This window comes from Mus caroli, unplaced genomic scaffold (assembly GCF_978045245.1).
Source record: "Mus caroli unplaced genomic scaffold, Mus_caroli_1 scaffold_15, whole genome shotgun sequence".
Taxonomy (NCBI): domain Eukaryota; kingdom Metazoa; phylum Chordata; class Mammalia; order Rodentia; family Muridae; genus Mus; species Mus caroli.
Genome location: NW_028227270.1, coordinates 63,446,817 through 63,707,508, shown reverse-complemented (window position 1 = coordinate 63,707,508; position 260,692 = coordinate 63,446,817). Strand labels below are relative to the sequence as shown.

Below are 260,692 nucleotides of genomic sequence, written 5' to 3'. Positions count from 1 at the left end.
ACACATACACACACATGCACACATACACATGTACACACACATGCACACATACACACACACACACACACGTAGTTAAAACATAGCACCAGTCAATTCTGGGACTAGGGTGATGGACAAGGCAAGAAGTCTCCTTACATAGTTTTGAGTCTAGAGGAAGACAGATATTATATCAGTGCATTAAAATTGATCATCTGGAGGGATGGATAGATGGCTCTGCTTAGAAAGGTGTGCTGCTCTCACAAAAGAACCTGAGTTGCATTCCCAGCACCCATGCCCTGAAGTTTACAACCACCCGCAAACTCCAGCACCAGGGGTCTCATGCCCTCTTCTGTTCTCAGTGGTCACATATACACACAGTTAATAAATCCCTTTTTCAAAAAAAAAAAAACCCACTCATTCCTCATATACACAGGTATCTTTTAAGGGTCACACACACTCATCTTAGGTCCTGGGTAACAGATGTATCTTAGTGGTCATGAACGTTCCCTGTGAGTGGAGCAGAGAATGGCCGCTCAGCTAATGGCACTAGTGTCCAGTAACAAAGGAACCTGAGGAAATGGAGGTGTCTTAGTTAGGGTTTTACTGCTGTGAACAGACACCATGACCAATACAACTCTTATAAGGACAACACTTAATTGGGGGTGGCTTACAGGATCAGAGGTTCAGTCCATTATCATGAAGGTGGGAACATGGCAGCATCCAGGCAAACACAGTGCAGGAGGAGATGAGAGTTCCACATCTTCATCTGAAGACTGCTAGCAGAACACTGGCTTCCAGGCAGCTAGGATGAGGGTCTTAAATCCCACACCCACAGTGACACACCCACTCCAACAAGGCCATGCCTTTTAATAGTGCCACTCTCTGGGCCGAGCATATACAAACCATCATAGGGGGATGAGACAAATGAATAGCCTAGAACAGCCACTACATCCAGAAGTGGGAAGTCCGGAGAGGAGCTAAGATGACCAACGGCAGAGTGAAGGTGGGGGCTCAGAGCTTGAGGAGACAGTGTGACAAGAGGTGACACACAGTCTCATGTGTGTGTCCAGCCCCACTGCTTTCCCTGATGAGCTCAGACCCGCTCATCTAGCGCCTGGGCAGTCCCTGGTCTGTACTGTCATGACCATGCTCACATTGGATGTCAGGCCGCTGTGTTTCACACACGATGCTCAAGGCTACAGCAGAACCAGAAGGGATGACTTCCCTAACTCTCAAAGCCCTTTAAATTTTAAATAAAGCTCTGTGCTGAGGAGGCGGTCAGCAGTCTAGTACACTGGTACTCTTATAGAGTTTGGGTTTCCAGCTCCTGGGTGGTGGCTCACAACCATCTATAATTCCAGTTCCATGGGAAATCTGGTATCCTCTTCTGACCCCCACCCCATGGGCACCAGGTACACATGTGGTGCACATACAAACACACACAGAAAATAATAAAAACAAATCTCTTAAAACTCCCACAGGAGGATTCCTTAAAAAGAGCCAAGGCCAGCCTGGGTTTAAGGCTTTCCCCCATCTTTTCTCCATTTGCCTTCTCCACATCTCTGCCTCAATCCTTCTAAAGAGGGATTCTGCTCTTCTCTAACTCTCCCTGCAGTCTTCCTGTGGCTCAAAACCATAGGCAGCCTCCCTTCCCAGCCCTCTGTGAGGATCTGAGGTGGTGCCCTTTCAGCATGCTGCCCACGTGCTGGTTCTCCTAAAGGCTCGGGCTAAGCTTTAACGTGTGCTGCCATCTGGAGGTCTCCTAGGGCTGAGAAGTCGGCCTCTGGGGCTTTCCTGGGGTTGCGCCCCATCCAAGATCAAGAGCAGCCCAAATGGGTTCTAGGTTGCCCAGGTCTCACCTGAGTCCTGCCTCCTGAGCCTTAATCTAGGGAGAGTAGAGCATGAAGTAGAAGGTGGCTCTGCCTCTTGTTGCTGGCTTCTGGGATTACAGAGAGGAAAGCAAAGGCCATCACCATCTGGGGCAAGAAACCCCCAATGGTCAGCGACTGCCTAAATCTGCCCTCATTGGCCAACAGAGCAGACAGCCTTTCTGTTGGCTGAAGAGGGTCCACGGCGCTGAGCTGAAGGCTTGCATTCGTTAGCTTTCTTCTTCAAGGCTGTGCGTAGGGAGCCGCAATGGAGATTTTTGCCCACTGCTACAGAAATGGAAGATGAGAATGGGAAACCAGTATCCCACATCTCAGCTTCAAAGCCCACACTGTGGACTTCTCTGCTTTCTCAGCCCACTGCACCAGGGCCAAATGAAACATGGGGGTCAGCCCTGAGCAAGCAGGACACAGGCAAAGGGGAACCTATTCTCCCGAGAGCACCCTTCCCTAGCAGACTAGCTCTCTGCCACACATCCTTGACTATAGTTTGCTGCCACACCACTGAGGGTCTGAGATTGGTGAGCAGCCACAGTCACAGCTCCTAGCAACATACCAATGCCATGGGAGCCAGAGGGAGGCACCTCTGTGCTGGCGCCATGATCCAGCACTGGGCTTTGGGGAGCTGCAATGGAACAATGTGCTCAGGATCATTTCAGAGCCAGGAAAGAAGGTCCTGGAATGAAGGATGGGCCCAGTGCCCCACCCACAGAAGTCAGAAGTCAAATAGGGTCGATTCAGGCCATCCGTGCCTGGCAAGGGCAGAGAGCTGCTCACTCAAGAGCATATCACACACACACGCACACATTCTCCTCTCACACCCCACGCCACACTAGGGCCCAAGAAGCCTGACTGCACCCGTCATTGGTAATGTAAGGGACCATCCTGTGACCATCATGGAGTAGAAATGAACAAAACAAGGCAGGGCCCCTGGGTCTCTGGTAACAAGCTTATTAACACCCCATAGAAGGAAGGAAAGCATCCTAAGACGGCCACCTGGGATTCAGGGCTGCTCCCTCCTGCCCCACCTTCAGCTGCACATGCTCTTGAGAAGTGCTGCTGTATATGAGAGGTGAGAGTTAACAAAGGTGGGGTTCCATGATGCAATTCTCAGTGATACCACTATTTAGTCATTCCCTCCTTGCTCTTGTAAGGGATACCCCAACATCCACCCTGCTGGGCCCTAGGGTGATTTGACTTTCTAACTCTGTGGAGGGGGTGGTTACCTACTTAAAGGGTTTTCATACATTCCCAGAACCCTCTCTGTCTTGCCTCCTACCCTCTCCTCTGAGTTTTATTTGCAGGAAGTTCTGCGATTTGGGAGCTGCAGAGAGGAAGGGCTTCTGATTAAATGCCCTCATTTGGGCAGAAATGAGGTTTTGCATGAACAGATGGGAAACCCCTCTTCCTTCCAGTCCGTGATGCCTGTGGGTCCCCACAGCTTCTTGAGATCAACGCTGAACTAACTGAAATTCTAGGAAGCCATGTGGGTGTGCATGCAGCATCCCTGAGCTTTCGGGATGTAGGATGAGGGAAAAGCCTTACTGTTTCAAGCTGAGCAGAGGCACAGCTACTGTCCTGATGGGGAAGGAGAGAGATCCAGGATGCTGGGTAAAGCCCTTTGTGCTGAGATTACAGTAGTGTGCCTCCATTTTCAGTTTAAATGAGTTTCATATGAGTTTCATATTGGCAGCTTTAACCTAGCCCCTGTACACACAAGGCGTGCACAAACACAAGAGAGCAGCTCATTATAACCCAGCGTCTTCACCTGCAGCAGGAAAGACAATCTACCTTCATCCTCAGATGACGTCATGGTATACCCATAGTAGTAAGGGAACCTGAGGGACCCTGCAGATCCCAGTGACATGGGAGACCTCATCCGAGAACTCAAGACTATCTCAATGTTTACCAATTGGAAATTCTGGATAACTAGGTAATGTGAGGTCATGGTATAAGTGGCTTATCTGTTACATTCTTGAGACTATTCTCCCACGAGAAAGTACATTTATCAATAACCAACTGCCTTTCGTGGAGATCACAGAATTTATACCAGTGAATGATTTAAAGTAACATCCCATTTGTTATCTTTCTAAGCCAGATGTTTAACTTCAGAAAAATACTTTAGGGGCTGGGGAAGTGATGTGAGAAACAATGATCCTTACTTCAAAATAAGAGCGCTGGAGGCACGCTGGGCGTGGTGGCGCACGCCTTTAATCCCAGCACTCGGGAGGCAGAGGCAGGCGGATTTCTGAGTTCGAGGCCAGCCTGGTCTACAAAGTGAGTTCCAGGACAGCCAGGGCTACACAGAGAAACCCTGTCTCGAAAAAACAAAAAAAAAACAAAGAGCGCTGGAGGCTTAGCAGAGTGGAAACAAAGCAGACCTATTTCATTTCCACAGAAGCCAGGACAAGAGGCGAAATGGCCCTTACCACGATTTGGTGGAAAACAGAGGCTTTTTACATATTCCCAACTGCATTTTCCTGCCCCTCAAATTCCTCATTGGCTGAATTCTTCATATATATAATCTTCCTCTCATTTCTAGCACAGTCCCCACCCCTAAACTCTCCATTCTCCTGGCTCAAGCTCCCATTGCCTTTCCTGATATAAGAGTTGAAATTATGTAGCCGACGGTCTGTAACTTTTCAAGCCTAAGGTAAACTAAAAAGTATCCGGCTAGCAAAGCACCAGTGCTAGCTAAGGCAGACAGCAGCCCAGTGCCTCCTGCTCACCTGTAATTCATCGCTGAGCTCTAAATGCCCGTCCTATTGAAAACAGGCCACAGTGAGTTATTTTCTACAACAGCTCAGTGGGTAAAGCACTTGCTAGCCTGTCATGAGGACCTGAGTTTGAATTCTCAGAGCCTGGATGAAAGGTGTGACACACGTATCTCTAAGCCCGGAGCTCCAGTGAGCAGACAGAGGATGAAGACAGGGAATGCTTAGATGATGCTTAACCCGGCCTGTGCAGCAGAAAACCAAAAACAGGCAAACAAAAACCACAGAAGCCCTGTTCCGACAAGGTGAAAGGTGAGAACGACTGTCCCCGACTGCCTTCGACTGCCCTCGGACTTCAGCACATGTCCTGTGGCCTACGTGCTCACATTCAAATACGAATGTGCGCACACACAGTGGGAGGGTATGGACACGTTTAGTTACTGAAATGCATAAAATAGTGTGCATTGTTTGCGCTATCACTTGGCTTCCATCTGAGTTTGTTCTTCTGCTGTGGGAGACACAGAGTCTCAGGGAGCTGATTCCACCTTCAACTGTTTCCTTGTGCCATAAAGTCCTCACCAGCTCCCCACCCTCTGCTGTCTTACCTCTCCTAGCAGCCTGTCTCCTCATCCCTTTGATCTGCGTAGCTGTGGGAACATCTATAGCACACCATTTAAATTGGTGTTAATTTCATATCTTTTAAAACACTGTATAGAGTTAGATCTCATTTGAGTTCTTCCTTTTTGAAGATAAGTTGTTTTTTTTCCCCTCTCTCTCTGTCTTTTTTACCAACTTTACACTTCTTCTGTGTGAACATATGAGAAAATATAGGAAGCAGAAAGAAAAAGTGAAATTATCTATCATTCTACCAGTGTCAGCCATGGTTAAATGATGTGGAATCTCCTTCTAAATGTGGGGATTGAGGAAAATGTGTCTATGTGTCACATATTGCACACCCATGCTAGGAATCAGAAACCCAGGACTCTGTGCAAGACAAACAAAAAGTGTACCACTAAGCTACGTCCCCAGCTGTCCTCTTTCTTTATTGTGCTCAATTATGTTTCACCATAAAAATAAAAGTTGTTAACTAGGAAGAACTTTTGGCTGTTAATGATGGAGCCCTGATGGCACCACAGCCATCATCCAGCTGGACTAGAAAGATATTTTGGTCCTCCAGTAGACATTTGGTCCAGTTGGTGACATCAGAATGAACTCTGAAAATGTTTCTGTGCCAAGTGACTGTGGAGGGTCACAAAGGAGAGAAGGGACACAGACAGCCTGGAGTGAGAGCGAGCAGTGTCCCCCTGACATCCACTGAGGACACTGACCCTCTGGCCAATACCCGCAAGGAACTAGTTCTACCACCAAGGCCAGTGACCCTTGACAAGAACTGTTCATTCCAGTAAGAGTCCAGTTGATGCTGCAGTCCATTTGAGAAACAGACCTTAAGTAGAACTCAACCAGCCCCCACGTGGAGAATTTCTAATATACTGAGGGGCGAGATAAGGAATGAATGGGCCTTCTATGAAGGAACTAGTACAACTCCCCTGGGGATTTTACTCTACAGAATGATGATTCTCTGATACGGCCACTGTAGGACCTTGTTACAAGTGCAGGTTTCTAGGTTCTGTCCTGTCTGATTATGCTCCAGGTTCATTTGCATGAAGAAATAAAAAGAAAAATAAAGAAAGAGAGAAGGAAAAGAAAAGAAGGGAAGGGGAGGGAAGGGAAGAGAAGAGAAGAGAAGAGAAGAGAAGAGAAGAGAAGAGAAGAGAAGAGAAGAGAAGAGAAGAGAAGAGAAGAGAAGAGAAGAGAAGAGAGAAAAGAGGAAAAAAAAACAAGGAGGAAAAAGAGCCTTGTGGAGTGGTAGCACATGTCTTTAATCCCAGCACTCTGGAGGCAGAGACATATATCTCTGTGAGTTCCAGGTCAGCCTGGTCTACAGATAGGCTACACCAAGAAACCCTGTCTCAAACAAACAAACAAACAAACAATGCCCAAACAAAAGCCAACCAACCAAAACAAACAACCACCAGGAAAAAAAAATACCAAAGCTAAAGCCAACCAACCACAAAACCAAACCAAAACAACAAAAGCAGGGTCTAGTGTTTCATGTAAATAGGCTAAGCTGGCCTTGAACTCCTCTTGATATTCCTGCCTCCATTTCCTAAGTTTTAGAGTTATAGGTTCGTGCCGCTGATCAGGGGAGAAGGGAGAACAGATCACAAAGAGAAACAAAAGCTTTCTTGCCTCCATTGGGGGATAGCTTAGGTGCTAAAGTCCTAGAGAATCCACACTACCAAAGCCACAGGAGGGCCTTCCTGGTCCTTTTTCTCATTAAGATGAAAAAAGGATTTCACAGAGGGTGAGTGAGCTGGTTACTTTCCACTGTCAACCTAGAGTCGCCTTGGAAGAGAGAAGCTCCGTGAAGGTTTGCCTCAATCACTTTGCCATGGCTATATCTATGAGATGTGGTCTTAGCTGACAACTGGTGTGGGACAACCCAGCCACTATGGGTGGCACCATCCCTAGGCTCACGTGCCTAGGCTCTATAAGAAACCTAGCTGAGCACAAATCAAGGGAGAGCAAGCCATAAACACGGTTCCTCCACCATCTCTGCTTCAGTTCCTGCCTCTGGGTTCTTGTCTTGAGTTCCTGCTCTGATTTCCCTCAGTGATTGACTGCGTCCTAGATGTGTAGCTGAAATAAACCCTTTCCTCTCCAAGTTGCTCTCAGTTCTTGTGTTTATCATAGTAACAGAAAAGCCACTAGAACGATAAGCTTTACAGCAAGTGTATTATAGCTTCAGAGGTGACAGCTGCTGCCCTGGAGTGAGAGTGGTGTGTTCCAAAGATGGGGTGCTGCCGAGGGCCACTGTCTGGAGTTAATAAGGACTGTCTAACTTGAGGCGTGGGTAGTGGTGAGCATGAGCCAGTCAGTCCAGTTGGTCCAACCTCTGGGGGTCTGTGTAAAAGAAGAAGAAATATGACAGAGCCCCCAAACACTCGCTGCTTATGGCCAAGGACAAGAATGGAAGTCCCTGTCCCTAAAGCTTCCTCACCAGTTTCTATTTCCTGTTTTCATCACCACAATGCCCAGCTCAGCATCCTTAACACACTCTGGTTTGCTGCCTCTTAAAAGTTGGGAAGATGAAGACTCTGAAGCCACCACTTTGGGATGGAACTGCAGACTCTTGCATCCTAACAGGTGACACTGACGTCACTGGTCCCTGGGGCCACAGTCAAGGGTCAAAGTCTCAGTGGGTTCAGAAAGAATAGTTAGGCACCCTCAAGGGTAGTCATGGGACCGACGACACACCCTAGGACTTGTTGGAAGCAAACTTTACCCCCCCCCTCCCTCAGCTCAGCCCTCTTGGATCAGAAATTTCCCATAGTTTCAGGAAACCCACTGAGATACAGGAAGCCTGAGACTTACTCACTACCAGGGTTGTAGACACACATCAGCTGGGATGGCAGCAGGGCCTGCAGAGAGAGGATGCTGGCTCTTTCCAGCCTCATTCCCCAGGGGCCTGGCGCTAAGGAGCAGGAAGCAGACAAAAGTCTGCCAGCACATCTGGCAAGCCAGCATGAATTCTGCTTCCTGATAAGGTCAGGGGTAGCTGCATGGGTATCATTATGTAAATGTGCAAAAAGCAACATTCTTGGAGGGAAGCCCTTCTCTCTGTGATTTTAATGAGCTGTGGCCCAGGCCAAGCCCCAGATGTCTAGTCCACCAGCAGCTGCCACAGAGAGAAAAACACATCTGAGGTGTTTGTTTTCCTCTCAATTGAATGTATCAGTTTCTAGAGTCTAAACACCCATTTCTGGAAAGCTTTGGGATTTCCCTAGCCTGTGGAAACAGGAAAGCATGTGTCTGAAAGGAAGGGGCAGGATTATCATCCTAACAGGGCACACACACCTTCTTCCCCACTTGTCTTGCATTCTTCTCTGTATTTCTCGGTTTGAATCAATGGACCCCAAGGAATTGGAATTCCCCCAGGAACTTCATGTTGATAGAGACAACAAAAACAAAAAGCTGACACTTAGTGCCAGCTAAAGAAGGGGAGCCTGTCTCCCAGAAAGAGATGGATAACACATCACGTCACCCTGCTGGAGTTAATCAGCTAAGAGTGGGTCAGTGGTGGACAGGACCACACCTTGACCAAGATTGCTATTTGCTTATGCACACCTTTTGCCCTCTATTTAAACCTTAGCCTTGGGCCAGAGATGGCTCAGCAGGTAGACATGTGCTGCCAAGTCTGACAACCATAGGTTTATCCATGGAACCCAGATGATAGGAGGAGAGAACCAAAGGTGCAAATCACACACACACACAGACATTCAAACACACACAGAAACAGATATAGTCGCACACACATACAACACAGTCACACACAGAGACACACACACCACATACACAACACATTTACACACACTATACACACATATACACACATACTACACAGAAACCACACATGTACACACCACACCCCACTCACACACACTCTCACACACACTACACACATATACACACTACTCATACACACCACACACACACACATACCACACATACCACACAACACATACACACACACTACACAGAACACACACCACACACACTGCACACACATATATACATTATACACACATACCACACACATACATACACTATACATACACACACCACACAATACATACACACTGCACACACGTATATACATTATACATACACACCAAACACATACATACGCTATACATACACACACCACACACACCACATACACCACACATACACCACAATACATACACACTGCACAAACATATACATACACACATACACACATACACACCCCACACATACATACACACAATAAATAAATAAATAAATAAATAAATAAATAAATAAATAAATGTAGACCCTTTAAACCTCATACCAGTATCCTGGAGATGAATGTCCTAGTTAGGTTTTAGAGCCAACTGGGTGGAGGAAACCTTAAATGCAGAGTTGCCTTAATCAGACTGGCCATGTCTATGAGAGATCATCTTGATTGAGGGTGGACATGGAAGGGCTCAGCCCACTGTGTGCAGCACCATCCCTGAAGCCCTGTGTATGTGTGAGTGTGTGTGTGTATGTGTGAGTGTGTGTGTGTGAGTGTGTGTGAGTGTGAGCGTGTTTATGTGAGTGTGTATGAGTGAGTGTGTGTGAGTATGTGAGCCAGTGAGCAGCAGCATTCCTCCACCATTCCTGCATCTAGATCCTTGCCCTGAGTTTTTGTCCTGACTTCCCTCACTAATGTCCCATGACCCAGAAGTGTAAGCCAAATGAACCCTTTCCTTCGAAGTTGCTTTTGGCCAGAGTGTCTATTACAGCAATAGAAAAGTAAGTAGGACTATGGGCTTTGGAGGGTGAGGTGGGCCTCTTTCATTCCTCTGCCCAATATGGTCACATTAAACAAATCTCCTTTATTTTCACTTTAGATATATGGGTGTTTTGCCTGTATGAAAGTGTATCACAAGTGTGCCTGGTGCTTATAGGGGTCAAAAAAGGGCCCTGGATCCTTTGCAACTGGAGTTTTGGATGGTTGTGAGCCACCATGTGGTTTCTTGGAACTGAACCTGGCTTAACCACTGAGTCCCACCCCCTTTTCTGTTACTATCACTATTTTAATTGACTTATTAAGGACTGGCAGTCAAGTGTGGCTGATTGGGACTGTCATGGTCCAGGCTCTGACTTAGTAATACTGATCTCTATGAGTCATATTACTTTTACAGATTACTAAACTGATGCTCAAGAAATGATCACAGGGTCAGATCACATGGTCAGATCGCAGGGTCGGATCACATGATCAGCCAAGTGGGGAATCCTCTGGGGTAGTCAGAAAGGTGAAGAGCAGGGATGCTTTATTCTGTGTTCCTAAAAACCTTTAAATTCGATCCACAAGTGTGTGGCTACTTATGATGCTGAAGCAGAATTGAAAATTACGGAGACATGAGGAAGGAAAAGAACCCCCCAGTCTGGAGTCTGATTAAAGTCTCTCATCAGCCAGTCATCAAAGATTCTACTGCAATTAACATTTGCTGCATAAGATGGCTAGTTTTATGTCAATTTGACACAAGCTAGAATGATCAGAGAAGAAGGATCCTCCCTTGAGGAAATGCCCCCATGAGATCCAGCTGTAAGGCATTTTCTCAATTAGTGATCAACAAGGGTGAGCCCAGCCCATTGTGGGTATTGCCATCCCTGGGCTGGCAAGGGTTCTATAAGAAAGCAAGCTGAGCAAGCCAGGAGATACAAGCCAGTAACATCCCTCCATGGCCTCTGCATCAGCTCCTGCCTTCAGGTTTCTGCCTTGTAAGTTCCTGCTCTGACTTCCTTCAATGATGAACTACAATGTGGAAATGTAAGCCAAATAACCCCTTTCCTCCCTAATTTGATTTTGGCCATGTTGTTTCATCACAGTGATAATAACCCTAACCAGGCTACCGTGGGAGCTACCAGCATAGAGATAATATTCTTTTATGTAGAAATATTTTCCAATAAGGATGTTGAGGAGCCATGCATGCATATGGAGGAGCCATGCGTGCATATGGCTTTAGGTGTGGCCTCACTCCTCTCCTACGTATTTTTGGGCATCTCCCAAATAGAACGATTAGCTTTGCTCACAGTGAAGAGACCCTACTGTCCTGCACCCCAGTGTGACCACTGTAATCACCCCTACACACACACACACACACATACCATGCATACACACACATAAATACACAGGCACACACGTGCATAAATATATATGTACACTCACACACAGACACACACATATGCATACACATATATACACATGCACACTCACAGACACACACACTTGCACACACACATACATACATGAACACACATGCATACACATATATACACATACATGAACACACATAGACATGCACACATATACACACATGCACACACACAGACATTTACACACATACATTCACACACACATGCCCTTCCTGTGAGCAGCTCTTTCTTTATTCACCTGGTTCTTAAATGTGTTTAAAGTGTGTTTTAATGAACTCCCACTTTGACTCACTCCGGTTTTTCCTGATTTCCCTTTCTGAGGTGATGTTAAGGATCCAGCTTTACCTGAATGGGGGTCTCTGCAAAGAATTTCCCCAGCTGCTGGGGATGACAGTGTGCAGTTGTGTCTCTGACCTAGCTCTGCCTCTCCTGGCCACTTAAAGCATTAGTCAGTGTCTTTTGAGATCAGGCCATGCTGACCCCATGCATCCCCCAATACATGTGTTCATGGGGGCCCCATGAAGGCTAAAGAAAGGGAATTATTGGGTAAGAGCCTATGCCCTGACAGGGTTAGGCTGTCACCTGTCTTCAATGAGCCAACAGAAGAGACAAGGCTATAGTGGCAGGCATGAAGCCCAGGGACTGCCCCGTCCCGAGTCCATCTTCAGGTTCTTCAGCCTGGGGTTTATGCTTAAATGGAGGACAGGAGAGTCACATAGCTAAGCACTCTGGTCAAGGTGTGTTCACCCCATCCTCCTCTTGGCTCTGTGCCTCCTGCCTGGTGGTCTGATAAATTACAACTGCCTCTCAGAAACAATCTCCACCCCCAGCCTGCACCAGGCTCCGAACCTCTCCTAATCTCAGCCCGATATTCCTGAGGAAACTCCAATGTCTTGGGTTGCATTGTTTCAATAGTCTGATAGAGGGGCACAGATATGTCCTTGAAATATCTCAGTTCCTGCCTGGAAGCTCGCAGGAGTAAGCCTATGAGATATAGTGTCAAGCTGCTGGAACCTGAGAGTCTCTTTTCCATAGACTCCTATGAAACCAGGGTTTTTTAAAATTAATTAATATTTTTATTAATTTTGATAATTTTGTAAGTACATATAATGTATTTTGATCATATCCATCCCTAGTTCCTGCCTGATCTATACCCACCCCAGCTTCATGTCCTCTTTTTATTTTTTAGCACATTGATTCCAAATGGACTTGTGACTATGGGACCATCTATTAAGCATGGTTGACCTTCCAGATGCCACACACCCTTAATGAAACTGACTCTTATTCCCCCAGAAGCCACCAGCTGTCCGTAGCTACCTCTTATCCAGGGGCAAGAGATCATGAGAGCCCCACCCCAGCTAATACCGGAGTTGTTCGCTGGCTTCAGCTTTTGTGTATCTTGGGCAGGCAACCACAACAGTTGTCACGTCATAATCAGTGGTCTGTTATATCCAGAAGATCCTGTTTTGGACCAGTCCTCTGTGACTCCTGATTCTTAAATCTTTCTACTTCCTGTCTCTGGATGGTCCCTGAACCTTGGGAGAAGGTGCTGTATAGAAGTGCCATTCATGAAAGCCAGGATTTTTTTAACTTCACTACAGAAAAAAAAAAAAAAATTTTTTCAAGACAAGTCAGTATGAAGCAGAGTAGGATTTTTTTAAGAAAAGATTTTAGGGTCTGGAGAGACGGCTTAACCATTAGGAGTGCACACTGCTCTATCAGAAGACCAGAATTTGAATCCCAGCTCACAAAGGCCTGTAACGCTAGCTCCAAGGATTCTGATGCCCCATTGTGGCCTCTGTGGATCCTGATACACACAAGCACACACACAGACACACACACAGACACACACAGACACACACACACATACTTGCGCGCACACACAGACACATACAAACAGACACACACAGACAAATAAAATAAACCTTTTTTTCTAAGAAAAGATTTGAACAGATTTAACCTTGGGTGCAAGGGGCTCATAGGAAAATAATATTACAGGCAGAAATGTGAACATGGGCATCCCAAGAAAGAGCTGAAGTATCTAAACAATAATAGTATGTATGTTTTTGGTGACTTCTGAATAGACACTGTTTAAGTCGTCTTTATTTTCTGGTAAAAAGTCCTAGGTTGATTCCTGAGGTGCAGAAGCTAGGGGTTAGGACATAGGCCTGCACCTTTAGACCTGACCCCAGAGCCTGAATCAAGCCACATCTCCCTCAAGCTCTGTCTGGGACAGAAAGTTAGGCTGTCTGTGCTATGGCCTAGCAGCAGCCCTTGATCTGAGGTCCTAAACAGTACCTAGCTCTTCCATGATCCTTGTCACATACAGGTCATTGCTCTAAATCCGATGCTCTGAAATGCCCTGCCACCCCTAAAGGAGTGGAAGTCAGACCTCTGTGTGAGGGAACGGCCAGGGAGTTCTTGGGGAGACTGCTCAGGGATTCCATGTCAAAACTGGAGGCTGTTCTCAAAAGACTCTCCTCTGGACTTCCCACCCACGCCCCACACAATCTTCCCCCTTTCTCCTCCCCCCTTCTCTCTCTTTTATCTCTCCCTTCTATCTCTCTCCTTTCTCTCTTCCTCTTGTTACTCTTTCTCCCTGTGGTGATTTGAATAAAAATATCCCATAGGAAATGGCACTGTTAAGAGGTGTAAATTTATTTTTTTAACATGTGACCTTATTGGAGTAGGTGTGGCTTTGTTGGAGGAGGTGTGTGACTGGGGGTGGGCTTTGAGGATTTAGATGCTCAAGTCAGGCTCAGTCTCTCTCTCTCTCTTTCTTCTTCTTCTTCTTCTTCTTCTTCTTCTTCTTCTTCTTCTTCTTCTTCTTCTCCTTCTTCTCCTTCTCCTCCTTCTCCTCCTTCTCCTTCTTTTCTCTCTCTCTCTTTCTCTGTCTCTTTCTCTCTCGTTCTCTCTTTCTCTCTCTCTCCTCCCTCCCTCTCTTCCCTCTCTTCTCTCTCTTCCCCCTTCTCTCCCTGCCTCTCTCTCATCTTGATGTCTGCCAATCCAGGTATAGAATTCTCATCTCCTTCTCCAGCACTGTGTCTGCCTACAGTCTGACATGCTTCCTGCCATGATAATAATGGACTAAACCTCTGAACTGTAAGCCAGCCCCAATTAAATGTTTTCCTTCATAAGAGTTACCTTGGTCATCATAACTTTCTTCACAACAATAGAAACTCTAAGATGCTTCCTCTCTTCTTCTTCTTCTTCTTCCTCTTCTTCTTCTTCTTCCTCCTCCTCCTCCTCTTCCTCCTCCTCCTCCTCCTCCTCCTCCTCCTCCTCCTCCTCCTCTTCTTCTTCTTCTTCTTCTTCTTCTTCTTCTTCTTCTTCTTCTTCTTCTTCTTCTCTCTCTCTCTCTCTCTCTCTCTCTCTCTCTCTCTCTCTCTCTCTCTCTCTCTCTCTCCCCCATCCTCCCTCATTCTTAATGAAGCTCCTCTTCAGCCTGAAAGGGAAGCCTCTCTTTTAAGGCCCCATCCTGCTTTGAGATCTCCGTATGTAATATTGCTTTTTTTTCTCATGTTCTTTTTCCTCAAGCCCCCATCATAGTGTTGAGGGCCCAGCAACATAACCAACCTCCTCCCTGAAGCAACTTTATGTGTCAGCCTCCTTTGCAGAACAATCACTGATGTTTCATATTTCGCTAATAATGTAGAACCCATGGGTCACAGGGCTGAAGGGAAGCTCTCTGTAGCCGCTCGCGGGGTGGGGGGTGGGGGGTGGGGGCTTAAGACACGTTTTGACTGTGGACAAAGTTCATAATCTTGTTTGTGAGATTCTCGGAAGGCATTTGCAAATTGACAGCTGGGAAATGAATAAGGTTAAACTCTAAGGTCGCACACCCTCGGGCCTCTGGCAGGGTTTGAAGTTACTTTAACATCCTTATTTGAAATATTTCCGCAGAAGTAATAGGATCTCTGCCTAGACAGGCTTCACAGCAGTTAGTGTTAATTATGCTGGAATGCTTGACTTTAAGCTAGCAAGAGGCTTTAGCCAGACTCTGTAGTTGTAGAGGTTGTCTCTCCCCTGCACTTCTTCTGGTTTCCATCTTTCTGTCCTGCCTTTGTATCCAGGACAACTGTCAGTTGTGAAAGCATCTGTACCCAGCATCTTTTTGTTGGCCCCACCACAAGTACAGCTCTTGTTACTGAGCACATAGTGTGGGCAAGACAAATGAGAGAAAGAAGGAGAAGATGGCTTTGACTCTCTGGCCTAGATACCAAAATGGTGGGTACTCAAAGAGACCCCATCTCACCATCTGTGGGGCAGTAGACCATGCCGGCACCCAGGCACCCATCTGAGGATGGTAGGCATCTCCCGTCCCCCTGCTCCCTACAGAGATTCCTGGCCCAGAACATGTGACCACACTCTCCACAAAGGGATGTGACCAACATAGCCCAGAACACAGTTCTCCATATTAATGAGGCCCGAGGGTTTAGCCAATAAGCAAGCTTCCCTTCCTGGACATTCCTTTCTGCAAAAGGTAATTAATCTCTGGTCCATCCCGAGGAGGTGGTATGCACCCATTTTTCATGATGAACAGTCAATAAACAGTTTGTAAATAAGGACTGTCTCTCACCATCAAGAACATGGAGAAAGCCTCTGTCTACAGAACTGCATCCCTGGAGTCTCCAGCAGAAGGTCCCTCGGTGCTCCCAGACAACAGCAGCTAAGCTAAGGCAATCTCTGAGTATCTAAGCTGGAGTTCCCCATTCCCCTGGCCCCAGGCTCATCCTCAGCCCACTGGCCCACTGTCTCAGCTTCCTGAGACTCTAGTGGTGTCTGGGTGTCCAGGAGTTTGGGAACCCCCAGCCCCTGGGCTCTTCATCGAAGGCCCATGGGTGCCCTCCATTCAGACTCAATGCAGTTTCCAGCAGTGCCTGGGATGTCAAGGGGTCAGGGAACCCCAGCTTCAGCCTCAGTCTATGTCGTTTCTCACTCGGGCTGAGGTCCCTGCCTGGGTGGCATTCTCCCACCCAGGTGGCATTCTCCCACCCTGATGATGCATTGGCATTTCCCACAAGCCCAGTGCCCGTGCAAGTGTAGGGTAAATGCAGTCTAGCGTCTCCCGTTCCTTTTGCCCAAGCGGAGTTCCCATCCCCCAGCTGTGAGGTTGACTGCTGCACCACAACCAACCACACCCACCCCAGAGGTCATAGGTCAGACTCCCACCCTGTAAAAGGTATGACCTGGGAGGGGAGTGGTCTCCAGTTTCCAAAGGATCTTCTTTAAAAAAATATTTTATTTTACTCTGTGCATATTAGTGTATTGCCTACATTTATGCATGTATGTATGTATGTGCACCACATGCATGTCCAGTGCCCACAGAAATCAGAGGAAGGCATTGGGGGTCCCTGGAGCTCGAGTTACAAATGGCTAAGAGCCACTATGTGATGCTGGGAACTGAACTCAGGCCCTCTGCCAAAGCAACACATGTTCTTAACTACTGAGCTGTCTCTCCACCCCGCCCTCAAAGGATCTTTAAAATGCAAAGCCCAAAAGGTCTATGGCTCTCTGAGCTGCAGCTCTGCCCCGAATTCAGGGCACTCAGTTAAAGTGGAATGTGGAAAGCTCTGGAAAGGAAAACAAGGGCCCTGGGCCATAGGGTCGAGGTGGCAAGAAACAGATTCCTGCGTTTGTGTGGAGTGCAGGCTGGGCCTTCTAGCTCCCTACTTCCTGTGATGTAAGAGGTCATGTAAGGTTCCTCCAGCTGCCTACTTCCTGTGATGTAAGAGGTCACATGAGGTTCCTCCAGCTCCGTACTTCCTGTGACATCAGAGGTCACGTGAGGTTCAAAGTCCCACGGCTCTGCCCGTGAGGCCATGGAAGCCTCTAGAAATCAGGATACCAGCATGACCAACCATGGGTCCTGCTGAAAGAGCGGGCTTTTCACAGAACCGTGAAAAGAAAGAAGAGTGGAGTCGCCAGAGCTGCAGTTTCAAGTCTGAAAGGACGAGGACTTAAAGAGTCGTGCACTGCAGGCAGCCAGTGGGAGCTGGGTCCTGCCCAAGGCGTTGTGAGGAATGAGATGTTTCCTAGTGTGTTGAAGTGTGTTCCTAGCCATCCTTGGGGTATGTGTGGCAGGGGATCCCAGTGAAGGATTCAAATTAGTTCAATTCACCTCCCCATATCCCTCCACGGAAGCTCATGTCTGTATCCTAATATGACCCCAGGATCTTTGCAGAGCCTCTTGCTTTTTCTGTAACAGAAAATGGTTCTGCTGCATAATGGGCTTGCTGCTGCTAAAGAGAGGCAGGGAGTCCAGCAGCGAGGGTGCCAGTGGACCCAGGGAAAGAGATGGGGTCTGGGTTCAGGTGCTCAGAGTTCAGTGGCAAAAGCAGTGACTGCATTCAGGACACATTACAGAGATAGGGCCAACGGAGCTTATTAATGCAGTTGAAAGCACTGGAGAAAGAGAACAAAGAGAAGGTCTAAATTTCTGCATAAGCAACCAAGTGGGCTGTGTTGCCACTTCCCAAGGCAGGGGGCTAAGAAGAAACCAGATGAGGTGGATGGGAGAGGCTTAAGAGTTCTGGTTCCTCCGATTTCAAATGTCACTGGAGCACGCCAGGTAGGACATTGGGCGCTAGAATCTGAAGGCCAGGAAAACTGAGGGTAGCGGGGTTTTTTTGTGTGTAGTGTGTGTGTGTGTAGGTATAGATTAGAGAATGTAGCCTTGAGTGGTGCCTGTGGATGCCAGAAGAGGGTGTTGGATCCCCTGGAGCAGGCAACAGGCAGTCCTGAGCTTCATGGGACCCAAGGGTGGCCGAATGTTGTCTTCAAAGCCCACCTGCAAGGTGCTGCTTGGCTGTGATGGCGGAAAGCCTCCTGGAGGCACTACAGTTAGAACATCCCTTAGCCAGATCACTCTCAGTATGAAATTTCTGATTCTGCTTTGGTTATTTGGTGAAATGTTGTAAACCCCTCATCCTTAGATTCAAAGGAGTTGTGATCTTCCAACTTGAGGAAAGAACAGAAAGCAATGCTTAGCCACGGGGGGTGGGGTGGGTGGGTCATGGGGGTGAGGGTAGAGACACCAAAACTTGGATTGTTGCCAGGATGAGGAGGGGAGAGAGAAGGCGAGGGAGTGTTGTGTTTCATTTCTGTGGGGAGGCAGGTAATGATTAATCTTGATTGTCAACTTGGCTTTTAGGTGGTCCCTGGGTGCTGCCTGCTGTAGGAGCCCTCCTCCACATGGCAGTTAAGACCCCCTGTCTGCTTTGTTCTCTTTGGCACTGTGTGTTCATCAAGAATAACTAGAAAATAAGGCTTGAGCAAAGATGTCAGGCTGAATCTCCTACCTGCTCACTCTGGTGGTGGTGGCGGAGGCAGCGGTGGCAGAGGCGGCAGAAGCAGAGGCGGCACATCCAGTTCTAGTGTCTCTTGTAGTTAAATCTCTCCCCTTTACAAAGCCCAGGGTCTGGGCTGGGGGTGCAGGTGAGAGCGTGTTCTCTCTGCACTGGATTCATTTCCTTCAGTAGAAACTCATGTTCCTCCCAGCTTGTCCCTCCCAGTTCTGTTCGATGGTGTCGTGTCTGCTCAGGTAGAGGGTAGAGAACCATCTCTCATCCATGTATACAGCCCCAGGTGTGTCTAGGTGAGATACAGCAGGGTACAGGCAGAGGCCTGAAGACCTACAGTCAGGACGACCATATGTGACTGTTCTGTGATACTGGAGATGAGGCAGCATGTTTAGACAAGTGGGATACCATTGGCCAGCCTAATCAAGACTTGTCAACAAGGTTGGACGGTGTTCCAGCAACTGTCCAAGGGTCTAGAGTAGAGAGGAATCGGTGCTGAGGATAGCTGTAGGTGCTCCCCGCACTGCAGCCTGCTCCCAGCACTGTACTGTGCTCCCTGCACTACTCCCTCCTCCCCCACCCACTCTGCACCATCTCACTGGGATCCCAGAGACTTTCTGAGCTAAGGAAGACCTCCCCACCTCCACATAGCAGCCTGGCTTTTCTCACACAGACCCCAAGATCCTGGGGACAGCCAAGTTTTGCTAGACATGCTCAGGACAAGAATTTAATATCAGAAGCAAATGTATATGTCTACGTGTATTAACTCATTTATTTTAGCAAATACTTAATCTGGCCTCCTGGATCCTAGATGGCCAGCTACCACCACAGTAGAAAGTGTCTACCCCTGAGTGATATGTCCGTGATACACAAGTGAAGACAATTCCCATGGGTATCCGGAGAGTGTACAGACCACTAGAAAGGAAGCAAGTAAGGCTGGGGGTGGGGGTGGGAGTGGGGAGACTTCTCTTAGCATCTTACATGTGCTCAGCATAGACACAGGACAGAGAGAAAAGAACTTGATTCTTATAAAGACCTACAGAAAAATCCAGGGTGGTCACCTTGTGGGGGAGGGGGAGGTCTCACCCTGGGATCAGGTCCTTAGTATAAACAAAATGCTGGACGGCAGGCTGTATAAGCACAAGGACCTGAGTTTGAATCTCCAGAACATCAGGTGACATCTAAGTGTGACCTGTAACATGTTACCACAGGGAGGTGGAACAGAAGATACCGTGTCTCAAACAAGGTGAGAAGCAAGGCCTGAGCCTGACTTTTCTTCTGACCTCCACACAAGAGCCATGACACACACACACACACACACAAAAAAAAAAAAATTAAAAAAAAAAATACCACTGTGGTGGTTTCTGTAGGAATGGTCCCCAGGAAGTGGCACTATTAGGAGGTGTGTCCTCAATTGAGTAGGCATGGCCCTGGAGAAGGGGTGTGACCTTGTTGAAGGAAGTGTGTCACTGGAGTTGGGCTTTGGAGTTTCAAATGCTCAAGCCAGGTCCAGTGTGCCTCTCTCTTCCTACTGTCTGCAGATCCAGATGTAGAACTCTCAGCTACTCTCCGGCCTCATGTCTGCCTGTGCATCACTATGCTTGCTGTCGTGATAATGAACACCTAAGTGTATGAAGCCCCAATAAAATGCTTGTGTTTATAAACATTGCTATGATGATGGTGTCTCTTCACAGCCATAGAAACCTAACAAGCACCAGGGTTTGATACTCCGACTGTGATTTTCCCAGCATCGCTGCCTCCACGATATTTGCTTTGTCCCTGGGCATATGGAACTGGCAATAAAGACTGTTCAGTACAGAACCCAGAGATTCCATGGGGAGGAGTGGCCAGCGTAGACCTTAGCAAGTCTCACAACCATCCAAAGTATACTATCAACCATTGGATTAAGCAAGTTAAGAAGAACAAATCACACGGCCAATATTCAAAATGAGAGTAAAGCGCCAAGGGATGCCAGGCAGTCAGAAACCCAGGACAGGAAGAATAAATAAATAGATGCTGACCAGGGAATCCTAGCATTTAGGAGGCCTTTTGATTGGCCCGCCAGAGTACAGGAAGATGGCGCTGTTGTTGGTATCTGCTAATGGAGGTGTACTGGCTATTTTTGTGTCAACTTGACACAGCTGGAGTTATCACAGAGAAAGGAGCTTCAGTTGAGGAAATGCCTCCATGGGATCCAACTGTAAGGCATTTTCTCAATTAGTGATCAAGGGGGAAAGGCCCCTTGTGGGTGGTGCCATCTCTGGGCTGGTAGTCTTGGGTTCTATAAGAGAGCAGGCTGAGCAAGCCAGAGGAGGCAAGCCAGTAAGGAACATCCCTCCATGGCCTCTGCATCAGCTCCTGCTCCCTGACCTGCTTGAGTTCCAGTCCTGACTTCCTTTGGTGATGAACAGCAGCATGGAAGTGTAAGCCGAATAAACCCTTTCCTCCCCAACTTGCTTCTTGGTCATGATGTTTGTGCATGAATAGAAACCCTGACTAAGACACGAGGCATCTGAAATTACTCAGCTCAGGCAGCCAGACATATTGCAGACTTTGTAAACAGGTAAAGAAAGAATAGCCATTTTCCTGTTCTCCACTCTCAATCCCCTTCCCCTACTTGTCTCATCTGATCCTGGCCTTGGGGCTGGCTGAGGCTGAGAGAAGACTAGGTTTAGGAATAAGCAGGCATGAAGGCAGGGGCCAGCTGCGCATCTCAGGTGCTCCCCCTGGTGGGCAAATGCCTCTGGACCTCATGAAAAATATGCCCCACATTTGGGAACCGGAAACCCTCGTTTTCTATATTCAACTATAAAGGACCTCCTTTTAGTTTTTGAAGTCAAACAGCACTGGCTGCATGAACTGGTGCCTGGATGTATGTCCCACAGTCCCGGGCACCCCTCTTCTCTACCCTTGCTCTGCTGCAACCACACTGCTTTCCTGGGTCCTTGTGCACCAGCCTGGAGCACTATCTCCAGGCTGGTGCACAAGGACCAGAGCACAGAGATGCTCTGCACCCTCCTCCTGTTCAGCCTGTGTCCTACCCAGCTAGCAGGCGCTCAACTGAATGCGCCCAAACACTGCCTCCTATGGTACAGGGTAGGTATCCTGAGGACTGAGAATACTTCCCCACTGCCTGCCACAACGCATAGCAGTAAACAGAACTAACAGATGTTATGAGAATGAATAAGTGTATAAGGTTAACCAGCAGATCCAGTACTGACGTGGCGGACTCACTGTGGGTAAGGCAGTATACATCTTCCAGGGTTTGTGTCCAGAGGCATCGGCCTAGGTGCTGGGATTAGCCGGAAAGGCGCAATGGTAGAGCCACTTCTGTTACACCCCCTCTTGTTTGAGAAGCCTGTACCCATATCTGGGTGTGTCCTCGGCCTCTCTCTTTACTAAAACCCAAACTCTGCTTCACACTGGCTAGTCCTAAAATATTACACCGAAGCCACAAATCCCTGTTTGGCCTAAGTCAAGGTCCCTAAAAATGAGGAGAGTGCCTCTAGCTGCTGTGGGTAACAGAGTAGAGCCTTTGCCGCTTTCCCTGCCCCTCCCCCACGGTGGGGGGTGTTACACAGCGCCTCCAGTTTGTATTAACAGAGTTTGGCAGTTCCTTAAAAAGCTAAACACACACTGGAGTGTGATCCAGCCTCTCCACTACAAGATATTTACTCAAAAGAACACACTCGCAGGGCTGGAGAGATGCTCAGGGGTTCAGAGAGCTTGTTGTTCCTGCAGAGAACCCAGGTTGGGTTCCCAGTTCTCACATCAGGACTCACTACCATCCATAATTCCAGTGCCAGGGGATGAGACACCCTCTTCTGAGGGCACCAGGCATGCATGCGATACCCGTACCTTAAGGCAAAACAACCATAAAAAATTTTTTTCTAAAAATTGAAGTTTGCAAAAACAAAATCTCATACGTATTCTTAGTGCCCTGTAGAGGTCTGAATGAGAATGGCCCCAAAAGGCTCATCTATTCCAATGTTTAGCCCTAGTTGGGGGAACTGTTTGGGAAGGATTTGGGGATGTGGCCTTGTTGGAGAAGGTGTGTCACTGGGTCGGGCTTTGAAGTTTCAAAACTTCACAGACCTGGTCTCTCCCCCCCACCATTTGCATATCGGCGTAAGCTCTACCTACTGCTCTAGTGCCATACCTGCCTGCTAGCTATCATGCTCCTCGCCACAATATTGATGGATTCACAAAACTGTAAGCAAGCCCCCGATTAAATGCTCTCTTTTATAAGTTGCCTTGGTCATGATGTCATCACAGCCACAGAGAAGTATCTGAAACACACCTTCATTCATTATAACCCTGAACTGAAAGCTGAATGTTCACAAACAGGTTGGTTTTAAACAACCTGTGGGAAGGAGAGTGGGGAAATGAGACTCTTGAAAAGCTGTTCTCAGAGTCAGACTGCTGCAATGCTCTTGAGTTCAGCTGGGCCTGCTTGCTGTCTATTGACCTTTCCTCATACGAGGAGCCCTGGGAGGGCCATAGTTTCTTCAGCTGAGTATCCAGCCACTCTCTAACCAGTTGTATGCAATTCTGCCCTAATTACACATGGCCTCAGGGTGAGGGCCTTAGCCGTACAACAGCTTTGAAGGACTATGGAGGACTACATGCGTGACCAGCTGAGAGTCATCATCCATGATGGGTATAAGCCTTCCGGTGTGGCTACTTTAAGTCATGCTGATGATGGCCCATTCACTGTTCTGTAAGTAAGCTTAATAAATTCACTGGTTCCCCAGGGTCAACTTTGGTGCGATCACACCTGGGTTTGCTAGTTGGTGGGGGTAAACATTGTCTCTCCCAAGGGAGGAACTTTAGCAACAGGCAAGAAAGAGCATGTCCAGGGTCATATGGCCTTAGATAAATTTTAGCAACAGAAACTTGCATTTATGATTTGAGATCGACGAATCTCAAAGTAATTACATGGAGAGGAAGATACCTAGAGAAGACAGTGCTGCTATTTGGTTCCTTAAACTGGTCTATTCTGTTAGAAGATAAAATAGAGCAAAGGTGCCTGAGAGCAGAGGGCGGGGGTGGGATGGGAGTGGGGATGGGGGTGGAGCCAGAAGTAGGAGAATGGTGTTCCAAAGGGGGCACCGAGGAGGTCTTTTGGAGTCTTTGCAATCTTGATTGTGATATTTTCAAGGGTCTACGTCAATGTTTCACAACCTTCCTAACGCTGCAACTCTTTAATACCTTAGGTCATGGTGACTCCCCCTCCCCAACCATAACATTGTGTTCGTTACGACATTATAACTGTAATGTTGCTGCTGTGATGAATTGTAGTGTAAATATCTGTGTTTTCTGGTGGTCTTGGGTGACTCCTGAGAAAGGGTCATTCAACTCCCAACGAGATCAAGACCCAAAGGCTGAGACCCACTGTTCTGTCAGGTCCAGCTCATTGCCTGCCAACTCAATTTCAGTATTCTTCAGAAGACGCCCCATCCACGGGGCTCCTCATGTAGCTTGGGGCTGCACAGAGAGTAGGGGTGAGCCTAGTCGTGGAACCTCAGGAGGAGGAGATGCTTTAAGATGAGAAGCAAAGGGGCTGGAGAGATGGGTCAGCTGTTAAAAGCACTCATTTCTCTTCCAGAGGACCCCAACTTCGGGTCCCAGCACCCATGTCATTTACCTCACAACTGCCTATAACTCCAGCTGCACAGGATCCAACACCTCTGCCCTCCACAGGCGCCTGCACTCACGTATGTACATACCCACAGACAGCTACACATAACCTAAATAATAAAAAAATATCTCAAAGAGATGAGGAACAAAAAGCTTGTCCATGGTGGGGTGTGTGTTGTGTGTGTGTATGCGTATGTGCGTGCGCATGTGCGTAAATGTGTATATGTGTGTATGTATATATATGTGTGCATGTGTATAAATGTGTGTATGGGTGCATGTATGTTGTGCGTGCATTTGTGCATGTGTGTGTGTGAATGTGTATGTGCATGTGTATGTGTGTATGCATGTATACATGTGTATATATGTGTGTGTGCACATGTGTAAACATGTATGTGTGCATGTACGTGAGTGCACTTGTACATGTGTATGTGGGTGTGTATATTGTATGCATGTGTATAAATGTGCACATGTGTGGGTGCGTGTGGGTGCATGTGCATACATGTACATTTCTGCATGTGTGTATGTATGTTCACGGGAGACAGAGAACTGAAACCTTTCTCAATTACCCAAATACCCACAGGTTTCAGAAATCCATCAAACACTGTAACTAACAGTGAATGTTTATGATCGCCCACCATTTTTTTTATAGATTCTCGACAAAGAGATAAAGTGAGGCTCTTGATTCTTCTAACACTGTCCTACCATTTTAACAGAAAGAGGCACAGCTGTCTCAAGTCTCTTGCCCAAATTACACAGCAAGGAAAGGTTAGAGCCAGGTATGTGGGACTTAAAATGGCCAGACCTGTTGTGTTCTCTCTAGGACAGGCCCCTCCCTATAAGCGTTCCCAACTGGGAGGCTATAAGCCTCTGAAGGCAGATGGGTGGGTGTTGGGACAATGGCTCAAGCCTGTTCAAGTGCTCAGCCCTCTTTCTTAAGTTGGCCATCGTGCATAGAGCTATATATAGCACACTGTTGGAGAGAAAGTCAGATTTGATTTTTGAAGGTTCAGGGGATCCAGACAACCCAAGTGATCCTGACAGCCCCGAAGGAGGGGCTGACAAGGCATTGTCTAAAGCACAGCTGGTGTGTGGTGTGAGCAGGGGAGGTGGCCTGCTTCAGGAAGGACTAACACTTCACTCTGCTCAAAATAGAGACTGGCCATTTCCTGAGTGGGAGTTAGCTGAGAAGGGAAGAGTACCCAGCCCTGAAGCCTCTGACCACAGTCTCTCAGCCAGAGAGCAGAAATTAGACAAATGCGCGTAGTCCCTGAGGTCTCTGGCTGGGCCGGGATGGCAGGTGAGGTGATTATGTGGCTGCTTTACTGCTAAGGAAATCAAGGCTGTATCCCTGTAAGAGTGTGAGTGTCAAGGACAGGCCTTGAGGAAACCTTGCTGTTGAGTCGACCTGGCTGGCTGCAGGGATTTTGGAGACGACCAGGGAGAACGCTGTAGGGCACAGTGTACAGTGTGCGCATGCGCGTCCAGGGAGGCAGTTCTTTGAGATGCTGGGCATGGAGGAAGTAGATGATTCTCACGTGGGATGTGAGCCTACAAGGAGGCAAAGGCCAGATGATGGCCCTGGTCATGCCAGTGAGCACCCAGAGCCAACAGCCACCGAGGAAACACTAGAGCTGATGTAGAACCCCCACAGGGCGTAGCCCAGTTCCTGTCAGCAGTTTTTCATAGAGGCTGAAGCCCCGGTAGTTAACTAGGGAATACACTTCTCTGCCAAACAACTTCCAACCACAGCCCCTGTTCTAGTCCCTGTTCTATCCCCAGAACCTCCCACAGACCCCTTCACTCGAGAATTAATTCTTAGTTTCCTCTAGTTGGCCGATTATCAGGGTTAGTAGTAAACTAGAACCCCGAGAGACTGATAGTCACCTTCTCATATTGGTTATATACCAGGCGTCATTCTAGATGGCTGACTGCCTCAACAATAGCTGACAAGTGCTGGGTCCTTACTAGAGACCTGGTGTTGTGCCAGGTATTATACTGACTGTGAAATATTGTGCCCACCCGCCATGCGGCATTAACCCTTTGTGGTCACTTTTGAAGACTCTGGCTCATTTTCAAAAGAAGAAACCCTTTGGGTTCAATGTGCTAGTCATTATTTTGTCTCAATGACAATACCTGAGGGAAATGATTTAAAGGAAGAGAGAGTTATTTTACATCATGGTTTCAAAGTTTCGGTCCACAGTTGGCTAGCTCCATTGCTTTGGGCTGAGGGGAGGCAGATGGCTGGGCTGCAGGAGGGGGGGTGTGGTGGAGGAGGCTGCTCACTTTGCAGCAGGGCAGGAAGTAGGGGATGGATGGGAAGGAACAGAGACAGGATCTGTTTTTACACAGGCTTTCAGTAGCCGCCTTTCTCCAAGTAGGCGCCCCAATAATACCATCATACCGTGAACCTATCATGGAATTGACCCCCTGATCCGATTGGAGCCGTCAGAACCCAGTCATCCCTTCATCTGTATCTATCACCTGGAGACCATTTCTTTAACATATGAGTATTTGAGTATTTCATATCCAAACAATGGCACAAGCAATAAGGGGCAGATCCTCATCCAGATCGGCTGACTCTACACTGTGGGGTGTCATTTGAAAAATGCCTGTAGAGTTATTTTGGAAACAGGCAGTTTGAGTGAAAATGGATCCCACAGGCCCCTAGGGGGTGACATTCTTTGAAAGAATTTAGGACAGGTGGCCTTGTTGGAAGAAATGTGTCACTGGGGGCAGGCTTTGAGGTTACAGATGCTCAAGCCAGATCCAGTGTCACTCTCTCTTCCTGCTGCCTGCTGATCTGGTTGTAGAACTCTCAGCTACCTCTCCGGCACCTTGTCTGCCTGTGTGTCACCATGCCCCCAGCCATGATGACAATGAACCAAACCTCTGACCTGTAAGCCAGCCCCAGTTAAATGCTTTCCTTTGTAGGAGTTGCCATGGTCATGGTGTCTCTTCACAGCAACAAAACCCTGACTAAGACTGTCACTATCAATTCATCCCCTCATCCATGCATCTGCTCTGGACATTCACCGGCAGTGCCTCCAGCTTTGCTACCTAATTTTTCTAATGCTGGTCTCACGCTGTGAAAATCCATCACATTGTGCCTTGGATGTCCTAGCTAATCTTCTGCTGCAGTGGTCCAGAGCACCACACAGAGTGCACGAGGCCTGTGAAGCTATGACAAGACAGTCCCCGGTCTGTGCAGTCCCCATCTGTTCTGCAGACTGTGGAGGCTTCCTGGACACCTGCCGTCTATGCTTCCTTTGTTACACTGAAGTCAGAGTGAGGCCATCCTTCTCTGCACCACCTCCTTGGCAAGAACGGTAGAAGATTCAACTGCCCTGTTGCTAAAAACAGCATCCCACTGCTGTATCCAGGAGCCTTTTCATGGGCCAGTGGTGGACGATTGCATATGCATCATCCCTCAGCAATCCAGTAAGAGCAGCCAGTGTCAGAGCCCAGGGATGAGGCCACAAAACCCAGACCTCGCCCGAGGCATTTGCAGGCTAGGGAAAGAAAGCAACATCAGACATATAATTACAGAAAAGAGCAAAATGATGTCAGATTTTAGATGGCAGAGTCAAGGGTCATAGGGAGAGGAATTAGTATGACTAATATCCAGGCTGACACATGAAGTAGTCAGCTGGGACAAAGGAGAGGTCTCAAAATAAAGAGATGTCCAGGCAGAAGGGAAAGCCGGAGGTGAAGGTCCCTGGGCTGAGGTCAAAGTTCAGTATGTTGAGGTCACAGAAAATAGAGGGGGGAGGAGCTAGAGCCAGAGGGTGAGAGATGGCAGATTCTGTACAGGCCCTGCTCTGGAAAGCACAGGGGAGGATTTGAGGCAACAGCTGCACAGCCACACCCTTGACAGTAGAAAGAAGAGATGTCATAAATGCACTTGCCCCTGTGGCCCCAGCCCAGGAAGGCATCCTCCATCCAAGTAGGACTATAGAGGCCTCCATGGTTCAGCAAGGAGCCTAAATAAACATCAGGGGGCCAGGTGGATGCCCCCTTCAGGTCAGAGGCAGTCAGCAGAGGCAGAAACAGCTCATTTGGCTCCGGCTGGAGGGGAGATGTGTCAGCTCAGAGAAGCAATCGGGCAGAGAAGAGGGGACTCCAGCTGTCCCTGTGTCCTTTAGAGACCCAGTCTTTCTGTTTCCCTCACCCCTTTCTCTCCCAGGTCTCTTCCTGCTGACTTAGCTGATGGGAAGATCTCATCCCGGGAGGAGGATGCGGTATCAAGGAAAGGAAGCCCACAGAGATGTGAATTCTGAGTGTCTCACTTAGACCTCAGTCTATCCTTGGTCAAATAACTAAGAGGCAGCACTGTGCAATGGCTCCGGGGCAGCCTTGCTTACACTATTGTGTCAGACTCACTTTCTAGGAACATGGAAAATGGGAGGTGACTGATGAAGAGGTCCTCCTAGCAGACAAAAAAGGATAAGGAATAGTTTCTAAGGGGCACAGAGTCCCTCTCTTCCTCCCTCCCGCTCTTCCTCCCTCCCTCCCTTCCCCCTCACCCCCAAGCAGAATTTTATTCTTCCAAAAGCCATGTATGGTGGTACACTCTCACAGTCCTAGCCCTCGGGAGTCAGGGATTAGGAAGAGCACAGACTCAAGGCGAGACTTGGCTACATAGCCAGACACTATCTCAAAGCACAAACAAGCTGCGTATGGTGCACTGGCCATAATCCCACCACTTAGAAGACTAACACACGTGGATTACTGACTTTAGAGGCCAGCCTAGTCTACATAGCAAGTTCCGGCTTGGGTTGCATAGTAAAGAAAACAAGCAAAACCAACAACAATCCAAAGAAATGTTACTTATAATTTATATGCAGATTTTGCTGTATATCCTATGAATTCAGGAATATAGGTTTTTATTAATTTATTAAAATATAATTAATAATTAGATAGTTAGATAATTTTCCCTCTTTCCTTTCCACTCTGTCTTATCACCTTCCAATCCCTCTTAGATCCTTTCCTTACATTGACTCAAATTCATAGCGTCTCTTGCTTTCACTATTGACATATGTGTGTGTGAGTGTGTGTGTGCATGTGCGTGTGTGTGTGTGCCTGGTGAGCCCATTTAGTATTGTACCTACATGATTTCAGGGCTGACCAATGGGATTGGAATACCACCCAGGCAGCCTTTCTTTCTCTCAGCAGTCATAAATTGCCTGTAGGTTGGATTATTTTTTAAAAAAAAATAGGATAATTTGCCAGGTGTGGTGGCACATGCCTTTAATCCCATCTGGCACTCCAGAGGCAGAGGCAGGCAGCTCTCTGTGAGTTCCAGGCCAGCCTGGTCCACAAAGCAAGTTCCAGGACAGCCAGGGATACACAGAGAAACCCAGTCTGGAAAAAGCAAAGGAAAAGGATTCTTTTACTCCAATAGTGTGATGGTTTGTATGAGAGCCCCAGAGGCTCATAGTTAAATGTTTGGTCCCTAGTTTGTGGAACTGTTAAGGAAGGATTGGGAGGTGTTGTCTTGTTGGAGGAGCTGTGTCTATGGGAATGGGCTTTGAGATTTCAAAAGCCCACATCAGGCCCTGTTAGTTCACTCATGTGCTCGCCCTCCCTCCCTCCCTCCCTCCCTCCCTCCCTCCCTCCCTCCCTCCCTCCCTCCTTCCGTCCCTCCTCCCCTTTCCTCCCTCCTTCCCTCCCCCTTGCATCTGGCACTATTATGGATCAGATATAAACAATCAGCTCCTGCTCCAAGACCATGCCTGTCTGCTGTCCCTCTCCCCACTACCAGATAATGGACTCACACTCTGAAACTGTAAGCAAGCCCCACATTAAATGCTTTCTTCTGTAAGCTGCCTTGGTTATGGCCTCTCTTCACTGACCTAGAACAGTAACTAAGACACATAGTACTAAGTTTCCAAAGAATGTAACCCAATGTTCTTCTTTTCAATAACATTCCAAATGAGACTTTGGTTGGCCTTCCTCTGTGTAAGCCTCCTCTTGGAACACTCCCCTCGGTTTGTTTCATCAGTTCCGTCACTTCTTTTCTGATGGTCGGAGATGGTAGCAACAAGTGGTGGAACTCGTACGGGGGCGTGACAAGTCCAGAACTCTCGGCAGTCAGGGTAGCCTGGTAGCCAGCTGGAAAGCTCCCAGGTAAGTGGGACGATTCAAGTTCTCGGTTAGAGACTATTAGGTTCCCGGATTAGGGACTATTGAGGTTCTCGGAGTGAGACAATTAAAGTTACACACTTAAATTAAAGTGTAGTGATCCAAAAATTAAAAGAAAAGCAATTGGTTGTAACCCCGGAAAAGGTTCAGAAAGGAAAAGTGGTGAATTATTTAGGAACAAAAATTTTTGATAGTCAAGTATCTCCCCAGAAAATTCAGATTCAGACGGATAATTTGAGGACATTGAATGATTTTCAAAAGCTATTGGGGGATATACAGTGGGTACGTCCCTATTTGGGCCTAACCAACAAACAATTACAACCATTATATGATATTTTACCGGGAGATATAGAATTAAATTCTTCCTGGCAGCTTACTGATTCTGCCCGACTAGCATTAAATTTGGTCGAAAAGGGTGTTCAAACAGCAGCATTAAAGAGAAGAGATCTGTTCAGTCCTATTATTTTGTGCATCCTGCCCTCGGAGACCCAGCCTACTGGAGTCCTCTGGCAGGGCGCCTCTTTGCTGTGGATACATCCCAAGATTTCACCTGCAAAAATCTTGTCTTATTACCCTGCCTCGGTAGCACAATTGGCCTTAATTGGCCTACAACAATGTATTCAATATTTTGGCAGTCCCCCTCAGGAATTGATTGTTCCATATAATATGAAGCAAATAGAAGTATTATCAGCTACTGTTGATGATTGGACAATTTTGAGATGTAGCTTTATGGGAAAGATAGATAATCATTTCCCTAAGGATCCCATTTTGCAGCTGATTAAAGCTCATCCAGTTGTTTTTCCATGAATTACTTCTCGAGTGCCATTGCCTGATGCCCCTTTAATTTTTACAGATGGGTCTAAGACAGGTTGCGGAACATATTTGGTCCATGGCTCCACTCCAGTAACTTTACAGTTTCCCCCTGCTTCTCCCCAAGTTATTGAGTTGCACATTATTATAAAAGTTTTTGAATTGTATTCTGAATCTTTTAATTTAATTTCAGATAGTCAGTATGTGGTTAATTCGTTAGCAGTGCTGGAAGTGGTGGGGAAGGTGAATTTTCGATCCACTATAGGGGATTTGTTAAATAAATTTTAATCCTTAATTTTAAATAGAAGTTCTCCAGTTTTTGTCCAACACATTCGAGCTCATACAGGTTTGCCTGGCCCTTTAACAGAGGGCAATGATTTGGTTGGTAAAGCTGCTAGAGCTGCTTCTGCCTTTTTGATTCAGACACCTGTAGAACTGGCTCATGAATTTTATTCACAGTTTCATGTGAATTCCAAAACACTTTCTTCTTGATTTCATATTACTAGAGCAGGGGCAAGGGATATTGTTACAGCTTGCAAAGCCTGAGCCCCCCATTGCCTCAGGCGAGTGTGGGAGTAAACCCTTGTGGCCTGCTTCCCCTCCACATTTGGCAAATGGATATGACTCATTTTTCAGAATTTGGTAAACTGCAATTTGTTCATATCTCTGTAAATACAGCCTCTGGGGTGTTGTTTGCCTCCCTGCATACTGGTGAAAAGGCACGCCATGTCATTGCCTATTGCTTTGAGGCATGGGGTGCATGGGGTCAGCCTAGAGAGCTTACGACTGATAATGGACCTGCTTATACTTCAGCTTCTTTTGTTTCCTTTTGTAAAATGATGGGTGTCTGCTTGGTGCACAGTATACCCTACAATCCTCAGGGCCAGGGCATCATTGAAAGAGCCCATTGCACTCTGAAAGAGTGTCTAATAAAACAGAAAGGGGAGTAGCCTCTGGTGCTACTCCTAGGGAGAGATTAGTCATTGCTCTCTTTACCTTGAATTTTTTGAATAAAGATAAAAATGATTTGACTGCTGCGGAGCGGTTTGCCAATCCCGAGGCATCCTACAAAGGCACAGTCATGTGGAAGGATGTTCTGAGTGGACGATGGCATGGGCCGGATCCTGTGTTGGTCTGGGCAAGAGGGTCTGTTTGTGTGTTTCCACAGGATCATCACCAGCCACTGTGGGTTCTGGAGCAATTGATGAGGGTAGTTCAAGATGGACGGAGGTGCCCTGATGAAGCTGCTCCTAGGGGTGATGATGCTGCCTGCAGTGATGACTGAAGATCTATGATGGGCCACCTTTTGTAGGGGTATTTGAGATTCGCTGCCCCCATGGACCGGCTGCCAGTCCAGGAAAGCTGAGTGGGCTGTGAAAAAATATTTTACCTTTTCCCCTTATATTAGTACCAGTCATAATCAAACGTTTTCAGGGTTTAATTGGATGTATCAAAATCCAGCCCAGAGAGGGGCAAGCAATCCCTTTAATGTTTGGCTGTTGTGTGGGATAAATTGGGAGTTGTACAGATCTTTCTTCTTTGAGTATGTTGATGGGTGGGGTGTGGGGAAATGCTGGCTTTTATTGGAATGGATCTGTATTATTTGAGTCTTCTGTTATTCAATTTGCTTATGGGGAGAATGTATTCTTTAAAGCCTCGCCTGTATGCGTTTGGCCTCCTTTTGTATTTTTAGTTTATAATGGTAGTTATTTTGATGATGTTATAGAATGTGAGGATAGTTGTTTTTATAGTAGGTGTTGGTTGGAATGCTTCTATGTTTTCTTTAGCTATTGTGACCAGAATGCCTAGATTGTTACCATGGCCCATGCAGGCCCCTTCAGTTATGACCTTGTTTAGACCCAAAAGAGATTTTGGGATTGTCCATGTCAATTCCACTCAGGTGGAGGTATCCATGGCTGAAAGACTTGCAAATTTGATTGCCACCACTATGTCACACCTAAAGGAATGGGCTGGTATTGGTGGATTGGCACTGTTCTGCGTGCTCATCAGTGTCTTGGTCTTTTGGTGCATCTGCCACAGGCAACATCACCATCGCAGGACTCAAGCTCTGTTGATACAGGCCTTTGCAGCTGTGGAGATGGGACAATCTCCTCAAGTGTGGCTTGGCATGCTAGGGAAGTAGTCAATGACAGGTAAGACTCCCTGGATGTGTTACCAACCTAAGACAGGGATCAGACCACTGCTGTCTGTCTCCTGATGACGGGTAAGGAGCATTGTTGCAGGGGGAAACCTAAGACAGGCATTGTCTCTGCCAATTTAAAGAATAAGGGAGAGATGTGAGGAGCGGGTGTGGCCATGGCCCCAAGATGGCACCTGGGACTGCTGCCAAGTCTTATGACTGGCACCTGACTTCCTCATATCCCTCAAGATAGCCATGTAACTTGAGCTGCTTTGTGCAGATGCACCATGACATAAGATCAGATGATGTGACAAATGTAGTCCTGAGCCAATGAACTGTGCCTACGTGGACTGGGGTGATGGGGAGTGGATGAGAGGGGATAAAGGGGGATGGCCGAGAGAGGTCGGTGCATTCTTTTTTTCTGGACATTGTAAAGTTCCTGAATAAACTGCCTTGAGAAGGACATCGGTTTCATTGCTTCTTTTCTACTGGTTGGAGACGGAAGCGACAAGCTCCTTAGTTGTAAAAGTAAAAGTTTTTCTTGCTTTGCTTTTATTTTTTGTCAAGGATCTTGCTGTGCAATCCCAGACTGGCCTGCAACTCTCCATCCTCCTGCTTCAGCTTCCTAAATTCTGTGATCACACACCTGTGTCACTATACCCAGCCAAATGCAGATTTTTCTACAGCTTAGACATTTGTTAATTCTTTCCTTTCTTAATGTGCATATGAAGATGTGTGTATGGCTACATATATGTGAAAGTATGCATGTGTTCATGGATATTGAAGTCAAAGGTTTAAGGTCAGATATCTTCCTCCACCTCTTTCCTGTGAGGGAGAGTCTCTTGCTGCTTGCCTGATCTAGCTAGCCAGCTTGTCCTGGGGAGCCCTTGTCTCCACCTGCCTAACACCAGGATTTCAGTGAGCTATCTTGCTCTCCTAGTTCTCATGTAGCACTGGGCATCCAGACCCCAGGAGCCATGCTCATGACAAGAACTTTATCCAGTGAGGCGGCTCCCCAAGTCCCTTGCTTCCTGACATCTTATCTCTTTAGCCAGTTGTTTTAGTGTCTCCAGTTACTGAGCTACCAGAACCTCTGCAGGTATCTGTTACCTTATCTTATGCTCATCATATTTAATACTCACCATTGCTTGGTGTGTGTATACATGTGTGATTGGTTCATTTGCCTCTTGTATTGTATGTGTGAGGAATTCCCTGCATCTGATTTTCCAAACTGCAAACTTGTTTTTAGATTTAAAGTTGGCCAGGCAGCATGATTTGATAGCACTGCAACAATACTCTAATGATATTAGGTGTGTGCGAATCACCAGCAGAAGCAGAATGTCTGTCTCGAAAATATTTATTTAATAAACCATAAAACAAACAAACAAAACTAGAGTGATTGCCACACTGTACATGAAGAACCTACAGCTTCCCTGCCCCGCCCTGGTCGCCCCTCCCCTCTGCTCCCCCGCTTTTGTGTGTCTACTTTCCTGTAATCTGCATGCATGGCTTTGTACGGCTACATAAAGTCTAGAACCACACACGAGAAACTCATAGGTCCTTGTATTTGTAAGACTGGGTTAATTTACTTAATATCATTGTCTCCAATTGCCTCCACTTTCCTGCAAACAATGACCCTGTTATTCTCTATGGCAGAACTAAATTCCATTGTATTTTACAAGCTGTGTTTTCTCCACCAGTCCCTGATTGCTAGATACCCAAGCTGGTACCCGAACTTAATTCACTGTTGCAGTGAGCACTGATGTACAGGTGTCCCTGTGATGTTGCCTTGAATAAATACCCAGAAGTCATGAAGCTGGGGCATGTGGTGTGTCTCTTTGTAGGTTTGGAGGAACCTCCGTTCTGATTTCCATAGCTTAATGTCCCAACAGTGCTTGCTTGTTCTCTTACAGACTGTCATCCTGACATATGTTCCTTGGAAACTGGCATGTTTACTAAATTGTCTCTTCTCGCGTGTGTGTGTGTTTGTGTGTAAGAGAGAGAGTGTGTGTGAATGTGTGTGTAAGAAAGTATGTGTGTAAGTGTGTATGAGTATGTGTAAGAGAGTGTTATGAGTGTATGTATAAGAGAGTGTATGTGTAAGAGAGAGTTGTGTAAGTGTATGTGAATGTGTGTAAGAATATATGTGTATGAATATAAGAGTAAGTATGTGTATGAGTGTGTGTATAAGAGAGTGTTGTGAGCATGAGAGTGTGTGTGTAAGAGAGTGTTGTGAGCATGAGAGTGTGTGTGTAAGAGAGTGTTGTGAGCATGAGAGTGTGTGTGAGTGCATGTAAGAGAGGATGCTATGAATGTGTATGTATAAGAGATTGTGTAAGAGAGTTGTGTAAGTGTGTGAATGTGTGTGTAAGAGTAAATGTGTGTGTGAATGTGTGTATGAGTGTGTGTGTAAGAGAGAGTGTTGTGAGTGTGTGTATAAGGAATAGTGAGTGTATGTGTAACAAAGAGAGAGTGTGTGTGTGAGAGAGAGAGAGAGAGAGAGTGTGTGTGTGTGTGTGTGTGTGAGAGAGAGAGAGAGAGAGAGGACTTAACGTAGCTCAGCCTGACTAAACTGGCTATGAAGTACAGGATGGCCTTGACCTCATCTGTCTGTATCCACTTCCCAATCACCAGCAACACAGGTGTGTACCACCCTGCCTGGCAATATAATGTCTTTTGTTCTTTGCTGTTAATGAAGAAACATCTTATGACATTTTATGACTCTGTTGACAGTCCTCTTGGGCAGAATACACACGACCCTGCTGCTGAGCTCTTGGTTCCTCTCCTGTGACTCAGAGGAGCCAATGATTCTTGCTAAGCTCGTGAGCCTAAGCCTGCCCTCCTGCAGCCGTCAGGGTGATAAGCCTGGATTCTCTCCTCCAAGCACAGAGTATAAGAAAGCCTTTCCCAAAGAAAGGGGGCGTTCTGAGCATCCAGGGAGCTGCACGTGTCCCCAAGAGAAGATTCCTGATTCCTTCCAGTAAGTGAGCCGCGCTGAGTTCCATGAGGTGTTGCGTTCTTTCAGAACAGTGCTGAGGACACTGCTACCCTGACCCCACTACCCTGACCCACCAGCTGCCCAAGTCTCTTGACAGCTGCCCTAGACAAGCGACAGAGCAGATCTGTAGTACTCAAGAATCAGTTCTCAACAAACACATGGTCAGGACTATGTAGACCAACACCTCCATGTCTACCTCCCACAGTCCGCCTGCTTCTCAGTAGGAGCCACACTGTTGCCAAGTCTTCCAGATGCACTGAGCCCCAGCTGCCTACAGTGGGAGGTCGGTCAGCAGCAGCCTCTGTGATCTGTGTCAGCTGCAGACTCCTCAGATGCAGGCCGCCCACTCCTCCTGCCTCTGCCTGCCCCCGTGCCTGAGCTCTCTGTTAGGATCACCAGAGTATACAGCTCAGATGGTGAGGCCACACTGGTGAAGAGAGGGTTGGAATGAAAGGATAAATGCCAAGGACTGCCTGGTTCCTTCCATGCTTACCTCTTGGAACACTGACAAGGCCCAGGGTGCTATCCTGAAATCCCCATTTGTTCAAGCTTTTCACTCCTCGCTGTTTATCTTACAGGTCTCATAGTCAAGCTAAAAAAAAAAATGCACAGCGATTTGTTTTGTTGTTTTGGTCATCACCAAAACCAAGAGTGAGAAGAACAACACCAGTGAAAAATGAAAACAAACAAAAACTAGGATACATACATACATATACACACACATACACATATACACATGCATACATACACATATACACACATACATATACGTGCACACACATGTACACACATACACACATGCACACAAGCATGCACACACATATACACATGCATACATACACATGCACACACACATATACACACATGTACACAAGCATGCACACACATATACATGCATACATACACATGCACACACACATATACACACATGCACCCATACATGTACACACATACATGCACATACATACACACACACACAACTAATAAAAATGAATTTAAAAATCTCAGTTTGGACAACATTAAGATCTATCAGATGCAGCTTTCAGTACTGTTGCTAGTTTCTAGAAAGTGGTAGGTGAAGCCCTGAAGTATAGTGTTAATAGAAAAAAAAATCAGATTGCAAAACGAATTCCACCTCAGTCTCGCCAAGGATGTACCAGTGTCGATGGAGAGTCTCGGGCACTCGAGTTTCATCTTGTTTTGAAGTTGTTCACCTTGAGAGTGTTTTTACTTGAAACACAGCCACTCTTCTGGAAGCATTGTTCAGAGACAAGAAAGGGGATTTAGAAGTGCTGTTGAAAACTGATTGTCATTTTGAATATCCTATGGAAATTCTAATGTCTTTGGGAAGTATCCCTCCTTCTTTTTTACATAAAAGGCCTAATTTGAACTTATATATGTATATATGTACTTTTCTGTCACGAGCCTACCTGCCTTCACCTCCTGAGTGCTGGAATTAGAGGCCTGCATCACTGGTTAATTTACAGGGTTCCAGGATCAAACCCAGGACTCTGTGAACTCTGGGCGAACACTCCACCAACTGAGCTACATCCCCACCTCCAGAACAACAATTTCTTTTTATAATAATGTAAAAAAAAAAAAATAATAGCTGGGCTGGAGAGAGTGCTCAGCATGTAAGTGTAAAATAAAATCAATTCCCAGTTTTTCTTTTCCAGCTCCGGCTTCGGGGATGACAACTCTGAGACTGATTATCTATTATTAAATGCCTAGGTTGTAGCATTCACGGATCCCCTGACGAGCTCATAACTTATTTCACTCATTCAAATTATTCAATGTCTACCACTTGGTTAGTTACCTGTCCTCAGTCCTGGCTGCTTCTCCCTTCACATCTCCTTAGTGTCTCTCAGCTTTCAAATCTCTTCCCAGGCCTCTCCTTTTATTTTCTCACTATTTCCTGGAATCCTCTCTCTTCCTGACAATGTTCCACCTCCTATTTCCTGTCTCAGCTGATTGGTTATCGGCTTTTTTTATTGAAAGATGATGGTTATAAGAGATTCTCTCTACTGTTAAGAGCACTTGTCACTCTTGCAAAGGACCCTTCCCAGGAACTACAAGGTGGTTTACAATCATCCTAACTCCATTCCAGGGCATAGATGCCCTCAACTGAACTCTGTGAGTATCAGGCACACAAGTAGTGCACACACACACATACAGAGAGACAGAGAGACAGAGAGGGAGAGAAAATACATGCATAAAATGAAATTAAAAAAATTAAAACTACACTAGGTCATAAACACATACACAGAGTAAGATATAGACACACACATTCACACGCAGATACGCACACAGCTTCTCCCCAGAGCAGAATCTCTTCAGCGCCTTCCTCCTCTCTGGAAGCTTCATCCTTTTGCGCCTTGCTTCCAGATTCCTCCTGCTCCTCCATGCTCTCTGAGTCCAGCCATCCAACTGTTTCTTTTTTTCCCAGCATCCTCGAGCTAGCAATTACTCCAGGGGCACTGTAAGAGGAGGAGCACTGTGGAGGAGCACTGTGGAAATATCCCAATTCAAGCTTGCATACCTTAGAGAAGGCTTTCGGGCTGTTTTCTTCATGAAAGCCTTAAGTTGGAGAACACCACATCCTGTCAGACTTTCCTCAGCCCCACCCTGAGTGTGACTGGCGCAAGGAGCCATTCTTTGTAAAGCCACTGGTAATTCTAACTCCTTCTGGAAGTTCGCTGACCTCAGGAAGCTGTGCTCTTCCACAGAGGCGTGGGGGAACAATGGCGTCTTTTACGTCCCCAACAATTATGCGTTAGCTAAATGATGATTTTGTGGGACTCTGAACAGAATAAAATATCCCAAGGCATGATCATGGATGCAGCAGCCTGGGAAAAAGGGGATGCTTGTACCTGACTCTGAGCCCTTCTAGGGAAGAACCAGGCTGGGCTGGGTTTAGGGCTAGAAAGATGCCCCGTGGGTGTCCCCTCCCTGGACTGTGCCTGGGCTGGGGCGGGGCTGGGGAAGTGAGGGGTGGCACTAAGCCTCCTAGGTCAGACACTGAAAATGGGAATCCACTTTGTCTCCTTGTTGCTGGGGTCATTGTGGCTCCTGTTGGTAAAATGATCTCAGATATATTTTCCATATTTGTTCTGATGATATAAATAAGGGTCTTATGAACTGTCAAATTCTAAAATGTAAAGTGTGAAATTTAAAGAGGAATACAACACTTCCCCAGCACAGCAGGAGCCATATCTGTGATGTACATTTGCTGCGGCAGAATCGCAAGTGTTCCTGGGACCCCGAGGTTTGCAATCCGAGGAAGCTGCGCGCTGACTCTCTTGGCTGATTACTTTCCAACATCCCTGAAGGTGCAGAAAAGGGTCAAGATGAAAACCCATAGCAAATGCCTGTCAATTAAATTTGGGAAGAATTTCTACCAAAGAGAATAAGGACTAAGGGGAAAACTGTTGATACCGTGTGTTACCCATGCTAGGGCATCCTGGCTCCCTTGAAAGAATTCTCAGCAAACCTTGGTGGTCAGCACTCAGGACTATTTCAGAATAGCTGTGATAATCAGGCTGTTTCATAGACTTAGGACGCTGCTGGGTTTCGGTATGGCGGTGGGGGGTGGGGGGGCAGGCAGGGGAGTGTTGTTTGGGGGTTTGTTTGTTTTTGAGGTACTCTGAGGAATGTCATTTCCCACTCATCCCTAGCATTTGTCTCTACAGCCACTGGAAGACTGCAGTTCCGAGAAAGGAGACAGGTAGAGTTCAAGGGCAGGCAGGAGCAGAGGTTCAGAGACCTGTGGTCAGTGCTTTGATGGTAGGAGGGAGATCTTCACCTCAGCTCCCAATGGATTTTCTCCTCCCCACACTCTGCCATCAGAGAACCAGGGTCTGGGAGGCAGGACAGCACTCACTTTAGGATGAGAGGTCTCTTCCCCTCCCTTCACTCAAAGTCACATGATTTCATAGGCTTTGGTGGTTAGGCACAAAGTTTCTCTAAAGACAACGTTCTGCTCACAATATGACAACTGGGTCATGAACCAGTCCAGCCATTTGCTCTGCTCTTGATTAGTGAGAAGTAGGGGAGTGCCGCTAACTGAGGTTATGGGCACCTTACAAGGATGCCAAGTCAAACCAGTCAAACTTGCAATCCCAACACTGGGCAGGGGGTGGGGGAGGCAGGGGGATCTCAAGTTTAAGGCCAGCATGTACAATAAGCACATAAGTCCCCACCTTTTAAGATAACTGAGTGAAGATGGTTTCTCTCCATCTGCTCCCAAGAAGGCAGCTAGGAATCTTTCTTTTCAAGGTAAAGAAAGCTGATGTGAGAGCTTCAAGTTTGAGAAGAGGGGTGCTAGAGGAGCCTTGAATAAACAATGGTGGGTGTTGGATGCAGGGATGAGTGGGAAGGCACACATTCCTGTAGAACACAGATACCGATGTCCTTGCAATCCGCCACTAATGCAGCACTTACCCACACAGCTCCGAGGGCAGCTGTTTTAAGAGCCCTCACTTTGGGATCAGGGTTGTCCGAGCTCCACAGCTCCCTGGTCTGCCTTTGAGCATGGTTCTTAGTCTTATTGAGCCCACTTCTGTAAAGTCGGAATAATAAAAAGAACTACTTTGTGGCTAACGACATGAGCAAGAAAAATGCTTAGGGGCCAACAAGATGGCTCAGCAAAGTAAGGGCGCTTGCCACCAAACCTGACGACCCTAGTTCAATCTTGGGAACCCACGTGGTAGCAAAAGGGAACCAATCCCTGCCAGTTTCCCTCTGATTGCCACATGTGCGCTAGAGACACTATCTGTAAAAGGTATCCAGGACGATCCCCCAAAATGATATGGTCTAGAGGTCTGGATCAAGCTTGTTTTCTCTGCGAGTGAAATAATTAAAAGGCAGGGAAAACTGAGGTAGGACAGACAGATAGCAGCAGAGAAACCTCACACACCACAGACAGAATCAGCAGTTGAAGAGGGATGAATTGAGGTGAGGAAGCACACCCATTCGGGAGATGTGCAGAGAAAAAGACCCTCTGTGAAGCAGATGGGGAGACAAAGCCAAAAAATTCAGTCTCTTCTTGAGTCTCTGTGGTTTTAGAGTCCCCCCTCCCCCACCCCTAATCTCTGGGGTTGATCAGTTTGAAGGAAGCTAGAGTGGCTGATGAAGCCAGGACTGTTGTGTAATACATCCTTGGACTCCTTGAACCAATCCATCAGCAGGGCCAGCTGGTGGGAGAGACAGAGGCCCACAGGGCTTGTCTTTAAACTGTCAGGCTTCTGTCTCAAGTCAAAAGAGTGACGAAGAAGTGGTCATGTTGGAAATGTCACCATTGTTACCTACGCATGGCTCCTCTCCCTGTCTGTCTGCTGTCTGCTACCCAGGAGTCTGTCTAACTCCTAGTTTCCAGTACTCATGCTAAATAAATAAATAAATATTAAAAATTATTTTAAAAGAAAATTATTTAGTATCGAGCCTGGCAGTATATATGTTTAAAACTTATATTTCGTCGGCTTGACCTGCCCATAGAAATGAGCCTTTTGTTTATATCTTAATTGCTTTTTTATGCATGAATTATTTTTAATGAAGATATCCTAAACAGAAATGCACATTTACCAGATCACACCACAGCAAGATGCATGTTTTTGCTCTTAAAAATATGTTTAATACACCTTATTGTACAAAGATAAGCTACAGGGCCTCTCCAGGGCCCACTCTCCAGCCTGAGGCATGTCCTTCCTGGTTTTGGATCTATTTCCTCCAAAGGTCTGTCAAGTGTCATGGTATAGGGAAGCAGAAACAAGAGCTGTGACTCTGGGGCTTGTCCACACTCAGGGCATCACTGTGTACTCAGAGGATTTCAGCACCAGGTGGATAAACTGAGGCATGACGGCTCCAAGGTGTGGTTGAGGGGAAGGCTTTATTGTAGATATGAGGGAAAGGAGAGCCAGAGGCATCTGCAGGAGTCCAGAGAAGGGAGAGAAGAAAGAAGACTGGACCAGCCACGAGCTGGGGGTGGGAGGAGACAGAGAGGAGACCAAGAAAAAGGAAGCTGAAAGAGAGGCAGAGACAGAAAGACAAAGACACAGAGACAGAGAGAAAGGGACAGGGACAGAGACACAGACAGAGAGACAGACAGAGAGACAGAGAGTGTTTAGGGTAGAGGGCAGAGAAGAGCTGAGAAGAGCCACAGGTAGTTGTGACATTGAGAAAGTCTGGAGGCCAGCTTGTGCTCTGGCAAGCTAATAGGCACCATGGTCAGTCACCGGAGTTTCTTTTGGACCAATCACCTTCACCAACCGGTGTCTCAGGGTCCTAGGCTTCTGAGTCCCTCTGTTTCTCTCCACAGGCTTTGAGTTCTGCTTTTCTCTCGGCATTAGCCTGTCTTTCCTTTGCTGCTTTGTTCATATTATCATTTCTAGTTTCCCTTACTTGAAAATCAGCCTCTGAGTTAGTAAATATTCACCTTTGGGCCAGCCTCTTATCGTTATGTTTGTGTATTTATGTCACCCAAAGATGGGCCATATCCCAGCCAAAGTTCTCAGGGGAAAACTGAAGTTTTTTGTTTTGCGTCTCAACTCTTTAATACCTGGATGAAGCTGGGTCAATCAACCTGGCTAAGCCTCGGGCCCATCTGTAAAATAGTTTCAAATAGCCAATCCATTACACTCATAGTTACTGACTGCTTGCTGCAGGCCTCACTCTCTGGGTGGGGGATATATAATGGTAGGCAAGGCAGACAAGCCTCCTCAAGTTTCAGACATTCTGAAGGTGGAAAAAAGGTGTGACAGAATATACACATGGGAGATACTACCTCATCATGCCACACGCTAAGTAGTGTGAGTGCAGCCAAACAGGAAGTATAAAGCAAGGCGGGTCACCCATCTCTCCTGCTGTCAGGGCTGCAGAGAGGTTTCACTAGAAGGGGTTATAAAATGTAAACTGGGACATAAAATATGCTAATTCTTAGGGAACCCAAGTGTTCCTATTACTAACCTGGCTCAAGAGTCCACACAACTCGAAAGAGATGCATTGATGAGAGAAGGACACTCGGCACCACAAGCTGGAGAAAGGATTCACTCAGTTGATAAAAACCTCTCTAGCCCCGCGGTTCTCAACCTGTGGGCCATGACCCCCCTACAGGGTAAGTGTCCTACAGATTAAATGTCCTGGATATCAGATATCTACATTACAATTTGTAAGGGTAACAAAATTATATTTATGAGGTAGCAATGAAATAATGTTATGGTTGGGGAGGGTCACCGAAACATAAGGAACTGTGTTAAAGGGTCACGGCATCAGGAAGGTTGAGGGCCACTGTGTTAGCCTGGCTGTTTCCCCAAGTATAGATGCAGGAGTGAAAGAGGCTAGCCAACTTTTGGTTTTGGACATGGGGATTTTGGGGGTGACCTGTCTTTCATAGAAACTAGATGTGCGCCGATGAGTAAGAAAACCTTCTGACCAATACCCAACAGTGTCCTCACATGGACTGCGTTGTACTTCAGTGACACAGTGGCCCATCTGCCACTGGTAGAGACCACTAGCCCTGCCCCATGAAGCAAATCTGGCATGGGCTTTTATTTTACTGGGCCAGACCTTGATAATTCTCTGACTCTCCAGTGAAGCTGGTTCCATTCTCTGCACCACTGGGAGAATCAAGGAACATGCAGGTGGCTAAAGGCTTTTGTGAAGTAGCTACTGGCCTCAGCCCCAACCTCCCTGGATCTCAGACAACAGTGCTTTCTGGTCCAGGTTGTGATGTTCACCGTGGTCTTGCCTGATACAGGGTCTTTGCTGTCAGCATCCCTTGCTTCCCTGGTCTCTTTGGTTTCCTCTCCATCAGGAACACACATCCCCTGCCGATGCTCAAACGTGTTTTCTTATGTATAGCCAGCGATCTCCACTGTAAAGTCAAAGTTCCCATTTGCTTGCCGTACTGCCATATAGTGTCAAACGCAATTCCCAAGGAATACTGGGCAGGCTGTGTGTGGAAGAAGGGAAGGAAGGGAGATCAACACGGCACTTCAGTCTGACATTTTAAACATAAAATAAGAACCATCTCCCCAGATATTATGAAAGCAATAAAGTACAGAAAGCTGAAGGACTCATATAGTATCAATTCAATGATTATTCCTCTAAAATAAGAGCTAGTCATTGAAGCTCACTGAGAGATAATGCTCCAAAATTGGGTTGGCTTTTGACACAGTATGCCCTGGAGCAGTAACCACCAGCAGAAGCTTCAGGAAGCCCTAGGGTTTTACAATGGACCCTAGCCTACCTGACCTAGAAACAGCACCTTGAGGGCAAAGCCACAGTTGCTGCTGGATTTAGCTTTCTTCATAGGTCCTTGAAGCACCCGGTGTCGCAACAAATCTGAGCCTGCATCTGGCCGGACAAGACTCTGAAAGTGAAGGCTAGCTTATGTCTCTATTCAGACCCTGTTTCTTCTTCTGTGTAATGGGGATTAATATCCCTGACAATAGTGGATGGTGGGAACCAGAGGTGGGCCATTGTCCTTCATGACACGGTAGGATGTGAAGGGCTGAAGGCACAAAGTCCTAGTGAGATGGGCGTGCAGGGCACTGTGGTTTCCTGTCCTTCACTCCCAGTTGCCCCATGGTTGAAGAATTCTAGGTTCACCCCCTGCTTCTGTTATCTGGCAGGACTTTGGACTGAAGCCATGGGCTCCTCCTGAAAGTGTGGACTTGGTCCAAGGGCAAACATGCAAGGGCTTCTCTGATACAGCCAACTCCCGGAAGTCGAGGGCTTTGAATGTTGTGCCAGACTCTCCTCCGCAGCTTTCAGCAACAGCTTCCAACCCAAAGCATACAGAACAGCACACACACACAAACACACACACACACACACACACCTCCCTCTCTCCTACTCCCTTTCTTCTCCACTCTCCCAGACCCAAATTTCTAAGGGCCCCTTTGCCCTAAATTTCAGCAGGAAACAAACCAGCAACCAGATGTCTGACTTCTTCACCCCATTGGCAGGGATTAGCCATCTTCCCTGTAAACTTCCGGCCGTTCCTCTCTGTTAGATCTTTCAGCTTCTTCACGCTCCATCTCCTTCGGCTCAGACACGAGAACACTCTCTGGAGGAGAGACAAAAGGTAGCCAGCCAAGAGTAGCCAACGTGTGCGGGATTTCTATGCCCTAGAAGCCAGTGGGCGGTTGAGGTTTCAGGGAGGGGTTTGGGGAGGGCAGCTGTCCTCTTCCTGGATGTATTTGTTCTATCACTTGATTCAGGACTAAAGAAGCCTAGAGACTTCTAGAGACTTTGATCAAAGACAGAGATAATTAAACAAATGTCCAACTTCAAGAGCACACGGAGGAAGATAAATGTAGATGCTGTCACTTCAAAGTATTTGTGGAAAAACAAGATGCAAAGCAGCTTTTGCAGCCTGGAGTTGGGGAGGGGATGGGTGTAGGAATACGGGGGGGTGGGGGTGGGGGCACTTCCCTGACCCAAGGAGGAGTGCTTGGAAACAGGAAGGAACACAGAAAGCAGCTCTCTCATCAGCTCTGTTGCTTTCAAATCAGGGCAACTGAGGCTCTGATGGAAAAGGAAGGACGTGCCCAGGTCTGTTGCTGGATGGCGGAATGCATCCTGTTTGGGAGACCACTCTTGGCTCTCTGGGATGTTGACTGGTGTGGCTTTGGCCTGCTTGCCCTTTCCCCCTGCTGTCTTGCCCTGACGATGGCCAGGTGCACCCTTCCCGGTGACTCACTGCAGCTGGCCAGGAAATAACAGCCGCCACGGGAATGTCTCTGTCTAGTGTCAGAGGGCTTTGCTTTGCTTTGCTTTGCTGAGCTATGCTTTGTTTTGTCTTTCAGACCATGCTGTGCAGCCCAAGGGTGGCCTTGAACTCACAACCTTCCTATCTCGGTCTTCTGAGTGATAGGATTACAGGCCTGGGCCACTAGGCCCAGATTTGAAGACTACACACAAAAGGGAGTACTGAGAAATGACTCTGATTTTCAAGTTGGCACTCCAGGTCTGTTTATGGGGAATTGTAAGCTCACTGAGAAGAACATATGCGAAGTCACAAGAGCCTTTGGGATGGGGATCAAGGAGTGTCTGCCTGACTGCACCAACTCCAGCCCCACTCGTCCCCTTCTTTTTCTTTTTTGGGCTTTCTACATCCGCATACTTCAGTTGACATAAAAACCTTGGGAAAGTCGCTTGTCTTCTTTGTGACTCAGTTTCCCCACTTGTAAAACAGTGACAAAGTCTGTATCTGAGAGTGGAGAATCGCCCCATTAGCAAGTGGTAGATCTTTGATAAGCTTCAGTTTTCTCTAATTCTCTTCCACTTGTCACAGAAGGCACCTGTATGTGTGTCCATTAGGCAATGGGTCCTCACTGAAAAGGAGGGCCCCCTCATTGGTGTTTTTCCATAGGGACTGACCTGGATCTCTGTCCTTGAGTTCTGGCTTTTTCCAAGGGGAGGAGCCTGGTCTCAAGCTTTCTGGGTTGGAAGGGCACCTCGCCCTCCTCAGCAGTTTGAGCATGTCAGTTAAAGATTTGTTAGAAGTTGGTCTCCTGTGCAGTGGTGTGTGTGGTAGCAGACCTTTTAAGAGGTAGAGCTCATCATGGCAGGCCCCTCCACTAATGGAGGAGCTGTCCTCAGAAGGAATTAGCGTAGATCTCATGAGACCTTGAGGTCTTTAGTTGCTGGAAGAGTGAGCCTGCCCTCTGTCCTGGTCTGGGGCTTCCTGTTTGAACATGTGACCTCTTCCTTCCACATGGAACCCCAACACTTCATACATAAGCTCTCATTAGAGACTTCTCTGTTCAAAATTATGATACAAACTGTCAGCTCTCAACTTCACAGAAGCCTAGAGTCAACTGAGAATAGAAAACCTCAAATCAGACTGGTCTGTAGCCATGTCTGTGAGGCGTTCTTAATTACTAATTGAGAAGGAGGGTAAGAGGGCTGAGTCCACTGTGGGCGGTGCCATTCCTAGGCAGTGGGCCCTGCAGCATATGAAAGGGAACTGAGCAAGCCAGAGGAACAAGTCAGAAAGCAGTGTCACTCCACAATTCTGCTTCAAGCTCCTGCCCTGCTGGAGTTCCTGTCCTGGTTTCCCACAGTGACAGACTATAACCTGTAAGATGAACAAAGCCCTTTCCTCCCCCAGAGTTTGTATAGGTCTTTGTTTTATCCCAGCAACAAAAGCAAATCAGGGCACAGACTTCTTTTCTTCCAAAGTAACCCACTTCAGGTATTTTATTGTAGTAGAATAATGGTCTGGCACATGTCAGCAAGGTCGCTGTGGGAAGTAGGTGTGTTGCCCCTCTGTTCTGGGTCCACAGCCTGTGACTGTGGTTTTTCAACTGCTCACTTCACAGAGCCTAAGGAAAGAAAGAAAAGAAAGAGAAAGAATCATAAAAAAAAAGAAAGAAAGGAAGGAAGGAAGGAAGGAAGGAAGGAAGGAAGGAAGGAAGGGAGAAAGAAAGGAACCAGAGCCCAGACCTTAATGTGACTGAGTCCTAAGAAGGGGTTCTCCTGTTAGCATTGTGTTCTAAACAAGGACTTAATTAAAAGTGGTGATGAGAGAAAACAGCAGGCAGTTACAACCTAGATCTAGGAGCAGTTCGGGTTCTGGACAGTGTGTCAGAGGAGCTTCCTAAAGCCAACCAAGATGCCCATGAATTCTGAAAACAATTGCCTGGGAATCCAAGCTGCAGGCAGGGTCTGAAAAGCACTGCAGATTCATCGCTGATCTGAGAGTCACCTGGGTGGCACCTGTTATGTCAAGCCTTGGGAAAACCCTGTGGCTTACAGATTTACCTGAGAGCTAGGGATGTCCCTCTGGGATGATCACTCAACTGGGGTATGGTGTGAAAACTCTGTGGCTGGGACTCACTTTCCGTCCCAGCCACACTGGTCCCTCCTGTGGGGATCCCTGCATTAGTCCATCTTCCGTCTTTCAACATGGCTTCGTTTGAGCATCTGGTGAGATGTGACGATTTATTTGGAATGTTTGTGAGTGAACTCAGATATTAAACTTTTTTTCCTAATCATTTCTGGCCACCTAGACATACACACACACACACACACACACACACACACACTCACACTGCACATAACAGTCTTGGGTCCTTCGAATAGGGATGTAGACTAGGGAGATAGAGAAGGGAGAATTTTAAACATTTCCAGCGCAGCTGAGGTCTAACCTGTGGAGATTCCATTTCCAGTGGACCCCCAAATCACAGTGAATTTGGATCTCATTGTATGGATGCTCAGCTATCTGAAGGGTCTAGGAGGAATGTAAATGGTACCTCTAGAGACGTTTTCATCTTCACAACTGATGGTGCCCTTGACACTGGAAACAGAAGAGTGTATGTCATGTGCCAGGTGGTATGTGTGTGTGTTGTTAGATATGACCCATCTACTCAGGGAAAAGTGATGCTATGCTACCCTGTAAAGAGAAGGGCTTGGAGTGGAGGCTCCCCAGCTAGCTCTGCCCACCCCCCCCACCCCCCCACCCCCCACCCCCGCTTCCTGCCTCTGCCTGTCTCTTGGGGTTTCTCAGGAAAAAAATGTCTCCTCTCTCTCTCCCTCCCTCCCTCCCTCCCTCCCTCCCTCCAACCCCCCCTCCCCCCATATACAGCATTTTGTGGGACAGTCTGGCCAGGGCTGGAAGATGTCTGCCATCACACGCCACGCAGAAATCCTACCGCCAAGGCAAAGGCGACATTTTCTGTGTTCTAAGGTCGCCCTTTAGTAAAAGCCAAGTCAACCCCAGAGCACAGTTGAGTGCTTCGGCTTCTGCCAGTAAGAGCAAAAACTGGCTCAACCCTCTTACAGTATTTGGCAGGATTTCTCAAAACTAAAGACACACCCATTCTCTAACTCACGTCTTCCCTTAGGAACTCTGTCCTGTGGAAGCATACACAGGCTCGCACTGAGGTGCGCACGCCCATACCGAGGTGCGCATGCTCGCATTGAGGCACAGGTACGAACGAGCCTGTTGTTCACATCCTGCCAGCAACAGGGGAGGACTGCCAACAGCCCAGGAGCTCATTCCAGAGCCACACAGACGCACACATGCTCACCATGTCAGCTCTGTAGTAGCAGTAAAGAGCAAGAGGAAGCAAAAGTATCTGTTTGGAGCTGCTTAAGGTCACACAGGGATGGGTTAGTGTAGAGTCCTAAAGGCTGAAGATATATGTTAGGAGGGAAACGATAGCAAAGTGTCACACGGAGTGAGATTTAGAGGGTAGCGGTACAAGAATAGACATGAACTATTCATTGCTGTCATCTTGGTTGAGGACTAATGGAAGTCAGCAGGGTTCTTGCCCTTTCTACGCTATCTGTTCCTGTGATACTTGCCCTCTAATTAACATATATTGCTTTAGGGTTTTGTTTTGTTTTGTTTTTGTTTTTTGAGACTTGGTTTCTCTGAGTAGCCACAGCGGTCCTGGAACTCGCCCTGTAGACCAGGTTGGCCTCGAACTCAGAGAGATCTACTGCCTATGGCCTAAATAAAAATAAAAATAAAATAAAATAAAAATCATAGGAGGAATGATTAAGGACAAACACATGAACGCAACAGAGCAAATTAACCCGAGGCACACACACAGCCTGCAGGACAGACAGAGACACAGCCTGCAGGACAGACAGAGAGGGGTTGATTTATGCTCTTTGGGGAGATCTTTGGTGGATAATAGGTATGGTTTTGCCAGGGCCTGAGGTACAAGCAGCAGGGGTCTGATTCTGATGACAACTCTAACACCAAGCCCTGGCTCAGTGAGCTGGGCATCTGGATGCCACCCCAGCCCTCTGCCCATCTCTTCCCATGGATCTCTGTGCCAAGCCTGGCTCCCGTTTGTGAACGGATCTGGGTCGGAGCCAACAGAGGAAGAGGGGCTTCCAGAGGAGCCCATCCCTCACCCAGGCTGGGAACTCTGGACATTGGGTCAATTCTTCCCTTCTCCCTGGCTTCCTGCTTTCTTTGTGAGGGGACAGGACAGGAACAGGAAATCTCTTGGACTGTGCTTATGGGTACTGATCCTGATGGCAGCCACATGACCTAAGCTCCCACCCCAGAGGCCCCACCTCTTCTCACTTTGTGGTGGGTGCTGGAAGCAATGTGAAGGGGTGCAAACCTTCCACTCACAGCAGCTGGCTCTCACAGACAGATGGGCTGCATAGGTCTCTGCACCAGCAAGACCAGGGCTGCAGCTCCAGAGCCCGCAAGCCCAGAGACTCAGAAGCAACTCATTTTTTTCTGGTCTCCTGGACCCCATGAGAACTGTGGGAACTGGAGTTTCCTTGATTCTGATGAAACTGAGGATGTCCCCCAACTACAAATAAAAAATAATTTAAAAAAAAAAGCTATTTCTCAAAGAAGGCTCTGGCAACTAGGCAAGTGCACTTTGTCTGTCGTCTGTCTGTGGTGTCTGTGTCTCTGTCTCTCTCTGCTTTCTGACACGGAGAAGATTCACAGGGTATAATGTGACATACTCGCATAGTTAGAAGGTACCGCCCAGAAAATCACAACTAATCTTTGGATCCCAGAGCACACCCATCCTTGTCAGTGATGCAGGGCGTGCATGATGAGGGAGGGAGGCCATTTCGCCCATGGCAAAGTATGTGGTTTCCCTCCCAGTAAAGGAAGTTGCAGCAAGCTATCCTGAGCGATGTTCTCTTCCAGCACCACACAGGAGTGCAGCCCTCAGGAGAGCTGGGACTCTACCTGTTGATTAACAATCACATGCCAAATACCTGGCCAGGGCTGTGCAGTGGGTGTTCACGGCAGATATTTGGAACAGGATGATAGAGATGAAGTATATTTTTTGCCAACACATGTCCTGAGACAGAGCAGGGGAAGTGTCTCCGAGGGTGTTTACTTGGACCCTTAGAATTATTTTCCTTTCCATAAATTCAAGCTAACATTTTATCATCTAAAAAAGGCAAACCCTCTGTACTATTTTCAGAGCCTACAGCCACACAGTGAGGCGTTAAAGTCTGGGATTTGGATTCTCACAATTGACTAAAAATCACTTTAAAATATGACTTGGATCAGGGTGTGGTGGCACACTCCTATAATACCAAGGACTCCAAATGCGGAGACAGCAGAATCTCCAGTTCGTGGGAAACTTGTCCTATACAGTGAGACCTCGTCTATAAAAACTGAGGGTCACATCAGTTTGCTCTCAACCTCAGTGACTTCACTAAAATTGGAGCAATTGCAAAATACCCAACAGTCTGTTCTATATTCAAAGTTCTATATTGTTGGCTTGCCACCTGCCTTCTTTCAAAGCCTCAGCCACCCTTGAACGGCAGGTCTTGGTCTCAGGGCTTGGTGATGGTTCCAATTGTGAATGTCCAGAGAGCAAGGATTAGGTAGCAGTGGAGACCATGGCTGTCATCCACAAACATTTTAGAAGAGAGAGTGAGATAGAAGAGAGAATGCTACCTGTGTTCAGAAGTCCTTTATAGACCATGCTGTTTAAGAGTAAGGGGTTTCTGCCTAGAACCTCATGCAAACCATGGGCAATGGAGCAGGCTTCTCTAGGAGAGGAGGGGCCAGAGACACTGTCAGCATGGGGCCATGGGGGAAGCATCCTTGGACTCCGTTTCATAGCTGCAGGGCAGAGAGAGGTGGACAGCTGGGGATTTCATAAGCATATCAGGCAAGGAGACCATTCTAGCAGAGTAGTAGTCTATTAGGATCAGGGGATCTGCTTGGAGAATGGCACTTCCAGGGAGGAAAGAGCGCAGAGTCACAGCTCTACACATTCAGTTTCTGCTCACATGCCATAGTCAAGACTCAGGCTCACTAGTGGGGACCTAGCATTGTCTGTTCTCTCCTGCCTTGTCGCCCAGGAAGGGCTCCTGGATGGCTCTGGGGTGCTCTGTGCTGGGGACTTGTTCATCTCATTCCAGATGCATTTAATGATCACCCATTCTGTGCCAGGCCCAATGCTAGATTTGGGGGATACCATAAGCAACAGAGAACCCCATTAATCTACTTAGTCAGCAAATGTTGAGTGGCTGGTTGGACTCTGAGCCCAGCTTATAGATACTAACCACCAGCACACCTTGAATTGGTGTCATTTAATACTGGGGACAAAGAAGCTGGGTTGTGTCCTAGTCTCAGTTCCCAGCCCCTATGACAAATGCAGCAGTGTGTGAACAATGTCACTCCACAGGTTCTGTTTGGGGACTCTGAGATGTTCCCCACACAGGGAGCATCCAATGGCCCATAGACACCAGAAGAGGGCCTGGCATGTTGTACAGATGGTGTAGATGATCCAGTGTGTGTGTGCCCTAAGGAGACAGGGATGGGAGATGAGATGGCAAAGAAACTTTGGTTCCTGGTGGTAGGCAGGGGTCTGGCTAGGATGTCTGAAGCTGGCCTTCAGCCAAGAGAGAGCTGTTGGCCGATTTTAATCCATAAAGCAACATGCTTAGACCAGTGGGGTTTGCAGATCCTCCCAGCTGTTGGGTAGTTTATGGACCTTGAAGGATGTAACATGGTGGTAGGGAAGCAGTGGCTGCCCTGGTAACAGAAAGAAGGCTGGTCCTTGTGGGGAGAGCACGAAGCCCTGATCCTAACTTCCTACCCCAGATAGGTCCATTCTTGGAACCTTGCTGGACAAGACAAGTGCTGGATTGGAGGGAAGGGTGATTTGGTTTTGAGGGCCCTTTCTCCTCAGGACCAGAGTCCTCCATCCCCTAACATCTGGCATGGTGTCTGGTTCCAGGAAGAGCTCCACAGCGAGAAAGTAAGAAGTGAACTCCAAAAACTGTCCCAAACCCCCACCCACAAGGTCTCTGTAAGAGTTGGGGAGGGGCAGCGTGGAACGGGGTCTGCCTCTGACTGCAGCCTTCACTTCCCCAATTTGCAGCCACGCTGCTTCTTTTGTGTCTTGGAATGTTTCTGTAGCTCCACTGCCTCCCTATGCAACGCCATTTTCCCAGAATTCTCTTTCCCCTTTCCTGTCCTGGCTTCTGGCTTTGGATGTCGCCTCACACATCAAATCTTTAAAGAGACATCTGTCCATCATCTATCGATACAGTATCATCTGTCTCATCTGAGCTACTATCTTAGGGTTTTTATTGCTGCGATGAAACACCATGACCAAAAGCAAGCTGGAGAGGGAAGGGTTTATTTGGTTTACATTTCCAGGTAACAGTCCATCGCTGAAGGAAGTCAGGGCAGGAACTCAAATAGAGTAGGAACTTATAGGCAGGAGCTGATGCAGAGGCCATGAAGGGGTGCTGCTTACTGGCTTGTTCCTCGTGGCTGCCCAGCCTGCTTTCTTATAGAACCCAGAATCACCTGCCTAGGGTGTCCCCACCCACAATGGGCTGAGCCTTCCCACATCAATCACTCATTTTAAAAAATGCCCTACAGGCTTCCTAAAGTCAGATCTTATGAAAGCATTTTCTCAAATGAGGTTTCCCCCCTCATATGACTCTAGTTTGTAGCATGTTGATATAAGACTAGCCAGCACAGCTACCATCTACCATCTTCATCATGCCCATGCCTTTGTATCTCGCCATAGGGTTAGCCCCTTGAAGACAGGAATCTGAAATCTGCTATGAAGGAAAAAGCTCTTGGCCCAGTGCCTGGCATATTGTAGTAGCCACTCTATTACATTTACGTTAGATAAACTAATGAGCCAGTAAGTAATTTTCAGATGCCCCCATTCCTTTGTATACTCAACCAACCTTTTTTTTTTTTTTTTTTTTTTTTCAGTACCTGCTAGAGGCCGGACCCCAGGCTAGCTTCTAGTCATGCAGAAGGAGGGAAGCAACTTTCCTTCCGATCAATGTGTGCTCTGAAAACAAAGAGGCTGTTTGGGAACCCAGACTGAAGGCGACGCTCTATCGTGGGAAGCCATGGCGAACACGTGATGTGGGAGCTGGAGGACAGGAAGCCATGACGAACATGTGATGTGGGAGCCCGTGAGAGGACCGGCAGTGGGAAGGGAAGAGCTCACGAGTGCTGAGCACGTGCTCCGGGGAAAGAGAGGGAGGACACAGGATGCAAGGGAAAACCAATTCTGATGGAGCTTAGGAAGCAGAGGAGAAAAGGTGAGCCACAAGGGGTAGAGCCGGAGGCCATGGCCTGACAGCTGCTCCTTCTCCTAACAGCTGCGGGAGACAATGTAAAGGCTGCGCATCCAGATGGTGGTGGAGTTGCAAAGATCAGATTGGTATCAGTGCAAGCGAGACACGTCCAAAGGGTCAAGGGGGGATGGAGGAGATGTTGTGGACCTTCTAGGCAGATGCTGGTGCTGGGAGTCGGGCAATGAGGGAGATGGTGAGGTGGGGATACAGATGAGAAAGGAGGGTTAATGAGGAAGAAAAGAGAATCTTCCTCTGGAGCCACACAGGGCCATCAACGTTCCTACCCATGCATGTTTGTATATATACACATAGCCACCACCGTACACACATACACACACATGTGCACACACACACATGAACACACACATATCCACAGATACACACATGCACACACATGCATATACACATATACACTCACACACATGTGCACACGCAGGCATGCACAGACGCTAACACATGCACGTGCATACACAGTGCACATGTGCACACATAATGGCAAATGCATATACACACATGCACACACACATATGCACACACACACACAGCCTCTTCTCATCTTATTTGGAATAGATGGAGGGGGAACTTATCCAGGTTAAAGGTTTCTTCACATGTCTGGACCCCCTTCTTTATTAACCAGTCATTTCTTCAGTAAAGGGAAAACAGTAGGGTTGACTCAAGTGCCTGCTAGTTAAAAAAACAGTGATAGTTAGGTCAGGAGCACAGTAAAAGTGTGCCATGGACAGCCTAGCTCAGACTGTCAATGTCATTGTCACTGTGCAGGAGTCTAAGCTCCCATACTGTCTATTCAATACTGTGCATATCTTGTCCATATACTCTGGCTTTCCCCCTTCCTTAGGAAATCCAGGCTGCTGCACTCAGCTCAGACCCCCACAGCTTTCCCCTCTTCAACACAGAGAAAGTTGACTCAAAGCATTGAGCTCCCTTCTCTGCCACATAACCCAACCCCTCTGTCACCCTCACAGACCCTAAGTCCTTCCCTCACAGTGACTCTGAAGTCCCTCCTGAACCCATTCCCACATGCCCGGTACCCCTGGCTGTCAGGAAGAGCCTCCTCATGTGCTTCCCTGTGCTTGGGGCTAACCTTCTTTCTCTCTGTTCTCCTTGGCTTGATGAATCCGTGGCTCCACTATTTTTTTTTTGTCTTGGACCAAACCCCAAAGCGTCTCTTGGCAGAGTCCCCAGGCTGCATATATGGAGAGAGAATGAGAAAAAAATCTCTCAGGATCCTCAGACTCCAGGAACAGGAGTAGTGGCCCCCACTGCCCAGCCACCGTTCTGTCCCCTTCCCTATCTTTGACCTCCCAGTAGTAACAATAGTTGAGAGATTTCTTTGGTCTGGGGAGCTGAACAGAGTGTGGGCTTAGCTGGTTACAAGGGTACAAAGTGTCTAGTAGTGAGTTACGCTTCAAAACAGGCAACCCTTCTCCTCTGCAAAGCTGCCTTCTCCTCCCTGAGAGCATTTCCTAGTTAGTTGCTTCCACTGTTGGTGTGTGATGTGTCTTGTATTTATAAGAGATCCTGGAGCAATCATAAGCTTTGAAAACAGGCAAAGGGTCCTCTCAATAAAAACATTCACATACATAAAAGTTCAATTAGCTTGGTGTGTCCTGTGGGAGGGCCAGGTGTTGGTTCCAAGCGGCAAGTGGGTGGGTCCCTGATCCTTTCTCCATGCCAGAAGGGTAGAGAATCCTGGCTTTATCCTGAGCGCAGTCCCCAGGTCCTGGCCAGGGGGTGGATCACATGATTATGTTTTCTACCTTCCTCCTGGGCAGTCCCATCAAGTAGGAGGCCTTCCTCAGTCTTGCCACCGGAATTGGACTCTCTGAGATTTCCCTCCAGTTCACAGGTAAGTGTGTGATGTTTATAATGTTACCTACAGGAAACATCTACTCCAGCCTCACCCCTGATGGGCTGATTCCTTACCCAGGAACTTTTCTGACTCAGACTCAGGGACGTTCCTTAGGGCACTGTGGACAAGAGGATCCTTTCACAGCCCAGAGACCAAGTGAAAACATGCCTGGCTCCAGCCATACTGCAACACTGGCCTGAATTCAATAACTAAAGCCCCCATAATTGAAACAAAACACAAGCAAACAAATCGTATGTTGTAACTCGGTAGGAACAAATTGTGTGGGTGTGGGCTTAGTTCAAGTCTTATTGTTTAGCATTTTGTAATTAACTCATGTGACCCTCACCCTGTGCACAGAAGTTATTTGGCTGCTAACTTTGGGGATGTTCTTCCCGGACTTTCCCTTCAAGGTTACTCTCTCAGGAGATTGAAAACAGCCACTCAGTCTTCTGCCTGCCTTCCGTGCTCCTCCACCTGCCTCTGTGCTCCCCCACCTGCCTCTGTGATCCCACACCTGCCTTCTGTGCTCCTCCACCTGCCCTCTGTGCTCCCCCACCTGCCTCTGTGCTCCCCCACCTGCCCTCTGTGCTCCCCCACCTGCTCCAGTGCTCCCCCACCTGCCTCTGTGCTCCTCCACCTGCCTTCCATGCCCCTTCCATTTCTTAAGCATGCTCTGCCCATCAGCAGGTGTGCAGGTAGGGGATCAGAGCATGGCAGAGGAGCTTTGCAAGGCTTCAGGAAGGCCCAATAGGTGATCAATACATCACAGGATAGGGAGTAGGGTGTCTTGCAATGGCCCTGAGTAGAAGTCACAGGTAAGACTGTGGCGTTGCCCTGAAAGGTCAGATGAAGGCTAAGACTGGTGTTTAAGTACCCGTGTGTTCCTGACACCTTCCCCTCTGCGATCACTTTCTCTGGCATCCCCTTCTCACTATCAAAGTAGCTACTGAAGACCCAGAAGAATTTGGTGTCCACCGCTGGCATTTGGTTCAGGTTGGGACAGCTCTGGAACCCTCTGGTGTCCAGATTCTTACGTATGTGCCCTGTCCACTTGTGCAAGCTGCCTCACTCTGCTTCTTCTCCCCGACACCTTGAACTGTCTTTGGTTTCTCATAGTCACCACCATGATCGCTCATGTGGCTGGGATCGCTCTACTTAGAAGGCTCATCCATCCCTATGCCCCTCGGACGTCCTCCTGAAGGCTCATTCAGCACTATGGCCCTTTGACATCCTCCTGAAGGTTCATCCCTATGCCTCCCAGACATCCTTACTTAACTTATTCAGGTTCCTTTCAGGTCTTCCCCTTGAGCAGAGCAGCCTTCCAAGCCTCTGGCTTTGTAGCTGTCTTGTCCCAGGCTCCTTTTACCACAGTGTGGCTCTTTGGTCATTGCCTCATTCCTCCAGCTGGGTTACACAGTCCAAGTGTTGCTTGTTGAGTCGAGTGTTGCTTGTCATTGTGCCTGGCGCCTGCCATCACATAGTGTGCTATCTATGTGTATGTATTACATTTACATACACATTGTAGAGGATGAATGAAAGTGTGCCCAGTGTGTACATGATTGGAAGCCAATGCCTGCCTTACGTAGGAAAGCTATCTCTCTGAAGCAGATGCCCTGGCTCTGACTTTGTGTGCTGGTCTGGCTGGGGTGGGTTGCAGGAAGCCCATGGTGTCTGCTATGTTCACAACACAACTACCTTCTTTTTTGTGTCAGTGATTGGCTTTAGATTGGCTTTAGCCCTGTGATTGACTGAAGTAGAGGCAGTTCTGGCCACGGCGGTCCAAGTGAGGGCCAATGTACTCTGCCTGACAAGTTGCAGGTGACAGAGGGTGGCAGAAGCCATTCTTTTCTCGAGCAGCAGCTTGGCAGGATCTTCAAACAGAGAGCATCATTTTGCATGGTAATGGTGGGCTATGGAGTTTCTCTTTATAGAGTTCTAACTACCAAGAATTCTGGGGATAAAAGAACAGGAAGGCCATTCTGGGGACTGTTGTTATTCTAGAAGCCTGGTAGCAATGTCCGACCAGAGACGAGAAGGATGTCGTGGCTAAAGAATGGTATTGCCACACCATACCCCTGGATGTACCTCATTTGCCACCAGGAGCCCACGTTCACCCCTCCTTCTCAATTGTAAGGAATAAAACCAGTCTAGTGTAAAAGCAAGGGATGGTTACTGTGCTGTCTTAGAGCTTCTATGAGTCTCCAAATGTAGTATGCAGGAGCCACTCAGCATTTGAATCTGAATCTAGAAACTACTCTCCCAGTTTACTCAGCTGGTGGGTATCAGCTTGCTAATAAAATGGTACGTGATGACCCAGTGGATCCGACACCTGGGGTGGGGTGTTCCTCAAACTGAAACATCATGTCATCACGAGTATGAGGTTTGCTTGTCTGTCAGTGATACCAGTTTTCTTACATGATAAGTATTTAGAGAGTCTGTGTGCGAGTGCGTGCGCATGTGTGTGTGCTTGTTCACACATTGCATGTATGTGCATGCTTCTTGTCACTCCAGTTTGTCTGTTTGTTATCTCAGGTAAGATGGAGATAAGTAGAGAGAAGGGGAAAGTTCTATAGTTGGAAAGTTTAGAAGAGACAAAGATGATCAGAAAAATAAACCAGGTACTGGGGGCGGGGGGCTGTTGTTGTTTTGTTTTGTTTTTTAAAGCCATCCCAACTGTCCAGCCAAGGACCTGACCCATAAAGGGCCATCAGCAATGTTTTTAAAGGGTATAAGTGAATCAGAAAGAAAGTTGCATACCACAGATAAGAATAGGATCTCAATCATAAGCAAGTAAGATTAACATTTCATGATTTGTAAAAAACACTCATTTCCCTGTGGCTCTGAAGCTAGAAGCAGACCCCCAGATGGCTTTTGTTCGACTTCGGGGCCATCAGAGTCAGGACCACGTTGGTCTACTGAATTCACACAGATTCTTGATTCTGACAAAGTGACCTGGTAGGGGCTCCTTCTACTCCATCACGACACAGCAGCGTGGAGACATCTTCCTTGCTTTTTCAAAAATCCAAGCTGCAGTGTTAAGCCTATAGTGAATCCAACAGGAGTCTCTGAATCTGGGTCTGTGGAAGCCACTGCTCAGATCGCAGCCAGGCTGCACCCTGCAGGTGGCTCCTCTTTGCTGTGGAAACCTTACACCACCTCCACGTGAGTCAGGGAGCCCGTGTTGACTTTGAATAACTTCCCTGACTTGAATCATCAGTCCAAATCGCCTCTAATGTGGCATGATAGTAACACCCACGTGTTGTCAACAGCACAGCCACACAAGCATGTGCCACTGAGCAGAGAGAATAAATAGGTTTCACTATTCCCCTATTTCCTTCCAGATAAACATGCTGGAACACGGACTCCGTTCAATTAGGGCCCTTTAAATCTTGTCCAGGGCCCTCGCCAGACTGTTAGAATAAAGTTTTATGGCCTGCTTGCTCTGTATGACTTTGCCGCCACCAAATGACATGGATTCTGATTACAAATTGCAACTATGTGCGCCAACACATTTATTTATTTATTCTTTTGCTTAGTAACCTATTATTTTCCCAGCTCGGTTCTCAGAGCACTGTGACTTCCTAACATTTGGCATGAAAATCCTTGTTGTCCGAGTGCACAGTTGAGGATGGTTCTGTGTTTCATGGAGCCAAGAGGGTAGGTAGGCAGTGTCGTGCAGTGGTTAGGCTCAGCTGGATGTGAGTTCTAGCTTTGTTTCTGCTTACCTGGATGCACTTGAGAACTAGCTTCACAGAGCTCCCATTTCTGTGCGTGGGAAACAGCTGTACAACCCCCCCGCCCCCGCCTTACATGTCCCACTGCCTTTCCTTTTGACACACTTCCCAGAATACCAAGTGCCTCAATCTGTCCTCACAGAGAAGGAAGAGAACTATAAGACCGGGAAAGAGATAGGTTAAGAGATGGGACAGTCATCCGGTCCCCTGGTACTCCAGTTTCAGGCGGTTGTGAGACTTAATTAAACTTAAGTCTTCTGGAACGTCAGCAAGTGCTCATAACCACTGAGCAATCTCTCCAGCCACAGAAAGACACCTTAAGGTGTCGTTTTAGGAAGAGCCAAAACCTCCCATGGAGCTGTGGACCGGTCTAGAATATGGTGACAGTGGCACTTTTTTTTTTAATGGTTCATACTATAGCCTCTTAATTAAAAAAATAGTAAATATGAAAATGTTATTAACTGTTGCCGAGTTGTAAGTTACCTGTGGCATTTCATGAAGTACAGGAGCAGGACAAGTCAGCACTTGCTCAGTGTGCAGTATCACTCATCCACGTGTGGGGATGCGCAGGTAAAGACACTGCTTCACCTGCTGGCCACAGCTATGCTTAGTCATAGGGATTCGAGCACTTTTATCTTTTCTCTGTGATTTAAAGTTTCCAATAAATATGTATTTATCTTTAAAAAGTGTAACTGTAAATTTGGGGTGATTGTTGTCTTTCTCTTCCTCTCTCTCTCTCTCTCTCCCTTTCTTTTTGAACAGGGTTTCTTTATAAACCCAGACTGGCTTTGAACTCATGGTCTTTCTGTTTCCGCCTCTAGAATTTCAAGTTTGTTTCATCACACTGAGTCCTGAAGTTCCTTCTTTAAACTCCGTATTTCAGGAAGAGTTGTCTATAGTAAGTCTGAGTCTACTTAGCATCAGAGTGACGACTGCGAGTAGTTTCATTGCTTAGGCGTAAAATCTTCACCTCAAGAAAAGTTCATTACTTTGCATGTTTTTCAACTGAATGGTCCATATTCACGGCCAATCTTTGCCAAACAAGGAGCTCCTTCATTCATTCATGTATGCATGCATGCATGTGTGCAATACAACAGTATGTATGCATACGGGCTAGAGATGGCTCATCCATAAAGCACCTTTCCACACAATCATTAAGCCCCAAGTGCAGGTCCCAGCACCCATGTAGAGAACTAAGCATAGCAGTTTATGCCTGGGACCCCAGCATGAAGGGGCTGAAGGTCCCACTCATCTCCTCCACGGGGGACAGTTGGGTTGGCAGATTGAAAGTGACAGATTTTGATTTTCTCGTTTCTAGTTTTTACATGAAATATTTGAGAAATTTGAAGACAAAACACACCAAGCATGCTCAGGAGACTGGGAGACTGGGAGACTGGGAGACTGGGAGACTGGGAGACTGGGAGACTGGGAGACTGGGAGACTGGGAGACTGGGAGACTGGGAGACTGGGAGATTGACTGGGATTGTCACCAGGGCAGGAAAAACATCTTTGTATGCCTGATGTTTGACACTTCATTTAGCACAATCCCCATTGCTTAACACAATGCCTGGCACATAGGAGTCACTGCCTGTGTGTAAGTGTATGTGTGTGTGCTCATGTACATGTGTATCAGTGTATTGTATGTGTGTGTGAGGGAGAGTGTATATGTGAGTGTGTATGTGAGAGCATGTGTGTGTGTGTGTGTGTGTGTGTGTACATGTGCATCGGTGTGAATGTGTATGTGTGAAACAGTGTGTGTGTGTGTGTGTGTTTGTGCACATGTGCATTGGTATATTGTGTGTGAGAGAGTGTACATGTGAGTGTGTGTGAGCATGTATGAGAGTGTGTGTGTCTGAATGTGTGTACTAGAGTATGTGTTGTGAGTGCATGTGTGAGAGAGTGCATGTGAGTGTGTGTGCACATGTGTATGTGAGTGTATGTGCATGCATGTGTGTGTGTATGTACACATGTGAGTGTGTGGAAGCCAGAAGTTGATGTTGAGTATCTATATTCCTTAATGACTTCTCACCCTATTTTTTTTAGGTGGGGATCACTCACTGAACTTGGGTCTCTCCATTCAGTTAGACTGCCTGCCCAGAAAACCCTCGGGATCTTCTGGCCTTCAGCCCCTTCATGCTGGGGTCCCAGGCATAAACTGCTATGTTTTGTTCTCTACATGGGTGCTGGGATCTGCACTTGGGGCTTAATGATTGTGTGAAAAAGTACTTCATGGATGAGCCATCTCCTAGCCCTTATGCATGCATACTGTTGTAGTTCACACATGCATGCATTCATACATGAATAAATGAATGAAAGAATGCTAAATCTAGAGGTTGATTTTCTGTCCCAGGAAGGAGGGAGTCATACCTTACTTAGTACATAGTAATTGAGGGCCTGCATTCAGTTATGAAGTGGAACTTAATTACAGTGGGGTATGCAGACTTTGATCAAGTCCTGACCTGTGAGAAGTGAATCCCAGCAAGGCAAGAACTGGATGTTCTCTGAGTGTGAAAGGGAGAGCTGTGGAGTAGACATGGTAAAGAGGGAGGGGGAGAACACAGATGTGGCAGGGAAGAGCCTTTGTGAGAAACACACATCTAAGCAGAGATGCTGGTAGACAAGTAACAAGATAGTTCTCTGTTATCTGGCATCGCATTCCAGAAGTTTCCACCATGGAAGGATGGTGTTGGGGGGAGCATATCCATGAAGGCTCTGATTTGCTGAGAGTGTGTGACACCTGAGGGTGGGAAGATACCCTCTGGGCAGGCAGTGTGTGTGTGTGTGGGGGGGTGTCTGAGTTTCATCTTAAATCCAGTGAGAGGCCTTGAAAGGCTAACTTCATTTAAATTTTCAAAGCTGGACCCAGCAGACACCTCACAGGTACATGATAATGAGCTGGGCTTGAATCTAGTGCTGCTTGTCCTAGACAACAGATGTGAGGACAAGCGGATGGATCTGAGATAGTTTCCAAGTAGGAGCGGTAAGTCTTGATGCTGCACTCAGAATGGAGGGCTGCCCTCTGGAATCAACTGCAGCTACACAGCAGCCACAGGCTCTCTGTATCCTCTTAAGTTTTTCTCCCAGCCTTCCTCTGAGGTTCTAGATTCCTGCCAGGTCCCTACCCCCTTGTTACATATTGACAATTATCTGCTTTGCTACTTAAAAAAGGATGACCTGGAGACGGCTTAATGGTTAAGAGTGCTTCTGGCTCTTCCTAGCACTGTGAGGGCAGCTTACAACCCCTGTAACTCCAGCATGCACTGGGGCCTCCTAGGGCAACCATACTTATGTGCACAAATCCACCCACACAACCACAACTGCCGAAGCAACAACAATACATCCTTTAAAATGACATATTGACACCATACTAACTTAGGTTTTTGTCTGTTTTGTCTAATATCCCTCACATCTAAAGCATGCTTAATCCCTCGTAGGCGTTCAGTAAATGTTTGCCATCTTCTTGAATTTAGGAATAAGTTAATGAAAAAAAGATTGGTTGCCCACCGCCACAGACCAAAGCACCGTCTCCGTGGGCTGCAGAACAAATTGTTGACTTTTCCCACACGTGGCTGTGAATCTGCTGGGGCAGCTTGGTGATTGGTTCCCCATAGGGAACTGTTGGTGTCAACTCCGTAGCATGTGTGAGTGTGTGCACTGTGGGGCTCATGCCGGCCTCAAATTTGAGATCTCCCTGCTTCCACCTCCTGAGTATTGAGATTCTAAGTGAGTGTCACTATGTCTGGCTCTGGGGTTGATTTAAAGGTGGACAGCAAAACACTTTGAACAATTATATCCCATCATGTTCCCTGCCAAAGTCATCACAGCGAGTTCTCCCGAGAAGCAAGGAAGCAAATCCCATCATCAATCGTGTAAGACGCCGCGTGGCATCTGTAGCAAAGGCAGACAGAAGACTTGTGCACATCACCACAATCCTATCATCACCGATGGACCTGGAGAACTGCTCTATCTCCTTCTGTAGGGAAGATTGGGGCAGGACCAGGCAGCAGTGGCAGGATGTCAAACATCAGGCTTTCAAATCTGTGCCGAATACATCCAGTGAGCTTGCCGTGGTAGATGTCGCAAGAGGCAGAAGTGTAACTTGTAGAAATAAAAGCAGACTGTAGGAGGCTGGTGGGGAGAGGGTAGCTCTGTGGGTCAAAGTGCTTGCTGCCCAGAGCTGATGGCCTGAGCTCAGAGCTCAAGAGTACACAGAGCAGTGCAACAGCCACAGACAAGAGACCCTGTTCACGCATGCACTTGAGCAGAACACATACACAAACACGCATGCACACTCATGCACACCCACACATACACAGACACACACGCACACACACTTATGTACACACACAAAAACACAGGCATGCACATGTACGCACACAAACACACATATGCACACATACACACATGACACATGTGCACAGAAACACACATGCACACTCATGACACATACTTTCACACACAGGAATAGACCCTAGTGGCTAAAGTAATTGGAAAGTCTAAGAAGCATCTCCGAAGCCTCAGGGGAAGCTGGATCCAGAAACTCAGACTCTGACAGGCATTTGTTACCTCAGCTCTGATTCTCTGTGTTGGCTTTGTTTCCAAACAGATTTCCTCCATATGGTATCAAGATGGTCCCTGTTAGCCTCAGAACCAGCGCAAACGGAGAGAGGGAAACTTTTCTCTTGTCATCCTGGCATCTCTCATCTACTAGGAGACGATAGGTGTCTATTAGCTTACTGGCCATATGTGAGCTAATCACAGTGGCCTAGATGGCTAAAGGTACTCTGCTAGTTTCCTGGGTCTTGTGCCTCACCTCTCGGATAGGCAGTATGCACTGTGGTTAAAGTAGGAAAGGAATGGTGTCCCAGAGGAGGTAGGAGAACAAGCATCAGAAGGTAAGAAGGCAGAAAATAACCCTGCAGCCACTACCCTAGGTGGGGAAGCCTTGGGTGAATGAGGTGGATTAAAGTGTCTGGAGTTCATTAGCTACCTTTGAAGTAGACACAGCCATTTAGAAATTGTGTAGTTTACTGCTACAGTGCTTGCCTAATATATGCAGGCCCAGAGAATACACAGCTCTCTGTTCTCTGTCTGTCTCTCTCATCTCTCTGTCTCCCCCCCGCCCCCCATATGTGTATTCTTTGCCACAGATAGTATCAGAGACCCTGAGTGAGGTCATCACTATTACAATGTAGAGAGAAGACAAGTTATTATCCTATAATGTCAATACATTTCATGTAACTAACACATTTGCTAAGAATACATGGAATTTTCTGGCATATCAGCAGGAAACAAAACACCATTAAGCCTTTGCCTCATGTCAGCCACTATTCTGCATGCCTTGAAAGTTCCAGGCATTTAATCCTCAGGCTAATTCTATGGTGTTGATACTCCTGTTATCTCCGTTTTATAGGCAAAGAGACAGAAGCAGGAATTGGCTATATAACCTGTTCAAGGGCACACAGATAGAAGTTATATGGCCCTGTTTCAAGCCAAGAATTCTGGCTTCAGAGCTCTTGTGATTAACATTGCACACAGTCAAAGGCTTCCTGGAGACATGCATCTTTTGTCTCCTTCCTCCCTCTCCAATTCCTTCACACTCCCAGATTTTCACCTGCTGTTCTGGATTTGAAGTGTGTTGGCACACATATGGTTTGACTCCTCTGAGATGGAGTCTCTGAGGATGTAAGCTGAGAAAGCAGAACCTTGGGAGTTAGCGGAGTTAACTGGGGGCTGTTCGCCAGCGGGAGAGAACAGATGCCGCTTAAACCAGAGAGAGACGAATGTTCCCTCCAAGCCCGGCTGTGGAGAGCCTCTTTGTTTTATGACTCTGGGTGCAAGCAACCCTTTTAATTTCATGTTTTGGATTCCAGCCACAGGAAGTCTTCTTTAATGTAGCAGATGGTTGCAGACAGGCGAGCCAGGTTCTTGCATTCTACATTAAGCTGCCTTCCCCAGAGAGGAGTCTCCTAATTATGTTGATGTGAATAAAAAAAGAAAAGAGAGAGAGAGAAAAAAAAGAGGGGCTGTAATGTAACATAGACACACTAGTTGTTTACCATGCGTAAAGCAACTGCTGCCTTAAGTGTCTATAAGTATGTGCAAGTTTGGAAACCATTTGAGAATCTGATGAAAGTCATGGACTTTCTCGTTAGAAAATTCGCACATAGGTATACACATAAAGTGTGCTCAATAATTGTGGGGGCTTATGGTTTCTCTGCTGTCATCCCTGAAGCATCAAAGAGTTTCCTGGGCTTTGAGTGGACACAGCTGTCATTCTCTTCTTCCCCTTCTCCTTCTCTTCCTCCTCCTCCTTCCTCCTTCTCCTTCTTCCTCCTCCTCTTCCTTCTCCTCTTACTCTTATTGTGTGTTATTGCTTCAGCTTCCAAGTTAAGAATTTTACCTTTCAATACGCTCTTTTTGATTTTTGAAACGGGGCCTCACTATGCAGTCCAGGCTGGCCTTGAACTCGCTATCCTCCCATGTCATCCTATCCAGTGCTGGGATTACTGGTGTGTGCTTCCACCCCTGGCTTACTGATTGGTGTGGAAGCCTTCACGTTAGAATTTTACTGGAAAATACTTTCAATTATTCTATTAAAAACCACTTTGGTGTAATCTCTAGTTGGTGTGGTCCCTTGATTTATTCGCTATCTTTTTAAAGATTTATTTTTATGTTTAATTATTTGTATATTTGCTCATTTCTTGTGGGTGTGTGCATGTAAGTGCAATTGCCCACAGAGGCCAGAAGAGGGCGGTGGTTCCCTTGGAGCTTCAGTTATAGGTGGTTGTGGACCACTCCCATGTGGGTTCTGGAATCTAATCCAGGTCCTCTGGAAGAGTAGTTTGTGCTCTTACCCGCTAGGCCAGCTCTCTGGCCCTGGTTTATTCTCCTAAAAGACAACCACAAAACTTCTGGCCAGCTGGGCTGTAGGTGCTCTCCTCTCCCTGGCCTGCCTGGCGTCTTCATGAGTCGATTCTTTGTAGCTCACTGGTTTTGGAGCGCTGCTTGGTTTAGCTGTGCTTCTTACAGTGTTTCCAGAACTAAGGACAGAGGCTGGGGGTTGTCTGCCAGGGTAAAAACACAGAAAGCGCTCAGAGTTTGAAACGGAAGCTTTATTCTACTGTAGGATCCTGTCTGCGGAATGCATACAAACTTAGGCATTTCTTCCTCTGGTGCCCACGTTCCATAGCTGTTTGAGGATGGCGGGTGCCTCTGCGGGGCTATGAAGGTATGGATGCCTGTGATAACGTCACTCCTTGATGCTTCTGTTGGGTGATGCTGCCAAACCCTGGATTCTTCTAGCTCCACTGGATGTGTAGGTATATTAGGGAGGGTCTTCTGAGTTAAAGCAAAAAATGTGGACTTAAAATATTTATTAATAATTTGCAACCAAAACCCACCTCGCCTCGATTATTTTATATTTAAAAATAAAACATAAGAGAAGATGATCTATGTGTTTTCCCAATTTTCCTGAAAATTGCTTACTTCTTGGGTCAGAAAAAATGTAAAGTGGGAGTTTAGCCATGGATAAACCCTTTAGGCTAATTCTGTTTATCAAATAACTAACTTAATCAATATCGAAAGAGTTGGGGAGAAAAGGCCCAATTTCTTCTTAAAAGAAATTTAATCAAGTACAAAGCATTTGGAGGTTGAGGTTTCTTGCTCTTTCACTTCACCATGGAAGCTGTGTAGTTCTTAGCACAAGGAGGTCATTGTATACATTTAAGGCTGTTGTTCTCAGCCTGTGTGTCAGAATCCCATTGGGGGTTGAACAACCTTTTCACAGGGGATGCCTAAGACCAGCAGAAAACACAGACATTCATAGCAATAGCGAAATTCCAGTTATACAGTAGCAAGAAAAATAATTTTATGGTTGGGGGTCACCACACATGAGGAACTATATTAAAGAGTCACAACATTAGGAAGGTTGAGAACCACTGATCTGGGGTGTTTATATCATCTCTGGCATCTACCTGCTAGGTTCCCATGGCCATGCTGCCTGGGACAACAGAGAAAGTCTTCAAATTGCAAGGCGGGGAACTGTGTTTCCTGGTTGACAACTGCAGGGCTTAATGATCCAGAAACCTTGAAATTATATATGTGTGTGTGTATATATATATATATATATATATATATATATATATATATACATATATATATAATTTATTATATTTCTCTATATAGTTATATATTTATATTATTTATTATATTTATATTACTTATGATATATATTTACAGATCTTGATTCCCACTGCATGTATCATCTGTTCAGATCACACTGTGCCACATTTGTTCTTAGATTCAGTTGATTACCCTAAGCAAGATTTCTTTATGCCTCTGGCAAGCCTGACAGTAATCTTTGACAACTGTATACTGGGCCCTCTGAGTTCTACAGCCTGTGAAGTTTAGGTTACTTCTCAGTTCTCTGGAAGAGTCCTAGTGGCTGCTAAAGCCCCCATTCTTCCTTTCTGTGTTATTTATTATCTCTTGTAACTGAGGGCCTGGCCTGAATGTACAAAGCCACCCGAGAGCCTGGAGTCTCAAGTTATTTTGCTCAGTGTGCAGACACACAGTTGAGGAAGTTAAATACTTGCTTTTAGGATTATACCCACGGTTCTGGACAGGACCCCACTACTCACGAAGTGTTCTTACAAATATGCACACGATTTGTGAAATGATTATTACTAGTTTCTTGAAGTGAGAAACGGCGCTGATACACACAATATTAAACAAAGTCCGCTGCAAACATCAGTTCCGAAAAAAGGGCATTCTTTCAGTAGGGTTATAGGTACGTCTGGGAGTTGTAAATCCATGCCAGGCTCCAGAAGCCATGCCTTCCAAGGGCTGGTAACAGCAAAGACTTAACAGTCAGGAATCAGTAAGCCAGGCAGAGTCAGCGCATACAGAGTCCTCCTTCACAGAGTTTATGATGTAGTAAAGAAGTTTAAGATGGAGACCTGAGATTGCACACTGATGGACTGTAGCTATATCGGGACCATGGGCTTGTTTTGTTTGGCTTGTACCAGGGTGAGTCTTCTCAATGTCTAAAAAAGAGAAGGGGAGGGCAGGTCAGGGAGCCCAGGAAAGAGACAAAGAGGCAGCTGATCAGATAAATGTGTGATTTCCTTTTAGTATAAAAAAAGATCCATTTCCAACCTTCTTCGAAAAGCCAGAAGATCTGCCAATAATGGGCGGACACTGCCACGTTTCTTCCTGCGGATGGTTGGCTACAGTCACAGCTGCTGCCTTCCCTTGGTGCTCTCTCTCTAGTTCCCCAGCTCTGGCCAGATTCTCATCTATCACCCTTTGACATGGCCGCTTCCATAAACGCTTCCTCATCACGGCATTTATTTAATCTCTTCCAAATAGAACAAGCCGTTGGAGTTTGGAGAAACATGGAAACTGCCCCATTTGTGTGTCAAGTGAGGTGACCCCGGCTCAGGCAGAGGAGGTGGCAATAAAAGTGAGGAGAAACTGTCAGAATTAGGGATCTACAGAATTGGTATTGGAGGATGGGATAGAACTAAAAATAGTTCCAATGTACTCAAAAAGAAAACCGGGGGGGGGGGGGTGGGGGGGGTGGGGGATCAGTTTTAAAGACCTTTAAAAATAAACACGAAACTATTTTAAAAAGCTTTCCCTTGCTGTCCAAACCGGGTGCCCTAGTACAGATACTGTATTTTTGGGAAAGCTGACCGTTTGGAGGGGGAAGAGAAGCCAGACAGCCCGGTAAGTACAGAGCTACCCTGTAGGACAGCTCGAGCACCTCTAAGCCTCCACTTGCTGAGAGCTCAAGGCGCTCCCGGCTTCCAGATGTGGGGCGGTGTCCGGTGAACAGCTGGAACTGTGTCCTGAGAAATGGCCACTCGTCCTCAGCTCCGGGTTCAGCACTATCTCCACCTGCAGAGGATTTCCCCCTCCCCCCACCCCCCCTTTGGGCGCAATATTAAGGCTGCATCTAGTAAGCTGTGTGGTATCTGATGCTCAGCCAGAGGTCTCTGTCTCTTAGGGTTTCTATTACAAGTCAATGAAAACGGCGAAGTTGTAGCTGAAGATACTTTTTAACGCTTTAGATTGGCTAGAAAGGTCTCCAGCTTTCCAGAGCGAGGACGACTGTTTCGCTATAAAGTGGGTGAGTTTGGCTAACCCAAGTGCCACTTGCAGGCTTGCTGTGGACAGCAGAAGCCAGGCCTCGGCCACTCCTGACGCGCATGCGCCGGCCGCCGCAGCCCCCCCCCCCCCCCTTCATCATCCGGGTCCCCGGCGAGCGGGCGCCGAGTGCTTGTCCCGCGGCCGAGCTACTAATAAAGTTGCGGCGCGTGCACAGCGCGGCGACGGCGTGAGGAGAGCGCGCCTGGGCGGCGGGGAGGTGAGTGAGGGGCCCCGGGGCGGGCGCTCGGGGCCCGGCGGAGGGACACGCGCTGGCGGTAGCGGCCCGCGTGAGGCTGGAGGCCTAGCTGCTCCCCGCGCGGGACCTGACGGCACGGGACGGGGCTCCGCGCGGCGCGGGAGGCCCCGGTACTAAGGAGGCCCCGCGCGGCCGACGAGGCCGGCGCGGACGAGGCCGCTGCCACCTCGGCGCGCCACCGACGCCCGGGCCCGCGCGCGGAGCCGCGCAGGCGGCCTAGGCCGAGCGCGCGCCCCGCCGCTTTGTGTCTGGGAGATAAGGATCCGCGCTTATCGGTGGGAATTACACTCTGGCCAGCCGGCCGGCGGCGACCCGCCCCTGCGCCCGCCCGCCCGCCCGCCCGCCCGCTCGCCCGCTCGCCCGCCCGCTCGCCCGTCACTCTCCGGACGTCGCAGGGGCTCCTTCGCTGCGCTAAACTTTGTGTGAGGAAGCGAAGCAGCTTTTGTCTCTGCCCCGGTCCCGGTGGTTCCCTTGGGCATGCGTGCCCAAGTTCAGACTCCATCCCCTCCCCCTGCCCTTTCTTCTCTGCGCTTCTGGCTGTGCGGAGCCGGGAACCCTAAGCTCTGGGAACTTCCCCGGTGGCGGCCGTCTTAGGGTCAGAGCATGCTCAGTGGCCCGGACTTTTCGGTTCAAGAAGGAGCTGGCGGGGATGGTCGAGGTATTTGGAGGTGTGCCAGCGATCCGAAGCGTGTGTGTGTGTGTGTGTGTCCGGTTTGTGATGGCCCCGGCGAAAGGAGCCCCGGCCAACCTGGAAGGCAGGAATGGCCGAACACTGTAGGCTAGATCTTTATCTTGATCGTAAAAGACAATGTTTCCTGAGCAGCTGGAGGTGGGGGGGTGTATTCCTGGCTGCTGCTGCTGCGTTTAGATGGGTGTGGTGCTAAGTATATCTTGTTTATCTTTCTGTGGAAAAAGTTTTGAAGTCTGGTGGAGTTGATCACATCATGCCTGTTGCCTAGCACTATCAAGTGTATGCCTACCTAGCAACAGACACTGGGCGATCAATGGAGTTTGTTGGTTGCTTTGACAGAGGCTAAGTGAAAGGGTACATGTGATTTCTTTTCTTTCTGACAGGGTTTTGCTAGGCAGACCTTGAACTCTGGCCAATCCTCCTGCCTCAGCTTCCAAGTGCTGGGATTACAGGGGTGAGCCATTACCAACTCTGGCTGTGTGTTTCTTTTTTAAACAAAGAGTGCTTGGATTTTCTTAGTGTATGGGAGTTACCGTTAAAGTTGAAAACCCAGTAGGTTTAGAAACCATTAGAGTAGTAGTTGAGGGTTTCTGATAGATGCCAGCCCATAATGCCTGTCGTATGGAAACAGTTCCTCCATGGAGCAGGACGGTTTCCCACTCAACTGCTCTATCAGAGCTTATGATCCAGAGGAGGTTAGTAGCAGTAGTAACAAATCACATTATTCCTTTTATCCTTTTTGGTAACATTTTCCCCTCTAAAATGAACCCCAGTAATTATAAAATTCCAAAACAACTTAGAAGAATCGGTCTATCAAAATCTAACCTCTATAAGGTTTGTACATATTAAGCTTAGAGGAAAAATAGTTTTGTAGCCATGCATGGTGGCCCACACCTCTAATACCAGGCAGGTAGACAGGTGTGAGGTCCAGGCCATCTGGGGGACTGCATAGTGAGGCGAGTATGATTGCTAGCTAGGTGGTGACCTCCTTGGCGCTCTCCTTTAGTGCTTCCCCACTCAGTCCTTTAGATAACTGTTGTTACCACTTCAACTTCTGCTGTCTTTGTCACAAATGCCGTTCATCATTTTGTCACTTCCTTTAGGTTGTAGGTGAATCTTTTCAACTGACTTTTCCTTCCTTCCTTCCTTCCTTCCTTCCTTCCTTCCCTCCCTCCCTCCCTCCCTCCCTCCCTCCCTCCCTCCCCTTCCCTCCCCCCCCCCCCAGACAGGTGTTCTGGTAGCCCAGACTGGCCCCAGACTTGCTATGTAGTCCAGAATGCCCTTGAACTCCTACCTCTGTCTCCAGATGCTAAGATTACAAGCCTGTGCCATCACATCTGGTTATTTATTTTGGTTGGGTTGCTCTATCAGCTTCTGGAACCTGTGCACCCTACTGCACCAAACACTCAGATTGAGTTTTCCTTGTGTTCATATAGGATATGGCATAGTTAAAAGAAGGAAGAGAGCAATGAGCCTGGGGAAAGTAAAATGTGTGGTGTGTTCTGGTCCGTCTGGCTGGGGCTGCTTAGCTGGTTCTTTGTGGTGGGCGCCACAGCGTTGGGTAGATGATGTGTGTGTTGCCTTTCTTTACCCTCTGGCAAAGGTAGCCATTGATTGCAGTGAGAAACAGTGGCAGTCTGTGGCTAATGAGGTTTGAATCAGATTGTTGTGTGCTGCTGGTTATGTAACATGGTGAGAGTATCATTAAAAGTTGCAGGCTGTAGCAAGGTATAGAGCAAGTGAATTCTGCTGACCCTCCTACTTGGGCTTTAATTTCTGGGTGAACCTGAGGCACTTTAGGCTACAGCTGTAATTATACCTGGGCAGCCTGTTTCCTGTTTGCAGGATGGACTCAAACATCATGATTTCATGGGATGACATCCTGCCCTCTGTGTTAAAGGCAGCATGTTTCCCCTACTGAAAACAGATTGTAGCTCAGTTGAACAAATTTCTTTTCAATGTTTTGAAGATTAGGCAGTAAAATGACAGTGCTTTACTTCTTAGTAACATGTATTGAAATTTAATGTAAACTTCTTTTCCACATGCATACTCTTCCATGGTAGGCTTTAGTTTACCAGTGCGGTGTGGATGGATCACAACAGCTCTTTATAACTCTCCAGTGTTTGTTATTACCCAGTGTGCATGTTGGCTGGGCAGTGAGAGTCACAACAGCACTGACCTCCAGCCTTCGCTCCTCTGCTGATCTGTCTCTGCAGTACATTTATTACTGTTCTGCATGGCTTTCTTCAGGTGTTGAAGGCACTGTAGATCCCATGGTTTCCCAGCATGCTTCCAAGACGTCCGGTACTGGATATGTTTTCCCTTCTGTGATGGACAGTCATAGCCTGAGGAATGATTCTCATCTTCAGTAGGTGACTGACTTTCTGGAGAAAAGCTTGGGAAACTTGGCTTTAAGGAAGCTGCAGTGCACAGATTCCAGAGTTTCTCTCACGGAAAAGATGGTGAAGGGTTTGATCTTCAAGGCCCTGGAAGTTGACCTGTGCCTTTTTACAGCGTGTTTTTCCACTTCTGAGCTTGGTGTAGAGCATTAGCAACTGGAAGTTTCAGGGCAGGGGTCATCCACTTATTGCCACTCTCATACATCTTTTACCTCCAGCCAAAACCTGAATGTGATGTGTATGTACTGAGTGGAACAGTTAGAAGAAAAATTGTTAACAACTATATTGTTAGGACTCTCTAATCCCACCCCCCCTTTTTTTTTTAGACAGGGTCTTGCTATATAGCTCTGGATGTCCAGGAACTCACTATGTAGACCAGGCTAGCTTCAAACTCAACAGAGGTCCACCTGCCTCTGCCTCTGCCTCTGCCTCTGCCTCTGCCTCCATAGTGCTGGGACTAACAGCGTGTGCCACTGTCTAATTTCCAAATCTCATAGGTAACATATTTTAAGTCTTTATTGGATGATGTAATTACAGACCATTAAGGGCTTCCAAAATTAATCAGCTAGTTCTGGGTTCTGTGTGTAGCTATGATAGATGTGTGGATGTGCCCACACATGTACACAAACACCTTTTTTTCTAGCCAGGTTGGAGGTTTTGGTTCAATGCTAGCAGAGTTATTTCCAGTAGTTACTTTCTCCGCCTTTATGTACCATGTCTTAATTTTGTTGAGATTAATTTGGGGGGGGGCAGGCGAATTCCTTATTAGGACAGTTCTCTGATGTGATCCTATAATTTTATTTCACTATTTATTAATATTAATGTGCATTTTTGTAAATAAATTTTGTTCTTGAATCCTTTGTGGCCACCGTCTTTGACTGAATTGTAACTGTAATTTCTAGTTTGGTATTCCATGGACATTTGGAAGTATATAGATCTTTTGTGAGAATTTTAACTGGAACGTTACCTTCTGATTGCCTTATGCTGTTGTGTTACACTGAAAGTAAGGAAAGCAGTAGCAGCCACAACACCAAGGCCTTCTCAGAATGGGCGCTCAGGGGACGCTCACACTTGGCAAGTGTAACTTTGTTCTCAGAACATAAGTGCTTCCACAGAGGACTTTGTTCTTTCCAAAGTCCTGGAGTCTGCCTTTTTTCCTAGATGACAGGCTCATAACTTGAGGTCTAGTTATCCTGGCATGTATTCCTGGGAAGAAGGAACGTAGCAGAAATACTTAAGTCTGTTAACTCCCCTTACCTGCATCTTCCTATTCTCTTAGGTGAGAGTCCAGTTAACTCGGTCACTCTTCCCAGTCTTGAGAGTTGAATGCAAATTAAAGGATGGCCAGAGCAGAAAGCTAGTCAGGCTAGTTTGTTTGTTTGTTTGTTCTTTCCTTCTAAATGGGGGGCACTTGTACTCTCCAGTGCACACAAGGTGCTGGAGAATGCCATTGCAGGACATTGGAATGGATGCTGTAGACACCAGCTAGCTGTCTGCGCTCCAGAGATTGTGTTGTGATTGAAAGGAGAGCTCTGTGTCTGGCCTTGTGCCTGCAAGCCCATACAAGCACAGCCTACTTCTGGTGGCAAGGCAGGGAATCTTGTAGGCTCTGTGGGGGTGAGTAATACATCTAGATCAGGCTCTGCTTAATTAGAGGACTTAAAGAAGCAGCTGGAGCTTAAAGAGTGGTTAAAAACTGGGAAACAGAAATCTGGACGTGGGAGATAAAAGGTAGAGACAGCTGGGCACAGAGAATGACCATGCTATGCTTTGGGAAGAGTCAGGGCCCCGTGTTCATCATGCAGAGGCCTTGAGAGCTTTGCAGAGTGTTGGGTGTCTTTTCTTAAATGTCATGTTTATGTGCTTGAGTATTTTACCTGCATGTGCATGCCTGGTGTCCATGTTGTTCAGAAGAGACTGTTAGTACTGGGAATTGAACCTGGGTCCTCTGCAAGAGCAGCAGCCACTGAGCATCTCTCCAGCTCATCTTGATGTTTTTTAAATTGGGAGTCTGAATTGAGGAAAATGGTGATTTAAAAAAATATCTATATCTATATATCCTTTCTCTCATGTGATTATGACCTTTCTTCCTTTACAGATGTTTCTGTAAAGAACTGGATTTATGAATCTAGAGGAGCTGTGGGTACTTGCTTTCTGTTTGGACTTTTCTGCCAGTAATCATAGATTAAACTTATAAGTTCTAAAATAATTGTATACCCGGATTTAGAGGTGATGGGTATCTATACCTTGAGATTGTTGGTAGCTAGCTACTGTGCTTTTAGAACCAGAAGGGTAAGAGCTTTTTAAAGCTTCCTCTTTTTTTTTTTTTTTTTTTTTTGGTTTTTCGAGACAGGGTTTCTCTGTGTAGCCCTGGCTGTCCTGGAACTCACTTTGTAGACCAGGCTGGCCTCGAACTCAGAAATCCGCCTGCCTCTGCCTCCCGAGTGCTGGGATTAAAGGCGTGCGCCACCACGCCCGGCTTAAAGCTTCCTCTTGACTAGCCTAGAAAGTTAACTCGGTTGTGCATTTGCAGGTAGCTTGCTTCCAGTAACTTGATTCTGAACTTCTTGATTCCCAGATTTGCAGCCTAACCTGGGATTCCTGATTAAAATTGAGAAGGTTTTGTTTTATTGTTGAGATTGGTGTCCCTGGCTTTGGAACTCACTGTGTAGACCATGTTGACCTCAAGCTCACAGAGATCACCCTGCCTCTGCCTTATGGGTGCTAGGATTAAAGGCGTGTACCACTACACTTGGCTATTGTCTTTTAAATTTTATTTTTAATATTCTCTCTCTCTCTCTCTTTCTCTCTCTCTCTCTCTCTGCCTGTGTACATGTGCATGTGTGTGTGTGTGTGGCCACATGTTTATAGGTGCCTGTGGAGGAGGACAAAGGAGGCTCTCATACCTCCTAGAGCTGGAGTAGTTATAGGTGTCTGTGACCTGCCTGATTCGGGGGTTGGAATCCTTAGCAAGAGCAACTTTGAGCCATCTTCTTTACCCTGAGCCGTCTCTCCCACTCCAAGATGCCTATGAAGAAATTTTGGGAAAATGGTATTGTAATGTTGCCTCTCATAAGAGAATTCATACATGTGCAAAATGTCTCTGTGTTTTAGGATTATAGAAAAGCTTTGTTAAACTTCCTTTGACATCTGGATGTACATGCTGGTGAGTAACCCTGAATGTGAAGAATCCAGAAAAGCTGTGTTCCACAGTGAGCCATCACTTCACAGTTGTAAACTCATTCTCTTGAAGGGATGTAGGAAGGGAAGTGCACAGAAACCCTTGAAATAGAAGTCAGGCCTCCCTCTGCATTGGGAACATAGACTATATACAGGGACATCGTGCGTAGGGAAAGTTAGCCAGGTACAGTAACGTGTGCTTTCATTCTGAGCCCATGTGTGCCCTGATGATACACGTTCTTGTAGATAGGGGTTGGAGGCCAGCCTGACAGCACAGTAACCTGTCAAGAAAACCCAGCGCAGTTCAACTGTGTGACGTGTGATGTATGTAACACCTGAGCTCAAGTCTATGTGAAGCTGAACTTGAAATTCAAATGTCATCAGAAACCCGAGAGAGATGATCAAGCAGGAGAGTACTGAGGGGATATGCTGGTGTTCTGTCAACAGTGAGTCAAGAAGTCCCCTCAGTACAGGGGCTCAGGAGGAGGTGCCCCCCTCTCTCCCTCAGTGCAGGCATGGAGTCACTTAAGGGCCTGAGAACCCAGTTGGTAAAGGACTTGGTCTCAGGCTGTGGCTCCTGGGCTGAGTGCTTGTGAGGCTTGTCTTGTGTGTACGTTTAACACTTCGACGCTGTCTTTATCATAGCATGTTTATGTTCCTGCATCACTTGTTTGTAAATAGACTTGGTTGTGGAAAACCAAAGCAAACTTAGAATACCCTTAAAATTGTAGGAGGTAGGGCTCTACCTCTGACTCTAGCTTATCTGATTTTTCATGCTTAGTTCTGAGAGATTTATTCCTTAAAAACTATACTTTTTCTTCAAAGGTTTGGCTTAGGTGCTGGTGAGTTGCAGGTCATTGTGTAGCATTGAGTTGCATGAGGTAATATTGTCAAGAGAATTTGCTTTGACTGAAAGCTTTGGGGGAAATTTGAAGAATTTTCTTGCTTGCCTTTTACTTTGGGTTGAAGCAGTAAGAGAAATTTGAGCAGAGAGTGGGGGAGATGCTATTTCTAGGAATTTAAAAGTCAGAGCTTGAACCATGGGGAAGTGTGTTGGAGAGTGGGTTCTGTGTTGGTCAAGGTAGGGAAGAGCTTAACTCTTGAGTTACTATGTTAGGATATTGAAGTCTTGTGAATATTCTTTATACATCTAATATATACCATTAAAGTCCTCATCGTTGTTTAGACTCCTTATCAGCCTCCCTAAATGAGCTGGTGACAAATTCCAGTCTTCCAGTTGCTCAGGGTGTCACCTGGAGTCATTCTTGACCGCTGTTCTCACAGCCCATATCTCCTCTCCATCAGGAGTCCTGCTGTCCCTTTGTCTGCTTCTCACCACAGCAGCACTGAGCACACTGGCCAGAGTGCATCTTTGTGTTTTGTCATGTTTTTGCGATGCCTCCTTAGCTCTCTGGGGCAGTCCCCCTCTGGCTTGCAGTGTCTCTGCAGTCCACCTCTGACCTGTAGTATCTCTGCAGTCCACCTCTGACCTGCAGTGTCTCTCACTGCTCCCTCCCAGGGCGGGCTGCTCTGCTTCTCTTCCTTCTCCAATCCCAGTCCTTGACGCCTCTCTTGTTCACTTCATTCCCAGGCAGCTTGCCCTTCCTGCTGACTGAGCTCAGTAAGGGAAGACTGGGTTAAAGCTGATAAGATAATGAGATTGTATTAAATGTTGTAAAAACTAGTTTGAAAGTAAGCATATGAAACTGTAATTCTTGGTCTCAAATGATAATAATCTTATTTTAAGGTAATAAACTTTTTTGGAGAACTCAAAGGAATATAAATATAATAGAGATCTATTTTTTTAATATAAAACATTATTTAAAGGAAATTCACTGGAGAAGAAGAATCTGGCATTTGAGTTGTGCTGCGCCATGAACAACTTTAAAGGTTTAAATAACTACTGAGATATCATTTATATGTGTTGGGGATTGGTTCTAACGCTCTGATTTAATCAGGACTCTGTGTGTCCAGATGCCAAAGGACCTTGCCCTCACTTGGTTTTTGATCGAGCAGTAAAGATGCCAGCAGCCCGTGGCTTGCCAAAAGGAGATGGGGTGGGACCAGGACCCTTAGATTTGTTCAGGGGAGGAGAGAGGAGAATTGCCATGACTTTGGTTTGGGACTGAGGTGGGGGGTGGGGTGGGGTGGGGTAGCGGATAGAATTTTGAGCTAAAGAGGGAAGATCTGCGTGCATAGACCATTGGGCCTCATAGAAGGTAACAGGGCCGCAGAGTTAAAGTTAGATTTAGAAGGTGTTGAGCCAGGAGTACCAGACGGAAAAGTGTGTTAGCCATGGGAGGATGAGAACTACCCAGCCTTTGAATAGCCTAGGCATTTTAAAATAAACTGGTGCGCGCATGTGTGCTTGTGTGTGTGTGTGTGTGTGTCTGTCTGTCTGTCTGTCTTGTCTGTGTAAGGGTTTCATTTGCAGATCCAAATTGCTATGGGATGGGTGGCTGGAAGTGCAACCTACCAGGAGCATATAGTGGAGTAGCCCAGACTCACCACTATATTTATGTTGTGCATTTCACCTATTTATATTAACAAAACGTCTTGCATTGTTTAGTAATTACTGCAAGGAATTTTAAAGGAATTTTAGAATATCCGGTAATAATTTTAGAATATTTTAGTCTCTCACAGAAACAACATTAGTAGTCATTTCCAGCTTCTCCTTTCTTCAGAACCTGGTGACCTCTGATCTATGTCGTGTCTCTGGATTTAGCCGTTTGTTTCAAGAAGTAGCCTTATATGACTAGCTTTTCATTTAGCATTATGATCAGGGTTTATTCCTGGCATAGATTTTTTTTAATGATTCATTTAACTTTCATCATACTTATATACTCATATATGTACTCAAGAAGATAAATCAAGAAGCCCATCCTCTTAGACTGATATACATAACTAAGTATGAATGAAATCAACAGTGTATCTCATTAGCATGCTGCTGGTATGTGGCTAAAGCAAGCTTTCTCTTGCCCAGCCCTGACTCATGGAAAACATAGGGAAATGACTATGTGCTAGGTGCGCTGTGCATTGTGTTGATGCTGTTAGGTAAAAACTCTGCTTCATGTAGTTGGCTACTACAGAAGTTTTCACCCAAAAGCAGCAGCTCAGAGTTCCTCTGCAGTGGTGGCTGTTATATCAGCTTTGTTCCTTCCACAATGGCAAGTGAGTGTTGTGGTCAGGCTTGCTGGTGGCAAAGACCAATTCATTGTGCCCAGCAAGTTCCGAGCAGTGTGAGTCTCTAGATGTGCTGGGGACAGAACTGGGTGCAAGAGCAGCAACTGCTTTTAACTGAGCCGCCTTTCCAGTCCGAGCAGTTACATTCTTAGAGAAGAAGTTACTGAGATTCCTGATAGAGCTGTGTTCTTTTCAAAAAGCTTAAAAACTTAACCTTTGTGAATAACCAATACCCCTGTGGTTGCCAATAGTGCCATTCTAACCCCAGGCCTTCTAATAGACTGCAGCAGTGACAGCCGGGACAGAAGTTTGATCACTCTGTGACAGTGATAACTGGTCAGGAAAGTGCTCACTTAACGTAAAAGCACTTCTTGGAGTTTTGTTTGTTCGTTTGTATATTTGTTTTTAAGAATTAGAGTATATACCTTCAATGTTTCATCTTTTTAAATGTACATATTTGTATCTTATGTGCATTGGTATTTTGAATGTGTGAGGATGTCAGGTCTCCTGGAACTAGAGTTATTTATAGACAGTTGTGAACTGCCATATGGGTGCTGGGAATTAAATCCAGGTCCTCTGGAAGAGCAGCCAGTATTCTTTACCATTGAGCCATCTTTCCCTCCCCCTAGTTCTTAAATTTTTTTGTGAAAAGAAAATGTTCAATTTTAAATTATGAACAGGCATGAATTGTTAAGATAAACAGTGAATGAATCAATGCAAATGATTACATTTAATTTTCCTCAGAGAATAGATAACAACATCCTTTAACATGGCGTTAACAACATTAACATTAAGTTTTTATTTTTTAAAAATATGTGTAAAATATGTATAAGATGTGCTGGCTCATGCTTGTTATCTCAGAACTCAGGACAGGGGCAAGAGAATCGAGACTTCAGGGTTGGTCTGGGCTACAAAGTGAGACCTTAAACCAAAAATATCCTAAATGTCTATATTTTACATCTTTCTGTCATCTTTGTGTGTGTGCATGTAATATTTGTGTGTGCACTTGAATGTGAATTTGTGTGTGTGTGTGTGTGAGAGAGAGAGAGAGAGAGAGCACCTGCCTGTGAGTATGTGTGTATATATTTCTCCTAAAGGTTTCTGTTAATCTTTTCATAGTCAAATTACTCATGAGTTTCTTGGAAATAATTTGTTTTTTTTACATATGACCATAAAAGTAGTAGATTCACAAACTTCAATATTCCTAGCCAGACCCCAGGAGCAAATCCACTGGGCTCTGTTGCATTGCTCATGTGCATCTTGGAGGCAAAGGAGATCTCGAGTCATGTTGGTGTTTATACTGCTTGCTATGCTGTGAACGATCATGTCTTTTATTTCTGATCTGGGAGACACTTAGGTCCCTTGTTGGCTTGCAGAGGGTGAACTTGAAGTGACTTAATTGACAGTAGGATATTGAGTGTGTCATGTGATGAAGCATACCGATCTTACAGGTATTTGCCTGTAATCTCATGTCTTCACCAGATTAAGATACAATCTCAAGCTCCACAGAAGGCTTTTGGATCCCCCTCTTAGGACCAGTTGAAGTCTCTACAGCACTGCATCAGTTTTGTCCATTTTTTAATGTCATAAGATAGAATGATGTGATATGTAATTTTTTCATTTTATATCAAGTCCAGTCATATTTAGTGTCTGGGGTGATATATTCTATTGTATGAATTCCATCTCCATGATCTGAGACTTTTACATACTCTGGACATGTACTTGTCTCTTGGGTTCACAGCATTCATTTATGCCAGACATATACCTGGAAATAGAATTGGTGGGCCACAGGGATCATTATTCAGTATTAGTGGATGCTGTCAAACATTTTCTAAAGTGGCTGAGCTGCAGTACATGAGAGTTCTGTTTGGTCTGTGTTATCATGAATATTTAATTGCTCCCTCCCACCTCTTTGGATATTAAGAGCCCTCTGGACACAGAGCCTGTAGTGGTATGGCTGCATCAAGTGGTAGGCTAGTGTTAGTTCTTTAGGAACCATTGCAGTGATTCCCATGTAGCTGTGCCAGTCTGCAGGGAGCAAGAGTTCTTTCTTCCCCAGGGTTGCCGTTTTCTTGATGACAGCCATTCTGTCTGAGTAAGATAGAATCTCTAAGTGATTTTAGTTTGTATTTCCCTGGTGGCTAAAGATGTAACACTTAAAAACATTTATTGGCCATTTGTATTTCTTCTTTTGAAAACTGTCATTTCACTAGCCTGCTTGTTGATTGGGTGATCTTTTTGGTGTTAATGTTTATGGCTCATTATCCTAGGAGTCAATCCGTCTGCTGTGTACTTGGTGAAGAGTTTCCCCGCAGTTCTGTCATCTGTCTCCTCACTGTGCTAATTGTTACCTTTTCTGTTCAGAGCCTTTTAGTTTCCTATCATCCCATTTGTCCATCCTTGCGAATAGTTCCTGTGTTGTTGGAGTCATTTTAAGATAGTCCTCGTGTGTATCTATCTTAATGAGTTTTATCTGTGGTTTCCTCTCACAGTCTGAAGAGTTCCGGGTCTTACAATTCAGATCTTTGATCCATTTGGAACTGATTCTTCTGCATGTGTAAATTTCATGTTCCATTTGATGGAGAACATTTCTTTTTTTCTAGCATATTTTTGGCTGTTGCAGTGTGGGCTTCTTTCTGGGTCCTATATTCCACTCCATGGGTCCACGTGTCTGTTTCCCTGATAGTAGCCTAGAGATGGAGCTCCGCTGGCTCTGTGGGATGAACTAAGATTGAGTGTTGTGGGGCTCGCAGCGTTCCTTGCTCCTTAGGGTCGCTTTGGTTATTTGGAGTCTTTGGCATCTCAGGATTAGTTTTTCTGTTTCTGTGAAGAATGTGATTAGAATTTTTATGGAATTATGCTGCATCTGTAGATCTCTAAGGGCAATAATTTAAGAGCCACTTTTGCAGTATTAATCCTGAGACTATGGCCATGTACTCAGTGTCTTTATAGTTGTGCTTTAGACATTTGTCACTGCCTTAGTAGGTTGAGTCCTCATTTTTTAAAGCTATTATGAATGGTTTCTTTCTTGACTAGTTTGGTATTGATACGAAGGAAAACTAATGTTGTTTTGTGTGTTGACTCTGGATCCTTCTACTTTACTGATTGTTTAGCAGATTTAAGGATATTTCTGGTAGAACACTCAGCATTTTATAATTATAGGACTGTGTTATCTGGAAGTTGGGACAATTTGATGCCTTTTTATTTGTGTCCTTTTCATTTCTTTCTCTTGTCTTTTTGTTCTAGCTAAAACATTGAACATTGTATTTAAAAAAAAAGATTTATTTATTTTATATATGTGAGTGCACTGTGGATGTTTACAGACAGACCAGAAGAGGGGATTGGATCACATTGCAGATGGTTGTGAGCCACCATGTGGTTGCTGGGAATTGAACTCAGGACCTCTGGAAGAACAGTCAGTACTCTTAACCTCTGAGCCACCTCTCCAGCCCCTGAACATTGTATTTAATAGGAGTGTGCAAAGCACACCCTCTTATCTTGCCCTCAGCTTCAGAGGATGCTCCCAGATTTATAGATTGATGGCTATAGGCTTGCTACCTAGGGTCTTCATTATGGTGAACTATGTTCAGGCTTTGCATCTGCAAAGATGTTGTGTACTGTCAGAGGTTTTTTGTTTATCTCTTGAGATGATAGTGTGATTTTTGTCTTTAAGTATGTTTATATGTTGTGTTACATCTGAACTTAATGATATGTGTGTGTTGCTGATTCATGCATTCATGGAATGATACCAAAATGTTATGGCATTGTATTCTGGAATTAGGTTTGTAAGGATTTCATTGAGGATTTTTGTCTGATGTCAGGGAAGTTGGTCTTTGTAGCTTTCTTGCTTCTTGTGTTCGCTCTCACCTGGCTTGAGTATTAGGTGATGCTTCAAAGAACGAGTCTGCTGGTGTTCCTTCCCTTTCTTGATTAGTCATTTTTTTATTTGGCTTTTGTTTTCTAAACATTGACCAGGTATTTTGCAGCCTTTTTAATTGCAGTTGGTGCCACAGTGATCTTTTTGCCCACACATAACACTGGAGTGCCAGGGCACATAGCTTCCTCTTGCTGGAGCGTCTTCCTTAGCTAAAGTGCTTAAAGATAGACATTGAAAGTACAAACTGACATTTTGAGGAATTGAATAACATTGATGTTCTAGATCTCCTCAGTATTTTTACTTTTAAAAATAGATAGTTGACCCTTCCTGGTAGTGATATGTGTTAGGCTGTGTTTGACGTTTGGTATGTATGACAAGTCTTATTCTGAGTCGACTCATCTTAGATGACTCTTTGAACCTCTGCTTTGCCAGTGAACTATTTGGTTCCGAAGAAGGGAGTGTGTAGCTACAGGCATTTTAGAGACATTTGGTTTTATGGTTTTTGTTTTCCTTTGAATGCTTCTCTACTTTTATTCTGATAAAATGTTTTCACTTGTGCTAACTAGTCTTCTTAGACTGAGTCAGGCTCCCTTTGCCCTCTTTCAGGACTTGTACTAAGAAGAAGCGTATGGCACCTGTCAAGTTAAATGTCAGTCCCCACCTCCACTTGGACTTTCTGCTTAAGACCTGCATGTGACTTTTCACCTGCGATCCACGCTTTTGGTATCTAGTGACTTTGATTACAGGAAGGTGTCTGAAGATTTGTATCAAATGACGTCAATGGCCAGCTTGTTTTCTTTCACTAGTCCAGCCGTGAAGCGATTGTTGGGCTGGAAACAAGGTGACGAGGAAGAGAAATGGGCAGAAAAGGCAGTGGATGCTTTAGTGAAAAAGCTGAAGAAGAAGAAGGGTGCTATGGAGGAGCTGGAGAAAGCCTTGAGCAGCCCAGGACAGCCAAGCAAGTGTGTCACGATCCCCAGGTCCTTGGATGGACGCCTGCAAGTTTCTCACAGGAAAGGCTTGCCCCATGTTATATATTGCCGTGTTTGGCGCTGGCCAGATTTGCAGAGCCATCACGAGCTAAAACCATTGGATATTTGTGAATTTCCTTTTGGATCTAAGCAAAAGGAAGTTTGTATCAATCCGTACCACTATAAGAGAGTGGAGAGTCCAGGTAAGTTTCACTGTACTAAGAATTAAAGACATCAACTTGTCTCTTACCAATTTGCATACAACTAGGCTTATTAGCTAAAAGGCTGTATCAACCTTTTTAAAGATTCCATTTTAGAAGGAATTCTAACTTTTCAATTTAGTTTTTGTGAACACCCCTTGCCTGCTATTGATACTCACTTTCTCTAGTAACACCCATTTCCTTTCTGTGGCCTACATGTTTCTGTCATGCTAAACACATGTTCCATAGTCACATTAAGTCCTTCTCTCCTTCTTTCCTGTTTGTTTGGGAACTTTGTTGTCACACACTGTCAATTTTTCTGGCTTTACAATTTTCTTCTCTTACATGTCTTTTTCACGAAATTATTTTTACTTTCTGCGCCTGTGTGTGTGTGTATGTGTGTGTGCGCACTCGCGCTTCTGTCGTGGGATATGTAGAGATCAGAGAACAGCTCTTAGGAGTTGAGAGGGAGGCCTTTCCTTACTCATTTCTCATTCTTCAGTGCTTAGAATAATACTCTTTTCTAGGTACAGTGGTCAGTTTGTTTGTTTGTTTGTTTTTTGTTTTGTTTTGTTTTACAGTGAATTAATTACATAAGCTGATATCTTAGTCCTTTTATTGCTTCTTGGCAGACTACCACACAGACTGGATAAATTCACTCAAAGGAAAAGAATTAAAAGCAAAACCAACGTGTACCTCCCCAATTTGCATATAATTAGGTTTACTAACTAAAAGGTTACTTTAGCCTTTGTTAAAGATTAACAGTAGAAATTGTGGAGGGCAGAAAGTCCAGGATTAAGAGACCAGAAGGTGAGGGTCTTGTAATGAACTCTCCTGTAGAACAGAAGAGTGGCATGGGTGTGAGTGAGCCAGAGAGGAGGGAGGGGAACGAGATGTACAGAGAAACCTACTTTTAGTTTTCCTTTGGTGCCAGCATCAAATCCAGTCTTGTGCATTTTAAGCAAGTACTCAACTGTGGAGCTATACCCTAGCCCAAGCAACCTGTTCATGTAACAGAGTCCGCCTCCACAGTGACATCATCTCATACTTCTGGTGAGACCCCACCTCTCAGCATTGCCATGTTGGGAATTACATGTCCAGCTTGTGAACTTTGCAAGGTAGATTCACCATAGCAGCTGACAGCAGCAAGTTGCGTTCTTAGTTACTTTAGTTGCTTCATAATAAATAGCCACACATGTGGTAGTTTACACCCAACACACATGTTTTACCTTATATTCAGGCATTAGTCACCTTAGCAGCATCTTTCTAGTCAAGGTGTTGGTCAGGGCTGGGTTTATCTGGGGAGTCTAGATGTGACAAGATTTAGTTCCTATACAGGGCATTGGATGCTTGCTGGTGATTGGCTGAAGACCGCCTTCATTTGCTTTACTACACGGCCTTCTTCCTCAGTAGGTCACCTGTATGTTTGTTCTTATACTGCCATTCTCTCTCACAGTAGTAGATTTTCCTTCTACCAGACTATCTCTGATAGCATGCATGCTTGTGATGATGGTAACAAGAGAGTTTTCCTACAGGAGGGCATTGAATTCTTAAACACTTCCCCATTACTTTGCCCATAATTCTGTTGGTTAGGAGCATGTCATAGGCCATATGCTGAAGGGGGATGTTTATCCAATTACATGACTACCCAGACTCTGTCTTCCACACTGGAGGAATTGTAAGCCTTGTGTAGTTGAATGTGGAGGCTAAAAGACTAGCAGTGACCTGAGTTATTGGTTAACATTAACCATGAACTTCAGAGCTGCTGCTCTATATGTGAGGTGGATCTCAGTTTCTTATGAAGCCCAAGGAGAGCTATAATATGAGGGAATTGAGGAAGAACAAGGCAGATTTAATGGAGGAATATTTTCTGAAAAATTCTCAAGCTAAGCATTTGCTAGCAGTCCATCTAAGAATTGTATCTGTTCCTTCTCACTGTCAGTGTATGATGACAGTGGGCAGTTGAATGGTCTTTCTTTTAGTCCACCTTATCATTCCATATGAAGCACAGCAGTGGTTATGATACATTAACTTTGGAAATGCCTTGCTAGTTGAGCTGATGGATAAATACAACCTTCATGCTTGGCTGCAAGTCTACACCTCTCCTGGGGACGGGGTAGCTTCACTTGGGAGGGCTAGCCTAGTTAGGGCTCCTCCTTGACCAGCTAGGGACAGTCGGTGCCTCTCCTGGTCCTGTGCTAATAAAGGAGGTCGTTTGTGACTCTGGCTGCAGTGAGCACTGAGCACTGGTGGACACGTGTGCTTTCCTAACTCTGGTATTCTCTCGTGTAGAGTTAGAGATGGAGAAAGCACCAACATCCCACAGCAATAAAGTCTATGTTTAATGTTGTAGACAAAGTAGCTAAGCCTTAACTTATACAAGAGTGCACAGAGTGGCATGAGGAAGTGTCACAGAGAGAAAAAGGTAATAAAAGGTATGATGAGCATGAAAGTAAGGCCAGCGAGGTGAGCCAGTATCTGTCTGACTAGAAAGAATTATCTGTTGGCTGAGGTTATGAGTCCTGGAGTTATGATTTTACTATATGTTTATTACCTGTAACCTCAGGCAAGTTAGAGAATCTTTCTGTGATTTAATGTCCTCTTCAGCTGGATAGTTCGGCTATTAATGACCTTACAGAGTTGTCAGGGAGATTCGGTTAGTCAGTGTCTGTTAGTGCTTAAACATGTTCCCCAAGCTAGTTTGAAATGAAGGATCATTATTCTCCACAGAGATCCAATGAGGGAGAGCATATGGGGAGTGGGCAGAGAGGAAGTGTTCACACACACAGCTACTTAGAACTGAAAACTGCGAGAGGCATTCAAATAAACAGTGGAAAGAACCACAGATGAAGTTATACTTCCAGGGCTGATTGTGAAGGAAAGGCCTTGCTGCTTCACTGAGGAGATGTTACCAGTTCAGTTCTCTAAGTGCTAAACATGGGCCCTCTTACCAACTCTGAAAGCGGTCAGCATTGGGTGGGAATGGAGATTTCTCAGGGTTCCACATACTGACCTCAACTCCCTCTGTAATCTTACATCAGTGTAGATCAGTGACTGTCTCTTCCCCTCCTCTCTGCCTCTCTTCACTCCTGGCATCCTCAGGTGACGTCCTCTTGGGCCTGTCAGGTGTTGTTATTTTCAGTATTTGGTACTCTGCCGGCTGGACATGCACAGTTGTTGAATTCTTGTTAGTTGCATTAAGTGCTTATTATGACTGTTTTTCAATGCCTTGTGTGCTACAGATGGAGAGTGCCGTCCTTTATGAACTTCCTGCTTCCAGAGTCCTTCACATGGGCTGAATGCTAAAGGTGTTAGGGTTTGGTTATGACATAAATACAAATCCAGAGTCTGCCCTTCCCAATAGTAAACTTTAATCACCACCCCTTAAAGGTTCCTGACTGGCTGTGACTTGGTTTTCTGATTGATTTTTGTTTTTCTTTCAGTCTTACCTCCAGTGTTAGTGCCTCGTCACAATGAATTCAATCCACAACACAGCCTTCTGGTTCAGTTCAGGAACCTGAGCCACAATGAACCGCACATGCCACAAAACGCCACGTTTCCCGATTCTTTCCACCAGCCCAACAACGCTCCTTTCCCCTTATCTCCTAACAGCCCCTATCCTCCTTCCCCTGCTAGCAGCACATATCCCAACTCCCCAGCAAGCTCTGGACCTGGAAGTCCATTTCAACTCCCAGGTAAGACTTTACTGATAGAAAAAATGATCTCCAAAACTAGGCACTAGTTTTAAGTGCCGGTCTTCTGAGTGAACGATTATGCAAGATCTTGCTGTTGATGATATATTCTTGAGGAATTTATTTTTCAAGTTCCTTTATGTTTAAAAATCTGGAAATTGGGGAATTAAGTCTAAGTTCTTAATTTGCTGTTAAGAGTTATCTCAAAAACAAATGTGAATGTGTCATCTTAGATTTCAGTGCCATATATAACTCTGTCTCAAGATACCTCATATAAACCTTGGGGCAAAAGAGAACTTCTCTTCAGTTTTATACTTGTTGAGAAAAGTAAGTCTACCTGTAACATTTGCAAAAATTCACAACTCTGAGTGTTAGAAGCCCAAAGATTTTTATTAATTTAATAAATAAAATTAATAGATTTTAATGCCCATTTACTAGGGCATGATGGTTCCTGGGGCATTGCAACAGAATGAAATAGCTGTTGCTACTGTTAAAGCAAACTTGGAGTGACACAGCAGTATGTGATGCTGATGGTCCTGTAAAATCACCTGTGCTGTGTGCACTGGGTGATTTGTAGCCTCAGATTGCTGTGCAGTAGCTGCAGTGTCTTTGAACATAGATTAAAGGAAAAAAAACTTGACCTTGGGTTCCACTTTATTGTTAATCCTGGTATCCTGGATTACCAAGGGTCTGTGTTAATCCACGCTTGTAATTGGTCTGCAGGAGAGGCTATGTGTGCTCCTGTCTGCTCTTGAACAGTGTGTGTCGTACATCTGCATGTGCTCAGTAATGAATCCTGCTGATAACCTTGTAACTTAAAAAGAATGAAGACCTCAGTCTTCGAGGAATTAATGTGTCTCATTCTCTTTCTCTCAGCTGACACCCCTCCCCCTGCCTATATGCCACCTGATGATCAGATGGCTCCAGATAATTCCCAGCCTATGGATACAAGCAGTAACATGATTCCTCAGACCATGCCCAGCATATCCAGCAGAGGTGAGAGCAGCGCTCTGTTGTCTCTTGTTGGGATTATGTTTTCTTCTTTTAACATCTTGGCCACTTTTCTTTACTTTTTTGCTGTGCTAGGAATTCAACCCAGGGCCCCATAGTCTAGGTAAATAATCTCCCACTGGGTTTTTCCAACTCTTGCTCACTTGTGAAAGAACCTTGACTATAAAGTTGATGTGAGTTAGGTTAGTGGATTTGGCAACTATATGAAGTTTGGGATCAAAATGTAGAGGTGTTTTGTTTGTTTGGTTTGGTTTTTTAACCTATTTGTTCTTTTTGGTTATTTGTTCTTTGTGAGATTTACATCATGCATCCCGGTCCCACTCGTCCTCCCCTCCTATACCTGCCCTCCCACCCTTCAACATCCCCCACAACAGAGAAAATCATCTCACCCTGGAATCTGTAGTGTGTCCCCCAGTGTACCCTTTGTCCACACTTCTTGACTTCTGATGACTCTTCCATGTGGTGCGAGGCTTCTTTCTCGGAGCCCGACAGCCTTGAGACGAGTGTATATTGTATTTGTCAGGTTCAGTTACTCAGGTGAGCAGTGTCCCCTTGTGTGTACCACCTTTGTCTGCCCGCTCTCCACTGAGGAGCTGCTGTGCGTGTGTAAAAACACACACAACACAACCTGCTCAGAGGCTGCCCCAGGTCTGCGGCTGTAGTGGAGTGGAGATTGTGGCTCTTCGGTTATATTAGGCTGTCAGATGGATTACAGTGCTCAATTTTTCTGTATCCTTGCTTATTCTCTTTTTAACTGTTCTGTCCAAATTGAGAGTGAAAGATTGGAGTCTCTAACAATTAGGATAGAATTATATCTGTTTCTACTTTCAGTTCTTTTGATGTTTGCTTCATTTATTTGAGGGCTGTTGTCAAAATGTTGAGTTCAGTAATAGGGATACATTCAGCGTTGTGCAGCCATTGGCGCTCTCTGCTTCCAGAACTTGTCATCCTCCTATGTAGACTCTGTGCCCATTATGAAGTTCCCAATTTTCCTTCCCCCAGTCCTCATCAGTAGTTACCCATGTCCTGACTGCACTTTTCTGTCTGGGCATCTGATCTAGGTGGCTTATCCAGTACCTATCTGTCCTTCTGCATTTGACTTCTTTTTGTTAGCTTGACCTTGCCAAGGGTAAATATATGTCACAGAATATGTTCAAATAGCACTTCTCATTAGGGCTGACTACATTCTAGTCTATGGCATGGCACCTATGTTTTGTGTGTCCACTTATCTATTTAATTCTTGCCTTCATTCTGCTTTTTGACTGTTGCATGGCAGGCTGTTATTTGAATCTCTTTGTACAGTTCCATCTCCCTGAGTGCTACGTGTATTTGGGAGTAGAATTGCTATTCCATGCTAATCATGTTCAACCTTTGAAACCACCAGACTCCGTACAGCAGCAGAGCAGCAGCAGCAGCACTGTGTTCCCAGTGCACTACATAAGCATTCTAAGTCCCCTCCATCCTTACATCCTCGCCAGCTTGCTCTCTGCTGTTTGTCATTGTCCATGCTCTTCTTGCTCTTAGTTATGCCTGAGAAGTCAGAGTGTATTACATAGGAGGTTTTAGTTGACAAGTAAGAAAGGGTGGTGGTGTTTTTCCCCATAATGCTACTTACCATTGTACATTGGTACATTACCATCTACATTGGTACAAGCTTTTTTTACAAGATCAGATACTAACACTTTAGGTGCTAGGGAGATAAAGTCTGAGTAAAGTCTTGCTGTGCACATATGGGGGATGGGGGCCCGAGTTCAGATTGGCAGCATTCACATAGAAGCCAGGCACACAGCACACCTTTAATCCCCACACTCTTCCAGGGGAACGCAAATGGAGACAGAAGAATCCCAGCAAGTTTGAGAGCCAGCCAGTCAGTCTTCCAAACCAAGTAGCAAACAGCCTAAGAGCCCTGCCTGAAACTGCACTTATTCCTGTAAGGCAGGGTCAGCACTTATTCCTGTAAAGCAAGATCAGCACTTGAGCTGTCCCTGGCATTCACCACAGCACACCACAGACAAAGTAAAAAGATACTGCTATTTACACATTCTAAAGATGAGTGTGTATGAGTGTGTGCTAACTCATACCTAATGGTGAGGAACTAGGTTTTCTGCAGTTGTGGTTTGCTCAGAACTTTACTTAGTTTTTTTTAGTTCATCTTTTTGTCTAAAACAATCTTACAGGTACTGATGAAAATATTTTTAGTTTCCGGAAAAGAATTTTACTTGACTAAGGCTGACTAATAGTGTATTGTAGACCTGTTTCTACAGGGTGTGCTGTTGTTACTGTATTGGGAATTGTGTCCTTCCCAAAGTGTTATGGACCCCCTAAGTCCCGTGGCTGTATTTGGACATGTGAGCTTTTAGGACATAATTGGGTCTAAGTGACACAGGGGTATAGGTCCTCCTGGTGTTGTGGGTATCCTTATAAGGGAGGTCCCTTATTCTTTCTCTGTCCTTGAGCTCAAACCAAGCAAAGGCTGTGCTAGCGAAGAGTTGTCTGCAGCCAGGAAGTGGCCCTTCATTAAACACTGAAGCTACTGCCACCTTGATCCCAGACTCCGTCCCTGACAAAGGACTGTGAGCAGAGCTCTGTTGCTTGCATCACTCCATCAGTGCTTCTTACTAGATCATCCTAAGCCACCTGAGAGAAGTCGGTACCTAGAATGGGTGCCGCTGTAGCACTTTAGAGATATACAATCTGTTCTTTAGCAGGAGAGATTTTTATGCAAGAGATTGGCTGGTTTCTCCTGATTGCTACTAATAATATATAAAAAGAAAGATTAAAGGGGGGGGTGAACTGTTACTTTTAAAGGAACTTAAGATTTAAGAGATTTTTCATTTTCTACGCATTGCAAATACTAATGTGTGTTTGGAGAGACACTCTGAGATTTACGGTTGGGAGTGATTAGTGTGGGTGTGGAGTAGGACCTGATTAGTTCCCTCCGTCAGGAGCAGTGCGTTTGACTTGAGGGCACACAGGTGGATCAGCGTAAGGGAGACTGTTAGACTTTTATAAGGCAGGACATTTTAAGCTGTTGGCTGTAAGCTCAGAAGAGCTGTCCCTGAGGGTGATTGTTTCATCAGGGGCTGAGCCCTCGTGCATGGGTTGATGATGCTTAGAGCACACCGCTACAGGACACTACTTACTGCACTTCAGCTGCGTTATAGTGGAAGAGGCACTTTCCTTGAGATCTTTACTCTGCCTTACCTATGGACCTTAAGAGTTTTGCTGGTGTGGACTAAGACTCTGGGGACTTGGGAGATGGGATTTACGTGAGACGGGGTGGAATAGTAATGGACCTATTGTTAGTCTCTCTGCTTATGTTGAAACCTAGCCCTTGGTATAATGCTACCTAGAGATAAGGCCATTTAAGAGGCTACTAGGCTTAATAAATTCCTGAGATTAGGGTCTTTGAGATACAATTGTCTTTACATGATTAGATACAGAGGCCAGGAAGCTGGCTCCGTGTATAAAAAGAACTTGCTTCGACAAGCCTGACGACCTCATTTCAGATCCCTGGAACCACTATACAAAGAACCGCTGCCTATCTCTGTGTTCGAAGCACTTTTACAGTAAGATGGAAGTGGATGCAGGAGAATTTCCTAAATGTCAAAGGTCAGCTAACCTAGAGTAATGTGGCAAAGCAGAAACAAGAGAGACCCTGACTTGAAAGAAAGTAGAAGGCAAGAACCAACTTCTAAAGGTTGTCCTCTGATCGCTACATCTACATGCACACACCTGCACACTTGCATTCACATGCACACACACACACACACACACACACACACGTGCATACACGCATGCACACTCTACTAGACAGCACATCTGCTGATACCTTGATATCAGAGCCTCTAGAGCAAACTGTGAAAAACAATTGTGGTTTTGCTATTGTTGTTTTGTCTTGAATTTAAGCCTCTCAGTCTGATATTTTATTATAGCTGTGTAGAGTAGGCCAACGTAAGTTGCCTTGGACTCTAAGCCAGGATGTCAGTAAAATTTAAATGAAGTATCTATTTTCTTTGTCACATAATGGTTAGGACATTAGATGGTTAGGATGAACGGTAAATTTACACAGAAGTTGGTGTTTGGGATAATGAGTTATTAAACCTCTCTTCTGTTTTCAGATGTTCAGCCTGTCGCCTATGAGGAGCCCAAACACTGGTGTTCGATTGTCTACTATGAATTAAACAATCGTGTTGGGGAAGCTTTTCATGCATCTTCTACTAGTGTGTTAGTAGATGGATTTACAGATCCTTCAAATAACAAAAGTAGATTCTGCCTGGGATTATTGTCAAATGTTAATCGTAATTCAACTATTGAAAACACTAGGCGGCATATTGGAAAAGGTAATCTTGTCGTTTCTTTTCATTTGGTTGAATTAAATCATGTTTTTGTACCGGCTGGGTACAATTCATTGACCCATCCAAAAAGTCTTAAGGCATGGCATTTACCTCAAGTTGCAAATATTAAAGAATGTGATTAAATAAAGATACAACTAGTCTTCTCTTTTTTATCCTGCTTAAGTTTTGTTTCTAGTACTAAAGATCTGAAATCCTATTGTTCATTTCTTCTTGAGTATTTACCCTAACAATTAGGACAAATTAAGTTAGGGCCTAATTGGAATATAAGGGATAGAAATTTACCTTGTTCACAGCAGTATCCGCAGTAACTAGTACATTGCATGCCTTGTTCTCTGTCTGTCTGTCTCTCTTTCTTTCTTTCTTTTACTCTCTGAATGTATACATATGTATGTATATATGTGTACATATATGTGTATATATATGTATATAAAATCTTGGGGAAAATATGTGCATGTTAATGAGGGATTAGAAATGTAAAATTATTGCACTTGGAGTGTTTGCTCCTGTAAGATTAGCACAGTATGGAGACAGTGGAGTTTGGGGTGGAAAGTAGAGTATGGATATCCAGAGACCTCATGCGTCAGAGTTTCCTTATAAACCAACATGGATCTTGGTTGGTTGCACTCTGCATACTTCATGGGATGCAGTGTTACACCTCAGAGGGTCCGCCTCTGTAGGGTCCGCTGCATGTCCCAGGAGCAGGAGCGGCTTGGCTTGTGTAGCCTGCTGTTCTGTGCTCCTTTGATTTACATCTTAGTCGGAAATAGTAGCAATGGCAGATAACAATAATTGTGGTAGGTTTTCTTATAGATGAGAGTCAGAAAAATAATCTGAAGCCAGGTGCAGTGGCTTACACATGTAATCCCAGCACTAGGGAGACTAAGGCAAGTAGGTCCCAAGTTCAAGGCCAGCCTGGGCTACATAGCAAGACATTCGTAATTCAAACAAACAAAAACACCCCAAACAAACAACAAAACAATGTGAACAGTTTTTATTGATTTTGTTGTCAACTTGTCCTAACCTTTTTTGTGAACTGTGTCTCCTGTATATGTTTCTCTGTCAGTTCCTCTACAGTGAGATCATTTAAGGGACATCTCTTTGGATCAGTTTTCAATTACTTACCAGTGTTCCCACTCCAGAGTCCATTTCTGTTTACTCAGAAGCAAGCCACATTTTTTAAATACCATATGCTGACACAATTCTGTGACTTCTGTTTGAACAGAGATTTACATTTATGGAGATCCTGCTAAAGTAGGCATTTTGTGTGAACACAGACAATAATGGAAACGTGTCCATTGAGGGCAGTCAGTGTTCTTTCTTGTCTAGAATATGGCGGTTGGCAGCATGCTGACTGTGAGTGAAGCAAGACTGTATGCTTCTGAGCAATAGACTGTGACACCCGTTTCCTTTATAAAAAACAAGCAAGCAAACACAAAAACAGCAAATCCTCCTATCCCCAGAAGCACACAAATATATTCTACAGAAGTGTATATGTAACTATCTTAGTTACGGTTCTATTTCTGTCAACAGACGCCATGACCAAGGCAGCTCTTACAAGGACATCATTTTATTGGGACTGGCTTACAGGTTCAGAGGTTCAGTCCATTATCATCAAAGCGGGAGCATGGTAGAGTCCAAGCAGACATGGGGCTGGAGGAGCTGAGAGTTCTTTATCTTCATCCAAAGGAAGCCAGTCCTCAGGCAGTGGGTCTCAAAGCCACTCCCACAATGACACATTCCCTCCAACAAGGCCACATCTCCTAATAGTGCCACTCCCTGAGCCAAGCATATTCAAACCACCACAGTAACTCAATATGTGCTGCATTTAAAGGATAGACACCAAATTTGTAGCACTGTCTACCTGTGGGGAAGAAAATTTTGCGGTAATTCTTAGATATATTGGAAAAGTATTTTCTGAGTCAGCTTTTTAGTAATAAAGCTTAAATTTTACTATTAGAACTGGTTTCTCGTAAGTATATTTCTAGAAAACTTTAAAAAGTTATATTATTTTGTGTGTATAGGTATTTTCCCTACAGGTATGTCTGAGTGTTGCATGCATACAGTGCCTTTAGAGGCCAAAAGAGGGGCATCTCCTGGGACTGGAGTGAGATGGTTGTGAGCCTCCATGTGGGTGCTGGCAATCCAATATGGGTCCTCTTCAAGAACAGCCAGTGCTCTTAACTTTTGAGCCATTGTTCAACTTTCATTTACAAACAAACAAACAAAACCAGAAGGAAAGAGAGAAGGCTTTTAAAAGCAAAGGAAGATGAGCCTGCTATCTTAAAACTTTCTGTAATCTGGCATTACATATGTGTGCGTCTGGGTTTCTGTGGGTAATGATTAAAATGCTGTGGTCTTCTTCGTTAGCAAAAAGGGTGGAAAACATCACTAAATAACATTTATGATGACTTTTTTGAAAGTATTCATAAAAAGAAATGTTAAAGAGCATCTTTTCCTTTCTTGAGAAACAAACGGTGGTGAGAAAAGGGAACACAAACCCTGGGGTCAGGCAGGTTACAAACCTGCCAACTCCAGCTGGAGGCTTGGCCTCTTGAGGCCTCTAGAGTTGTGGGGGTAATCTCTGGCTGCTGAAGGCCATCTAGTGGTGGTTGTTATCTGAGCATTGCTGGAGTTTGCTGTGCATCCTGGGTGCTTTGGTGGTGTCTCACAGCGGTTTGCTAAGCCATCTCTCTTGTTGCCTGTCTCTTTAAGGTGTTCATCTATACTACGTTGGTGGGGAGGTGTACGCCGAGTGTCTTAGTGACAGCAGCATCTTTGTTCAGAGTAGGAACTGCAACTTTCACCATGGCTTCCATCCCACCACCGTCTGTAAGATCCCCAGCAGCTGCAGCCTCAAGATTTTTAACAATCAGGAGTTTGCTCAGCTTCTGGCTCAGTCAGTCAACCACGGATTCGAGGCTGTGTATGAGCTCACCAAGATGTGTACCATTAGAATGAGCTTTGTCAAGGTGAGTAGCTACGGTGTAGAATGTGACTTCAGTCATTGTAAGTGTGTATGCATTATAAGGAATTATTAAATGAAGTTAAGCAGTGTTTTTGACTCAGTTTCATACATGTGAGTGAAATTTTTGAATTTATCCCTTTAACCATATGATTCATTTTGTAATCTACACATAAGATCAAAGATTAATTTTAATAATGGGTAGAGGTTTGATTTATAACGTATTTCATCTAATAGACTAAATGATTAGAAAGTATTTCATATTAACATTGCATTTTGGCTGGCTCAGATTCCCCTGCAGTGATGGGGGACATTTATAGCACTTTATCACTTTACTTGTGTCTCAGGCCTGTGGCAAAGGATTTATAAGGCCTGTCACTCTCATGGCCTGATCTCACAATCGGTATAAAGATTGTGCCTCATTAACAAAATGCTGAGAGACTCAGCGTGGTGAGTTTCAGCAGTTGGAAGTGCTCCCTCCTGGGTCAGGAAGAGCAGAAGTAGGCTTGTGTTTTGTTTTGTTTTTTTATTTTGGCATGGAAGCCCAGTCCACACTTTCCTTGCTGTTTATCAGAGGCCTGAATTTACTTTCTCTCTCCCTTTTGAAGTGTGTGTGTGTTTTGTTTTTTTATTGTCCAGTTCCCCTGCTGCCCCATTTCTCTTTCCTCCATCCCCCTAGTTTCCCTGGAGCAGAGCTACTATAATCAGCAAGACAGAAAACTTGATAAATCAAGAAAATGAAAGTGAAACCAAAAGAACCAAAAAACCCCCACATTTTTCAGTTTTTTATCCAAAGCTTACTTTATCTGGTTAATTTCTCACCTTTAGGGATAAGGGCTTGATGTGATTCTGGCATACAGTGAACTACATGATATGGGTTGGTCAGTGTCCATACTCTCTCATCAGATACAAACACTCAGGGACAGGAGCTCCCCAAGTCTGCCCCATGAGGGCGTGGGCTTTATTTACTCAGTGAGAATATGTATCACAGCACGGCATGATTTAGCTGTGAAGGGTCATAGGCTGGAGTTTTTGTAACAGTTAAACATGTTCTTAGTCCTATGGGTCTGTGTCTGAGAAATTCTGTTATTTGTTGAAGTGTTGAATACTGCAGATGTGTCTTTTAATACCATGTGAGTGCTTACTGGTTTTCTGTAGTTGTTTAGTTTAAGTAAGTCTTATGTGTTTCTACAGTTAAGCTTTTTATTGCTAAAGTTAGTGTCGACTGTTGACTGTTCAAGAGGGATTTGCTTTGCTGTCTGTTCATTTCCAGGGTTGGGGAGCGGAGTACCACCGACAGGATGTCACCAGTACTCCGTGCTGGATTGAGATTCACCTCCACGGGCCTCTGCAGTGGCTGGATAAAGTCCTTACTCAGATGGGCTCTCCGCTGAACCCCATTTCTTCTGTTTCATAGTGCAGAAGTATTCTTTTCAACTATATTTTTAGTGGACTTGTTTTAATTTTAGAGGAATTTCCAGTACAGATGCTGTGAGCTGACATGGAAAACAGATATTATTTTTTCTACGTAATTGTGACCAACACATTTGTATTTTATGATGATATTACATTTGTTTGTATTCGTGTTCATTGTGATTAACTTTCAAAAGTATTGTAAACGATGTAGAGTATTTTGCCCCTGTTGAAATGTTTAGTATTGATCTTAAACTGGAACGTACTTTTGCTTATTGTCCCAACAGTTTTTTAATTTGTTAATTTTTTTTTTACAAAGTAGTTCATCACATAATGAAATTTTATCCTGTAAGAGAACATATATTGTGGAAAGCAGTAGACGATATTCCTCTGGGAATTTCTTTGCCTACCACCTTTGAAAAAGCATACATTGTTTGCAAAACCTCAAAGTAGGGCTTGCTTAAAGGAAACTGTTGAATCTTATTTGAAGGACACTGCAGTCCTAACGTGTTCAGTGAAAGCAAGGTGGTAGATTTCTGGACGTCATATATTTACATTTAATATAGGTAATATTCATCAGTGTAATGTGACTTCATGCCATATATCTTTTGTAAAACAATTCCTTTTAAAAAATTTCAAGTATTTGTCATTTACTCAAATTTGTCATAAGTCCTACTTAACAGCTAGTTACTGTGTGCTCTGTGGCCTTGTTCAGCATTGTTTGCTGCTTTGGGCCAATGATTCAAGAACTCTAATTTTCCTGTGCATTAATCTTTTCATTTTGCACTTTTTTGGGTGACTGTCTTAGTGTAGCCTCTGGTAAAATACTGTCGGGTGACCTGGTCTTAGAGCTCCTCCTTGCTGCCTTGGCACTCCTTTGTGCAACACGACCACTTAGAGATGACAGCTATGAGCTGTGCTGCTTTTTCTAGCCTTTAGTTTCCAATTTAGTTTATAATGTTGTTCTTCTATAGCTCCAGCTGAGGCGCCTGTTAGTCCCCTACAGTGTTCTGAGCGTAGTGACACTGAAAGGTTATGTATGCGTGAATACCTTTGCTCCTTACCAGACTTGTCATACAAGGCCTCGTGCAGCGTAGCCAGCAGAGGCTCTTTGGCTGGCTCAAGAGTGAGGCTGTTGGTGTAAATGAATCACAATAGGGATTGGGATAGTTCACGTCATATGTCATATAGCAAGACAGTGTAGAGTGTAGGCTTGTCTCTCTGCATCAACGCTCTGCCTTTTTCTTTTTATCCTTTTAGAACCTACATGGACACTAATCTCCACAACACTGTTGGATGTGAACACTCTTAAGACACCCATCTAGTTCACTGTGCCTTGTCCTTAGGACTCTTAACCACTTTCTAGGGAGCAGTTATGGCCTGAGATGGACAGTCATGGCCTGAGAATGAAGACACTACTTCGATAAAGAAAAAAGCCTCATTTGCCTATCAGAGTGAGAAAGTTTATTTTCTGGTGCCTTTTGAAAATATACAGAGCCACTTAGTTCTTCTGCTGAAAATGTTATTTTGGTTTGACTTTTTAGAGTGCCCTTCCTGCCTTTATGAGGAAAACAGCTTTTTTTTGGGGGGGGGGGGGATTCCTTTTGTTTTCTGTGTCGTTATTTATTGCCTTTCAGAGTACAACCATTGGGTGGCTTTGCTCCTTCAGAGAGGGTTCCTTGATGGCCTTCAGTAGACTGAGCTGTAGACATAAGTATTCCATAGCAAGAGTGTGTCAGCTCCATGAGAGAGATGTCCGCTTTATAGCCGAGTGCAGAAACCGTTCACTGTTCCTTTACTTGGCAGCCTTTAAGAACAGGTTTGTAAGAACGTGTCTTGAGTTGAGTGAGTGTATGTCTGTGAGCTCTGCTGAAGTCTGGAAACAAGGGCCTTGCCTGCTCCTTTTTCCAGCAGTGTTGTCTCTCCACAGTCTTCATGTCACAGGCCTCGGGCTTGCAGAGTCCTGTGTGGCCTGCCATCTGTACAGTGGCAGGACTGAAGCTCTGAGCTGTTCCGAGGTTCATGGAGAAATCCCAGCCTGCTCTGTGGTCAGTAAATGGAGACTGTGTAGTCTACCTGCTCCTGTACTGTCTAAGGGTATACATACGTCTGTGGGTAGGCAGTACTCAGTGAGATGAAGACAGCAAGTGTGCACTGAACCACAGAGGGCAAGGAGTAGGGCCTCCGAAGAAGCCACCAGACCAGTCCAGTGTCAGTCTCTGTCTGAGATGGCTCTGATGGGGCCCAGACTGGCCCTGAGCATGCTGAGTTGCTGAGGGTGGTCTTCAGTTCTCTACCCTCTGAAGTGCTAGGATGACAGACATCCGCCATCATACCCAGCTTCTGTGATGCTAAGGATCAGCCTCAGACTTCAGGCGTGTTAGGCAAGTACTCTGCCAAGTATTTAGTATACAAAATACATTAGTATCTGCCAGGGAAGAAAGAATTGCAAATAATAGAGATTGCCATCAGTTTGATAAATGTTGTAAATGGAAGAATCAAAATCTCAGCCATGGATTACAGCAACAAGATGCTGCCTAGGAAAAGCAGGACCAAGAGGTACATTTGACTAGTAAACCTTCAGCATCGCGTGATGACCTTGCTGATGTCACTCAACTGAACTTAAGGGCTGTAAGTAGGCATGCTGTGGGCCTTCCAGAACTAGAGAAAATTGGAGGAGGAAGTCAGTTCTAAAGTAGCAAAAGCTGGGTAATGGTGGCACATGCCTTTGATTCTAGCACTCGGGAGGCAGGGGCTAGCCTAGTCTACAGAGCAACTTCTACACAGAGAAACTGTCTTGGAGGAAGAAAAAAAAGAGAAAAGTGAAAGAGCAAACAAATAGAACAGAGTAGGAATCCATGTCCCCTTTTTTCTATGTTTCATGGTTGCATGTGTAAGAAAAGTAGTCATAGATGTGGCTAAGTTTCTAAGATGAAACCAGTAGTAAGATTGCTAAATATGACACTTCAGCAGGCTACACTAATAATGCAGAGAGGAAATGGGCCACTTTAATACCATCTGCAAGTTAGACACCCTGTGGGGGTGTGAATGACAGTAACATTGCAATATGAAATGAACTGTGCAAGTAACACTTGGGGTTACCTCACAGTCTCCCTATGCCTGAGAGGACTGTGGGAAACATTTCCATCCCCTGCCAGTATTGTCATTGGGAGGACAGAGTAGATGAAGAAGTGAAGTCTTACTGGTCCAGGGCACTCCTGTCAGCCATGTCATTTGTACTTCTGCCACAGAGCACCAAGAGGCTTGGCTCAGTATCCTCAAACCTTGTCTGGTCACTTCCCTGGCAGCACTTGGGTCCCTGTCACTCACTGGTCTCTTAAAAGTCCTGTCTCTTTGCTTCCTGAAGATTCTCCAAAAAATTACTATTTTTTATTTCTTTTTTAAAAGTCTTTGTTATTTTGTTTTGGGATACAGTCTCTTTGTACAGTCCTGGCTGGCCTGGAAATTACTATGTAGGCCAGCCTCAAACTTGAAGTAATTCCCTCCAACTCCCTCTGGAGTTCTGGGATTACAGGCATGCACTACGGAGTACAGTGAGCTCTGATGGCTTTTAAAATTCAGCCCCTTTGAGGGTTTGGTTTTAGATCCATTAGCTTTGTCTGAACCCGTCTTTGTCCGGCCGAGTAAATCCTCTGCTATCTGGGGTCTCGGTAGAAATGTGTTCTCAGTATACATACGGCTAAACATTGGTTGTTTATAGGTGGCCTCAGATATTTGGTAGAGCATCTTTTTTGAAAGTAATCTCCAGCTAGGTGGGTATTTCTCTCACAGCAGTAGGATTTTCCCTTTAGGAAATACCAGTTCTTCATCTTTCTTGTGAAAATAATGTATTTATGGGGAGTGAAGATTAAGGCGTTGTTTCTACACTAACAAAATTCTATTTGATGGACAACTTGAACAGTTCTGTGGACTTGGGTGGGTTCTAGTATGCTAAAAAGGATAACAGTATTTATTAGTATCTGTCATCCGGCCTTGCTCATCTCCCTGTCTAGGGCTGTAGGTCAGTGCTCGAGCACTTAGCAGGCATCGAGTCTAGTGTTCAGTGCCTAGCACTGCACAGAACTCAGGATATACCTGTACTGAAACTGAAGTGACCACCTACAGCCGGGTCGTATGCCAGAACCACAGAAAGGAGATTCACAGTGATGTGTTTAAAGCATTGGGCTGGTGATGGTTGCTGTGTAGTAATGACCTCTTCCTCAGCACAGAGTCCTGGAGCAGGCTGTCCTCAGAAGAGGGAAAGGACTGGTGTGCTCCTTGTGCAGGTAACTTAGTGTATAAGTCAATAAGTAGCTATCCTTTAAGGATTTGTTTGAAGTTGCTCTTTGTAAAAAGTTGAGAATTTTGTGTGTGTGCAGTTGGGCACATGCTTGCCCTTCCCCCACCCGCCATAGTCCTGCCTCTTGCTGTGAACCTGTGTCAGCTACAACACTCCAGCTAGGTCCGAGCTCTTTTGAGAGAAGGTCTCTTGAGCACCATTCTCAGAGAGGAGCTGAAGCATGGGGAGCCTTAGGACGGTCAGGCAATGCACTCTTTACCACGGCTGGCTAAGGCTGCAGCTTGACTGTCCTTACCTAAATCAGGTAAGAATGTGATTACAGAGCGAGTGCTTGTGTTCCCCGGCCTGCCTTCTCCGAGGAAGATGCTTCATTCGAGGATGATGCAGAGCAGACGGATGGCTGCACTGTAGGTCTGCCTCCTTCTGCGTATGGGTTCTGCTGCTGCTTACGGCATAGGAAACTACACTAGCAGCGTGCTTCAATTCTGCCATCTTTTGATACTTATAAAAATGTATTAGGTTTTACTGTATTGTGCTCTCAAAGCCATAACTCTTAAGAAATTTGTTTTTTTTGCATATTGTTTGCTAATACTTTGTTTTAATAAACCTCAAAATCTGCTTACAGTGTCTTTGTTTATTTTCTTGTACTTTGCCTGCCCCCGTGGTTCACATAGTGGTGATCTGAGGAGGCGAGACTGAGCCAGAGCTGTCAGTGCTGTTGGCAGGAGGTGTGTGGACCATGCATGCACGCCTCCCAGTGCATGGGAGCTCTGCTCGGAAAGACCCGGTTCCATTTCTATGGTGCTTGCTAGCCCTTTTGTGTGTTTTGTGTTGACAAAAGACTGAGGCCCATTCTGGGGAGTTTTAGTTTAATCACTAGCTCTTTTCTGGACCTCACTTGTAAGAGAGGGGGCTTGCTTAGCAAGCTGGCTACACCCTGTAGTGTAGAGTGTGCCAGACAATACTTAAATTCTGGGCCTCATGGCTCTGTTCTCTTAGGAGGGGTGCTTAACCACTCTGAGCCTCAGTTTTTGCATTTATAAAATAAAGATCTCCTTCATAGGAAAACAAAATGAAACATTACAAAGAAAGTATCCAGATTATTGTTTGGCACAAAATAACTGGTTAAAATTATCTATTAAATTTTTTTAACTTTGATGTAAGGCCATTATTTCTAATACTATCTGACCTTGACTGAGGTTGGTACACTGTTGGTAGATGGTCAACTCTTTTTTTAAGTTCTTTATTTTGAGTATCCGTGTGTATTGGCTGTCATGTCATGTTGTGCCTGTCTAGGTCAGATAAGGCCTCGAGGTTCTTTTTACCATAGGGATGCCAGGGATCCGGCTCAGGTCTCCCTCTGGCCCAGCTAAGCTGTTCTTTCTCCTTTTCTCCACTTTTTTTTTTCCTGGTAACTGAAGCCAGGCTAGCTTCTGTGATCTCCCTCCAGTGCGCACCTCCCCTGGCTGACATACTCCACACTGAACCGGTGCAGGTCTGTCTTGCTAAGGTGTATAGACAGGCACCGTGGCCAGAAGGAGAAAATTTCAGAGTAAATTCCTTGTACCTGGAGAAGGAATTTTTAAAAACACAGTATTCTTTAGAGGAATTTCTGCAAACCAGACCTTAGTGTTTTGGAAGGCATTTGGTGAGTTGTTCTGTGGCAGTCTCTCTTATTTGAGCCAGAGTCTCATGCAGTAATATAGCCAAGAGTGACCCTGAGTTCTGCACCTCCTGCCCCTGGCTTCTTAGTGCTGGGATCTCAGGAATGGCCTTCCAGGCTTCTGAGTGCTGGATCACAGGAACTGCCTACCAGGCTGCGCCCGCCCACCCATCAAAACCCAGGCCTTGTGCATGTTAGACAGGCGCTGCCCCCAGAGGAGCAGTCTTAATCTCTACCCCTTCTTCATTCAAGAAACTTTACACATCTCTTTTTAAGGATTGATTTGCACGAGGTAAATTCCGAGAACTAACAGCACAGAAAAGCGTATGCTAAAGCTCCCAGTAGCCGTGTGCTCATCTAATCTGCTCAGGTGCTCACTCACTGCTGGTCCTCTGCTTTCTCTGACAAGTTTGTAGCTAAGGGAGGGGTGGCACTGTGTGTGTGACAGCGTGTGTTCATGTATGTGCAGATGTGCACTCACCCTCGCAGGCTGCAGGTTGGTCTTTGCGGTCGTCCTCTGTCACTTTTGACCTTTTTGAGACATAATCAATTCCTGAACCTGGAGCTCACCAGTTGGCTAAACTGGCAGGACTACAAGCCATGGGATCCATCTGTCTCTGCCCACCAGCCCTGGGTATCACACACACACACACACACACACACACACACCATGGGATCCATCTGTCTCTGTCCACCAGCCCTGGGTATCTCTTAAACACACACACACACACACACACACGGCTTTGTGTGGGTTCTAAAGATCTGACCTTATCCCTCATATTTGCCTAGTACTTCCCTCACTGTGCCATCATCTTCCCAGCCCCAGATTATGAGTGGTGCTCTCTACCTGCTTCTCCCTACTTCCCCTCCTTCCCTCCAAGTCCTCCAACACCACTCTGCTCTTCTTCCAAGCATGGCCTCAGTAATTGTTCCTATATGCTCATATGTATATGCACATGCATGTATACTCCCAAACAACCTGCTCACTCAGCCTGTACAATGCCACCTACATGCCTGCCTTCAGGGCTGGCAGCTTGGCCCTAGATGACCCATCTGTGTGCTCCTCTCCAGTAAGATCCTCTTGTGCCTTCAGTATTGCCCGGTTTCCTGTAGTTCTGTGTGGGGGGCTAGGGCCTCTGGGTCTTTCACCTGTTCTCTTTGACATGTTGTTGTCATTGTTCAGTTCCTGTTTAGGTAGTCATTCTGGTGAAACTTTATGAGTGTAGCAGTTGGTGCAATAACTAAGAAAATGAGTGAGGAGAATTCTCACACCAAAAGTCTACCATATGACCCAGCTAGACCACTCCCCCATGTGTGCCCCAAAGACTCAGCAGATACATGCTCAGCACGTTTACTGGTACTCTCTTTGCAATAGCTAGGAAATAGAAATGACCTAAATGACCTTCAGCTGATGACTGGATGAAGAAAATGTGGTACATAGACACTATGGAAGGCATTCCACTCTGAAGGAAACGAGGAGCTTCCCAAGGAAATGGGTGGAGCTAGAAACAGTCATACTGAATAGAGAAATCTAGACCCAGAAGCAGAAATGTCACATTTCACTCTTATTTGAGGCTCCTGGCTCCAGATCTTCAGGTGGAGCATATACTGGAGTAACTGTAGAAATCAGGAAAGTAAGGGGGGGCATTGACATTGTTGGGGGAGCAATAGGGAGAGAAATAGGTGCAAGTGATATGATTGTGAAGGCAGTGCTCTGAGTGGGGAGGAAGAAGGGAGATTAAATACAGAAGGAGAGAGGAGACTAAAATAATAGTAAAGACCATACTATTAACTACCTTAGAAACGTATGGCATGTAAGTCTGGGTATAACTACATAGTTTAAATACAATTTTCTCATCTGGGATGCTAGTGCTCTTTCCAAGAGCAAAAGGCCATCTGAGAGCAGCACCATGCAGGAGAGCTGTTCAGGGTTGTCCACGAGACTTCTAGAACATTCCAGGCTATTGCTGTGTCAGCACTTGGGATTTCTGTGATGACAGACCTGCATCCCTGCTGGAGCAGTTCCCAAAAACGTTGAAGTCTGCAGTCTGACATGTTGACAGAACACTGAAGTCTGGTGTGATTATAATACTAGGGTTCACCTTGTAAGTTATGTAATGGGGACAATTTTTAGTTAAATTGATTCGAGTTCAACATCATCAGATCTCATCACCGTATCCCAAAGGAAATTCAGTTAAGAAATTAGAGCGGGTAGATCTCTTCTTTCTCATGGAACCCTTGGAACCCAGATATGACAGGTACCTGCAGCTGCTGCCTCGGCAGACCCGACTGTTGCTCGGCTGACCTATAAAGTCAACAGTGCAGCTGCTTCCGCCTGTTGACAGTTGGTGTTCTCTCAGAAAGAGGTGCAGTTTCCTTCATGTGTTTGAAGACAGAAAATCAGAAGAGACATGAACTATTTTAGAGCCCAGGGTTGAATGTGCTCCAATCTGTGTAATCTGCTTTCCACCATGAGGGTCCTTCCCCAACTGTTGCGTGTGGGGAAGGCCTTTCATGGCTGGCGCTCAGGTGGGCTGCCACAGAGGACACCTCTAGAACCTAGAAGGTTAAAGTGATCCTTCTGTGGACGATAAAGAGCGAGAGGACCTGGATAGTGTTTGTGCAGCTCACAGTTGTGTCAACATTAGTTCAGAAGGGTAATTAACAGCAAACATCCCCCACTTAATCTCCTCACACGTTTGTGAAGTTTTTCATTAACTTAGAACTGGTTAGGCCACCTGAGTGTTGCCAACAAAGGTGGAGAGAAATGCAAACACAGACAACATGAACTGGATGCCAGAGAGAATGCTTCGGTGAAATTACCCTGCATCATCTGCTTAGGACAGGCAGGACCTTACCTCTGCCCAGCGCTGCACACCTTGGTTCCTTTCCCCAGCCTGTCTCTTCTGACCTTGAGCAACGTAATTCAGCTAATATTTGAGAACGGTTACGTGTCATACTGTGGATATACAGATAAAAGAAATTATTTTCCTGTTCATTTTCATTCTCAATGGAAGCGGCAGACAAAGGAAATAAAATGTCCATTCACTGGTAAGTTCTGAGGAGGAAATGGGAAGTGAGTGGGGGCGGAGGGGGGAGGGGGAGGAAGGAGTCACAGCCGTAGATGTCACAGCCAGGGAAGATCTCAGTGGAAAGCTAAGTTTGGGTTCAAGTCCAGAAAGAGGTGAGGAAGTTGGTTGAATGTTCCCATGCCAGGCTGTTGAGAAGGCATGGGAGCGACAGTGCCAAGATCCCTTCTTTCCTCCAGGAAGTGGAGTGTTGGAAGCAAAATTAGGACTGTGTACTAATATAAAACTGTGCTCCGTCTCCGAGGGAGAAAATAATAATAACTCAAGTGTTACATCCACAGAGACGAGAAATGCTAGTTGTTAACACTGGATTACCACCTTTGGGGAACAGGCTGCTTGGAGAACCAGTCTGTAAGGAAGAGTTTCAACCCGGTATTTTCTAAGATACAGGTTTAAGGTGCAAAGTCAATGAATATGCACAGGCCAACCTCACCTTAAACCCTAGCTGTTTCCCCAGTATAATTAACAAATGCCCACTGGGTGCTTGTTTGGTGTCTTTAAAAGAAATGCTAGGCATCGTAGAGGAAGTGGTGAGCGGGGCAGATGTCTTCCTCTCATATGACTGCATGCACTTGTGGGGGAAGAGACAGGCTAATTACAGTCATGACGTCGCTCTCACTAGGGACGTAAGAAAGGTGGAAACTGGAGGTGAGGTCAAAGACACTGAGTTTGAAATGACCACCCTTTCGGAATGTACAGTGAGGTGAGAAGCCGGAAGCATTCATGGGGAAATGGGCAGCCTGTGCTTTCTGCAGTTCACCCTGTTCAGCCGAGTTCATCTCCCCAATGGCTGGGCTAGCCAAGAATATAACTTATCAGTCTGGGGAGCTCAAGCAAGTTCTGACAAAGATTAGAAATCAGAAGTATGGGAAGGCATTAGCCAGAGGGAAGAGGAAGCAGCTTAATGCGGAAGGTTCTTAGGGATTAAATGGTGGTTTCAAGTTCAAGAAGAATATGAGGACATGAAGCTGGTTGTGGGCCAGAAGGTTCTAGACCTTGTAGGCAGAGTTGGGATTTTTGCTTTTAATCAGGTGAGAGAGGAGAAGCTGTTAGTGTAAGTAAGCTGGGACTGAAGACAGACGCTACAATCGGGTAAGTATTGCAGTTCCTATTGGAGGTGAATGATAGGCTGTAGGGCAGTGGGGATGGGGGGATTTGATGGAGTGGACAGGCATTTAGCAGATGACCTCTGCGTATAAGCAAAGGAAATGGCCACCATGCTTTTTTATTTCCTTGGGCAGTCATATGCTGATGCAGTTAATATTGAAGAGCCTGAAGAAACCTTAGATTGAGACGTCTTGAGTTCTCCTACCTGGGTCTGGTGGAGAGAGCCCTCGGATGAGCTGCCCCTGACATAGGCGGTCATGCTGGAGAGTGAAGACCTCTACCATCTTGTCCCACAGGAGAGAGAAGACTGCAAGTCTCTCGTAGAAAGCAGCCTCTGTCTTACTGTAAGCACTTCTGGGGCCAGCATCCTGACTAAACACACAGCTCACATTCAAGCACGTCTGACATACTCGACAGGAGCTGAGCCCTTGACCTGAAATGTCTGTGTTGAAAGTCCCACAAGGTAGGTGCTGTTATTTCCCTTTTATAGCTGAGGAAACAGGTGTCACAGAGGCTTAGGTATGACCCAGGTGTACAGTGTAGGATCAAACTCAGGTCAGCTGACTCTGGAACTCAGACTCCTGGTCCTCATTGCTGTCTCTCCCTAGTTCCCTTCTACTGTTCCCACACTCCCATCCCTTCGCATGCTGTTGGGATGTCTTCTTGTTAACACTCTCTTTGCTTCCAGTGGGTGCTTTAGAGAGGAAGCACAAATGCCTTGACATGGTCTCTTTCTCTATTTAGCCCACTACACCCAACACTCCTAAGATTTTTCCATTACAGCTTGGGCTCAGGATAGATCGCAAAGGCAGAAAAGGATGTGTGATTGTTTCTAACCTCTGAAGAGCCATCTGACTTAAACTTAGGCTGCTGAAACAAAATACCATACACTTGATAGATTCGACAGCAAAAATTTATTTTCCCATAGTTCTGGAAGCTGGAAGTCCAGTCTCAAGGTTCTGGTTAATTTAGTTTCCGATGAGGGTTTATAGATGGCCAGCATCTCTGTATGTGTTCACATAGCCTTCTCAGCCACAGGCAACAAGGAGCAGATTCGAAGCCTCACCCCTGCCCCCATGAAGCTCCAATCCCATAGTGTTAGTGCAGCCACTCTGGGAATCAGGACCTCCGTGTACAAATTTAAGGTAAACATCCACATTCGGTCCACAACACTATCTAAATTGTAATCGTCACACTGTAATCCACTCGCTTACATATTAGAGAGGACAGAGAGGTCACCTGCTGCTGTTCCGGGGGAATCCAGGTCCAATATCATGAAGAAACAGCCCTATGCTACCCTAGAAAACGGAATGGGGTTATTCAGAATAGCAGCGCTGGCACACGGTGCTCTTACTGACCCGGCTTTAGATTCTAGCCCTTTGTAGGCCCAGTTATCTGAGAGTTTATCCCAGAAGCAAGCACCTCTTGTCACCTTGCTCCATATTTTATGAAGGGATCTCAATGGTACCGGATCCCTGTGGCTATAGCAGATAGTGCCTTAGGAACCACAGGGGACTTCGAAGCCAGTTGCTTGGTCATGTTCTTCCCTGAGGTGACTGACCCTTGGTTTTTTGTTTTGTTTTGTTTTGCTTTTCTTGTGGCCACCGAAGACTGAGCTGTAAAGGAGCACGTCCTCTCTGGGAATCAGCTTCTTCCCTCAGCCTCAAATCTGTTCCTCAGCAGACATTGGAGAACTCATTCTATGCCTGCCTTGTTCAGGCCATGACACTGGCTTAGTATGCTGCCTGGCACATCAGATCTGATACCATAGCCATTTCATGGAAGAGGACACAGGACATAGGTTAAGGACTTCAGATATGGCCATAGGGAATTTAAGCCAGAGGGTTAGAGCAGAGCTAGAATTTGGACTCCTCGGCGCAACACTTTCAAAGCTGACCACCAGGATGTAGTAGAGAAATGTCCCACCCCTAAATACCATCTCTACCTCTCCCAGTCCCCAGCCCTGAGCATGTGTGTGCTAGCACGGGGCTCATGGTTTACCTATCTATGCCCAGAGTTTTCTCTGCAATCAGGGTACCTGTGCATTAGCCGGACTATCCTTGTAGAGGCCATGAAGATGTTTGGTTCCTTTTCCATATAATAACCTAAGATTCTATGAGGAGATAGGACAGAGGAGGCATCCCAACAGGGACCCAAGGCTGTGGGGATTCAGAGCTCTAGAGCCTGGCTGTGTGACCAGGTCTTCAAGCTTCCTAGTTCCTCCTGCCACCTCCTCTAGGGTGAGGGTAGGAGCAGAAGGAGGGGACAAGGGGGGTGGGGGTGGGGGCTGCTCAGTCTCGCTGAGCCTCCTGCTTGGCCATCTGAACATTTCCAACGCCCCATGTCAATGTGGCAGAATCCTGTGTCTGTGCACTTGGGTGGGGGTGAGGGTGCTTTTCCTGCTTCAGATCCACAAAGCTCTCCTGACTCCAGCATGGTTTAAGAATTATCTGGATTAATATGTCAAATTCCTCTTCAGTAAAAATGTCTCTTAAGCTCAAGTGAAGTGAACTTCTTTAAGCCAAGTGGCTCCTGGAAGTGTTTTACACACCCACTAAAATAACTCCCTGGGGGCGTGGGGCGGGGTATGGGCACATGGTAGTCCATGCCCGTGATCCCAGCATTCAAGAGGCAGAGGCAGGCAGACCCTCTGTGAGTTCCTGACCAGCCAGGCCTGTGAGACCCAGTGTCAAAACCAAACCGACCTCCGGGAACTAGGCTAACTTAGAAAATAGTCAAAGTTGTCACAATCTGCCTCCTCACCCCCTAGTTCTTTGTCACCATTTGTTCCCGTGGGGATCTCGGGGGGGGGGGGGGGGGCTGGCTTTTGTCTGCTTGGGAGGAAATGCTACCCAACTCCCTCTCCTTTCAGGACCTCCCTTCACCAAGCCCTGTCTCTGCCCCAGGGCTCTGAAAGCTTCAGGCTGTGGGGGCACGGACATGAGAGAAAGCTCTGCCTCTCAGGGTCTCTACGGGGTCCAGTTAACAGGACCATTCAGCAGATCAGGTTATCCCTGGAGTCTGCCAGAAAACAGAACCCCAAAGAAAACAAACGCTTTCCAGAGCAAGCAAAAAGCTAGGGAAACCCAGGCAGCAGGTATGCTCAGACTGACCTGGCCCTCGCAGAGGAGGTGGGTCAGCCTTGGGTCCATTCCTCCTGGGGATGGGCCCTTCATAATCCCTTTCCCAAACGGTGCAAACAATGATCAGCGTTTTCGGTGCTGGATCTAATTCGGTGAGCTTTTATTGTAGAAATGTCTTGGGTGGAGACACGAGATGCAGACTTTCAGTTGCAGCACCCCCGCAGCGGTGAATGTAATCACTTGTCCCTCCACCGGTCCCTCAGTCCTGCTCTCTGAGGAAACTGGGTACTCGAACCCAAGCAGGACACACTGAAACCTTGTGTCATTTCTTTATCGGATCCCCAGTGTTAAGGAGCAAGAAAGGCGGGAGCAGCTGCAGACAGCCCATAGGGCCGGGAGTCCAGTCCGCACAGTCAGCTCCTGATTAGTCCTGCGCTCGGCTCGCGGTGCCTGCTGCCTGTCTGCGAGCAAAGTCAGGAACTCACCAGGCAGGCAAGGCTCCTGTGCCCGGGTGGGTCTTTCTGGGTGGTTTCCTGACAGGACCTGTTGTAGGTGGTGGAAGGGGGTACTCGCCTAGGGAGTACTTTTAGGCACTGGGACCAGGACCCCAGGCAACCTCCTAATACCCCTTATTCTCCAGGTCCAAAATGGTTTTTGGGAGACTCCGGAGCCCACCCTACTCTGCTCCTGCTGGATGCTTTCTGCAAGGCCAAAACCCAAGCTCCCCGCGGCCTTGACTCTTTCTGCCCTATACCGGTCGCGTCTTCCAGGGCGCACGGGCGTCGCGGAGCGAGCGATCGTGGGGCAGCGCAGCAAAGGCCGAGTGGCGCAGCTGGCAGCCGATAAAGAGGACGACGAGCGCCACGGACAGCAGCAGGAGGAAGAAGAGCAGCAGGTAGGTGGGCAGGTCTGGCTTGGTGGCCGAGCCGTCCCGAACTCCACGCGCGGTGGCCAGCTCCAGCGGCAAAGCGCCCTCTGCCTTGACCGTGGCTCCGGGGGCCAGCGCGGCACTTCCCGCCGCCTCCGGCCCGCTAGTGGCGTTGAACACGTCGCCGTACATGATCCGCGGGGACCCGCCGACTCGGGCAGGGCCACCTCACTTCTGATGCGGTAGACCGGCGCTGCTAAGAGCCTCCATGACGTTCCCCTCCCGCCCGGCCGCGCTCACCTGGCGGGGAATCGGCGCCCCCCAGGCGGCCAGGTCACTGGGACCCCCGGCGCGCGCGGGGGGGGGGTAGGGTGTCGTCCGCCGCTCAAGATGCTCAGCCGCGGCAGACCCCTGCACCTCGGGAGTTCCCGCTTCTGTCTCTTGCTACCTGGAGAGTTCTGAGCCCCGGGCCCGTTTCACAGCTTTCCAGCCGCTCTTCAGCTCGGGTGAGCTCCGGAGCACCCCTGGGCTGCAGCCGTTGAGAAGGGTGCAGGTGAATGCAGCAGCAGCGTGTGGGGCTCTGCTTTGGGCGCCGGTGCTCGCGGATCCTCTGCTCCCCCGGGTGCGGTGGCCTTTTGGAGCGGTCCTGCAGCCTCCCAGACGCCTGGTGTATAGCGAACCTGTCCTCACGCGCTCTCACCGCTGCGCTCCTGCCTGAGCTGGAGACAGAGCTCGGAGCAGCTTCTGTCCTGGGCGGGAGGGAGGCGGGGAGGTGGCAGGGTTTGCAGCACTGCCCTGAGAGAGGCTGCGAACCAATGACTGAGGATCAGAAAGGACAGCTCTGTGACCGCCTGCCTTCCATCACTCACCAAAGAGGAAACTGAGGAGAGGAGCTGGAGAAAGAGGAAAAGAAATGGAGAAAGACTCTAGGACAGTGGGGTTCTCATTCTTCCTCCCATCTGTAAAGCCTGGGACTGAAGGAGCTAGGATTTGAACCTAGCCTACCTGGCCGGGAGTCCATAGCTTGGCCTCTACAGTGAGTCCCCTCTCATGGCAGAGGGGTTTTGGTAGCTGCTATTCATGCCTCTAACCACACGTTGGTTGAATATAGGGCACGGCACGGGATCTCACCTACCAAGGCTGCACAACTGCAAAGGAGTCTCAAAGTCCACAGGCTGGGCTCAGTACTAGTCTACCTTTTTTTTTTGGGGGGGGGGGAGTGGGGAGGCTGATTTATGAGCAGCCATAGGCCATCAGGTAGAACATTTAATTAAGGGGGTGAGCCGGTTTGTTTGTTTGTTTATTTATTTATTTATTTATTTATTTATTTATGGTCAATTTGACATATGCAAGAGTCATCTGGGAATCTCAAACTGAGAAAAATTTACCATGGGAACGTCTGTAGGGTATTTTCTTGAGCAATGGTTTTGTGGGAGGTGTCTGTGCCATCCATGAGGAGGTGATCCAGGGTGGCATGGCATGAGAACGCAGGCCATGGGAGGCAAGCCAGTGAGAAGAGTTCCTCGGTGGCTCTTCCTCCCCTTCTTGCCTCCAGGCTGAGCTCCTGCCCTGACTTCCCTCAGTGAAGAACTTCGACCAGGAAGGAAGCTGAAGTAAGCCCATTCCTTCTCTAAGCTGCTCTTGGTCAGACCCTCACACCTGCTGCATCCCCATTTCCCCCCCTTTGCCCTGCCCCCAGGTGTTGCCAGTTTGCATAGAACCCCAGTGACTGGCTGCCCGTTGCTCGGACTGAATTCACCTGGGCAAAATGGCCTGAAGATGAGTTGCTCATACTGTGGGGACTCAGGCTTCCACAGGAGTTGGTCACTTGCTCAGCAACCCTTGCCTGCACCACTCTCCCTTAAAGAGTCAAGAAGAGAATGTGAGCTGGTCATGGGCTATTCAGATGGAGAGGCCTGGGAAAAAGCTTGGTAACTAGAACCTTCTAGTGGGCAGTCCGAGGGACTGGGGATGATGCGTGTGTGGGGTGTCGGGGGTGGGGGAGTAGCAAGTCCTTGTCTCATGCACGAGACAAACAGCAGCTGCCACACTCCTCAGCAGGTGTGGACTGCCTTTGAAGGCATCACTCAGCCAGGGCAGACCCAGGGAGCTGCAGGTAAGAAAATCAAGGCACAGGGACAAAGGAGACAGTGGCTCTCTGGATGCCCAAGGGCAGGTGCTCCATCCAGTCTCATATTCTAGGTGTCTCTCTCTCACTCCTCCCTCTAGTGTCAACTTTGTTACCTCACTGATTGTGGGAGAGCTTGACACAACCATTCAAGTGCATGTCTATGCCTCCCCTGCCCCCCCCCATATGTAGTGAGTACCCCAGGAAAACCTAGGATGTCTGCTGAACGTGCCAATGGAAGGAGAAGTTAGCCAGTCCTTTCTCCCCACTGAACACTGGACTTGCACAGACAGTATTACAATAGTGGCCAAGGTGTGCCTGGCCAGAGGCCATCCTCACAAACCCCTTCTTGGTGCTGAAGACGCACCCTGGGCACTCCCAGTAGGACTTGAAACTGTGGTCCCAAGCACAGTGATGAACTACCATTCACTGAAGAGCTCCAAGGGCTTTTGCACTTCCCTGTGGGGGACTCTGCAGAACCTCCCTGGGCTAGGAGGGGACGCTGTTGAAGTTAGGGCACAAGCAAACTCAGCGCTGCCCACACCCGCTCAGTTGCCAACCTTGACAGCCTTGGTTCTGGCAATCAATCCTTGTGCTTAAAGAACACAGGTCTCTGGACCTCCACATTTGGCTCCCGTTTAGACCAACAACTCCCTTATCTGATGGGAAAGCTGGCTTGGAGAGGTGCCAAATTTTATCCCTGTTGGCACAGGACACCGTCACATAACCAACGCAGGGCCACAGTTGCAGGGGCAGGAGTCACTTTCTCTGTAGGCCTGACCTATTTTTTACAGCATGTGAACAGAGGTGGGATTTTACAGACATGCCAAACCAGAACAGGCCTCACTGGCACCATAGCCACACAGTGGTCCTCGTAGGGTAGAGCCGGGATGGAGGAGTAATTCTGGGTCTTTGTGCGGCTTGATTGAAAGGCTTGGCTGGCTCGGTTTGGGACCTGGCCTGGAATTCTCTCCTGAGCTCTGGATGGGAAGTGGTGAGGCACTTTGCACGCTTGAGCTGGGCACCAGCCTGGCTAGATGAGAGCCCAGGTAGTGGGTTCCCTGCAGCTGTGTGGGCAGCTCAGGTGGGAAGGGGCATCCTGGGATGGACAATGATTTTGGGTTTATAGGGAGGCTTGATAGCAGATCGACTTCCTTACTCAGGAAACAGGTTGTGTTTCTAGGACAAGGCAGTGGAACATGGGTCGGTGAAGAGGGCTTGGTGCAAAGGGAGGGTCCCTGCAGCACCACAGGCTCATGGTGGGGACAAAGGTCATCTCTGATCCTGAGGTCCCTGATGCTACTCACTCCTCCCACCTGGCACTGAAGGAGCTGGGCTCCCGAGGCCATGATGCTGACTTCATCTGAGTTTTCCCTCATGGCAGACTGTTTCTGTTCATGGCCCTATCCCAAATGGAGCAGGTTTGAGCTTTAGGGTTCATCTCCCACACTGCAGCCGATGATGACACTGCCATTCTTGTGTGTACCCCAGGCAAGAGATAAAACCCAGGAAGGGGGGGTCACTTGTCAAGGTCACCCTGATGTGTTTGTACTATAAGGGAGCCTCCAATTCCACCGTCTGGGGGTGTCCACGCAGTCTATACAGGAGCACGTTGTGAAGCTGTCTTTCCTTGACAGAGTTGGAGGGGGTTCATCTACATCACCCTTCTGGGAGAGCCCTCTGGTATCGATGGGGAAGCCACAGTTGATAATCTGAAAGATATTCAGAGCCCTGAGAGGGTTGATCACGTTCCCTGAACATCCCCGGGCAGGAAATTAAACAAGGCTGGTGCTGAGTAAATGCAGAGATGAAGTTTGCACAGCTTTTTATACAAGCCAGAGCGACCTTCCATTAAGGGCGCTTTGTGTACTCACACATTTAAGTCTTGAGAAAGATTATAAAAGGGGGCTCTGAGGCCACCGTTGACAGGCAGGGGCCACAGAACTGTGAACTCACAAAGACCTCTCTCCCATTATGCAGTTGTTAAGTGGCATGTGCGCCTTTCCTGGTGCCTGCCTGCAGAGACCTGAGGGGAGGGGGGTAAGGACGCCCTCCTGCTATGTCAGCCACTTGAGAGATGGGGAGCACTGAGCCCCAGGATTTTGTAAACTTGCTGAAACGGTGCAGTGCTTGGTGAAGCCATTTCTGTTTCTTCTAAATGCTTGGGGAACCATTGTGTAACCACTTAGTGCCAGACAGGTTGGGGGTGACGGTCAAAGATGAAGAGACTTTGCTGTAAGGGAGCGTGGGTAGACTCAGACCTCCTCTCAGCGAACTCTGGAGATACCCTTCCTGCAGAACAGGTTTTGGTTTGGGAGTAGGTTTCTATTCTTATGTTTAAACTGTTCCTGCCCCAGCTTCTGATTCAACCAGAGGTGCATGGATTGGCCAGGACCGAGGACAAAGAGGAGGTGCCCGTTCCTGGTATAGTAAACCCCACCTTCTCCGAGACTCCTCCTTCCGTGGACACTAACCTGTCCATTCTCCCAGTCTATTGCCTGTTCTCATTTGGAAAATCGGTTCATTTTGGAGTCTAATCTTGGGGCTATTTGTTGTTTATTTCTTAAAATGACCACAACTGGGTCATCACTGGCTACAGTTGCCGAGGTTATCTGTAAAAGGCCTACTAACTCTTGTGAAGGGTGGTGGCTTTGTTCTTCTCAGGGCAGCTTCCATGTCAAGCTAACTGCATAGTAACATTGTTTTTTCCATCTCTTGGTTTCTTTGGGTTGTGCTGAGGAAAAACTAATGTTGCCCTGTTGGAGGGGGACCTCTGAGACGCACATGGGAACACCTACGATGAATAGGATGTGTAGGTGCAAGAAGCCACCCAGCAGTCACAGTACTGGGGTGATTCTGGAAAAGGGATGGGGGAAGAACTCTATCAGCCAGGCCTGTGAGAGGTTCCCAAGCAAATGTCACCCCACTGGAGTCTCTTGTGAGGGATGATGTAGGACTAAGTGGTAGTTCTGAGTGTGCTGATTCAGCAGAAAGCTATCCTTTTGCTGGGGCTGGGGCCAGGGCCAGGGCCGGAGACCCTTTGTAGTGTGTTGAATTCTGGGAGAAGAAATAGGTGGCAGGGGTTCACCCTTCCCCAGAAGCCTTCTCTCTTGGCTCAGGCCCCAGCAGGCAGTTCCTCCCTTCTGAATCTTCCCAGCCTTGGAGCAAACCATAGCTCTTGCCTGTGTCTGGGCTGGGGTGAGCGCCCCCTTGTGGTCAGTGTCTCTTCTGTTTTTGTTTTTCAAGCTATGTTTTCACTGTAGCCAAGCTGTCATTGAACCTGTGACAACAGTCCTCTTGCCTCAGCCTCCCAAGTGCTGGGGAAGTTACAGAGTGAGGCCACGCTGGCTCAGTGTGTCATGTCTGTGGTCAGTAGTATCAGGCCCACTGGAATTCCAGACTTCAGGACATTGTTGGGCAGATTACCTCTTCCTCTGGTTTACATTTCTGCTGGGGTTGCTTCCGCCCAGGCCTAGCCTCTGTTGCTGGGAGCAGAGATCTCAGCAGCTTCCTGCCTGTGCTCTTCCGAGGTCCATTCTCAGGTCTAGAATGAAGCCTGGAGTTTGTACACTTTTGGGGGCCCTCTCTGAGAATAAGACTCAGGATTTGGTTTTTAAGTGAGCATTGACTTAGTACAGAAAACAGAATCAAAGTCAATGTTTAAAAAAATCTGACAAAGGCTCCGAGTGTGGAAAGAAGACCAAACTTAACTTGACAACGTAGCTTTCAGGCCCGCGGTAGTTTGGATGAGAATCGTCCCCCATAGGCTCATATAGGCACTACTAGGAGGTGTGTTCTTCTTGGAGTAGGTATGGCCTTGTTGGAAGAAGTATGTCCCTTGGGGGCAAGTTTTGAGGTTTTAAACACTCAAACCAGGCCAGTGTGTCCCTGGGAAGTGCCTGTTCCCTGATGATATAGTTGTAGAACTCTCAGTAACCTCTCCAGCACCATGTCTGTCTGTGTGCTCCCATGTTTCTAGACGTGATGGTAACAGACTAAACCTCTGGACTGTAAAGCAGTCCCCAATTAAATATTTTTCCTTTATAAGAATTGCTTTGGTCATAGTGTCTCTTCACATCAATAGGAACTCTAAGAGGAAAGACCTGCAGGAACAGTTTTAGTCTGCATAGGCAGCCTGATGAAGAGGTACTGGGATGGCCCCTGTGACCTATAGTCAGCTGTGTGGCTGGGGCAGCATTCATCAGGAGGCTGAGAAACTCACTATTGGTCCATACCACAGTTGAGCCACCTGTGGGGATTGGTGTTGCTCCAGGCTATGGGAGAATAGGCTGGAGCTTTGGGCTACCAGCTCTTCTCAGGGATCAGTCCTGGTGAGGCAGAGACAGGGGCCCCTTTGCCTCATACCACTCCCAGAAGACAAGGCCAAACCTCCGAGCCCAGGCTTTTTGAGGAGGCTCTTCAGTAGGAGCCCCTGGTAGCTGGCCTGGCCCACACAGAGCCTGAGTCCATGGACACCGGTCTGGAATTACTTGGTCAGCCTCTGAGAGTGTCCACTTTTGACACCAGCCCCTCCCCATCCATCCAACACAGAGTTGGCAAAAAGAGGGAGAGAGCCCATTTGCAGGAGGGTATTCATTTCAGATGGGAAACTATGACGTTCCCAGCAACTTGGTTTGTCTCCCCATAAAACTACAGTCAGCCCTCCCTGTCTGCATGGGCAGGTTCAACTGGCTGGGGGAGAAAATATTCAGGAAAACAGAATGTGTTAACCAGTTTGCCTTTTTTTTTTTTGTCTGTTGTTGCTTTGTGAACAATGCAGGATAATAGCTAGTTAGGAAGCATTGACATTGAATTAGGATTATAAATAAACTACAGGATAGTGTGCTGCAAATCACATGCAAATAATGTTCCATCTTATACAAGGACTTGGGTATTCAAGAATGTGGGCATCTGAGACGTCTTGGAGCTTGTCCCCCCTGGGATGGCGAGGGTGACTGGATGAGGATTTATTCTCTTGTTTCATAAGTGGCCAGTGACCCTCTGCTCCAGCCAACCTTTTCCTGGAACCTTAGTCTGAGAAGGCCAGCTCTTACTCACCCCCCCCCCCTTTTTAATTTTCCCTCTGCAATGGGGACAGTACTGTCCTTTCCCAAGGAAAGTTGCAGGTCATAATGAGCTGCTCTGGGGACTGTAGCTATGGGTAGGGGCAGAAGAAGGTCCCCTGACCAGGCATCCATGCAGGAGACCTGAAGAGTGCTTTTCCTGTTAGCCTTGGCAGGGAGGGAGAGAGGGACACGCAGGCCCATGGCCTGACTCGTGACAGAGTGTGGAGACGTTTGAGTGAGAAGCTGTCCTTTAAGTGGCATTTCAAATCTAAATCTGAAGCTCCATCAGCAGTGCCATTTTGTGATGAGGGCATCTTGTCCTCTCAGCTTCCATCGAGGACATTCAGGCATCTCCATCCTGGGGGCTCTTCCCTGGGAGTCAGTTTTGATTCCCTGTATCCCTGCTCTGCTGGGGAAAGAACTTCTCCCACTCCTGTCCAGAGAAGGATGGGTAGGTAGCCTTGTCTGGGGCATGGAAGATGTGGGTGGCGTCACCCAGTTAGAGAGGGGGCTGCTTCTTGGGAAAAGCCTTTCAGATCACAGTCCTTGTAGATGGTGCCGAGTTTCAGTGGGAAGCTGTGGCATCCAAGAAGATACTCGAGCAAGTGAAGGGCATTCAAGACATGCCAAGCCATCATCCAGTCTGAGTCTCTTGTTCCTGATCACCCACTCTGGCAAGAATAGCTGTGTTCTGCAGATCTTCCGAGCAACCCAAAGGGGTGGGGCAGTATTCATCAGCTTGGTCTCAGTGTCTCCTCCTGGGACCTCTTCTGATTCACATCACAATCACTTGTGCTTTTAAAAGCTAATGGTCTCTGTCTTAGTTTGCTTTCTGTGGCTGTGATTAACACTGACCCCAAACAGGAAAGGGTTTATTTGGCTTGTGGATTATGATTCATTGAGGGAAACTAAAACAGGGACTGAAGCAGGGACTGTGGAGGGGTCCTGCTTACTGGCTGGCTCCCCATGGCTTACTCAGCCTGCTTTATTAAACAGCTCAGGCCAACCTGCCAAGGTGTGACACCACCCAGAGTGGGCTGAGCCTGCCCACATCAATCATTAATCAAGAAAATACCCCAAAGACAAGCTCACAGGTCAATCTTATGGAGGCAGCTCTTTAATTAGGTTCCTTCTTTCAGGGGGACTCTGATTTCCTAGTCCTCAAGATTCAAACCTAATATTTGGAGCTATAGATGTGATGTGATGTGATGTGATGTGATGTGATGTGATGTGATGTGATGTGATGTGATGTGATGTGATGTGATGTGATGTGATGTGATGTGTGTGTGTTATGGGAATACAGGGCATGTGCATTTGCTTACACCCAAGATTCTTCCAAAAGGCAGTCAGACAGTCAACTGTGAGAGGGAAAGGGCAACACTGTAACACTCAGGGACAAGATCAAATGTTAGCTTTTGTGTTTCAACTGTCTAGGGGAGGTTCACAGCACCCAGAGCAAGGAAGGGCAGGGTTCTAGCTAGCAGCCCTTCTCTTTGGTGTCTTGCTTCAACCCTGCCTTTTTGCATGTTACTTTGTATCTTGTACACACTGAATGAAAGCAAAAATGTCCATCCCTGAAGTTAGGAACTATCCCCCAGGTCCCAGGGATTGTACATAGAAGATAGGGTTGGTCTGTGAGGAGGCAGAGAGTTCTCTGACTTAGAAAGGAGAACAGAAACCCAGAGAGTGTGAGAGAGTGTGAGGATTCTAGATACACACACACACACACACACACAGAGAGAGAGAGAGAGAGAGAGAGAGAGAGAGAGAGAGAGAGAGAGAGAGAGAGAGAGTGAGAGAGAATGTTTCCTAGACAGATCTGTAAGGGTGCAGAAGTCCTCAGAATATGGCTGGCGCCCTGTCCCCACCCCTCCAGGTGTGAGGTATTGGGATAATTCTGTATATTTACCTGAGTATGCAGAGGCTTTAGTTGCAGCTTCTAGCTCCGAAGTGCCTGGGGAAGAATGGAAGAGGCCAGTGGTGCTTTGAGATATATGTTCCCTGTGGGGCTCCTGTAGCAGTGACTTGTGGGGGTGACCTCCAGGCAGCATGTGCATAGAGGTACACTAAGAGGGGTTTGTGAGCGGGAGGTCCTCTGCCTAGTGACCCCTGGCTGGTGTAGCGCAGGTGGGGGAAGGGGTGGACACTCTGAGCTGGGCTGAGATGTCTGCTCCTCAGAAATGGAGTAGGGATTGGGGCTTCTGCCAGAGATCGGCTAAAAGAACAGAGATCGGCTAATAGAAAGAAGAGAACCTTACATCTCGTAGCCAATTGTCTCATGGATTAAGATTTACATAATATGCAAAGACAACCGTGAGCAGATACTTCCACAGGCTACCTCAGAGTGGGTGGATTCGGATTTCCTTTTTTCTTTGAGAACTAGGGATTTTTGGAAATCAGTGCCTGTGGTCTGCTTTTTGATGAAAATCATATTTTAAGGAAACAGTGCACACCCGAGCAGCTAAAGTGATTTGCTTTGCCACTTCCCTCCTGCCTCTGGGGTCCCCATTCCTTAATTGCCCCATCTGTGCCTCTTCCTCCTGCCCTTGCCAATGTGCAGAAGGCAAAGGCTGGCAGGGGCTGTGGGCTGTGGGAAAGAGTCTCGCTGATGATGCCAGAGACAGTTGAACGTGAAGAACAACAGTCCTGTATCCTCTGCACTCACTGAGAGGGCACAGGAGCCGTGGAACCTGGTTGTTTAGTGGTGGGGAGAAGTCCTCTCTCATCTGGCCATTAAGAGGGTTGGCCCAGGGGGTGGGGGCTTTTCACACCTAGCCACGCTACCAAATAGTCTCTCTCTGGTCCCTGTTGGAGCCTTTGCTCAGAGCTATCCTTGCAGATGGGGAAGGCAACAGAAGAGCCCACCACCCATCCAAGGCCAGCTTGGAAAGGGTGTGGGGGGGCGGGGATTGAGACAAAAAAAAAAAAAAACAACAACAAAAAAAAAAAACGGTAGGGTTGCTTTAAGGAATTCCCACTGTGGAGGGTGGGGATGGAAACAGAAGTGGGAACCTGGCACGGAGGGGCTCAGTGGGCTGGAGGGAGAAACGGGCTGGTTATTAAAGAGTGAATTACCTGCCCTAATCATGAATGCTCATTAACGACACAGCTCCTGTGTGAAGTAGAGCGGCTGTACTTCAGTCCCACAGAGGAGGAGAGAGAGCAGGTGAATCTCCAGTCTGAGGAGCCCCCCTCGCCCCGCCCCACCTCTCTTCCCTATTAGTTGTGTCGGGGAGGGGAGAGATGTAGACCCCACCCCACCCAGCCTGCCACCTCAGCAGCAGTGATGAAGACCTGACCTCTCCCAGCGGGGAGGTGCCAGGACACCTTGGAAGTTTGTTTTTCTCCCCTGGTGGGTTGTCTGTCTTGATTTTGCAGCCCTGATACCCTGGCTTGAGGGTTGTATGGACCCATCCGGTGTCCTAAGGGATAAATGACTTTTCTTCCACTCCTGGTAAGGGAAGAGAAAATACACATATGGCTACTCCAGCCACATGTCCATGTCCTCGGCCCCTTTCCTATGACATTAGCGATGTCCTGGGTGTGAGGGTGAAGGGTGATGGGCTGAGCCATCCCGCCTAGCTCTTCTTTCGTCTTTCCTACATGCTTACTTTCTAACCCTCTTTCTGAAACCACATCAACCCTACTCTGGCCTGCCGAGAGCACTGGGCCAGGATCCCAGTCCAGTCCCTTCCTCACCGCCTTCCCCTCAGACAACCTGATAACTAGGCATGGAATGAAGTGGTTGTAAGCCCTCTGATAGGGGTACTGGAAACTGAACCTGGGCTCGCTGCAAGAACAGTATGCACTGTTAACCACTGATGCATCTCTCCAGGCCCAGGCAACCAAATGTTATTTTTCAGGATCCTGTGGTTGGCAAGGCTCAGTCGGGTGGCTCTTCTATTCTCTGAATCACTTGTGGGCAGCTCTCTGCTGGGGGGACCAGCTAGCCTGGGAAGTGTGAGAAGCCACTGATCCTCTGAATTTTCTCTCTGTGTTCCTTTCTCTCTCTCTCAAAAAGATTTATTTATTTTATGTATGTAAGTACAGTTGCTCTCTTCAGACTCACCAGAAGAGGGCATCACATTCCATTACAGATGGTTGTGAGCCACCATGTGGTTGCTGGGAATTGAACTCAGGACCTTTAGAAGAACAGTCAGTACGCTTAACCGCTGAGCCATCTCTCCAGCTATGTGTTCCTTCTCAACGAAGCATGGGAACTTATTTACAACATGGCACTTGTCTTCTGGAAGGCAAGCCCCAGTGACCAGGAACTCATCATCAAACTATTGATTGGGCTATGTTTGTTAGTGTCTTATTGGCTAATGCGGGTCACATGGCTAGTCCAGGAACGCATGCGCAAAGGGATTCGTGGGATTTGAGAAATGAAAAAAAAAAAAAAAAACATGTATCTTTGAAGCCATAAATCCAACAGTTCAGCCAGCACAACCACTCTCCTCTTTCTTGAGAAGCCATCCACACTTTGTAGAACAGATAGAGCAGCAGCCACGGGAGTCGTTAGAGTTCACGACAGTAGAGCTTCTGCCCCAGAACAGTGTACGGTTTTTAACCGGGACTCCGCACTGGCGCCCACTCCTCACTTCCCGGGTAGGACTTTCCAGAGGTCACATAAACTCGGGCTCCTCTGTTTTGTGCCAGTGCTCCTTGTGCCCCTGGTCTGAGTGCTCAGACACTGTGTGGTGCTTCCTCTTGCTCAATGGTTTTCGTTGTGACTGCCAATGACTGTCACAAAGATGAATCTCAGCGTCTATTCTGAACATCCTCAGGCTGCCTGTGCTGCGGCCTGTCCTGCCTGCCTTCCTTCCTCCTCTTCTCCTTCCTGGGTGTTTGCTGGGACTCAGCAGTCACATATTCACTCTCAATTACCGGTCCTTGTCTCTGCTGTGGTGAAACAGCGAGGTGTCGGTTACAACACCATGGACTTAGATATACTTCCTGTCTCTCTGTAGAGCTGACCTGTGGATAGCTGGGCACAATAGCTCGGTGCAGACTTAGGACACTTAGTGTTGTGCTGAAATGAGAAATGTTTCTGATAGGCTTATATACCACTCGATCCCCTGGAGGAGCTTTGGGGAGGTAATGGAAACTTTAGGAGGTACAACCTTGCAGGTTCCTAGCCAGCTCCACTGCCTATTCGTTGGACAGACCTGCTGGCTTCCTGCTCCTTGCTGTCAGGTCACGCCTTCCCTGCTATCATGGAGTCCAGCCCTCTGCAACCAGAAGCTAAAACAAACTCTTCCTTGAGTAGTTTTGGTCATGCTGTCACAGCAACAAAAACCTGATTCACTCCGTATTCTCATATGTCTGTGCTCTCCTCCTTTTTTCCCCGGAAGTGTGCCCCTCCCCCTGCATTCCCTTCCCTGCGTGGGCCTTTGTTTAACCTCAGTACAAGTCGCCTTGGTTTGGGCAGGAGGCAGACTGTGTATGGTCCGCGGCATTTATGCCAGCTGTGAGCTGCTCTGAGAACCTGTGCTCAGTGCCTGGAAGGGCTATCCTTTCCTCCCTCTCCCTGAAGCCTCAGTCCAAGTTAGATCATGCGGCTCTGCACTGTGCTATGACACAGACCAGCTCAGGCGTCCCAGAACATCAAATTCATCTGCATCCCTGGAGGAGAACTACCATGAGATGCATGGCCTTTTCTAAAGCACAGAATATTCATGCTATTCATACTGCTGGTGACAGACGGTGACACAAGTTGTCTGCATGTGAGCCTGAGAAACCAGTAACACTCTGATAGAGGGCTCCCAGGCTTGGGGACAGCTAATTTAGCTCTGTAGATAGGGAAGGCGTTAAGGGATCCACTTTGCTGGTGCCTTTCTGTGATTGATTGGTTCAGAGCTGAAACCCTCGGGCTCTGTTCTCTGTGATCATTAAAGTGATCCAAGGAGCCACTAGCTTGTGCTCACTCAGGTCTGGGCATGGGGAAATTGGTGAGTCAGAGGTTCTGTGGCTGGAATTCTGCTCCCCATGGTCTATGCACGTGGAGAGCCACAGATGTCCCTGGAATCCAATATTCAGTTGTATTTATATAACTCCAATAATCGACTCCACCAGCCTGTACTTACAGAGGAGGCTACACAGGTTCTATTTATAGCAACAGCATCACCAGCCAGAAATTGATCACCCACAGAGTGTCTCCTGGTTATTTCTGGAATACCTGAGGACTGACCCCACAAATGAGGGTGAGAATGTGGTCACCGTGCAGGGAACATTTCCGACCTCCCTGCTTGGTCACCCCCATTTCCAGCTCCCTCCACAGGGGCCAGAGCCAGAGGCCTGCACGGGGCAGGACAACTCTCCTCTGAATTCTGAGAGGCGGCCACATACCTGGGCCACAGAGCAGCCCTTCCCCACAGAGCAGCCCTCCCAGGCCCAGAGCCTTTGCCTTATACATTCTCCTTGTCTGCTCACAATAGGTGAGCCCTCAAGAGAAAGAGTTATGTAAACAGCTTCTGGCCTACACATCTCTAGCTTGAGACCTAACCCAGGGAAGGGAGGAAAGGAGTTAGGGTGTTAACTTCTGTGTTCAAGCCAGACTCTGAGGAGGTAAACGCTGGAAGCCCACTGCAAGCTGAACAAAAGTGGCATTTGTTTGGTCATGTGTAACAGGTCACCAGGAAAGAAGAGCTGTAGGTGGCAGGGTGGCAGAGGTGGGCTTCACCCAGGGACGCACTGCACTGAAGCCTCCCCCACCTCCCTTCTTCTGCCCCTTCTCTTCTCCCTCCTACAGCCCTCCTTCCTCTAGTTCATTTGCAGACAGTCCCATTCCACATCCCCAGAGAGCCTGATGCAGGGTCTCCTATTGTGGTCACTGAGATGTGTGAAACCCAAGGCAAAACTACGAATTGCCTTGCTTCAATCCGCTGTCAGTCATGTGGGAGGGGCTGTGTGCCTTTGGTTGGCTGCACTGGGGTCAGGTACTGGCTTCTGTGGGCTGAGGAGAGAACAGCTCACTGTCTGGGAAGGGTTGATATCCCATCCCCAAGGTCTGCTTTGCCTTCATTTCTGTACCTGCCACATATCTGCCTGATTCTTGCATGGAAATGACATAGCTCAAAAATCATTTGTCTCTCCTATTCCCTGCCAATCTTGAGAAGGTGGAAGCCACTGAATGACACAAGCTGGTGGCCCAGCAGGTGCTTCTGTATGTCAATGGCCCCAAACGACACATGACACATGGACCTTTGGCCTGCCAATGTGGCCCGCACCACACCAGTGGGCTGTGTTTGCTCTACCTCTTTCTGATTCAGACACATGGAGGACCTGAGATCAACACGTTTAAAATTACTTTAAGAGAACACTAAAGAGCTGGAGAAGGCTGTACTGAGAATTTTGATTTCTTTAAAAAGCAAAGCAAAGCAAAACAAAACAAAGCAAATAACCAGTTACGTTATATGAATATGTTTTTGTTCTAATCCCAGGTGAGGGATATGAGGCTGCTTCACAGCAGGTGATTATGATTTGCCGGCTGCACTAGCTGGGGTGTGATCTTTGCCAGCTGCAGAGAGTTTAATTCTGGAGACTTTGGAGAGGGTATAAATGGGAGAGCCCTGAGAGGCCCTGGAAAGGAGGCTGCTGTTCCCCCTGATGCTCCTGGTTGCTGCTGTTGCCATTTGTCAAGTCTTCATGAGCAAAGAGAGAAGGAGGAGGAAGAGAAGGGGGAGGAGGAGGAGGAAGAGGAGGAGGAAGAGGAGGAGGAGGAGGAAGAGAAGAAGAAGAAGAAGAAGAAGAAGAAGAAGAAGAAGAAGAAGAAGAAGAAGAAGAAGGAAGAAGAAGAAGAAGGAGAGGAAGAAGAAGAAGAAGAAGAAAGAAGAAAAAGAAGAAGGAGAGGAAGAAGAAGAAGAAGTAGTAGTAGTAGTAGTAGTAGTGGTAGTTGTTGTTGTTGTTGTTGGAGGTATCCTATGAAGATTGGATTTTCCCCTGAGGAACTCAACACCCCCAATCAGCAGGAAGAAGCCTAAAGAAGTCTATGCACCCCTGCCCCAAACTTTCTCTCCTACCTTGTGTTAAGCGATTGGAAAGGATTGGGAAGGAATAAGGGTTGGAAGGGAGGTAGAGGTATACGAACCCAGTAAAGCCACTCAATAAATATGCCAACAGAGCCTCTTTCCTCTTCCTCCCCATTCCTCTCAGGTGCAGGGCAAAGGCTAGGTGCCCACAGGCAAGGCTGAGCTGTTTCTGGCTGCTTCCAGTGGGCAGAGCTGGTCCAGCCAAGGCCGTGATCTCTAAGGCAGCAGAGCATCCCTCTTCCTGCTGGGCCTCTCTGCCTGTAGCCTTGGTGTCTCTGCGCTCTTCTGTGGCCTCCAACACTCAGCCCTGTGATAGCCCATGGCCTTCTCCCTTGGGCTCTTGTTCTTCTTGAAGACTCAAACCCTCGGAAGCCCCCACCTTTAGTTCCCTGTTTCTTGTGTCACCCCTTTTCTGAAGCACAGGAAGAGGATCTCCTAGGTGCTTGCTAGAGGAAGAGGAGGACACAGTCAGAGGGTGGATGGGTAATGTTTCCATGATGTAGACAAGCCCCTGGGACTCTTGCCTGCCATTGGCGAGGGTGAGGTAGCCTCAGGATCTTGCTAAGCCAGGGAGCCAACTAGAAGCCATTCCAATGAATGCCAGGACAAAGTAAGTTGGACTCCCTCTCCCTCCCCTTTTCTTTTCCTCCTCTCCCCCTCTTTCCCTCCTGTTCCCCTCCCTCTTTCCCTCTTCCATCACCTTCCTCCCCTCCCTCTTCCCCTTCCATGCCCCCTCCTCTTCTTCCCCTCCCCCTTTCTCTCTCCTTCCCCTTTCATCCCTCTCTCCCCTTCTTTCTGCCCCTTCCCTTCCCTCTCCATCCCTCTCTTCCCCTCCCTCCTTCCCTCCCTCCTCTTCCTCCTCCCTCTCCTCCTCTCTGGGGCTTCCTTCTCTCTAGTACTTTCTCCCTACAGTGGGTGAAGTGTGGGGCTAAACAAGAACTGAAGGCACCTAGCAGCACGGGTAGATCAGAACTCCTTTGACATCTCTGTGTGCCAACCCCACTTCACTGTAAGCCACAGAGAATCAATGTCCCCTCAAAGGAGTGACAGTCCAAGAAGCTATTTGCTTTCAGGGTGTCACAGTCATCCCAGGCCTGACACCTCCGTGTAAGGAACTTCCCTGAAGTCAGACCTGATAGAGACCTCACTGGGAAAGAAGGTAATCTTCCACAGGCAGAGGAGTGCTGCCTTCTCAAGCGTGTGTGTGTGTGTGTGTGTGTGTGTGTGTGTGTGTGTGTGTGTGAGAGAGAGAGAGAGAGAGAGAGAGAGAGAGAGGCAGGCAAGCTCGCCTGTCAGCAGCAGCCTAAATGCTAATTGGGGGGTTTTGTCTGGGAAGTGTCAGCAGGACTTGTTGAATCCTATTAGAAGCCATCTGAAAGTGACAAATGACCGAAGACCTCCATGCTTAATCCCAGCCTACCACAGAGGCTTGATCAGGAGCTGTAGAAGGCAGCAGGGCAATGGGGCCACGTAGCTCAGCTACAGCCGGGATAGCTTGCATTTTCTGCAAGCCCGAAGGTACCACAAAATCCAGGCCTCCGAGGGCTTCACTGGCTGCCCACTCTTTGACCCTGGTCCAGTATGAAGTCCTGGGTCCCTCCTGGGTCCTTCCTTTTGGGCAGTAGCAACAGACACTGGATGCACACATTAAAGTTCCGTGAGACAGCATGAAGACAAGTGGGCAGAGCTGCTGGACCGGACGAGCTTCCGGAACTGGCTCTTGTCCCTCTGTACCTGGGCTACACACATTTCTTTTTTCACTGTCCTGCCTACTATCTCCACGAATTGCTTTCCCTGTCCACACGTGCTAATTCTGTGAAGATTAAGGTACTCAAGGTATGGGAGGGTAATGACATGGAGGGTCATGCCCCGGGGCAGATGAAGGAGCTTGCAGCTGAGCTCCGAGCTGGTGAACTCTGCCAGGCTTCAGTCCTAGGCTCTCCACTTGAGACCATACACCACCCCCACCCCCAATCCCCTGCCTCCTCCCATCCCTGCCCCCTCTTCCTCCCTCCCCTGTCCCGCCTCCTCCCTCTCCTCTCACCCCCATTCTCTCACCCATCTGGCATCCACTCCTGGATGGCTCTGAAGGCCTAATGAATGGTGCCAGTCTCCATTCCAGTTTTAATTATGCAGCAGGGCTTGTTTGCCTTTCTCTCTCTGAGGAGCAGATCTGAAGCTTAGGACTTTTAGGAAAAGGGGTGTCACACAGTTTGAAAACAGGGCTGCCAAGCGCCTCTGGCAGAAGCAGTTGGGGAAGAGAATGCTGAGTCTCCCAAGTGTTTATCGGCCGTCTGAGGAAGATAAGTGGGGGATCTGAGAGGAAATCTTGCGGAAACATTGGTAATTTGTCCTCTTTGGTCCGATTATTTGCTCTTCCAACCAAGCACGTACTCCTGTCTTCAGAGTCCAGGCTGGAACAGGGAACTGACTGCTGGGTCCTAGCTGGAGACAGGAAAGCCCTGCTCTGCGCATTCATTCATCTTGTGCAGGCTTGGGAGCTGGGAGGACAGCAGGAAAAGGGGGAAGGACTTCTCTCTAGGGACCAGCACACAGCCTCAAAGGCACCTGTAGACTTGACAGTCCTGGTTTTTCTTTTTCTTTATTTTTATGTGGGTGTTTTGCCTGCATGTATGTTGATATACCATGTGCATGCAATGCCCACAGAGGCCAGAAGAGGGCATTGGATCCCTTGGACTAGAGTTATAGAAGGTTGTGAGCTACCATGTGGGTGCTGGAATTGAATGCAGGTCCTATGGGAGAGTTGCCAGTGCTTTTAACCACTGAGTCATCTCTCCAGCCCTGGAGGTTTTCTGAAATACTCCTACAATCCCTTCAGTGACCCAAGGATAAAGACAGGAGTCTAAGCTGGGCGGTGGTGGCGCACACCTTTAATCCCAGCACTTGGGAGGCAGAGGCAGAGGCAGAGGCAGAGGCAGAGGCAGAGGCAGAGGCAGAGGCAGAGGCAGAGGCAGAGGCAGAGGCAGAGGCAGAGGCAGAGGCAGAGGCAGAGGCAGAGGCAGAGGCAGAGGCAGAGGCAGAGGCAGAGGCAGAGGCAGAGGCAGAGGCAGAGGCAGAGGCAGAGGCAGAGGCAGAGGCAGAGGCAGAGGCAGAGGCAGAGGCAGAGGCAGAGGCAGAGGCAGAGGCAGAGGCAGAGGCAGAGGCAGAGGCAGAGGCAGAGGCAGAGGCAGAGGCAGAGGCAGAGGCAGAGGCAGAGGCAGAGGCAGAGGCAGAGGCAGAGGCAGAGGCAGAGGCAGAGGCAGAGGCAGAGGCAGAGGCAGAGGCAGAGGCAGAGGCAGAGGCAGAGGCAGAGGCAGAGGCAGAGGCAGAGGCAGAGGCAGAGAGGCAGGCAGATTTCTGAGTTTGAGGTCAGCCTGGTCTACAAAGTGAGTTCCAGGACAGCCAGGGCTATACAGAGAAACCCTGTCTTGAAAAACCAAAACCAAAACCAAAACAAAACAAAAAAAACCACAACAACAAAACAACAACAACAACAAAACAAAACAAACAAAAAAACCACACCAAACAAACCAAAAAACAAAGCACAGGAGTCTATATTTGTAAAGTGCCTTGTTCATGTACCCAAGGTGCCCACGGGCCACAGAGTTTGTATCTTGTTCAAGCCCTGGGTTTTGTGGTACAGGTAGGGCTAGGAAGACCCAGGAAGGGAATATTCATGGTCACATCTTCTCTTCCTGCCTAGCTCAGCATCCAGGGGCCCAGCAAATGTTGATTTCCTCTGCTGTTTGAAATGGGGCAGATGTGGCCAAACAGCCAGCATTAGCAGCATGCAGGGATTCACCATCTGAGAGTCACAGACACAGGCACTCTTGGGCCTGTTACCGCATCACCCCACCTTCTTGCAGCAGAGTTAAGCTAACAGATTTTTGCAGTTGGATATCTTGAAATGCAAGTCTGATCTCTCTGCACAGATGCATGCGTGTGCACTCCTGGAGTCAGAGGGGAATGCATGCAAATGCACGGTGAGTTGAAACTACTCTAAGACAGAATGCATTTATTACACCTACTCTACAGAACTGCAGTATGGGCTAACCTGTGCTCAGCTGTCTTAATATGAGATACAGTAGGCCAAAGATAGCCAACAGGATAGCCCACTGGGAACCTGTATCCAAAAATCCTAGCCACCAAGTCCCCTGTAGAGTGTTGCCTGTTGGTATGTATGATCACATGACTGCCTAAGAACAGCTGCCACCTAGCTTGAGATGCTGCCATACTGTGTGTTAATGCCCAGCCGAGTCCAAATGAACGAATATGGTTCCTGTGAATGCAGAGCTTTGACGCTTTTATAAAGCATGGATGGAAATCATCCATCATATGGGTTACCATCTGTCTGTCTGTCTGTCTGTCTATCTATCTGCACACACACATATGTGTGGGGATATGTGTATGCATATACACCCACTCTTTTTCTCTTTCTCTTCCAGGGTATCTTCCAGATATTTGAATTTGGAACCCTGACCTCCTTCCAGGGTCACCGTGAAGACTTGGAAAACTGACTTGTGGGAAATCCTGAGCACAGCACACAGTAGGTCCTCAGTCACAAGCTGATCCACAGCACACAGTAGGTCACAAGCTGATCTGCACCACCAGCTGTTTCCTCATGACCAGGGAGTCCCCTTCAATCCCAGGGCATCCTCTCTGACCCATGGTGAGGCACACTGTTTGGGGCTGGGTGCCATCTGGTGGTAGCTCTTCCCACTCTCCGGTGTGAGGCTCCATCCCGGGCACCTACCCTTGCCTTCCCCACTTCCAGCAGTGCTTCCTTCACTTCCTGCCTGACCTCAGAGATGCTGGGTTAGGACTGGAACAGCAAGTGAGGCTCGGCAGTGAAGGTAGAGGCTGCAAGTTCTCAGAGACGGTGGCTGTGGTTTGGTCCTGTCCTCCCAGACAGCCTTGACCCAGACGATTTCCAAAGCCAGCACCCCCCCACCCCCAGTCAAACATGGCCCAGTAGCACATCCACACAGACCCCCAGGCTCTTATGAGGTAATTTTATTTCTTCTCATTTTAGGTAAAAATAGTAAATACAAGATAATAAAGGTAAAAATACATTATTTGGATTTTGTTGTTCTCTAAACAATGACAACTTTTCTCTACAGTACAATTTTTGATTTAGTGTTTTTTAAACTTTTTTTTATATAAACAAATAGAACTATTTAACTATTAGGCTATCTGGGTTCTCATCTGGCACTTAAGAGTAGGTCACAGGTCACCTCCCGGTTCTGGTTGTGTGTGTGTGTGTGTGTGTCGGGGAGGAATAAGAAGGGACTCGGGCAGGGGGCTGACTTCCCAGGACACAGCTGTCGTCCTGAGTCAAGTGGGCGGACACACATGTGCATCCAAGATGGCCGTTTCCTGCTTTGGCCACGGAGGCTGGACAGGAGGTCTCATGTGTCTGATGGCACTTCTTCTCTCCTTGGGGTAGCTTGTCCCTCCCACCGGCTTAGTTTCACAATCCTGGATCCAGGCGGTTCCTGGGCTATAGATATGAGTCATGTGCCCAGGACAGAGCCAGTGGTTCCTCCTCCCCAGAGGGGCTGAGACTGGGACACCTGGCCCGGCTTTGGAATGCTGTTAGATGTCAGTCACACCTGCCAAGCGGGGGCAGTCAGGCCCTAAATGTCCTTGCCCTTGTTCACCCGCAGGTGGTCTTTGTTCAGATTCTTCCCAAACTTCTCGCTGAGCTGCTGGATCAAGTCAGCCAGCTCTCCCGTAGCCTGAGACTTCTCCTCCAGGAGCTCATAGCGAAGGCTTGAGATGTCTTGCTTGATCTCTTTGAGTTCACCTGCAAAGACAGGAGGGCTTGCTGGGTGTGTGTGTGTGTGTAACGGGAAGAAGGTTCTGCACTTTGGGTGCAGGTCCAGCCCTGGGGAGGCTGAGTGGAGGGTGCGGGGAGGGTGTTGGGAATCTCGGAGATCCCTGCACCCACAGATCTCCGGGGAAAAGTGCCTGTTTCCGGTGCACAATTACAGGCCCTCCCCCCATTCCTGGAAAGCCTCTCCCTTCACAGATTGGAGAGGTGGAATTTAGGGCTGTGAATTTTCAGGCACCTGTTTCACACACCGCTGGCTCCAACGTTGGCCTCAGAGCTAGCACACGTAGGTGTCAAGCAAGATGCTCATTAGCTGGGGCAGCCATTTCATGGGGCTCTGCTTGGTCCTGTATATATGTGCCAAGGGAAGAAACCCCAAGCACCAGAGAACAGGGCTCTGCACATGGATGCAGCCCCAGAACTGGCGACCACAGCTTCCCTTAGTTCTTAGAAGCAGCCTGACTTCCCTTATGTGAGCCTCCCTGATGTCTGCAGCTGCCTCCTCCCCTAATAGGGTACCACCAGTCACTTTCATTTTCTGTTTCCATAGTGACCCACGTGGTTAGAAGCCCGATAGGTCTGGGCCTGTGGGAATCTCTTTATTAAGCACAAAGGGGAGTAGAAAGGTTCTTTTCTCACATGTTAGACACCAGACATAATTCTGGCAAGGGTCCACTGCTTGTGGGGTATACTATTCCTATCTCCTATGCAGTGTGCTTAAATATATAAAGTATAGAGGTCTTATATACATGATTATTCCCATTATTTTTATTAGGGTGCTTCACTAAGCCCCAGACTCATATCAATTAAGTTAAAATGACATCTGGGTACCCACCCCCAAAGTGTGTATTAGTTATGTCCATCACAGCCCCACACTACTTGAAGCTGATGCAGTAAGCACCCCGTGATTTAATAATTGGGACCCACAAGGAGTGGTAGGGCCACTGACCAGCCTCTTGGACCTGTGTGCTCGGCAGTTAGACTGGACAATGCTGGTTTTTGCAGGCTATATGCTAGGTTCCCCAAGATAGGAAGTCAAGGGTCACTCAGTGGCCAAGCTCTTTTGGTAGCTCTGTGGCCCATGTGAGGGGAGACAGGGTACCTCGAGTCATAGGCAAGAGTTTTTCCAATATTTATCCTAGGTGTTGCATGATTAATGACCCGGTATAGGGCATCTGCTTCTTCCTTACGAATACTTGCTTAAATTAGACTGATAACTAACTCATTTGGTGAGACTGATGTAGACAGGAACTCCAGTGTTCACAGGAAGCACCAGATGCTGATGTCTAAAGTGTTGGCCATAGGGCTTGCCACAGATGTGGGGAGGCATTAGGCTGGGACCTGCACTTTCACCAGCTGCCACTGAAGAGGGCACACTTCAGAGTTCCTCAGAGAAACTGCTATCGCCATAATCTCAGATCTCGGAACAGAGACACGATGCTCAGCTGGGTCTGAGCCAGTGGTAGGTTCTGAAAACGAGGCACGGGCCGACCCTTTTGTATATGTGCCCACAGAAGAAAGGGTGAATGGTGGGATTCTAGGCTATCCTGAGTTCAAAGGGATGGAAGCCAACTGAGTATGATGGTCACTAATAATGCCTAATAATGTCCCATACCTCCATGATGTCCACAATGTCATCATTAGTGGCTGGCCTCTCAGGATAAGTTATATCACACAGCAAACAGGAACTAAGGTGACATGTTATGGTGACGTGTGGAGGCAGGTGCTAATCGTCTGGGTTAGGAGGGGATCCTGGACCACCCAGGAGCCAATCTAATCATGTGCCTTCCTTACAAGAGGAGGAGGTAGAAGGGCGGGGTGGAGATGATGGATGCTGGGTGGGAGAGGGAGTGATGAGAGGGGTGTAGACGCTGAGGGGCAGGTCTAGTGCAGAGACAACAGGGTAGCCTTGGGGTTTGGGCTCAGGGTGGACCTCAGTGAGGAAGTGAAGACCTTGGTCCTTCCAGCTCATGGGAATGCATCTGCTTGCACTAAAGAGCCAGGTATTCTCCATAAAGAACACAGAACCCAGACAACCCCTGCCTCCACCTGAGAGAACCATGCTTGACCCCTGGCCTGTAAAACTTAGAGTGAAATCGCTTTGGGGCCTCTCTCCCGTACCTTCGTTGACTTCATCGTTCTCTCTGTCCACCTGGGCCTTTAGCACGTATCTCTTTATGAGCCGCTTCATGATCTTCTGAAATGAGAAACACGGCAGCGCTCAGAGGCAGCGAGGCCGGCAGGGTCTGATCCTCTCACCCAGCCCAGGCCTCAGCATTGGACCCTAGCAGGCTGGCGTGGTCCCAGGGTGCTCTGCCTGGTGGAGAGACCTGGGCATAGCTCTGCATAGCCTCCCCACCTCCCCACCTCCCAGGAGGTGAGAACAGAACACTTCCCTCTGACAGGAAGACAAGCCGAGGAGAAAGGGAAGGAGAACCATCTTGGAGTCATGGCTCTGCTTGAGGCCCTAGGCCCAGTGTTGCTCTGGCCAGACAGGGAATTCTGGGGAGTCTTATCAGGTCAGCCAGGCAAATGCAGCCCTCGGGTGAGACAGAGCAGCTGCTGTTCACGAGAGCAGCCCAGGCCAGGCTAGAGGGTTGCTGGCCTCAGCCACACTGTCAGCCTCTGGACCTTGATGGAGAGACTGCTTCCCAGATGTGCATGGGCCTGACCCTGCATCCCCAGTTATGGAGGAGCAAGGGTTTGGGGTCCCTAGCTTCCAGATAACTCACTGACAAGTATCTCTTAGGTGAACAAAGTTTGAACTACATGTAAGGGACACCAAGAATAGAGCCGTGTGTCAGGAAGCCTGGCGGAGCCGAGCTTTGGAATTTGTCAGCTTGTTGTTCCAGGGTTCCTGTGAAATGAGAGAGGTTAAAAATATCCCTAAAACTGAGATTTCTGGCTCTTGTGACTGGCATGAAGAGAGGGGCCGGAGTTCCCTGTTCCCCGGCGCTGCCCCATCCAGTGCTTGGTTCACCTGCTACACCTAGGATCAAGAGGACATGGCAGCATTTTCTAGAGTTCAGAAGCTATGATAGTGGACCTGGGCTCAGTCCTGAGTCTCCAACCACAGGAAAACGGAACTGTGCGGTATGCCAAGCACCGGACACTTTGGGCCACTTTCCTGTCGAAGCCCTCAGCAGGGACTATCTTGTCAGCAGGGACTATCTATCTCCAGGCTGTGGTCCTAAGATTTTATCTGCACTGAGCTAAGTTTCTTTCACCCATGGCCCGAGTAAGCTTAGTCAGGCCAGTGAGCCCTTCTTCACCCATGCCTGTGGGTTCCCTTCCCTGTGGCTCTATGGTTTGGATTGGTGGGAACAGCTCATTAGCAAGCTGTCCCCATTCATCCCCAAGAGGTGGGTGTTAGCATCGCAGTGCCTGAAGTGTCTGATACATTCTTCTACTCCACGGAGCAGGACATCTGCATGACAGGACCGTGTACCCACCCCTGGGTACCTTCAGTGGAAACATGAACCAAACAAACACAGAGAGAAAAATCGTCCTTCACAGAGTCTCACAGCAGACAATGGAGTTATCTACTTCCCGTTAAACTAAGAGGTCTTGAGCATTCGACTACTACACAGTTTTAGGCTGACCCAAGGACAAGGGTGCTAGTTAAAGCTAGGTGCCTTTTGAGGCAAACCTCAATAATTAAGCGCCTCTGCTGGGTGCCCTTCTTTAGGCTTGAAATACCAACACTCAGGAGTCTGAGACAGGAGGTTAGTGAGTTCCTGGGCCAGGGCCAGGTCTGGGCTACACAGTGAGACTCTGTCTCAGTGAAGCAAGCAAATGGGGTCTCGCTGTGCATGAGGAAGATGGCAAGGCAGAACCTAGAAATGAAAGGGGGTGAGAGGCACCATTTTGTGGGTACAGAAATCACCACACCATTTCCTATTTAGTAGTTGGTATCTGCTGTGCTCTGGATTGAGTCATACAATTAATCCAAGTCTCCAGAAACATCCCAAGGGCTATACTTATCACTTTAAAATGTGGCTGCAAAGCTCCTGTCTGAATTGGCAAGATCAGTTCACATGCCTCTACCTTGGTGGTGGTGGTGGTGATGATGATGATGTGGGGGTGGGAGAGGAAGAAGGAACTCAGACATGGATGCTGTGTCTTACAGCCCGTGTTGTGTTAGTCTTACACACAGAAACCTTCTCAATCTCGCCAGAAGCTCAGGGACAGATGAACTGTTACTTACAGAAGAGAACTTCTACAAGTTCAGAGTGTGGGGAACTTCTCTAGGGCTTCACAGATGGAGAGCAGGGGAGGGCAAGGTTTAGGTTTAGCTGAAATGAAAACCAAAGCCGCAATAAGAGGTGAATTCCCTCGTGGTTTGGGAATGAGAATCATTGCCCAGGAGCTGGATCTGTTAGTCAGTGGGCTTGGACTGGCACTGGGGACCTCTCACAGAAAGAAGCCTATGTCAGTGGACGGGCAACCTCACAAAGGGAGAGAATTTCTGGCCTCATAGTTGTGCTTGAACACACATGGCCCATTCTTGGCTACTGGCTGCTTGATCTGAGTGGGGTTCTACAGTTTTGGGGTCCAAAGGGCAGAGAATCAAACATCAAGGGACCTGAAGGACAAGATTACCGGTAGTGCTGCACCAGAAACCGTAAAGTGGTTAGAAGATAGTCTCCTTGATACGCATGCCAGAAGGGTGTGGGGAAGCCGGTCATTGAAGGTTTCCTCTGCTTCATTGAGTGTGTGTGTGTTATGGGGACAGGGTAGGGTAGGGTGGGAAGGATGTAGGGAAGGGAGGGAGGGAGGGCGCTGCTTCGTGCTGAACTTTAGACAGCTCCTTGTTTCCTTCCACTGAGTCCTTTGGCTACATGAAGATGGCCTCTCCCCTGTCCCTGGCCCCGTCCCTGGCCCCTACCCCCATGACCTTAGCTAGCAGCAGAAGTATTTTTAGTGTCCTTACTCAGCAGAGGAGACTCAAAGTAGATGCAGAAGAGATGCACAGTGAGTAAGAAGGGGCTGTCACACAGAGACTAGCATCCAGGCACAAGGGGCACACCTCCCCAGTGCAGACTCCTACGGTGTGGTCTGTGGGTGCAGGCAGGAGGGGACACAGATCCTCCTCCTTGGGGCCTGCGATCTTTGTGCTGCCAAGGTGGCCAAGAGCACAGCCCAGGAAGAGAGTACACACTGTATACTGACAAAGGCGAATGAGGTAGAGCCAGATGGACGTGGCATAGCCCTCCGCCAACAGAAAGCAGGAGCTTATGGAAGCATGGGTAAAATGGCGCTCAGTAGAAGCCAAACATGATGGTCATGTGTGTGAGACCCTGGGACAGGAAAAGCAGCACTGTCCGTTTGTCTGTGACATGCTGGTTTGTCTCACAGCAAAACCCAGCTAGAAGGTGAACCAGAAGCCAGTTGGGGAAAGGGGTTCAAGTGTAGCCTCAGCTACATAGTAAGTTCAAAGCCAGCCTAAGCTACATGAGGCCCTGTCTCAAGAAACCCAACCGAGCCACTTCCCCCTAACAGTAACAAAATAAACTCTCTCCCTCCCGAACAACCTCATTGTGCCATGAAACCAAGATCTGTTTAGATGGTGGACTGTGCCTGGATTCTGTGGTGTCTTTAGGATGTGGTTATATGCTTTGTCATAGAGAAATGCTTCCCTCAGAGAGTCAGTATTGGGGTCTGTACCCCTAACAGACAGACTCTTGGAACAGGCCACAAGGCAACTCTGAGAGGAGTGCACTTAGACCATATCAACAATATCATGTTTTGTCCTGCTGTTTGGTGTCTTGGGCATGGAAGCCCAGGAAGGAAACAACCTAACTAAAGCAAACAGCTAATACTGAGGGGATCTGGCAATCCAAGGTCTGCAGGAACAGTCAGTCAAACAAGGCAGTGGGACTGAAAAGCTTAAAACGGAGACCCACCAGGGAACTTCTAAGTTCTGGGTAAAGGGTGCCAGGCCGCTCAGGGCGATAGGGCAGAGTGCACTGCTGGGATTCTCTAGGGTGTTTGCCAGTGACTACAGTGTACAAGGCTGACAGAACAGGCACTCAGTGTGCTGGCCGCTCTGGGGAGATGGACTGAGGGCTTCAGGTTCTAGGTACACGTGGAAACTGCTGTGTGATGAGCAGGCAGCCTGGAGGGCTCCCTGTGAGCCACAGACAGGCAAACAGGCTCAGGCCACCCTCAGATCCATTCTTTGGTGTTGCCTGTTGCTGCTGGTGACTGGGTGCAGCTTAAGAGCCTTCTGGCTCATCACCCTAGGCTTGGAGATTCAGACAGATCCCACTCAAGAGACTGCCAAGTCCCAGGAAGGCAGGGGCTGAGGGAACTCTGGGGGGAAGCACCAGGAAGAGGGATGCCAGCCTAGTACCTGGGCAGTGTTGTGGGGTAACAGAGACGTGCCCTCGGAATCAGGTGGGTCACAACTGGATGTGAGGCCTCAGCCAGGCAGATAGTTCTCTTATCTGTCAAATCTGTCAAATTTGCCAGAATCTGGGGGAGCCTGATTCCACGTGTCCTTTGGGGTCATCTCAAGGTCAGTTTAGATCCTGAATAGATGACTACAGCTCAGAAGGATGCCCAGACACAGAGCATCACTGGTCCAGAGTGGCCAAGAGCAAAGAGAAGGGTCGTCTCAGTCCCCCTGCTTCCCCCTATCCCTGCCAGGTGCCTTTGTGCCTTTCTAAGAGGAATACGTGAATAAGTAGCCTGGAGCCTTTCTCTAAGCCACAAGAGACAGGCAAGCACAGTGTCCCAAGGTCACCCCTAGCCTGAGGCTGAAAAGCATCCAATCTCTGTCATCTCAGCAGGGATTCGGGGGAGATTTAAGGCTGGCTGGCTGGAGGCTGTGATGCTGGTAGGCAGATAGGAGAGGGCTACTAGGCTGATTGTGATTCATCTGGGTGCAGGACATTCACGTGCAATCATCCTCCCTTTATCTCTGTAGCTGGTTCCGCCTGACACCGAGTTTCTATAAGGCAGTTCCTATCTTCTCAGTTGACAAGAGAAAAATCTATGCTCTTCTCGGAGAAGCTGAGAGGTGGGAGGCTTCCGCTGGTCAGAGGACTTAGACTGTAAACCAGCTCAGAGCAGACCAAACTGGGCATCTCCATTCTGTGCACGATTAGACTCGAGATCTGCCCGTTGCCAATTTTGAGCTCATGTCATCTGATAAAACGGTACGCGCTTTGAAGGCTGAACTGTTTCTTAATTGTACAATTAAATCCTCTCCACTGCACACAGCTGGCGTCTGAAACCCAGATGAGATTCAGCTCGAGACCTGTGTCAGGGAGATGCCAGGTCTGTGAGGGTCCCCCATGGGAAGGCAGTACCAGGGGCATGTCACCTTCTCACCCCAGTCGAAAGGGATACCCAGGACAACATCACATCACAGCCAGGAGAGATGACACGTAAGGGAGTGGAAGGTAGGGGAAGGATGCCCATGCATTTAACAGCTGACCTGTGGTTACTACTCATCACTGCTCAGGAGCGTGTTCAGACTGGAACAAAGCCTTAGCCCAGGTTTCAAGAAGGGATGCAGGATTGCGGGCATGGGGGTGTTACAGAATTCTGTGGCATCCATCTCTACAGGCTGCCAGTCTAAGGACAGGTGTGCAGAGATGACCCTAGGACCCAGCAGGCCACCTAGGGCACACTGGGCATCATGGAGGGGCCACTCCTTCCCCTCAATCCACCCAGCCTCAGGTCCTGCCGGCTGTATATCCAGACTGTGCATCGCCTATGTCTGTTTTTCTCCACCGCCCACTCACACAGCCTGACTATAACCAGCAGTCCTTGCATCTGAACCTGCACACATATCCTCCTTACTGGAGTCTTGCCTGATGACTGAAGCTGAATACAGTCTTACTGTGTCTGCCTCTGCATTTACTCTCCTCTCCTGGACCTTCTTGGCCCTGCTCCTGTCCTGAGTAGCTGGGCTCTGTCTTCCTTCCGACTTTACCTTCCGCTCCCTCCACCCCACCCCCAGCAGCTTGAGATCTTTGTGGATGCACCTTTACTCACAAGGCTTCATGGGCTGCCTCCTTTTCCTGGCTGAGGTCTTGGCCAACTCTCCTCACCGTGAAGACACCCCTCTAGCCAGGCCTTCCTGGGTTCCTTCAGGTTTAATCGTATTCTTTGTTTCTTGGGACATCTATCAGTTTGAGGCCATATGCTATCTATGGGTTTGTCATTTGTCTCTCCCCTCCCCTTTTGTGGCCTGGAGGGGCCACTGAGGTACTTTCTGCCTCCTCGGTAAACGGCACAGAGCCTGCACACGGCAGACGCCCTGAAGGGAGCTGAGCTCTCTGCTCACGCAGCAACGTGACTGGGCCCGTCCTGGTGGGCTCGACCTCTGCCCACACTTAGGTAAGGGGTGGCTACCTGGTATCTGGTGGGCTTGCTGAAGGTGCTATTTGCTGTCAGGTTTTCAGAGTTCCTCATGCCAGCCTGGTAGCGAGTCTTCTGGAGCAGAGAAAGAAGAATTCATACATACACATGCATGCAGGACCTAAGAATATCCACATACATACACATGCATGCAGGACCTGAGAATATCTACATACATACACATGCATGCAGGACCTGAGAATATCTACATACAGGGCTGTAGGGGATCCTCTGGAAATAGATTTAGAAATGGCTTGGCTTCCTAGAGTGTTGCTCCTGGGAACTGAGTTGCTGTAGGGTCGTCATGGTAACGGACCATTATTGGCCCAATTTGGTCAAGGAAGCCCTGAATTCTTTTTGTCTTTCCTCTAGAACTCCTCAGAGGTTCTGCTATACAATGAACACTGAGACCACAGAAGCAAGAGAGATTGGGCAGGGAATTCAGTTCTCAGATCATCCTCTTTCTGCAAAAAGCTATTCTATGCTCATATTCTATTCACTGTCCTAGGGCCTACCATATGCCCTTAGGGCAGTGGTTCTCAGCCTGTGTCAAACCACACATTCACAGGGGTCACCTAAGACCATCTGCATATCAGATATTTACATTAAGATTCATAACAGTAGCAAAACTGTAGTTATAAGAGGTAGTGAAAATAATGTTATGGTTGGGGGTCGCTGCAACCTTCGGAACTGTATTGAAGGGTTGTAGCAGTGGGAAGGTTGGAAGCCACTGAGTTAGGGAGTTCCCCTCTCCTGGGGCCATGTCTTTCTAGGCAGCAGGCTGTTTGCTGAACTCAAAGCATCTCCCTAAGGGATTTGGGGACATTCTGCCTGGTGGTGCTCTACTGAGGTGCCTGGTAGATTCTGTAAGGCAACTCGGCCCCTCACAGCTCCTGGCTTGCTGGCACCCTTTGTTAGAAGGAAGGAGTCAAACACAGTCTCCCCTGCTCCTCCCCCACCTTCCCCCTCCCTCTTCAGCCTCCCCTTACCTCCTGCCTCCCATTGCTTTTTCTTACCCCACAGACCCTACTCTGAATCTGGAGCTCGGCTGTAGGCTACCTACCCTGAACTTGGAGTTCAGCATGCCCATTTCCAGGTCGTTTTCACAGCGTTTGGCCTTAGATTGGCAGAGCTCTATGAGGCACATCTTGATTCTCATTATGAGATAATAAAAGGATTTAGGGCTCGGCACCAGGTTAAAGGGAGCAGGGAGAGTTCTTCCTTCATCAAAGTAAGAAAGCCAGAGCTTCGCTCGAGCAAATTTCCACTCCACGTCAGCATCTTCCTGCGAAACAAGGGTACAGTCACATGAGTCAGAAACCACGATGACATCGAATGTAGTGAAAGCAGGGCTGACCGACCGACTGACCAAGTCTACAGCCGTAGAGCAGCTCGCTGGCCAAGATTGGAGGGCTGTGCGTACTTACCCCATCTGCTATGATGCAGGACAGTGCTCTAAGGCCATATGCACACACCACTCTTAAAGCTCTATCCCTGCCTTGGCCTTCTAGGAGGAAAAGGCTGGCCAGTGCTGCGTCCTGCCCACCATGCGCCCTACTGGTGCCTTTGCCAGCATTTCCCACTTGCAGCTCATTAGAACTGTTTTCACTGAAGCTTCCTCCTTCTGGTCCCCACTTTACAGCTCTGGCTACTATAGCTTGGCGTTAGCCATTTCTTTTAGGAGTGTCACCCAGCAGTGCATTGTGAACCTGAGGTGACCCTCTTAGGAAAGCCGACATTTTCTACGCCGCCCCACTGTTTAAAAAAAAAAAAAGGACAGGTGAAATTGACTTCACCGATGTATCTGATTTAATTGAGCTAAAGGGTTGCCATGTTAACAAGTCATTGTTATAAAATTTACCGCTGGGGTGTAGCTTGGTACACCCCAAGAATGTGCCAAGCCCTGGGTTCAGTACCTAGCACCACACACAAAAAGTTACTGAGATGTGTTTTTTTTTTTTCTTTGAACACTAGACTTCTGAGGTTCAGTGTGAATTTTATACATGCAAACCGCCTCCGTCTGGGCTAGCTTCCTATCAGGTACTCCATGCACAAGTGGGGCTAGGTGGCCACAAAACTGCATGACACAGCATTTCTTAGTGGTCAGAGTGATGGCAGGGAATGTGAGGAGGGCTAGCCTATAGGATGCAGCACACAAAGCCCAACTTCAGCCTGCAGGGCAGGCTTCTGCTCCTTTCCCTTCACTGGTGCTGGGTGCTGGGGTAAACACAAGAGTTGGGTCTTCTGACTCTGTGTCAAGTCTGGACCGCTGTGCTGGGTGGCCCTGGGAGGTGATGTCAGTCGTCTTCTGTCCACAGACTCCCTGGAGCCTCTTATGACAAGAAGGCAGTCAGTCCCGGGCCAGGGAATGGGTAGGGATGGATAGGTTTTTTTCTTTTCAAACTTTGACTTTTAATTGTGTATCTTTTCATTCATTTGAGGGAGGTTGGGGTTGGGTTTTAGATTCATACACATCTGATTTCAAAGCTGTATTAACTATGGGACTTGAACTTGTGAATCGGTGCAGTGTGGATAACACTGCCTCCTGCCCATTCTGAGGCAGGCATCAAGTGAATGCCTGCTTGCCCAGGTGCTGGCTACACACCAGGGCACTTGTGAGCTCGTCATAGATGTGCCCCTGTGAGCCTTCTGGGATGGAGCCCTGGGGTATCAGCCCATAGCCACCCTTTGCTTTTCATTGGGAAGGTTTTACATTTGACTTGTCTGCCCTGGAATGTGACACACGAGTCTTATAGACGAGGTGCTCTGTGAGAACAGGGGTCACTCCAGGTAACATAGGAAGACAGGAACCAGAGGAGGAAGGGCGGTGTGCTGATAAGAACACTGGAACCTGTGTGGGTTCAAATCCTGGCCATGGTCCTTGTGAGTTGTGACAACTATGGCATCTGATTCGGCAATTCTGAACCTCAGTTGCTTTGTTTAAAAAAATGGGACCATAAACTAATTACCTGCTTCAAAGGTGGCCAGAAGAGCTAAAGGAAGTATATATTTATAAAAGACATGCAGCCATGCCAGACACTGGCGAGAAAGATTGTCAATCTCCTTGGCTGGGCTTCCTGCCACAGAGGAAACTTCTACCCTGTGCTTTCTGGCCTATGCTTAGGAGGAGGCCTATCTCATGGATCTGTGCACAGTCTGGCTGATGGCATGGTTGGATCAGTCACTTGTCAGCCCACCTTGTGGCTGACCAAGAGATGGGGCCCGACGCTGAGAGAGGATCTTGAGCTGAGCTTGGCCTATCTCAGGGCTCAGCAAAGTCTGTTCCACGGCTGACATTAGAGCTGAGTAGTTCTCAGCCAGCCTGAGGGCGTGAGGTGGAATGGAGAATGTGTGAGTCAATTGTGGGAGAGGTGCCGGGCAGTGTGAACCACTGGGCAGTGCGAACGCCAGCCGTAGAGAGCCGTGAGGGCCCAGGAGAATCGAGTTTTCTCGATTTTAAAAGAAATTATTTTGATCCTTTAAACAAAAGGCTAGATGGGAGGCTGGGGGGCGAGGATCCAGACAGGCATGGTGGCAGTGCACAGTGGCTCCAGAGAGAGCCATGACTGTCCCAGATGGAGGAGGTGGAGAGGGATGCCGTGGCAGGAGCAGGAGAGCCTGTGGATTCTGACAGGAAGTGTTCACCACACAGTGAATGAATCAGCAAGTGTCCTCATAATACAAAGATCCACTCACCAGGGCCAAATGTGCTCTTGAGTACCCACTATCCAGTAGCTCATGGCTCATGGGTGACAGAAATACTGTCTGGCTCTGGCTCTGGCTTAGCCAAGAAGTTGTTTGGGGCTCAGAGTGGGAGGGGTTAGGCCCCAGTGTTCTGCCCACTTCAGACATCACCCTGAGCTATGAGCTTGCCTAGTCCTATACCAAGTAAGCACTTCGTACCTTCTCATGCCAGGGCTAAGTGGACCAAAGCTCAATATGTTTGTTTAAAAATCTCTGGGAGGGAAATATAAAGACCCAGGAGTTTTCTTCAAGCAATGTTAGCCTTTTCTTACACTTGGGGAAACCGAGGCCCAGCCGGATAGGAGGACTCACTGGCAATAGCTTATTTGCATAGGAAACCAAACATATAAAGATGCTTCTTAAGATGTCACTGGCCCATCCTCCCGGCGTGTTGCTGCATCCCCCCAGGGAGCGGGGTGGGTGGGGTGGGGAAGGGGACAGGCAGCTGATCCTCAGGCCCAGCCCCCTCCTTTCCCTTGCCCAGTGGGTGCTCTTGCAGTGGGCACACAGATGTCTTAAAACATGCAAGTCTGTGTTCCAGAATGATCTTTCTGGGAGAGTATATTATGGGCTAGATGACCTCAAAAGCCATCTGCTGTAGCCCTACCGCACCACTCTGGGATGTGAATGGAGTCGCAGGCAGAACCTTTTCAAAAGGTGCTTGACATTAGAAGAGGTTACACGGGCAGATTGATCAATCAGATTGGCAGAGGGCCGTGGAAGGACAGAGCTGGGAGGCTACTGTCTGCATGCCCAAGAGGGCAGCCTCACGAGGAACCATCTGCTTGGATAGCTTGTTCTTCTGGCCACTACCACTGTAAGAAAATGAATGCCTGATGCTTAACTGATGCCTAAGCTACAGTCTGATTTTACTTTTTTTTTAAATCCATATTGAATTAAGTTTTTTATTTTCCAATATGATAAATATGGATGTAATAATTTCTTATTATTGAAGCATAGGGTTTGGCAGGCGGTGCGGCAGGCCCACTTCCAGCTCCCTGTCCCACAGGAGGGCTGCGGCCCCACCCTTGGCATTCTTTCCTCTCTGCCTCCCCTGCTTGTGTGTATGCGTATCATCATAGTCATCAGAGATTTGCCTGCTTGTATTTGGAGAAATACAACTTGCATTTTTCATGTAATAACGCCTGAGGAACTTCTCCCTAACTTACAAAGCATAAGAAGGTAGACGTGTGCATGTGCATGTGTGTGCACGTGTGTATGTGTGTGTGTGTGTCTGGGCTGGAGGAAGGTATGTGCACATGTGAGTGCAGGTACCAATGGAAGATGTACTATAGGAAAATGGCATAAGGTCCCCTGGACACTTTTCTCATAAGGCTTGGCGGCTTGGCGGCTTGGCGGCTTGGCGGCTTGGCGGCTTGGCGGCTTGGCGGCTTGGCGGCTTGGCGGCTTGGCGGCTTGGCGGCTTGGTGGCTTGGCGGCTTGGCAGTCTCCACTACCAGCATTTGGTAAACTCTTCATTTATTCTGTTCCATTGCTTGTTTTTGAGACACAGTCTTGCTATGTGTGTTGGGATTCTAGGTATGCACACTGATCTTTTAAGAGATGTATTACATTTATTTAGTATTGTGTGTGAACATGTGTTTGGGTGTGTACCTGAGCTGTATTACATTTAATTATGACTGTGTGTGCATATGTGTTTGGGTGTGTACATGCCATGGTACATGTGTGGAAATCAGAGAATGACTCTCTGAAGTCAGTTCTCTCTTTCTACCATGTGGGTTCTGGGACTGAACTCAGGTCACCAAGCTTCGCAACAAGCCCCTTTACCCACTGAGCCAGCCATCTTGCTGCTGCCTCCCACTATGGCTTCTTTCTCTTCTTAAGTTGTACAGTATCGACTTGCTCAGGGTCATCACAGTCAATTTAACTTGATTCCTATCATTGCTCATTTGTGTTGATTTAATTCCTTGATGTTCTATTAAGGCTGCTCATGGTTTGTATATTTCAGTTCTTACTAAGTCATCTGCAGATACCATTTGTTTTCTCGCAGTTGGGGATTGAGATACGGCTTTGCAAATGCAACTACTGAGCTGCACACTCAATGTCTTTATTTTTAAAGTGTCTCCTTTCTCCCTCTTCCCCCTCCCCGCCCCCTTTCCATGACTGGGGAATCACACCCAAGGCCTCGCCCATGCTGGGTGAGTGCTCTGGGCCTCATTCACAGCCTGCATTCTTTCTGTTATCTTTCTGGCAAAGTGGTTTTCATCTTTACGTGGCCCCAAGCTTCCCAGTCTGTCTCCTTCCCTTCGCTTTGCATCTTCTTGGCCTGTTTGTGTTGACCCCAGAACATGGCGACGTGTTGGTTACCTTACACTAAAATGTTACTTATTACTGTGTGTATGTGTGTGTGTGTGTGTGTGTGTGATGTGGGAATGCATGTGCTATGGCACACACGTAGAGGTCAAGGGATGGCTTTGTGGGGTTGGTTTCTTTTTTCTTCTCTTCTGTGGGTTCTGGGGACTGAACCCTGCTCGTCAGGACCTGCACAGCGAGTACCTTTACCTGCTAAGCCATCTTGCCAGCCCTTATCTGGTTTTATTTGTTTGCTTATTTTTGCATATGTGTATGTGTAGGGGGGATGTGCATGCATGGATCTATATGAGTGTACATGCCTATGTGTGTGCATGTAGAGGCCATGGTTTGATGTTGGGGATCGTCCTCCATCACTATGTACCTTATTTGAGGAGACAGGTTGGCTCAATGACTCTGAAGCTCACTGGTCAGGCTAGGCTAGCGAGGCCTGAGAGCTCCCAAGTTCCTGCTGATTTTTACTTCCCAGAGCTGGGATTACAGGCATATGGTGCCACACCTAGCTTTTTACATAGGTTCTGGGGAGCCAGATTCTGGTCCCCACGCTTGCTAAGCATGCACTTAATCCACTGAGCCATCTCTCCACCCCCCATTTTCTGCCTTTTCCATGAGCTCCTTGGGCACAGGGACTAGTCTGCATCATCACTGTAATATTGTCTCGGCACACAGTAGGCTCTTAGTAAGAAGCACAAGACAGGCAGAAGGGGAACAGGCACATAGCCATTGTGATGTGCCATGGGCCACCATCACCTGTCTGAATGATGTGTGATCCTGGCTGGTGCCTTCTGCTCTCACTAGGCTTTCCCATGTGGCGGTGGCAGCAAGGCCATGTGGCAGACTGACAGAAAACGTAGTCCAGGAAGAATGTCTGTTACTGTCTTAGCATCACACGTGAGGGCGCATGCACGTCTGATGCCACCACCCTCTTTGCTGCAGTGCTATGGCCGGCCAAGGCTGGGAAGGCTCGGAGCAGGCTTACCTCGATTTCCTGATAGGAGTTGTTGATCATGGCTATCAGCATGTTGAGTAGTACAACCACCATGGTGACATTATAAACCCCGTACAGCACGTAGCCAATATTCTCGATGAACTTGTGGTCGTATTTCAGCACCACCGAGATGACCTCAGACAAGCCAAATATGGACCAAAACAAGGTTTTAAAGCTTTCTTCAACTCTACAAGGAAACAGACAGGCCTTTTAAGCATCTTGAACTAGTTCACACTTTTAACATGAAAGCTGCCCTCTCATTACCAGGCTTTAATGGCCTCTCCCCACACCCCCAGCCCAGAATGGGACTGGGGTGGGCTGCGGCTGCCTACACTCTGAAATATTGTGGTGCTCAGATTTCTAAGAAGACTTGGAAAGACTCTCGCATGGCAATTTCTTCCGTTTTAAAATTCAATTTTGCTGGCTAGGACTCCAGTTTGGGATATTGTTTTTTATCCTGCTGTAATTAATCAGACATCTAAAATTAAACACAGGGCAAATGTTTGCTTTGGAGCCTCAGGAGAGTTCATTGCTCCTCCAGGGGACTCTCAAACAGCTTTTCTTAGGCTACATGGCCTGACCGTGACCTGTGTTCAACAGACTGAGGTGGCACCGCTACCTGGTGGCACTTGTGGGCCTCTGACACCTGGTAGCAGGCTCACATTTTTCCTCACTGCCTGTGACCAGAGAAGCCTGGTCAGAAAACAAGCTGAGGAAAATGCACGCATGTTCTAATTCTACAGGTGCCGCATCTGGTGTGTGCTGCCCATGTGCGGTGTGTGGTCCTGGGGAGGCCTGGCTGTTAGCAGATGGCTCTTTGACCTTTTGAAATTACCGGATACAGAGGTTTCAGTCCCCAAGCACATTTCATGGTCCTAACCTTCTGGCTATGAATTCGAATCAGGCTTATTATATAATATCCAATCAAAAAGCTGGATTGTGGTTGGATGGCTTAGAATATGCCTGTGTCGTCAGGACATAAAGTTCAACTTTCTAACCTGGATCCAAATTTTTAGAGCAGTTATAAGACAGGATTCTCCACGCCCCCCCAGCCACCACTTAACATTTTGGATTTCCAACACGCACCCACAAGTGGCCAGGATTAGCTAGAGCTTACCCCACCCCATCAGTGTTTCTCAAGCACTGAGATTTTTTTTTGAGAAAAGGTACAAAAATGTTAGTTTTCCAACTTGGGCTAAAAATCCACTCTTGGCTTGCATGAATTTACAGTTCTCGTGCATGTGAGAATATGGGGGTGTCTATGTGTGGGGGTGGTGGCTCGTGTGCACAAGCAGCTGTGTGGCTCATTCCCTGTGCATCTCAGAGTCTGAGAAGCTGGTATCCGAAGCGAGTTTACGCTGGTATTGCTTGCCTTTTATTTCCTCTGAAGCTGTGAGTTTGTAACATTTAATCAGGAATCTACTAGCAGGGCTTTGTTTTTGCTTGCTTGCTAGTTTGATTGTGTTTGAGACAGGGTCTCACTATATAGCTTTGGCTGGCCTGGAGCTCACTGTGTAGATTAGGCTGGCTTTGAACTCAAACAGATCTGTCTGCCTGAGCCTCTGCCTTCTGAGGGCTAGGACTAAAGGCCTGCATCACTTTTTGAAGTGAAGACTAGGTGCGAGCCATTACTGCAGAGCTCTGGTTCCCACTGCCATTCTAGAAAGGGAAAAATGGTTTCCTCCTAGAAGTTGTGAAACCATTTTATGTGAGAACATGGCGTTCACTGTGTGGGAGATTTGCGGAGGTACCGTCCGTCTCCCATCGCGATGGGATGATTCTGTTATCTCTTTGTGGAAAGGAACCATGGCATAGAGAGTCCCAAGCCACGGGATGGTGAGTTCCAGATCCTAACCGTGTAGGAGCTGGCCGCTCTCCTTCTCTTGCACAGCTGTTCCCTTCTCCACAGGATCCAGCAAAAAGTGGTAAGCATTTGTCCCAAACAAGTGGCTAATACCTGTGACAGCGAGATGTTTCACCCAAATTCACTTTCTGTTCCTTACCCTAGACCACCCCACAGGTCTCTGGCTGATGCCAATGAGGTCACAGGAGACACAGGTGAGACCAGCCCTCTCCATTGGTTTCAGTTGGGGAAGAAGGGTCCTGAGGGTCCCACATGCACTGTTTCTCACTATGGAGTTTGCCTCTGAGCCCTCATCTATTTCCAGTTCCTTCTTAGGCACTCTGTGTTTGTAATCAGAAGGCGGCAGAGCAGGCAGATCACGCTTTGGTTAAACTGTGTTTGCAGCGGGGGCTCTAATGACACAATGCCACTCCAGACAGCTAGCACCGCATGCTCATTTGATACCCCCTCCTCCAGTGCAAGGATTAGCCTCCAAACCTCCACTTAGCCTCATTTCTAGAAACATAATTACAAGAGGCCCAGATTTGAGATTGCTAGAGGGATAAACACACTTCCCTGATTGGCTGTGAAGGGGTCTTAGCCAGACTGCAATGACCTCTTTCAGGCTCTTGAGGAGAGGTCTGCGGCTCTTTCTCCTCTTTGTAGGAGGCAGAATGAGCTGAAGCAACAGACCCCCTTTCAGAGAAAAGGTGGGCTGACTGACCAAGTCAGGGCAGTGAGAGCCCCTGTCAGTCTCTGGGCTTTGTATCTGGAGCCAGCCCAGTCCACAGGAGCGGTCAGTGTACTAACTATGAACAGACTGGTGTTTGCTATTCGTATTGGCAGAGGAGACCTTATTGGCTGACATCTGACATGCAAGATTACCTAGGCTAAGCTGTGAGTGGTAGCATGCTTTGTCTAGACTGACACAATGTGAATAGATAAGATCTGAGTGGAATTGAAGAGTTAAAATTAGAAAAAAATACTTATGATGAAAACTAGCATACAACGTTGCTGAGAATTTACTTGGCTTGGGGAAAGTTTCAGAAACATTTAATATAGACACCAAGAGATCTGTCCACACAGAAATTAGCTCCTGAATGTCAAAAACACAGTAAGCCATAGACCCAGTGGGATAAGGACTTGAATCTGCAAACATTAGTGGATACACTAAGAACCTTGCCCATTGATTTGATCAAATTCCCCAAAAGAAACAGCTTAAGGTAGGAAGGTTGTATCTTGACTCATGACTTGAGAGGATATCTGGTGGTAGCATCATGGTGGCAAGAGAGTGACGCTGCTTGTTGAAGCCTCAGTGGTGAGGAGGCCGATAGGGGCTCAGATGAAGCCCAGGGAAGACTATGACCGATAAGAGCTTTTCGGCAGTGCCACACTTTCTCAAACTAGACGCAATTCCTAAAGGTCCCATAAGCCATCTACAAAGACACATGGACCTGTGGGTGAGGCATGTTTAAACTCAAACCATACAGACAACGCATAGATAGTCCAGGCTGGCTTTTAACTTAACATGTAGCCAGAGCTGATGCCCTTGAACTTGATCCTACTGCCTCCACCCTGCGAGTACCGAGATCACAGGTTTGTGACAACACACTTGGCTTCATAAGCTCTTCTACGAGTCAGCCTGCAAACAAGCCATTCTAAGAAAAGTGTGTGTCTGCTGGGGAAATGTCAATGAACAATGTATGCTTTTGAAAGTGCAAGAGCATCATAGTCAACATGAGATGCTGGGCTAAGATCTTCTAGTCTAGGGTGTGGCAGGGATAAAATAATTAACGGAGCTCTGTCTCCCTACACTCAGTGGGAGAAGATTTGTGCTACCTACATCTCGGAAGCCTGCATAATACATTCTTAGCAAGGAAGGTGGGCTTACAATCAAGTCAGCAGACCATCGATGGTGCCAAGGGCCCAGACCTGGAGCTAACCCCAGTGTCCTGGGAGCTGTCCCACAGCCTGCAATGGTGTCTTTATCACCATCCCCTGACTATTCTGGCCTTGAACTCATGGCTATCTTTCTGCCTCAGCCTCCTGAGCACTGGCTTTGTAGGTTTGAGCCCTTACACCCAATTATTGCCTAGAATTTGCAGGAGCCATAGGACCCAGGGTGGAAGGAGTGAAAGGTCTACCCTTCTCCTCGTTGTCTGGAGTTGTCCTTCAGGAAGAAAGATTTTAGACTGGCTTAACTGATGTCTACCACAAAACTAATCACAAAGGTGCCCACTGGCAGCTGGAGGGCCACATCTGAGGTTCCCTATTGTTAAAGGTTGCAGCTCCTGGCTCCTCATCTTCTCTCACCCCACTAGCTGAGCAGTTTGCCAAGTCCTTTGCTGTGTCATTCAAGGCTTCACAGAGATAGGAGGAGAAAACAGAGATGCATGCCGGGGTCCAAATTTCAGTACACATACTGGATGTGTGTGTGTGTCTAAACACGTTACAAGGCCTGTTAGGGTCTCTGTTTGCCCAACTGTAAAGTGGACATAATGGGTGCTTTACTGCTCAGTTGCTGGGAAGATTAAGTGAGCAACTCATGTAACATATCCAGTGAAAGCAGCATCCTGACTGGCTGCTATCCTTTTGATTCATCCGCTGGTTTGTTGAGCTCTGAAAGAAATCTGGTAGGTGCTAGCGGAGAATACTGTGGAAGCCAGCAGCTGCTGGATGCTCTGTGCTGGCTGGTGGCAGACACAGCCCCAGCAGCTCCAGAGGCCTCCGCCCATTGAATGAAGGGTAATCAGTTAGATGTTTATCGATTTTCCCGAACAAGCCTCCCTTGCCTTCCTATCTGCCAGATCACCCACCACAGATGCTTGGTTTCATGCAAATGACCCACTGGTTCCTCCAGCTCTTGCTCCCTTTTTTCTTTGTCTTTCTCTTTTTTGGTTCTTGGCTTGCAGGGGAAGGGAAGTTAGTCAATAGGCCACCCTGGCATGAGAAGTCCTCCTAGCAGCGAGAACCCGAGTGATCCTGAATAGATGTGATTCACCCTTGTCTCCCTGGGCGTGTGTGTGTGTGTGTGTGTGTGTGTGTGTGTGTGTGGTGGGGGGAAGGTTGGGGCTGATCTGTCATGCAGAAAGCTGGGACAAGGTAATCAGTTCTCTCCCAGGTCTGTCTCGCCTGGATAATGAGACTTTAATAACAGGTTTCCTGAAGAGGCAGCATGCACGCGCCTCAGAGAACAAACTGATCAACAAGGCGACAGTTTAGGTCGATTGTTATGAAAATTGCCACTTCTCCAGAATGCCACAAACCCTCCCCACAAGTGCTGGGTTCAGTTTAGTTACCTAGCCAGAGTGCAGCTAGCAAGCTAAAATTAAGCAGGAGGATCAGGGCTCAGAGGGTTGCTCTAAGGCTCAGAAGACAATAGCTGTGCCCTGCTAGAGTTCTGTCAAAGGACAGCAGCACCTGCTTGCCATCCAAGCAGGGTGCTGTGGGAAGCTGCTCAGGAGTGGAGAAAGAGCTTCTAGGCAGGTCGATTCTCTAACACTCAAATCTCAGGGACCCAAACCTATTACCATGCCTGAGGGTGGGGTGGGGGTGGGGATAGGCAAACATCCAAGGGAGTCTTGCCAAGCTCCTAACCCCAGAGTTCCAGCCTCTGCTGCTGAATTGCTATCTTGGGCCCCACATGAAGAGCTGGGATTAGAAACTCCAGAAAGGAGGGGGTCTGGCTTGAGGTGAGTGGAGTCTATCCAGCCTAGTAGATAGACAGAACTCAGCAAACTCAGTGTGTGGTTATGTGTGACATGCTACATGCTTCCCTTCCTGTTCCCCAGCCTTGCTGTTGACAGCTGTCAGAGTATTGAAGCAAGGGGAGCCTGGGGTTGGTTGTTAAGTTTTTAGCCAAAGCATAGGCTCCATCCGTCTTTTTCCCCCTTAGGCACAAGATGGGAAAGCAACGGTCTCTATTGTGTAAGGCTGTTGTGAAGGGCAAGTGACTTCTCACAATACTGGTGAGGCGCACAAGACAGTTTGCTGTGCGTCAACTGTCTGATATGTCATGCTCATGTTAGGACTGGCAGTTTTTCTTTCATTGTTTCCTTAATAGCAATAAATTGTACCATCTGGGGGAAGTCTCTGAAACCTTATAACACGATGGAAATAAAAACGGACCCAGGCCCTCTCCTTCAGTAGCTTTATGGCTGTCAAGACCCATCACTTGGCCAAGGTCTTCAAGGCACTGAGCAATTTAGCTCCTCCCACTTGCAAAGATGCCCTGCTGTGTTCTGGTTTCCTCTTGTACCATCTGTCTCTTTGAGAATGAGAGTTTCAATTCAATGAAATTTTGGTGCCGGTTAACATGTCCTCCCAGGCAGAGCTGCCACTCAGGCAGAGGTGATGCCTGAGATACTATGTCACAAAGACAGTCCTCGAGGGCCTGTGGCCAAAACACCCAAAATCTAACCTTGGGAGCCAAGCAGTATAAGGCCAGGTTAGTACTTGGATGGTAAGATATTGATCAATGGAGCAAACTTTCTTTCTGGGATTGGATCTCTTCTTGTCTTATACTTGGTCTAGGGATACAGCTAAGTGGCAGGGTGCTTTCCTAGGAGTCTCCAGTGACACAACAACAACAACTCCCCCAAACCCTTGTCACCTTTTAGTCTGCTGAAGAGGCTTTAACATTTCATGTCACAAATTAACACGAGAGGAGCGGAGAGGAGCATTCCAAGCAAACACCATTTGGTAACAGAACGCTCATTTTAAAATGCGTTGTTAGCCTTTAAAAATAACCTGGGTAAAAGAATATCTCTTATATATCAAGGAACTATGCAAAGATAAGGGTTTTTTTGGGGGGGGGTTATTTTTGTTTGTTTGTTTTTTTAAGATGTATTTATTTATTATATGTAAGTACACTGTAGCTGTCTTCAGACACTCCAGAAGAGGGCACCAGATCTCGTTACGGATGGTTGTGAGCCACCATGTGGTTGCTGGGATTTGAACTCTGGACCTTCGGAAGAGCAGTCGGGTGCTCTTACCCACTGAGCCATCTCACCAGCCCCTGTTCGTTTGTTTTTTACATCTTAGTTAAGTATAGTTGCCCAAACTCTCTGGGTCTGTGCGGGGCTCCACGTCTGACCTTGTGACACCTTGTCAGGTCTCAGAACTTATCTGATGGACTCTATTATGCATTCAGTCACCTCCTATCCATTGTATGGTTAAAGGATGACGATGTTAACCTTGGGAATATAATGAAGGGTGATTTTAAACTCAGCCCATGGTGCTGCTCGATCAGACACACTGTGTTCTCGCTTGGTTGGGATCCTGGCAAACACCTCAAACTGTGGCCAGACAGGGAGATTCTTCCCTGTGTGGCTCACCAGGTACCACAGCACGCACTGCACAGATAAAATGGCAGCAGCCAAGGACCTATCGTGCCCCAGGAGGCCCTTTCCCTGGCTTCTTGTAACAGGCCACTGTTTGACACAATCCAGCCTTGGCTGCCACACAGGGCCCATACAACGGCTGGATTTTTGCATCCCTCCTCTGTCCCCACCACCACTACTGCAGCCTCTGTGTCTGTGTCTGTGATTGTGTCTGTGACTGTGACTGTGTCTGTGTCTGTGTCTGTGACTGTGTCTGTGTCTGTGTCTGTGTCTGTGACTGTGACTGTGTCTGTGTCTGTGTCTGTGTGTGTGTCTGTGTCTGTGTCTGTGTCTGTGTGTGTGTGTCTGTGACTGTGTCTGTGTCTGTGTCTGTGTCTGTGTCTGTCTGTGTCTGTCTGTGTCTGTGTATGTCTGTGTCTGTGTCTGTGTCTGTGTCTGTGTCTGTGTCTGTGTCTGTGTCTGTGTCTGTGCCTGTGTCTGTGACTGTGTCTGTGTCTGTGTCTGTGACTGTGTCTGTGTCTGTGTCTGTGTCTGTGTCTGTGTCTGTGTCTGTGTCTGTGTGTGTGTCTGTGTCTGTGTCTGTGACTGTGACTGTGTCTGTGTCTGTGTGTGTGTCTGTGTCTGTGTCTGTGTGTGTGTCTGTGTCTGTGTCTGTGTCTGTGTCTGTGTGTGTGTCTGTGTCTGTGTCTGTGTGTGTGTCTGTGACTGTGACTGTGTCTGTGTCTGTCTGTGTCTGTCTGTGTCTGTGTCTGTGTGTGTGTCTGTGTCTGTGTGTGTGTCTGTGACTGTGTCTGTGTCTGTGTCTGTCTGTGTGTGTCTGTGTCTGCCTCCTCTCTCAGACTCCCTTCTCAGTCTCCCAGTACATCTTGCTCGCTTCCCTCTGGAGTGATTTCAGTCGTAGACCTTTCTAGAAGACTGTTTCTACATTCCCGTCTTACTCGTTCTCCAGTTTTCAGCAGCAGCAGGCCCAAGCCGAGTCCAAGTCTCCGTGTGCATCCCTCCACCCTCCGCATGATTGTCACAGCGTCCTTTCTGAAGCACCTCTGAGCACATCTTCACCTAAGAGAGGGCTCAGCAGAGATTCTCACCCTCTATCAGGACTTACAAGACTCTTCACAACTGTGTAATCTTTTTCCGTCTCCCACAGGTTCTTGGCTATTTGCAGTTCTTTGATAATGTCCCGTATGGGCCGGGTGCCCTTCTAGCTTTTCCCTAAGGACTTTCCACTGGGCCATCCCTTCTAGGAAGCCTTCCCTGACCCTGCCAGGCAGAAGCCAACACTTCCTTCTACAAAGCCTGCACAGTTCCAGCTGCTGCTTGTCCACTCCTGCCTGCCCTACTTGCTGAGAGTCCCTGGGAGGCAGTCAAGGGAGTCTCTCAGCAGGGCAGGGCTGCAGGGTCAAAACAGAACTTGACATGCAGGGGTTGTCCTGTAACTATCTATTGTGACAGAGATACCCGGTAGACAGGGGAATGCCATGGGCTGAGAGCCAAGATGTGTGGCACTGTCGGGCTCTCACCGACAAGTCTTGAATTGTATGTTAGTCTTAAGAATGAGCACTACAGAAGTGCAAGAGACGACTGCTCAAAGCACACAGAGTCGGGTTCTACTCGACGGTGGAATGAAGTCGTAGAGGTCGAGGTTCATATCCATTAACTGGTTCTATAATCTCGGGCAAGTCCAGTGCTGCCTCCTCTTTAGAGGTGGAGGCCTTCAAAAGGGCGGTGCGGAGCCAGAGTACATGAGGCTCGGACTTAGGCATGGTAGCAATATAGGAATATGTGGCAGCCTGTAGGGTTCCCTCCCTCTGCCCCGGAGCCCCTCAGGATTGCAAGATGGACCCGGAGGGAGGCAGTGTGTCAGGGGGAGGTGGGACATATGAATCTTCCCAGGGCAGAGTGTGGAAATTTCCCATCATTATCACGGAAAACAAGAGCTTCTAATCCTGCCCAGTGCTTCCAAGGTTCCTTCCATTAAAAGTAATTCCTGGGGAGAGAGAGCTTAACAGAGGCACTGGTTTTGATTGGATGGCTATCTCTGGTGCTCCTTCCGCAGCGGCCTGTAGAAAAGGTTGGCTGGGGTTGTTTCTGTTCTATTTCCATGAGGACAGAGCCCACCTTTAATCACCAATCAGGGTCAAGCGGAGAGAGCCAAACTGACCTTCTGGGGAGACAGTGCCTCTTTATGTGTTCTGTGGGACAGCCTGCTGCTTCTGCTCTCAGCCACTCATGGCTCCAGTCCCACCTATCTGTGCATTTATCGGTCACATGCTGCATAACGGTGAATCTATCGGTGGTGACATACAGCCTGGGCAGCTAGGAGTCCATGCTATCTGTCTGTGTCAGTACATTCTGTGGTGCTCCTACAATAACTGAGTAGCCCAGTGCTCAGGATGTCTTCATTAATCCATGTGTTGTCATATAAGGAGGGCGCGTATCTTCTCTGCAGTCTCCCAGGAGAATGTCATGTGTGAGCCAAACCTTTTGTCTCTTATTTTTCTAACCCTGTAATGAGGGTGCTAGGATGCCAGCATTTTCATATAATCTCTATGCAGAATGACTTTGCTTATGAATCTCAGAGAAGTCGACTATACAAAAAGCAAGCCTAACTTCATTGACTTCCATTGTGTGACAAAAATAGATATCGATGGTAAGAGCACACTCTCCCATTCTTAGAGGAGGGCTATGTCCCCAGGCTGTCTCCTCCCTCCTCTCTCATCTATGGTTTGGATTACTTGGGAGTCTCAAAGAGCATGAGACTGGTCTGAAAGTCCCCTGTCCTCCTTTTTGGCCATTTGTGGTCTTTAACTGGTGGTTTAGAGGGAACCGTCTGCCGCAGGTGTGTTATCTGTGTTGTGCCCAACAAGTCCTGGCTGTGCACGCACACACAGCCTTGCCCCTCCCTCTTAGGAAGTTCCTGCCACAGAAGTGCTTCTGCAAAACAGACCTTTGGGTGAACCTTTGGGTGTGGAGTTGTGATACTGGAAGCGTTCATAGGTTCTGACTCAGGAGTCAATCCTGCAGGATCTGTACCTATCTGACACTTGCCCCTGTGGTGTGAAATGCCACCAAATACCCACCAATGCCACCAAAGATCCAGTGCACCAGGGAGAGACCTGTTGCATCTGTGTGCTGATAATTTTGGATGAGATCCACACTGTGGGCATATGTGTGTTTGTGTACCCATGTGTTCCTGTGTCTGTATGTGCACATGCCTGTCCATGTGTGTGCAGGTGCTTGCGTGTATGTGTAGAGGCCAGAGGATACCTTGGTGTTATTTCTCAGTTGTTGACCTTGGTTTTGGAGGCAGAGTCTCTCCCCAACCTGGGCTCATGGATTGGGCTAAGATGGTTGTCAGGGGGCCCCAGGCAGTCTGTGCCTCTCTAGCTCTGGGTTTGAAGCTGATCACCTCACTCAGTTCTTTTGTATGAGTTCTGAGAATTGAACACAGGTCCCCATAAGCCATGCCCCAGCCCTAGATCCAAAACAAAACAAAACAAAACAATAACAACAACAAAAATACCTGTAGCCTAATCCTGTATCAAAACCCTAGTGGCTTAAAAAAATTATTCTTTGATACTTCATACCCGTGCTTGACACATTGTGATCTCCTTCACGCCTGCTCTCCCTTACAGTCTCCAGCCTCAGTTAACTCCGGTTCCTCCTACAAAGAGACTCTTCAACAACATGCATGGATGTAGAGAGCTGTCCACAGAGTCTGAGAAAGTCACGCCCCGCCCCCATCCCTGTGTCCATCAACAGTCTGTTCTCCAGGGAGGGGCAGCCTTGCTCACACAGTGCAGCTTCTATAACTAGATGCTTAGAGGTGGGGTCTAGGAAAGCTTAGATTTAGCCACTGCCTGTGGTGATCCTGGTGTGCTTTGGGGACCACTGATCTCAGGTCTTCATTTACACTTGGAGATTGACTCATGCACCCTCCCACGTTCTCCTGTTCCTCCCTGAGGTCTGCTGGATGGAAGGAATGGGAAGGGGGAGGGGCAGAGGTCCTTGATTAAGTACTAGAATACCCTGGGAATCTGAACTGAGGGCTGGCGGCCGCAGTCCATACCTTTCCTACCCAGCTGTCTCAGAATCTGTGCCATGCCCCTCTCTTGGGACAGAACTGAACTTGGTCACATTCACTTAGTGCTTGCATCTGTGAGCTGCCCTGGGACCTCACCCCAGGGTGGGCAGGACTCCCATGGAGAAGCTCCCTGTAGGAGCAGCTTTTGGGAGAACTTTCCCTAGACATGAAAGGTGCTGATGAGCAGGTTAAAAGCAAGGGTAAGAACATTCTTGCAGTGTGTTTGAACCCAAATGCCCTTCCTTAAGACGGTGGCTTTTTAACACTGTGGACATAGAGGAGAGGAGGCCTGTCTTAGCCTGCTCCTTTAGAATCTATAGAAAGACAGCTTGTGTGTGTGTGTGTGTGTGTGTAGTGTGTCTATATGCATCAGTGGAAGTGCGTGGTGTGTGTGAGAGTATATGTATGAGTGTGTATATGTGTGACTGTAGATTTTTGTGTGTGAGAGTGTCTGTGTGTATGACTGTGAGTGTGTGATATGTGTAGGTGTGGTGTGAGAGTATGAGTATATGTGTGTGAATGTGTGCGTATGTATATATGTGTAGTGTGTGTGTATGTGTGAGTGTGTATGAGTGTGTATGTGAGTGTGTGGTATGTGTGAGTGTGTGGTATGTGTGTGTGTATGTGTGAGTGTGTGTGTGAGTGTGTATGGTATGTGTGAATATGTGTATGTGTGTGTGGTATGTGTGAGTGTGTGTGTGTGTATGTGAGTGTGTGGTATGTGTGTGTGTATGAGTGTATACCTGTGTGTCTAGGCAGGTGGCCTGGGACTGCCGGCTTTGGAGCAGAGTGTACTTTAGTGGGGCTTTCCAACTTCATCTCCATCACAGTGACATCCAACGAGACTCCAGGTCCCTAACACATGTGCCTCCTTCATTCTCTCAGGACATTTTCAAGACCACAGCTGATCTCGTGGGGTGACATGCTCATCTCACCGTGTAGTCTAAAGGGAAGGGATGACATTTGCCACAACCCATTCCCTCCTCTTTCTGCTCCAGTCCTCCATTGATAATTCAGTCAGTCCCGCTCACAGCTACGTAGTACGTTTCAAGACCTGCTGAGGAGGAGGAGGGGGAGGGAGGGAGGAGAAAGAGGTCCTTTCTTCGCTGTGTCTGCTGTGCCCCAGGCTCCTTGTCCCTACACTAGAAGGCCTGGGGTGATTTGGTGCCTGATGTCTCTGGTGCCTGGCCCACAGGAGCAGATGTGTTAGGCTGGAAAACACAGGAGACTTTCCTACTTGGCTGACATCTTCCCCATGGCTGTTGACAACATGCATCCTGCTGATTGGATGCCTTTAGGTCCTGTCCTGCTGTCCCTCTGTCCTGACAACCCTCTGTACACAAACCCCGGCACATTCAGAGCAATTTTGCTTTTGGACAATTCAGCAAACAGGTGTTGGAGAGAAAAAAAAAAGGAGTCTGACTGGCTACCTCTTATTCCCTTTAAGATGAGAGCTGTGGTTTTTGTGTTGACACCGAAGTGGACACATGAGCTCGGATACATCCAATTATGTGGCTAGTGGCTATCAGCTAGTAATGCCTGCCAGGGTGTAAACTCTACCATATCTGTTTACTAGATTCAGCTCAGGACCTTGTTGTTCCTCACAGAGAGGGGAAAGTGTTGGATCTTTTGCACACAGGCTACATGAGACCTGTCTCTTTTTTCTTGGGCTGTGGAGTAGGGTGTAGCATCACTATGCTATCCTGCCTCTGGCTAGCTGGAGCCTCCATAGCAGTAATTTGCTTCCCTTGCCTGGGCCTCTGACTCTGGCTGCAGAGACCCATGAAGCTGCAGAGCCTGCTTTGCACTCAGCCAGGTGTGGACGGCACTCAGCCCAGGGCTTCCTTAGACTACAGGGGAGAGAGTGACTGACTGCGGAGAGACAGCAGATGGGAGAGGTCTGACCAATCAGTTCTCTTTGTCTCAGGCTATCCTGAGGTGGGGCATTTCCATCCCGTCTCCTTGGAGAAGTCTGTTGTGTGCAGCGTGCACGTCAGGTAGGCAGCAGCCTCTGTTCACCTTCCCTGTCCCTCTTTTCCCTCTCAGCCTGCTCACTCCCCGCCCCCACCCCTCCTCTTATTTTTCTTCCCCTGGATTATAGCTCTGTGGACCTAACGGCATGCATGTTGGCATATGGGGTTTGTCAGGTTCTGTTCCTAAGTAATCTAGGTGGAATGTATTGCTGTAATAACATAATGGCAACCTGCCTTTTATTGTGTACTTTCTGGGTCACCTCATCTCGCACTATTGTCATGATGTCATTATTACTCCTTGTGATGGTTTGAATGAGAAATGTCCCTTCAAAGGCTCAGCTGGTCCCAGTTAGTGGCATTGTGTGAGGCAGTGCTGTAGGAAGGAAGCTACCTGCTGAAGGAAGTATATCATTGTGGGTGGGCTCTGAGAGTCCACAGCCCCACCCTACTTCCAGTTTTCTCTTTTTCCACTTCCTGTTCATGGCTGACGATGTAATGTCTTCGTTTACTGATCCATCTGCCTGAAACCACGTTTCTCCTGCCATTATGGCTGCCCCTCCAACTTGAAACTGTAAACCCAAATAAACCCATTGTTTCTGCCTTAATTTGTTCTTGTTCCTGGTAGCTTATCATAGTAACAGAAAAGCGACGGATCCATCCCCATTTCAAAACTGCAGAAAGGGCTGGGTATGGGTGGCTTATGTTCTTTAATGTCAGTACTCAGGAGGCAGAGGCAGGTGAGTTCAAGGCTAACCTCATCTGCATCATCAGTTGCAGGCTAGCCTTAGCTACATAGTGGCAAAGTGGGGGATTTAAGTCCTTTGTTCTTCTAATTTCAGAACCTAAACCTTAAAACAATGAGAGCAAAACTCACACCAACCTCAAGGAAGCCTGAGTTCTGCAATGAACTGCCTGAAGGAGGTCCACAGGGACTCCCCGGATCTCCTCCCAGAGATGGCGTCTGGGAGGGAGCAGCGTGCGGAGGGTACTCACGTGGTAAACGCTGGGTTGTACTTTGCACCTCGGTAGTAGGAGTACAGGTTGAACATTCCGATCATGAAGGCCACAAATACCATGATAAAAATGACCATGAACTTGAAGATGTCTTTCACAGTTCTTCCCAGGGAGATCTGCAAAGGTCCGAAGCTCTCATTGGCTGGCAGGATGTAGGCGATCCGGGAGAAGCTGAGGACAACCGCGATGGCGTACAGCCCTTCCGAGATGATCTGGGGGTCTGAAGGCCACCACTTGTCCCTGGCTGAAAGGAGAGAATCTGTGTTACTTGTTGGGGGTGGGGGGTGGGATGGGGTCTGCTCTGGAAGAGCAGCCAGGCAGGCATCTTTAAAGACTTGCTTTTATTATTTTATGTCTGCATGTGTGCAGTGACCCAAGAAGGGTAGAGGGGCTTCAGAGCCCTTCAAGCAGGAGTTACAGGTGGTTGTGAGCCATCTGAAGAGGTGCTAGAACTTGGTCCTTTTGCAGAGCAGCAAGTGTTCTGTACTGCTGAGCCATCTCTCTGCCAGTTAGGCACAGGTAGCATTCTCGGTTGTCCTCTCTGCCCTAGGGTAATCCCAGCACACAAGATGCCATTCTTTTGGAATGAGCTGTCTCTCCTGCTCAGAACTTAACTTCAGACCTGACTCATTCCCAGTCATCCTTCATGATTCAGTTTAGGAGTGATCTCTTTCCAGAAGTTGCCCTTAACTCCAGCAGTCTGGGTGGGGTTCTTGGTCTCCCATGAGCTCCTGTGGTGTCCCGTGTATATCCATTCTGACAAAGGCTGCAGGGCTAACCATCACATTCCCCTCCCCCATGCACAGGAGCTGAGCCCCCCACTGGGGAAGCCTGAGGAGGCAGTAGAGACCAGCATGGGCTGGACTCAGTCAACTGGGTTTTCTGAGCCACACTGTCCCTGTGTGTGATCATGGTAGACAATCTCACCAGCCTTAAATGACTTTGACTGTTAAGCCACACATGGCAAGAGCTTGGGGCAGGGTCTGTACAGAGCAGGCACTGATAAATGCCTGTGAAGTGGCTGAACAGACTTCGAACCACATGTTCAGATAGCCACAAGCCAGAACAAATCAGTTTCTGGGGACCAGGAATCGGAAGGGTCTGCCTGTGAACATAATCTTGCTCTCTGCCCCTCCCCTCACCCCAAAAGTATATGCTGGCAGCTTTTCTCACTGACTGAACGAGGGTCTCAAAGGGAGTGACCAGTCACACAGCACTATTGCCACAGCACAATTGGAGTGACAATGTTGGTGTTTACTGGTGAGTCCTGGGGCCTGAGCTGCCTTACAAGAATCGCTATAGCTGAGTGAGCCTCTACTGGGCCCTACCACAGGCCTAATTTCTAAGGAATGGCACTCAGCCTAGCTCTTAGGTGTCAGGACAAACAGTGCGTCTCAGGCGAGGGCCGTTACCTCCCTCCTGGACAGTGCTGGTGCTGCTTCTCCCAGTGCCTGGGTAAGAGTACCCCCCAGATGCTGAACATCCTCTGTCGCCCCAGACTGCACCACACGGTGCAAACAAAGCCAGCAGCATCCCCGTTGAGAACTGCTGAACAAAGCTTAAATGAGAAACATTGAGAAACTTAAATTAGCCTGCACACTAAATTAGCTGTGATTTTCACAACAGCCCCGTAGAGCAGGCATTACTGTTGCCATTTTAAAGATTGGATTTGGGGGTATGGGGCCCTTTTCTGAGCCAGTAAGTGCAAATAGAGAGCCTATTACAAGGCGATTCTTGGCACCCCACGGGAGATGGAGGGGGGAAGGAACTTTATTCTTTATTTTCAAAGCTAGGCTCCTGTTAATTATAATAGAGAGAAACCTTTAGTGAGGGAAGCTGTGCCGACAGTTTAATGTAGCGCATTCCAAATTACACTTGGAATGCAATAACACAGATTTTAAGTTCTTATCAAAGTCAGAATTCAGAAACCCATGAAAGACAAAGTATGTATTTTCTTAAATACCTGCTGCTCTCTATGGATAAATAACACATACATTCCACATGAAATCAGAAGTGGCTGCTTCTATTAAACAGGCACTAAAATGAGTTTCTGTCTTAATGTCACCTATAATTCTTCACCTTCAACCTCAGCTGTAACAGAAAAAGCTGCTCCAAGGTAGCTGTAGTTTCTAGGAACTATGTTCCTGGAGGCCGAGGTTGGACTTCCGGTGCAGATGACTCTGCCTGAACCAGCTTGTCACAGCTGGTTGGGCATAAAACAAACGGCACTGCGTGATTCACACAAAGGGACGTTCATCTTGGAGCTGTTTCCATCTGAAAAGAAGTCTTTTCACACAACCTGAACCCACCTCTCCTCCAGCCTACTTTTTTGATACTGAACTGGGTGCGCGGCTCGCCAACAAGGCACGCCACAAGAGGGCGCTCGGCCCCCATAGCTGGAGCTCATGCTCGCAGCAAGAGCTCTGGAACATTTCCAAGCGCCCAAGGTGAACCGGAAAAAGCAAGGACAGTATTGTGCTGTGGGCTGAGCTGGGACCTAATACAACTCACAGGGGAATAGAAGTCAACACGGGACAATACTGCAGCCTGCATCATGACATTAAGGAGAGTGCGCCCATCTTTCCGCGAGGCACCGGAACAGCATAGGCCGAAAACATAACACGATTCAAGAAAACCCTGCATTTGTTAGCCAGCAAATGCTGGGAGCAGGGGCCAGGAAGCAGTGGTTGTGACAGGAGCTTGCTCATCTTTTACCACATTTGCGTTATGTGGACAGTTCGCTAATGGTCATGGCCATACCCCGCCATTCTGTGGTTAGAAGGGCCATTAGTTTTTATCTACCAGGAGGGACATTTGACATTCAACCCCTTTAAAATATGTGACAGTAATTAATACTTACTAAGCAGCAATCACCTCCGCCCCCTACCCCTAACCCCCAACTACCTCCACATGACCTCCATCCCCCTACTCCCAACCCCTCCACTACCTCTACCACCCCCCTCCACCCCATCTTTACCACTCCCCTCCACCCCATCCCTACCCCACCCCCTCCACCACCACCTCCACTACCACCTCCACCCCACCCCTAATTCCCAAGTCTCCTCCCTCCTCCCCCCCCCCAATCCCCAAGCCTTCCCTCCTCACCCTGTTATCATTCTCTTTTACAACACAGGAGTACAGTGAATGAGATTTTTTTTAAAAAAGAGGTAGTATTGATAATAACTGTTACCACCTAGTGAACTTTTCCTGTGATCATGGATAATGCACACATCTTCAATCTGCATCATTTTTATTTAACCCAAAACAAACCTTTTGACTTAAGAGTTTTTTTTTAAACCAAACCAAACCAAACCAAACAAACAAACAAACAAAAAAAGACTTAAGAGTTTTTAATCCTCATCTTACACATGAGAAGTGGACACACAAAAGTTAACAAAACAAAAATAGAAAGTAAACTATGGAGCTAGACTTGACTCCAGATCGCTCTAATTTTAAAGGTTTGGAACAAAATTAGCTAACTGGGGGCTGGAGAGCTCGGTGGTTAAGAGCACTGCCCTTCCAGAGGCCCCAGGTTCAATTCCCAGCCCTCACATGATGGCTCTGAACCTCTGCTAGCACCAGGTATGCATGTGGGTGCACAGACGTACATGTATGTAAAACAGCCATACACAAAAATAAAAGAAAAATACAGGCTATGACTTCTCAATTAATTGAGGGCCAGGATTTTCTCTTATATGAAATAATATTGTGCTTCTGGTAATATCATAAGAGCCCTACTGGGGTAGGCTAGAGAGACAGACAAAGGAAGACAGAAAAAAGACAAAGGAAGGTAAAAGACCCCTTCCCTGTGGGGTCTAGTTAAACTCTGAGTCAAGAACCCCAGAACAATTAACACAGGAGGAACGCCAACAGACGGTCATACACCCAGAATCTGGTAGAAGGGACTGTGGGGAACACACATGACTTGACTCATTGGTACATCAAAAGACCTCCTGGACTTCTAGAACACTGTCAGTGCAGGCACTAAGATCAACCATGAATCAATGGGACCTCACAGAGCTGAAAGCTTCCATACGGGAAAGGACACCATCATTTGGTCAAAGCAGGAAACTGCAGAGTGGGAAAATATCTTTACCAACTATGGATCTGATGGAGGGTTAATATCTACAATATATAAAGAACTCTAAGCAACCGGACATTAAAAAAACAAATATCACAGTTAAAAATGGGGTACCCGACTATGTGGGGAGTTCTCAAAATAAGAAACAAAAATGGCTGGGGACACCTAAAGAAATAGCCAACATTTGCATCAGGGAAATGCCAATCAGAACCTCTCTGAGATTCCATTTCACACCTGTCAGAATGGCCAAAATCAATAAAACAAATGAGCCCCCACCCCTACCTCAGGAGCTATGGACAGTGGGTGGCTTCTGCAGGGGAGGGGGGTCTATTTTCTTTAAGGATGTGGCTCCGGTAGGATGACCATGTTCCAGTGGATAATATATGGGCAGCACAAACTGGAGCATATAGCTTAATTTGTTAAAAAAGTAAAGGACACGAACTTGAGGTGAGGTTTGGGGAGGTAGGGGTGGGTCTGAGAGGAGTTAGAGGGGGCGGCTTGGGGAGAATACGATCAAAAGACATTGTTAAAATTCTCAAATTGGTATTTTAAAAACTAGCCGCAGGAATGCAGGAGGCTGCCTGCATTCTTTCTAAACAACCGATGCTACAGCGGCAATGATGCACGGGGCCTTTGGGTGCCGCCTTACTGCTTTATAAACCTGAACATTCCCGGGCATCTCACAACCAAGACCCTAAAATTATAGTGGTAAACACATTTTAATTCCATTATGCAACTCATTGGGACCTATAGTTTTACTTCAGCTGCTGTATTCCATCCTACAAGTCCAGGGAGCCAGCCTGACCTCCATCACGCTCATTAGCATAACAAACACAACTTTGGAAGCCACCAAAATTGTGTGTCACATGTACACACACACACACACACACACACACACAGCTACTATAAAGAACAACAACTCTTTTGAGAACCTCATACCCACACTTGGGTGCCTGATATTTTTTTCCTAATTATCTTTCCCTTAGTGCCTATACCCCAAACCATACCATATGCCTATACCATAATCTCTTTTTTAAACATTTAATCATTAGCATATTAGTTGTATATAACAATGAGCTCATCCTGGTGTCATATGCACCTGCTATGGGCTTTGACCATGATCACCATGTTACCGTCTCTTGCTCTCCTTCCAAAGGCCCCTCTCCTACTTTCATGGATTTTGCAGGGAGGCTGACCCAAGGAGCTTAGTTAGGGTTGCCTACGAAAATCTCTTTTTCATGAACTTCAACGCTCATTCATAATGGCTCATTCAGAAATTATTTTCTTCGGGGCAGTCAAGAATCCCACTGTCCCCTAAATCGAGGACTCGGTACACCTCAGACTTCTTGGTAAGCAGCAGCCTTAAGTTGTGTTTCCAGCTTCCATGAAACCCGTTTCAAACCGGTATGTTCGATGTATTGATGTCTCTTTTAAGAACCTGTCTCTCACCCCGAGAGAGAATGTTGAACTAAAGCAGAACTTATGTTTGTGCAGAATAGAGGATTCTGTGTGGAAGTAAAAATTCATTATACAGATTCCCCATGTCGGCGATGGGGTGGGGCGGGGTTCTTTAGAAACAAAACCAAAAACCTACAGAAATGTCCCCAGAACCTCCTGAAACAATCCCATCCTTCCAAACACTAAAGACCCACTTCTTCTTCTTCTTCTTTTTTTTTTTTTTTTGGTTTTTCGAGACAGGGTTTCTCTGTTCTAAGTCACAGGTTAATTCCACACTATCAGCGTGCGGGGGACACCTGTGGGGTCTGCCGTGCCAGGTTACAAAATCCCAGGGCCTGGGACCAGGCTGAGTGACCCCTGGAACTCACCGTAGGTGAAGTAGGCCACTTCCGGTGGAAGTGAGACGTTGTGCAGCGTTACATCCTGCACGTACTGGTCCACGTACAGCTGGGCCTCGCTGGCCTTGAGGAAAGCCATGAATCTCGCAGTGAAGGAGGCCACGAAGATGGACAGCATGCCAAAATCCAGAAGGTTCCACAAGTGTAGCACGTACTCCCGCGGCCCCTCCTCCCAGATCTCCTTGCATTCGGACCAGATCATTCCTGTGGGAGGAGAAGGGCAGGCGCAGTTCTCAGTTACCTTGACAGATGCCGTGGGAACTAGGGAGGAACCAAAATATCAGCCCTGTGGGGGATGGCTAGAGACAGACGGACAGACAGACACACCTGCAAAAACATACCCGTGGGTTTTTATCCCATCCCTGAAAGTGAGGAGAGGGTTCCCGCCCGTGGACGGACTTTGGAGGCGGAATGTGGGAGATAAGGCTGCAGAACGCACACACTTTAATATGGAGTAGTTATAAATTAGGAAGGAAGGGAGCTGAGGTTGCAGAATTTCTGAAGGTCCCACATGCGATGCAGAATTTGGTTTCCCCAGATTACAGATGACCTGTTTCTGTGGTTGATTCAGAGGGTTTAAAGCATAGGGTTTTTGGATTTCCTTCGCTGTTCCTTTAAATAACGAATTGGATTTTAAAGAGATATATCCCCGTTGTTACACAGTGAGCAATGTAGAGGTAGGGGTATATAATCGAAATGTTACAGGTACCTCCATCCCTCTTCCCAGACATCCTTGGAAGATGGCCTAGGGAGTGGTTCTCAAGTTTTGTGACCCATTTAAACAGTTCTTCATGGTGTGGTGACCCCCTCCCCCAGCTATAAAATGATTTTTGTTATTTCCTAACTGTCATGGATCTTGATATAAATATCTGTGGGACACTCGCCAGCTACCCACAACACCCGCCACAGGATCTTAAGACTTCTGGTGAGTGGAGCACAGCTTCTGCTCCAATCCAAGTGCTCGGGACCTGAGACTGCATTAGTTAGGGAAGCAGAAACCGGCCTGAGTAGGGCCACAGGCCTCATCCGGCCGGATCAGCACCGGGGTAGTGGGAGCGCAGGGTTGCCTGACACCCGCCAGCTACCCACGACCCCCGCCGCAGGATTTTGGGACTGCTGGTGAGTGGAACACAGCTTCTGCTCCAATCTTTAAACAGTGACAACAATAACAACTAACCCCAGAGATTACCAGATGGCGAAAGGTAAACGTAATAATCTTACTAACAGAAACCAAGACCACTCACCATCATCAGAACCCAGCACCCCCACTTCGCCCAGTCCAGGGCACCCCAACACACCGGAAAAGCTAGACACGGATTTAAAAGCATATCTCCTGATGATGATAGAGGACTTCAAGAAGGACTTTAATAACACACTTAAAGAAATGCAGGAGAACACTGCTAAACAGGCAGAAGACAATAAAGAGGAAGCACAAAAATCCCTTAAAGAATTGCAGGAGAACACTGCTAAAGAGTTACAAATCCTTAAAGAAAAACAGGATAACATAATCAAACAGGTAGAAGTCCTTACAGAAAAACAGGAAAACACATCCAAACAGATGATGGAAATGAACAAAACCATACTAGACCTAAAAAGGGAAGTAGACACAATAAAGAAAACCCAAAATGAGGCAACACTGGAGATAGAAACCCTAGGAAAGAAATCTGGAACCATAGATACGAGCATCAGCAACAGAATACAAGAGATGGAAGAGAGAATCTCAGGTGCAGAAGATTCCATAGAGAACATCGGCACAACAATCAAGGAAAATGTAAAATGCAAAAAGATCCTAACTCAAAACATCCAAGAAATACAGGACACAATGAGAAGACCAAACCTATGGATAATAGGAGTGGATGAGAATGAAGATTTTCAACTCAAAGGACCAGCAAACATCTTCAACAAAATTATAGAAGAAAACTTCCCAAATCTAAAGAAAGAGATGCCCATGAACATACAAGAAGCCTACAGAACTCCAAATAGACTGGACAAGAAAAGAAATACCTCCCGACACATTATAATCAGAACAACAAATGCTCTAAATAAAGATAGAATACTAAAAGCAGTAAGAGAAAAAGGCCAAGTAACATATAAAGGCAAGCCTATCAGAATTACACCAGATTTTTCACCAGAGACTATGAAAGCCAGAAGATCCTGGACGGATGTTATACAGACACTAAAAGAACACAAATTCCAGCCCAGGCTACTATACCCAGCCAAACTCTCAATTAACATAGATGGAGAAACCAAAGTATTCCACGACAAAACCGAATTCACACATTATCTCTCCACGAATCCAGCCCTTCAAAGGATAATAACAGAAAAAAACCAATACAAGGACAGGAGCCACGCCCTAGAAACAACAAGAAGGTAATCCCTCAACAAACCTAAAAGAAGACAGCCACAAGAACAAAATGCCAACTTTAACAACAATAATAACAGGAAACAACAATTACTTTTCCTTAATATCTCTTAATATCAATGGACTCAACTCCCCGATAAAAAGACATAGACTAACAAACTGGCTACACAAACAAGACCCAACATTTTGCTGCTTACAGGAAACTCATCTCAGAGAAAAGGATAGACACTACCTCAGAATGAAAGGATGGAAAACAATTTTCCAAGCAAATGGCATGAAGAAACAGGCTGGAGTAGCCATTCTAATATCTGATAAGATTGACTTCCAACCCAAAGTCATTAAAAAAGACAGGGAGGGACACTTCATACTCATCAAAGGTAAAATCCTCCAAGAGGAACTATCAATCCTGAATATCTATGCTCCAAATACAAAGGCAGCCACATTCATTAAAGAAACTTTAGTAAAACTCAAAGCACACATTGCACCTCATACAATAATAGTGGGAGACTTCAACACACCACTTTCACCAATGGACAGATCATGGAAACAGAAACTAAACAGGGACACAGTGAAACTAAGAGAAATTATGAATCAAATGGATCTGGCAGATATCTACAGAACATTCTATCCTAAAACAAAAGGATATACCTTCTTCTCAGCACCTCATGGTACCTTCTCCAAAATTGACCACATAATTGGTCACAAAGCAGGCCTCAACAGATACAAAAATATTGAAATTGTCCCATGCATCCTATCAGATCACCATGGACTAAGGCTGATCTTCAATAACAAAATAAATAATAGAAAGCCAACCTTCACGTGGAAACTGAACAACACTCTTCTCAATGATACCTTGGTCAAGGAAGGAATAAAGAAAGAAATTAAGGACTTTTTAGAGTTCAATGAAAATGAAGCCACAACATACCCAAACTTATGGGACGCAATGAAAGCATTTCTAAGAGGAAAACTCATAGCTCTGAGTGCCTCCAAAAGGAAACTAGAGAGAGCACATATTAGCAGCTTGACAACACACCTAAAAGCACTAGAACAAAAGGAAGCAAATTCACCCAAGAGGAGTAGACGGCAGGAAATAATCAAACTCAGGGGTGAAATCAACCAAGTGGAAACTAGAAAAACTATTCAAAGAATCAACCAATCAAGGAGCTGGTTCTTTGAGAAAATCAACAAGATAGATAAACCCTTAGCCAGACTCATTAGAGGGCACAGGGAAAGCATCCTAATTAACAAAATCAGAAATGAAAAAGGAGACATAACAACAGATCCTGAAGACATCCAAAACACCATCAGATCCTTCTACCAAAGGCTATACTCAACAAAACTGGAGAACCTGGATGAAATGGAGAAGTTCCTAGACAGATACCAGGTACCAAAGTTGAATCAAGATCAGGTTAATGATCTAAACAGCCCTATATCCCCCAAAGAAATAGAAGCAGTCATTAATAGTCTCCCAACTAAAAAAAGCCCAGGACCAGATGGGTTTAGTGCAGAGTTCTATCAGACCTTCAAAGAAGATCTAATCCCAGTTCTTCACAAACTATTCCACAAAATAGAAACAGAAGGTACTCTACCCAACTCATTCTATGAAGCCACAATTACTCTGATACCTAAACCACAAAAAGACCCAACAAAGATAGAAAACTTCAGACCAATATCCCTTATGAATATTGATGCAAAAATCCTCAATAAAGTTCTTGCTAACCGAATCCAAGAACACATCAAAACAATCATCCATCCTGACCAAGTAGGTTTCATCCCAGGGATGCAGGGATGGTTCAATATACGGAAATCCATCAACGTAATCCAGTATATAAACAAACTCAAAGACAAAAACCACATGGTCATCTCCTTAGATGCGGAAAAAGCATTTGACAAGATCCAACACCCATTCATGATAAAAGTCTTGGAAAGATCAGGAATTCAAGGCCCATACCTAAACATGATAAAAGCAATCTACAGCAAACCAGTAGCCAACATCAAAGTAAATGGTGAGAAGCTTGAAGCAATCCCTCTAAAATCAGGGACTAGACAAGGCTGTCCACTTTCTCCATACCTATTCAACATTGTACTTGAAGTCCTAGCCAGAGCAATTCGACAACAAAAGGAGATCAAAGGGATACAAATTGGAAAAGATGAAGTCAAAATATCACTTTTTGCAGATGATATGATAGTATATATAAGTGACCCTAAAAATTCCACCAGAGAACTCCTAAGCCTGATAAACAGCTTCGGTGAAGTAGCTGGATATAAAATTAACTCAAACAAATCAATGGCCTTTCTCTACACAAAGAATAAACAGGCTGAGAAAGAAATTAGGGAAACAACACCCTTCTCAATAGTCACAAATAATATAAAATATCTTGGCGTGACTCTAACTAAGGAAGTGAAAGATCTGTATAATAAAAACTTCAAGTCTCTGAAGAAAGAAATTATAGAAGATCTCAGAAGATGGAAAGATCTCCCATGCTCATGGATTGGCAGGATCAACATTGTAAAAATGGCTATCTTGCCAAAAGCAATCTACAGATTCAATGCAATCCCCATCAAAATTCCAAATCAATTCTTCAACGAATTAGAAAGTGCAATCTGCAAATTCATCTGGAATAACAAAAAACCTAGGATAGCAAAAACTCTTTTCAAGGATAAAAGAACCTCTGGTGGAATCACCATGCCGGACCTAAAGCTCTACTACAGAGCAATTGTGATAAAAACTGCATGGTACTGGTATAGTGACAGACAAATAGACCAATGGAATAGAATTGAAGACCCAGAAATGAACCCACACACCTACGGTCACTTGATCTTCGACAAGGGAGCTAAAAACATCCAGTGGAAGAAAGACAGCATTTTCAACAAATGGTGCTGGCACAACTGGTTGTTAACATGTAGAAGAATGCGAATCGATCCATTCCTATCTCCTTGTACTAAGGTCAAGTCTAAGTGGATCAAGGAACTTCACATAAAACCAGAGACACTGAAACTTATAGAGGAGAAAGTGGGGAAAAGCCTTGAAGATATGGGCACAGGGGAAAAATTCCTGAATAGAACAGTAATGGCTTGTGCTGTAAGATCGAGAATTGACAAGTGGGACCTCATGAAACTACAAAGCTTCTGCAAGGCTAAAGACACCATCAATAAGACAAAAAAACCACCAACAGATTGGGAAAGGATCTTCACCTATCCTAAATCAGATAAGGGACTAATATCCAATATATATAAAGAACTCAAGAAGGTGGACTCCAGAAAGTCAAATAACCCCATTAAAAAATGGGGCTCAGAACTGAACAAAGAATTCTCACCTGAGGAATACCGAATGGCAGAGAAACACCTGAAAAAATGTTCAACATCCTTAATCATCAGGGAAATGCAAATCAAAACAACCCTGAGATTCCACCTCACACCAGTCAGAATGGCTAAGATCAAAAATTCAGGTGACAGCAGATGCTGGCGAGGATGTGGAGAAAGAGGAACACTCCTCCATTGTTGGTGGGATTGCAAGCTTGTACAACCACTCTGGAAATCAGTCTGGCGGTTCCTCAGAAAATTGGACATAGTACTACCGGAGGATCCAGCAATACCTCTCCTGGGCATATATCCAGAAGATGTCCCAACCGGTAAAAAGGACACATGCTCCACTATGTTCATAGCAGCCCTATTTATAATAGCCAGAAGCTGGAAAGAACCCAGATGTCCCTCAACAGAGGAATGGATACAGAAATTATGGTACATTTACACAATGGAGTACTACTCAGCTATTAAAAAGAATGAATTTATGAAATTCCTAGCCAAATGGATGGACCTGGAGGGCATCATCTTGAGTGAAGTAACACAATCACAAAAGAACTCACACAATATGTATTCACTGATAAGTGGATATTAGCCCAAAACTTAGGATACCCAAGATATAAGATACAATTTGCTAAACGCATGAAACTCAAGAAGAATGAAGACCAAAGTGTGGACACTGTGCACCTTCTTAGAATTGGGAACAAAACACCCAGGGAAGGAGTTACAGAGACAAAGTTCGTAGCTGTGATGAAAGGATGGACCATTTAGAGACTGCCGTATCCAGGGATCCATCCCATAATCAGCTTCTAAACGCTGACACCATTGCATACACTAGCAAGATTTTGCTGAAAGGACCCAAATATAGCTGTCTCTTGTGAGACGATGCCGGGGCCTAGCAAACACAGGAGTGGATGTTCACAGTCAGCTATTGGATGTATCACAGGGCTCCCAATGGAGAAGCTAGAGAAAGTACCCAAGGAGCTAAAGGGATCTGCAACCCTATTGTTGGAACAACATGATGTACTAACCAGAACCCCGGAGCTCTTATCTCTAGCTGCATATGTATCGAAAGATGGCCTAGTCGGCCATCAATGGAAAGAGAGGCCCATTGGACTTGCAAACTTTATATGCCCCAATATAGGGGAATGCCAGGGCCAAAAGAATGGGAATGGGTGGGTAGGGAAGTGGGGGGCGCTATGGGGGACTTTTGGGATAGCATTGGAAATGTAATTGAGGAAAATATGTAATAAAAATATTAAAAATCAAAAAAAAATAAATATCTGTGTTTTTTGATGGTCTTGGGTCACGACCCACAGGTTGAGAACCACTGACCTAGGCTAATACTTTGTTGTGTAGACTTCTAATCCTGTTGCTGTCTGGTACTGGGGCCACCTTGTACTAATATTGTTCACAATCTTTACAACGTCTACTTTAAGCATTTTAGAATGAAATTCCCACCATGTGGAGAGACTGCAGCTAGGAATGTTCTGCCAGTGCCCAAAATGTCATATACACCAAGCTGACACCCCTTCCCTTCCATTGTCACTCCCTCCCATTTCCCCAGTATTCCATGCATTCCTGACTTCTCTGACAAGAAGAGATCGTCCTTTGATGGACTTTGAGTTACATAGTGGGCTTTCAAATGTCAACTCTTTTACCTTAGCAACTAAACAGATCACGTGGCATTGATTCACTTCTCTCTTGACACCTGCAGTTTGTGTGTAATGACCCCAAGGTAGAGCGCCACATCAGAGGTGCAGTGTCAGAACTCCCTGTGGTCTTCTACCATCTCTCTATGTCCAGCAGAGCAGTTACACAGCAGCTCCACCTCTGTCTCTGCCCCTGGACATGTGCATTGTCTCCTGCTTTCCCCCAAGACCGTACACTAAGCCCACTAGGACGGCAGCTCATAATACAAGACAGGCTTCTCTGAGGACTCAGCGGCTGAGAGAGCCTGGCATCAAAGATGCTGCTGCCATTGGACATTGGTGATGGCTCTGTCCTCCAGAGGGAGGCTTCCTGGGTCTCAGTGCCACCTCAGAGCACATGGCAGTGAAGAACCAATTGCCTTCAGTCTTTGGGGACCCTGCCCAAGGACTGGTAGTTTCAACATTTGGTGGTGGAAAAGGCTCTTCAAATAAAAGGGATGGAAATGTTTTTTTCTAAGGCAAAAAATAGTCTGAGAGCAGCTGTAGAAGAGTCATATCTTTGTTTGCTGATGACTGTTGAAGTTCTCACAGTGAGAAGTGTCCCCCCAACCCCTGCAGGTCTGTTTAAAGGACTTCTCACAGCCCTTGTTTGTTTTTCTCTAAACAAAGCCTATGTCTCATGCATACCCCATCAGACTTTGTACAGTAATTCACTGCACAGTAGGTTTCTTAACATCAGAATATACTTTTGTTTGCCTATTTAAAAGTCTCATTAGAAAACCCATCACAGGTGAGGGGGAAAAAAACCACATGGATTATTTATTTATTTTTACTTTATCTCCCCCTAGATTAAAATTACCAGTGTCCCAGCGGATGGGGGAGGGGGGGATCTGTTTTAATTTGGCTAACCGTGGGCTCAGGTTCTAGCCTGACCATTCACTGGCGGTGGGATCTTGGATTTTGAGTGTGGTTTGGAGGAACTTCAAACACTAAAAGCTCCATGAAACAGATGGAAATTATTTTCGCTAGACACTGAAAATGATTCCCTGCCCGGTCAGATGTCCTTGTCAGTCTTCCTAGATTTGAATATTAATCACGGAGGTTAAGTTAAATCATTCCAAGGCCATAAGTAAAAGTAGCATGGGGTGCAGGTTTGGGCAGCTAGAAGGCCCCAGGAGAACAAGAGCGTGTGAAATGAAGTCTTCAGGGAGAGGAACTGGGCCTCCTGCTTCCCAGATGCTAGGGGAGCCCATGGGATCGTACTGAAGCTGAACCCCCGCATGTCGGTCAGAGAAATGTTTACAGTTCAGGAGCCCACGGGGGTGAAGGATGCTCAGTGCTTCCTCCAGGCTAAGTTTCCATTGCTCGAAAACGCCTGGAGCTCAGAGAACAAGGTCGCCGAAAATTAAGAAAGGTGCTTGGCAGAGAAGGGGGCCAGGGCATGCCAGGGAGCCTCAGAGGACATCAGTATCTTGATGTACTAACGTCTGAGTAGTGCCTGCAGTCTGTGTAGAGGGGCTTGGCAGAGGGAAAGGCACTGGCTCCCTTCAGAGTGATCTGAGAGAGAGCTATGTACATTTCTTAAAGAGTCTGGGGCTCCTTATACTCTAACCCAGGGGCTCACATGGCCTATTTCCTTAAGGTACTTTCTCAACATTGGGTCAGCACAAGGTGTTCCTGAGCTCACAGGAAGGGAAGTACACTGAGAAGCTCTCTATCTACCCCTGAGATCCCAACGCTGTCTCAGGGTTAGCATCTCCTCGGTTTACTTGCTTGCCAGGCAGAAGGATGATATCAATAATTTCCCAAGAATTCATCTGTCTCTTCATCCCCTGTCTTCTGATTACAGCAGCCAGCAGTTGTTCAGTATCTTCTGGGTGCCCAGCCCTAGGCTAACAAAGCATTTTACGGACACCACCTGATTCCTCACAACCTCCTAATGGAGAGCTACTGTAACTATTCCCATCTTGAAGATGAAACTCAAGTACAAAGTCGGCGAGTTGGTTGTCCAAAGGCACACAAGCAGCCCAGGCTAAGGCCGGCTCTTTGCTGTCTACTGTGCCATCTGCACTGTGCCCTGCATTTGGCCCAAGCTTAGGCTTTTGGTCTGAAACCATGCATTGGCCAGATGTTGAGGTCCAGGCACCAAACGAGGCTAAAACAACCAAGACACTGCTAGCTGTAGATGCCCGCTTGCCACTTGGCAGTACAGCTAACTCTGATTATGGAGTCAGGGATAAAGGGTCAATGTCACAGTCATAGGACCAAGCAGAGTGCCTGCCCACTGTGTATTTGTAGACACAGGAAAGGTGAATTTATGGAAGAGTGATACTGGGTTAAGGAACAAGAAATTAGCCAGGAGAAGGGGGAAGGATGATCTAGGTATTGGCCGTGGAAACATGGGAGAAATGGTGGGTCTAGGGTAGTGGTTTTCAACCTTCCTAATGCTGTGACCCTTCAATACAGTTCCTCATATTGTGGTGACCCCCAATCATAAAATTATTTTTGTTGCTACTTCATAACTTAATTTTGCTACTCTTATGAATCATAATTGTTTCAGGGTTTTACTGCTATGAACAGACACCATGACCAAGGCAACTCTTATAAGGAGACATTTAATTGGGGCTGCCTTACAGGTTCAGAGGTTCATTTCAGCCCATTTATCGTCATGGTGGGAAGTATGGCAGCATCCAGGCAGGCATGGCGCTAGAGGAGCTGAGAGTTCAAGGAGGCTGGCTTCCAGGCAGCTAGGAGGAGGGCCTCAAAAGCCCATCCCTACAGTGACACTCTTCTTCCAAGGAGGCCACACCCACTCCAACAAGACCACACCTCCTAGTCATGCCACTCCCTGGGCCAAGCATATTCAAACCACCACAGATGTTGTGTTTGGACACCCTGGCTAAATTCCCAAAGCCTCCATTAAAAGAGTGAATTTGTTAAGAACCAGGAAGAAATCACTGAAGCAGGACTGTGTGGTTTTTCCTCTTGACTAACCGTGGAGGCGTGATTCCACAACTCAGACTCAACCATGCCCTCGGAGATTATAATCCTGGTGGGCTTCGGCGAGGGAGCTGGTGCAAGAACTGAAAGCCAGCCAGGGGGAGAGCAAGCTGGTGAGAGGGACAGCCAGGATGGTTTCCAGACAGGCAGTTCCAGGCTCTTCTTCTTTTGGGTATTTGCATATATGTGATGCTGTCCTGGTATTTGCACCTCATCCCATCAGTGGGGATTCCCAGGCTGCTTGCAAGCTTGGGAGAAAACAGCAGCAGGGCTGGAGCACTGGCTCATCCAGTGAGCACCAAGCCTGCCAACCCAGTATGTCCCCAGAACCCACACAGTCAGAGGAAAGCAGAGACCGTTGCAAGCTGCCCTCTGGCCTTCTCATGTGTGCATATCTACCCCACTGTGAAAGAATGAATAACAACCGTAATGAAAAATTAAAAAACAAACACACAAAAAAGCAATGCCAGGTTCTTCTGAGACTACAGAGAGAAAGTCTTCCCCCCAAAAGGTTCCTAGATGGGGGGACCACGCCTTAGGAGAGTCTTCTGGTCTTCATGGCTCTCTGGAATGTTGCAGTTCTCTGAGGGGCATCTCTAGAGACACCCTTTCCGTTGACTATGCTCCAGGAGTCGCTGCTTTGATGGGAAGCCAGGCAGCAGCTGTGACTGTCCTCCAGCTGGGCTGTGGCTCACTCTGCCAAGGCTTCCTTCAGCAGCTCCATAGATGGCAGGACTTACCAGCAAGTTTGCCCCTCCTTCTCAGGTATACCCTCCATGCTGTGTTCTCTTGGGCGCTAGTCTCTCTCTGATGCAGTCTTCTTAGTCCCCATGACTTTGATTCCCCCTGCGGGAATTTTCTTGCATTTTGCAATAGCTTGGTAAAACATTCGGAGTGACAGAGGAGGCCCTTCTGACTTTGACTGTCCCACAGGCCGTGTTGGGGAGGAGGGATACTATGCCCGGGAGGAGGAGAGTGGTAGGGAACCGAGAGTACTGCTATGACATGTGACCACTGAATGAAATCACTGAGGAGACCAGATGGCCCCTGTGGGGAGGGTGAGTCAGCCACACATTTGCTCGGCTGTAGAGACGCTCAGTCAGGCATACAGTCTGGCCGGTGCTCGTGTTAGGGAGAAAGAGAAGGGGCCAGGAGGAAGGGGACTCGGGGTTTGGAGTGGGTTGGTTTATAATGGCCTCATCTGAAGAAGACCTTTGAGAGTCTGGCGGTTGGGGGTCTAAGTCTGTGGTAGACTGCATGCTTCGTGTACACGAGGCCCTAGAGTCCGTTTTTTCAGGATCTTTCTCACACAAAGACCTGAACAGTAATGGACACTGATGAACAAGAACCACGTAGATCCCTGCAGGAGGAACAGCTCGGGAAGGGGCTCTGGGGCAGAAACCATCAAGGAGAACAGAGGAAGAGCTGACGAGTGAGTGAGTGAGTGAGTGAGTGAGTGAGTGAGTGAGTGAGTGAGAGAAACCAGAGAAGGGATTGGAGAGCTGAGGACATCCTAGGCTGGTGTAATGGCACTAGCTGTCACTGGGAAGGAGATGGGTAGCTATGCAAGTTTTGAGACAGCGACAAGAGGTGATTACGGTTCGATGGATCACTCCCACTCCTGTGTTGAGGCATGGGAAGGGGAAGGGCAGGAGCAAGAGCTCTGAACAGGACCCCTTCTTGGTGGTAAGACCTCCATCCCTGAAAGGAGCAGGCTGGGCTTGCTCAAGACCCCAAGGTCCCAAGGTCCTTTTTACCTCTTGAGCTGCATTTGGGAAGGAGGGAGTGACAGCTGGCCCGGATACTACAGCTATACATCTGGTGTGTCACTGGACAGGAGATTTGCGCATCTGTGTTGGCCACTGGTTAAAGGCTTTCTTAGCTGTGACAGGGAGCAGATGTCCAAGAACATCAGCAGGGGACGAGGCTACTTCATGCTCTTCCTTGGTTGAGCGGCTTAGTTGCTGGATCTCAAGGCATGATAGCACAAGGAACCGTTTGTAGACAGTGTGCTCAGATCTTTCAAAGTCATTACTTCTGCAATCACTAAAGAGCTCCAGCAGGTATTTAGGGCAGGATTACATGGGTCGTATTTACTGTTGTTTTCCTGGTACCTGGCGAAGTACCTAATCCTTGATAAAATGCTTAACATTTAGATGTATCTCTTGAGAAAGGGCGATGAAATAGAAAATGCCAGCCAAGACTGTCAATGCACCTCCAATCAGTGTCAGCCACACCCTTTGCTTCATGCCCTCAATATGACCTTGTCCCCTGTTACAGTGAATAATAGAGTGTCCATGCCCCTGGAAAGGCCAGGTCCTGGACATGGACACCAGATCCCATTCCTGCCACCTACTTAGGCCAAACCTCAGGGCTCAGCAGTCTGTGCTCTGTTGGCAGCAGCCCTGGCTCCTTCCTCTGGCTCACGGCCCGCCACTCTCTGGGTCTTCCTTTGCTAGATAAAGCTCACGTTCCCAAAGGTTAGCCTTGCTGTGCCCTGTGGCTGGGTCCTTAGTTTATGAGAGTGAGTGATGGGGTAATTTGCTTAAATATACTGACACACTCAAATTTGTTTCTGACCCCACCCCTGCTTCTCCTCCAAAGTTCATGTGCACACACTACTGACTACTTGACCTTCTCTCTCAAGTGTCTGATATACTCTGGTTCTCTCCACATGGTAGAAATCTTTGCCCTTTGGGAAAAAATATCTATAATATATATCTCAAACTGGAGTCTTCATTTCTCTCTCTTCTTCTTCTCCAAAACGCCTCCCCCAATCCCTATGTTTCCCATCCTAGTGAATGACTTCCTTTTAGACCACTTTGTAAGTCTCTGTCCCCAACAGTTCTCTCTTCTCACATCTCACATGTGACTCTACGCCACTTGTTCTTACTAACCATTTGATGTCCAACTTACTATAGGGACATCAGGACTGGCACCCTGCCTCTGCCCCTGTCCCACAGCCATCCATCCTTAGCTCAGCGCTCTTGGACACACTGAAGCCTCGTGATGTCACTTCCGTTACAGCCTACAAAGCCTCTACCCACGTGGCCATCACCGTTCTCGCTGAGGGTGAAGATCTCAGAAACACTTGTTTGGAACATGTCCAACTTGCTACCAATTCTAGGCTCAGGGTATGCCACCCCTTCTGGCTAAAATGCTTTCAGACTCCCACAGTAGGGGTTAAGATGCTCTCTGGCTGCTCAGGTGTTCTGGTGAAATCTGAAGACAGGAAGTGAGAGGAATCTACTTCCCCTTTACAGAAGGTTCATTACTGATTAGATGTAGGAAGACACAGAGGAACTATTTCCTTTTACTCCCCCCCCAGTATGTCTCCCCACTTCTCTCTCTCTCTCTCTCTCTCTCTCTCTCTCTCTCTCTCTCTCTCTCTCTCTCTCTCTCTCTCTCTCTCTTTCACCTCCAGTCAGGCTCTTCCTCTATAGCCCAAGATGACTTCACATTGGTGATTTTGCTGCCTCAGCTGCCAAGATTGCAAGTGTGTGTGCTACCATGGCCTGGCCTCTTTGGTTCTGATAAAGGTTTCTGCATCAGTTTTAGAGAATGCATCTTGATTTCTGCCTCCAGAAATTAAATAACACGAAGAACCACTTGCAGACATTAGAAAGAGCCGTCACTGGAGAGTGGCCCCCTATGTCAATGGGAAGGCCATGGCCCACCTGCGGTGCTCAGAGGGAGTCCAGAGCATAGCAGCAGGGTCACTGGCAACAGAGAGAGGGGTGACAGGATGTGCTATGACAGGCCTCTGTGGGAAGGGTGCTGTGCAAGCCTGAGAACAAACCCACAAGCACAGACACGCAGAAGGGACCAAGACTTGGGATGTTTATGTCGGTTCCATGGCTGAATTCCACACACAACAGCCAGAAAGCTCACCCGCATGGGGAGACGTTTGAGCTGTGACCACCCAGAACTGAAAGGTATTGTTGACACCCGAGGCCTCTAGTAAAGACCCCCGAAGTGAGTTCTACAGCACAGAAGTAAGCAGTCATGGTAAAATCGGCAGCAGCTGCTTAGTCCTTGTGGTAAAGCTCTCCAGAGGCCTTCTAACGAAATCTGAAAAATGACTCGGTGATACACAAAAGCGTATTACCCAGTCTGCATAAGGCCAGGCTTTAGAAGGAAGGCCATGCTGTGGTTTGTAGTTTGTTCTGGTAGGCCCATCCCTACCAAAACAGAGGCTCGATGTGCCAGTGTTGGGAGGTTGGGGCCATCAGGGGCCTACTGGGTCATGGGTGTGGATTAGTGTTTTGCTCACACCAGTGGCTTCTTGGCGCTATGGAGGATTGGTGGCCGGGTTGCCATGAGGAGAAGTTGCCCTGGTGTCGCCTTCCCACATTAAGGATTTGTGGTCAGCCTTGCCCAGTTTCCCTTTTCTCCACCCTGTGTTATTTTGAAGCAAGGTCGGGGATCATGAAACCACATACTTGGCTTTGTCCCCCACATTCCACCACGCCGTCCTTGTCAGACACAGCTGCCCCATCTTAGGCATCCCCCTCCACAGGCAAGAGCAAGATAATCCTATTTGCTTTAGGGGTTACCCAGCCTTAGGTTTTCTGTTATAGCAAGAGCAATGGCTCAGGCAGCAAACCCAGATGCTCAACAACACAGTTTGAGAAGTACTCATCGATCGCTGTCGATAGATGTCAACTGCTAGGAGAAAGGCTAATGGGGGCGGGGAATTACACAAAAGTGACAGAATTTAAAAAGCACCATAAATATAGGCAATATATTCAAGGATTTACAGGGAAATGCAGGCACACTGAGGAAGGAAATGAGAGATATAAAGATATAAAAAGAATTGAGAAATATGAAAAGAATATAAATTTCATGAAGTGAAAAGTATATCTGAAATGAAAAAAAAAAGTTACCGGGATTAAAATTCACAGGCATGGCCAACAAAGCCATGAGTGAGCGGGACCAAAAAGAAAAGAGGAAAAAACAGACTTTACTATGAGGCAGTACTTGACATAGCCCTGACTAGCCTGCAACGTACAGTGTAGACCAGGACGGCCTTGAACTCCCAGAGATCTACCTGCCTCTGCCTCCAGAGTGCTGGGATTAAGGTGTGTACTACTCTGTATCTGGTGATAATACATTGCTTGTTTGTTTGTTTTAACAGATGAAAGTTTCATGATTCCAGGCCTTGTTTCAAAATAACACGGGATGAAGGAAAAGGGGAAGCGGCCAGATTGGCCATGGATCCCTAATTATTCAAGATGGGAGACAGACACATGGGCTCATTCCTCTCGAGTTTTGTATTTTTAAAAATTATCTGTAATAAACATTTTGCAAGTTCCTCCCCTTTAGTAAGAAAGCGAAGGCTCCCCACCACCCACCCTGTATTGAGCAAGGCAAGAAAGAGGCCAATGTGAGTGGCTCTTGTCTTCTCCAGCATCCAGCACTTCCGATGGTTAAGTCCTGAAAATTCGGCTCTGCTCTGACGGGCACACATCAAGTTGTGTAAGTATTGAGAGCCGCCATCTGGAGACACACCTGCCCTATTGTGTTAAGGCTCTGACACCTAGCAATAAGAGGCCTCAGGAAAATGTCACGGCCTAGGAGGCTTAGCTCAAAGTAACTGTATTTGTTTAAAGAAAGGGACCCTGTACTCACTGAAGTCTGGAGTGCAGGTAGGAAAGTGGGGTGAGAGACTTGTACTGTAAATACTTTAAATTTTTTACTCATAAACTCAGAATGTGAATGTTTGAAAGAGCCTAGTGTTGTAAAGTGTTTGATGTTGTTAAACCAGGGGGCTGTCTGAGAGAGGCCTGGGGTAGGTTCTGAACTGCAAAAGGCCACAGACGTAACTCATACCAGGCTTCGGTGTCTTCCCTATTCAACTTTAGTGTCGATGACGTGAGTAAACAATTCTTTGGCCACAGGTTTGCCAGCTGATCACATGTCCCTGGGACGCATGGCATGCTGTCCTGACTGCCCCAGGTCAACACATTCTCACGTTTTCCACTTGCCCACTTTGTGGTGCAGTGTAGGGCCCACTTATCCAGGTGTTCCCAGGTTGGGCAGCAACGATGTTCTCTGGTGGTTTATCTCTTGTAACTTTCTTGGGCTACATATCAGTACAGGCCATGTGTTACGGAGTCTTTTTACATATCTGGTCATGATTTTGCTGTTTGATGGCAAAAACACTTTGATCCTGATTACTTTTTGTGACTTAATACTTGTAAATATAATAATTATACAAATATTAAATATTTGTCAGGAAAGCAAAATCTGGGTGAATACTGTTAAACTAATTTAATTAATTGACCAACTGTCATTACTGCACAGTAATTCAGTTCTTTTAAAACTTTTATTTCACTAGAAATATCCCCCATTACATCCAGATCTTTGCAGTATAAAGTTTACAGCTTATTAGCGTTTTGTTTATTTATTATATCCCTGATGATAGCTTTGGCAAGTTTTCAATTTTTCTCCTGTCAACTGATTTGCAGTTTTCAGTGTTAGAAAAAAGAAATCAGTAGCATTTTTCTGCTATTTTAGCCATTTCCAGTAATAAACGGGAGGCATGGGGAACCATTTCCTAGGCAATTGTGGCAAACCTTGGAAGCACAAATCATCAGCACAGATAGGAATCCACAACCATTTAGCACACTAATTTAAACAAATAACTCATTACTGTAGAGAGAGCATCTTGTGTATTGTGTGGATGCTTCACCTGTCAATTAAAAAGCCTCTGGCCTGTGGCTTAGGCAGGAAATAGAGGTGGGACATCGGGAAGAGAATGAATTCTGGGAGAGAAGAAGGCAAGGAGAGGAGCCCAGAAAGATGAGGAGATGGACACAGGGCATCTGAGCAGAGCTAACCGGCCACATGGCAAAATGTAGGTTGAAATAAGTGGGTTACCTTTAGTTATGGTCTAGTCAGAGAAGGGCCTAGCTATATGGCCAAGGTATTTGTAAACATAACTTGAGCCTGAGTCTTATTTTTGGAAGTATGGGACTAGGAGGCAGAACCAGGACTTAAACTTCAACATGTTACTCTCTATGTCGGTGTGTGTGTGTGTGTGTGTGTGTGTGTTTTAACTTGGCATAAGCTAGAGTCATCTTGGAAAAGAGACTCTCAATTGAGAAAATGCTTCCATTGGACTGGACCATAGGCAAGTCTGTGGGAGATTCCATTGACTAATAATTGATGAGGAAGGTCCCAGCCCACTGTGGGCAGCGCCACCTCTGGGCAGGTGGTCCTGCCTGATAGAAACATAGCAGGCTGAGTAAGCCAGAAGGACCAAGCCAGTAAGCAGCACCCCTCTATTGCCTGTGCTTCAGTTTCCCCCTCCAGGTTCCTGTCCTGAGTCCCCTCAGTAGCCTGTGACCCAGGATCTGTAAGCCAAATAAACCCTTCCTCTCTAGGTTCCTTTTGATCAAGATCTTTATCGTAGCAATAGAAACTTAACTAAGGCACTACCCAAATTTTAGGTAATATTTACTATACAAAGTCCACATATTTGGATTAACACAAGCGTACTTTAAGCTATGAATTCTAAGTGTCCTTTAAGCTACAAAATTTTACCATTCTTAAAATAGGCTTGTTCTAAGGCTCGTAGGAATCTTAAATGATCAACACGTTTCCCAGGCAAAACCCCTTTATAATCATATACAGTGCACCTGTATGCAAGAGTGCCTGGCAGGTGCCCCTCCCTAAACATTTCCTTTCAAACCTGGGGTTCGTGTGTCGCCTGCCTCTTGTACAGCATCTTGACTTTCGTGTTGGACATCACATCAGCCAGGAGTATGAACAGACTCAGAAGGGGAGTCTAGAGTCGGTACCTAGTGATGTCAGCCAGAGAGACGGGAAAGACAGAGCAGCTGGCTTACCTAAGACCCACTTCATGATGAGCATCTCCGTCCAGGAGAACTGTGTGGTTTTCACTCTGAAGATCTGTTTGGGGTAGTCTGTGAAGGTCTCATTGGGCAGAGTCTTAACGCCCTCAAACCGGTCAGAGGCGTTCACAACTAGCAGTCCCAAGAAGATGGTAAAAGACACCGCATGGGCCACAAACTTCATGAAAGGGCTCCTCAGGGTTTGTCCTAGCTGGAGACAAAGTGTATACAGCACATGTTAAAATGACAGCTTGGGCGGGGACAGGTCCTCTGCAGCACATTGCTTTGTTTCACAGACCCACAGTCTAGCCAGAGACTCCCCCATCTTGGACAGAAACTGGAAGGAACATAGATGTTTTCTCTTGCACTTATACATGAGCAGCTGCGCAACCAAACCTATGTTCTACTGACTTCAAAGTTTTCTTTTCTATTTACAAGTGCCAGGAGAAGGGGCTAAAGGAACAGCACACACATCTGACACATAGTCAGGTTACATCTGTGGACCTTGGTACCCTCAGCCTCATGGATACGGTCTTCCACCCTTCCAATCTGAGGAAACGGTATCTAACCAGGACCTACATCTTAAAAGTGCACACCAAGCTTTACCCATGTGCTTGGGTTTAGTGGCTGTTTCTGTTTTTCTTGTATTTACTCAGAGCTGCGCGCTTCCTGATATTAAGTTAGCTGTACTTCCATAAAGTTTGTCATGCCTTGATATTTATATCTTTGCATTTTTCTTTTTGATTAATTTTCAACTCAGGGATTATTTGCTTTGCATTCGTATGAGACTTTTTTTTCCTTCCTTGAAAAATGTCTACAGTAAAGCAGTAGAGTCATCATTTGAAGGCTGGAGCTACATCGGGAAGGCCTGTCTCCAAGACATTTATAACTTTATAGCAGCATGTATACAGAACACAGGCCTCACGATGCTGTCTTAAAATTCACTGGTTTCTCCTTATGACCTGTTAGTCGGTGTGGTTGTTCCCACTGAGTCTAGAATGACCCAGAATTCGCCTGCCTTCCCAGGGAGCAAGCATGAGTGGCATCTTCTCTGTCTAATGACATGCCAGCTAAAGGTCACCGTGCTGATGAGATCCCAGGGGTCTTTGCTAGGCCACCTTTGTCACTCTCACCAAGCCTGACCCTTCCCCCAGGCATACTGAAAAGGAAGAGAATCTCTTTAGCAGCCCAGCTCCTTCTCCAGGGTGGATTCAGTTAGGACCTGAACTGACATTCACCTGTTATCTCACTTAGGAGTCCCGGAGGGAAATGTCACCTGGGAGACTCGGTATTGGCCTGACTGAATGTCAGCCGCAGGGACTTCTCTAAGGCAAGACTCCCTGGATTACAGCCGTATTCAGACTACGTTTGCACATCAAATACTTTGATGATATTCTTCTGATGTGTTTTAATAAGTAACCACCCCTGTTCTCGTTGTCAGGATAACATGATTTCTAATTGTTTCGATGTCATGGGACACATTTATTGGAATTTTAATATGCAGCTGGTTTTTAATCTCTTTAAAACATTCATGACCCAGCTAGTGGTTAGGAGTCCATGACCATGTTCAAAGTCACTGGTGTGCACATGTCCGTTATTGTGAGATACACTAGGAACAACTCCAGTGGGGTAGAGAGATGTTAGTCTGACAACAATAGACCCACAAACTCCTACCTAGTAACATGTCTATATACTTTAATGCTGTAAGTTACTATATATAAATATCTGCCTTCATTGACCTTGTGATATTTTTGACAGTAGGGACATATGCTAATTTGATAAGGTAGAATGAAGGACAGAGGATCTCACAAGAATTCAGTAGGCTCAAGCTGTGTCTGAATTACACCATGGTGTGCTTTGGTTTGTTACGCATAAGATATCTAGTTTGAGTTTTCCAACATTTTAGCTATGAGTATTACCATCTTAAGAGACTTATTTTTCCAACCATCTGACCTAGGACATCCTTAAGGATTCATCAAATTGTTCCTAAGTAGCCATCACATAGTGTCTTGTTCCTGTCTGAGTTTTCATAAGCAGCAAGGGGGAGATGGTGAATTCTGGGAGAGCCATTGAGGAACAGACATGGCTACCAGCTCTGTGTCTTGCAGAAGGTCCATCAAAGGAAGACAGAGACACTTTGAGAAAGACACAGCTCTTAAAAGCTCACCAGCCATCTCCCTGAGGGCTGTATGTGGGGTTTCCCACTGACAAGCCATGTGTAGAGAAAAGGAGTTTCCATCTCCCCACTCGAGTCAGGCACCTGCCTCTTGCCTAAACTGGCTATGGGAGTCCCCTTTCAGCATAGCATCTTCTAGCAGAAGATGAACCCCTAAAAACGATTCTGTTTACTGTAGAATGCAACAAGAAGTTAATCTCACAATGCCCTGCACTGATTTGGAAGCTACCCTGGTCTCCATTTTCACTTGATGTAGACAATAGGGTGGGAAGGCAAGATTAGGGATTGATGGACCTTCTTCTGAATTTGAAAGCATCCCTATGGGTAAGCCATTGGCAGATGAGAGCCAGTCATTCAGAGGCTCTTCCCCTTCCTTCTTCTCCTCCTCCTCTTCCTCCTTTTCTTCCTCTTCCTCCCTCTCTTCCTCCTCCCACTCCTCCTCCTCCCTTATCCTCCTCTCCCCCTCCTCCCACCCTTTTTCCTTTTCCTGCTTCTTCCTCTTCTTCATCTCTTTTTTGAGACAGGCTGGCCCCAACCTCATGGCAATCTTCTGCCTCAAGTAATGGGGTTATAAAGATTTGCCTGTGCTGTGTGTGTTTATGTGTGAGTGCGTGTGTTTATGTATGTGAGACTGTGTATGTTTTTGTGTGTGAGTTTAAGTGTGTGTTTATGTGTGGTTGTGTGTATGAATGTGAGTGTATATTTATGTGTGTGTGAATGTGTATTTATGTGTGTGTTTACATGTGTGTGTATGTTTATGTATGTGTGAGTGATTGTGTGTGTGAGTATGTGTATGAATGTGTGAGTGTATTTATGTGTGATTTCCTGTTTTACCAATAAAGATAATTTTTGCAGCAAAGTATGTCAGGGAAGAACTGCTTTCCACAAGCCTGACTGATGAGCCAAGAGAGTAGACAAAAGACCAACCAGTAAGGCCTCTCAGCTCTGGGATTGTTAGAGCTAAGTCAGGGTTATAGGTTTAGGTTTAGCCCCAGCTATTGCTGGGGCATTGGGAGATGTGGGTCACAGTTCACTTTGCCTACAGTGCACAGGCTGTGACCTGGAAATGTGCTGAAGCCCCTCCATCACTACTGAGGCCTGTGAGTGAGAGCATGGCAGTTGCCTTGAGCCTGTTCTGGTACTTGGGAGGATGAGGCAGGAACACCAGGAATTTGAGAGCAGTCTGGACTCTACAGGGAGTTCCAGGCTAGCCCAGGGAGTAGATGTCATTTTAAGCAAAATCAAGGGCTGGAGAGATGGCTCGGAGGCTTAGGGTTCTTGCTGCTCTTGCAGAGGACCTAAGCTTGGTTCTTAGCACCCATATCGGGTAACTTACAAATCACCTGTAACCAGCTCCAGGGGAGACAGCACTCTCTGCAGGCTCCTATGGGTACCTTCACCCTAGTGGCATACATTCTCATAGACATACAACACATTTAAAACAAATTAAGAGCAACAAAATCCAAATAGAAGAAGCCTAACCTAGGGCTCAGGTATCTTCCTTTTTATGACAGTGGATTATTTTTGGAGCCTGAAATCAGGGCATTCTCACATTACAGTGTGAGGCCACCCTTCGTTCAGGGGCTAAAGAAGTACTAGGTGATGTTGGTTATTACAAGACAGGGTTCCCTAAGGGGAAAGGGAACAAGCAGGGTCTGGCCTGTGGTTGACTTCTCTTTTCTAGGAAAGTTGGCAAGTGGCTGTACTGGAGCTGTGTGTAGGCGCGCAGATGCTATTGCAGTAACCATGGGCAAATCTCTTGACCTATAGACACTCAGTAGCAGTCACAATGCCACAGATGGTTGATTGACTAGTGTCTCTGTTTGTTCTGTAAAATGGGAATGAAAAAAATAGATACTCGCCTGTGGTTAATGTAAGTGATGACTGATGTAACAACTGGCCAACAGCAACTGCTCTGTAGGGAGTTATCTACGGGAATGATGGTCAAGGAATTCTCCTAGTGTGTAACCTGAGAGACTTGATTCTTTGAAATTTTTTCATTAGGTTTTTCATTAGATTTACTTATTTTGTGGAGTTCCTGCCCCCATTTATGTTATGACCCATGTGTGCCTGGTACTCTCAGAGGTCAAAAGAGAGTGTCAGGTCCCCTGGATCTGGAGCTGCCATGCGGATCCTGGGAACAGAACCCTAATTCTCTATAATAGCAACAAGCTCTCTTACCACTGCGCCATTTCTCCAGCCCCTTGGCTGACTCTTGGCAGGTATGTATGCAAGGGTTCATGAAGGACCCACACGGGGATCATTGTGCATGCCATGAGCCTGTTTGGAGTGCCGGCTATGTGGAACTAGAGGAGACAGAGAGAAAACAGCTGTCAAGCGTGGGGCCTTCCCTTAAGGGCTGCTCGTTTCCTAGTGGGGAGAGACACAGATTAAAAATGATGGCGAAAACCTAAATGAGGATTAACAGTGTAGGACTCAGACTGTGCACAGCAGCAGAGTGTCCAGCCTCTGGTATGACCCAGTCCTGTCCCAGCAGGTGCCTGCTGCTGGACTGTCCCTAGGGACTTGGTGGCAGAAATGTAAGAGGAGCCCTGGTGAGCAGACACATGGCTCCTTCCATCACCGCGACTAGAAAGTTGCATTGCGATTTCCTGTGGCTTAGGCTTGCTTTCTGGTAGAAAGAGATGCAGGGAGCGGGGCAGTGAACCCTTTGGATCCTCAGTTCTCTTCTGGTTGGTGCCTGGACTGCATGGACTGGGGAATCCTTCAAAGCTGCTGAAACCCTGTTCTCCCAATAGAGGCCAGGGAAGCAGAGGCTTGTTTGGAACGGGGAGGGGAGTACCTACAAATAGGTGGATAGTCTTTCCAACAGGAGCTGTGTAGCAGGAAGGATTGGTAGACTGCACACTGCAAAACATCTGGTTGGATTCTAGAACTGTTTAGTTTTCCCTGTCTGACTCCTGGGACCGATTTTGGCAATAGCTGGAGAGTGAGGGTTAACGATAAGGAAGCAGCTTCTCCCATCACGGCGTCTACTCAGTCCTCCCTGCTGAAGAGACCCTGCCTGAGATTTTAGCAGGCCCACAACCTAGCAAAAGCCGGCTAATCAGTCACAAAGGCCCTTGGGCACAGGAGTCCCTGCTGAGAGAATAAAGATGCTAAGAAATGATTTAACCCAATGCCCCTATTTTAAAGAACTCACTGGCTTCACACTGGCTTCCCGGCCATGTCCATGTTGGCGATGGGAGTGAGGAATGAGGAACAAAAATCTCTGTTATTTTCCCTTGATTCTGAAAAGCCGGTCCAAAGCCCAGGTCTGCACTCACCCTTACCTGCACACACCTGCTGCTGGCTAATGCTCTTCAAACGACAAATCAGTGAGCCGAATTTCTATTGATATACCTGGCTGTGCAATCTCCTTATTTAACTCCCTTAGAAACACCCCAAACGTTAATAATGAGTTCATCTCAGAAGGCCAGTCAGACAATCTCAGTGTTGGTAATTGTCCCTCCGTTAGGATAGCAGCTGATAAGGAGGAAGATGTACCACTGGGTTGGGGGACAGAGCCTCCTGACAGTCACTACACATTGGTGGTCGTGACCTAGCTGATGAAGTTTGGCAGTGCTATTTTACAAGTCCGCTTATAAACAAATATGGCGGTCTAATATCTTATCTGGGCACGTGATGATGTCACTGGAACATGGAATCCCTGGAATGGCACTAGGTTCTCCACGAGACTACAGAAATAGCTATCAAGGCTGTGACCTCACTAGAAGATCGGCCTATTAGATTGCTCTGCACTGCTCTCCTCCTGGAAGGCCATGGTACTCTGTGCATCGGGAGGCCCTCTGAAAGGCTGGCTTTGTCACACGAAAGATTTGACCTCCCTGTAATTCCCAGCAACATCTCTGCCAAACTTGAAAGATGATTTTTCCCCCTAAGTGGTAAAAGGAAAGACTAAAAATATCTCTACTCTTTTATCTGTCCCTTAGCTGCCTCAAAGCAATCTTGACAAGCGTTTTAATGAGGGACTCTCTCCTTGTAACAGTGGCACCACTGAGAGTCATCCCACGTGACAGACTCAGGCCTGTCAGTCACTACTCACCGTGCTCCCCAGTTGCTCGGAGAGTTGGGAGTCCAATAAATGTGCTGAAGAGACAAGTGGCTTGATGGCCAGCTTTGTTTATTTCAAGTGCTCTATTACTTTGGTCTCACTCAACAGTTTTGGAGCACCAAATGTCAACCAAGTTTTTGAAAAGAGGGAAGGAAGCCCCAGTCAAAGGCTAAATCATCCTGTAATAATTTCTCCCATAACATTCCAAAAGGTGAATGTTAGTCTGACCTCTATATCTCTATGTTAGCTTTCTGAACTCGCTGGGACTGGAAACCCCCAAATGCCCTCCCTACAATCATAACTCCTTTGGAGGCAGGGTTGAGCATGTTTATATTATCTTCTAAGTCTTCTCAGCCCGACCACAACTTTAAGAAGACGTAGAATCTTGCCCAAGGAACCCAGGCAGACGGCGTGCCTGGCAGACAGAGGTGCTCCATGTGCTGCTGTTGGCTGGGCCGGGCTCTGGAAGCTGTCACAGGCAGCTTTGTCAGGGTAGGAAGAGGGGAGACGGGAGTGTCGGGGATGTGGGGTGTGGCTGGCTGGTAGCCATTCCTTCATCATGTTGTTAATGACTGAACTCCCTAGGGTGTGCTTTGAGGCCCAGAGAGAGTAAAGGCAGATGTTCCCTTCGTGGTGTGTGTGTGTGTGTGTGTGTGTGTGTATGTTATGGTGGGGGCATTCAATTCTACTACAGACTATTTGGTTGCAGACTGGAAACACAGCCTTATTATATGTACCTGAAATCTACAGCCAGCAACAATCTAGCTGGAGTCTAATTACTTTCTTTGTGAGATTTTAAGCTCATTAAAAAAAGAAAGAAAGAAAGAAAGAAAGAAAGAAAGAGAGAAAGAAAGAAAGAAAGAGAAAAGGAAAGGAAAGGAAAGAAAGGAAAGGAAAGGAAAGGAAAGGAAAGGAAAGGAAAGGAAAGGAAAGGAAAGGAAAGGAAAGGAAAGGAAAGGAAAGGAAAGAAAGGAAAGGAAAGGAAAGGAAAGGAAAGGAAAGGAAAGAAAAGGAAACCAAACCACCTGGCCTTGCTTACATATGTATTATCTGGAGAAATTTGACTTAGAAGTCCATGACCTGAGACTGCCATGAAAGCTGAACTCTCAATAGATGGCAAGGCCAGATACAGCAAACACACAGCTCTGTCTCGGGGGTTTACTACTTGTGGGGGAGCCTGCCCCTCTCTGGGACTGCTTACCTAAGCTGAGGTGCTGAGGTCCTTGCCTGGATGCTTTGGTGGTTGTGGTAGCAGTCTGAATTCTTGGACCCATCACCCTGGCCTACGTGCCCCACCTGGACAGGAGTGTCGACTCATTGGCCACACTGTAGCAACTGCACTAGCAGATCAAGCTGTCCCTGCACAGCTGGTCGCCCTGGAGGCATGTTCTTCTCCAGGGAGTGCTGGGTCTCCTAAGCTTAATTCCCTTCAAACCTGTCACTAGATAAACTTAGTTTAGAGTCTTTAAGAGAATCTTAAACCCGTGGAACATGTTTCAAGGCTTCCTCCTGGTTTGGTCTTTTGGGCACCAACTCTTCCCGGAGCTGGAGTGCAGGTGCTTTCTGGTCCTGATATGGGCTGTGAGGAAGGTGGGACCCACAGCATCATGGGTGTTAGAGTGCCTATAGGGCCTGTTCCTCTGGTCACTCCCTCCTTTCTGCTGTCTTAGGCAAACACTCAGTCCCATCCTTCTGGATGTTTCTCCCCTCCCCCTTTTCTCCTCGTAGTCTATTTAATGTGAACAGGAACTTGTTCAGGGATGCTAGGGAGAAAGGATGTTGTGAGGAGTCTATAGGATCTAGCGTGAGCTGTGCTCCACTCTCAGCCTTACCTTATTTCTAGCTCCTGAACTGCTTCCTGAAGCACAGATATTACAATGTAATGGGGGTAAAGTGAGCTATCCCAAGAAGATGTAACAAAGAGAAAGCTCTCTGGGAGCAATGGCTGTTTATATACCACTATGCTAAATAGTGTCCTGTGAGCTTGGAGGACATACTCAGCACCCTGTAGAGGGAAGGCACCTTTATTCTCTATTCTGTTATTTATACATTCACAGGCACCTCACATATTTAAAATGTCCTATCTTATCACCCCGCCCTGCTCCCGTCTCTTTAAAAAGGAATAATTAAAAACAGATCTTGGGGCTTTTCCCTTTTTGTGGATCTTCTATTCTTGTTTGGTATGCCATAACTTTGCTTCCCTCCCTTCCCCCCTCCATCCCTCCTCTCTCCCTCCCTTCTTTTCTTTTCATCTTTCTTTGTGGTGTGGGCCTTAAACCCAGAGCCTTTTGAATGTGCCAGGCAAGTGCTTTACCCAGCTCCAGCTCTGTGTAATACTTGAACAACATAGAAGAGCTCTTCTGCTGACCTGAAGGAAATGCTAAGAAAGGAGAAGAAATAACTGCAAATGACATGCGCCTTAAGCAGTCTGTACCTTGCTGCACGGAGCAATCCAATAGGCTATGGCGAGAAAAGGGAGGCCTATGGAGACTCCAAAGACAGCCAGGAATTTCACAGCGATAGACTGTTGCCGTAAGCCTGAGAGATTTTCATACCACATGGTAAGCAATTGCTGCTGACAGTTAGGGTGAGCAACGAACTGTAAAAACAAAAACAAAAACAAAACAAAATGCAAACAGGAAAATGGTGTCATAGCACTTGAACAGTACACAACCCGAGAGGAGCAAGGGAGACTGGGAAGCTGTGGCAAGCACTGGAGGGCTGGAGTGGGGGTGTGAGCGAGCGAGATTTCTGACCCAGAGATGCTGGGTGGCTGAATTGCTACTTCAACCAGAGGGCCTGGAGAAGCCTTGGACTTCAGAATACTCAGCTTTGGGGTAAACGTTTGTCTCCAGTCCAGGCTGGTAATCTGACTGGAGAGATTTATCTCTGCACAGGGCTCTTCAGGAAGCAGCACAGAGAGCACATTAAGTCACTAATAGGGGTTGGGAGTAAGAATTTCAGGTTTGAGTTGCATTTTATCATTTGTGAGCTGGGTGCCCGTGGACAAGCTACTTAACCTCAATATTCTCCCAAGCAAAACAGTTTCTCAGACTGCCTTGGGGGGATTAAGTTGAGGATTATGTTTCCCTTGCAGCTGAGGAAAATGCTTGCAGCATCTCCAGAAACGTTGGAGAAACTCAACAGTGCTTCTGCACTGGATCCTGCTGTGGGCCTGGGCCCTCTGAGTGCTCTTGGGCTGGAATCCTGGTACAGTATGCCTCCATGCAGGGTCCTCCTTTGGGGACATCAGTCACCTTTCTCAGCACGACCTCCTTCTCTTGGAACTGTCAGTTCTAACAGCCAAGTCACAAATGAACTTCTAGTGGGCATTTTATCCCCAGTTGGTACAGCTGTGGACTAGGGTCCCTGAGGTTTTTGTCTCTTGTGAATCTGGGCCTCTGCTGAGAGACAGTGCACCTAGCGGGAAGTTCCTTGTAACTGGGGCTGCATGGCTATCTCTCTTCTACTGTGTAGACTCATTCTGCAAACAAGCCAGGGTGAGGAGGTGAAGGGACCGTGATGGCGACCGTCCTGTCGGGCTCTCCTGCACTCTGCCCACATGTGCAAAGGGACATTTTTGTAGACTTTTTTTTTTTTTTTATTTTGAATCCTGCATGACCTAGTACATTGGCTTGAGTTGCCATAGCCAAATCATCTGTTTCCATGGACCGTTGTCGCTACCCTGCCATCTGTTTAGCTGACCCTGGGTCCTGGCTAGAAGAAACTTATAATAAGCAATATTTAAGCTTAAAAAAAATTGTGGGACTAAAGTTTAAACCTGAGGGCATTTGAGGTCCTCGTTTATTTTTCTCCGTGGCAGAAGGAAGGGATTTCTTGCCTTTGGCAGGCCTGTCTTTTGGCCCTGCTGAGGATTCCCACGAGCTAGAGATGACCGGACACTACTGACAAGCTCTTCCCCTGCTCGGCCCAAGAAATATGTGCTCTTTTCCCCTCCCGTTGGCCTCACTGGGTATTGAGGGAACACGTACAGAGACTCTGAGAAATACAAGACCTTCTATCATGAGAATTTCTATTTCTATTTAAATAGAAATATTGAAAACTCTCAGCGCAGATGGCGGCACGTTCTCCATCTTCAGGAATTTACAGTAGCAACAGATTATCTACGAGGACACCGGCAATGCTCGTTTGACCTCCGTGATACCACTACCTGACTATTAGCTGCAGCGAGGCGTTCTTGTACTATTTATTAGATTCATAGCAACCGTCGTGGTCTTCCCCTCTAAAAGGCTCTCTTTGATTGAGGGAGGAGCCCCTGAGCCAGCAAGTGCTATGATAACCCGGGTCCCTTTCCTCACAGCTAAGGGCAACAAGTTGCTGGGATTCCCAGAGTCTAGTCCTAACCTGGATCCTGAGTGGAGTGCTGGTGAACACAGTGCTACCATCTTCAAGACTCCACCTTGGAAGGGTGCTGAAATGGCCTTGCCCTGGAGACTCAGTCTGAACAGAAGGAGGGACTTAAGCTCATGTAAGCATGGAGGAGGACCATGTGACCCTGCTGTGACTCTCCACACTGTCACTGCCTTGGATGGCTCTCACTGTGGTCACAGCATTAGCCTGTGAAGAGAGCCTACCCCATGGTTCCTGAGATCGATCGCAGCAGGGTTCTGAGAGAGAACAAGTGAGGTCCATACATCCTCATGCTCTCTTGCTCACCCAGGAGGAAGACAGTGGTCTTTGCTAAAAGAAAGGGGCTTCTTCTGGGGCCCTGTCTCCCCTTGATTAAACCTTCACTGATTTTCATGTGTGTATTTATTTCCCCACAGTGAAGCAACCTAGCTTCAGATCTGCTATTTATCTGAAGACGGGCTTTATACTCTGCTCCCAGTAATTTGACAGCAGCTAATAGATGAAGCCAAATTGATGTTCACCTGTCTGTGAGCACTTTTCTATATTTGTGGCAGGCCTTGGAAGACAACTCAATGACATACAGTTCGGTGTGTATCTAAGAATTTTTTTTCCTGTTATTCTAAAGCATAGAAAAATGTCATCCCTGATCCAAGTAGGGCATAATTGTAAGAAGTGAAGTCCACGTTCAGGACACAGAGAGAATCTATGCAAGGAACTTAAGCCGAAGAGCTTGGGGTGGGGGTGGGGTGGGGGGGGGAAGGAGCTTCAAAGGTCAGAGAGGGGCCAGGAAGAAAAGCCCACAGCTAGAACAGTTCGGACTCAGAAAACTGCTGTTGTCCCAGGATGACTTCCTTTCTCATCTAGTTTACAGAGGATGGAATTGTCAAAAGACACAAGTCCTAAGCTTTGCCTGAGCCATTCCGGTCCCCAGCCATTCTGGGCCAGAGCAGGGCTTGCTTTCAGGAAGAGCTGATGGGATAGCCTTGACTTTCCCAGGGTTGTGATTTCCATTCTACGGAACCGTGAGTCTGCAAGGAACTGGAGTTGAGTCTGTTAAGGTGGGGTTCCACGAAGCTTTGTGAAAGAAACGAAATCCAGCCATAGGGTCTCTTCAGCGAGTGGGTAGTGGAGGCAGCTAAGAGCAGGGAGACTGCAGGGGGACGTAGGGTATGGCACTGAGGTCAAGTTCTCTATACTGGGCAGGAGACTGCGATTCACCAACTTGGAAATAGGACCCCGAGGTCATGAAAGACCAGCTTCAACAAGGTTCTAGCTCTCAGATCCATCCCAAGCCAATTATGCTGGCAGCCCACCTGCGCCACATCCATGACCAACGTATTCTTTATATCCAAAGTGCCTCTCAGGCACGTCTGCAGTGTTGAGACTGTGCAGCTGGCTCGCAAGGACCCCGGCGTATTGGCTCAAGCTTGGACCTTGATTTGGTTTTTAGTCTGTGGACTACTTTTCTTTCATTCGTCAAAAGGAAATCCTTCCCCTCATTATTTTCCCTGTTTATATTCACCCACAAAGAAATGTCTAAAAATGATAGTTGTAGAGCTACCAGAATCCATTAACTACCTATTAAATATTTGTGTGTGTGTGTGTGTGTGTGTGTGTGTGTTGTTTCCTGGGATATTGACTCCTGTGGGCCTGATAAAAGGCAGGCTTAACAAGCTACAAGGCTTTCCTGGTGGTGGGCAGGTAACAGAGGACTTATGTCCAGGCTGACTGGGCTCTGGGCCTTGCCAGATGCCAGAGGGTTGGTCTTGGTTCTTTCCACTCTTAGCTGTGTTCTCTAAAGTCCTCTGAAGCGTTTTCTCTCAAGCTAGTCATAACTTAGGGAGTTATGCAAACAGGACATAGTGTTACAAGAAAGTGCAATAAATCGAAACAAGCTGGCGGGTCTTTCTCCTCCCCCACCTCATTTCTTTTGTTCCTTATTGGTCCTCCTGTCCTTATTTCTGACCTCTGTCTTTGTCCCAGCAGACATTTTCTTGAGGTGTTAATGTCTCTGGTAGGTCACCATAACCTAGGCAGGTATGTTAGGCACCCTCCTCTATTATTCTGGTACTCTCCACTGAAAGTGGAGCTGATAAGCTAGCTGTTCCCTGGTGGGGCAGGCAGGAGCCACATGGAATCTGCTCATCTGACACTTACATATTTGCTGTAGAGGTCATAAAGCCCTGTGGCTGTAAGCAGCCTCCCTCTTCTCCTTTTCTCCACACCCTACTCCTTCCCAGCTAAAACTCCCATGTTGCAGGGAAGGGAAGTGGTTATTGTGGCTCCGTGTGACTTCCACAGCCCTTACGGATGGATCGTTCTCCCAGATCCTACGGTTCATCCACACAGTAAAGATGTGGCTATGCATACTCTGGTGAGCTGAAAAGTGAGGCAGCTGGAGAAGGATTTATGAGTTCAGTGCTAGTGGGGAGAATACTTTTATACAGAAATCCACACTTTAATAATGTCTGATATGACTTGGGGAGATTTTCCTCTTTCTCGTCAGCATCGTTTGATCACAAACGTCTGTTCTGGAAACACGGTAGCAGCCACTAAGCTCTGTCCTCAGTGTGGCCCGCTAATGGGACTTAGAATCGTTCTGCAGTGCTGCTTCCTATCGGACCGTGCACAGCACTGGGCTCAGTGGCATCAATGCTCTTCCCTCCCAGTGTGGAAAGAAGTTTCTTGGTCACACTTTTGAGTCATGGAAGTGAAAGAGAGAGATATGGAAAGGCCCATGGTCCACTGCTTCTGCTTGTTGGCTTGTTTGCTTGTTTATTCAGTCAATAAACCTTTCTCCAGAGACTCTTCTCACTGGGCGTTGTAGTCAACACTGCGGACAAAGAAAGGAGCCCTGGTCTTGAATCAGGAGCACACAGATATCAGCTCTGTGGCTAGAAAGTGGAGTGTGGTTCAGTGGTGGGTGGTGGTGGGATGGGGGTGAGATATCCACCAGTTCCTGAGTAGGCTGCTGGTGATGCTGTGATGGGTGAGTTCTTTCAGATCATCATGGGTGCTCCTAATGCCATTTTTCACCTCTCTCCCCCCGCCGCCCCCCTCTCTCTTGTCTTTCTCAAACCAAGTTAGTGCCTTGTGCTTCACATGCTCTGAAATCCCATTAGAATCGAGTTGCTTTGCTTCCATCCATGTGTACCCTTGCAGAATGCTGTCTGCCCCCAGTACTGTGGTCAAGTGTGCAGGTTCCAGGGAGGACCACCCTGATTCAAGGTCTATATCTTTCCTAGCTGTGCAACCCTGAGCAGTCTGCTCTCAGCTTTGTGATCTCAGAGAAATGAAGATGCCTCAGGGTGCTCAGCTGGTGTTGAAGGTGGGTGTGACTATAAGGCTGCTCCTGAGCCCACTGTAGCATCTCTGTGGTCCTCCCCAGGGCTGTATAGGTCGTTCTTTTACCCTTCATTTTCAGTTTATTCCACGGAGGATGCTTACTGAGTGAGTTTGGCATGTAGAGCCCAGAAGTGAGTTCTTGCACGGAGCCTGTACGCACAGGCATCAGGCTACATGAAATCTGAACAGCACCAGAAGGTTCCTACTGCTGTTTCTTGAGGCTCCACTGTAGACAGCATGCTAGTTACATTGTTGCACAGAGTCTACACAGTAACCCTCCAAACTGGGGGCATAGTTACACTGTTACACAAAGTCTTCACAGTAACACCCCCCACACACACAACTGGAGACATCTATATGAACTCATGCTCTAGTGTTCCTGTTTCCTGACCATGGGAAAACTAAAGCTGGGCCATCCCAAGTGGCTCCCTGGCCGGGGAGAGCGTTCAGGTTCCAGCCACCATCTGATTCCAAGCTTGAGCTATTTCCATTCCACCGCACACTTTGAATTCTCTCCTTCTGGTTGACTTGGACACTAACCTCTCCTGATCTTAGTTCCTCGTCATAAAACAGTGAAAAGCAAAGACACACACATTTACTGAGAACTTGCCGTGAATCAGGCCCTGTGATGTGCATTTAAAGTCTTGGTTTTCACTTGTTCCTTATTATCTGATGGCGGACCAATGATGGTGATTTTAAAGCTGACAATATTGAAACACAAGCATGTTGAGGCCACACTGACATTTACCCTTAGTGCTGGCATAGGTAGCTAATCATGGCCATGTTCTCATTCTGCCTATCCCGAAGAAGCTTCCCGAATCTTCCCTGGGTCACACCATTGTCCCATCCATCCTGACAAGCTTGGCCTCTGACTGAGCTGTGGATTTCAGTCCTGTTACTTCTCCATCCAGAGAGTCTCCTTTGGGTATCTCCCATAGATGCCACTTTTACTCAAGAACATGGGCTCTGTCCTCATTGCGGGTGGGCGGGGGGTGGGGGATGGTGAGAGGAAATTTCTTCCCTTCTCCCTCTGAGGATCAGAAGAAGGGGCGCTAAGTCCTTATATCACTGGCATTGTTTGGGACAGAGGGAAGGGATAGTAGAAAATCATGCTGGCTGGCAAGGAAAGCAACAACTGACAGAAGGGAAAGAAGTAAAGGGAGAAGACAACAAGGCCGGGAGCTACTACTGTCGATGCAACAAAAGACGAAAAAAACCAAAGACCTCTGCTGACCTGGTTCCACTGTGACGTGAGGGCAGATGCAAGTCTTCCTAGCCGTGGTGTCACATCTGGAAGGAGCACATGTGTGCACAAGGCTGCAGGGTTGCTTGCTTCCCAGATGTGATAAGCAAATGTCTTAATCTATTTCTCCACAATATTTATTTTTTACTGTGGAAGCACATCAAATTGGAAAGTTACAGCAACGATAGCCTCCTTAATCCACAAAGGCCATTGTCTGAGTTGATGAGCTTGCCAGGAGGCAGTTCATACTGCCATTTGGAGAAAATTGAAGCAGTAGGGGAGATGGGTTGGAACTCAGTTCAAGGAGATTTCTGGCTATAACCTGAATTTCCTATGTCTATAAGCCCCCAACTCCCCCTTTTTTTTATAGTACTAACATTAAACTTTTTCATCTCCTGATTATCTGTATATCTATGAGACAATTTTGTTGTCATCGTTCATGGTAGGGAGGTTCCAATCCTATGCCAGTCTATATGTGCTTCCCTAGAGTGCAGCCCCACCCCTACCCCTTCACTTCTGCACTTCCCAACCCATTCAGCTCCGGATGCTTCTTGATTATTTCCAGAGCTAAGGGTCCTACCATGCAGCTTCCCCTAAACATTCTGGGATTCTACCAGGCAGCAGGGGAGATGGGTATCTCTGATGGCCATTTCCTTCTACAAATATCTCACCCATTCAGGTAAGTGGCTTACTCTATTTCTGTTTCCTAGCGGGAGCAAAACTTAATGCTTGTCTCCTAAATTCTCAGCTTTTTTAAGTCAACTAGAAATATTTGCACTCATGCGTACATGTCTGTGAAGACTGTACTTGTGGCTCATTATTGCCTTCTCAGAAATGGTTTTCTGATGAAGACTATCACTCACGAAACAGCCTATGCCTCAGTCTCAGAGGTGTAGGGATAAAAACAGATGACATTTCACTTGTTCCGGAGTAGGGACTGGGCTGTTTCCTGAGTGCAGGTGTTAGGGCAGGAGGCCGAGGCTGGTCTTTGGAGATGAACAGGGTGCTGGGATTTGTCAGTAGTACTCTCTATGGCAGTGACTCTAGAGGGTGGGATTAAGTGATTAGTCCCAAAGGCCCTAAATGACCACTAGACACCTTGGCTGTGTTTTCAGTGTCACAAAGAGGCCATCCCACATAACTAAGCAGCATTTCGTTCTACTCTACTGGGTCCTGGACTGACATTAAAGGCAAAGTGGACCCGCACCTAGGAAACACTCTTGGGTTGTTTGTGGTACTAACCTTCCTGAACCCTTGCCTCTAGGCAAGCTCTGTACCTGTTGCCCCCAAGCATAACCTATGCCTTTTGTCAAAGAAGTTCTATCCTGTTCTTCTCTAATCAGCCTTCAAGATCCATTTTCCTGTCTACCTTCAAGTCTTCCATGATTTCCCAGTCCTAGAGATTTGTTGGTCTCTTGTGGGTCTTACTCATGGTCCACTCACTTGCCAACTATGGTGGTTTGAATGAGAATGGCCCCCCAAAGATGGGTATGTTTTAATACTTGATCCTGAGTTGGTGGAACTTTTGGGGGAGGATTAGGAGGTGTGTTGGAGGAGGTGTGTCACTAGAGGCAGGCTTGGGGAGTTATTGTGGATAAGATGTGAGTTCTCAGCTACTGCTCTGGTGTCATGCCTGCCTGCCGCATGCCATGCTCCTGCCGTGACAGTCATGGAATCTCACCCCCAGAAACCGTAAACCTCAGCAAACCCTTTCTTCTGTAAGCTGCCTTGGTCATAGTGCAATAGAAAAGTAACTACAAGACAGCAATCACAGTTCACAACTGTCAGTGTACATAGTTTTGCTTGTGTATACTTATGATTCCCCCTTTGCAATCTGGAAAGAACCCCATGTCTGTCTTCCCCTAAAAGTGTGTCACCTTAGGGATAGGCATTCTGGAGCCTTCTGTCAAGTGATCAATGGATGGAATGTTCTTCTGTGTCCTCCCGGGATCTGCTCATGATTTTCTTGGTGATTCATCACCCCAGAACAATTTCTAAATATAACAATCTTTTGTTACTCAGGGCCTGGTGAACACTGTCTTCACATCTTGACTAAAAGGCAGACTTGGAGGAGTGATGGAAACTAAGCCAGGCTTTTGTGTGGTTGTGCAATTTAATTATTAATCTCTTAGACTGGATAAGAACTGCTTAATTTTTCTCTACGTAGTAGTGTACTACCACAAATGGCATCAATTTGATATTTTAATATCAATTCACATATTTATACAATTATAACTACAATGGTGATAAAAGTGGTATTCACTGAACATTTTTCTATGTCAGGCCTTGCCTGACATTAATAGTCATTATATTGTTTAACCATGTATTAATCTGTTTTCAGGTACTATAGTAAAAGGCTTGAAGCGGGATACTTACAAAGAAATGAATTTTATTTAGCATACAGATTTAGTGGTTGTAAGTCTAAGGTTGGGGGATTTGGTTGTATGTTCTGCCTCTAGTGAGGTATTTCTGGCTACATCACAGCATGGAAGATGGCATCAGGTGGGAGATGGAGAGACCTCAAGGTATGACAGAAGGCCAGAGGGTCAGAGGGCAGAGGGGGAAGCCTAGCTTTAGTCATAACTCATTCTTGCTAAATATTCCTGATCAAAACCAACTTAGTGCCTTCTGAGGGTGGTGCCCTTATGACCTAATTCAGTTGGACTAGGCCATCTCCTCTCAACACTGTCACACCAAGGACCAAGCTTCTGGTATATGAAACCTAAAGAGAACTCTCAAATCATCTCCAAGTATGAAAACCCTTCCATCAGTTCCTCAGATGGGAACCGTTACATCCTTGTTTTTAAGCATAGGGGCCTGAGACTCAAGATGTGCCTAGCTTGCAGCCAGTTATGCAAAGTAACCGTTTATGACAAGGTCTGGTCTTCAACTCAGGCTAATTGGACTTTAAATCTAATATTTTAAACTTTCCCCTATATTTCTAAAAGGTAAATTTGAAATCCAAGAGATTAGCCAAAGCAGGGGTGGGTGGTGATTTCTCCAGGTCTACATGGGTGGGGCCTCATAGCTGAACATGAAGTGTTTGTGTGTGTGTGTGTGTGTGTGTGTGTGTAGTGGGGGTGGGGCTTGCCACTGAACACGATATAGAACTCTTGACTCTCTGCCCCTATTCATTCACTGGTCAGCCAACTCCCTGTGCAGACAGAGATCAGGAATATGTAAGAGAAAATCTCAAAGCCAGCTTATTTCAACTCTGCATCCTCTTAGAAGGAGGGCACCATTATGCTGGAGGCAAAGTCCTGGGCTCTGTCTCCCATTTATTAAGAAGAACATCAGGAACTGGTGTCATGACAGCTCCAGTGCTCTGCCTGAGCCTCATGATAGGCAGTGAAGATCTACAGCCTCAGATAACACATCTCAACCCCCATGGCCTTGATGAGGCCTATTTAGGGTCTCAGAGCTCCAGCCAGTCCCACTTGACACAGCTTACTAGGAAGAGCAATGGCTAGAGACAGTTCCCTGAATCTGAGTTGTGACTGGATAATTGGCCAGGTTGTTGAATAACTTGGCAGCACTCCTGTGACTGTACAATCCTGTGTCTACAGAGATTCATAGGGTTAGGGACATGCTTGGGCTCCACCCAGGTAACAGTCTTGGTCCCACCATGGATTATGAGTGGAACAAGAAACTTCTTTTGTCTATGAAAGTGCCACAGTCGGGGCTAACTCATAGGTGTTCTCGCTGGCTTAGAGAACACTGATCTAGTTTTTAATTTATGGGGCAGTTCTTAATATCTGATGATATATTTTACTTCATAATTGGTAAAACACTTCTGTCATGCATTAAAATTTTAACTAAACAAAGCTGTCATTTCTTAACAGAGAAATTATGTTTGGTGGTTATTCAGCAGAGAATGAAATCTGAGCATCAATAAAACCAGCAGTTTTTTTTTTCCTTGCAAGTGTAATTTTTGACTCTAACTCAATTTATCAACAGGAATATATGCCCAAAGTTATCGACAGCAATACAGGAAATCTGCATGGAATTTGTACCTGCGTTTAGTGAAATGAAAGAAGACAGAGACAGACTGGAAATGCTTTCAGAAAATATAAATCGTAGCTGTGATCAGCATAGAAATTCCAGCCTAGGCTGATGGGGCTCAGGTGGGGCGGGTGGACATACTGTTTTCTAAAAGGCTCCTTCGTACATCAGATAAAATGTGAGGTTGGTCGCACTGGGTGAAAGAATCCATGAGAAATCATTTAGGGTTATCTCTTCATATTTCCAGCTGATCAGCTTGTGCATGGGTCAGGAGTGATGCATTTCATCAGCTTTAATTAAAAAAATCGTGTTTCATCTTATGTAATTACTTTAAAATTATACTTTAAGATTACCTTCATCTTGCATGAATTTATACAACGACACTGACTTCTCCATATCGTCTCTGTCCGTATTTAGTTCTCTTGACACTTATTTTTGTCTACGGTTTAACATTTGCCATGCCCTTGGGATTTAGTACCACCATTATTTTAAATTTAAATTTTGGGTTTCTCACACACACTTGCCAAATGTGAGACTGTTGCCAGTGTTTTGATAGTTTGAGCTGTAAATGTTGAAATAGCAGAACTGACATTGGTTAAGAATTAGGAACGACCCAGGTGTGACTCCGATGCCCAAGGTCTTGGCTACTGGTGAGTATAAACCTGGTCCTGTTGGTAGAGTCATACAAGAACACACTGGCTGTGTGGTAACACTTTCTGATACTTCTTAGCACACACCTCTAGGCATAGAAGGCAGACTGGATAGTATTGCCAAGGCCCCACCTTTGGGGAGTTTATTAACTTCTCAGTCTTGATGGTCCTAAGTCCTTTCAGATTGGGTGAGAGTCTGATAGATGCCAATATATTCTCTTTTATCTATTTACTTAACTTACTCACTTTTTATTTATTTATTTAATTTTTGGTGTGGTGCTGGGGCCTTCACACATGCTACCTAAGTACTCCACTGCTCACATATGCTCCTTAAGTACTCTACCACTGAGCTACATCCCCAACTTCTCATGTCCAGGTCCCTCTGCCTGCCCCTAAATATACTTCCTGCAGGCCATGAGTTCTTCTTTGCTTAGGAAGAGCCTCAGGTAGCAACATTGCTCCAACCCCCAGGCAAGCCGCTGATACCCCGGGGCAGCTCTGCATCCACTGATACCCTGGGGCAGCTCTGCATCCATGCTTTCTGGCAAGCTCTGGTGCCTCTTGTGTCAGCCTTTGGGCCTGGGCTGATGCCAGACTCAGCCAGCCCCTCTACCCACTGCTCTTCAGGAGCTGATTTTCTGCAGTCCTAGGCGTAGCAACATCATGTGATGCTGGCTGTTGTTCTTTTGACCCTTCTGCTCTTTGGCACCTGAACTCTACTGTAGAGCAAAGCCAGCCAGCCGCTCTCCTGTGTTCCTGTCTCTAGGTCACTACTGTCAATCAGAAATGCCTGTCTGTCTTTTCTTTTCTTTTTTCTTTTTATTATTATTAGATATGTTCTTTATTTACATTTCAAATGTTATCCTGAAAGTTCCCTATTCTCTCCTCCTTCCCCCCTGCCCTGCTCCCCTACCCACCCACTCCAACTTCTTAGCCCTGGCATTCCCCTGGACTGGGGTGTCTTTTCTAAAGGGCAGCCTGTGAACAGAGCGGCTGAGAGTGATGCCCCAGGCAGAGCCACAGGTTCTACTGCTTCACCACCTCTCTTCCAGGGCTTGAGTTTCCATATCTGATACTGACCATCCAAGGCAGGGATTGCTGCTCTTCCACAGCCTCTCAGACTATGTAAATTGCCCCCATGGAGGCTGGAGAGACAGTTCTCTTGTTTGCCTGCAGGCAGCTCTTGTGGCTTGTTGGTAGGGAGGCTGAGGAGGCTCAGAGGGCTCTAATTTTATAACTACTGTTCATCTTCCTCAGTTGGTTCTTGGCCAGATTTGGTATTTCTGGGAGTTTTCCTCTCAGATTTTCAGTCTTTTACCCCTTGGCATTATTGTGACTATTAGATTCAGTGTAGGCAGAGGTCAAGTTTCCTGTGGCTAGGGCCCATGCAAACAATAGCATGTACTGTCAATGAATCCGTCTTCTTCCAAAAGCCTCTCTACATGTGATGTGCATGTTTTTAAGGCATTTTAAAGGAGAGTTCCATATTTCCATACATTACACTGTCTTTTTATCCTCTAGCACATTAAAGGGAATTATGGCTTACCAGTGTTTCTCAGCTTCCCTAGTGCTCTGACCCTTAAATACGGTTCCTCATGTTGTGGTGACCTCCAAGTACAAAATTGTTTCATTGCTACTTCATAACTATAATTTTGCTATTGTGCTGAATCAAAAAGTAAATATCTGACATGTGACCCCTGTGAAAGCGTCATTTGACCCCCGAAAGTGTCATGACCCACAGGTGGAGAACCATTGGCTTAGACCAAGACCCTGGCACAAATCCATAAGTGTCACTTAGTCACTGTTGGTTGATTTTGTCTTGGTCATGCATACTATTGTTACTCTGCTACTCAAGTCTCCAGTTTTGGTCAATTTTTATTGTTTTGTTCTCTTTGAGAATGCCAAAATTCCTCACACCCTAAGCACTGGGAATGTTTCCATCCAGGGCATATGTTGGTATGCAGATGACCTTTGGCTCTGAGTTATTAGATGCCAAATTAGGACATGACCATTCTGTATCCAAAGCAAAGATCTCAAGGGCACTTGGGTTTGCTCTTTGAAGAGTAAGTTCACCCATTTCACTTGGGCAGTAACCTTGACTTGGGTCAATTGTGTCATGCTTTGGAATGTGGTGTTTTTACCAATCTACTGTGAATACAATTTCCCTCTTTCTCACCATGGTCATGTTCTTCAGAAGAGGAAACTGGGTCTAACTGCATTCAGATTTGTCTAACCATCATGTTCTTCCATCCATGCATGGCTACAGTGTCTTGACTCTTAGGGGCTCTGAGTCTAGACAAGGACACATTCAGGGGAGCTGAGTCAGTGCTTTGCCAGTGATCAGTGTCATGGAGTTCCATAGAAGGGACACCTCATCCAAGCTGGGATGTGGGGGCATACAAGGAAAGGCTTTCTGAAGAGGTTGTTTTGTTCTGAGCTGAGACACCTATGTACTCAGCTCACCAAAGGATTGAGAAGGGTGTTCCAATGAGAAAGAGCCCCCGAGTGCTTGGGCCCCAGAATCAAGTACATCTTAGCCTCAGTCTTGCCTCTGGGTGTGGCTGGCTGGGTGTGATCTAGATGAGCCTTGTTACTTCTGAGCTATGTCGATTTCACCTGACAACTGGCTGCAGCATTGAGTGCATCTGATGATTATTCTCAGAACACCTGGCATGACAAAGGTCATGGATTGAACCCTTAATAAGGTGCTGTTGCTGCTGTTATTATTACTGAAGCCTAAGAGTTTGGCATGTCACGTTGCCCAGGAGATTGGCTCCCCAGAGGTACTTATGAGCCATGTTAAGATGGAAACTAAACATGAGTTTGAAAGTTCATTGCCTTGGGTGCTAGGAGAAGCTGTAGTAGACTTGTTTTATCAGAGGTAGACCAGATATCCAGAAAGGAAGTTTTGTTTTTCTGTGTGCAGACCCCCATTGCTACCCTTGCTGTATCCCACGCACTAAAGAGTAGAGCAGCATCTTCTAAATGACAGCACCAGACAGTCTCAGAAGGCTCCAGAAGCAACTGATTCATTGAGCCTGCCCAGTGGACAATGATAATTTATTACAGTGTCCAGTGTCCTGTTTGCAGCCTCTTTAAATGTTAATGATCAATAACATAATTTTGATGGGGAAGGTTCCTGGGCTAGTTGTGGCTTTAATTAAATTTTCAAAGCCATCTGGAGCTATGCAGAATTATTTTATGTTTCTTTCCAGACGTGGTTTGGGAGGCCTCTAGTGATACAGTAGTATCAAGCCTATAGCAGATATTGTCCCAATGCTTTTATATCCAGTAGAGGAGATATATTGGCTGTTGGGAGATTTTGTCATCTCCAGCATTTCCACCAGTCTAAGGCAGGCAGAGAGACTACTTGTCTAGCAAGGAAGCATCTTTCTTAAGAACTCAGCCTCATGTAGCTGGCCAAGGGGTTAGACCAATGGGTGCTTTCCACGATTAGAAATAGCTTCCTATCTGCTCCCTAGCTATGAGACTGTTGGTGACCTGGTACTTACCTACTCTGCCACTTTCTTCCCATGTCCTGTCATCTGGCCCTACTGATCTCTTCCCTAAATTTGACATGCCCCACAGCTTTCCTCAGGTCTCTGTTCAAAATGGGATCTTACTTTTCCTCCTCTCAGACCCTCCATGATGTCCTTCTCTACTTAATTTCTATCTACCTATTTGTCTACCTGTCTATCTATCTATCTATCTATCTATCTATCTATCTATCTATCTACCTATCTACCTACCTACCTACCTACCTACCTACCTACCTACCTACCTATCTTTTATTGTTTATGTGTGTGAATTCATATGCATCACATTTTGGCCTAGTGTTCATGGAAGCCAGACGAGGGCATCAGATCGCATGGAGCTGGAGTTATGGATGGTTGTGAGCTCTTGAGTGGGTGCTGGGAATGGAATCTGAGTCCTCTGCAAGAGCAGTGTATTCTTCATTGTTGAGCTGTCTCTTCAGGCCCGGTCCTCCACTCTGTCATTTATCACTTAGCTACTATGAGAATTGGTCGTGCCTTTATTATTTACAGCCATGCTAAAATACTAGATCTTTTAAGAGTGAAGTTATTCATTAAATTCTATCTATAGAAACATAGCAGATACAGTAGTTTCTCAGCAAATATCTGTTAAAGGCTTAATTCACACATGAATTTTTCAGGGTGGGGCTTAGGAATATGGCACTTGGCCTCCTGAAGGAGTTTTTGGTTCATTCTACTGATCTCCAGGCACACTCCACAAGTAGTGACTCCTAACTTCCCTTTCCTCCTGAGAGGGATGGAATCTCACTGAAAATGGTAGTATAACTATCTCTCTTTCTGATTACTCTGGACAGCTGTCCATTAAGAGGTGGTCTTGCACTCAGTGACCTATTTTGGCCAATAAGATGTAGCTGCATTTTGGGTGATGCTATGAAGCTCCCAAGGAGGGGGGTCATAGAAATCCCTAATATCTGCTTCAGTCCTGGGAAGGCTCCTTCTTGGAAGGTAGCTGCCATGGAAAGTCACTAACTCAGTTCAGCCACCAGTATATATGGGTTGGCAAATGATCCCAACACAAGAGCTTCCCAGCTGAGCCCTGCTTGACCTCCTGCATAACCACGATCATATGGTATGGTTCGTGTCATAAGCAGGTAAATCTTAGAGCTTCGCAAATAATGGGAGCACCTCTCCATACCCAGGATTCCACACTGTTAACCACTAGGAGGCTTAAGCAAGACACCCTTCGCCCCTTCGCCACCCCTCACTTCCCCCCTGCCTTCAGGCTTTTCCTGTGTCCCACCCTCACCCCTCTGCCCTCCTCATGTCAGGGCCTCTCTGTGTTCTTTCTCTTCTCTGCCCTCTCACTGTCTGAAATTGGGCTCCTGTAGTTATTCTCTTAAAGTTTTGCCTATTTCTTCCTAGTCTCCCTTCTGTCAGACAGCACTGTGATCAAGCTGCTGCTGGCTATGCCCTGAGCCACTCCTCCTGTCGTCCTGCATGAGCAGTGTGTGGTTGGTGTCTGAAAGAACCTGCTTGGGAGATGAGCCTGCTTTGTTTTATCAGAAGAAGACACATCCTGGAAGATTGGGTGGCATTTGCGTTTGGTTTCCCTGCATGGCCAGGAGGGATCTGTGAGCTGCTACTGTGGAACATGAGACAGCTCACAGATCAGTGTGCTTGGGAAGATGTAGCCCCCATGACAGGAATTGGGCAATAATGCTCTTATTTGAAGGATGCTTCCTGAGACCAGGAGAGAGAAGAATGATTTGGGAGTCTCCCATGGATGCTGTACATCAGGTTTCATTTGAACTTTCTTCTGGAGACAGGGGCCAAGGGTGTTCTTTGTGGAAGTTTAGAATCTCAAATCCATCTGACCCAAAGGATTTTCTTCATTGGAAAATATTGGAGAGAAGGGATTGCTGTCTGCTTGTATCCACCCCTAGTACATGCTATCCTGGAATACCATGGACACTCTAAAAGATATGTTAAAAGATTATGGGAACCATGGCTAGTCCAAGTGATGTTGGTGGTGAGCATTTGTAGTGGTTAAGGTGTCCACAGGAGAAGGGCACTGCTCAGATATATCCCATGGGTATACAGGTGAATCCTTGGGCCCAAAAGAGGATATCTAACCCAGGTTGAGATAGGATTTCTTGACAAAGCAGGTGGGGCACACTGAGCCAGATCTATCTCATTAAGGGAAAGCAGAGTATAAAAGATGCCCTGAATGACTTTGGTGAATTGATATATAAACACCCAGATAATATATCAAACTGTATAGCATAATAAAATAATTCTGACAACAGGCTTAGGTTAGAAGGAGCCCTCTGTTTCTATTAGTACAATATAGTATCTGATAGTAGAATCCAGTTAAGATTTAACAGCTTAGTACCTTGCCTGCCACATAGATAATTTGCAGACCGTTTCCTAATGAGCATTGGATGTGGCTCTGGACAGTTCATGAAAGGTAATATTTTCAAGGTACTATGTGACACTTTTGTCTAGAACTTACTACAAACTAGAAATTTATGAGCAAAGCATTGCTGTCCCTGAAATGGAGGTAAGGAAAGCTGTGTAGAAAGATTCGCTCACAGTGACTCTGGGTCCTCACACCAGGGTCACAGCATGATTCTGGTGATTATGTCATGGTGTGGTTTTCTCTACATTGTATTAAAGAGATTTTTTTTTAAACATGCATTTCGGAGTGGGGGACAGTATTCAATTGTTTTGGGAAGAAATCTTTTAATAGCTATGTAAGGAGGTTTGAGGATAACTGTGTACTATCTGCAAATATGATATATTACAACTAGGAGGGCCTCTATGCACCTTATGTGTTTCCTGTCCCTGTATTGGACTACCTGCCTTTCCTAGGCTGTGGTTTATTAACAGCTTCAGAACCATAACAGATGCTAATGGGCCCAGTTGTTGAAATCTGTCTTTGTAAAGCATCTCTGAAGGATCTTAATTTTGTTAGATTTCAGCTGGGTGGTCACCAAAAGCAGCTTCCAAATCTGCCAACATTGTGCCACTTCCCTTTTGCCCACAGAATGAAGGTCCTTAGAAAACCATTCGTAGGGCTGGAGAGATGGCTCAGCAGTTAAAGGGCCCGTCCTGCTCTTGCAGAGAAAACAGTTTTGGGTTCAATTCCTAGCACCACATGCCGGCTAACTCCAGTCTGGAACTCCAGTCCCATGGCATCTGATACCCTCTTCTGGCCTCTGAAGGCACCAGGCACACATGTGGAACACACATACATTGGGACAAAGCACTCTTACACATAAACAAACGAACACATTTTTTTAAGAGATAAAAGATAACCATGCATGATGCTGCTTTAACTGAAGGTAACTCAGGAGGTGGGATTAGGAGGTCGAGGGCAGGATCTGATGATAGGGGAGGTTTTTCTGCACACCTCTGGGATACAGAGGAAGGGTCCCCAGTCTTTCACACCACAACGACTCCTCTGGTAGCCTCCTAGACTGAAAGGCTTTCCTAGCTGCCCAGTGCCAGCAGAGTGTGGCAGTGACATATGGTGGCTAAGGACAAGTTCAGAATAGAGGCTTCAGAACCAGATGTGTGTGAACTTGGGTCTGCATAGCTTCTTCCCAGCAGTATGGCATTAGGTGACATGCTCCTAGCTGTCTGCAGATTCTAGATGTCTCAAACCATCTACTTTATTTTCTGTTGGTATGACAAACACCATGGCCAAGAGAAAATTAGGGAGGAAATGGCTTATTTCATCTTACCTTTCAGCTCATGGCCCATCACTAAGGGAAACTGGTCAAGGACTTGAGCAGGGACCTGAAGCTGAAACCATGGAGGGATGCTGTTTGCTGGCTCTCTCCTGGACTCAGGCTTAGCTGGCTTATAAAGTCCAGGACTACCTGCTTAGGGAATGGTACCTCCTGTAGCAAGCTGGGCCCTCCTATGTCAAGAAACTCTCAAGATAATGCCCCATGCCTACAAGCTGATCTGACCTGGAAACTCCTTCAATTGAGGCTGTGTCAACTTTATAGTTAAAGCTGGAGTTACAGAGCCATCCAGCATGGATGCTGGGATGCTGGGATGCTGGGATGCTGGGATGCTGGGATGCTGGGATGCTGGGATGCTGGGATGCTGGGATGCTGGGATGCTGGGATGCTGGGATGCTGGGATGCTGGGATGCTGGGATGCTGGGATGCTGGGATGCTGGGATGCTGGGATGCTGGGATGCTGGGATGCTGGGATGCTGGGATGCTGGGATGCTGGGATGCTGGGATGCTGGGATGCTGGGAAGCAAACTTGGATCCTCCAATGAGTGCTCGTAACTGCCAAGCCATCTCTCCAGCCCCTTGTCACACTAATGGGAGATGTCATTAGCAACCTAGTGAAATTAAGTATATCTTAACTGCAAACATTCCTCAATAGAGTAAATGTATACGGTGGCACACTGGTTGTCTGATATCATAGAAAGAGTAATTATAGAAAATACAGCAAAACATTTCCATTCCATTCTAATAATGAATCAAATCACAAAATCACTTACTCGAAAGCTAAATGTATGTTAATCTATGTCTGCACAGAGAAGGGATCAGGAGACTGAAAACAAATTAAAACAGTTGACATCTGAAATATAGGATTGTATGCTACTATCTTTTAATTGTCTTTCTCATTTTTTATCATGTCATGTAATAAACGAAATAAGTGAGATGAAAACTACTGTGTGCAGAGACCACTGCACAGCCCCTCCCTGTCACAGAGCAGACCTGTCCTTCAGCCCTGCCCCCACTAGCCATGTTTCTTCCTACCCTCCTCTCCTGTTGCCTCCTGCTTCCCAGCTCTTGGAAAACAATGCTCACTTCTTCTCTACCCCATCTTATGTCTGCAGGTTTCTCCTGATATCACCCTTTTGACCAACCATGAACACATGAGCCCAGCACCAGACTCAGATCCTTGGTGATGAACACAAACTGAACTCCTAAGGACAAAGACTGAGCCAGGCCTGCTTATCCTGAGACAGAAGGTTTAAGCTTGGATATGACCTGCTATGATTGTTTAAGAAAATTCTCTCCCTCCACCCTTCTCTCTCTCTCCCTCTGCCCACCCCTTCTCTCTCTCTCTCTCTCTCTCTCTCTCTCTCTCTCTCTCTCTCTCTCTCTCTCTCTGTGTGTGTGTGTGTGTGTGTGTGTAAGAGAGAAGATGCAGGAAGACCACTTAGATGCTAATACCATCCAGGCATGATGTCGCTGTGGCTCCGCTTATATTAACTGAAACATTCATCTTAAACAAACCTTTTCATCTGCAATTATACTTACAGGCCTCCTCCCCAAGAATGATGCATTGTGGGACGTAATGGAAGGAATTTGCAATAGATCAATTCCTCATTAAAATTATAAATCTAGGAGGATATGTAACCAAAATAATATGATTGAAATGAACATTTGGTATTTAGCTTAGTTATTAGAGCTAGCCAGAAGTCCTCAGGGGAGACTTCTAAGGTTGTTTTGATTTATGGAATAAAAATGACAATCTGAACATAGTTTTTTTTTTTTTCTTCGTGTTGCGGTTAATTGCCCCTGGTTTGCATCTGCTCTTGGGAATGATGAAGACTTTGTGTTCCTGCTGTAAACGGCACTCAGATTCTTTTCCACTTGCTGACCTTCAAGTCGGAAAGTACTCCTGCTCCAGCTCTGCCTGTCTCAACAAACACAGCACTCAGTGGGTAGAGCTGTACACGCTAAAATTCTGTGGCATAGGAAGCTTGGTAACCAAAGAGGAAGTGTTTCAGAGAATTCTCCCTGTACGCATTTCTTTATATAGAGCAAACAGGTTTTAAAAAAAAGTTTAACAATCTGCCAGTAAGACAGGTCCACAGGAGTTTCAGTAGACTGTGTGTCCCCTCACCCTGTTTCCTTTTTTGCAAGCTGAGAAGGGCAGGATGTGGGGATGCAGTGATAACTCAGGCCATTGTGATGGGAGCATGCCAGAGACCAGCTATAGCATTCAGTGATTTCTTCCATTGACTTGAAATTCTCAGGAAAGGTCCCCACTGCATCTCTATGACTGCAGGATCCACTGGGATTCACCTCTCTACTTCATCTATGAGACTGGTGGGCCAGGGCTAGTGGCAGGGTTTCCCTGGAGAGCAAGATGCTTTTTCTATGACTCAAAGGGACACACTGTAGAGAGAGTCTGTACTCTGGGGTCAGCCTTGAATGACATCTAGATTCTGCTAGATCTGTTTTTATCCTAGGGGCAATTATTGATATTGGAGGAGCACCGAGGCCTCTGGCTTCCCACTGGATGCTTTAGTCTTCTGCTCAGCAGATTGCATGTAGGATGCGTACTATTTCCAGAGAGGCCACACCTTCTGTGAGTTCATCCTCCAAAACTGAGAATCTCTTGAGAGCTTTAGAAGATACTGAAGTGTACCCCTTGAGGCTGAACCTGAAACTGGGTAGGGATCTGCCTGTGTCACCAAGCTCCCAGGTGGCTGTGCTAGGGAAGAGATGTATGAAGTCTTTGGAATAATTACAATTCCTATCCTGGAGGCTTAGAATCCAGAATTTGGTGTGGCCAAGAGTCTGGAAACCAGCCTGGCATTTTCCAGCAGGGGGTGGCTTTGTCCCTGTTGTTCTCAGAAGGATGGATGTTGGGAGCAGTCAGATGCACTTTTGCTTGGCACAGTTAAGGGGAGGTGACAGTGGGTGGAGGTCAGGGCGGCCACAGTATGTGGACAGTTCTCACAGCAAAAAATAATCTGCCCAAAAACAGTGAGACTAAACCAAGAGGTACCTATGTAGCCCGAGGGTAGTTCTGCACATAAAATCAGCATGGCAAGTAGCTTCCACTGGTTAATCTATTATGAATATACCATTTTAAATTTAGATTATATGTGCTAATAAAGACTGAATACTATTTCTTAGGTTATATGTTCTCATATATGGACAGGAAAATTGAGGTTCCCAAAGATGAAATTACACGTTTAAAGTCAGATATCTCATAAGCCAGGGACCTGAGACTTCAACACAGAGAGGCAGGTTTCTGCCAGGTACTTTCCTTCTGCTTTTCTTGGGAGGTCTTCCAGGCAGAAAAGGGATCATGACTCATACTGATTACTCTTTCTTTCATTAATATTTTCTGCTTGGGAAAACTGCACTTTCCTGAGTAAAAGACAACACTTCCAAGGTGATTAATAGATGCTGGTTATTTTTTTGTGCCAGGCTAGAGCCCCGGAAGTGAAGAGAGGCATCCCCAAAGGGGTTGCTTTGGTACCAACATGGTTTGGCAGCCAGCAGCATCATGGAGCACAGCTTGGGGTAGTGCCTGAGCAGCCAGCCTGCTTTCTTTCATCCTACCTCTGAGCATCTGCTAGTGCAATGTGCTGCGGGGAAGCTCAGTGGGGGGATGTCTGCTTGAGCCTGTGTGTGTCTGACTGGCCCCTCAGATGTCCTCTGGAAAGGCCTGATATCCCCAGGTCCCCTTTGTTCACTGGCCTTGCCTGTGCGTTGTGCAGACAGAGGAAATGAAACAGGACCCAACAGAGGTCACTGGCCCTCTCCCCAGTGTCCTGTGCATGAAGGATACACAAGGGAGACAATGCCAGCTGGTTCTGACTATTGCTGGGCCTTGCTTTTCCTTTCCTTCCTTTTTCTATTTTTCTCTTCTCTTCTCTTCTCTTCTCTTCTCTTCTCTTCTCTTCTCTTCTCTTCTCTTCTCTTCTCTTCTCTTCTCTTCTTTTCTTTCTTTCTCTATTTCTTCCTTTCTTTCTTTTTTTCTTTTGGCGAGGCTCTAGAAGGTTAGAATGACCTGTAACGGACACCAGGAGCATAGAAGCCCCTGACTAGTAAGTGAAGGGGTGTGTCTATATCCATATAACTGGTAGCCAAGAGATGTGCAGCCATGGTCCTAGCTAAATGCAGGGCTGTTGCCCAGCAAGCTCCATTACTTTCTAGCAGCTCTTTCAGTAGAAAAGTGGATCCCTTTGCACCACGTCTGTAAAGCAAGCACCAGCTCGCTGGGCTCATGTCTAGGTGGGATGATGCGTGTGGACAATATGTCCCCACCCTCACACCTATGGACAGTCTTCCTCATAGACAAATACTCTCCCACTGAGCTAAGCTCTCCACAATGCTCTCCTCAGAGGAAAGCCTTCTGTGGAGTTGAGTCCCATGGGCACATTTTACAGGTTCCTGTCCTCCTGCTTGTAAAAGAATGACGGCAGCCCCAGGAAACAGAGTTCCAGCGTGCTGGGCTTGTGTGTGTGACAGTTACTGCGAATTGTCGAACTGACAGAGCTTAGAGTCATTTGGAAAACAAGCCTCTGGGGACGTCTCACCTGGCATCCTGCTATGTGTGCTGTAACCATTCCGTTGGTCGGGGTCCCGGACTACACCTCTAGCGATCATCCCTCTGCTTCCTGACTGTGGATACCCAGTGACCATCTGCCTCACAGCCTGCTACTATGACTTCCTGTACTACGCCGAGCACTCAAAACATGAACTAAGACAAACTCTCCCTTCCTTCAGCTGCTTTTGTTTGGTATTTTGTCCCAGGATGAGGTGAGTCACTAACACCGAAAACTGGTACTCAGAGTAGGGTTGCTATGGGATTAAAGATGATCACGTGGTCTGTAGGCCTGTGAGCTGGTTTATCAGGATAAGTTGGGGTGTGTGTGGAACTTACAAAAAGCCTAAAAACCTATAAACAGAGCTCAGTGGCTCATTCTCGTGGGAGCTGTGAAGGACAGATGATCAGTGGAGGCTGTTTCATGAGCTTTTAGAAGGAAACACAGTGGTCTATCAGGAAGGGGATAAAAGCCATTTGTCTTTATTCTGACAAAGAACTTGTCTGTATTCTGCCTGTGATCTGGTAGCTCAAGTGAGGTGCAATCCAGAATTACAGGATGCATTGTTTAGCAGGAAATGGAGGATCTGACAAACGTGTGTACTGGAAAGGAAAGGAAGAAGTTCAGACAAGACTGTGGCTGTGGTTTTTGAAGGTAATAGCATCTGTAAGAGAAACCTCCTGCTACACACTGGGACAGTAGGCAGGGTACCCTCAGGGTGAGACTGGAGACTGCATTTGAGAGACACCCCAGTTCATCTGAGAGAAAAAAATGCCATGAAGAGCTTCCTATTGAAAAACAAGAAAGTGCTCAGGAAAAGGTTGGCCCAGGGTCATCACACAAAGGCCAGTGCAGTTGTGGTCCAGGGAGCCAGCTAACTACCTGAGCTGACAGTAGAATTTGTCAACACCATTCATGTGGTATCTGGTTGTACAGGTCTAAAAGATGTAAGAACAGAGGTTCATGAAGGCTAATGTAGGTGTTCCCGAAGGCTGGGAGCCAGGCATCTGCAGGATGCTGTGAAACTGAAACCCAGTTTGCAATAGAGTCTGGATCTTAGAGATGCCAGGATCTTGGAACATCTGCCAAGGAATGTTGCATGTACAGAGTGGGGCTAGCTCCAGATATAGTAGTAGCCTGTAGTGTATAGTGTAGTGTGGGGTAGGGTGGGGTAGGGGGTGGGGTGGGGTGGGGTGGGGTATGGTATGGTATGGTATAGTATAGAGTAGAATAGTGGCACAGTAGTAGCTCAGGCTACTGTAGTAGGATTGAAGGGCAGGTGACTCAAGCCCTTGGAGCCTAGATGATTCCACTGTGAGCCCCAGATGCCCAACATTGAGCATCAGGACGTGGTGTTTGCCTTGGTGGATGTTGGTCTTGCTTTTGTCTGACCTTTCCCTACCGTGCTCCTATTTCTCAGTTTAGGGATGGGAATGTTTACTTTGTGCCTCTGTATAGCAGAACGATGTTATCGCTTTTTGATATTGTTGACACTCGCAGTTAAGAGAATGCGCGAGTCTCAGAGCACACTCTGCACATATGCTTTTGAACACTGTGGGAACTGCTGAGGACTACGTATGGGAGGCTGCTGCTTCTGGAGTAGTGAGACACCCTCTCCAAGTTGTTGGGAGCAAGAATGTGACCGGTTCTCACTGGTTCTCTAACAGGCCAAGCTGTGTCTGGAGAGCTCAGGGGTGGTGACCGAAGACTTATGGAACTAATCTCCATCATTGTAGATCCTCTGTGCTGTCTGGAAAAAGCTGTGCTTCTTCTACAGAAGTAATAGACTTAGCAAAAAAAGTCATTTCTCTCTCCACTCCACTTGTGCCACCCCCTTTCCCTCTGTGTGTATTTTTCTCCAAGTAGGATGGCTTTGCTTGATTATGTCCAAGAAGTTGTACCCAAAGCTTTTGTGATGCAAAACATCACAGTCTGGGTCCCCTTGCTCTACTCCCTTTGACTACTACAGGACTGATCCCTATAGAGTTCTCATGCTGCAACTAGGAGAGTCATCTGGTCCTTCCTTGGGCAGATGGGAGGAGGGATGATGAAGAGACAGTCTAGCAAAAGGGAAGGCAGACATCTCCCTTTAAGTCCACAGATGATGAAGCAGGGAGGAGGAGGAAGAGAAGGAGGAAGAAGAGGAGGAGGAAGAGGAAGAAGAGGAAGAAGAGGAGGAGGAATGACATATGTTCCCCCATTAGACAAGTCACATATGTCAGCAAGTCACCAAGCAGTCACCACATGCCATGTATGGGTTTGCTTTATGGATGAAGCATGGGCTCAGCTGAGCTGAAATTGAGATCTAGGGTAGTGGGACATTCCCAGAGGGTGAGCCTGGAACTGCCCCAGGTTTGCTTAGAGTCAGTAGGTTGTGGGTGAGGCTTTTCAGGCCTTTGAGGGGGATATTTGAGACGGAGATAGACAGCAAGCTGCCTCATTCAGCTGGCTTAGGGCCCAAGAAGGTGATGGAGCATTCTGAGCAGCTACAAGCCAAGGTTGGGGGTGGTTTTGCGTATCTGTAGGGTACAGGCACTGTCGCTTTAGAGCTCTGGTGAGAGGCAGCTGGGGGATAGAATCTTACCTCTGAATTCTCATGAAATGAACTTGCTCTCAGGCAGGTAGCAGGTAAGGTCTCGAGGGAGCCCTTAGCACTCTTCCCTTGCCTTGCCTGTGAGCAAATTAACACTACCACCTTCTCCCCACAGGTGATGGGGGCTGGCCATATTCAAGGTACATACATTTGATCCCACTTGAGTCTTATCAGAGCCTGGGAAGTTGGCCTTATTATCCTTCCTTTAGTAGCAAGAGATGTAAGACACAAAGTCTAAGTTTCTGTTCACGTGAGTCCATGAGTACACGGTTAGACCCTGAAGTGACCTCCCTGGGCTCCCTCCCAGCCACAACTCCAACACTGTCATTCAAGGGTTTCCTTCAGCTTTATTATTGAGTCTGAGTTACCCTCTTTTGTTTGGGAGTCAGGGTCTCATTCACTATATAGCTCTGGAACTCAGTAAACCAGGGTGGCTTCAGACTCATAGAGACCCACCTGCCTCTGTCTCCCAAGTTGTGGGATTAAAGATGTGCACCACCATCCCTGGCTTGAGTTAGCTTCCTAAAGGAGGAGTCATGGAGGACAGTCATGATTTGTAAGACAGTTGACCACCCCTTACCATGGGGCTACTTTTAACATTCTTGGGGGAGATAATACAGGGCAAGTTGGAGAATGTCTTAGGGGATAGTAGGACATTAGGTGTCTTAGCAGGTAGTCACCACTGAGATAGCAGTAGCAACCTCTCCTTTGGCATACAGGGAACAGCAAAATCTCCAGAATATTGTTATCTGGAAATTTGCAAATTTTTTATAAGGAAAAAGCTTGTTCATCCACTTTTGCAGTTGGAACATGAAGTCATGCTAGCGACTTGGCTGAGACACACAAGGCTACATAAACTATGTTCAGGCTGGAAGTCTGTATCCTGACACCAGCTCGGGAATGGCCTCTTTACCGAGAGCTCCTCTGTCTTCATCTAATGGAGGTTGACAGTGGGTTGGATGTTAGGATAAGTTCTGAAAAGAGGCAAGTGTTGAGATGAGAGGCAGCATTCCTGAGTGTGAGCAGGTCCAGGGAGGCACGTGCCACTCCTGTGCAAGCATTTCCTAGACAGAGAGACAGAGCTTGTGTGCCAGACTGATACATGGATAATGTGAAGAGCTCTGGGGATCTGCAAGGTGTGCTGTATTTTATGTGGCAGTGGTGACACATGCTCATGGTTCTATGGTGTCTTGGAGCACAGGCACCAGTCTGATTACGCTGAACTCAAGGTATCCAAGTGTATTTGAACATAAAATCTTAATGGTCATATCTGATTAGATGCCTATGAAAATGCCAAGAATAACTGGTCTCATTTGATGTCTGCATGAATGGGCTGATCTGATAACACATAGGTAGGCTTTATATTGTATTTTCTACTACCTATGTATGTATGTATGCATCTATCTATCTATCTATCTATCTATCTATCTATCTATCTATCTATGTGTCTATCATCTATCTATGTGTCTATTTATTTATGTATTTATATATATATATCATCTATTATCTATCTACATACCTATCATATATACCTATGTATGTATCTATCATCTATGTGTCTATCATCTACTTATCTATGTATCTATATATGTATTTATGTATCTGTCATCTATCATCTATGTATCTATCTATGTACTTATTTTATGTATCTATGTACCTATCTATGTATGTATATATCTATGTATGTATGTATCTAACATCTCTCAACTATCTATTATCAATTTATCTTATCTATCATCTATCTATCTATCTATCTATCTATCTATCTATCTATCTATGTATCTCAGATTTAAAAAAGGCAACTTATTTGTACATGGGCCTTGGTAATTGTCATTTGCAAGTCATATCCAGGGTAGGACTGTATTTGTAAGGCTATGCTAAGATTCCTGAGGTCAAACTGGAAATGCATTCTATGATTCATAAGCCTTCCTAATATTAGACATTTTCATTAGTAATTCACAGTACAACAGATGTCAAGAAAAGCTACAGGGCTGTCTGCCTTTGCATGATGGCATGCATGGTCAGAGAGAATTTGTACATTGGAGGTCTTTGACACGAGCAAGGTTAGCATCCCACATGAGTCATTTATCATCTTCCCACCTGTGGAGGCAGCGGACGCTTGACATTCATGATAGATATTTCCTGAGGCCTTTATGACTCCCTTAATTGGAAAATTCCACGAGGGCAAATCATTTTCCTCACGAAACCCTTTCATTCTGACCCGGCTATCGTGACCAGGGAGGGCTTGGGTTTTCTATCTCATTCATTATCAGATCATTTGTCTGTAGCTGGCAACCGAGGGCTGTGGCTGTGAGGAAATGGCCAGACACCCACTTACTGAGTGACTCTACCCTCAATGGCAGTTTTGCTAGAGGATTTGAGTTTACATTTTTGAGGGGAAATGGACAATGCCTACAAGGTGGTTGCTTGGAACAGTCAGGTTCTGTGAACATAAACTGCCAAACCCTGGATGTGTCAGACCCCATCCTCATGCCCAGTGAGGGGCAGGAAGCTACTCTGGCTGGTGAAGACAGTTGTCGCTTGGTAGCTTGGAGCTACCTCAAGCTCATCTTTCCCAGTATCACCCGGGCCCGGCAGCAGGGCTTGCTTGAACCCGAGAGTGCGGGAAGTCTCAGCAGTTCCAGAATGAGACCCCTGTGCTCCAGTTAAAAACAAAGCAAAACAAAACCTCCAATCAGATCTGGGGCTAGGTTAAACAATGTGTTCCCACAAAGCTCAAAAACATAAACTTGAGCTTGAAGCTTTACTTCGACCTGCACCTGGCAAAACCTCCTTGTTATGGGGACACAGTCTTGGGGAAATCCATTTTCTTTGTATTTATGATGACTATCGAAGTAAAAGCACAGAAAACCTTATGGACCCTAGAAGCCCTCCCTAGATGAGTCTCACAGGCACATGGATCTTGTTGATGGCTGGTCTATGCCCCTTGCCTGCCCCTGTTTGGATAATCAAGGGAAGAGGAATGTTCAGAGCCCAGACTGGGGCATTTAAATATCATTTGGTTAAAAATGTTTGTTTTGAGACAGGATCTTGCAGTTTAAGTGTGGCTGGGGATGTGAAAGATGGGGTCCTTCCGCCATGGCCACTGAAGAACCTTGGTGTGTACTGACAAGAGGGTGTGCCTACCCTTGGGCATCTACTTGAGCTTTCTATTAAGAACTTAATGAAACTTTGGAATCCACCATCTCTAAGCTGAGCCTCTGAGGTCCACGGGTCTTGCCTGGCCCTCTCTCTGAGCTTCATTCTATACAACCAGTTCCTTGGTGCAGAGAAAGCTCAGTTGATGCTACTGAGCGATCAATTACAGGCTTTCCAGCAAGCCTCAGGCCTGGCTTGCTAGCCCATGGGAGCCCTGCTGGAAGTGTGTTCTGACAGCCCCTTGGAGACTGCTCTCCAGGCCCAAGGCCTGCTCACGGGCTGATTGTGATTCCTCTATTGGGGATGGGGTAGTGAAATCTGAGCAGCTCTGCAAAATTGACGTTCCCTGTCTCGGCAGAATCTGGGTGTCACAGCCACTTTGTGGGGACATAAATATACATGAGCACGAAGCTGGGCCAGCAGCCGTGCAAAGCCAGGAGAGAAGGCAGGAAAGGCAGAGAGCTTACCTTCTTGACTTCATACTTAATGGCGAGTTTGATTCGGCTCAGACTTGGACGGTGGTGGTCGGACCAGACTTGCAAGTTCACATCGCCATTTAAAATTGCTTCCACCTCTTCTGTGTCTCGGCACAGGTCCAGCACGCCCACCACAAAATCCTTGCATTGCATAGATAACTTCCTGTAATCATTCTAACAGAATAGAAAGAAATCAGGGTGCGTCACACCGAGCCCCACGCGCGGGTTGGCTCGCTCAGCGCAGTGAACCTGGGGAGGGCCTTGGAGTCAGTGGCACGTGCTGGCGTCAGAATGGAAGGCTATTGCTCTCACCCGGGCCTGCCTTCTCTGAGCTAGCGTTTGCTGAGTTAGTGGTTCACGGTCGCCTCAAATGTGCGCTCAAGTCATGGATTCCCACACTCCACCCTACTAACTCCAGGGATAGGGCCCAGGAATGTGATTGTAAGTTTGTCCCTGGGTGATCTGTGAGTCTGCCTTGCTCTCTCTAGGATCTTTCAAAGTACCAAGTTCTTGTGCCCAAGGCTGAGTAGAGTCTAATACTGTAGACAATGTCCCTCCGTTCTGCACTGGGGACTCTGCTTCACAAGGCTTTGCTGGAAAGTTCTGGCTGCCGGGCTCAACTGGGGAACATAACGTACACAGGCGTGCCTTTTCATTTGAGAAAACTGGCCTATAAATTTTCAAATAAACTGTAACTCACATCTAACATTATGCTTAAAAAAAAACTACACATATTTATTTAGCAAATCGTGACTCCGGTGCTCCCTGCCTGGTGAGTAAACGGCTCTAGGTCTTGACCTTCTTGCTGATGTTTCTTCTGTCTTAATGAATCACTCCTGGGTCCTCCCCACCAGTGTCTCTTTCAGAATGTCTTTAAGGGACTTACTTCCTTTCTTAGTAACAGTTCAACTTGTCTGTCTTCCTAACAGATAGTTCAACATTTCAGACCGTGCTACACAAAATGTTGGAAGAAAAAAAAAAGAGTATTCCGTGTCACACGCACACCACCTTACCCCCCAAATATTTCCCCTCAATGCTTCCTTTCGGATCTCTTAGTTGAAGCCATACCCATGTCAAACGTCACTCTCAGTGTTAATCACTATCATCAACCTACAGGCTTCACAACCCACAGTTAGCAAACAGGACGGCTTTGGCTTCCAGAAGCCTGGGTCCCTCAGCACACAGGCAGGAGCCTGGTGCAGGAGCCTGGCGCAGGAGCAGCACAGGCATTTCCCACAAGTTAATGACTTCCAGCTCTGTCCTGGATGCCGCCTCAGAATGTCACATTGCATTACACACAGAGGTCGGCGAGTGCCTGTTCGCGGGGGAAAGAAAAGGGATCAAGCAAATATTTTCAGACAAGAATGGCCTTGTTCCAGTTTTATCCAGAATTTACATAGAAGAAGAGAGTTTCAGAAACTCTGTGAAGACATGGCCGTTGGCTGCAAAGCTTGGGCAGACTGGCTTGCCAGACGGGACCACAGGGAGTCTGAGCATCTAAGACAGGGCTGACATGAACGCTACATCCTGTCTGTCTTCACCCTAGGACTCACCCACTCACCATCCACTCATTCTCAAGGAGCTACCACCTGGCCAGATAGTGAAGGTACCAGCGGGAAGTGTAGCTTCTAAATGCCCTGAGCTACCCTGGCCCAAATCATCCAAAAGTCGTGCTCTTGGATGCCGAGCTTTCCCCAGTGTCAACGAGTCATCATCTCAGTCCCCACAGAACCCTGTAAAGGAAGGACTGTCACCATTTCCAGCCTCAGAAAGCCTCAGGAGCGAGCACACACACCTGCCCTGTGCAGCCTTCTCTCCCTCAGGTCACTGAGGACCTTGTTTGTTGTCAGAAAAGAAGCTGCCCACAATCACAGAACCGCCCACAAGGACTGCCTCTCCTGTCTCTGCACTCAGGAAGTCTGGGACCTGTCACCTCAGCCCCTCCCCTCCAAATCCCCCACTCACACCAGACAGCTGTTCAAGGACACATCACTCTTCCTTCCCTCCCTTGCACCAACAGCTTTCCAGCCTCCTACTGGCTCCAAGGTACACATATGCCATTATTTCTTTGTTTTAAAAATAAATGTCTCCTGACTCCCATTACAGCCCCAGTTTCCTGTCCTGTTTGATGGCAGGACTCTGGCCACAGTTGTCTACATCTGTTGCCTCTGCTGTCCTCTGGTGTGGCAGGTTGTCCCATTTAACAATGCTCTCAGGCGTGGGCTCCACTGTGGCTGCTCCGGCCGCACTCACTGGGGACATTGCCACTGCTGAGTCTACAGCTGAGTATAATCTGAGTGTGACTCAGCTCATCAGGTTGTCATGTGCACTAAAGTCCATCTCTGTCTGTCTTGGATCCACTCTATGGTGGTACCACAGTTTGTCTGTGCACACACTTGATGTAGCGTTTGGGTGTTTCTAGCCTCTGGCAAATAAAGACCAAGTGGCTATAAATGTCAGTGTACAAGTCTTTGGGTGAACTCATGGTCTCACTTGTTAACGTGAATACTAAGGACTGGGTGGCCAGGCATATTGTAAATGTGTATGGATTTGATACTTTACTTCTGAAATAGGCACACTGTTATATGATCAGTCCTTTCGTAGACTGTCTTCATTTCTGTGTCTTCACATCAAATGCCAAGGATTGGCATTCCGAATCCCTTAGCTTTGACATACATTTAAATATTGCTTTTTTTAAAAAAAAAATTCTTTTTGTTTTTATATAAACTTAACAGCAAACAGATTTCTAGCTATAAGAAACTATGTTTGGGTTTCTTTTAAAAAGAGTGATATTGGGTTGAATCTATTGATGAATTTCTGTTCCCAACACCGACAACAAACTGAACCCAGCCAGCAGCCTGCGTTGGTCCTCAATGTTTGGTGCTGAGTTTGTCCTTTAGCAGCATCGGATTTAGCAAGTCACTGGTTTTCCGGGTTTTGGTGAAGATCTCCAACTTGTCAGTTTTGTCAAAATGACTGACAGATAAAAATTAGGAGAGAGAGAGAAGCTCATTACCCAGGTGGGACAAAAGCGAAGCGACTTACTCAGGTCTGTGCTATGGAGACACCCACACAGTTCAGGATAATTAACACTCATTCCTCAATGGAGATCCTAGAAACTAAATTTCAAAGGAATGCAGATTTCAAATCTACTCCCGCATTCTTCCCTTCAGGGACCTGGTTATAGGAGGGAAGATTTATTGAAACCTTCCACTGGCACAAAGGGAGCTACCTTAGCAGGGATGAACATGCTGTACGCCCGGAGGGAACTTTTGTTTTCTACATGCCCGATTGCATTAAGAGATGGTTGTAGTACCAGTGACAACGGAAGTGCCTTAAACATGTCATAAACAGCTCTCCCACGAAGCCCCATGAGATTTCCGTTTGGGGTCAGGAGCCACTTGATGGAAGAGCTCTGGGAGACCACGAGGATGCGGCCACAGGGCGTTGAGAGGAAAGAGGGATACTATGGCCAGGGGTCACATGGATCTCTAGAGTTGTGTTGTGAAGGAGAGACGAGGGGAGGATACACAGGGCCAAGGGAATTGCTTCTTATCCTTCTTTTTCTCCATCTCTGTCTTCATTTCCCCCTTTCCCCCCTTGTTGTGGTTTGAATGTTAAATGTCTCCCATAGGCTCATTAGTTTGATTATTTGGTCCCCAGCTGGTGGCACTGTTGGGGGATGTGGAACCTTGAGGAGAGAGAGAGCTCTTGAGGAAGAGTCAGTCCTGAGACTTTACAGCCTTGCCCATCTGAGGGTACTGTTCGTGGTCTGCTTCCTGAATGTTGACTCAGCACATACTGCGGCTTCCTGCTGCCTCCAGCTGCCTCCAGCATGCCTGCCCTGCCTGCTGCCAGGCCTTCCCAACTGTCACTCACTGTGTCCCCCTGGAACTGTAAGCTTCCTTCCTTCCTTCCTTCCTTCCTTCCTTCCTTCCTTCCTTCCTTCCTTCCTTCCTTCCTTCCTTTCTTCCTTCCTTCTTCACTCCCTCCTCCTCTTTCTCCCTTCCTTCTGCCCTTCCTTCCTTCACTCCCTCCTTCTTTTCTTCCTTCCTCTTCCCCTTCCTTTCTTTCTTCCTCCCTTCCTCCCTTCCCCTCTATTTCTCTTTCTTTCTTTCTTTCTTTCTTTCTTTCTTTCTTTCTTTCTTTCTTTCTTTCTTTCTTTCTCTTTCTTCCTTCCTTCCTTCCTTCTGTCCTTCCTTCCTTCTGTCCTTCCTTCCTTCTTTTCTTCCTCACTCCCTCCTCCTCTTTTTCTCCCTTCTTTCTGCCCTTCCTTCCTTCCTTCCTTCCTTCCTTCCTTCCTTCCTTCCTTCCTTCCTTCCTTCTGTTCCCTTTGATGGATTAATAGTCTATATGCTGATTGAAATTTAATTATGCAGATTGTTGCCTATGATAGCAGTAGGTTCTTATATTGATTTAGTGGGTTTAATGCCATATATGAGAGAGTATTAAACATAGTCTACAAGCAGAAAATAAATTTACATAGAGATGTACACACAGAAATACGTCTATCTATCTATCTATCTATCTATCTATCTATCTATCTATCTCTCAGTCTCAATTGACAGACTTACATTTTGCCTATCTCTAGTAACAAGAAGAAATGTCAGTCTGAAGGTGACGCAGCCAGGAGCAGCACTTTGGGTACACAGCTGTAGATATTTTCATCCCACTGTTTTGCTTTGAGTTAAATATAAACAGAAGTGATTAGCTGAGAGCTAATAAGGGGTGTGGTTCACATTTGAAGAGGTCAGATGTAGATTGGAAGAGAGTATCAGATGAATGGGTCAGTAGCACCTGCGGAGTGCAGGTAGGAAGCAGCAGAGGTTAGGGCTAGTCTGGGGCTGCACAGGGAATTATAGAACAGATAAAAACCAAGGCCCCACCCAAACAAACAACTAAAGCAAAACAACAGCAAACCACAAACAAGCTCATTTGAGGTTTATGGTAATAAATATAAGATGAAGGCCATTAATGGGATTCTGTTTTTTTCTAAATACCTTCCCACTTTTGGGTGCCTATAAAGAGTACTCAGAAACTTGTTTTTTTCCAAAGAGAAATTCAGAGGGGCAGAGGAGTTGAGGACTATATAGAGGAGTAGTTTTAGTGGTGGTTCATGGAGCCGAGGCTGGTACAAGGGGAAGGAGACTTCAGAGGGAGAGGGAAAGTGGACAGAGAGCATCATTGAGCCTGAGGTTCCAGAGGAAGATGGCATCGGCAGAGCTGGGATTTAAGGGAGACAGGAACACTGGAGGTTGCAGTCAGAGTATGGTGCACGATGCTTTGATTATTAAGGGTTTGAGTTTATTGATGGTGACAAATGAGTGCCCGTGGTGACAAGGAGAGGATGAGGATTAGACCATCAGAAGAAGAGAGTCATCAGAATCCAATCAGAACGCTACAAGGGTGGTGTGTTCATACTGAAACACCAAGACTGGAAACAGCCATAGCTGGACCACAGGGGAGTGACTGGGTGGCCCCACAGTGCTTTGCACTGTCACAGTGTCAACAGCGACAACAGTAAAAGGGTAGGGTGATCTGCTGATGAGTCAGTCAGGCATGGGATAAGGGGCAGAGAAAGGCCAGGGTGTGACAAGCAACAGCAAGGGGGTGCCAGTATCAACCCCAGGTTCAGTGCAGTGGAGACTGTCAAGGCGACTGTGTCTTTGGGGGACATCTCTTCAGAAAAAGGATAGTGGTATTGCATCTCTTAGGAACGGCATGAAAGGCAGGGGGTCCTTACTGAAGGATGTATTCCAGTGAATTAATGGGAAAGTATAGGAGATAGAGAAAGGGGATGGGTAGGAGGATTGGAGTGCTTGGGAGCAGTCTGACCCTCTATTCCAGGGTCAGAGTGTCTAGGTAGACCCTGTGTCCCCTGGTGATGACAGAGAAGCCTCATTAATGTCGGTGTGAGGATTCGCTGAGCTGAGGCAGGAGAAACAGGCAGCATGGTGCTGGCTATGTAATACACACGCGGGACCCCATAGCGACCCCAGGACTCCACCCCAGTGCCTTTCCTCCTGTAGACTTCTCACTTGCTTAATGGGTGAGAGCATGCTAAGATTTAACATACATGGCTGAGTTCTTCTTAATTATAACTGGAATCAACTGATGGCTGTGGAGTGCTGGGTGAGAAACTGAGCCTGGACTCTCTCATTCTCAGAATGAGAATTGGTTTCTTTGTCTCTTTGTTTGTTGGTTTGAGCAGACTGAAGTAATGATTCTGGTAATCACTGCTGCAAGTGATGAGAACTGCCAACATTGTAGAGGCCTGGAGCTTGCAGTCTACAGGAAACCACAACAAGGATTCTTGCCTATGGCTTAGCTCTTCCAGTGCTTCTCTGAATATAGCTGACAAGGACCTGTGTTGGACCAACTTCAGTAGCTTCACTCAGTGAAGCCCATGGATGCATGGTACAGAGGCCAGAAGCTTGGAGCAGAGTGGGATGGGGCAGAGTGGGATGGCTCACAACTCTGATGCAGGACCCTGGGCACCAGCATGTGCCAGGCAGTGGCGACAGGCCTCTGTGGATGCTTTAGCCTCCCTCCTGGATTTTGATTTACTTGGTTGGCAGCTACTGACATTGAGAGGGACTCTGTGAACTTCCAGAAGAAGCAGATTATAGGGCCTGATGGTTTCCTTAACAGGCCCTCTGTTGGATTCAGAGGCTTGCCTAGGGACAGAGCTGCATCTCAAGAAAACAGTTCAGTACTCTTTGGGAAAGCCAGGTATCACACCCACTAATGCCGAAAGCATATTTAAGCAACCACGATGTGCCAGGCACTGGAAATCCAGATCTAAATATAACATAGCCCTTGCATGCAAGTTACTGGCAACCAAATGAAGACCACAAGGTGGTTGGAAGTGCCCTGGGACAGATCTGGGCATCCCACTGACAAGTAGCCATCAGGGCTTTCAAGGGGAAGACAGAGTATGAATTGAGACCTTGGGGGGAGCAGAAGCTCAGAGGGCTGAGGCAGGTGTGAGGCATAGAAGGGGTGAACTTTCTAGAGAGGAGGCCTTACAAAGGCCCTGTTGGGAGAGGGCCATCCCTGTGTAGGCTGGGATAGAAGTTGGTGACTCTGACAAGACCTGATCATGTGCACAGACTGTGTGTATTACTCAGCACACCAAGTTTGCTCATGTGTCTGTACTGGAGCCCACATGCTTCACAAATCTTTACCCAGAGCAAGGGTGCTCCTGGGCTCTGTGCTGTAGAGTTGGATGCATCTTGCTCAGTCCCTGCAGGCCACACCCCTCTGCCTGCCCATCCTGGACCTCTTCTCTGTCTCAGCAGCTTTTTGTTGTACACACATGCACCCACATGCACACACACTCACACATACACGCACGCACATACCACTGTGCACACACAGTCCTCTCTAGTCACCATGTATCTCTACCCTATGGCAGAATGACTGCTCCAAACTGTGACTAATGATTGCAAGTTGAGATAGGAAGATGGATGGATGGTCTTCACAGAGGGTCCTCTCTTTGCCCAGCCTTCCTCTACCTCAGGTTGGCTTAAGCATGCTTGGTTTGAGTTGCTGTGGTTTGAGTGTGTTGCCCAAAGCTCCCATCTTGGCAACTTAACTGCCAGCGAAGCAGTGTTAGAACCTAACAAGAAGTAACTGAGTCAGTAGTGCTCTGCCCTGGCAATTGGACCAAGGTCATTATTGGGGGTGTGGATACATTATGACATGAACTAAAAACTGCACTTAGAATTTTCTATTCTCTTTTGAATTGTCTGGATGGAAGTCCATCTCCCACCATGGAACAAAGCAGGAAAAGGCTGTCTACCAGATGAACACACCTGAACATTGGTCTTTCCAGCCTTAATTTTTTTTTTGTAATCCATTCAATCTGTAACATTCTATTATAAAGTATAAAATAGACTAAGAGAGACACAATATTAAGAGGTGTAATTATTCCAAATGTCCTTACAATTGGTTATCATTTATGGAACGCTGGCCGTGAACCAAGTCTTGGGCTGCCTCACATATTTAGCTCATCAAATTCTCATGGGAGACCTAGGGTGTAGATACTGATAACATCTCTGTTTCCTGGATGGGGCTCTGAAGTCCAGAGACTTGCTGGCAGCCACGATTCAGACTCAGGTATGCATATCCCAGTGCAGGTAGGTACTCATTTACAGCAATCCTAGTGCCCTGGGCACGGGCTCTCAACCCCCATCACCTCTCTGACAGGCAAGAAGAAGCAACAGTGTTCAGGGTCCTTGAGGGCCTGGTATTTGAGGCAGCGGTGCTGAGACTCTAGGCAGGGCCTTGTGTTGACACACCCAGGGGAGGCAGGATGAGGAGGTGAGGCTGGATGAACCAATGGGCGGATTTTATGTCATACTTGGTTTAGTGGGATACACATTGACCCGTGTCCGGCAGAGGTTGACACACATTTCCTAAAAGAATGGGATATTTTTGTTTTTCCCAAGATCCTAAGTCTCCTGTAAAATTGCCATTGTATATGCTCCAAATCCCTGCATCCCATCCTGAGGGGTGGGTGGCAGAGTATTCCGTGATATCCCCCCCCACTTGGTCTCCTCCCCACATCTTTTTCATCTCATAGCTCACCTTTTATCAGTAGTGAGTCTCCTGCCCACTCACATCCTTGTCTGCATGGTGAAAGATATGTCACTGGGTTGATAAACAGAAGGCTCCCAGAGTCCCCTTGTGGTGGCTTAAAGGGCCTTGTAGCTCCTCCCTCAGGCAGAGAAACAGCCTGGCAGGATATGACAACAATGCCCATGCCAGCTCAGTCCCTGAGGGGTCCCACAGTCACAGCTAAGTGGCTTTCAACAAACACATTTTTGGGGTCTCTTTCCTGTTGTAGCGGAATCACATGAGATAGTCCTAGATGCTGCCAAACTAAAAGTGGCGCCACTCCTGGTTCCTGCCAAAGCGTCCATCCATTGGCATAGCCAAGTCACATCCACCCATGGTGAATTCACTCAGTCACTCATCTCGTCATTGGAGATGAACCAAGCACTAGCCGGGACCTCTGAGACATGGAGAGTGGGCAGGGGTGCCTTGTCCCCGAGAGACTGGTGGTTCAAAGGGACCGATGCCAATGGAAGCCCTACGATGGGTCAGAAGGTGAGCTCTCCTGCTTGTGAAAGTGGAGCTCAGTTCCTCTACAGTCAGCCTGTCACTAACTCCTGGGAAAATATTTCCTTTGAAACAAACACTATTGGTAAGATTCAAAAACCGGGTAAGGATTTGCTAATCTAAAGGCGGAGTGAGTGACTTCCAGCAACATCCTGTTGGAAAGAGGTTTTACCCAGTCCAGTGTGCGCTCACTGAGCTGCCTTGCACTGGAGCGATCAGGAGTGATAGTGGAGTTCTCCTTGCCCACAGAGACACCGTCTCACTGGTAGATTAGTTTATGCGTGATAAGTGTTAAATGGTTACTGAGCCTAGGACCACCCAGTACTCACTGCATGACAGAGGCAGCCATAAGCCAGGCAAGTGGCTGCTACTCTTGTGGACCTTGCCTTTCCCTAGCGGGGAAGGACAGCTGCCTGGAGAGGTCTCTGCTTCACACAGTTGGTAAAGCAGGAGCTCCCTGAGGAGGTGACTTTGAATGGAGAGTGGAAGGAGGGGAGGGAGACAGCTATGCAAATGTGTGATGTGTTCCAGACAGGGTCTCCACAGAGAAAGAAGACTGCTAAGCAAAAGGAGAGTCTGGCAGGGGTTGGTGAGGAGGAGCTGGAGGGCAGTGACTGGGCAAAGGGAGCAAGGGAGAGAATGGAGAGAGCTGGGGCCAGGGGAGCAGCAGAGAACAGATGGTGGATGTCCGAACGTCGCTTCTGAGAGCTGTCCTCCATTTCCTCCAGGGGGATGGGAAGTCATTGGAAGACCTCAGAGCAGAGCAGACACCATCTGATTCAGGCTCTGAAAAGATCAGTCCGGCTGCTAGGATGGAGTGAATTGCAAGGTGCAAGAGCAGAAGCAGAAGAGCCAATCAGGATGCAGTTTCCATATCCTAGAGGAGAGATGAAGGTGACCAGAACCAGGCAAACTTGGTCAAGGGGTTAAAGGGTCTCGGGCTGTGGACGTCTTTGCAGGACGGAGCTGAGAGTTTGCTGATGGGTTGGGCATGAAGTATAGGAAACAGAAAAGTCAAGGTGAAGCTGAGGTTTGGGGCTGCAGCACAGGCTGAGCTGAGTGTCACTTAGCAATCCCTTCCTTCTAGTCTCATGAGAACTCCCCTCCCCATTTCCCACTGTGGTCAGTGAGACAGCATGGGGGTGGGAATGGCAGTCTTGGAGCTCCAACCTAGGCCTGGGGACATCAGGCATTCTCTGTTGTCACCCCCTACCCCCCAAGTGTCTGATTGCTACCAAGAGAAGAATGTGCCCTAGGTCTAGAGGCACAATAGAAAGGTACAGACATCTAGGGGACATGAGAAGAGAGATGGGAGCTCCCCCTACCCCCACTCTGGAGTTCAGTTGAGGTCTTTGCCTTAGCAGAGCAGAACCTCAGCATAACCAACAACTGGGACCTTTTCCTCTGTCTTAGCCACAAACCCCCTCTTGCCTCTGTGTATCTCATCAGAGACCCATTTCCAGGGAAATTACATACTTAATCTCTCCTAGGTTACTTTACTAAATTATAACTCTACCCAAGGCATTTCAGAAGCCACCTCAGCCATTTCTTCTGTCAAAAGGTGGAGGGGAGGATTTTTAGCAACCTTTTGAGACGTACTCCAGGAGTCCCCAGAAGTGATTATATGGCCAATGTTAACACTATTCATTGCTTAATCTTTCCCAAACTTGGGTAGCCTTGATTTTTACCTGTGCTCTCAGGAAGTGGACACCTTTGCTGAGGTGTGGTTTTCTTTCTGAGGGTCTTTCTCTCCCTTAGTGGTCATGCTTAAAGCCTGTACTGTACTATCTTTGATAAAGCTGTCAACTCTGCCTTACTGAACTGGCTAATCCTGAAATTCTTTAGTGTTAAAGCAACAAACCCCAGTAGAGGCTGAGCCAAGGTCTCCCCAAATCCAAGCAGACCTCTCAGGCTGTTGAGGGTGGCAGTATGGAGCTGTGTCTTGGTCCCTCAACACTGTCACCCACTGCTATCCACCATGGGCCTAGACTCTCCATCCTGACTTGTAAACATGGGATAAATGTCCATTGCAGAGGACTGAGTTGGGTTGGATGTGACAATAGCAGACAGATAGACAGATGGGGTGATTTGGACATCATTATCAAAGATGGGATCTGCTCATGTTTGGGTAGTTGAGGAAGCCGCCCTGGATGAAATAAAGGTAGAAAGCTGAGTCTAGAAGAACACATTAGTCACCCTCTTTTAGGTGGAGAAAGCCCGGCTGAGGGCATGGAGGAAACAGAGAGAGGCAAACAAACATGACACAGGAATCTTCATCGGGCCATGCTAGATGAGACAGAGAGACAGAAGGCTAATGTGGAGAAGCAAACAGGAATTGGATCACAGAGAGGTCTTATTCCCCACGCAGGTGGTATGGAAGCAGAAGGAGCACCAGGTCATGGTGGTAAGGATACAAGAGAATGAGTGGAAACATTTATGTTCTGAAAATCAAAGGACAAACAATGAGAACTCAGGGCGTAACAGCGGGGACATCAGATGGGAAGGGATTTCCTAACCATGCTGACATCTGATAGGAGTACAAATGATTTTTTTTCTCTCACAAATGCATTTTTATGTTAGTAAATACATCAGCAGTATAACTAGAAAAATGTTTTTTGGGTGTGTTACAGTTTTTAGGCCCTGCCTGTTTGGCTTTGGGATGCCTGTACTGAACACCTGTCCCCATGGAGATGGGGACCCGTCTGCTGCTTTCCTAGCCAAGCCACAGATGTTTGCACCTTGAATTTGACAATCTTGAGATTTATTTATTTTTCTTTCAGGTAAATTGAAAGAAAATCCAAGGTCAGAGCAAGCATGGCCTATGCATCATACACCAACGATATCTTGTGAAAATGGCTCAGGTAGGCACTAATTTGAACTTGGCATCACCAGGTAACAGCCTTAGAGACTGTTAATGTGACTCATCTGATTATAGATTCAGAGTAAGGAATGCATGTGAAGAGCCATTAGGTGCTGTATATGTATAGGAGCACATTTGAAAATTGCTTGTGATTGCCGGGAACGTAATTGATTAAGAAGGACTAATAGCGAAGTGTCAAAGCTGCGATTAGAAAGCTTGGGACCCTCTGATGACAAAACAGAGAGCAACAATCAAGTTAGCCAAAGCAGGGTTTGTGACTCCCTAAGGAAGGGCCATGCTGTGCCTCCCGGGCGTCTGCTCGCTGTGTCCCACAGTCCTTGTCACTTCTAAGCATCCCACCCTTCTTACAAGTTCCCAAAAGATACTTCTAGGATGTCTGCCCTGCATCCTTGGAGAAACCCAGTGTTTGATGCCCTGGGCTCCTGCAGCATTCTCTCCTTTGCATTTAAATAACTCTGCACTAGTGCTTGCATTCTGTTAGACACACAACAAATCAAACTTATCCCTTTGTATGTTCCAGTTCAGGACTGACCCCCCACAGGAGCTGTAAAACGTACAGATTGATTTAACATATGGATCTTAAGAATCCTCTTGTGGGGGCTAGAGGGATGGTTCAAAGGTCAAGAGAACTGGCTGTTCTTGCAGAGGACCCGGTTTGATTTCTAGCACCCATATGGCAGATCACAACTGTCTGTGATTCCACATCATAGTATGTGGCTTGATGCCCAGGCTTCATGCTGGCAAAATATTCATTCACATGAGAGTGGGTGAGAGAGAGGGAGTGGAGTGGGGGAGGAAAGAGATGAGAGATGAGAAAGCGGAGAGAGATGGAGGGAGGGAGGAAGGGAAGGATGGATGGAGGGAGGGAGAGAGAGAGAGAGAGAGAGAGAGAGAGAGAGAGAGAGAGAGAGAGAGAGAGAGAGAGAGAGAGAGATTTGGTATAATCCTTAAAATAGAGCTGTCTGTTATAGACAATTATCCTGAGCATAGACGGATATAGAACTTTCTAAAAGTTACACACACACACACACACACACACACACACACACACACACACACACAGAGCCCTGATTGGCCAGTTTACCAACCACAGCTTCATCTACCCAGATGTCAGAATCTATAAGGCCTTATTATGCCTCAACACCCTCACTAATGTAGGCTTCTTCTCAGAAGCCAAACCCTCTCTGGGTCTACCTATGCTCAGATCCTGAGCATACTCTATGTACACACATACACTCATACTGTGCTCAGGGTGTACACACACACACACACACACTCATTCCTCAGGTCCCTGAGCACAGTGTACACACACACACACACACACACACACACACACACACTCACTCACTCCTCAGGTCCCTGAGCACAGTGTACACACACACACACACACACACACACACACACACACACACTCACTCCTCATGCTTTCCCTTCTGTTTCCCATCTGTCAGACTCCTTGGGAAGAAGAGCACCATGGGAAGCCTCTGCTCACAATGTATCATCCTGTGAGCATCTCCTTACTCTCCAGCCTCTTCCCTTGCTTCCCTTCCTTAGATGGAGCCCAGATCTCGTGCCCTCTGCATCTTCAGTCCCTAGTACAGGACTTGGCACAAAGTGGGCAACTACCCTTTGCAGGTAGATTTTAACTAGTCTGTTTGCTTCTCTATAAAATAGGAATAATAGTTTCCTCTTACATTTCAGTCAAGACATTGGCTATAGTTTGTCCAGCATTCTTGGTCTTTTCCAGTTTAAATAGCTGTGTGAGTGTGTGTGTGTGTGTGTGTCATTGTTGTTGTTGTTTATGGTAGTGTTCTACAGAAATCAGTAACAGAAAGGCTTGAAGCCTTGGGTGCTACTGAGGGATTATGTAGTCTAAGAGCCTGGCCTTTCAGAGCAAGGAGAGTAAGATGCTGAGCAATGGAAGGACTCATCCAGGGTCACATGATGTTCCTCTCCTGGCGTTGTCTCCCCGTCTACACCTTACCCTTATGACTGCCCTGAAACCTCTTTTATGACACTATCACTTGTGACATGTGACATGGCTTGGGAGAATTTGATCAAGCTGTTTAATTCCCCGGAGTACTGAGAGCACAGCTGCCACGTGACCACTTGGCCAAGCTTATAGGGCGGCGCATGTGCGAGGGAAGAGCAGCCCCAACACTGCTTCAAGTCTGATTTGCAAATGTGTCTGCATAGGGGAGATACTATTTAAAGGAATCAGTTCTGGCTCCTGATGCTTGCAGCCTAATTTGAATTTCTTTTCCATTCTTGCACATTTGCTGGAGCTCCTTTGCATGTTTATGGTAAAGTATCTGTTTTAAGCCCACAAAACACCAAGTTTCCAACGTGCCATGCCAAAGTGTTGAGTGGACGCTTTGGAGAATGAACTTAAAACACAATAATCACCTGACAAGAGACACTATTCCCAGAAAGATTTAGTCTAGCAGTCTTAAGTGTGATGGGAAAGAGGCTCAAACTCGCATTGCCACATGGTATGCCGGGAAAGCTTTAGAGCACTCTTAACAGGCAAACTCTGAACCCCGTCATGAAGAGGGCTGGTGGCCATAAGCTGACAGCCCAAGAAGGGACTGCAGGCTCCCACATGTCAGGTTCAAGCAAGTGCTTTGAGTAACGGGAGAGAGAGGTGAAAGAAAGGGGGAAGGAGGAAGGAAGAAGGGAAGGGAAAGAGTGGGCAACAGGGAGGCTCTTCAAACAGCTTGTTATTAGTAGTTAGCACTCTTTCTCAGAAGTCTGGGAAGCAGCTGACCATTGTTAATTTCATACTGTGTCTGTGAGGGGGCAGTGGAAAGATCAGGGTGATGTGGTACATGGTCATACCGCCCAGCATTTGGCAGCCCTTTTCTGTTTGTATCTCTATAATTCTTAGATCACTGTCCTTTTAGGGGACTATAAATGCCGTTGGCTTTTATCAGTTTTCTGCATCTTCCATCACTTCTCTACTATGACCTGAGCTCTTGGCTCCACCTCCTAACCAGTAGCAGTGGGAAGGAGAGTGCAGGCAGAAGCACTGCAGTTGCAGTGGAGAGGAGAGTGCAGGCAGAGGCACTGCATCTGCAGTGGGGAGCAGAGTGCAGGCAGGAGGCACTGCAGCTGCAGTGGGGAGGAGAGTGCAGGTGGATGCACTGCAGCTGCAGTGGAGAGGAGAGTGCAGGTGGATGCACTGCAGCTGCAGTGGGGAGGAGAGTGCAGACAGAGGCACTGAACCTGCAGTGGGGAGGAGAGTACAGGCAGGAGGCACTGCAGTTGCAGTGGGGAGGAGAGTGCAGAGGGAGGCACTGCATCTGCAGTGGGGAGGAGAGTACAGGCAGGAGGCACTGCAGCTGCAGTGGGGAGGAGAGTGCAGACAGAGGCACTGCATCTGCAGTGGGGAGGAGAGTGCAGGTGGATGCACTGCATCTGCAGTGGGGAGGAGAGTGCAGGCAGGATGCACTGCATCTGCAGTGGGGAGGAGAGTGCAGGCAGAGGCACTGCATCAATACTGTACTCAGAAAATGGATAAGTGAACTCCTCTTTGGCTGGGCTTTGAAAGGAACCTCTGCTAGGATTTTGAGGAGTGCTTATTTTAGGGTATACTGTGTTTGAGTGCATGATCTGTACCTTAGGCACTAATCACATGGTTTGTAAGTAAAATGGATAAAAAGGAAAGGCATTTAGTTCATCAATGTCAAAGAGATTTCTGGCTCACTCCATCTGAGTGACAGAGCTTTTGCTTTTCAGTCAACTACAGTTCTCTGATTGCTTGATTGGCATCAAGTGGACTCTTGTTCCCAGGGACTGCAGTGGAATTTACCGACTTCTCACAACTCATGGACTACACAAGAACACGGCCTCTTAGCTAGATGGAGTCCCAAATCCAAAAATCACAATAAAACTGAATTAAACACTGAAAACCAACCTAAAGAAAATGTACTGTTTAAAGCTTGTCTCTGGGAACTCCCTACTGGAGTAAGCTAGGTGGACAGATGCATGCTCCTCTCCCTGCCACCTTCTTGCACTGAGCCTTTCTCAGGTGTCCCTCTATCAGAGGCTTGAGCCTGCCTCAGTCCCTGCCGGACTGGACTATCACAGACTTGATTTTATTGAAGGGGATCGTGAAGTTCCTAGAAACCAATGTCCGTTGAGTGGCAGCCTAACAGGAAGGGGTGAGTGCCAAAGTTATGGCACTCAGAGAAAAGGACAGGATTGCACATTGTTTATTCATTCCATCACAACTGTATAAAGACAAACTTACACATAGAAAACTAGCGCCATCACACCATCACTGTCCCCGCCATCAGCACTACCACCACCATCAACATCACCATCACCACCACCATCACCACCACAATCACCACCATCAACATCACCACCATGACCACCACCATGACCACCACCATGACCACCACCATCAACATCACCACCATGACCACCATCACCACCATCACTGCCACTACCAACCATCACCATCACCCCACCACCAACAAGACTATCAGCAGCAGCAGCAGCAGCAGCAGCAGCATCATCAGCACCACTGGGTCTCCCAACTTGGTAATTGGTTAAAAAAAATTCCTAGCAGTGAAACTTTATACCCCGCATCCCATGTAATCATGTAATTGTGAAGGGATGGATGCAATTCCTCCACCTAAGGGAGATACTGTACTAGGAAAAATAGCACCAGAAGCACTCATTGTCCATATAGAAGGAAGCTAGATTCCATATAAAAGGAAGCCGGATTGGACTGAAGACTCACACATGACTGTTGGGTCTATGAAATTATGAAGGCAAGGGGAAAGCACATAGGACTTTAGGGGCAGGGGAAAGAGATCTTTTCCAAGAAGATTACACCTTCAACCTATTCCAAAACCAAGGGTTTACAAAAGCTTTGTAGACACATTGACGGAGTTTAGGTCTCAGACTGTGTTACCCCGAGTAGTCAGAATCAGGAAGGTTTCTCTCACTCTTCCCTGCCTGTTTATGTTGAGAGCTGGTTAGAAAGGAAATTCTGACTGAAGTCTCAGAGCCAAGAGAAGAGTTGTGGTGGACAGAGAGGCTGAAGGATTCTGGACAAACCTTACTGGGCTGCCTCTCCTCAGACTGATGCTGACAGGTCAGCGTTTTCTCTCCAGGTCACATGTCTCTACATGCCGCAGAGTCTAAACATCAAAACAGACGGTCGTCCCCTGTACCCATCATGGTAGGTCCTTGGTTGATAAGCTGTGGTCCGCCACCAAAACAAAATCTGTGACAGTGCAATGCCGGGGACTGGGGCAGAGAGGGGTGTCCCTGGGAAGACAGGAAGGAGGAGGTGGGAAAGGATGGCTGTCTGACCATCTGACCCCAGGGAGGGAGTTCCCACGCGCAGACTTGGGCAGCAAATGAAAGCCTTGCTCACTGTATCAGAGGACAAGGTTCTTAAGCGAATAGCAAGTGCTCACATCCCGCACACCGGGCGGCTCTGATGTGACTGCTCCATGGGAGAAGAAAGAACAGGAACTTATTTTTAAAGACTCTTCTGTCCACGAAACATTAAAGACTAAATTTGCCATGCTTTGTTTTTGTTAATATGGCCTCTTTATTTTCTCTTTTATGGGGATGTCATCCATGATCCTTGTGGTGGACCCAAATGGCGCACCCCACTTTCATTCCTGCAGACAGCTGTCAGGCTGGGAGAAGGTGCTTTCAGGGCTGAGACAGGCAAGGAGCTGTCTGCTGAGCACAGAGATGAACAAAGCAAAGGCATCAGCAGCAGACACTGTCCTAGACAGTGGATAGAAGACGAGAGTGGGGTTCACCCACGGAAACATCGACCTCCCCCTCCCTGTCCCCCACCCCAGTCTGTGCTCTCACAAGGATCGCACCATGTCAAGGGAGGGAGTAAGAAAGCCACAGTCTTATTTCATAATCCCTTGCATATAATTTACAAACACATGCGTCACTATGTTTTTCTGTGGTCTTCATAAGCTCTACTATGGCAGAGGTGACAATATTTTGATGACTGCAGCCCCCAGAACTTTGGGAACGTAGTAGATACAAGAAATGCTTTTCTCAAATGAATGCGACTGTAGACGCCCTAACTCTGTGAATACTCAGGAGCGGGGCTTCATGGGGAAGAGCAGAGAAAAGGGATGGGGATAGAGGAAGAGGGGCAGCAAGCACACTGCACCTCTTTGTTAGTGGCCATCAGAGTCATTAAGATTCTTGCACTTGGGGAAGAGGGGAGTCTAGAAAGAAAGATATCAAAATATGTGTCATTATATGGTAGGATTCATTCTGACTCTTTGTTCCAACTACCTTTTGATAGCTTAAGAAAACTCTATAATGAATAGTGTTTTGTTTTCATTATCTCCAAGTTCAAACTAGAAAATGACTTTCTCACACTTGGGAGAGTTAATGGCTTTGGGCCAAGTTTCCTTTTACTGCTTCTGTGAGCTGCCCCTCTCACCTTTACCGTTCTTCTGCTCCTAAATGCCACACACACATGCACACAGGCACACATGCACACACACACACACACACACACACACACACACACACACGCATACACATATACACACCACACACATGAACACATACACACATACCACCATCTCCCAACAGAGTCAGCTGCCCCACCAAGTCAACCCTAACAAAACTTCGCTTTAGGGTTTGGGGTGCTGTGCTCATTTTCACGACTCTTGGAAGAATGCCCATGTCTCCCACCAGACAATACCATCATGGCTTTATCTCTGCCCCCAGCCTGCAGCCTGCACACCACACTCTAGCATCACATGCCGAGGTTTCACAGAGAGTTCAGTAGCTAGAGGTCATCTGTGAGGCTGGGTCCTGCCTCTTCCCCACCCAGCACATACACTTTTATATTCAATGTAAACACGAATCTACTGCTAATAAAACACGCATCTCCATGCTAATAGTTTGTGCAGCTAAGATGATCAATCTGATCAATTTGCACAGCCTTGTAACCTTTTCTTCTCAGAGAAAGGTGTGCCTCCATTTGATTTAATTTGTGGTACTTCTCACTGGCTAATTTCCTTGAGCAACCCTCTCCATTTTCTTTAGATCTCTGATATTTCAGACGGACAGTTACACTTCTGTGCGAAACAATTCTTTATGTGGTTGGTGTGTGTGTGGTGGTTGGTGTGTGTGTGTGGTATGTGTATATGTGTGTGGTGGTGTGTGTGTGTGTATGTGTCGAAGACACTTTTCATGGAGATAGTTTTCAAAGAATGATCTGTGTGTGTTTGGTCAGGCCTGCCCTCTTCTGTCTCCCTCCTCTTCTCTGTCTCTTTTCAGCCCATGTAATTTCTGTTCACAGTAATATTTTAGCAGGACTCTTAGCTTATCCGATTTCAGTGGTCCCCATTATTCCAACTGAAAACACCCCCTTGGCTTGTTTCGAATCATGGAGCTCAAGTGTACAGCCTGGAATTTTTTTTTCTCGTTCTGTGAAGATCTGCTAAGGGGGATGGGAAGCGTAGCTAGACTCCAGGAGACCCTCTAAAAAGCAGAGGTGCTGAAATGTAAGCTGTGTTCACTGGAGGGCTGAGCTGTAGTGCTGATCCAGGAAACCAAAAGGGAGTCTCCATCAGCAGTGCCGTTGTGTGGAGGCTCCCTGCAGATGGCCTTGGTTCTTAAATTCTCCATCTCGTCCGACCTGCCTTGACCCTGAGAATTCAGCAGAGATAAATTCCCTCAGCTCATCTACTTGAGGGCACATCTGTTGAGCAACTGATGGGTGTCAGGATTTTCTGGAGATTACATGGGGTGCGGGGTATAAAGTTCTTACAGACTGATGATCATGAGGTAGACATCTCAGAGTAAGAGGAACTGTTTAGTCGGGGAAGTGAGCACCTCCGAACAAATAAGAAAAGGAACGTTTGGGGGGACGCTGACAATCGCATGGCTAGTAGGAGATGAGACTTAGGTCATTCTGACTGCAGGATCTTTTTACTCTCTGCACCTACGAAATGAACCATGGCTGTTCTGTGTCCTTCCCACACCCTCCTGAGTGTGGTGGCCTGCCTCGTTAGTCCTCCTCGAATCACCGAACCCGCACTCTCTCCTGTACACTGACAAACCGAGAAGACAAACCTAGCACAAACCTAGAAGAGCAGCAGCTTCTAACTTTAGATGCCATTTGCGAACAGTTGTCATTAAAGGTACGCTGGTTGGCTGACTTCCTGTGACGTCACCTCATTAGCGCATGCTCTTTGGAACTGTTCTTTGGGATGCTCACAGAGTAAAATGGAGAAAGACCGTGACCTAAAGCAGAGTTATCTTTTTCTTGTTTCCCACAATAAGCTAGTCCCCAGATCTTGCTCTCAAGGACAGGAGCCTACGAGCACTTCCCCAGAGTGGACTGCCAACAGAGAAGCACATTCAGACTGCACCATCCCCGCCTACGCTGGGACAATACTTGTAGCACAGGGGGCCACATCTGCCTGTGTTTAGGGAGGGTCACACTCATCAGCACACTGATGGAGCGACTCGAGATCTTACTGTCCTCTGCTCAGGCTGTGCCATCCTCAGATGTTCTTGCACAGGGCTAGCATGTTGCATCGGATCCCCAGGGGTATTGGGGACGAGATAAAAGCAAGTACTTTGAGAATTTTTTTTTTTTGCCAGATTCTCTTCCACACATATCCCAACCGCAATAAACACCTTCCTTTTAACACCTGCAGCCTTCGCAGCTTCAAAACATATTTTCCCAATGGAAAGCGAAGCAGTCTGCTGTTTCCTGCATATTAAGCAGACATCTGTTTATACTACCAGCCAGTCTCAAGGAAATTCTGTTTTCCTAGGGTGTTGGCTTATATGATTTAGAAATCCAGTGCGTCTGAGAAATTGATTCAAACGCTGGAGGCTTACTCAGCTCTTCTCACCGGCTCTGGCCACGCCGGGCCTTTACTTCCTGCCTCCTTGGCTCCACAAGTCAGATGTCCTCTGTGTTCTCAGCCTCAGGAGACCAAGACGCCTCCACCCTCCTCCTTCTCCTCCTTGTGCCCTCTCAGAAGTTTTCCAGCAGATTCCAGACGATCGGCTCAGCATCTTTACCTTCCCCAAAGGGCTTGCCCTGCATCACGGCAGGTGGCAAATCGGTCCGATTTATCATTATTTGCATTTTTAATTTGAGGTATTTTAGGCCCAGAGAGTTTTTTTTTTAAATGGGTCTCTCGAACTGACAGCACAAACATCGATACATAATTCATCATCCGTTTCTTCATAATCCGTGTGGTTAAGGATCTGCCGATGCACAGAAAGGTCATAGCACTCCAGACAAAGATGAAGGAAGGCACGGTTGGTTCTCCTTGCCTCCTCCTCTCCCGTCCCAAGCTCCAGGCTGCAATGCACAGGCTGCTCGCGAGCTGGCACTGTACCAGAACGGTGCAAGCCTCCTCAGTGCCGGGCACCTCTGCCCATCTTCAGGATAGCCAAACGCTAAGCAGCAGATACACTGACAGACTTCTTCCTTCCCTGACGGAGGCACATGGATGCTTCAAAATGGTAGCATAGTGTGGAGGAACATATGACAGATTCTGGTGTCCCAAACTGCCTCCCTTCAGCTCCCCATTGCTCCTCATCCCTTCAGGCAATACTCTCTCCAAGTCCAACTTTAAGTAAAGCTAGGAAAACTCAAGCGCGCGCTCGCGCGCACACACACACACACACACACACACACACACACACGCACACGCACTTTGCCTTCCACACACCACGCAGCATAGCATATAATCAGTCCCCAGCTATGTAGCGTATGGGCTTCATTCCTCCACCACCCTGGCTGGTTAGTTTTTATCAGTATGGCACAAATGGGAAAAACTGGGAAGACAGAAACCTCAGCTGAAGAGTTGTGTCCTTCAGCTTGACAAGTCTGGAGGGCATTTTCTACACTGATGATTGGTGTGGGAGGGTTCAGCCCACTGTGAGTGGCAGCATCCATCCTGGGCTGTATAAGAAAGGCAGCTAAGCAAGCCAGGGAGAGGAAGCCAGAAGCAACATTCCCCTGTGGTCTCTGCTTTAGGTACTGACCAGGGTTCCTGCCTGGAGTTCCTGTCTTGGCTTCACCTCAGAGATAGACTGTGACCAGTCAGGGGACACAAGCCCTTTTGACCTGAACCCCTTTCTCCTCAGATTGCTTTGGGCCATAGTGTTTATCTCAGGAACAGAAAGTAAACTAGAGTAACCACCAAGCTGGCAGCCTTCTTTAGAATTTTCCCAATTTCCCGAATGATGCATATGAAATGCCTCCATTCAATACCTGCATATGTGTGATGAGGTTAAGCCACACACCAAGGCACACTTGCCTCGGTAGCCGCAATGGTTTTCCTTTGGGGAACTCCTTCATTCTTTTCATCAAGTGTTTCAAAAATGCCCGCTGATTTGCTAGGTTCCATCGGAAGCACCAGGAAGGCTCTAGTGATCACATCACATTTTAACACCTTCCTAGACCCAAGACAGTTTGACCTAAGACAGTCCTTGAGTGGCTATATAATTACCCCACCAAAATAATGGCTTGAATCTGACTTCAGCTACAACATAACTGAGACCTTGACATTGGTTATGCTTCGTTTTAATGGCTATACTTAATTCTGCTAGTAAATTATGATGACTCCAAAAACAACAGCCCAGGCAACTGGCTTCAGGCTTGTTATGGATAATGCTTCCTGCCCAGGAATAGTTGCTCTAGAATGTTTGAAAGGACACAGAGGGCGACACTTGACATATTTCCAGAGATCCTTTGGTATCTCTGTAATTGACAGCATCTGGTCATACTCATAGCGTGGCTACCTAGATGGCAACATATAGTCCCTTGAAAACAGAACAGCCTCATCAAGCACTTTGTAGAACATGTCCATGTGTTCTTTAGCCTCTTGTTGCAATCTGACCTCCTGAAAAGCTGCTCTCAGAAATTCACAACACTGGGATGCCCATGCAGAGATCCTTGAATGAGTAGTAATTTCTAAGGGATCAGTTGGGTTGGTTTATAGTGAACCGTTTATTCACATCCTAAAATTATCTCAGCTCCCTAGGAAGGTGTTAATAGCCAACAAATGTCCTTAAGCTAGTTCTCACTCCAAGTGAATCAATTCTTGGTAGAAAATATTTCTCACCACGTGTGTAGTCTTCTTAATTGTCCACAATTCTCATAATTTACGTTTGAACTCGAATATTCTACTTGCTTTCCAAAGATGCTTTCCAAAGCCTCCCAGATTTAGAGATGACGGATACTGAAGTATGACAGACCTTCAGATTTTACTAATGGAAACTGATGTCTCAGAGGGATTTCCAAATGTCAGTCTAGCATCGTTATATTTAGGTTGGCTCACTTTCAGGTGGGAGAAAAGCAGAGAACCACACAACCATCCGGATGACCTGGCCCAATAACATTTTCTCTTTTTGCCTGCTCTTTCCCCAGTCCCTCCCGCTTTGACCAGAACGTGTGTCTGATTGAACTGGGTTAGCCATTCCTGCCACACAGCCCGTGCAGATCCATCTGAACTCTGGGCAACAAGCAAAACTCCACTGTCATTGGCTGGGACATCCTTGGCCTCAGGAGACTATACTTGACAGACCAGGAAAGAAGCAACAGCTGTTTCCTGGGAGCTCCTATGGGCTGTTCTGCACCTCCACCTAAATGAAGCCGGGAACAATACAGGGATCTTGGGAGTAGCTCGGGTTCAGTGGGCGGGGCTGAGTTGGAGCAGACAGATTAAAATAAACATAATCACAGGTCTCCTTTCTCACAGCCTGTGGCCTTGCACCCTCCTATTAGCCAAGCTCAGCTACCCACCCGCCCCAACCCCTGCTTGTGGGGCAAGCTTCTCCCGAGAGACAAGCATCTGTGGTCTCATATTATATAACCGAATTACCTCTGTATCTAGACCCAGCTTGCATCCTCAAATTCATCTTACTTTCCTGTCAAACAAATTTCCACATCTCCGTCATTACCGTAGTCTCTTAACCACATTTTTTTTAAAAGTGGGCCTTCATTTCCTACAGGATAACGTTCGAAGTGCTCAGACTGGTGAGCAGAGTCCTCTGGGCTCTGCTACCCCTGCCTCCCACTCACCCCCACATCCCAGGAAGCTGTGTTGTAGTCACACAGAGCTACTTCTCTGTCCCCTCCCTACCTTGGGCCTTTGTGGGTCTCCACTTCACCTGTCTCATCGATCGAGGCCCAACCCAACCCTATCTGAGCTCCTCCTTTGAATCCTGCCTGAGCAGCTTGGCCAAAGGCCCCCTTGCTGTGAGGCAGGACTCACCATTGAACCCATGCAGGGACACGCTCTACACAGAACATTGTCTGGACAATGAATTATTCACTTGTAGGTAACATCTGATCACCAGCTCTGTGTGAGACACCATTTCTTATTTTCATGGCATCCAGCACACAGCAGTTTCTTAGCAAGTGTCAGGATGAGAAATGCCTGGGTCTAGCTGTGGTTTCTACTCTCCCAGCCACACCCCCGGCCACACCCCGGCCACACCCCCTTCACTCATTAGCTGGAAGGATTAAACATGGACTCCAGGAGGCACTGGCTGCTTCCTTGGTTGTGTGCTTTCAGCTCTGTGCTATCATGCAAAATGGGGGTGTTGTGTCCTTGACACATGGTTGTTGAGATTAAATAAGATCTCAAAGGTAAACCAGGTAATTGGCAGGCAGCAAGTACCTAATCAATGTTTGCTCTTCTTACTAAACATCCTGTCAAGAGAGATTCATTCTTACACCTGGGCCCAGTCTTCTCTTTTCAGAGCAACTGTCAGTTGACAGAGAAAGCAAACGTAGTCTCCAGGAATAGCCCTTGGGTGGGGTGGGTCGCCAGACTTTGGAGCTGGCTTGGTAAATCAAGGTATTTTCAGGCTGCCTGGATTCTGGGACCACCCTGAGCCTTATTCACTGGAGTTTGAGTTGGCAAACGCAACCCTGTTTAAGAAGAGTTTGGTTTGGTCTTTTGTGAGCCTCTGCCACAGCCAACTGACAGAACAATAGCAACAGGTCACTGGGTCTAAGAAAGACTGGCCCTGCCTGGTATGGGACCCCTAGTCCTGGAAAGACTCGGGCAGGAGAATTAGAAGTTTGAGTCAAGCTTGGAATACGTAGCAAAATCCTATCTCAAAAAAATTCTTTTTGAAAAGCCAGACTTCTTTTCGTGGTCGTTCTGAAGCTGACTGTACGACCAGCAATCCAGAATGTGAATGTGGTAGTCAGCGCCACCCAATGAAACAGTAGCACTAACCTAAGTCCTAGACCGGAAGTAACCTCAGGTTGCTGGGTTTTGGAACTTTCAGTTTCTAGGGGCCAGAGCCAAGTCTCTGATAGCTCTTCTCTCTTTCTTCCTTGCCTCTTCCTTCGCTAACCTTATGTAGTTTAAAACATCAGAGTTCTAGGCTGCTTTCCCCCAGGTCTACACCCGACAAATTTTCGCGATCCACTCTTCCCCTACGGTGAACCCCAAAGACAAGAGCCCCAAGTCTCTCACTCTGCCTTTGATAGGCGCACAAGCCATTTTGCTCTTAGGTACACGCGGAAGGGCCCCTGGGCCACCTGCTCGCAGGATGGAGAGTGGAGGGTTACCTTAAATTCAGTCTCAATGTTGGCCAGTCTGGCTAACTCGTTGCTTAGCTCCAGCGCAGTGAGGACAGGGTCTTCACTGGATAGGGACAGGTAGGCGGCACTGGCCAGTCCTTTGTAGGCATTCATCCGGGAGCGCGAGTGACTGAAGGAGTCCTTGCGCTGCTTCTCCGTGCACTCATTGCACTTGCAGAAGTAGTCATGGGGCCGCTCAATGCGTGCACCCTTGAGCAGCAAGATATGCACAATCTCATACTCCTGGCAGTGGGCCGCCAGGATGATGGGTGTGATGTCGTGGGAGAAGCGCGTGCCATCCTCGTCGTAGGCATAGAAGTCATCATCCCGCAGTTCCTGCTCCAGCGGGCTGAGCGTCAGGCGCTGGCCCTGCGCGAAGGCAGGATGGCTGAGGATGGCCTCCACAATGCGCACATAGCCCTTGCTGATGGCCAGCAGCAGCGCGTCGCCCACCCGCGCCAAGTTCTCTTTCTTCAGCAACAGTTCAGTGACCTCCAAGTGCTCGTTACCCACGGCCAGCTGCAGCGCGTTCTGCCCCATGTAGTCCACGCAGTTGAAATTGAGGGTCTTGGATTCCTCCAGCATTTTTCTGACCACTGGTATGTTGCCATACTCAGCCGAGTCCAGGAAGCGCTCCTCCTCAGGGGTCAGGCTCGTGCCCTTCTCATTGAACATGTAGGCAGGACCCCGGATGGCCTGGCGGCGCCCCTTCTCCCTCAAGGTAGTGTGCCGGCGCTGCATGTTTTTGAAGGTGTTGCTCCCCAACCTGAAGGACAATGGCAAAGATGCTTTGTAACTTTTCTAGGGACCTGGGGACTGTTCAGAAGGACAAAGAAAATCTGACATATAAGAATATCGCGGTTGGGATCCTGCCAGACATTGTCAAGTCGGGCTAGACCGCCTGAAATACTGTTTTTTGTTTGTTTGTTTTGCTGTTATTGTTTTGTGTTTTGTGTTTGTTTGTTTGTTTGTTTGTTGTTTTCAATTGGGAGAATGCTGACTTACTGTCTGCTGTCCCTGAGGTTAGAGGGGTGGGACAGAGCAGAAAAGCAGCTTGAGGTGCCCTGTACCAGTGGAGGGAATAGGGTAGGGCTGCGGGGGGGTGGGGGGGGGACAGGCAAGGAGGGCTGTTTTCTTTCCTTCTGTGTCAGACTGAGCAGGTCCCCCAACCTCTCTGCATTCTTGCTTTCTTAGCCCTACAACGATGCACAGAATTTGTTGTTTGTGTGTTTTGTGTGTGTGTGTGTGTGTGTGTGTGTGTGTGTGTGTGTTCCACAGTGTGGGTTCAAGGGGCAGGTAGAGGCTAGAGCTACTGAATGTTAGTTTCTCTCTCCCTTCCTGTCCAATGCCTATGCCCAGTCTCCATGGAGGATACAGTAGAACCTTTGGCTCCCACGTCTCCCCCTCTACTGAGTTCTGACACTCTGATCCCACTGCACTAGACTGTAAGCATGCCCACACAGGACTGATCCTACAGTTGGTGCCATTCTGTATGTGGGTCATGTCCCCTGGGCCTCAGGCAAATCTGGCACCTACTCAAATCAAGATGTGGCCAGGAACAGGGCTGCCTCTTACAGAGACTCCTAGGGGAGTCATCTGCATCTCCCTATGACTAGATCCAGAAAGCCTGTATTCTGACTTCTTTGTAGAAGACATAGCTCAGCTCACATGCTGTGCATTCTTCTAACTTGTTACTTTTCCCCTTGTGGCACAGAGTAGAAGTTACTACTGATCGACTAACAACAACAGTTAACATTTATGAGACCCTGCAGTGTCCCAGGTGCTATGCTAAGAGCTCTGGGTTCGCCAGCTTGTGCAGGTCGTCTGTAAAACCAACAGAGAAGGTATTTTATCCTCACCTGTGCTGATAGAAGAGCACTGGTTACCAGCCCTTGAAAGCCACATGGCTCTGGCAGTCTTGAGACTTCTTGGCTTTGCCAAGTCACCTAAGAGTTTGCCAAGGATTTGTTGTTGGGTTTTTTTTTTTTTTTGTCCTTAATTTTTCTCTTTACTTTTTATCTATTTATGTGCATTTGCATGTGTGTGAGAGAGCACGTGTGGAGGTCCGAGGGTAACCTGCAGCATTTGGTTTTTCCCCTCCCACCATGTGGGTCCCACGAATCAAAGGCTCAAGTTCTCTGGCTTATTGAGAAGAGCCTGAATGACTTAGCCATCTCACTGACCTATGACCAAAATTTAAGATGTCATAAAAAGAGGCAGCCATAATGTAATCTGAGCTCAAATCAGACCTTTCCAGCTAGCCTTGTGGGTACCTAGTTCCTTGGTCCCAGATTACAGCTGTGAACGAGAGGGGCTAGACCAGATGTACCCCAGGCTACTCCCAACTTGCACATCTTAGATTTTCCTGTTCCCCAAGTTGTTCCCACCTGAATTTCCTTTTCCTGTCTTCTCTCACCCACGCTATCTGAATGATTCAGGATGGCATGGTCTTAACCCAGAGAGCACCTGCTTCCCAGTCAGAACCGAGAAGCTCATTTTAAGTCTTTCCCATTGTCCCAGAGAATTGTCTTGCTGTTCCTGGTTGTGTTTGTGGCCTACCCAATGCCTGGCACTTCTCTCAAACCGATGAAAGAAATACACTGCACCAATAATTCCCACTAGAGCTTTCACGTCGACCCTGGAGTTTGCGACTGTATAGACTTTGGAATTCTGAACTGGTGCTTTCATGCTCACTTAACCTTTGACCTGACCCAGTTCCTCAGGGTCCAGTCCCTGCTGTAGATCATTGGAGGTCAGACCTGGGTACTCTAAATCCTGCCTGGAGCTGAGTCACACTTCCCTTGGGAAAGCCCCGTATGGCAAAGTGGAGTGGCTCCTTCTTCTGCAAAAACTAAATGCAGGTGTCATGGGAACCCCCTCCAGGCCAGCTCCAGGTAATAAATCCTGGCAGTGAACTCTGCCGATAGAGGAAGAGAATCCAAACGGCCACCTAATCTAAAGCGCGCCTTGATAGAAGATTGCAGGGAGAGCTTCCGGTTCAAGTTCCCAGGCCTCTGAGTCCTTTCTCCCCAGAGGATTGTCATTTCACCAAGAGGCTGCTCCCTCCCACACAAGGCAGATCCTAGCTGGGGATCCCATGGCAATGGTTCCCCAGTTGAGGAAGAGAAGCCCAAACAGTGCAGGTTCATTAGTAGGCACTTCCGAAGGGGGTGGAAGCCAGCCCCCTCATTGGTCTTCCCCTCCCCCTCATTCAGGAGCTGGAGTGAACCTGCTTTCCAGGCCTGTCATCTGGGCACACAAAGCCACAGAAATTGTGGAAATTGAAACCACAGAAGAATGATGTTCCTCATAGAATCACTCGCCCGATCTGAGATACACAGTCGTCCATCCCTCTGGGGAGCCTCTCCCTGGACTTAGTCATCACAGCTCAACCCCAGGAAGAGCAGCTTCCCTCAAGAGCCTGCGAGCTGTGCCAGGTATGAAGCAGCAGCTGTCCTCAGAGAGGCAGGCTCCATTCTCTCCCCTTTCCATCCCAAGGCTGTCTAAGAGGGACAGTGGTTCAGACTTACAAGGTCAAGGGTACCAAGCTATTACATAGCAAGAAGCCTTGGGGAGTAAATTCAAAGGAAATAGAATAACCACTGAACCAAGTCCGAGCAGAGAACGCTTTGCAGGGAACACAGAAATACCCAATCTAAATTCAAACTCCACATGAATATCGTAGACATCGAAGCCTGCAAAATGAAACAACACTCACATCATTTGTTAATTTTCCATGTTACCCAAAGAAAAGAAAAATCAGAATATTTGCATGCTAACCTTTTAAGTGAACAAACTGAAAAGTCTAAATCTTAGGGCAGGGAGGAGTGGTGTCATGTGATGTTTCTGTAATAATTATACCGTGTAGTGTAGGGGGGGATGGAGCATGCATGCGCACACGTGTGGGACTGCATGGCTGTGACTTCTCAGAGGGGAACTGTCCTCACTGGCTGTACATTTTTCTGAGTGACCTTGAAGGCAGATGGAAGATGAAGTAAACATGCCAGTCTTCAGAGCCTTTAAACTCTCAGCTCTGAGATTCATTTGGATGCTCAAAAATGACCAGCTCTCCTCCTTTTCTAACTGAACTTGGAATTAAAATGAAATCGTATAGGCTTCAGTTCATGTGTGGCTGGAAGTCTATAAAATGGGGCTGTGTCATTCAGTGGGGACATGTCCCAGGAGATCTACACAGCAGACCCGGAAAGGATTCAAATGCTGAAGTAGACCTTAAGCCTCACTGTGGAATTCTTGTCAGATCTGACAGCCCCCTCCCCTGCTCCTGGCATCCTTCTGATAATGGCCTTTTTAATGCATGTACACCAATGGATATAATTTACTTCCATGTCTTTGCCATTTACTCTTGATCCAATAGTATCATATTAGGGACACGGATGTCACATGGGTTGGATGGACTCCACAAGACAGCCTATGGCAAAATCACTCAGCCTACAGTAGCTGGTGGTCGGGCTCACACCTGAGAACTCAGTGTGTTTCCCTGCGGGTCCCCATCCCAGTGGCAGGGCAGTGGGGAGAAGGAGCATCCCTAAGTGCAACTGGCATTCGGTCGTCTTTACTTCGATATGTTCCTTTGCACTGAACTTTGAGCACAGATGCCTTTTATCTTCATGTCACTGAGATGAGCGATCAAGCTCACTGTCCTTCTCATCTAAGGCCCAGTGGCTTTCATTCTCCGGAATGCCTATGCTGACACTGGTGTCACTGAGAAGCAGTCCGGTGCAGACAAAACCATCCGAGAGGAAGAGGGACTGGAAAACTCCCTCTCCATTCCTTTGGATGCTATTTTTATCGAGCTTCTCTTACCAGCGCATCAGCTGGTCCGAAGCCAGATGTGAGTAAGCCATGAAAGCAGCCACCTTGGGCCCTAAGTCCGGCTGTACATGTGGTGAGTTTGGAGTCAGGGTTCTGTTTAGTTTCCAATGAAGAAAAGGTCACTTAAGAATCTCTTTTTGAGAGATGTGTTGTCTTTTTTTTTTCCTCCCTTCTTTTAAAATTGCAACATGCCTCAAAGGTCTCTGTGGAGATCATCCAAGCCTGAAATCAATTCAGTCTGTAACATTCCCCAGCTGGACATAGAACCAAACGATCCAGAATTCAGATCAGGCACCCGTGAAAACCGAGCCCAGTTTTACCAGGTTCTGAGCTTCATCTCCCCGAGAACATATTCTGAGTTTTAGCCCATGAAGTGGAAGTGAGGAAAGCCAAGTGATCTGTAGTCTTCCCCAACACCTCAGTGACTGTCACTGAATATTAAGTAGCATTTCTACCAAGTGTCCTAGACACTTTAGAGACAGTGATGACCAAAACCCGATGCACCTTGCTTCTGTGGGTTCAGATTACATTCTATGCTGACAGACTCGGGTATTGTTTCAAATGACTGTGATGACAGAGATGGTTGAAACACATACATTTACGGAGTTCCAATTACCATGTTAAGTGCTTTATATAAATTACTGTTGTAAATTATCATATGATAAGCCTAACTATCTTCCCAAATGACTACTCAATTATATCAATTAATACGTATCACACATCAACCACGCGTCAGCCTTCAGACTGAGCATCGACATTTTAAGTTATAGAAAATACAGCATCATGTAGGTGCTATTTCCATTCCCATTTAGCAGACAAAGAAATGGGACTCTGGTACTTTAGTCCCAAGATACTCAAGGCCTGGTCGGGTCACCCTCTGGTAGATGTGTGCTTTGCTGGATTTCAAGCCTTGCGTCTGGCTGGTCTGCTGCTGACATCCATCTTACTCTTGCCTGTTTCTATGTTTACCTAGTCCACAAACATTCCCACTAGAGTGCAGGATCCTTGTGGGCAAGGGGATTGCTTGTTTATACTGCATCTCTACCCGGCATCTAGAGCTCTTGACGTTCAGGTTGTGGTACATAGTGAAATAGGTCAATTCTCAAATACTTGATCTGGATTGGTCTTTTTTTTTTTTAATGATAAAACTCTGGTATTGATGATTACAAGTATCTACTTTCTTACAAAGAGAGGCCCCAGACAGTCCTGTAGCTATTATTTCTTGTTTCTGACTGACAACTTCAGAACTAAGGTATCAGTTCTGAAGTAAAATCAGCTCCAAGGGACCAGCTCTGCTGTAAGCCACAGAGGGCTTAGGTAGAGGAAGCAGCTTTCAGAGGGCCAATCTGTCAAGTCCCTGAAGGACTAGAACAGAAAACTGAAACATTTCCATTTTTTTTCCATCCTACTCCTGAGTTTCTTGTGAATTCCCAAAGGTATCCCACTTATTTCTGAGTTTTATCTTCCCAGCATGTTGAAGGTGAGGTGAAATTATGCCTATTGACGCCTTGGTAGCTAGTAGATACTCCTGCAACAACGAACATCCGTAAAGTTATTTATTGTTTGAATTGTGGATCTAAGGCATTTGGGTTTTGACCCAAGTTAGTGAGCATATGTTTGTATATTGAGTGAAAGAAAACAGATACCTGGTTAGCTACTCCACTGTGTGTGTGTAAGGTCCTACGAGAATGAAGCAAACCACTCTGAGCTGTCCATGTTACTAATAGTGAGATCTACTCTTCAGTCAGTTCTGCAAAAGTGGGGTGTGGTTCCATTTCATCTAGGATTGGAAACTATCATCTATTATTCCTCCATGCCGTATATGTCTATCAGTCACATCAGTAACACACACACACACACACACACACACACACACACACACACCCCATCATCTAGGGAAGAAGTTATTCCCAGTGTTTACAAACTGTGGTATGGTTTAGCAATCCAAATTAACTAGCACTTTGCCTGCTGTCTTTGTTTCTGATTTTTTTTAAAAAAATCTTCATTTGCTTATCTAGACCACAGAAGATGTGAAACCGGGTGTCTGTGTCTCATATTTTATATAGTTCCAGGAAGAGCTTAAAAAGCCAGCTCAAATAGTTATGTTAAGATTAGTCTTGGGATAAAATAACCGTGCACAGTGTTGTGCGGTTCCTCTCCCTCTGTGAGGAGAGTCAGGAGTGAACTGAAAGGGGTCCCATGGCCTGCTGAGTGCTTACCAGAGGGGATGATTGCTTATCCCGAGCAACAGCTCCTGCTCGTCCTCACCCACAATGCCACATGAATTCCACAATTAGCCACAGTGAGGCACCACACAGTTCTGGTTTTTTTCTGGGTTAATTACTGCCTAAAGGAGTTGGCTACTCTACGTACTCTTAAGCTGAAGGACAACTGTTTAGGGAAATCAATATGAAATTCCACTGTGATCACAGAGGCTTGGGGAGCTGCTGTCCGGTCGATCCCAGGGAGTAGATTTGTATGCTATCCATAATGGATATTCTGGATTTTATGTGAATTCATTCATTCATAAATTTGATGTGTGCCCAATGCTTTAGGAAGGGGACCCACCAGCAGGTGGCATTCTGAGGCAAAATTTTACTGAGGGAGATCAGATGGGGTCAGTCATTATTGCCTTTTGCAAAGCTACCCTGAATCCATTAAATGACAGTTAATGGCACAGCGTCTTTGGTTGTATCTACTCAGCCTTACATAAGTGAATTTACAGCATGAACTTAAGTGAGATACTCTGTCATCTCTAGTGACAAAGCTTATGCCCAAAGCCCTGCCAAGGTTTACATCTCATTTATTAAAAGCATATTTGTTATCTTGAAATGAATGGCTAGAGGAAACATACACCCAGGACCCTATTTTCAACAGGGAAAAGAAAGAAAAAAAGAAAAAAAAAAAGGAAAGAAAGAAAACTGGAAAAAAAATAGCCTTTTATCGCCACCTGTAGTTATTTAATGGTGTAATCTCTTATAATGTAGCTATGGTTCTCTCCCCAACTCCATATTTATATTAAAATCAAACCAGAGAAGCTCTCAGCAGTGCAGAAGCCGAGATAACACACATGCTCTCTTCTAGGAATAAAACTGTTCTACTCCAGCATGAAATTTACAGGATACCAGGTTGAGTTTCTTATTTCTACATGGCTTGTAAACTTAGACATTCAACAAAAGGGGGAAAATATCCTACCAACTCAGTAGAAAAGATTTCAGCTCCAGACTGGGATCCCCAAATCTAAGCAGTGCCTGCAAAAGGGCTAATAAATAAAAGTTCAATTCCATATTTCAGGGATAAAGCAGTCTCTACTGGGAAAATCAATATAAACCAACCACCAAAGCCACTTACATCGAGAGTAGAATACGCAGGCTTGTCCCTCCTCTAGATGACCCGAATCCTGAACGGAGTCTCGGGGATCTGGCTCCCCATGGGTGGCCGAGGCGGAGGTGCCGCTCTCCGTGGTGCTGAAGTCGAGATCTGCTCCAGAGAGCGGAGTTGCGATTGTGTGGAGGTGCGCTCTGCTTTCCTTTGTGGGGAATGGTGAAAACTCGCCTTTTGTGGCCGACTTGCCTTCCTGTCCTTTTCCTAATCTGGGGGAAATTTCCCAGAGAATGTGAAGGAGAAGCATCCGTGTGTGAGACTGGCATGCAGCGTGATGATGGGCTGGTCTAGTCCCCACCCCTCTTCCAGACGTAGCTTTGAAAGGGAGAGAACAACTCTGCTTTTCTATCAGAACCCCTCAGGATTTCTTCATGCCCCTCCCCCTAGAATAGTGCCTAACACCCCCCACAGAGAGAGAATGAGAGAGAGAGAGAGAGAGAGAAAGAGAGAGAGAAACACACTCACATAGACACACACTCACACACACACTCATGCAAACACACACCCTTCAGTTATTTAAAGCAACATGAAGAGTCTTAATGAGTTTAAACAAGTGAAAAGTGGGGAATGGGCTGATTTCCTACTTGTTGGTTTATAGGTGTTTGGGGGGAGGGACAGACAGCGGGGGGAGGGACTAACCAGAAGATAGAGTGACAGTAATAAGCTCCTTTTGTGATCCTAAAGCCACACCCACTTTCTCTTTTGAAAGTGGTGCGTTTTCTAACGTGGCCTTCATTTTATGATCTGTTAGTATTGCCTAGGCTCATTTGACTTTGGTAGAAGAGACTTTATAATGATTAACTTCATATGTAACTTTTCACATATTGAAAGGAAATTCCTTGTGTATCAATTCATGTCTCCAACAGCCGCCATTTTCTCCAATCAGTATGTTATGGCACGGTGTATCAGTCTTAAACACCAAGGTATCTTGACGACATGGGAGAGAAATATCCTTAACTGAAACACTGACTTTATAAGAAAAACAATAATTCAAGGACTTATTTTTTTACCTTATACAATTGTAGTACAAACTTTGAAATATCAATATGCATGCCAAATTAGATGAACCACAATTTTTCATAAAAGATAAATATAAATACAATTAATTTAGCACCATCCTATGATCATTAAGACACAGCTATTTCCAGCTACTCTCTAATTACTTGTGAATAAAGGCACAATATTTCATGACCTGAGAAGACCCTAGACAACAGAATTTTTGCTACATGGTGCTCACTCTAAAAAGTTTGCTGGGTATGTTATAGTACAGGAGGAGGAGCCTCATCAGTCTAGTGTCCAATCAAATAGCACTGACTGTTTAAGAATATTCAAAAAGATTTTCATGATTGTGGCTACAATTTCTAAAACAGATCAAGGAATGTTACCTCCAAGAATGACTGTGAGTCATCTGTGAGGTTTTCAGGGGCAAGAGGGCAATTCTCTAGGAAAGGGCAGCGGGGGATGGTTCTTTTCTGTTATTCACAAGCTGATTAGGCTATGTGGAACACAGACAGTTGAGGATGCTCACTGCTCAATGATGTGATAGCAGAAGCTCAGCTCTATGCCTAGCCCTGTTCTAAGCTTTGAGGGT

The 260,692-nt window shown here is 47.0% G+C and overlaps 3 protein-coding genes across 10 annotated transcripts; 1 reads left to right on the top strand and 2 right to left on the bottom strand.

Annotated features, from left to right (window-relative positions):
• Positions 1-70,325: 70,325 nt before the first annotated feature.
• Smad5 (SMAD family member 5) lies at positions 70,326-103,332 on the top strand. 7 transcript variants are annotated; one of them, XM_029468321.1, is made up of 8 exons: positions 70,326-70,434; positions 76,678-76,729; positions 84,410-84,977; positions 88,418-88,669; positions 89,543-89,662; positions 93,799-94,020; positions 96,748-97,004; positions 98,271-103,332. In XM_029468321.1, the coding sequence occupies exons 3-8, from the start codon at positions 84,575-84,577 to the stop codon at positions 98,412-98,414; spliced, it is 1,398 nt and encodes a 465-aa protein (XP_029324181.1). In that variant the 5' UTR covers positions 70,326-70,434; positions 76,678-76,729; positions 84,410-84,574; the 3' UTR covers positions 98,415-103,332. The 7 variants fall into 7 exon arrangements, with proteins under 7 accessions (XP_029324181.1, XP_085687161.1, XP_021035724.1 ...); XM_085831035.1 differs by lacking the exon at positions 76,678-76,729 and adding an exon at positions 76,435-76,615; XM_021180065.2 differs by lacking the exon at positions 76,678-76,729.
• A 7,512-nt stretch (positions 103,333-110,844) lies between these two features.
• Positions 110,845-113,433, bottom strand: Smim32 (small integral membrane protein 32). The gene has a single exon (XM_021179824.3). The coding sequence runs from the start codon at positions 112,710-112,712 to the stop codon at positions 112,401-112,403; it is 312 nt and encodes a 103-aa protein (XP_021035483.1). The 5' UTR covers positions 112,713-113,433; the 3' UTR covers positions 110,845-112,400.
• Positions 113,434-132,890: 19,457 nt separating this feature from the next.
• Trpc7 (transient receptor potential cation channel subfamily C member 7) lies at positions 132,891-259,367 on the bottom strand. 2 transcript variants are annotated; one of them, XM_021180154.3, is made up of 12 exons: positions 259,069-259,367; positions 250,873-251,650; positions 225,284-225,466; positions 196,068-196,232; positions 187,377-187,593; positions 169,177-169,410; positions 163,249-163,513; positions 149,005-149,200; positions 143,014-143,235; positions 141,945-142,025; positions 135,699-135,774; positions 132,891-133,550 (listed from the first exon to the last, which is right to left on the bottom strand). In XM_021180154.3, exons 1-12 carry the CDS (start codon positions 259,365-259,367, stop codon positions 133,381-133,383), a joined length of 2,886 nt encoding a protein of 961 aa, XP_021035813.2. In that variant the 3' UTR covers positions 132,891-133,380. The 2 variants fall into 2 exon arrangements, with proteins under 2 accessions (XP_021035813.2, XP_029324279.2); XM_029468419.2 differs by lacking the exon at positions 196,068-196,232.
• Positions 259,368-260,692: the final 1,325 nt, after the last annotated feature.

Bases quoted from the DNA above. Each gene is read 5' to 3' on its own strand.
- Smad5 (XM_021180065.2), top strand. From the start codon at position 84,575: ATGACGTCAATGGCCAGCTTGTTTTCTTTCACTAGTCCAGCCGTGAAG. The intron at 84,978-88,417 runs GTAAGTTTCACT...TTTTTCTTTCAG, and splicing joins TAAGAGAGTGGAGAGTCCAG to TCTTACCTCCAGTGTTAGTG. The intron at 97,005-98,270 runs GTGAGTAGCTAC...GTTCATTTCCAG, and splicing joins TTAGAATGAGCTTTGTCAAG to GGTTGGGGAGCGGAGTACCA.
- Smim32 (XM_021179824.3), bottom strand. From the start codon at position 112,712: ATGTACGGCGACGTGTTCAACGCCACTAGCGGGCCGGAGGCGGCGGGA.
- Trpc7 (XM_021180154.3), bottom strand. From the start codon at position 259,367: ATGCCAGTCTCACACACGGATGCTTCTCCTTCACATTCTCTGGGAAAT. The intron at 163,514-169,176 runs GTGAGTTCCAGG...CTCTCCTTTCAG, and splicing joins AGTGGCCTACTTCACCTACG to CCAGGGACAAGTGGTGGCCT. The intron at 143,236-149,004 runs GTAAGCCTGCTC...CTTGTTTCGCAG, and splicing joins ACTCCTATCAGGAAATCGAG to GAAGATGCTGACGTGGAGTG.